The sequence below is a fragment of the Agelaius phoeniceus genome, chromosome Z (genome assembly GCF_051311805.1).
Source record: "Agelaius phoeniceus isolate bAgePho1 chromosome Z, bAgePho1.hap1, whole genome shotgun sequence".
NCBI classification, from domain to species: Eukaryota; Metazoa; Chordata; class Aves; order Passeriformes; family Icteridae; genus Agelaius; species Agelaius phoeniceus.
The window spans coordinates 82,554,507-82,767,259 of NC_135303.1; the positions used below are offsets into that span (position 1 = coordinate 82,554,507).

General features: G+C 38.2%; 3 protein-coding genes and 1 long non-coding RNA gene across 21 annotated transcripts; 2 read left to right on the forward strand and 2 right to left on the reverse strand.

Moving 5' to 3' along the window:
- Positions 1-8,776: 8,776 nt before the first annotated feature.
- On the forward strand, positions 8,777-19,729 carry CAPSL (calcyphosine like). The gene is made up of 5 exons (XM_054652596.2): positions 8,777-9,175; positions 13,064-13,197; positions 14,056-14,233; positions 14,871-15,080; positions 17,684-19,729. Exons 2-5 carry the CDS (start codon positions 13,064-13,066, stop codon positions 17,783-17,785), a joined length of 624 nt encoding a protein of 207 aa, XP_054508571.2. The 5' UTR covers positions 8,777-9,175; the 3' UTR covers positions 17,786-19,729.
- Positions 19,730-25,561: 5,832 nt separating this feature from the next.
- On the reverse strand, positions 25,562-42,521 carry IL7R (interleukin 7 receptor). 3 transcript variants are annotated; one of them, XM_054652536.2, is made up of 8 exons: positions 42,410-42,521; positions 37,523-37,661; positions 36,111-36,265; positions 34,391-34,545; positions 32,506-32,683; positions 31,587-31,677; positions 29,707-29,782; positions 25,562-28,300 (listed from the first exon to the last, which is right to left on the reverse strand). In XM_054652536.2, the coding sequence occupies exons 1-8, from the start codon at positions 42,498-42,500 to the stop codon at positions 27,896-27,898; spliced, it is 1,290 nt and encodes a 429-aa protein (XP_054508511.2). In that variant the 5' UTR covers positions 42,501-42,521; the 3' UTR covers positions 25,562-27,895. The 3 variants fall into 3 exon arrangements, with proteins under 3 accessions (XP_054508511.2, XP_054508512.2, XP_077027767.1); XM_054652537.2 differs by having other exon boundaries at positions 25,562-28,399; XM_077171652.1 differs by lacking the exon at positions 42,410-42,521 and adding an exon at positions 37,782-37,910 and having other exon boundaries at positions 25,562-28,399.
- A 27,144-nt stretch (positions 42,522-69,665) lies between these two features.
- SPEF2 (sperm flagellar 2) lies at positions 69,666-144,813 on the reverse strand. Of its 10 annotated transcripts, none has more exons than XM_077171320.1 (34): positions 144,680-144,813; positions 142,795-142,897; positions 138,442-138,691; positions 133,694-133,831; positions 132,595-132,674; positions 131,553-131,769; positions 126,238-126,426; positions 124,780-124,967; positions 123,519-123,687; positions 118,416-118,632; positions 117,814-117,944; positions 117,366-117,597; positions 116,773-116,870; positions 115,889-115,992; positions 115,159-115,406; positions 113,674-113,776; positions 112,725-112,882; positions 110,922-111,124; positions 109,370-109,497; positions 109,134-109,272; positions 104,673-104,810; positions 102,220-102,380; positions 101,155-101,332; positions 100,215-100,374; positions 98,055-98,156; positions 96,301-96,439; positions 94,920-95,161; positions 83,055-83,161; positions 81,856-82,038; positions 79,809-79,901; positions 79,017-79,190; positions 75,710-75,898; positions 75,305-75,427; positions 69,666-70,223 (listed from the first exon to the last, which is right to left on the reverse strand). In XM_077171320.1, the coding sequence occupies exons 1-34, from the start codon at positions 144,735-144,737 to the stop codon at positions 70,140-70,142; spliced, it is 5,226 nt and encodes a 1,741-aa protein (XP_077027435.1). In that variant the 5' UTR covers positions 144,738-144,813; the 3' UTR covers positions 69,666-70,139. The 10 variants fall into 10 exon arrangements, 8 of the variants coding, with proteins under 8 accessions (XP_077027435.1, XP_054508097.2, XP_077027436.1 ...); XM_054652122.2 differs by having other exon boundaries at positions 113,674-113,779; XM_077171321.1 differs by lacking the exon at positions 69,666-70,223 and having other exon boundaries at positions 75,309-75,444; positions 113,674-113,779.
- A 44-nt stretch (positions 144,814-144,857) lies between these two features.
- LOC143692095 (uncharacterized) lies at positions 144,858-191,122 on the forward strand. 7 transcript variants are annotated; one of them, XR_013179957.1, is made up of 9 exons: positions 144,858-144,898; positions 145,643-145,758; positions 146,827-146,911; positions 165,258-165,344; positions 166,938-167,025; positions 179,944-180,039; positions 182,621-182,981; positions 184,172-184,323; positions 185,466-191,122. It is a non-coding gene; the product is annotated as an uncharacterized LOC143692095 (long non-coding RNA). The 7 variants fall into 7 exon arrangements; XR_013179954.1 differs by having other exon boundaries at positions 145,643-145,754; positions 182,546-182,981; XR_013179953.1 differs by having other exon boundaries at positions 145,643-145,754.
- The last annotated feature ends 21,631 nt before the right edge of the window (positions 191,123-212,753 follow it).

The following is a 212,753-nucleotide window of genomic DNA, read 5'->3' on the forward strand; positions in this document are numbered from 1 at the left end:
TAAGGACATCATTACCCTGCAGCCCATAGAGAGAGAGAGATATCACCTGCCTAACTTCCCAGCTAAGAAAAAAACCACCATCCCATTTCAAAGGAAATGGTAACAGGGAGGGGCGAAGCAATCTCACTGCTGAGACGGATCTCAGCTCTGTGGGTGTGAAAAAAAATGACACACAACATAACAGTCTAACTTCCCATTAAAGCAGTTTGCAACTGGCAAAATGTGTCACCTGCCCCAGAAAGAGCAGGAGAAATGCTACAGAGTGCCTTTTGGCCCCCTGCCAGGAGCTGAGTTTGAAGAGGCCCTCATACTCCTCTCTCCTGCTTTATGTTATGTTCAAGGTCTTGTTTATGGGCAAAAAGAAAGAACACCTTACATGAAAGTAAAGCCAAGATTTTATTGTTAATTGAGATCTGCAGAGTATGTTATCTTTAATCCAAATCTGATAGAGAAAAAAAAATAATAAGGCAGTTAAAATTGCAATATAGTTAAAAGTGTCAATAGTTGTATTAATAATACAATTGCAATACACTTACTTTTTGTCCTTTTTTTTTAGGATTATGCTTACTTTTCCATTGCTCTTCTATGTCTTAAAGTCATAAAATCATACAACAGAATACGATGAGTTGGAAGGGACCTATCAGGATCATCTAGTCCAGCTCCTGGCCCTGTATAGAACATCCCAAGAGTCACACCATGGACCTGAGAGATTGTCCAAACACTTCTTGACCTCTCTCAGGCTGGTGCTGTGAGCACTGTCCTGGGGAACTGTTGCAGTGCCCAACCACCCTCTGGGTGAAAATATTTTTCCTGATATCTAGCCTAAACCTCCCCTGACACAACTTCAGGCCATTCCCTGTCACTGTCACCCCAGAGCAGAGTTCAGTGCCTGCTCCTCCTCTTCCCCTCATGAGGGAGTTGTAGCTGCAGTGAGGTCTCACCTCAGTCTCTTCTAGGTTGAACAGCCCAAAACACCTTGGCCACTCCTTGCATGGCTTTCTGTCCAGACCCTTCACCATCCTCACTGCCCTCCTTTGGACACTCTCTAATAGTTTCATGTCTTTCTTACCCTGTGGCACCCAAAGCTGCCCCCAGCACTCGAGGTGAGGCTGCCCCAGCCCAGAGCAGAGCAGGACAATCCCCTCCCTTGCCTGGCTGGTGATGCTGGGCCTGATGCCCCCAGGACAGGGTTGGCCCTCCTGGCTGTCAGGGCACTGCTGGCTCGTGTTCAGCTCACCATTGACCAGGAGCCCCAGGTCCTTTTCCATGGCTTTGCTTTCATGGCAGTGCTTTCCCAGCATCTCCTTCCCCAGTCTGTCTGTTCATCCAGGGCTGTCCTGGCCCAGGTGCAGAGTCCAGCACTTCCCTTTGTTGAGCTTCATGCAGTTGGTGATTGCCCAGTCCTCTCATTTGTCCAGGGCCTCTCTGCCCTCAAGGGAATCAACAGCTCCTTCCAGTTTTGTATCTTCTGTGAACTTGCTTTGCATCCATTCCAGTCCCGTGTCCAAGTCATTTATGATGTTGAAGAGCACAGGGCAGAGAATGGAGCCCTGTGGAACCCCACTGGTGACAGATCACCAGCCTGATGTCACCTCAGTCACTGTAACCCTTTGTGCCCCACCCATGAGCCAGCTGCTCAGCCATCACAGGATGTGTTGATCCAGCTGTGAGCTAGACATTTTGTTCAGATGGATCCTCAGGGATAGTATTGAAAGCTTTGCTGAAATCTGAAAAGGTTATATCAATTGGCTTCCCTTGATCAGCTAGGTGGGCTACCCTGTTGTAGAAGGAAAAGAGGTTCCACAAAGCAGGACTTTCCCCTCATGAAGCCAAGAGACTCTCTTGGTCCTTCATGCATGCTGAAGACATAAACAAAGAATGCATTAAACAAGTTAGAATCTTCAGCTTGCAGACTTAAAACTGTAATTCTTCCGCTTCTGGTGTCCTTCCTTGAAAAAATATCACATTGATGCTCTAGGATCTGATCAAAGTCATTTGTCTGTTTCCTAACATGCAATTACAGTATGCCCTTTTTTCCCCCACAGGTCTGCATCTACATTTTACAGCTGAATTTACTGTTTATGGTTTAGTCCACATACACTAAAGGGTCTTTTTTTGTTCTCTTTTTTTGTCCAGCTCCAAGTCCATATTTCTCTAACTGACCACTGCTGTGGGGCTGCAAGGCCTCCCCTGCCAAGCCTGTGCCCCAGATTTCATTATTTCATGCCCTGTACTGCTCTAAGCTCCATGCTGTGTCTCCATCCAGGTACTGTGTTAGGTGTAAATATCTCCATTACTCATAGAAGTACTAATTGTTATTTCTACCTATATAAATCTGCACCATACAAAGAAAAACAAAATTAAAATTAATTGCCACAACTCATCACTTAGAGAAATTACGGTCACAGAATGTGAAACAAATCTATGGGCAGACCAAGAAAAGTTCAGACAGAGCAAGCCTTGTCCTGAAGCTCTGCAGAAGCTTGGTGCTTGTTTCTAGCAATGGCAGTGCCAGTGCAGGTCTACCCTGCTGCTACTCTTGCCTGCCCTCTCAGCAAAATGGACAAGCTGTCATGTGGAGAAGGCCTTTAAATTTTTAAGTAGTAGAAGTAGTACATCCAGTGCCAGTCCATATGTCCCTAGTTGGATGTTCACTCATGAAAGGGATTATCCAAATTTTGCAAGTCTTAGAGATCAATAGCTGTGAATGAAATAGTAAAGCAAGCAGTAAAGTAAAGCTGTTCTTTTTCATTTTTAATTTCCAAATTAAGCTTTTAATGCACAAACACACATTTCAGGACATTTCCTACCACTAATACTGTGCTGCCTAACTGGAATCAAAAGTTTATGTCAAAGGCATGAGAAAATCTTCCTTGTCAGATAATTCCCTCAGCGCTGTGATTTTTCATTTCAGTGGTTTGTAATACACAGGGGGGTAGTAAGCAGATGGAACTAGTTTACATTCATCCATTCATGTGGATTCTTTTTAAAAAAGGACTTTTATAGTGAGATCTGTTTTGCTGGAGCCTTTAAAGTCATTGTAGTAGAGACAGAACAGTATAGAAAGACATCCCTAATTGGATTCCAAAAACTGCAGTGTGGGCATTTGGCTGTTTCTCCTACTCAGCACTGACAAAGCCACAGTTCACAAGTTCTAGCTGGAGTCTCCTGGCTCAGTGGTCTGCTTCATCTATGAAGAGCATGCCGAGACTGGATACTGGATGTTGATACTGGAAAAAACAATCCACAAGCAAAAGTATACAGGGCCAGAGATAGTGGAGAAGGGGCCTGTCTTCATCTTTATCCCCTGTGAATGCCCCATGAGAGCTGTGGGCTCACGTCAGCACCCCATGCTGTGATGGCAGGTTCCCGTCCCTCTGCTGGGCATTGTGAATGTCCCTGGGAGACATTTGCTCCCTTGGAAGCTTTGGGGGAAGCTGACCCCAAACTCCCTTGGGCTTGCCTGGAATGTGCCAAGGACACCACCCACACATGTCCACTGTTCAGGCAGGGAATGCATGCATTCATTTTAAGAGAGACACTTACCCAGACATCTAAATTTTAGAGACTTATGAAATTGGAAGGGGTGCTAAGAAATTTTAATTCCACCAAGGCTGAAAATTAGCATGCTCAGAAAGCCTAATTACCTAGCCTGGAATTAAAAATCTTTAAATCTGACTTCTCTACCAGGGCAAATGGGAAGAAATGAGGAGTTTTCCAGTGTGTGCCTAGGTGGCAAAGAATGCCAATGGCATCCTGGCCTGGATCAGCAATGGTGTGGCCAGCAGGACCAGGGCAGTGACTGTTCCTCTGTGCTGGGCACCATACCTTGAACCCTGGCTTCAGTTCTGGGACACTCACTTCAAAAAGGACATTGAGGTGCTGGAGAGAGTTCAGGGAAGGGAAACATAACTGGAGAAGGGTCTGCAGCACAAATCTGATGAGGAGCAGCTGAGGGATCTGGGTGCATTTAGCTTGCAGAAAAGGAAGATCAAGGGAGACCATATCACTCTCTACAATTCCCTTAAAGGAGGATGTAGCCAGGTGGAAGTCAGTCTCTTCTGCCATGTCTCAAGCCAAAGGATGAGAAGAAATAGTGTTAAGTTATGCCAGGGAAGGTTCATACTAGATATTAGGAAAAATATTTTTTTCTGAAAGAGTGGTCAGGCATTGGAATAAATTGCCCAGAGAGGTAGCAGAGTCATCTTCTCTGGAAGTGTTCAGGAGGCATCTGGACATGGCATTCAGGAATATGTTTAGAGATTATTATTGTGGTGCTGGGTTGACAGCTGGACTTAATGATCTTGAAGGCCTCCTCCAACCTTGATTATTCTGTGATTCTGTCACTCTGAGGACCGTGCTTAGACTTTTGTCTCCTGTTCTTCTTGTGCATGTGCATCTGTGCTATGCAGGCACTTGACCTGGTTGCCAGCACTGCTGTTTCCAATGCTGGAAAATGTAAGAGCCATCCCATACCTCTCCTCTTTCTAAGGCTTTTGTCATGTGTCCCAGCAAATCTGCATTAAAGCCCCTGTTGCAAAGTTGGCAGGCCTGTTGGCAGAGACGCTCCTGTGGGACTTTTACAACCACATCACCTCTTTCCTTCCAGCCCTTATTTATGAGTGAGGATGTATTCATCTGTTTTGAGACCTGTCTGTTTTGTCTGCTGACTCATCCCTGAGTCTCTTATTCACAGACAGAGAAAAGAAACCTTGACTGAGGCAACAGCAGCTCCTGTGCCAAGGTGGCAGCCTGGCACAGGCCTGCTGTGCAGAGGAGCCTGGCAATAGCTCATGCTCTGGGTGGCAGAAGTCAGTTCTGAAATGCAGAGGCCGTGGAGAGAAGGGGCTCTGGGACACCACGAAGCCCTCTAGAGTGATTGTGTATCACCAGCCGTGCTGATGAGTGTCCCCAGCACGCTGAGTGCTGAATTTGCTGCCGTGTCAAATGTGCCCTGGTTCCTGGTTGGGAAAAGCATTCAGCTCACATACCACCAGTACATTTCTGGAGTCAGGAATCAAAACAGTTCCTGATAATTTAGAGAGGAAGCTCCAGTGAATAACAAGAAAAGATTCCATCCCATTTGTGGTTGTTTAAGCAATGATACCACACAGGCTGAAGTCATAGCTGCAGTCAGTTTGGCTCCACAGGCTGGCAAGCACAGAGTTCCTTCCCTGCCCTGGCAGCCAACACAGCTCCCCTCTCACTGCCCCCTCCAGATCCTCCTGCAGCAGTGCCTGGCCTGGCTCTGCCCTCTCCTGTATGACTACTGACATTACTTCCCACCACCTTTTCCTCTCCTGCCTAGTGGTGCTGGCATGATCCCAGACAACTGTAAAAATCCACAATTCAGAGGACTGGCAGGGTTGTAAAAAAATGATCAAGACTCCCCTGCTTGGCATATGCCTGTGCCAAGAGCACACTTCACAACCACTCTTCCTTCCCCAGGACATTCCAGCACGTGGTGACCGTCTTTAGGGAGGCCTCTCTGAAGAACAGCTTGCTGAAACCTTCTCCTCTCTGGTTTTGGCTCCCTCCTCTTTGCCCCCTTCAGTGAGGACAGATTGTTCTGGTTGTTGTTGAAGCAAACTGCAGACTGTTCTTGTTCTATTCTTTGCTACTTCCCCCACTTTGCAATGATTAAGGACAGCTTTTCAGCATCAAAAGGTATTTGATCCTAATAAATGCTGCGGCAATTTAACTGTTTTCTTCTGTGGACAAAAGAGAGAGGATTGAGCACAGAAGTTTCTCATGCATGTCTATCACATTGTTTCACTGTGGTTGACAGAAAATTGCCAAAATTTTTGAGAAATGCCGTAGAATAAAAAAAAAAAACCCAACACCCACAACATTGTTTTTTTCTATTTGGCCTGAAATATTCAAGAACTTAAATTCATATTATTTCAAGGCACAGGATAAAAAGAATCTATTTCTAGTAAATATTAGTCACTTAACTTCTTAAAAACTGAAATACCTAGTGTTTTCATTTTTCATTCTCCAACTGAAAACAGATTTGTTGTAGATTTTCAAGAAAAGAAAAATTTTAAAGTTAACTGCCTCTTTTTCTGGTATGCTCCTGGTCTCAAATCACCTTCAAAAAAACTTGTCAAGTGCATTTAGCACCTGACATAGCATTAAAAAAACAAAACCTGCTTGAGCTTCCCAAGAGCAAGGGAAAAAGGCAATTAAAGGTACAAGTTAGGAATGCTGTAGCTGTGTAGCCAGGCAGAGCAATCCATCACTCAAGCACTGCTGGCAGCGTGCACCCTTTGGGCTGGAAATGCTCCTCAGTGCAGAGGGGTGAGGTGAGGGTCACTGGTGTGGGGTCAGACCACCGTGGGGACTGGGCTGGGGCTCTGTGACAGAGCTGGTCTGGGGCCAGCACCCAGCAGGCAGGTTGGTGGTGACCACTCTCTAGGGAATTAGCTCAGTAGCATGAGCACAGTCTGCATGTGCCTGCTGGTGTCTGCTCTGGAGAGCAGACAATTAATTTCAGCTGGATAACTCCAAACCACACAGGGAGACGGCATTTTTGGATATAAAAGCATTTTATTTAGAATCAGAGTTCAGTTGTGTTTGGAACTAGATGATCTGTAAGGTCCCTTCCAACACAAACCATTCTGTGATTCTGTAATTTAATTGGATTACATCTTGGTTTAAAATCAGAATACTTTTCCCTTGACAATGTACTTACGACGAAGGTTTCTTTTTTAGTGTATGCGAAACTTTCTTAATTTTAATGGCAGGAAAAAGACCACAGAGGTTTATCCCGTAAATCCTGGTTTATCCATCTTTGCTACATAGTGTTCTGGGACTTCATGCTTGCTATTTGTTTTTTAATCTTTATTCCACACAAACAACCCTGCTGGTTTCTCTACCAAGGACAAGCAGATATGCTCATATCTGTTCTTCTCATAGCCGAAGAGCTTCTCCACAACAATGGTCACAGGTGGCAGATTAAGAAACAGTGCTAAAACTTGTAAACTAAACTGCAAAACAACTAGGGCTGCCTTTTTTTTTTGAGACACTTCTTATAAAGTTTATAATGAATTATACCTTCCCTCCTGGCTAAATTCAACAGAAAATCTGAATTTTTAGAAACTTCAATTGACTTAAATTGACTCTGTCATGAGTTTATGGATGACATTAGGCCTCATAGTATATTTTCCTTAGTTAATTCAGTCCAGTGCTGAACTACAAACTGAGCAGACAGCCCAGGCTGTTCAGAAAAAACCATCAACTAGGTATGTATATATTCAGTGCTAGTTAGAAAATGATAAGGAAAAATGTCAGAGTACTGATGAAATCCCTATATCCTTTATGATAAATTCTGAATTCACTGAACTCTGCTTACAGCTCTGTGCACAGTGACAGAGCAGGTACAACCAAGTAAATTTCATCACACCCTGATGTAATCTGAGACACCTGAAAGCCTGTTAATAATTTTTCAGATTGGTAAGTCATTAACCAATGTCATTAGCTGGACTCCAGTTTCCAGAGGAGTGTAGAGTAAATATCCCTGTGTGTCTGTGTGTCCCTGGGCTCACTGGCAGAGGGAAGAAAAGGCAGCAGAATGCAGCTGAATATCCAGATATTGAATTAACTTTTTTTTTTTTTTGCTTTCAAGAGCCCACCTCTGTTGTTTCAATCTGCTGCAAACCCCTGAAAGTCAATGTAAATTCTGCACTTGAACAATTTCTTTATTGGGTGGGAGGCTGAGTTCCAAGGACCAACTTGTTCAGTGAAAACCATATTTCTGGCCCTTGGTGCCTCTGTTTTTTCTTTGCAGAGTGTGTGACCAGGCAGCAGCCCAGATAATGTTCATAGCCTTTTATCTCTTCTGCATTCCCAGGAGGTCTCTGGAGATCAATTCATGAAACAAAGATAGAGGATGGAAGGATGTTATATTTTCACAAAGGCAGTATTTCTGAATCAGTGAATGATTAAATAAGCCTTGTTCCCTGCTTATGCATTAATGTGCAATCAGCTGCCACACAAGAGATATAAAAGAATATTCTAAGTCTTGCACAAGCTTTGGTTTAGTACCAGGAAGTACCTGTTGATGAGAGATAAGCAGCCTGCCAGGATGCAAGTGGTATTAGTCTAGCAATTGCCTAAAATAATTTTCTGCTTTTGCCAGGAAGCGATGCACTTTTTTGTTCTTGCTCAGTGTTTCATCCATGGCCAGAACAGGGCTCTCCCTTCATTTCCCACGTGCTCTCACACTGACTTCTACATGCTGCCTTTGCCATCAGCCTTGATCTTACATGTTCACCTTGCTGCTTCCCCAGAGGGCCAGGAACACACACAGGCTATTTCCTACCCCTAAGAAATCTAACAACATCCTGATTCCCTACCAAAGTGGTACATTATCTTACTGACAATATTTGTGACCTTCTGCAGACCGAGTTGCTAATAGCTGTGTCTAGGGAGGGAGCAATTTTTCCTTTTCATATGGGTGTTTAACCTTTTCAGCCTTCTTCTTGCTACAAATGAACACAAGCTCAGCATCTCCCCAGAAGTTCTAACCACCAGTGGGTCTTCAAAGTGGCAATTAATCATCAGGGATAAAATTTATGCTGGTGAGGGGTTTTTTCCTTTGTGAACCACAACTGACAGTCCTTTACTTACATTCTTCTACTATGTTTTGAGTAAACAATTGAACCAGAGAGTTTTTTCAACCCTATCAACTATGAAAGCAGGGAAACGTGTTCTAGAAACACAACCATGCAATGCAGCACTTTCCCACAGCCACTCTGCCTTGGTCTTATCACTCAGCAAGGGGCAGCACAAGGTGTCTCCCACTCTCCCCTGCTCTCCAGCCCATGTGGGCAAAGATAAGAAGAAAAGGCATTATTTTTAAAAGAAATGAAAAGGCTCTTGAAACACCAAAGCAATTGTCCAGGGAAGCAGCGTAATTGCAGGCTGGGCCAGCCACTGCCTACAGTGTCACCTTGGAGACCAGCAGGCAAACTCCAGGCCTCCCAAAAAAGGGGGGCCAAGGCAGCCGTGTGTGTAAACAGGTAAAACGAGATGGATAAGGAAGTTTTGCAGTGAGGCTGTGGCCCATTTTCACCTGAACTTGTTGCTTGAGCCTTGAAGCACAACACTATCCAAGCCTCCCAAACACCTTCCAGTCCTGAGTGGAAACCCCAGGTTCAGAAAAGCATTGCAGGTAAGGGATTTTTTTTTCCTGTTTATTACCTCACAGTAAGTTTCTCTGATCAGCCAAGAGTAGTTTCATCAATTTCAATTAAATCTAATTTTTAAATCTAATTTTTTAAAATCTAGTTTTTATTTAGATATATAAATACATATATGTATTTATAAATGTGTATGTATATATGCAAAAGAGCAATTGCAGTAATGTCCACCTGTCAGAAGGTTGAAGCTGGATGAAGCTGGTCACGATGGAGAGAGACATGGGAGGCTGCTGCAGAGGGGTCAGTGAGTCTGGGGAGCCAAATTTTTAAGGAGGTGTTTAGGCGGTTGTCAAATACTCCTGCAGTTTTTGTGCTTTTAATGATTCAATGAAATTATGAGAAGTAAACTAAATGTGTGCAATTGGTTTAGGCCACTTAATTTATTCTTAGATCCTGAGATCCTCTGCTCTGGGGTGGGTGGTATGCCACTCGTGTCTTTGGCCAGGGCTGTCAGAGCCTGGGCAATCCAGATGGGACTCTGCCTGTCCTACTGCAGTAGCTTTGAGGATTTTCATAGGAGGCTCTTGGGTGGGCTCAGCTGAAGGATAATATCTAAACAAATGTTGCAGAGCTTAGACTGGATCTGACTCTTTCCAGGTTTAATCCTCAGGCAGAGAGGAATGTAAAGGGATCTGGTTGCTGAACAGTCTAAAATTCTTCTGGAAAAATCCAATCCAAAATTTAAGGTTTTGTTTTTGTTAGGAATAAATGCAATCATTTCTGTTTGGCCTGCACAACACAACATCACCTATAGAAACAAACAATGCTGACAGCATGGGATAATTGTTCATAGCCTAGTCTGTTAAATAAAACAAACTCTCCAGTATTCAAAATTAAAATAAACACTTCTGGTTAATTTCACTGAGGGAGATATCTGATGGTCTTGGATGAGATACACAAATTAAAACCATTTGGAATTACTTTTATGACCTGTTCCTGTTTTATTAATGGTATTAAGATGTAACACATTTGTACACTATGCAGAGAATGGTTATACTCAACAAACCCTGACTGCATCTTTAATTACTTCACATTATCCAAAAAGGAGCAAGAGCAAAATGAAAGAGGAGGAAAGAGCATGTGAATTACAGTGATTCCTCCCTCCTTGCACTGATTTGGAATCTCTTTTCTTACAATATAGCCTAGGAAGGGTTCACCTCAAACTTAAGCCTGCAGCCAACAGAAACAGGAAAGTGATAGAAGTGTCACTATGGACCAGGCTTGCAAGTCGCAGGTTTTATATTTAACTGGTTTTCTGTATTTTCTGGATGTATAAAAAGGGTTCTCAAATGCTTACTGCCATGTGGCACAGGAAGCCAGGTCCTGTTTAAGAGGCTTTAGTGTGATGTGAAAACTCAACTACTTTGCAAACAGACTTTAATTGCTGAGTTTTGTATAGAAACTTGTTGTTGGTGATTTGTTAGTGAACATTACAGAGAATGCAGATTTGCAAAGAGCAGCAGAAATATTTATTATTAGTGGTTTTAACCATGATATCTGGGGGGAAAAGAAGTGGGAATATCTTTACCTATGATATTAGTGAGATTACTGGACTGCTCTGACCCATTTCAGAAGGAACATTGGGAAAAAATTGAGAAGTTCGAGAGCAACAGCAGAATTATCTGACATCTGGAAATTCATTTAGTACCAGGAGTCTTGAGCTATGCCTAATTACTAAGCGAAAATGAGTTTAAAAGGGACTTTCAAGTACTTACACCTGGACACATTTTAATAGGTAGCTCTTTAATCTTGTAAAAAGAGAGTAAACCAGCATCTAATATGGTGGAAATTCAGACTAGAAACTGCATATATTAAAAGTTATTCAAAGCTGGAACAACTTAGCCTAGAAATAGTGAGTTCTGAGGCAGAAATGCTTATAGATGTAGAAGCAAACTTTATTCTTACTGCAGAAATTACAGAGGATTGGCCAGTTTCAGTGGCTTTTATTGAGGTTCAAGAGATCATAACAGATAACAAATCAGATTATCCCTCCATATCCTCAATTCATGAGTATTACTGCAATGACTATTTGATGCACCTGGCAGTATTCTGGAAATTACTGATCCTGAAGCAAGGAGATGCCAGACTCTTTTCATGGTGTGTGTGTTTGTGTAGATTTTTGTAGTGTGCAGTAGAGATTAATTATGTCCTTGTTGGTCTCAGTATTTATAGAAATCCATAATTGACATAACAGCGTAGAGAGTATCACACTGCACAATGATACACTTGCATCATGTACTCTGTATGTAGATGTATTGTTGCTATATATTATATATAAGCAATAGTACATTATTATATAATGTAAATATAGTTTGCACTGTATTTCTGTAACCTCATTGTATTTTAAAGTCTTTCCAGCTAAACATTTCCCCTTTAAGGATAGGTCACTGTTTGTGAAAAACATTTTTGGCTGCTGATCTCACACAGCTGTGAGATCTTCCTGATCACTGGTTAATGAGTTCCCAGAAGAACTTCGCTTACTCTGTCTGAAGCAAAGGCCAAAATGCTCTATATTTTACTTCTCTAGACTCCTACATTAAGCTAGTACTGAAACCATTTGGGGAGTACAAAACCATTTTATTTTTCTGTTTTTCCAAGCCCAGCTGGAGTAATCTAAAGTGGCTATAAAATTCAGCATATTTGGCATTACCAGCAGCCATAGCCCATGCTCTGTAAACAGGAGTGGATGAACAGTTAAGATGAAATAGTTTAATTCCATTTTTCTTAGAAGTTTTGTCTGGTCATTTCAATTCACACTTTCGCACATGGAATCACAATGTGATTGGAAGTGTCGCATGCACTGACAGTGCCTCACACCGCTGCTCAGCTTCATCTCCCCATCCCAGCACGGCCTCAAGCAGAGCACCAGCTGCCCTCTGAGTCTAGAGCTCTGCTGTAACTTCTGTGACTCTTGTGCGCCCTTATCCTATGATGCTTGAAAGGCTGGAAAATATTTTGGGAGTCTTCATGGCCTGCTGCAGACCCATCAGCCAGCCTATGGAACAGCAGTCTTGGCACTGAGCATGTGCCCAGGATTCACTGTGGCCCTAAAATATCAGCATGAGCAGTCCCACTTTTCATAGCACTAGGCACAAATAATCCCTGTGGGAGAGGCAGTGGGTCTCTGCCAGCTTGGGCATGCTTCTCTTGGTGGTGCTGTTGCAGCACTGCAGAGTCACAAGCTGGTTTTCCCTATTTTTATTCCACTGTTTTCCTCTGAGAGAAGCTGGAAGGCTTTTGTTTCTGCATGTGAAATCCTGGGGTGCTAAATACTGTGGAAGTTTAAGGTATTAATTTGTTCTGCAGTTGTGTTAAAAAAGCAGTAGGTGTCATGTGTAGGTGACTGCTGCTGCTCAGACATACAATGGGAGAAATCTCTGCTCTGCAGAATCGGGACCTCAGTGGAACAAAAGGGAATCAGAGGCAAAGGTCCCCAGCCAGGAAAATTTTTGTCTTCCTGTGCTCAAATGACAGCTGCAAATTTGGCCAGGTGGAAGAGGCTTGGCCAGGATGCTGTGGACAGAGAGGGAGTCACACACTCCTGAGTGTATCCACCAGTTGTCATAGTGTTCTCACACTGTAGGCAGAAATTTTTACACACAGTTTCCTGTCTGCATCTGGATTAATCACAGGGTGGTTGGCTGAGCCCTCCTTTCATGGTCAGTGACCTATACTGGCAATTTCTCTTTCTGATAGAAGGCTATAAGGAAAAGGAAACAGAGGGTCAAAATGGGTCCTCATGAAAGAGCTGCAACCAGCAGTTTGCAAGTTAGGGATTTGGGATGCTTTGTATACTAAGGCAAGTTTCAGCACTGTGTCTGAATGTGAATCCACACCACATCAGTGTTTTGGTCTTCCAGATGGGCACAGCAAGGCATGACCGAGAGATGGCAATCAATGCAAAAAAAAGCCTGCCCACAATCACCAACCCTATAGAAAGGCTTCGCCTACACTGTTTAGCAAGGGGTTCTGCAGGCATCAAAGGACTTGGCAGGTGAGTAAGCAAGATGTCAAACCCATTATTCAGCCTAATAATTTTAGCAGCAAGAGGCTCACACCATAAATAGGGACCAAAACTTGAGTTTTCAAGCTTCTTGAGTTTTCTCATTTCAGTACAAATGCCACAACCCACAGAGCCTGCCACTGGGGCTTATTTTTTTGGGACACAGGACTAACCTGATCACCTTTTGAAGGATTGAAGACTGTGAATCCCTCATGAGAAAGTCCTTCCAGAACAACCCCTGCCAGAGAAAAGAAGGGAACATTAACCATATATCTCTCCTTGGAGTTTTCTAAAATTATCTTATCTTAAGTATTTCAGCACTGGAGATTTTAATTTTCCTTCCCTTTCGGGTATGATGCCCTTGTTGTAATGGTCTATTAGCTGTCTAGTTTAGGGGAGGCACCTAAAACCTTTTCGCAAGCATCCCATCCCTAGGAAACGGGTGTTGCATCACACCCTGAGATCCCTCCCAGACCCCATACACCACAAATGGATCCAGATGGTGACCAACTGGAACTCCATCTAAATTTGGAACTTCATCTAAATGTGCAGCTTGCAGGGGCAGAGGGCTATAATGAACAGGAATACCATGGCAGCCTTTCCCTCATTTAACTTGAGGCATGTAATACTCATACACCTTATCTAAACAAGTAATCTCTACTGCCAATAAGTGTAGGGGGTTTGTTGGTCAGGGTTTTTAATTTATTTCTTTTTTCCCCACCTCAGAACACAGAGCAAGGAGGAAATGCTATCTCAGTAAGGTGCCTCTCTACTCCAGTACTGTACTAACCACTGCAGCATTCTCCATGTTTTCCTATGCATTTTCCTCAAATTTCATGTTTTCTACAGAGCATTTAGGATTATTGATGGTAACAATAGCAGAACCCTTGATTTCAATGAGTTTCTGAGAGGACTGCGTAATTATGCTGTGATGATCAATAAAGAAGAAGCTCAAGAGCTTTTCCAGATATTTGATAAAGACGGCAGTGGCACAATTGATTTTGATGAATTTCTTGCTACACTGAGAGTAAGTCTGAGAATTTGCTGTTATTGCATTAAATGGATTAAAATATAGCAGAACAGAACAAAGTAGAACAGAATATTTGCAAATAAACAGTTGTGATTTTTTTCCAATTAATTGTGGCCTTGATTTAGATACTGAAATTCCTGAGCTGCAGTCTGGGTACCTGTGCAGTTCAACCCATCAATCTCACTTCTTTGTCAGCCATTTTATGATGCATCTCTTTATAACATGAACTTACTCAGGGGGTGCTTTCTCTATTCCACCACAGTGATTGATTTTGTCTGAAGTATCTTTGGTCTGCTGAAGCTTAAATAATTAAGACAGAAAATACCAGTACTTTGGATAATTAGTAATTTCTTCTTGGAAATATTTAAAATGGGCAGATCAGAAAAGTGTTCTAGGTAGTATTTTCTCTCTTATTGTCCATTTGCTATTGTATGGGTATACACTGAATTGTCTTAATCATATTGCTCTTTTGATGACATATTGCCCTTTCTAGCTCCTGGACAGTGTAAACTATCACCAGTATATTGTCCCATCTCCCTTGAAAGTTTTGCTACTAGCAACAACAAGTACTTGAATTTGGAACTGGGCAAGTAGTTGGCAAAAATAAAATTATTCTGTTAATATTTCTTTACAGCCTCCCATGTCCAATGCAAGAAAAGAGATTGTCATGCAGGCATTTCAGAAGTTGGACAAGACTGGAGATGGTGTCATAACAATTGAAGACTTACGCGGGATGTATAATGCAAAATATCATCCCAAATACCTAAATGGAGACTGGACAGAAGATCAAGTTTTTAGAGCCTTTCTGGATAGTTTTGATTCACCCTATGACAAAGATGGGAAGGTAAGTGAAGCACCTGATTGCAAGCCATGAAATCACCATCTGACTCAGAATTTGACTTAGGTTATTAAGTGGGGGAGTAATTGCAGTACCAAACATCCATTTGCATCACATATATATAGAAAAATCAAAGTAGATGCATAACCTGTGCACAACACTCCTGATACAGCTAGTTTGCACATTCTGAAGCAAAGGGGCTCTGTACAAGGGTGGTTGTGAGACTGCATTAAAGCTTGTAGCCTTAATAATCCAATTTCATAGATTACACTAAGTACATCTTCAGACTACCCCACAAAATTGCTGACTTTCATGATCCACATAAACTGGAGGATTTTTCACTTTTTAGGAGAATAAAGACTATGATCCAGTTCAAAAGCAGGCCCCCTGCTTTTTTAAATACTTTACAGTTAGTTCTTCTCCAGTGTAATTACTGAGACATTTGATTTGGAAATCAGTCCATAATAGGGACAGATTTATCTACAGAGAATTGGAGGGAAAATGGGGCTGGGACTACTGCCATGGGCGTGTACCCTGAGGAGCCATGAGCTAGGACAGAGCTGCGAGCCCTTCCTGCACTCTGGCTCAACTCTCTGGTTCAGGTGCAAAGTCTGGGCAACTTTTGTGATGGACTTCTTACACATCTGCTCTGCAACCATCTCTGAGCCAAACATGCTCTTTCCCCTTGTTATGCAGACTTTGGTCCAAACTTACATCTGTTGACCAGCTCAGAGCAATCCTGTATCTCTGTGGTTCACTTGGTGATATTCTCAATCTGAGCAGTTAATAATAACAAATGAGGCTGTAAGTTTTTAATCAGTGCTTTGTGGAATGTCTTTAACATTTCTCACTCTCCTGGGCTGCATTGCACTGGTAACTCTACCTGTCTAATGCTCCATCCAAATCCTTCACTTCCTTGTTCCCACCGATAAGGGTCTCTTTTGTGGTTTTATCTACTTTAGGCATGACTTTGCACTTAGTAGAGCTGAATTTCATGCCCTCTGCTGCAGTGTCATCCTCAGAGATACCAGCTCAGAGCCAGCTATGCCCTTCCACTTCCAGGGGTGACATCCAGCAAATTTCCAGCAAAATGTTCCTGCTTTATGTGCTGAGGTCATATATGAATGAACACATTAAATGAGTTCCCAAACTGATCCCTGATGATTTCAGTGCCTGGTTACTCTGAGCATCCACCTCTTGGTCAGCAATCCTGATATTAGCTCACTTGATTACTGTTTCTTCTGAGAAGAGACTGTAGCTTTCCCGAATCAGAAGACACTAATGATACTGAACACCTAAAATGTTTTTAGCAGAAATGCCTCAAGGTTGAGCATTTGCTAAAAAATGCTGTCTTCATGTGGTCTTGCTGGGTGCTTCTGAAACAGGCAGTTTTAGTGAGGCTTGTAATCATCTTGTGATGGTAGGACAGTCTGAAGTGGTCTCTTCTCCCTATTGTCATGCTAAGTTCTCAAACACACAATGCAATCAGAGCAGATACCATGGAATCACAGAATATGCTGAGTTAGAAGAAACCCATCAGGATCATCAGGTCCAACTCCTGGCCCTGCACAGCACACTCAGAAATCACATCCTGTGCCTGAGAGCATTCTCCAAACACTTCTTGACCTCTCTCAGGCTGGTGCTGTGAGCACTGCCCTGGGCACCCCATTCCAGTGCCCCACAACCATCTGGGGAAGAACCTTTTCCTGACATCCAGGCTAAACCTCCCCTGACACAACTTCAGGCCACTCCCTTGGGTCCTGTCACTGTCACCCCAGAGCAGAGATCAGTGGCTGCCCCTCCTCTTCCCCTCACGAGGGAGTTGTAGCTGCAGTGAGGTCTCACCTCAGTCTCCTCCAGGCTGAACAGACCAAGAGACCTCAGCCACTCCTCATACAGCTTCTCCTCCAGACCCTTCACCATCTTCCTGGCCCTCCTTTGGACACTCTCTAATAGCTAAATGTCTTTTTAATATTGTTTTGTATTTTTCAAATTTTTCTTTGTTTATTCAAAGAATAACCTACACAATTCAAAAGTTAAGACATCACAAGAGACCTGCACAGTTTTTCTCTTGGTTAATTTGATTTTTTTTAATTGTAATTTTTAAACCTCAAAATAGCCATGAAAGCTATTTAAAACTCTTAAATATTTGAAAGAATATTTGCTTCATTAAGGGAAACTTGTTTAGAGCAATGATATTTTCTCTCTAGGGGTGGATGTAAAGTTCCAAGCTGTCTCTCAATTGCATCAGAAACCTCACCCACTTTATTAATAATTATGCAAAGAACCAGATTATAGCATCCCTGGAAAAAAGTACATTAAAAATTTGTCTTCTTAGGCAGCAGTGATTTTAACTTCAGTTGCTGGTAAGGTTAGTTAAACTTCACGTTTCATCTCCATCCAAGTGTTGTGGAGGACAAGAGCTCTTGTTTCTAGCAAAGTGAAGTATAAATGTCTTAATTTCTCCTGTTGGATTCCTTTTTGTTAGCCACAACATGAAATAGCAGATGTTCAGTTTCATTAAAGGTTCTTCTCAATGTGTTGTTTTGACTTACAGCATTAAATAAAAGCAAAGGCTCATTTTCCTATTCTTATTTTCTCTATCTCAGGTCACAAAAGAAGAATTCATGAACTACTATGCTGGAGTCAGTGCTTCAATAGACACAGATGTCTACTTTATCATCATGATGAAGAATGCTTGGAAACTCTAATCATATAGTTAAAGAGGCAAGACTCCTCTTCCACCTTTTATAGGTACCTCTGATAAAGTTATGCACAACAACACCCTCCTGTTCCATAACAACAGTTTCCAGTAACTGTACCAATTACTTTCAATCTGCAGAATTAATTCCCAGATGCTTTGGTCATCTCAGCCTCAGGGGATCAGAGCAGAGAGTAGATCTGGCATTTGGCCACCCCACACATCTGTCCTTTTTCTCTTTCCATCCCTGGCATGTCTTTTCTTTTCTGAGATGAGCTGTTCTTTTATTTTCTGGTATCTGCAGTAGGTTGCTGTGGCTCCTGAACATCCCCTTTACAATGTTAGATACAGCTCTGCTTTGCAGAGGATGGAAGAGGTGGCATTCTGGTTTAGGGCAAATTTGGGAGAAAACCTCCAAAGGGGGCCCCTCCAGAAAGCAAACCCATATAGCCTCTCCCCCTGTTGTCATTATAGTGCAAGAGTTCTACTATCATTACATTGCAAGGGTTCCATATTGCTAGAATTTCATACCTCCTTGATGTTTCTTGTAGGCAGCTCCTCTAGGCACTGACTCTTCCTTGTCCTCACAGTAGCCAACTGACTCCAGTTCCCCCCAACCAACCAATCCACTCTTTTATAACACTCTTCTTATTGGCTACAGCTGTGGCCTGTTAAAATCAGGCCTGTTCCTAATATTTAATAATTAACCCAGCTGCATCAACTCTTTAGGGGGTAAGATTACTTTCCACACCACCTTCATCTACCTATATTCCACCCCCCTAGATCCCCCCAACTGGTTCGGGAAGGATTCCTCAGAGAGAAGTGGAAAGAACCTGTTTGTTTAACAGGCAAAGCACCCCCCAGCAGACAAAATGAACAATACTGGATGACAAAACTCTTTCATCACTCTGAAAAAGATGACAAATTCAGAAAGTCTCTCCTGGGAGTGGTCGCTCTGTTATCAGTCCCTCCGGCGCTGGGGCAGCTGCTGCCCAGAGTAGGCCCCGCTAGGCCACAAGGTGCAAACTCTTGGTGTTTCCCAGGTCTCAGTCCAGAGCAGGTTCGAGGGGTTCTAAAAAAGGGAATGGAAAAACAGTCCAGGGAAAAATTCAGCCTACTTAGCTAAACTAACTAATGAGCAGAAGCAAAAGCAAGAGCAAAGCAAGAGCAAAAGCAGGAACAAGAACAAAGCAAAAGCAAGAGCAAAAAGCCAAAGCTGCCCTATGTACTGCCCCATCTGTGTCCCCTGACTTTGGGGAGAGAGAGAGTGATAACAAAACAAAACTTCACTTTTCAGAGCCAGTCTTGAAGGCACAGAATATAATATCCAGCATAAACAGAACAATGACTGGGGATACAAGCATCATAACATCACCCTAGGACAGAATATTTTGATGGAAATCAAAATATTCTGAAGTGTGGTGGTCTTGCACAGGCTGTTATAAATGGAAGGAAGTCTGTCCCAAGAGGGTCATGCAGACCTTTTCACCTGTGGCACTGCAGTATCTCTTGGCTTTGTGGGTCTCACTGGTGTGATAGAGCAGCTGCTGGTCTTGCTGCTGGGAGCATGTGAGTTCCCAGTACTGGGAGGCTGGAGGGGCAGTCAAAGACAGGGAGACATGAACCAGGAAAAATGCAAAATGCTTTTTAAAGCCCTGTTTTTTATCCTGGCTCAGGATCATTTTGATTATGAGATCATTTTACTTCTATTTTTCTTCAAAGGGGATATATGTGTTACAGTATTCTCTCTGTTCCTGGGATGTTTGCTGACCTGGTAGCTGTTGCCTGTACAGACCTACACTGAAAGTTGTTTACTACTTATTTGTATTTGCAATGACCAAGATATGACTTCAGAGAGTTTTCCAAAAATGAAGAACTCATAACTTTCTTATCTTGTTGTCTTCTGTTTCTGATGCTGAATAAAGACTGGGAACCTACCCTTCGTGTCACATCAGTAAGGCTGTCTCAGTTCATCTTTTGTCCTTTGTCCATACAGATAGGGCAGAAATGGTACACAAAGGAAACTGTAAAAAAAATCCTAAAAAAACTCCTAGTGCGTGAGTATATGGTGTCTTAATTTTTCCTGCTTTGATACCTTTTTCTTTTTTCCTCTACTTTCTGCTCCTCTCTCATCATTTTGCTGCTCTCCCAGACTGAGAAGCTGCTAGTGTAGCAGAGAGTAAATGCATTGTGCATCGCAGCATTTGCTCCATTGAAAGCTGGCAGCCAGCTAAAAGCAGTACAGGATTATAGAATGGACTTCAAAACAGCCTTTGTCATGAAGCTGCAGCTCTTAGCCTGGGTTGCTAACAGTTCAAACACTGAAGTCCTGAATGCTTGCTGCACTGATCCTCTGCAAGCCCTATTTTTCTTTTGTCCTGCAGTGATCTCAGTATGACCAAAGCTGCTTGCAATTCCTTAGTGAAGGTTGTGCAAGCTCTATTGGTTTCTTGACCAGTAAGACTCTGGAAACTTGTATGGCTGACACTGGAAAATGGTGGAGAAAATCTCTTTATAATTGCCAGCCATCAAAAGAGGAGCCTTTACTTACTGTAATGCTACTGAAGTGCCAATATATATGAAAAACAAACTTACTATCAAATAGGGGCTGTACGTGGTCTGGCAGCTTGAATAGAATCCATTAACTTCTCTTTGATTAATTGATTTCACAACATGGTGTCATGCTATCTCTCTTCTCTTTAAAACAGAAATAAAGTGATGTGGATGGATTGTGGGAATCACAAAATGAAAGAAACATTTCCTTTTAACTTGCTATCTCATGTCTTTAGAGCCTGCAGTGATCTGACAGGCTGATATTTGTTCAAGGGGAAGTAGCAGTTTTAATTTGAGTAACTGCAGCCAGTTTGTCTTTGGTACTAATACCTTCCAATTTTATTTAATCCCAAACCAATAAAAATTTTCAGAAGGGAGGATTGGTAGTGAAAGCAACTGTACTTTTTGGGAACCAGTGGAGGTTTTGTCACTAGGTTCTGGGAGCCTTAGCTTCCCAGAGCCTGTGGCAGCTGGGAAAAATCCTGTGCTTCAGGACAAGATTTCTACACTGAGCTGGACTAATGGGGTTTGTGGGGGAACTTGAAGGATGTGATCCAGGAAAACTAAAGCCCCCTCACCTCACCAGGGTGGTGTATCCCTGATGCTTTCGGAACAGTTCCCAGCTCAGGTCTGCCTGCGTGCGGACCTCATTGCTCACTGGATATGTTTCCTGAGAGCGTGGTTCCCAGCAGAGTCACTTCAACATTTGTACAGAACCATGTTTCCAAGGGCTGGTTTCATGTGCTTTGGAAATCAGGAGCAAAGTTTCTTTTCACTTCTGTGGGAACAGAGTTGCTCTTAGAGCAGTCTGAATAACAGCTGGTAACTTCAGAAAAGGTATAGTGCTTGCAGAGGAAAAAAAATCTGGGAACACAAAACCAATGATTTTTCACTAGTAATCAGACACTGTAGAACTCAAATTGGAATCTGTCCTGTACGAAATGTAGTTTGATTAATATATGTGCAAATTAATGGAACAAACACTGACATTAGTTGCTAGATAGTAAAATCTCTACTGGGGAACGTGCAGCCATAATGGCACACTGGACACACACACATTGGTTGTGCAGAGGAAGTACTTTTCAGGGATTAAAGGAAAGTTAAAGGGATTTGAACCAGACAAGAGGGATATTCAAGACTAGCAACAAGCGCCCAGAGCCTTCCTTCAGCACTTCTCTCTCCCCCTCTGTGATCTGGGAGACCCAAAAATGAAGATGAAAGGCCCCTGTTCAGCTGCAGCTGCAGTGTGCTGGTTACAGACCCAGCAGATGCAGGAGATAAGTGGTGATGCTGTCCTGCCAGCCTGTGGCTTCACAGCACATGCAGCAGATTTTGTGAGATAGGTGGCAATGCACACCATTGTATCTGGTGCTAGCATCAAGATGGGAGATCTTGGTCGGTGCTTCATGTTCTATTTCTTCATTCTGATTGTGCAACAGCTGCTGAACAGGATGGCACAAACCACAGGAACATCTGATTCTGCAGGGCAGGGGGGCAGTCCCAGAGGTGGAGGTTTGGCCTGCATCTTGAGTTTCAGCCTGCTGCCTGGCACACTTATTCTGTCCTGTCAGGAATAAGGTCTACACTGCTCAACAGCCTGCACTGAAGTTTGCTCCAAAAATGTTGGTAGAGCCCTGCAGGAACAAGAGAAAAGGCCCCTATAACTCTTCCAGAACACTACCCCCACTTCTTGCCTCTGTATGAGCCATCAGAGCACCTCAGTGACACCACCCCACTACCCCAAAAGAGCACCAGCTATGGGAAAAAGGATGAGTGGGACAGCCTTTTCTTCTGGTGTATTCTTCTTGGAAAGATGGCACTTCAGCTGCTTCCTTTGCTACATTTCATTCTGGCCTCCCTGTGCTCTTTGTGGTTCATGTTTCTGTCTGTGAGAGGAAATTTTTTTGGCTTTTGTGGAAAAAAAAAAAAACCCAGAATTTTTTTTTTTTAATACTTTCTCCTGCAGAACAAAATTCTGATTCAAGCACCTGAGTTTAATGCAAGCCCCACTCTCTGCCATATATTCTTGAAACTAGACCACAGGAGATTTTCAGTGATCTGATTCATTCTGCTGCTCTTGTGACACAAAGCTATCTTGGCAGAGGCAGATGGCAGCAGCAGAAGTCTTGCAGATGAAATCACCTGTGCATGCTGTATGAAAGCCAGCTTGCCTTTATGTAATTCCTTGCACACAGTGCTACCTCAAACCTCTGCAGCCGTGTGGGCAGAGCACGGCTTTGCCATCACAGAGCTGTCACTGGCAGAAGGAGCAAGACCAATGATTTTCCTGATTTTTGTCTTGCATCTCCCATCCTCCACACTGGAAGCAGCAGCAGCAGCAGCAGCAGCAGCAGCAGCAGCAGCAGCAGCAGCACACTGAGGTTTCCCAGTAAAGAGGTAATGCCAAGGGCAACCTGGCACTGCCAGCAGCTGCTACTGTCCATTGTCACTGTGATTACAGCTCATCCTGTTTCTTTAGCTTTCCCCCCTTGTAGGGTGAGCAAGAAACCAGGATTCCCAGTAGCCAGTGCTTAACACCAAGCCCTCAGGTGGCTGAAAGCTGCCCCTCTGTTTGCAGCAGCCCCTGGCCATACGGGTGTGCCTCAGCAGAGCCTGAAACCCCTGTGGTTTTAAAGAGAGCTTGGTTTTGGCTCTAGCACCTCTTCCATGCTCATGCCTGGAGGTTTGCAGCCACCCCAGGTACAGCAGCCTCAGCTCCACAAAAACATGGACCCAGGCTTCCCCCCAGCTCAAGCACTGCTGCTGATCCCAACTGGAGCTGCAGCTGCAGACTGGGGACAGGATCCAGCCTTTGTTGAATATCTTGGAAAGAAAGGAAGCGCAAGGTTTTGTGGAAGTTGAATCAAGTCTGGTTTTCTGTGGAAAAGCAGAGATTGTGGTAAAAGGTGGGAAGTGTTTATTTTCCTGAGATAAATTCTGTTCCTTTTTTCATTTAAAACATGGTGGGGTTTTTTGGTTAGGTTTTTGGGGGTTTTTTGGTTTGTTTTTTTTTTTTTGCTGTTGGTTGGGATTTTTTAGTTTCAAAAGGTGGCATGGTTTTTTTCAGCTTATGTACATTTTCTGGAAAAACAATTGTCAGACTCTGTTGGAGAAGCTCCAACTTTGTGGCATAGATTTATTCCTTTAGGCGTTTTCATCAATGCATTTCTGCTTTGTGTCTCATTTTTTCTGTTGCTTGACAAAACTTTGGGGCTTCTTATATTCATTCACTGATGGTCCTGATGTTGGACTAATCTAATTTTGCTATGACATGTAAGTTATGCCATCAATATTTAACAGTAACTGGAAAAACTATTTTTTTTTTTTTTAGCCCAAAGCAGCAGCAGCTCTATTTCCTAGTGAAAGAATCTCAATCCATTGGTCTTAGTGTCATTCAGCTAAATTCTGTGTTGGAGCTTGCTGCAGCAATACATGTAAAAATCTGACTTCCCTGGAAGATGCAAAAGAAGTTTTGCAAAATATAGAGTCCATTGAGCCACAATATACAGCCATCACCCTTGTAAACACTGGTTTTCTCATTCTTAGGTAACAAAAAATGAATTTCTGAGTTACTGCTATGGAGTTAGTTCTTCTGTGGACACTGCTGCCTACTTCATTTTAAAGATGAAGAAATCCTGGAAACTGTCTTTTGCTTTTATTTGTCCAAACTTCATTAGGGCCATAGACTACAAATAAGTGAAATATTGCTTAGTTTGTTGTGGGGTTGATTTTTCCCCCAGGTCCGATCTGAGCAACGCTTTTGGAGCTGCACGATGTGATGGCACCAGCGGCGTCCAAGGGCTGGGCTCTGACACGCTTTGTGTTTCAGCAGGTGGCGCTTAGAAGCCAAGGAAAAGCCATCCTGGCTGAAACCCGGAGCTGCCGCGTGAGCGAGGGATTATAGAGTCGGTATAATTTAGCAATTGCATTTTCTGGCATTATCAGTTGTTTTCTTGTGTGGCTGTGCATTAGATTTGTTTTGCCAATGCTCTGTGACACACAGAAGTGTTAATTTGGGTGGCTTCGTGATCACAGTAATAAGGAGGTGTTTGACTCTACAATAATTCCTCACAGAGGTGGTAAGTCTTCTTTATATCACGATTTATCTGTTTTTAAGTGATCGCTTCAGAAACCCCACAAACACAGAGATAACTAGCTTGATTTAAAAGTGTATTGACTAAAATCCAACTGCCTCTCCCCCCAGGTTGCAGCGCTGCTGTAGTGCTGTACCAATACAGGCCTTCAAATCAATAAACACTACTGCTAAGAAGCTGAGAAGGGGCTGTACTCCTGCCCTGCAGAAATACCCTGCCAGCATCACCACATCCTTTGCTGCCAGAAGAGATTGTTTCATAGTCAGCTTCTGCCTGCCAACAATTGCCCTGGACTCTGCCACATGTCCCTGCAGCAGTGCAGGGACAATGTTTATTTTGTAGCCCAGATTTCACTGCCCATCACAGGCATTTAGCCATCCCTCCACCCTGGCAGAAAGCAGTCCTCCTGCCTCCCCACACTTAGCTAAATGGTCCTCTGCTGGCCCACTGACACACGCAGCGTTTGTGTGTGTTTTTTCAGCCTGTCTAATGAATGTGCGCAAGGGGAGGAGATGTGGTAAACAAACTAAAGCTTTTAGCCACGGATGACTATTGCCTTGAGATGTAATTAGCATTTTTCAGCATTATTAGAATTAGACCATGACTCATTGTTACAACTGACAATAGTCTAAGTTTGTTTGTGTACAGCTAAGAGACATTTCCATAGTGCAGGAGAGGAGTGCTCACAGTGCTGGGAGGTGTTTGCATGGGCTGCACACAGGAGAAGGGAAAAGCAAAGATGGGAGGGTGTCTGTGTGTCCCCACGACTGCAGGAGAGGGGCTGGAGCCCCACGGGCACACAGCAGGGAGGAGCAGGCAGCTCCAGGCACTGTGTCATACTGCAGCTACAGAGGAACCAGTGCCAGCAGGCTGGCTCTGGGTGTGCAGCTGAGCGAGGGCACTGGAGGCAGAAGGGGGAGAAGGAAAATTGTGCTGAGCTAAAGGAAGTGCATGGAGTATGTGAAAGCTGAGCACAACTCCTGTGTGATTACTGAGGCAGATGGGAATCTGTGGACAGCTCTGGAGAAATTGTCATGTAGAATAAGGAGACTACTTGACAGATTGTCCAGACATAGCCATGGCTGTATCCTCATATATGGGCTATATATAACTTGGCTATGGACAGGAAATGCTTGTGGTGTTTCAGGCTTTGGTGCATATTTGGCTTTATTTTTTTTTTCCTGAAACAAAGCTGAAAGTGGTTATATCTGCATACATCCAACAAATATGTTACAGAAATACAGAATTACAAAAATTGAAGGGAGCATAGCACATAGTGCAGAAGATTTTCCTGATGTGCTTTTGCTTCTTCCGCTATCCCCTTTTTGTTTGTTACTGTGTCACTGGAAGGAGGTATCATTCTAGTATAGTCTGTATCTACAGTAATACTGTGCAAGTCCTCGCAGTATAAGCATTATCAGCAGCTCTGTTTGAAAAGAAACACAAGCACTATAAAGAAAATGAACGCCCAGGGCTTTGGCCTTTTTCTTCTGCATCAATTAATGCTTCATTTGGTGGTAAACAGCAATAAAAACCATTCTGTAAAATGTCACTGGAATGCCTTGAGCCAAATCTGAGGCCCCTTTGCACACAGTAGCTGTTAAGCTCTCCCCACTTGAAAGTTTCCCTTGCACTGGGTGGAGGTGGAGGAGGTGGAGTGCTGTCTTGGGAAGGCTGGTTTTGGCTTGATGTGCTCCAGAATTGCTGTTTGGTTTGTACTGTCTCCTGAAGCATTCAATTCTAATTCAAGCAACTGAGTTTAATGCAAGCCTCACTCTCTGCCATATATTCTTGAAACAAAGCCACAAGAGAGTTTCAGTGATCAGATTCATTCTGCTGCTCTCCTGGTACAAAGCTGTCTTGGCAGAGGCAGATGGAAGCAGCTGAGGTTTTGTAACATCTCTATGACCATTATGAGTCAGAACAAATGAGCATCTCATCCTTTGAGGATAAGAGAGGACTCTTTTCAACCTTTATGCTCTGGAAATGTGAATATAACTAGGTAAAGGAGAATTTCAAAGAGCTAGAGGAACTGAGACTGCACAGTGAAGTGAACCCCAAGTCCAGAGTCCAAGAAAGCAGCTTGGATGTCCCGTGGCCACATGCTTTGCTGTCCTGCAACCATGTGGCTGTAGCAGCTTTATCTCCAAGTGTGTGCTCCAGAATGTGCAGCATCCAAAGAGGACTGTGAAGTGGCTCAGCCATAATGTAAAAAATATAATAAATGTAATACCATAAAGAAAAAAAGTCACAATGAAAAAAATTAAAAACTGGAAAAAAAAAAGAATAAAAGAATATCAACAAACAAAAAGCATCTCCTGGCAAGCTATAAGATATTTTAAAAAAACTAAATTAGGTCTTGTGATCACTGGCAAGGATCCACGACATTCCATCCATCTTCCTATGTCAGATGTTGCATGAAAACATTGCCTGTCCAAATTCATAGTACTTGTGTGCAGTCACAGCCATTGGGAATAATGCTAGTAAACAAACATGGTCAGCCTAGTCTCTGGAATGGAAAGCACTTATGCTACACTAATAATTGCATAAGAGCTGCAGAAAAGGAGAGTATCATGCAATTTACAGACCCAATTCAGCCTCTAGGAAGAGAAAGGACTTTGCTTCTCATGGTTGGTACATGAAATGTTGAAGACCTCAAAAGTATTAGCAGAAGTTCCTGTGCATCCTGTAACTGTCTTAAGGGCAGGTCTTTGCCAATAGCAAAAAGTAGTGGCATTTAGGGTTTGCTTTGTTTTAATTTGAGTCTCAAAAAAACCCCCCACAAACCACCAAAAAAAACCCCATAACAAAAACAACCAAACCAAAAACTAAATCCATCTCAGGAAACACATCTCCCTCAGGTGGGCCTATGTAACATTTTTGCTGGGCACTCAGCCAACTCTCATTGTGGTGCTCAAGCTGCCTGGATCTCCAGGCATCTACTATTTGATAGCAACTCTAATTTCCTGTCTTTTTTGTCTTTTTACTGTCTTTTGACTGACTGGGGTGGGGGGGGGGGGGGAGTTATTCTTGACCCACCAGTGTTTAAAAGAGGCTGGGTTCTATTTAAAAGGAATTTATTGCCATATTTCTTGCTATGGCATTAATAAGAGCTTAACTTTGTAACCAAGAGGGTAACAAAAAAGTTCATTAATTTCTACAAGACATGCTGTGATCCTCGGCTGGGACTACATTGTCACTGCTCTGGATTAATCAGATTTGAAGATCGGAATCAGGTTGAATTAAATTTAATTTCTGCTGCAGTGAAGACTGCTAGCAGCATACTGAATGCTGAGATGGGCTGCTTCTCACTGAGTGTAGGAGATCCCCCTTCCCTGCAGGTACAGCGCTGCACCGTGAGCAGAGCGCACGAGGGAGGTGGGAGTGCTCAGGATACGGGAAAACAGAGCCAGAAAGCCTCAGCATCCTGCGTGTGCCAGAGAAAAAACTGCATGCTGTAATTCTTGTGAGATTTACTGGATTTTGTAGAAGTTGGACATCGTGACGTAGGCTTCCTCATTGTTTGGTGATCTCATGTCACTGTGAGGCAACATCTGGGATGGGGTGTTGTGGTTCAGGGGCTCTGGATGGGGCTGCCCTGAAGGATGCAGGGGACGAGTGGAGGAAAGGTTGAAACCATCGTGGTGCAGGGGCACCCTGTTGCCGTGGCAAACCTCATAGGTGCTGGAGCTGCAGCTGCCCTCGGTGACTGCAAACTGGCTGGGGCCCAGGAGCCTGTGCAGGGCTTCAGCTGGCCAGACCCCTTCGTACGACACCGGCAGGTTCAGGTTGGTTTTGTCTGCCGTCGCAGGGATCATCTTCAGGTCTGATCCACTCCTGAATTTTTCTGGAAGGCTTGTCTCTGGAGCAGTTGATGGCTGCAGAAAATTTTCCAGTTCAGCTTTTGCCCAAAGGCCATCCACTTTATGGATATGAGCATAACCAAAACTCTCTGGGTTAAAGCTTATATCAAAATTCTGTGTGGCAAAGGGAACAGCACAGTTAGTCAACAGTGGGTGCTAGCTTAAGATAAAAGATACTTTGATCATTTATTTTAGAAGGGTATTTATTTTTTCTTTAACTCCAGATATAACCCTGAGCAGGCTGAACAATAGGTTAGCACAGAATAAACTATCACATAGCTGAAAATCCCTTTATTAACTTCATTCATCTAGTATCCTCCACTGGGCAGCACCCCCATTGAGTGTTTTATGCTCTATACAGTGTTTCAGAGACTTTTGTGAGACACACATTTATTGCCTGCCTGCCATTTCACAGGAAGGAGTGTGCCCACCCAGGTGGTTTCTTTCAGTTTTGCCTTCCTAATTTAGATGCAAGGGAAGTAAAAATTTGCCATGACTTCCTGAAAAACGTTAAGAATCCCTCAGTTGAGGAGCACAGAGGCTGGGGGAGCTGTGTTAGGCCTCCTATGAAATTAAGAATATGCTAATAATGTACCAGGAGTGAACAGCACTAATGCCTTACTCATCCATCTGGCTGTTAACTGGCAAAGCAGTTCATATACTGCATGATGTATGAACAATGCTTGTGACCATGTCAGGGTACATGGACACCACCAGGGATGTTTGCAAGAGGTCCCCATCCAGCCCCATGATCACAGTTTTGTAGAATCACCAAGGCATCTTGGTTGGAAAGGAGCTGTGGAGTCCAACTTTCTGCCAGAAGCTGGACCTGGATTAGGCTGTTCAGAGCCCTGTCAAGCCAAGCCTTAAAGATATTCCCAAAGGGGAACCTACCTTGTCTTTGGGCAGGCTACACAGTGTCTAATTCTTTTCACAAGGAAGATTCTTTCCTTGTATCTGGAAGAAGTTTGCCCTGAAGCAACGCATGCTTGTTGCCTTTGTTACCAGAGGCATGTGTCTCCTGTCTCCACACAGCCATGTGGTGAGAGCATCTTTCCCACCTCTCTACATATACCTTAGGTATTGGAAGGTTGTAAATAGTATTCCCCACCCCAAGCTTCCTTTTCTTCTATATAGAAACTTAATTCCTTCAGCCTTTCTTCATACATCAACTTCCCAAGACCTCTGTAGATACTTTGCACAGGTCAAACCTCAGGCACTAGGTCAATTGTGTGTTATTTCCATACCCTTGGCTGACATCAACATGAGCAAATGTGGGCTCTGTTCTGTGAAATGTAGAAGTAATTTCTGAAAGATGTCCTAGTTCATGCAGCACATGCAGATACTGTCTCTCACCAGTGTTAGTTTTGTCCCCAAGAGTCTATGCTCAAGTGGAAAGAACAGTGGAAGAACATACATACGTTTTTTGGCTTCTTGCATAGTTGCTCCAGCGTTTTTTTATGGTCAGGAAGGTTTGGCCATACAGCAGGCTTGATCCTGAAACAGCAACAGTGGACAAATAGCAGCATGAGAGGGGGCTATGTTGAGGTGTCAGAGGTTCATGTTGCATCATTTGTACCAGTTCTCACAAAGCCTTAGGGCTGGCTGGCATTATCCAGAATAAAGACAGAGAAGCCTCAGAATAATCCAGACAAGAGAAGAGGAATTGTAAAGGTCACCAAAAAGTCATTGTTCTTTGGAGTGCACAAATTGTCACAGTTAAAAGAAAACACTTCACTAAGTACTGGAAATGCAGCAAATTATGCTGGCAAAGAGTTTGTTGCTTGTTTTCATCTAGCTGTGTGAACTGGGCTCTCTGTGGTGAAACTGTTTTCTCTAAGTGCAAGAAGATGCTGTGGTTAAAGTGGAAATGTGCTGATACTCGCTTCTGTTCAATTAATTCAAAGAACTGCATATTGTCCCATTCCCAACAATTTGAGCTTCAGACATCTGTCCTGTAGTCTTATTCCACAGGTCTCATTTTTACTGCCTTGATCAGCAAAGTTCTCATGTTGTGCTGCTTGATGCTGTCAGCTATGGGGCATCTAGAGAATGTTGTCCAACTGATTTTCAATCATTGCAGTGTTAAAATTATACATGTATATGAATATAGATTTAATTTTATTTATGTGTCTGCGTGGCTGTATATATGCACATGTATAAAACCCTCTTCTTTCTAAAATGGAAATATCTGGGATCAAAAACTCTCACCTGTTTTTTGCTGCAGTTTTATAAAAGCAAAGTTAGCAAAGTTAGATAATTGCAGGTTCCCAGCAACAGTAAAATGCAAGAACAAGAAATCTCAAGCTCCCTCTATACTTGTGAATAAAGCAGCACTAGGGCAGATAACTCCATTGTCTAAAATGTTTAATTATTAAAATTGTTTGTGGCATGGTATGGCTGGGCCAACTAGCAATGTCCAGGTAATCCCCATGTGTTACTCTGGAGTTGGCACAAACAGCCCAAGAGTTATCCCAAAAAGGAGCTCAACACAGAGTTACCTCTCTTGAGGTGGGTGTCATGGACAGACTGCTCTGAATGTTGTTGAAGAGTCCTGGCTTTCTATCTTGCAAGGAGTTCATCTTCTACAGATAAACTTGGATTTTATCCCTCCAGATTCTAGTTTCATAACATTATCTACAGATCTGTTCATTTTCTTAAGCTTGTCAGCTCTAGTGAGCCATGTCATTAAAAACATATCTGCAGTCATCCATCTACTTCTGTGTAAAAACCCTACTGCAGCCCAAGGACTGCTTGGATAATTAATGTATCTTCAGTCCCAGTTCGGGCTGGTCTTGCCTCATGGCTGGCTGGAAGAGGATTTGGCCAGGCTGGTGTCTGAGGGCTCTGCCCTGCTGCTTCTGAAAGCACCACAGAGCAAACCCCCCCTGACTCAGCCTGTGAAAGGGAAAGAGGTCATCACTCTGGCATGCTGTTTCCACACTTCTCAGGAGTTTACTAAAACCCGCAGGTTCCTTTCTTTTCTAGATTTTGCTTGAAGTTTGTGAGTCAAATTTGCCTCCACTGAGACACTGAGTCTGTAAGTGCTCTGTGGTGACTTTGGCTCACGAAAATTTCCAGAGTTTTGAGTTCAGGACTGAAATCTGGTCCAAGTGGCAGGTCATCTTCTGCCTGCCAACATTGTCTCTTGTATTGCTCATTTCTACTCTTTGCTTGCCATCAACTTGATACAGAGTTCCAGAGATGGAGAGAGAATAGTTCACAAGTATAACAGGGGAAAGCAATAAGACTGTCAAAACGGGATTGGGTTCCAAAATCTTTTCTGAGACAAAGAGATTACCTGTTTTCCCAAAAAACTACGATCAGTGCAATCACAACAACGGACAGCATGAATCCTAGGATGGAGAGTATAACCATGACCACACTGCTGTCTAAAGGAAAACAAAGAGCATCAGCCAGTGCATGTAAATGTCTCACTGTTAAGCCACTTTAACAGTGATGTCTTTTCAGATGATAAATTAGGAATTAACACCAAGCATTTCACTTGCCTATCACTGGGCTGGGCTCATTTCTCCTGCCTCCGAGAAGGAGGTGAATGATAGACTGCCACAGCCTCAGCACTTGGCTGAGCTTCGAGCTGAGTTCACAGCCTGGATTAAAGCAGCTTGAAGTGTGCTGTCACCTTCTGTGCATTGAAATCAGCACTCACTGTGTCCTCACAGCAGCACAGAGATGACTTCTAACACCTGTAATGCTGAGGGGCCCCTGGGGACTGGGGGGACCCAAGGACCACAAAGATTATTCATGTACAATGATGAGATTTTATCCTGTGTTGCATTTGTGATCCAAGTGCCATCTTCACACCCAAGCCCAGGCTTCTGAAATGGGTCATGCTTCGCAGCTCTGTGCCTTACCCAAAATGCAAGCTCTTCCTTCCCCTGGCAAGGCAGCCAGCAGCAAGCAGTGAGTCAGCCTTCATCTGCCTCTGCACCCACACCCTCATGGCAGCACTTCCTCTGACCTTATTACCCCTGAGTGAGATTTAAGTCTTCATGGAGAGCCAGCCCCAGACCAAAGCAATCCAGCTGCTCCGTGAGTCACCTCCCTGGAGTGCCTGTGTCTGTGAGGGCTGACTCTGCTGTGGCTGTGGGCTCTTCCCTCCCCGTTCCCCCATCCCTGCTGCTGCTGAGGCTGGCCAGGGAGCCCAGACCCCCAGCTCTGCTTTCCTTCAGGAGAACCAAAGTGTTTTCAGCTCTTACAGCTTTCTGTGGAGTGCTGCTCTCTTGCTGTTTTGAAGCTCTTCGAAGTGCTCCATTCACTCCATGTGCCCTTAAAATAATCTCCATTGGGCTGAGAACGTACTTTCACCTCATACGATGCTTCATTTTCAAGGTTTTTCCCCAGCAATTTTATCTGAAGGTATGGTGATTCTATTGTCTAAACACACACACACACACAAAAATACAATTATTTTTCCAGCAGACAGCGAAGAATTATCCTCGAGTTCAGCAAAATATGTGAGATCAGGTGCATCCCTGAAATGCTGTGCTGTTTACTCCATCTGCCTAGCTATTACACAGGTGCTTATCAGGGCATCAGCCTAGTTAAACAGGAGCATAGTCCAGATAGTATTGAGAAGAGAGACAAATGCTGGATAAAAGCTTTTTAGGAAAACAGCTGCGAGTATTAACTGTGCTTTGTGGCAGCTGACACTGCTGTAGGAAATATATGCCTCCATGAAAAGGCTCAGAGGAGAGATGGGGAAAAAATATATTTCTGCAGCATAAAAAGACAGTGTCTGAGAGGACAGTTACAGGGAAGAAGCAGAAATCCTGCAGTGCAGCTCTGGTGCTCTCCATTTCAGTGTATTTTGCTGCCTGAATCCATTTTCTTTTTCCCTTAGTTCTTTGGTGTTGATCTTTATATATTTTCAAGCCTAATCAACAAGGAAGGAGATTTAATCTGTGAAACAGAGAGCAGTTAATAAGCAAGCTCTAAATGATGTCCAGATGTTGGAAAAACAAATTACTAGTGGGTAGAATTGCCTTGTTAAGTTTTGGGTCTTGATATGCTTCGATGGTGTGAGACCTGGGGGGAGGTTAACAAAGCTTGGGAAGAAGGATGCAGCGATGGTAATGGACACAAAGAGGGCAGAATTTTTGGGCCATAATAGAGGACATTTGGCAGAACCCCCAAGATAAGGAAGAAACTAATAAACACAACTCAGTGAGTATGCTGAATCAGCTCTGAACTGGCTAGAAGGTAATTCTGGCAGGAGCAGATCACGACTGCTGACTCATGGCCCACCTGGACAAGGGAGCCACCAACTCAAGGGAAGAAAAAGACTGAGCCTGAGGGCTAATTAGCATGAGATGGGAGAGAATCATTAACCTATAGGAGATAGAACACTAATTAATAAGAGAACTATCTAACTTGTGGCCAAGGAACACTAATTAGTTTGTTTGCTAAAATGTATTAATAGTAAAATGTTTTGGTAGCTGGTGTGCTTGATTTGTGGAATACCACTGAGCACCCAGGCTCGTGCAACTGGAACAGTCAATGTCTCTCTCCACTGTGTAGTTACTGCCTAGTTGCACTCCAGGTAACAAATCTGATTTTGGTGGACAGCACTGTGTAAAACCCAGGTGGAGTCCATGCTCTCAAACACTGTGGGCAGCTTTTGCATGGCTGCCCTGGTGAGAGGGGACACAGAGATCCCTGCAGCTGGGCAGCCCCAGTCAGACCCAGCTCACAGCCTCAGACAGCCTGAGGGTGGGAGAGCTGCAGGGCTGCCTTGGGAGCCTGGAAGGATTCAATGGAAAAGGAGATGTGAAGGAACTTGCAAAATAAGTAAAGAGACAACAAGTTTTACTGACTTATGAGCACAGAAAATTACAGCAAAACCACCACAGCAAAGAGCAAACTTAGGATGGTTCAACACATTGTGTCTTCTGTTCCCACTGAAAAGCCCAAATTAATGAAACCTTTTTTGACTGATGACATTTCCAAATGCCAAATATTGCACCTTTCCAAATTTTCAGGTGGAGATATCTGCAGATTTGATAATTTTAACATGCTACAGGTAATTTTGATAATGTTTAATTTTGGAAATCAGTGTGAGCACACCAATACATCACTACCTACCTTCCAAGTACCTTCTTTCTGCCGATAGGCTACTTGGTGCACTAATTTGTCCTTTAAGTATTTCTTCCTTGAGTGTGGTGTGCAGTAACGAATGAGATATTCATTTGCCTCCCTTTCATAGGTGATGTTTATAGCAAATGGTACTTCAGGCTTAACTGCAAATGACAACAAACCAGGATAACACAGGAGCAGAATAATGTTAGAAAATAAACAGGGTTTGAAATGTAAAACAAAGTCCACTTCAGGTTACAGCCCTGCAGGGTGACCTATCTTGAGGAAGAGCTGTCCTGAGTTAGGCAATCCTCATGCTGAGCCCCAGCTCACCCTTATGCCCTGATACTGAGAGGGGCTGGGTTTTGACCTGCTAGAGAATCAGACCAGCAGGGGAGCGGCTTCTGAGGGATGTGACATTTTGTCTTGGAAAACAATTCCTGAGCATGCCCACCCCTGTGGCAGCTTGAAGCCCTGAAATTCAGTCCCTCTAGCCAGTGCTCTGAGGTGGAGGCCTCTGGCAAAACCCAGCTGCGAGGAGATGCTCGGGAGCAACCTGTGCTCAGGTACCACTGTGTCTGTCTGTCAGGGCAGTGGGACAGAGGGAGCTACAAAGTCTGATGGTGTTAGATAGACCAGAGGGGGCTGTGGCTCCAGACCCGTGCTATGTACCCACATCTTATCTGATCTATGCCAAAGACCATCTGTGCAAGTACATCAAGTCCAAAATGCAGCCCTCGGGGCTCTCTCCAAGCTGAGCCTGAGCTGGATGGGCTTGAGACCTGCAGGGACTTGTGTCTGTGTCACTGAGGCTTCCTGAATTCACCTGGGTAAGTACATCAGCTCTCACAGCAGCACTGAGCCCACACCTCTCTCCTCTCAGGAAAGCACATATAGCCATAAATTGGTCTTGCTCCTTCTACAACCCCCAGATACTTAAATCTTCCACAGTTTTTAGAGTAGGCACTGCCAGAGATGGTCCAGGCTGGCCCATAAACTAAGAGGTAATGTAAGATTATTACAAAACTATTGAACTGTGGCAGAAATGTTTCACAAGAGAGGGATGCTGCAGTGCCTACTGCCCACCAGAGACAAAGCAATGTGGCACCAGAGAAGAACAGAGAAGAATCTGTCCTACAGGCTTCTCTGCCGCCCTTGAATGGCACTGGTTTCCTAGAACAGTAAATCCTGTGAATCCCCTCCTTCCCTTGAGTTTCCTATTCCTTGGCTCAGGCGGGTCCCTGGTATATGTTAGCCTGTTCACAGTTTCCAGTGCAGGATGCACCTTGCTCAGGCTACAGGATGCACCATGAAGTGAGATCCTGCAGCCTTGTGCTCCCTGTGCTACTGGGCTCATGCTATCCGTGGGGTGGCTAGTCCCTAAACTGCATAATCCCTGGTCGGAGATGAACAAAATGTCCCTGCTTGGCAGTTCATCCTCACTCAGGAACAGCTGCTTCAGCCCTGGATTGGGATTCAGTCTATGTCCAGGTCTGGGCAGTGTCACAATCAGCCTGAATTCAGCTACACATTTTGAATGGAGGCTAATAATGAATGGCTTTGAAGCAGGGGAAACACCACACTCTGATAACAGGCTACATGCCCTGCTAAGATGCTATTTTATGCTGTCTTCACGTCATCCAGATTGACCCTTAGCTTTTGTGCTGGGCTATTTTTTCCCCAGTAACCCCTATAACTGTAAAAATGTCCAAAATGTCAAGTGTCTCACCAATGTCAGTTACAACCAGACTCCTGCAGACCTTTCTCTTCGTCTCAGAGTACATGCAAACATCTCTGTTTGAGAGTATATCAATGAACTGTAAGAAGAATACATCTTCCTGTTTCTTCATGTTGGAGCAGGCATAATTGTTGTCTTCCTTGGTACTGTTGGCCAAAGTGACATGACAATAATTTCTTCTCAGTGTTAATATGACTTGACTACTTACTATAAGGGATGAATCCTGCTTGCTCCTTTCACTTATCTCACTGAAGTGAGACTCCATGTGAAATAAGAAATGGTGCAATGCAAATAAGAAGTTTGAGAGATTGATAATGTTTTTCCTTGTGGTCCTTGAGCACAAAAATAAAGTCGTGTGAATCACATTGAGCATCACAGAGCTCTTGAGAAAAAAGTGCAATTATTTAATTGGAGGTGCATGTGTTAAGATTTTGCATCCTCAAAAATTACCTTACCACTGCTATTTTTAAGTATAAGGGAATGTGTTTTGATGCTTTCTGAAGATACAGAGAAATTTCTTATTGACTTAGGTGGTAACAAGTAGAGGGTCAACAGTCAGCCTGTCCTTGAGGGAATCACATGGTGGTTTTAAAACTTTTTTTTCCATTTATGAGGTTCCCATGTTTGAGAATTGCCATAAAACTTCAGTCAAAGCAAATAACAAGTCCCATGAAAATAGAAAAATTCTAATAAACTGTAAGGAAAAAAAAAGGAAATAATTAGTTACTAGTATATAAAGATTTACACAAAATATCCACTTCTTTTTTTGGCTGCCACACAGCTTTCAGTTTCAGGAAAAGCAGAAAATAGGAAAAGGATCTGTATGCTCAAGAAACAAAATATGATCTTCAGCTTGGTGAACAGTGAAAAAAAAAAAGGGTGGAAAGAGTTTCAAGGCCTCGATAGGAAGTGGAGATGACTGATGTGTTTGATAACTGTTGGAGGTTTGTGTGCTTGTTTTAGTGTATTTCTTGTATGTCTCTGTGTGCAAAGACAATAGCTGAGTTTTTGTCTTAACCTAGATGAAGGCATTTTCTTGGGTGTGGAAAATTAACCTTCTGCTAAAGAATTTTCTGTGGTAAGGATTTATGTCTTCAAAAACATTTTTTAAAATACCATTTAAATTAAAGTAAAAAACTCTCAGTTCATGCAGAGCTACATCCATATTACAGACATTTCAGAGCAACAGAGGCAAGATTAGAACTATTGTAGACACTATAGTCCCCTTTAGAGATGCTTCCACATCTTTCTTTTTTCTCATTAGGGAGTTATGTTCTGCTTCAGTAAACTCCTCTTCTTTGCTGAATACAGTACTCAAGCTTGGCAAAATAGGATTTTGTCTAGCTTTGCTGCCCCTGTTTCCCTGCATGCTGTTTACCAAGGGACAGACTGACAGCACTTACCACAGAGACAGGGTGTAGTTAGTGTTGTAAGGAGACAGCTCGGTGAAATTGCAGGTCAGGCTGCTAAAGGAGTCCTTAATTTCCAGCTGGCTGAAGCAATCAATGTCAAAATTGTCTGGTTCATCATCCCCGAGAGTCCCTAAGGAGATATTCACAAGATGTTACTGAAGTAAACCTGTGAGTGTATTTGATTTGCAGCTTTATTGTATAGGAGGTTGTTTCTTCATGTGGTTGCCTGAGAGAAAGAGGCTGAACCCACCTGTTTTGTAAGAATCAGAGAAACCTCGTCCAAAATGAAGTTAAAAGCCATTTACACCTCTCAAGATTGCTCTCCCTTCATGCCAGCCAAGTCCACCCACATGCAAGAATATTTTGGTGCCATGAGGCGGCTAAGCCACATTTTGATTGTGCTGGAAAGCTTTCTGAAATGTCACGAATTTGGGCTCTGGAGGGAAATCTTAGACTTTCTGCCAGAATGCATGGCTTCCTGCAAATTTGCTTCAATGACTAATAACACAATCATGATTTGAGTAAAAGCATAATTCTAAAATCCTACACTTGGCATGTATGAAGCCAGTGATGTAAAAAAATGATGCTTCTGAGAGAAGTCCTCTCTGGCAGAAAATGCCAGTTTAGCCTCATTTCATGAAATCTCACCCACTATAGCCAAGTGGATAGGGAAAGGGTTATTGTTATCACCCATTGAATGGATCCTAGGGGCAGGAATGCCTCTGACTCCTTTCACCAATGGTTAGTGGTAGCTGTCACAATAAAAATCCTCTTTCCTGAGTCAAGGGATTATACTTGATCCCCTGCTCCGTCCTCTGCTACTCAGACAGGTCCTTGCTATATGGGGCACCTGATACAGCGAGAAAAAGAATCATAGAATCAAAGAAAGGTTTGGGTTGGTAGGGATCTTAAAGATCTTTTAGTTTTATCTAGCATGGGCAGAAATGACACTTACTAGATCAGTTTGCTCAGGGGCCCATCCAAGCTGGCCTTGAACGCTTCCAGGGATGGGGCATCCACAACTTCTTGGGACAGCTTGTTCCAGGGCTTCACTATATGTAGAGTTTCTTCTTATCACCTAATCTAAATTCCTCTTCTGACATTTTAAAACTGTTCCTCCTTGTCCTATTGCTGTCTGCTGTGGGGTGTCAGTGACTCAGACTTACAAACAGAGTGGGGAAATGCCTGTTGAAAAATTTCCAATGGAAAATCCCTCCTGGAGAACATGATGGCCAACTCTTGCATCTGCAGTCAGACTTTGAGTAAGAGAAGTCCAGAAGTCAGTCAGAAATGCAGAGAAACACACGAAAGCAGTGCAGGCAGAGGCTAGGAAGGGGACTGCTGTCACCAGCATCTGTGGTGGGGTGGGAGCATCTGAAGCTGCACTAACCCAGAACCCACAGGGAGATCTCTCCCCCATGAGCTAATATTTAGTGGCCATTTGTCATCATGAGCAATTGTGCTAATAAATTACTACTGGTCTTCTCAGCACAGCTCAGGGAGTCCAGATCTCCCTAAAGGACAACAAATGCAGTGTCCTCTAGCAGTGTTGCTGCTTTGAGGGGAGAACCTGTGCAGCACAGAGGCAGAGACAGAGACAGAAACGCAGACACAGACAGACACAGACACAGAGAGATGCAGAAATACAGCTGCTGTATTTAACCATCACATTCAAGACAGAGACACAGAGATCAGCCCAACTCTGGAACAAGTTCTGCAGCAGTTTCACAGAGGTGGGAGTCTTGTCCAGTGTAGCCCTATGCCATAAGGGCAGACATGCTTGTGCAGGAATATGTGCCACATACAGTTGTATATTTGTGGGTAAAAGTGTGTGCATAAAAATATGTCTTTTCAAAATCTGGGGGATACCAAGTAAGCTGAAATGAATCTGTTTAAAATGGAAAACAATGCACCATATTTTATACAGATATATACACCCAAAACTGACATGTACAGATATGTCATGTTCTAAGCCTCGCTTAAGATTTTACTTGCAACTACCAGGAGACTTGCTTAATACTCAAGGCAATGTTAAAACTTAAAGGTTAGGATGACTAATCTGCTTTTCTATGCGAGTGCTTGGTGATCTCTGTAAATGCAAACTTTATACACCAGATTTTGCATCACCTTAAAAACCTGACAATAAATGGCTTATCAAAAAAAATTTCAGCTATTCACTACTGATTTGCTGAAAAGTTACAGAAATTTGAATTCATTCTCTATCAGTTTGGTTGCAAAATGAAAAGAAGAAAAAGATTTAGTCTTGTAGTTCAAACAAGCATTCAAGGTTTAACCAACACAGTGAAGCTTTGCTGCCACACTGGAAGGAGAGCTGACTTTACCACTTAGACACTGAACATTCATATTGCGATTATATGGTTCCTTATTCATGGAAATAACATAATAACCATAGAATATATGATAATTAAACCTCAGGAACAGTGTTAAGTAAGCAACTTGAAATGCTATTTCTGCTATGGTTTTTCCATGGGCTGACTAATTTTTTTGTCTGACATAAGCACGCACATAAGTCTCAGCCTCACTTCTGCCCTAAACCTCAGAACCACCACGCACAAATGTGCTTGCTACGTGAATGGTTTTGTGAGTCTGGCATGACTCATACTGCTAAGGACTCTTCACTGAATTAAAAATTTACAAGACTGTTGTAATGTTTGCCTTGAGAAGTGCAGACCAGGCAGAGCCATGAACCTGGCTCTGCTGAAATCAAGGCAGGGTTTGGGAAGGAGTGATTCTAAACTGGGATAGAAACTGTTCTCATAGCTACAGTCATAGCAGGTCCTTCACAGAAATGGTTCTCTCTTGGCTTTGGACAGAATCCAGCAGGATGGTCCAAACCACAGCAGGAATCTCAGGAGCCTTTAGGAAGTGAAGGGTGTTATCAGAGGCTAAGGACATCCTCCAGCTTTATGCTCTAGAGCCACCAGGACTGACAGCAACGCGTGACGCCAGGGGCACAGCTAAGCACTGCCGTCTCCATGGACAGAGCAATGTGAGACCTCTAGCACTGATGTGATTCAGGCAGAACCTGTTTTAGTCCCAACAATTTAGATGGGTTGGACAAACCCTACAAGTGTGGGTACGAGGACCACTGAGGGTGCCCTGCCCATGAGCCTCCTGTGCCACCTGCACCCTCCCTGCCTGCCCCTCCTTAGCTCTGCCTGGAGCTCCCTGAGGCCCTCTGGGGATCTCCACCACTTCTTCCTGGCTGGGGGACAGCAGCTGGGAGGCAGCCTCATGCTCAGAAGAGAGGAGGCGATGGAGGCAAGTGCTGCAATTAGCTCTTCCCTCCTCTGCACATAAAAGTGCCCATAAGGGCAACTTCATGCCTAAGTTGGCTACTGGCACTTTGTAAGCAGCCAGGGCAAGTCAGAGAGGCAAAGAGTGAAAGTCAAATATCCATCATGGGTGATTTTACCCCAGACTACTTAGTTTGTTGGCCAAACACAGGAGATTCATAAAGAAGTCATAAAAGCTGCTCATTGCACAGTGGGGATATTCTGAATCTGTCTTCAAGTATAAGGAAACAATGATTTACTCATGTTAGGGACAAAACAAGCAAAGGTCTGATCATATCTGATTTTGGGAAGCCCTCAGGATTTCAGCAAAACCAACAATAAATCTCTAGCATTGAACATTCATCACCATAGCTGCTTTCCAAAGCTGGCTCTAAACAGCTGCCAGTTATACAAATACATGGCAAATAAAAACTCTAGGGTGGTTAGATGAAGTTCTGAGCCAGTCCCTGTTTTCTTTTAATGAAAAAACTTATCATGCATGTCCTGTCTATGTACATATGTATGTATGTACAACTGCCCAGATACACGTGTTAAAATATATAACACCCAAGGAAAAATTAGATTCTCTAACTGAGAGAGAGCCTAAAAACACAACCATTCTCCTCCTAAAAACTAAGACTCTTTTCTTCCCAAACAATGGAGCTCTAACCTACCAAAAGCTGAGTGATAGCTCATATACTTCAGGCATAGTGCACAAACTCTTGTAATTGCTGTTTGTTTAGTATCAGACAAATGAAAGTTTAGCAGATCAGGACTGAATCTCTAAATCAAACTTTTCATCTGCCTGTTGAGAAAATGAATAGCAGCCTGAAACAGTGGTTTTGTTGCTCCTTATTTTGTTTTTATATTCTGCTTATTTATGTTTTTCATCTTGATGCTGCTAAATAATTTTCACTTCCCTAAATGAGATCATAAAGTCTACAACAAGGCTGAATTTAAAGTGTTGTTAATTTATAATTATTTGCTGAGTAGAGCATGAATGCTGTTAGTGATGTGCTGTGAGAACCCCCTGGCTGAGTTCCTTCATCAGCCATGCTACAAGGGAGACTGGCACTATATCCCATATACAGCTGATGAAACTGCTTAAAGAAAATGTAAAAGTTTGGCTTTTGAAGTGGAACAGTTTGGGCCAAGTTTGAGTTACATCAAAATGTTTTATTTGGAGGAGACTGGCAAGAGCAAAAGAAGCCAGAACCTCACCCCTTTCTAATAGCAGCTCAGAGTGACCATGGGCTGCAGAAGGGTGAGGTTATCCCCGTTTCCAGGTGTAAGTCCCCACATGAGCACTAGCTACAACAAGGATTAACAGGTCTGGCACTGCATGCCCTGTGCATACAGTTATGGGCTCCCTTATTTCATGTGGATTAGAATGTTATAAGGACAGCAGATTTGGGTATTAAATTAAATAGGCATCCCCCAGCTCCCCCTCAGGCACTGGCACTAAAGAGAGATTGGAAGTTAAAACACAAATGTATTTAATCACACAGTTGCATTCTGGATCTCTTAACTGAGGTTTTTCAAGATCATACGTGAGTGGAAAGATGAAGATGAAATGACTCACCATCACCGTCTGCTGAGGTGCAACCACTTTCCCCAAAAGCAGTGTGGAGGAACATGGCGAAAATGCTCAGCACAGTGGTGGGCTGTGTCATCCTGAGCAGGCTGCATGTGTGCACTGGGGGTGTGTGTGTGTGTGAGAGCCCCGCGCCGCTGCTTTATAGCCCCGGCCTGCCTGCACCTCGCCAGGGGAAATGTAAACATGCCTACGCACAGCCAGGCTGGTGGCAGCGGGCAGGAAGCCAAAGCACAGATAACTGCTGAGCTTTTACTGTGAAACTGCTTCCCGCTTCTGGACTGAGCACCTTCTGGATCAGCTTGTTTGGGCAAGCCTGGTGAGGCCCAGTGGGGAAGGGAGCACGTTCCACTGACAGTGCTCCTGACTCGGCTGGTGGGTGCTGAAGGTTTCCCCAAGAGCATGGCTTAGTCCTGGCATCCACTTTGCTCCCAAGAGAGGTGCATAGGTCCAGAGGAGAAAAATCTTCCTGGTATGAAACATTAGGTATGATTGCTTTTGTCTCTCTAACCACCAGGATCAAAAGCAGCACTGCAGCAGGTGATTACTCTTGTGAGACCCTGTCTGGAGCACTCTATTCAGCCTCACCATAAAAAGGACACAGACATGGTGAATCAAGGCCAGAGGAAGACAACAAGACGAGGAGAAGGCTGGAACACACCTGCTGCACAGACAGGCTGAGGGAAATTGGGGTGTTCATCCCATAGAAGAGAAGGCTTTGGGAAGATTTTATCATGGCCTTTCAGTGTGTAAAGGATGCTTACAAGAAAGATGGGGAGAAATCATTTACCAAGGCCTGTAGTGAGAGGACAAGGAGAAATGTTTTTAAAATAAAAGAGGGTAGATTTAGATTGGGCATACAGGAGAAAATCTTCCATGTGAGGATGGTGAGGTTCTGGCACAGGTTGCCCACAGAAGCTGTGTCTGCCCCATCACTGGAAGTGTTCAAGGCCAGCTTTGAGAACGTGGCCTGGTGGAAGGTGCCCCTGTACCTGGCAGGGAGGTTGGAACAAGGGAGTCTTCAAAGGTCCCTTTCAACCCCAACCTTGTGTGAAGTCCTGCATAAGGCAATGCTGACCCAGAAGAACCTGTGGTTTAAAGGGCTAATTCTGCAAAACCTGGCTCCCGAGAGCAAAGTGGCACATCTCACATTTTTTGGGGCTTTGGACAAAGCAATGGTGGAAAGTGAAAGATAAAGAGGTGTTAGATATTTCCTTTGCACCCTTTCTGTGGCTGAATCCACCGACGCACAGCAGAGTGCAAAGCAGGGCCGTGCACAGGTCTGACTGATGTGGCTAACTACAGGTGAGCTGAGGGCCTGAAACAGAAGAGCAAACTCTGGCACAGCCCTGGCTGCACCAAAAAAAGCTTCGGGTTGGAGGAGTAAAGGAAACTGAGGGCAAAGTTTGTAAAAATGCCCAAGCAAACAGAACAATTATGACACTATAATGAGGAGACTAAACATGGAAACCACATTTTTTGTTTGCAAGGAAATAATTGAAAATGCTCACCAAAGTGAAGAAAGCCTAGGTCTCATAGCTAGAAAAGATTCCTTCTTTCCAGGACATCAAGCACTGTCCTGCATTGTCTCTTGTTGCCTTAGGCAAGGGGCACTGGGTAGCCAAGGCACAATTTCTGAACTCCCTTGCCCAGTTCTAAGAGGAAGAAATGTCTCCCTTTCCACAGGAGTTTAGCGAGGCTGGCTGGAAGATCTCCCAAATCTGTGTCCAGCCCTGCCTCACGGCTCCTCCCTGGGGCTCCCCACCAAGCCCTCTCTGGAGGTGCCCTGAGCCTGGGCAGGCACAGCAGGGCGGGCTGGGCTCCCTGGCAGCATCCCAGGGATGCATTGCTGAGCCAGGGCTCTCCTGGCTTCGCTGCTCTCTGGCCGGGGAGGAGCACGATCCATCTCGTCCTAACGCAGACATTGAGAAGATGAAATCTAAACCCCTAAATGCATTTATTTCTCTCCACTGAATTAAGAGAGAGCCCAGGGTGAGGCTGGCTAGGTATCTGCTCAGCAGAGCTCTACAATGCCTCCCAGCCACCAGCAGGAGAGGGACCTGCCTGGGCACCCACACAAAGCACAAAGCTGGACATGTGCAGGGGTCACAGAGCCACTGGAGGTGGCACCACCAGGGGCTGACTGACCCTCACTCAAGAGCTTAACTTCTTTTACAGAGCTGTTTGTGTCACTGCTAAATTGACCTGGTATCCCTTCAATAAATTCCTTCTCTCTGAGTCAGCTGAGGGGACTTCAGCAGTTCCTTGTAGTCATCTCTCATTCTCAAGTTTTCTGTGCTGGACCAAAGTACATTGCAGCCAAACTTGAATTAGTGAGTTTGAGTCCTGGTGATTTCTCATGCCTAAGTCCTGAGGATTTCTTATACCTTACTTGCTTTAGAAAAGACTACTTGAGAATTTCAACACTTTTCTTAATAATTTTCCTTATCATATTATTCTAAAACCCCTCAAGGTAATTTCTATCTCATTTTCAGCCAGAAATGTCATTAAAGAAAGGCTCTCCTGTGCAAATTGGTCACTATGCAGAAATTACACCTTCTCACTTTAAATTTGTCTTGTTTATAATTGAGTGGGCTATCACTTTGATCTTCTTTTTTTCTTTTTTCCTGTTTCAGTTCAAGCAAACTAAAAGAAAAAGTCTTTTCAGACATAATATTTTTGTTGAACATGAATAATCTTATTATCAGAGCTGTGCTGCTCAGGGGATTTCCATGTTGTCATGGCTGCATTTTGTCTGGGTGGGGAAATGAGGGACCACAATGAAAAGAAAAAAACCCAGTATTGAGAATACCCTGAAGCAAAAGTACATTTTGTTTTAGTTCTGTACCTCTGCTTCAGAAGCTGTTTCATTTCTAGGAGATATTTGAGTCTATTTGTCTCAACCTGTTGCCTTTCTCTAATGTCTGGGACACAGGAAATGAAATCTGTGAGTCTAAACCTTAGGACAGCTGAAGGTTAGAACCCAGAACAGGCCAAAAGAAAGATGGATTACTTTTCCCTTGCAATAAATTTACACTGCTTCTGCCTCCTCACTGAAGATTCCACAAAAAACCCCCAACAACCTGCCACCAACAAAACCAACTCACAACAAAAGCTCTCTCCAGTTTAGACCTAAAGGTAACTTTTGAAGGTCCAGCAAAAATGTACCTGTGCTTCTTTGGTATGCCAGCCCTCTTTGAGTCCCAACAGTCTGTTTTGGAGCTTCTGAGCCATTGTGTGCCCTCTTACATTTTTAGCCATTAGTGAAGTCCAGGTTACAACCTCCATGACTATGAGAAGGAAGTTTTTCAGTGCCCTGTGGTGCATAAGTGTGGGCTGTCCATACAGTGCATCAGCTCTTCAGCACTTTCTGCTGACCCCTACACATCCTGCAGTGCTTTCTTGGATTATCACTTTTCTTGCAGCTATTTACTAACCAGGCGAGTCATCCACAAGTTACCATCCATCTTTGCTTTTTATACTGTTTGTTCACTCATGTTGTTTTTTTTTTTTTTTTCTTCTTAGGACACAAAAGTATTTTTTGATTCTGCTTTGGCTCCAAAAATTACAGAAGGTTTCTGCACACATGCTAAATTTCAATCTGCCATCAGTATCTGTTTAGAAAGATGAAGTGAATAAATCCCTTCCTTCTATCAACAACACTTTTCAAAGGCTCCAGTTCAGGGAACTGTGAGAGATGAATAGAGTGGATCCTCCAGACACATCCCACGCTGTGCAGCACTGGAGACAGGACATGTGTATCCTGATGGATGGAGGATACAAACACATCCTCGTGTTTGAGGAGCTCAGTGGTCTGTCCTGGTTCGATATCCATGAGCACCCATGGTCCAAGCTGGGACTGGGTGTGGGGGGAGCTTTTCTCAAGATGGTCGTAGCTGGCAGAAGCTGTGGAGCTTCTTGGCCCTCTCTGAGTGTCATTATGACACTTGTATTATGTAAATGCTCAGAGCTCATACTTTGACTTTTATATTTTTAACCAGATATGCCAGGAACCAGAAATCTTCCAGCCAGCTTCAGATGTGAAGAGGAGGACTTCTGGACTCCTGCATTAAAAGAAAAAAAAAAAAGGAGGGGAGAAAAGGAAAGAGAAGGAAAGAGAAGAGGAGAGGAGAGGAGAGGAGAGGAGAGGAGAGGAGAGGAGAGGAGAGGAGAGGAGAGGAGAGGAGAGGAGAGGAGAGGAGAGGAGAGGAGAGGAGAGGAGAGGAGAGGAGAGGAGAGGAGAGGAGAGGAGAGGAGAGGAGAGGAGAGGAGAGGAGAGGAGAGGAGAGGAGAGGAGAGGAGAGGAGAGGAGAGGAGAGGAGAGGAGAGGAGAGGAGAGGAGAGGAGAGGAGAGGAGAGGAGAGGAGAGGAGAGGAGAGGAGAGGAAAGGAGAGGAGAGGAGAGGAGAGGAGAGAAAAGGAAAGAAAAGAAAAAAAGAAAAGAAAAGAAAAGAAAAGAAAAGAAAAGAAAAGAAAAGAAAAGAAAAGAAAAGAAAAGAAAAGAAAAGAAAAGAAAAGAAAAGAAAAGAAAAGAAAAGAAAAGGTATAGAATCTTTTTTCTTCTTGTTGCTTCCTGACACTTCTTGCCCTTACCTGCTTCATAAACCTTGTTGCATGTATCTTCTCCCTGGCAGGGGTATCTCTCAGCAGTTCCTCAGCTGAAAGCCTGTGGGTTACCCTTGGGCTGCTCTAAGAAATGTTCTGCTGGCCCAAGAGCAGGAGCATGTGGGAGCCAGTCTTGCTTAAGGCAACATAGTCATGAGCATAATTGAAGCCTTGGGTGAAGAACAAAACCCTGTGATTAAATGTATTTACTCTGGAAGTTGAGTTTCACTTATCACCAAATTATTTTGGCCTGCAGAGTAAGAGCAATGCAGGGTGGAAGATACACAGTTGGTCACCATATGGTTCTGAAGAATGGATCCTTGTGTGACAAAGAGAAGAAAATTGTAAAAATTTTTCTGAACTGTCTTTGAGGTTTTGCCACTTAAAATTGCTTTGAACTTTCTCAGGACTCATAAATTGGCACCATAATAACAAGGACAACTGTTATATTCAGGGAGAAATACACATAAGCTGGAAAAAACACTGCTGGTAAAGTGTAAAGAAGAAGGAATTGATGTGCACTTTGGTCAGGCATTTAAGTATTCTGAGATCAGACTAAAAACAACAGGACAGGCTTCAAAAAGTGAACTTTTTTCTCCTCTCCTTATGTAACAGATACAGCAAGAGCAGAAACAAGAACAGTCTATTAATAGGTCTGTACTTCTTTTATTTGCTTGCTGGTTGTTAAGTCTCCAGGTTGCTCCGGATATTAGGATATTTTTTGGATATTTTGCTCAGGATATTTTCAACTGTCCTCTACAATAACAAGAGTTAAAGCATAAAGACATAAAAACTTAAATTGTTTAGACGTTATTTGTTTTAGGTCTAAAAGAACATCTGTGAGATGTATTATTACTCACTTTTGAGGTCTGGTAGGAGAACATCTGTACTTGCTCATATACATTTTTCAAACACAATGTTGGGCCAAACCCCAGTCATTTTGGTGACAATGAGACATTTTGTGCATGTATCTTAATTCTGTAAAATGCTTCATTCTGACCCCTGCAACTTTTAAATTAAAATTTTAGATTTTCATTCTTTTTAATTAATTTTATAATTGCCTCATGTTTCAAAAAGTGAATTACTAAAAAACAATTTGGTTTAATCTGAATACTTTCTTTAAGAATCTGTCCACACCAGCTGTGGTTGCTTTTGTGTATTTAATATCTCACCATAGCCTTCCTGCATGCAGACCCCATTCCAGAAATAAAAGCCAGGAGAATGTAGGAGGCACAAATCCAATATATGACTAGTACATGACTCAGATGTGAACTCTTTTGTAAGCTTCAGATGAAAAACAGGTGTAGACCTCAGCAAAGAGGAAAAAGGGAAGGAGCAAACAGAGGCGTGTCCCTGAAAAGCAGAACAGATGGACAGAAAAAATCTTGAGGAAGCTGAGGTTGGTGGCATGTGGGAAAGAGCAAGAGGAACCTGAAATAGTGTTTGTAATATTTATGTTAATTGTGCTCTGGAGGCGCTGTCACTCTCCCTGCTCCCCTTCCCCACCTGGGCAGGTGCTGGTTCTGCCTGGCCCAGTCCAGTGTGCCAGTACTGCCAGCAGTGGCTCCTCCTTCCCTCCTGAAGCTGTGGAGGGAACAACAGCGAGAACTGAAACTTCAGGGAAAACAGCAGGGGTCAAGTGCAGGTGCTGTGGCAAAGGCAGGATGTCCGTGGCCCTGGGGAGCTGGGGACAGGTGGGGTGGGAAGGACAGTGGCTCTGAGCTGGTGCCCTGGTGAGAGGCTGACCCTGACAGTGTTTGTTTCCATGGGTTTTGTGCTGCAGCCCTCAGGTGCCCACCCCAGCATGTCCTGGTCCTCATCCCTGCTCCCAGAGAGCCCTCAGGGAGAGGCAAGTCCTCCAGGGATGGGCTGAGGAGGATGATGGGCTTCTAAACCAAGGTTTGTGCTGTTTAGGTTAATGTGGACTTGGTTAGCAACTTGTGTGGATCACACTACCAAAGGCAGCCTGGAATATCTGCACAGGCTCCCTTTGCTTCTCCTTGCCCATCTCAGCACATCCCAGTCTTCCAGTGGCTCAGCAAGCAGCACTGAAGTGGCAGCTACAGCCATGCTCCCTGTTAGCCACAGGGATAACAGAATTTACTGGTTAAACATACCATGGTTTAATGTAGCCTTATTGGTAAGGCTAGAGTCCCTAAAATATTTTGAAGAATTTTTTTTATAAAGCATCTACTTTAAGCAAATGAGCACTAGATAAATATTAGATAACAAAATGTCACAGGGGATGGCAATAATTCAAATGCTTTTACATTTGAATATGTTTAAAAATCTCTTCCCTGTTATAAAACCAACTTAAAAGTAGAGGAACTGAGAAAATCAGAGAAGAAAATGAAATCGCAACTGGTTGCAAACAAATATTATCAAAGGTAACAAAAAGGTATGTATTTAATGTGACTTGGTTTGGCCCCAAGTTTTATGCACTGAGATGTTTGAATGTTCAAAATTAATTACATTTGTGCTGTACCAATTATATAGTAGTAATGTTTGAGATATCATTAGATTGATGTCCGTAAACCACAGGAAAATATATGTGATCTGCCTGAAGGATTATCTTCCTTTTAAAGCATGAATAAGGGCGTAGGGAAATCTCCATAACAGGGAAATATAATTACACATTTTCTCCCCATTCCTGATGCCAGATTAGTGAGGAGAAGAAGAATATGCAGAAAAGGCATTGATTTCAGAGGGCTGCGACAGGACCCCATCTGGCAGAGCTGGCACGAGGATCTGTTGCCATCCTGTCATAACAGAGAGCATTCAGGAGCTACACAGAGATGGTTTCATGTTTGGAAATGCACAAACTCCATCAGATTTCACTGCTGTCCAGGATAACATAGGGAGCAATCTCCAGGCTGGCTCTCAGCCTAGCCACCAGCAATAGCCTCCACTCTTCCATCTATGCCCTTTGGGAAGCCTCTTTCTTTTAGTCTCTGTTAAAGCCTGCTCCTGGCTGCCTTTGGCTGTCCACATTCCTGCTGCAAAATACCCATTTGCTGTCTCACTCCCACTCCTCTCATCCCTCCCTGCTCTTCATGCTCCACATTTCTCTTTGGTCAAGCTCAGGGACAGAACTGCTCTTGCCACGTCCCCCAAGGCAAAGTGTCACAATTACCACCACAGGGCCAACAGGCAATGCTCCGCCCTGCTTCTGCCACGGCAGGGAACAAAGAATTTTATTCAACCACTGAAAAAAAAGTGATGAGTCACAGGGAAAATGTAGACCTGCTGGATACCTCCCTAATTCCCAAGGACACATTCTTAATTGCTTCATATTTCTTGTTTCATTTTTAACTGTCTCCTCCCCCATGCAGATCAAAGCAGGCAAAACCCCCAAACCAAGGATGATTAGTCTTTCTTTTTCTAGGGGATTAAATTGGTCTATGTGAATGATGAAAAAAAAAATCATAAGTGACTTAGGACTGAAATCTAGAGCACTGTGTCTGCTCAACAGGGATCTTCAGCTGTGGGGTCCAACAGGTCTACATAGCACAGCAGAACACTGTTTGATATTTTATTATTATTATTAATAATATTACCATCATCATAATTGTCATCATCATCATTCTTATCATTATTATTCTCATTCTCACTATTTTTATTATTATTATTATCATCTACATGGCAATTCTTTATGAATGATTGATGTGACAGTAAGTCTCTACTGTGTAGTCATATGGGACTAACAAGACTTTCCAGCTCTCTTTTGCTTCACAATAAAGTATATCAGAAAGATGTTGAAAAATATACAAGGAATTTCACCACAGCAATGTAGAAAATGTAAGAAAGAATATAACCTGATTCAGTGAGAAATTCATATTATCTGAATGGAAGAACTGAGTGAATGTTAAAACCAAAAAACCTGCTCCCAGATATGCCGAGCTTTTAATGCAATGTGTAAACTGGCCCAGGAATATTCTTAGTCCAGGGAAGGTTGGTGGTACAGAAAGCACCTCAGGTTCTGTACACCTGTGGATATGAAAGCTGGTTGCTAAACAACATTATTAGCACACAGCTCTGATAGCCCTAATGTGCTGTACTGAGAGGTGAGCTCAGAGCACTCTCTGTCAGCACAGCTCCATCGCCACTGCTGCTCACTCCCTGGATCCAGACAAGCTGTGCTCCACTGGGTGCTCTGAATGTAACCTGAGGCTCTTCAAGGTAGAACAGACTGCCCTGAAGTACAACATTGTCCAAAGAATGTCACCCTCTCTTTATCAGTTCTAATTGTGATACCTGAGTTATTACATTGCTTCTTCTCAAGATCTGAAGAGGAATCAATGCGCACCTGTAAATTTGCCGAAGCAACTTTCAGACAGCAGACTTTGCCAATTTTGGTTTATAAAAATAAATTGTCAGAAATCCCTTACACAGACAATTGCAGTCAACAATCAAATTATTGTTTTATCCTGTTTTTGAACATGTAAACTAAACTGTAAATCTTTAAACTTCTTACTCATTAAAGCAGGTCTTCCTGAAACCAAATTTTCCTTCAGCTTTTTTCTGAAGTGCCCAGAACCAGACACAATATTCTCAGTAAGAGTCTCACTAAGCCTTGTGTGAAGGGATATTTTTGCCACTGCAGTTCTCCACATTCTAGCGCTTGTACACTCATTTTGCGTTTACTGGTAACACCTGCTGAATTACGTGTCCACAGCCTTTCCTAACTTCATTTTGGAACCATTAGCCCCGTGAACTCAGAGCTTTATCTAATAAAAGGGCTGAGAGAGTGCAGACATTGATCAGATTACATATAAAATCTGACTTCTGGGAAAGTGAGGCTGCTGCTTAGCACACCTATTTTAGTCAGACCCATTCAGGACACTAATTGTTTAATTCCATGGGGCTGTTATTGCCTTGCTCATATACCTTTCCTACAAGTTGCAGTCAGCTGTCCAGCTGCTTTGTCTGCCTGTCTGGGGTGTCCAGCATGGGCTGAACAGACATCACCACAGTTAAAAATTGTGTCATCAGGGAACACATTACCCAGAGTGGTTCTGATGAGCAAAGAAAGGGTCATTATTCTTTATCATTCTAGCACTATAGTTTAAGAGCTATCTTGACTATGTAGAGAGAGTGGAAAGGAGAGTTAAAAAATGTAGTGTAAAACAGCTCTCAGTGCCTACAGGGGCAGCAAAAGCAGGATAATTTTGCCTGAAGTGGGACATCCTACCCATCTTATAACTTCTGGGTGACCATCATGGTGCTTGTGGAAAGGTCTGTCAGGAGCTGTGCAGTGTCAGCATCACAGGAATGAGTGTGTCCCAGAGAGGAGAAGGACAAAAGGCCTGACCAGGTTTTGGTTCTCTGCACAAGGCATGGTGTAGAATATACCAGCCCTGAAGCTATGGCTTCTTGTAAGTTAAGGGATGATCCCACCTGCAGCCTCACAGGGCTTGTTCCTTGCTGTGGGTAGAGCATAGGCCAAGAAGGAGCTTTTTGTTTGCTGTTCACCTTACTGAGCAATATTATAGAATCATTAAGGTTGGAAAAGACCTCCAAGGTCGCTGACCCCAATCTTTGGCTGAACTACTCTCATGCCAACTGAACCATAGTGCCAAGTACCACCTCGGTTTTTTCTTTCACACCTCCAGTATGCTGACTCCACCACCACCCTGGGCAGCCCATTCCAGTGCTTAAACACCCTTTCCATGAAAAAATTCTTCCTGATAGCCCACCTGAGCCTCCCCTGGCACAGCTTGAGGCCATTTTCTCTAGCTGCTGGGGCTGATCCCCACTGGGCTACATCCTCCTTTAAGGGAGTTGTAGAGAGTGATAAGAACTCCCCTGAGACTCCTTTTCTCCAGGATAAACATCTCCAGCTCCTTCAGCTGCTCCTCACACAACTTGTGCTCCAGACCTTTCTCCAGCACCTCAAGGTCTTCCTTGCTGTGAGGGGCTCATCTGGACACTGTTCAGTGTGTGGCCTCAGCAGTGCCCAGCACGGAGGGGCAGTCACTGCCCTGGTCCTGCTGGCCACACCATTGCTGATACATTCAGGATGTCCTTGGCCCTCTTGGCCACCTGGGCACACCCTGGCTCATGTTCAGCCACTGCTGACCAGCACCCCCAGGGCCTTTCCCACTGGGCAGTTTTCCAGCCACTGTCCCAGCCTGGAGCTGCAGGGCGTTGTTGTGACCCTGGGACAGGACCCAGCACTTGGCCTGGTTGAACTTCACACAATTGGCCCTGGCCCATGGATCCAGCCTGTGCAGATCCCTCTGCAGAGCCCCCCTGCCCTCCAGCAGATCAGCACTCACACCCAGCTTGGTGCCATCTGCAAACTGGCTGAGGGTGCTCTTGATCCCCTCATTGAGATCTTTGATAAAGGTACTGAACAGGACTGGGCCCAGTACTGAGCCTTGGGAAACCTCACTAGTGACTGCCCAACAACCAGATGCAAATGTTAACTTTGCTGGCAAGATCTCTTCGGAGTCAGCAGAGGTGCATGTGCTGCAGGAGGAGCCAGCCACATGCAGACCCTCAGAGGGGCCAGGCAGTTCCCCTTCCATCCTCGCATGTACTCTCTCTTTCACGGTATTTGCCACAATTTTCTTTCACTACACAAAGCTGCTTTCTCTCCACTATAATGAACACATGGAAGACAAAAATATAGGCTAGTTCTTACTGTCTACCATGGCACAAATTAAAATCAGATACTGCTGTTTGACTTGCAGGAATGACACCAAGTTTTGTATGTGACACGGTTTTTAACTTAGTTTTCACTCCACAGTGGTTTAAATGCCTTAAAAGTCAAGGAAAATGTAAAAACTAAGTCAGAAATTGGTCAGTCATATGAGACTGTTCCCTCATGAAAAGGAAGCAATGTTGGTAAAAGCAATAAACATGGATTGCTTGCAGGTTATGCAGGCTGCCCCACCTTTCGGTGACCTTGGCCTGAGGTTTGTTTGTTTGAACATGGAAACACACCTACCTCCCCTGCTTTCACTTCTGAAGGCAAACACAAGTCTAGCCTCAATGTAGCTGAAGCATGACTGCCATGGAGACATGAGGTTAAGGTGTTTGTGTTCACAGCCAAAATGTTCTTCTGCTGAACTAAGCCTGTGCCAAATCAGCTCACCTTGTAAAGAAAAAAAAAAGGGGGGGGGGGGGAAATCTAGGGAGTGAAGTAAAATTTCTAATATTGAGCAGCCAAAGAGAAAAATCAAGCCACAACAGCTTGCAGCTGCTTTTCAGCAGCTACTGAAATGCACACTTGTTAGAACCCAAGATTCAAGTGATCAGTGAGGTAGTAAGGGCAGGTACAGTAGGAAAGGATGGCCCTGACCATTGACTTAGGAATGGGGCAGTGATATGGTTAATATCCTTGTTTTTTCTGTGATCAAGTAGAAAAGGATATCATTAAGTGCATACCTCTTTTCTCAAGGAGACAGTGGTGAAAACTGTGGAAGGGTTGAGGAGCTGATGCTCTGGGGTCTCAGCTCTCCACTCTCCACAGCTCAGCTGGCTGGAGGAGCCAAGTGCCACAGTAAAGGACCCAATCTGCATCTGGGCATAGAAGGGAGCAGGTTCCTGCTCCTGTGAGGAGTAGGAAAGGCCAGGTGAGACACAGGGATGCTGAGACAAAGGGCCCTTTCACCCAGCATTGCTACCTGGCCCAAGGCAAGCCAGAAGGCAGGGTGATAGAGTGCCTCATGACTTGCAACCTGCTCTGGTAGCAGTACACTCAACTAACTAGAGTGCAGTATCAGTGTTCAAACACTTCCCCATGTCACAGAATCATAGAACCACAGAATCAGAGAGTCCCAGAATGCTTAATTTTGGAGAAGGCCTCCAGGATCAAGTGCAACCACCAGTGCAGCACTGCCAAGCCCAGCACAAAACCATAGTACTACAAGCCACACGTATGTCTCTTAAATACTTCCAGGCATACATCATGAAAAATGCCATCCCTCCTTCCCAGAAACTGTGCAGGGTGACCAGACCTTCACTTGAGCTAACTGAGGCCAACTTCAGCATTTGCATTCCCTTCCTGAAATCTTTCAGATCCAGTAAATTTTAATAAACCATCCTCCATGGACTCTACCACACCTGGAGGAAAACCAGACATTTTAACTGCTGGCTGTTCTAAAAATTGAGAATCAGGAGTGTGTAGTGAGATCCTCCACCACCACAGATACATCTTTCATTAATTTCTACAGGGTAATGTTGTAATTCTCTGTAGAAACTCCATTTCACTTTCCAGTGAACATTTTTAGTGCTTGCCAATGGTTTTCTAATTGGCTTCTCCTGTCAATACCCTTTTTTGCATGCTAAAGCAGTCACCATTTGTGAATGCTTATGTGAAGTGAACTTTGCAGGGAAAAGGGAGTTGCAAATGGACTGGAATCACAGCTTTGCACTTTCTCAGCTGTTACATTTACGTTTCTCAGCTTTCTGATTATTAAGGGAAAAAAGTTCCAAGTGGTATTATCCAGTTTAACTACTGCTCAAGTAAAATATTTTCAAAGTAATAAAATAAAGGAGAGGGGGGAAAGCAATTTCAGTGGGATTTGTGCTTTCACATGCAAGCTTTCAAAACTCCCATGATAAATATTTTGTCACCAAAAGTTTATCTTGATTTTCACAGCTGATCAACACCTTACATTTATCTGTTACAAGCTGATAACTACCTCTTAGTAGTTGACCATATATTTGAATAACTAGAAATGGATTTCTGTCCCTGAATTTTAGGAACTATTTTGAGAAGAACTGTTCTTGGTTTCTTACACAGAATAACGTTTCCTTGTATTTGACAGCCCTGTTGCTGAACTGTGGGGCTCCATGGGGCAGTTTTATTGATTATTGTGCATTATCATTCAGCAGTTAAGGGAAAATGTATGTAAAATGTTTCTGAGAAATGCCCAGAATTGGGAGTGATTTTATGCTGACTCACTCATGGCTTAGACTGTGTGCAAGGAGTACTGATTTCTCTCTGCAGTCTGATGCAGTTACCTTCAGCCTCACAGCAAAGAGGATGTAGACACCATCACAAGCACACATTGAAAAAACAGAGTGGAATCAAGCTACTTACAGCACAATGATTTGGAGCTATTGATAACAACCCCCAAATTCTTAGTTTTTAAGATAAGCAAACACAAACTTCATTTCACAGAGAGGAAACACTGCAATGTGAACTATGAGTTGTGCCAGCATCCTGATCATTTAGCAATCTTTTTTTTTTTTTTTTTTGGTCTACTTGTCTATCAAAGTTAAGTACCTGAAAAAGATGAAAAGTTTGAAAGAGGAATCGAGAATTGTTCGTTAGGCAAGCAGATTGGAAAGGGCACTATTTAAACAGAACCACTTGGTTTGGAATACTTTGTACTCCTGTGCTATAGAGACTTAATGATGACATTCTTAGCAGTAATTAGTAGCCAGAGGCACTACATGAATGAATATGCATTTTCAGTGAAGTCATGGTAGCTGTCAAACAGCATTTGGCAAAGTCTATTACTTAGAAAGTAATAACAATAGGAAATCCTTTCTTCTGCTCCTTTCTGAAGCCACAGAAAGACCATACAAAAAAAAAAAAAGTGCCTTCTTGATCATGAGAACTTTTCATTTGCACTTTTATATCAGTTTCACTTTATTTTCTCCAAAATTGTTCACGCAAGTAAAACCATGATGAGAGCTCTGGATTTCACTGTATATCCAAGCCCAGCAACAGGCAGTGTAGTGTGGAAAATGTACTGTGAATCAGAACAGCACTTGGCCATATTCATTCTCTGCCACAAGGCACCTTTGCTATCTAACAGAGGTTTATGCTGTCACAGAAGTGGTATTTTAAAAACAAATGCAGAATCTAGAAGTTTCCTGACAATTGACTCATATGCACATACAAACGAGAAAATGGTGTTCAGATAGGAAGTTATCAAAAACTATGCTTTCCTGTTTATGTAGTGGAGCCAATACTTTGAGCTTGAAAAGTTTATTATAATCCTGAGTACTATTATAATGTTCTTGCTAATATAAAATGACCAAACTTTCATGTGCACTGAATTTTTCTGTTCCAAGGTAAGACTAGGCAGCTGATGAAACAGAGGGTTCAACATCAGCTAGAAACTGAAAACATATAAGCACTGAGGACTGTGGAGAGTGAAACAAATTCGTCTGGATTGAACTCATTATTTAGTTGGAAGTCTACATAACAGAGATTTTGGAAAGAGAAACACACTTGATATCTGATTTGTTGTTGATCCAGGTCCATAAATGTTGCTTCCTGTGCTCGGGGGCACTGGAACGCAGCAGCAAGGGGGTGACTTCCTGTGCAAGGGATTTTATCATAGACAGCAGTGAGGCAAAGATAGCTTCCAGCACCTAATCCATGTAGCTTTCTATCTGTCTTCAAATAATATTAACAAATACTTTTAGGAGGAATATTATTCTTATATAAGCACTTGAAAATTGATGTCTAATTTAGTTGCTACAAACAACTGCATTATCCACGCAAATTACTAAAAATATGTAGGACTGATACAAAGAAACTTAAAATTCATCTTCCAAAACCTAAATTAGGTTTATGAGTCATGAGTACATTGCCACATCTCTGGATCAGTTTAAGAAGGCCTGGCAAAGATGAAAGGAGCCAAGTGTTGTTTTTTTCCAAAAAAATATTTGAAAATAATAATTTCAATAACTACAAACAGTGATGAATTTGATGGCTCTGCTAATGATCCTTGTCAGGCAATTTACTCTAAAAGGCTTCCATCTACTGTAAAACCACAAAAATTTAGTGCCTTCAAATCTCCTGCAAGAATTTACTACATTTGAAAGGACAGTCTGTGACTGCTATTTTAGTGAGCTCCAGATTTTTACCCAAAAAGAAACTCAGATCTCTTGTTAGGTTTCTCATACTGAAAGAGATACAGAAACTCTTGCTAGCATGTTTTGTTCTATGTCTTCATTTAAACACATTACCTAATAGACTTTGTTGAGCAAAAATAAACAGAAGTATTTCTGAAAAGAAACATTTGCCTAGCTATATTTTTTTTATTTACCCTAAAGAAGCAGAAGTGGTTCATACAGGTGTGGGTGCGACGTGACACTTTTGCCTGTGGTCTATGTGCTAGAACTGTTTTATCTAATGAGCCACTAGCATGCAAGCAACCTGCTGCTGGCTGTACGTGTTGGGAATGAATGATTGTGGTCTGCACGTTTCTCATAGATCAGCACTCTGCAGTTACCTAATTGCATAAGAAAATCTCTGTCTTTTGAAGAAGTTTCACTTCTCACAGGTGATAATGGAAAAATCTAATGCTTGGCAAGACGCACAGTCCTTCTCCCTTCCCCTTCTTTAACCTTTCCGTTCCCTTGCTTAACCCTTCTCTTCCTGTGCTTTCCTCTGCCCTTGCCTTCCTTTCCTTAATAATTTCTTTCCTTAACCCTTCCCTTCCTTTCCTTTTCTTAACCCTTCCCATTTCCTTCCTCAGCCCTTGCTTTCCTTTCCTTAGCCATTCCTTTCCTTAATCCATTCCTTCCCTTCCTTAATCCTTCCTTGCCCTTCTACAGAACTGAAGAGAAGAAAATCATAACTTCCCACTACAATGCCACTACCACTTTTAAAAAAACATTTTTAACAGAAGAGGTTAACTGGACCAACTTCAGGCCCTCTCCAATACTCAGTCACAGACCCTCTGAAGAGGCAGAGAGATACTTGCCCTTTCTGACTACACAAAGACAGGAATCTGTGGAAAAAGGAGAACAGTTGCTAATTAATGCTGTTGGTTCTGCATTTCAAAACTACACAATACTTTGACTAGGAGGATGAAGAAGCTCTCCAGTGCTGCACTGCTGTGACAATGTGTGTCTTAGCTATCTATTCAGATAGGAGGAAGAAAACTAACCTGATATGGAGTTTCCTGGTGATATTCACTGTTTCAATGTTTAAAACATGGGTAAAACTCATATATGTAAATGATTATATCTGAGTTACTGCTGCTATAGCAATTATTGAAACAGTAATTTCATTTGTTTTGTCTATCTGAAAAGTTTGCAAAGCCCATCACTTTTAAATAAACATGACAATCAATTTAATGCAGGGACCTTTTAACCACAGTAACGCAGTAATTTAGGTCATCTTATGTTTGTGAGTTTGTCAGAAGAGCAGCCTACTCAGTCAAATTAGGTCAGCTCACAGTGTCCTGCTTAGTGAAATGTGGCTCTAGAGCAGGAGATGCAAAACCTTTCAAAACAATAACTGAGAAATCCAGAGCTATGTGGGAGTACATCATCTTCTCTTTAGGGTCAGCATACCACATTTGGCTCTTATAAACAGAAGTGACAAAACATATACCAAATATCTTTCCTCAGAAATGTCATTAAGTATCTCCTGCTCCTATTTACCATTTACCTGTTCATTTCAACTGTAGGTCTGTCTGAATACAGTTGCTTTATCAGACAGGTGAATATCCTCCAGGAAATTCTACAATATATTCTCTGCACAGAAAGAATACGCAGCAATAAAAACTTTCATTTTCTTCTTAATTAATTCCACAAAAGTATTCCAGTCTTTCTAAGTGTTATTTTTTTCATGTCCATGCATTCTTTGGCTAAGGAGAAGCAATAAGATAACATTTATTGACATTTTCCTTTTCGTTACACAGATTCTTCCCTCACTAAATCCTTAAACCTGCTTTTCCTTAAATCATCTGTTTGCAGTCTGTACTTACTGTATTTACATTCCTTCATTGATTACTACCTCTTTAATGGTAGAATTCTACTAGAATAAGAATGATTTATTATCTTACAGCTGCTGCTTAACAGTATTAATTCCCTATCAATAATGCTGACACATAGAAACAGAGGAATGCACTTCACTACAGAAAATGTGACCCTCCTTACATGAAACTAAAGTATCTGATATGCAAAACCTTTCATTGCAATAGAAATTGTCAAAACTTTTAGCCAGTCATCCCCAAAATCTGCCTGGCCCCTGCAATGTGTATGCTACTCTCAGTTGTGCTTAATAGCCTTTTCAAGAGCAGTAGTTTAACAGAGCTAGCTCCATTAAAACATCAATGCAAAAATGTTATATTGAAAATCTCTGACAAAATACGTCTAAAATACTGTGAAATTACTGCCAAAAAAAAAAAAAATCTAATTCTACTCGATTTAATGTATTGATTTGAGTTGAGTTTGCAGTTCTAAATATAGAGCAGGTAAATGTTCAGAACTGGTATTGGCACTTACCTGTAGATCAAGAAGGGCAAGTGAATTGATCTGAAAACCCAATTTACAATGCCTAACTCCATTTAACCACTTAGCCTCTTGTTCCACTCTGACAGTGCTTATGAACATATATAATCTAACTAGATATGAGCTCTGTTTCATAACTAAGCTTCCAAGAGCATTAATACAATCAAGATCAGCTGTAAAACTGACCAACAAAGAATTAAACATTAAATAGTTTTCCTTCAAATAGTCTGTACTGAATAATGATCTCAAAATACGTTCCTATAAATACATTGGTATTTATAAACTAGACTTGTATGTGTCAGCATCAAAAGTCTCCATTGGGAATTAGTGAACTTAAGCTGCAGCTCTGAGATACTTAATCAATCTTATTCTAGTTGTATTAGACAGACATTAATCAATGAAGGAACATATGGTACAACATAAATACCCAAAATGGCACTTCCCCTGAATCCCCCTCAGTCCAAGCAGAGGATAACTGCTGCCAGTAGAATATTTTAAAGCAAATTGCATTCATATTCTGCAATTACTAATTTTCTAAGGGCATTTTTTAACCTTTGTAACATATTTGTTTGAAATTGGCCTTTTTTTACTTTAAAAACACTCAGAAATCTTTCTTAGCTACTTTCTGGGGAGACAGAATAAAAGATGGGAGAAAAATTGCTAATGGCTACGAAGTCTGACCAGATACCTGGGACGCCTGATTCCAGAATGTGAACTCATTAATGCAGAGAAAAATCTATACAGACATATGGGGACCAGCATCAGAACTCTTTTTTTTTTCCTCTATAAAATAAAAATTAAGAAAACATGTGGTCATTTTATCTAGCTTCCAAAAGAAAGAAGGCTTTTCAGCTCAGAACAAAAAGTATAACAAAGTCACTGGACCATGGAGTTAGAATTCAACCTGAACGAGAGTGGAAGGTTTTCTAGAATTGGAGTGTGAAAATAAATCAGTGTCTGATGTTTTGTGTGCTCTTTCTCATATTCTCTTGCAATTATAAATTAACACTTTACTAAAAACTGCCAAAAGTGGGCTTTTTGTTGAAAGTTTTGGGATGAGGTTTCTTGCAGTCAAAAGCGAATCTCCAGATGTAAACTCAGTTTAGTTTGAAATCAGAATAAAACTTCTGATTTCAGTCCACTGATTTCAGTTGAGAGAAAAATTCAACTTATGAATATAAATACTCCAAAACAAACTCTTGATAGGAAACAGCCTTTGATTTTATCTGTGTACCAGCACTTTTTTTTTTCTCTTTTTTGAGTTTGTCCTCATTTTGTTCCTTACCTTACCATTGTTTTTGTTGTTTGTATGTTCAGATGTGGGTAGTGGTAGAGAAGAGGAAACCTGTGTCTTACTTTTAATTCATCTGTTTCTGAGAAGCCACCCTAGCCCTTTCTTTGCTCAATTTTGGATCTTTTATGGAGTCTTGCATTTTAACCATTTGGGTTTACAATTGAGCATGAGAAGAATTAAGTAACAGAGATTTTTCTTCTTTTCCTTAGAACAAGATTGAAGAAAGATCAACTAAAACTAGAGTAGTTTGCTTAGGGAAAAAATAAAGCTGTGCTGATTGTTGAGTAGCCTGTAAAATTCAGATAATCAGAGGTGAAAATATGCCATGGGACAAGCTTCAGAGTGCTCATTAAATTCAACCAGTTCTAAAGGAAGTGGTGGGGGAGAAAAAAAGCCAAATAGACTGAGGTACTGCAGATATATTTCTTTTAGAGAAAAAGCCATTGTTGCTAAAAGTGTTAAGCATAAAAGGTGAAGAAGTTAATGTTATTATCTGAAAATTAGGAAAATAAGCTTCTACAGATTCTTTGAGATCCTTTGAAAAAGAAGCTGAAACCTTCTATCTCCTGCTCCATTTGCCAGTGGCAGAGAAGAAAAAGGGCATTTTTTTTGAAAACTGTACTTTTTGTCTTAAGCATGTATGTATACTGCAGAAAAATTGCCAGCCTTTGATTGTTTTAGCAAGATTACAGTGTCTAAACTAGATCAATAAGCTGCAGCCAGTTGTGACACCTCCATATTACATTGCACTTGAATTGGCTTCATCTTAGGTCCAGTTCTCTTCAACATCTCCATAAATTACTTGGATACAGGACTCAAAGGAATATTAAGTAAGTTTGCAAATGATACAAAACTGGGAGAAGTTGTTGACTCCCTCAAAGGCAGAGAGGCCTTGCAGAGAAACCTCAGCAAATCAGAGAGATGTGCAGCCTCCAACCACGTGGAGTTCAGCAAGGGGAAGTGTCGGATTCTGCATCTGGGATGGGGCAACCCTGGATGTACAGACAGACTGGGGAATGAGAGGCTGGAAAGCAGCACTGCAGAAGGACAATCTGGGGCTCCTGGCTGATGGCCAAGTTGAACACGAGCCAGCAGTGCCCTGGCAGCCAGGAGGGCCAACCCTGTCCTGGGGGCATCAGGCCCAGCATCACCAGCCAGGCAAGGGAGGGGATTGTCCTGCTCTGCTCTGGGCTGGGGCAGCCTCACCTCGAGTGCTGGGTGCCACAGTATATAAAGGACATTAAGCCATCAGAGAGCCTCCAGATGACAGCCAGAAGGATGATGAAGGGTCTGGAGGGGAAGCTGTGTGAGGAGCAGCTGAGACTGAGGGAGACCTCACTGCAGTTACAACACCCTCACAAGTGGAAGCAAAGGGGCAGGCCCTGATCTCTGCTCTGGGGTGACAATGACAGGACCCTGACACCGGCAATTTATTTACAGATGCAAACAGGACAGGCCTGCTATGGAAAATGTCTCAAGCTATTTATTTTTTCAGCATTAGTCTCATTACATGATTATGATAATGGAAAGATGCTAACAGCTCACAGTCCAGGCAGCAGGCCAGAAAACTTAATGTTACAGCATACTTTATAGCCTTCTAGACCAGTCACATGAAGCAAAAGCATATTGATAGGAGTTCTATCCAATCACCATAAGCTCACGTGCCTTTGGTTAAAACAATGCTTGCTTATTTCGAATTCAATACCCGTTTATAAGAGACAATACACAGAGCTCCATTCATAAGCTTAAACTTCCTAATATCTTGCTAGATAAACTTTCTGCAACTTAGAAAGCTAGACAAGCACTAATACACAGTTTTATTGTTCTATTTGCCCATATCTTTTCTACAGCTTAAATAATTTTTCTGCTGACTTATCTCATGACTGTTGCTTTCAGCTCTTCTGACAATTCTGCTGCATCTGAGGCCTGCCTTCTGCAGCTTTCCTAAAACCCTCTGATTTTATGGATTCCCACTGACTCGAGGGAATGGCCTGAAGTTGTGTCGGGGGAGGTTTAAGCTGGGTATCAGGGGAAAGTTCTTCACCCAGAGGATAGCCGGGCACTGGAACATCTCCCCAGGGCGGTGGTCACAGCACCAGCCTGACAGAGCTCAAGAAGCGTTTGGAAAATGTTCTCAGTCACATGGGATGACTCTTGGGGTGTGCTATGCAGGGCCAGGAGTTGGACTTTACTGATTCCTGTGGATCCCTTCCAACTCAGGATATTCTATGATTCTGTTAGATATAATGTCACTGCAGAACTCTTAACCACAGATCTTCTCTTTTAGGTGTCCTCCTACAACGTAAATGACATGTCCAGTTTAAAAACATCCTTGTTTCATTGTGTCACTCGTAATCATTATCAGGTTAAAGAGGAAAACATGATCTGAATCAAATGCAACATATACCATCTGAGTGTCAGCTGTTATGGTATTGTAAAGATTTTTTCATGGTTAATTGAGGCTTGAGTATATTGAACCTTGAGATCCAAGAGATTTCAGCACATGTAGTTTTTAAAATACTAGAAATACTAATTCGATTTTTGTACATGCTGTTATTTCCATTAACAAACTTAAAATTCCCAGTGAAAATCCTACACTGACATAACTAAATATTATTTATCTAAAAGTAGTAACTTTTCCGCAGGATGAACTATGATTAAGACCTTCTCCTAAACCTTATCAGAGCTACAGTATATGTGAAGTTCTGCAGTGGATCAGATTTTGAGTTTAGCAGTTATAAAATGCTAAAAACCATCTTGAGGATTGGATGTCATTTGCTGGAAAAACAGCAATTCATGGTTAACCAGGATGAAATTAAACTTCCTCACATGAAAATGTCAAATTGATGCCTTAAGAAGGCTAGCCTAAAACAGAAGCTAGACAGAGTTTAAGAATAAAGGACTTTATTACTTACTTTAATAAAGTCCTTAAAAGGCCTTAATGTATCCACCTTGGGCAGTACAAGAGCCCAGCCAGGGCTACACCCAAGATGTCACAAAATGGATGACTGGTCACGAGGTCTCTCACTTTTATATGTTCTGGTCCGTTTGCATATTGGAGTTAATTGTCCAGTTATAGCTTTAACTTATGATGTCCCATCCTTCATGTTTTCCTCTCTTCAGTGCATTGTTGTATATGCTCGTAGGCCTGAAATTTGTATCGGTGGTCCTTGGTCCCAAGCTAGAAAAGAAATTGTTTTGTCTCCCTCCTCTGTGAAAAGAGCTAACTGTCCCCAAATATGAAGCTCAGAATTACACACTAAAGCATTACAGAATCTGAAAAATATAAAAGCTAAAACGTAAGGCATCAATCCTATCTCTAATTAGGCAAGAAAACATTTAGCTTTCTCTATGCATACATGTATGTGTATATGTGTACATATATATAGACATATGTATGTGTAGATGTGCAGAGGTATACATATATGACTATATATATTTATAAATATATATATACATACATATATATATATATATATATATATATATAGACACACACATGTATTGGAAACAAAGAAAAGGTGAACCTCTGTCATGAGAAAATTGAGGAAAAGTGAAGGTTTTGCCTAATTTAAACCATTAATCATGCGTGGGCACACACCTTCCTGACAGATACCGCTGCTACTTTTTAATTAACAGGTACAACATTCACAGCTCAAGATAAGTACAAGTTTTTCAAGAACTACAGACAACCATTTTTGTTATGTTAATGTAGCAGGGTCATGAGCTGGAAGCTTATCAAGCCAACACTGATACTATGAAGTGTAAAGATGTCCAAAGCAATGCCCCTGAGGCCAAGAATTTGAGAAGTCTTGACCTCTTGATGCGAGTGAGAAGCACCCTAAATGTGAGTGTTGATGCCCTCCTGGTATTGTGAGGTCCAGAACCGTAGTCATCACTGTAAACATGATGAGTGTTAATTGCTTGGGAGCAATGACTTTTCTCCATCTACTGCAAGCTGTGTTCCTGTTAACACATGCCAAAATTGCTCTTGCTGCCAGGGCACACGGCTGGCTCATGTTCAGCTTGCTGTCCACCAACACCCCCAGGTTCTTTCCAGCACAGCTGCTCCTCAGCAATTATCATTATGAGTAGCTACATTTCCCAGAGGGGCAACATTTTGCACCTCAATTCTTGAATTTCCAGGGATCTTCTATGATGAGATGTTGACCTGCAGAATTTTCATGACACAGTTTATCTAAAATAAAATTCAAAGAAAATAGTTGTTTGGGTTTTTTTTCCCACTGCCAAGGATATTTTATAAAACTGGGAGTTAAATTCAAATGCTTTTCTGCTTACAAATAAACATATTTGTTATAAAATTTATTGGAGGCAAAAAAAGCAGTATCAACCCAGGTAATTATTACTGATAAAGTGAACAATACTACAACCTCTGAAATTTTCTGATTGATGTTGCTTTAATTTCATAACCATAACATTGCAAAGAAGTTTGTGTAGTGTACTTGATTTTCAGATTGCATTTATCACTGTATTCTTTCAATGGTTTGGAGAGCTTCTCTTAAGCTGTCTACACACTTAGAAACTTCAGCAGAGCTAAGAGGCTTTTAACAAAACAGCTGGCTTCACTTATGAAGAATAAAAAAAGAAAGCATGTCTGAACCTCATGTTCAGTGGAAATTTTGAGGTAAGGACCACAGAGCAGATGGAGGAACTTTTTTTGCTATTATGGCAACAATGTGACATCACTCAGCCATTTTAAAGCAAAATAACAAAACAAAACATAACTATCTTTTAAGGTGTTCTGGTTATTGCAAAATTTTGAATCTTCCTGTAACAGGCTGCTTTCTAAGGAACAAATCTGGAGGTATTCTACTTATATAAAGGAACGGGTCATAGCCCTGAAAGATTAATATGGAGCCTGAGTTCTGTACAGAATGAAATGTTGAGATTGATTTATGCCGCAAGATTTTATGCAAATTAATAAAAGTATAGAAAACACCTTAATTCAGCAACACCTTTTGGTTTGTAGCTTTTTTGAAAGAAGATTTTTGCAGGGATTAAAAATTTTAATTTGCAGGGATAAAAAAATAACTAATATTTATGAAAGTATTGATAACATAAGCTTTGGTACATCTTTTCTAAAGCAAACCATCCAAGGAATTTTCTATGCAGCATAGACAAGAATATCTGATATAAGTGAAATTAAGGAGTAAATGAAACATTAAAAGACTGTGAAAACAGGATTGAGCATGTTGCATACAATTAACTGAAAGCCAGACTAGTCTTTCAGGTTCAGTTTTTGAACTCTGTATGTTAATATCAAATAGACAGTTATTTCTTCTTTTAGTTCCTGTCACAAACTGTGTCTAAAAGAATTACCTATCTGGATTTTACAACTCCCTGATGAGGAAATTGGATTTAGCCAATTGTTGCTTCAACAGTTCATCCACTTCCCTATTCAAAATCTGCTTGTTATTTTGAAGCCAAGTGTTCTGGCAATTAAATCTACATAGTATCTACCAGAATGAAGATGGATTCTTGTAAAAATTATATTTGAAACCCCATTACATTTTCCTTTGTTAAAGAGACTGAGTTCCTCATGCTTTCTTATACATGATTTCCTACCATCCTTGACATTATTCTCTGAATGCTTTCTAGTTTCAACTATCCTGCTTGAAGTGTAGCTATAAAAGCTGAACATGATATAACTGTAACAGTCTCCTGCTACATCTGAATGCAAAACTACTCAACATTCCCTCTTCATAAAAACAAGGACCTCTTTCATGCCTGGGTCACAGCTGGGCTGGGAACTCAAAATCTCTTGAATAACTCTTGTGGTACTCAGCTATACTCAAGAAGTAACTGTTGAGAAAATACATTGCAATTTTCAGGCCATACATTCTTTGCTTTGTAAATTATACCTTTACTTTCCCATAGAAAAGTGCTCACTGCATGAAGCTTGATACTTCACACAATCTACTTCACTTTTTACTATTTTACACTGCTCTGCAATCTGCACTTAATTTCAAACATTATCAGTAATGATTTTATGTTCCATTCTGGGTTACAGGTAAAATTTATGAACAGTGTATGAGAAAAGACGAATACTTGAAAAATCTTACCTAAATAGAAATTTATGATTTTCAGTAGTAAAGCTTCTTCTTCCTTCACTCAGGTTTATGAACTGCAGGGAAGGCTTTTTGAAAATAATACCTTTTTTATTTTGTAATGGAGATCTCCAGTGTGCAAAGTCAGAATTAAACACTTAGTAGTTAATGCTGGTTTTTAATAAGAAACTAAATGTGCAAAAAAAAGAAACAATTTAAAGATTATGAAATATGCAAAAGGCAGAGAACTAAATTGCAATTATTTTCTATTCATGTAATAATTTAATATGGAGTAAAAAGCCAAATTTTTGTGTGAATATATACCCTTTATGTTTAAAAAATATTGGGGATAAAACTGACCAAATTGTCTATGTTATGTGAAGAAATGATTCTGGTAAAAAGAATTTGTATGCACATCATGAAGTCTGTTGTCACATGTAAAATGAGGATGTTGAGGTTTTAGCATGGTTTGTGGGGGCACAACAAAATTACATCTGTTTCTGGGCTGGTGTGGTTAGCACAAAATATGTAGACTGAAAAGACATTAACATTTTTGCCTGCAGTGATAAGCTGACTGGGTTCTATTCTGAGAGTCATATATCACATATATATGCTTTGATCTGCTTCCCCTAGATGTTCCTTTCAAAACGTGACTGTCTTTAATCACAGAAATAAACCTGCCATTATTAACAGCAGGTTGTAAAAATCTGAAAAAATATTTACTGCCAGATTTATCTGGTCTCTTAGTTCTTGTCTAAGCATTCCTTCTTTTTTATATGCTGCTATTGCTTTTTCGATACAGAATTGTTTTATAATTTATAACCCAGTCTTTTATAACTTTATAACCAAGTCTTTGATGGATGGAATTTTCACAGAAAACAAAAAACCTGATCTACCCTACAGCTGCTGGGCTGTATAGTTGATTTACATTGCAAATTGGTAGTATCTGCATTAATTACATGTACATTTCTGGGACAATGCAAATTTAAGCATGTGTGCTTACAAAGTCTTCAGTCCAGGCAGGAATGCTTACAGGAAGTTTGTATTCTTGGCAAGTGTTAGTCAAAGACAATCTAGAAATCTCACAAGGAACATCTATTCTGTGAAAAACTATTCTGTGCAGATAGCATTCTCAGCAAAGGGTAAAGGTTTGTGGTTCTCTATGGGTTATATGATTCAATGAGATTATTTGTATTCTTAAAGAGCATCATATGTTCAAATACTTTGCTGAATTAAAACAGGGAAAAGACCATTTAAATATTTTGTGCAATTTTTATGAGGGTAATGATGAATGCAGAAAAAATATACTCCAGCATGAAGGAGCAGTGTTCAGATACAAGCTACTAAATCAGTGCACAGTGCCAAAGTTTTGCTAATATCTTGGGCAGCTGACAGACTAAAAATAAGACCCTGTACTGAGTTGAGACAATCACAGTTACCAGTTTCATATGTTTAGTCCTCAGAAAACTTGACACTGTAGATCAGAGTAGCACTGAAAACAGAATTTTTTATGCATCTCCATTTTCAAATCCAGGGGAATAATTCACAAAGAGTATTCTGAAATGCATGTCACACAGATCCATGACAAAATGGTTCCTATCAACTTATAGTCAGCCATCAGACTGATGGCTGTCAGACACAAGAGAATGGAGAAATTGGATAAAACTGCATTTAAACACAAAGATCCTATTATCCAGGAATACCAGTAAGACTCAAACTTCATAGAGAAAAATAAACACCCACTTAAGCTGTAAGGTGAGCGTTTGACCAAGACTCTGCTTAATTTGCCAGAGAAGTCAACATTCTCTAGGTGTCATGGTGTGCCATAGATATTTTTAGACAAGCACCTATCACACATGAGAATCTGCAGTGTGTGTCTGGAGTATGTGGTGCCCTTGAATGCAATGTGTCGATAAAAAAAGGACAGCAGGCAGGTCTTTAGCAGGTGCTAGAGTTGAGATGTACTGCAAGGTTAGAAATAGAAAGGTTCAGTGGCAAAGATTTATCATCTCCACCGTCAACAACACTCCATTTTTATGAATATGATGCTCAGTTTTTCCTGGTCTTGGAGAAAACAGTTGTCGTTTATTTTATTAACTAGAAATTACAACATGCTTTAAAAGATTAATTGGCTACAGCATTTAAGTCATTAAAAATTAATTAATTAATAAACTATACATATAACAAAAGCTGAATAGATATCTTAGTACATTTAGAAGAATTGGACATATTCTTTAACCAAATCTTAATGATGACACTACCATCTCTATTTAAGTTCAGAAATTGGTTTAATTTTATTTAGAAATATCATCAGACTATATAAGATGAGCAAACCATAAGTTTCCCTTTTTGTGGTTTTGTAGTTTTGTTTTTTTTTAATTTTAAAGTAACAGAAAATGTGTAGCTGGAATGGGATTTTGCTCTTGCAACAATAAACAAAAAAACTTTTCTCATGGATGAAAGGACTGGACCTGTAAGACACATTTCTTACAGACTTTGAGAAAAAATATTTCTTAATGTTCATAAACAGTAATTTTTCATACATTTATGTCTTCACATGTGTTTTGCTCCCCATCAGTTGATTGTGCTTCTTTGGATCTTTGGAGAAAGACTTTTATATCCTATGAAAAGAAAAAAGGATATATTAAAAGTAATTTCATGTTACAGCCTGAAAACTGCAGTAATAACACCTTAAAACTTGCAGTAATAACACCTGTCTATCCTCGGGGTGAGCTTTCCACTGACTAGATTACGGTGAAAATCTAATTTCAGTGGAGGTAAATTACAGATTCCCCGCATTACAATGTCTTCCAGCAGGGCACTGGAACTCATTCAGCTGAGGAACTCATTCTGCTATAATATCACTGAGATGATACTTTAATGTTATCCACGGGACTTAATTTCCTTCGGTGTTTTTACAAAACAACACTCTGTTAAAAAGCAACTCTGTTTTTAAACAGAGATCTTAAACATCAGCTTAATATTATTGGTAAAGAGAGGTATCAAGACTGTTGTTTAAACCAGTAAATGATGTTCAGAACATACAAAGACAAATTCTTCAATTAAGTGGGTTTTTTTAGCATGCCATATTTCAGACTGAACTTTAACAACAGTTCCAGGGAATGGATACTAAAAAATAAGTAACTAATACTTTGAATAATATATACCCTCAGTAGGTTAATTTTATGCTTAGTTCTTTATAATATATTGTCTGATTTCTTAATTTTCAATAGTTTTGTATTAGCAGAATCTTCTCCATTTCCCATTTCAGCAATACTATCCATTGTAGGATGTGTAAGTAGGATGAACTAGGAATTTCTGTTTTAAAATAATAACATGCTGAACATTCAATACAAAGATAAATATTTAACTTTCTAGCATCTCCTGATACTGTCAGAATACATATTTTATACTTTTAGGAAATTATTCTCCATTTTTGGAGAATAATCAACAGTCCGATTTTTTATTTATACGTAGTATTTTTTATATACATGCAGTGCAATATATATTTTATGCATAATTTGAAGACCTTTTTCAAAAGCAGAATTTTCAACCTTTTCTCGAAAGCAGAAACTGCCTGTATGTAGTGATGCCTCACAAACTTGTAACATACCAGAAGCATTTCAGTGAATAGACAACTATGCTAAAAGGAAGTATTACCAGTCCATGGTTTTAGAGGGTTGCACTAAAATTTATCTTTGATTCTAGGAAACACTTCACTACAAGGAGGCATTTTCCAGCAAATTGAGTCAGAAAAAGTAGTTACAATCCTGTTAGATAAAAATCAATGTTGTACTAAATGCTGTCAAAAAATTGGAGATAGAATGCTCCAACAGTTTTACTATGTCCGTCTTCAATGAAGGAAACATTTTTTCTTTAAGATGAAGAGGTATTATTTATATTTCTTTAATATAAGAAACAACATCTTTTATGTACATTAAATTTTCTAAGATTATTTAGGGATGGCATACATCATCAAGAGAAGCATAACATAGGTCTCTTTTTTCAATGAGGTACTTAGATACTGAGTTAGATTTTCCTTTTCTTGCACACTGGGACATTTAAAACACCACATGAAAAAAGCTTCTCAAGTTTCATAAGTATTACAGTTACACCTTATGACTAAACAGTGATTCAGCAGTACTTTTTTTTCTCAAAACCTTGATACATGGTCCAGTTCATAAGATGTATTCAATATAATCTGTATGAACTCTCCCTATGACAAGAAGCTCTTTTACTTTGCGAAATGATACATGGAGTTCTGAACATTTGTTGTGTAATATTAAATGGCTGCTGTGGCTATAAACAGGTTTTGTAATAGTTCTTCAAGATACTAATAAACTTTTTTTCAAAAAGCCATGTTAACTATAGACTAATAGAAATCCCACCTCAGTGGAACTCCTATCTGAAAGATTGTCTGGATTATGTTACTGAAATGATTAGCACAATGAACAACATTAACAGCGGTAACCATATGACAAACAATTAAGATGGAACAAGCATAATGCAAGAGCTTGCTAAATGTATTCAAAACATAAACACATAGAAATATGATGTGATAGCCCTATCTTCAAAAACAGAACTTTTTTTAAAAGGGCTATGCAGGATTTGAAAGCAGAATAAGAAATACAATGCAATTTATCCAATGCATAATATTTTTGGTATTAATAAACTGAATGCTAATTATCAAACTACCTTATCTTCAGTAATTATAAGAATGTAGTTTACTCAAAGTAATAAATACTGCATTAAGCATTAAGAATTATAGAAGTAGAATATATCCCAGACTCTTTCTTTAAATTTATCACAATCAAAATGCAGAATTACTAAAATAAGTGGTTGTTTCTGTATTACCATATCTGTGACAGTCTCAGGACAGATGGTAAAATTTGTAACAAGAAATAATGAGTTCTAAAGAAAACCCCTTAAGTGACCAAATTGAGTAGATGAACACATGCAGTGCAAAAAGCAGATTGCTTGCTTCTCCCATTTGAATCAGCTGGTCTAATAAAAATCTTCTCTCATTTATTATTAAATTTATTTAAAGAAAATTTAATTGAGTGTGTAATGAAGTTCCTTCATAAACATATACAGGTAAGTGTCATCTGCCTATTGTCATGGAATAAATTTTATCTGATAAGTGAAAAAAATATGTTGATAATGGCAAACTTGAAAGTTCTAGTTAGGACCAGAAAACCTTGTAATCAGATCAGAAAAGACAAGATGAAAGAGTAATAGAATTTCTGGGCATATTAATTTGTAGACATTTGTACTAAGGCTGATAGAAAGGTCAATATCCTGTAGGATGCTGCCAGCCCACTAGCAGAGAAAACAAAATCCCTACAAAAGGCAATACATCTCACATGGAAAAAAAATATTTTTTGAGATGTGACAGACAATAATGGTTGAAATTGAACAGGTCATAAAGATCCAAAAGAATCATCAAGTATTCTAACTTAAATTTGAAAAAATTTAAGCTAGATGTTCCCTTTATAGTTTTCAGCAAAACATTTTACTTTCTGCTGTTTATGACTGCATTAGTACAAACATTTTAACTTTTAGAAACCACACCCTGACTTGCTATATTTATCTTGTACAAGATCTCAAAATAACAGCACTGTGGTTGACTTTCATTTTTATAGACATCTCTGAGGAGAATTTCTGCAAAAATAATTGATGCTAAAAATATTGTCTTGGAAAGAAAAAAGTTCACATGTTCCCCAAATAGGGAATCGATACAGGAAAAATCTTCCTGGAATCTGTATGTAATAGACCAGAATTGCAACATATTTAAAACAGTGGCCCCTGGGTCTCTATGCCTGTTTGCTGGTGAATATAAAACTTTTTTGGCAAACCTGAGTGTTGATTTCATGCATAAAACAAAAGTCTGTATTTAATGGTACAGTCAAGGAATGAAATAGTTTGTGTTTAGGTACAGAAACCATAGAGTACTATATTTGAGATACAGTCAGTATAAGCCTTTTCAAGAGGAAATTTTAAGTACTACAAATGATAACTGAAGTGCTGCATCACCCAACTGTTGAGTCAGGAGATACAAGAATCAACAGGACCTGCCAAATAAGTGGAAAAATGTCTCATTTAAGTGGAGTCATACCAATATATAAACAAGATGTGGGGCTAGAACATGTGCACTGAAACCCTCAGTTACTACCAAGATTCATATGCACTATCCTGCAGCTTTTCTCATAGACTGACAATTTTTATACCTGAACTGCCCTGAATATATCCTACCAGCCAGAAATAACACAGGTAATTGATGGTAGCTAATACAATTTAAACATGCTCTCCAATCTACTCTTTAAGCTATGTAACAAAGTACTCCCTAAAAACGGTACAGGAAAATCAGAAATTTTAATAGAGAATAAATATGGTGTGTTTGATTTTCAGCTATTGGCCAGTGTGAAAACATTTTAACAAAGAGTCTCTGTAAATTGCCTAGCATATAGATATGGATTTACTCAGTTTATACCCTAATTAAGTTTTACTTTAGGTTTCATCACATTTGGTCTTCATGAAGAAGCTGCATTATATTAAATTCTACATCTAGAGAGCTTGTTTAAAAAATACTTTGGTCTGCAAGAAATTCAGTGAGGTTGGAAAAAAAACCAAATTAGAAAATGCAGTGTACAATTAAATATAAAGAATAGTCAGGAAGAAAGAATGGGGAAGGGAAGGGAGGAATGACCTAACATTCTATGGCATCTGTCTTCCCAAATAGGCTGAGACATCAACATAGGAAGGATGGACACACATGGATAGTTATAATCTTCAATTTTATTGTCTTGTCTTTGTCTTACATTTTCTTTCACTTTCTACTGTAGCAAATGAATTTTTAACCCTCACTTTTACTGAATAAATATATTATTTTATTCTTATATTTTATCTTTTACTGACAATGATTATGAGTGATACAATAAATGCTGGGCAATTCACATCCTACAAGTGAGGAATATAATTAAGAAATAGCAAGTTACTCCTAAGCTATTCTTTATCTTATTCAGATTTACATTTTGCGGGACATATGGGGGTGATCATCTAAAACTTGTGAAGACTGTTTATTGACTGTTTATTGTCCCATTTGACATGGGACATGTACATACAAGCATCCTCTCATCTTTTCATGCTGTTTTCTTACACCCTGTGTATCGAGTATTTTTGCCATAGTTTGATACCTTAAACAGGGTGATTCTCTGGCCAAAACTTGCCTTTTGTGCAACTGTTTTAATGCATGTTTAAACATAGGTGCAGGCAGCAGGGAAGTTCTAGACAATGGCAGGGAAGAACACTGGACCTGTACTGCCTCTGCATGCCTTTTTCTGTTGCCTGGTTGGCCTGGGGCAGCATGGGATCTACCACATATATCTCCTACAGTGTCCTGCAGTACGACCCTGATGGGAGGATAATTCAACCACACTCCTTTCTATGGATGAGGAGAAAGGCAAAGGCAGTTCCAGGCCAGCAAGACTTGCACAATAAACAGGTCTGAAAGTGGCCCAGTCTTTGATGGATGGAATTTTCACGGAAAACAAAAAACCTGATCTACCCTACAGCTGCTGGGCTGTATAGTTGCTCTGCATTGCAAATTGGCAGTATCTACATTAATTACATGTACATTTCTGGGACAACACAAATTTAAGCATGTGTGCTTACAAAGGTTTTGGTCCCAGACAGGAATACTTACAGGAAGTTTGTATTCTTGGCATGTGTTAATCAAATCTTCCATGAAAGGATGCTTCAAAAGGAGTTCAAATGCAATGGGTGTCAGATCTTCAGCACCTAATTCTTGGTACATCTTGATGAAATACTTTAAGTAAAAATAATCTGTGGTCAATATATTGTAAAAAAAAAAAAAGAAAAAAGAAGAAAAAGAAGAAAAAGAAAAAGAAAAAGAAAAAGAAAAAGAAAAAGAAAAAGAAAAAGAAAAAGAAAAAGAAAAAGAAAAAGAAAAAGAAAAAGAAAAAGAAAAAGAAAAAGAAAAAGAAAAAGAAAAAGAAAAAGAAAGAAAAAGGTGGAAAAGCGAAGATCACAGCATATTTTTTAACACATGATGCAAACTACACAATCATCCATGAATCAATCAGCCTACCTTATCATAGCTGCCTGCCTTCTCCAGACAGCTAAATCTATGATAATCATCATCTTTACTTCTTCCAGTATGAAACACTTTGAGAAGAGATGCCACTGAAATCATTTCTTCACCTGTGTAATTCAAGACTTCTTTTTCATCCTCGATTAAAGTATTTTCATTTGACAGTATGTTGGAGCTTGAAGAATCCTAAAAATTTAGGCACAGGTATCATACTTGGGGATAAACCATCTGTCAGAAGATGGTCTGTTTCAGTTAAACACCCATTAAGAACCAATGGATTACAAAACAAAAGTCATCAACTCACACAAAATTATCTACTGCACCATAGGAATAAATCCTGGCAGTCCAGAAATATCCATATAGTTGGCATTACCAGAAATTTAATAGACAGCTTTTTCCAGGAATGTGGCCAACATTGCACAGAAAAACTAGCTTTTCTTGGAGCAACAAAACATAAAAATATTTCATAGTTACAGGCTACAATACCAAGAAATTTGTGTTTACTTAACGAGTAAACTTGGTCATTCTGGATGTTCACGTGAAAAAAAACAGTATGAATTTTCTAGTCCAAATCTAGTCACTGCAAGAACTCTGTTTTGGCCAGCAGTTAACCAGCTCTCCACAGAAATAGGTACTTTCTAGTTTATGCAGAAAAATTAAGTTTATTTTAAGCAAGCAATTAGGTCATTTTAGAGTTAGTCAAAGAGAAAAAAAAACCCTCAAAACTAAACAAAAAAACCTGCTATAGAGATTTTTGAACACAAAGATGAGAAAGGACCTCACATAGGTGAACAGTGCTTTGACTAGATTACGTGACAATGTAGACTAACCAGTAACAATAGTAAATTGCATTTAATTGAACAAACTATTTCTTTCCTCATTAGGAGGGAGAGACTGCTGAGGTTCAGTCACACCTGTGCTAGTGCCTTGGGCCTTAATACATTTCATTTTGTGCACAGGAGGAGTAGAGTCATTTGCAGTCTTTTTAACACACAGTAACCAAGATTACAGAAATATCAGCGCTGAAGGCTTTTGGTCTGTCATTGCATTGCTTACACTGAGCTGTGAGACCTACACAACCAATAATAACATTATTTAGACTTAAAATGAAATTTGTAAAAGAAGTCTCAAGAATATGTTAGTCTGAGCTTCTCTTAACAACATGAAGGCTTCAGATGTATTTCTGCAGGCAGATACCAATGAGATGATGTTACAATTACCAGCACAGAACAAGAAAAGAGAAGAGGCAAATTAGATGAAGTTCTGTAAGTGCCTATGTATGAGCCAGCTACCTAAGTTGTAAAACTTCTTAGAGATGAGCTAGATAGCTCTTTATATTCACTGATGAATGTTCTACTGATAATATTTACTAAATTTCCAGTACATGCAGTGAGAATTGGGATATTTAGATCACATGTAAACAGCCACAGGGAAAGATTTAGGTTCTTAATTTGATGCTGAAACCACTTTGGATGTCTTCAGGACTCCATGTATTTGATGGAGCTTGGCTCAAACCTGACACAATATCAATGCACCATTTCCTTTTTGCCCCCTTGTGTTTGTGGAATAACCTTCATGAAATACTGGCTCTACTAAAGTCTATAGAGAAAACTTCTTTACTTCAGTGGTATGGGATTTCTTTTGTTGCCTTCTGTCCATATTCAACATCATCATTTAAGTGCACAGGCATGGAAAACAAGGCATAAGAAAAAATATTTTATAAATGAAAATATTAAAAAAGAAAATATTAAAATGATGTTTTAAAATCAGTCCAGTGATTCTGTACACCAGCCTAGACAACTATAAAGTCAAAGAGAATCCATACAAGCAAGATTCATTTACCATCTAATTCTTGGATAGTCCTAGGTTTCTGAGGGACTCTCCAAGGTGAATTAGGCACACAATCTATCTGTTTAATACACTGTGGGACATACATCAGACATAGCTCAGATTCACAGAGCCAATGCCTTGAGTGAGAAAGCAGGCATGAGGCAATGCTCAGGTTAGATGGGACATCTCTTTCTCCTCAGAGATCCAGTTAATTCTGGGCTGAAGGCAAATGCTCCCCTTCACTCGTGACTCACAGCCTTAAGAAGTTGTTGACACAGAGATGATAATGCCAGTCTCTTACTTATACACTACCAAACTTCCAACCAAACAGATGAAACCAAGCAGAAAATGGCAAAGAGGAGAACAGGTTGCGTAGCTTTATATCCAATGAGAAGACAGCTAGAACTTTTCACCAAAATATAGGAAATTAATGCCACAGTATCTAATTGGGAGCATTCTGTGCTCTCCTTCTTCCTATGAAATGTGGAAAGTATTACTGTCTTATTGCCTCATTCAGTCTCTCCAGTGTACAATAATTCTGTTGCGCCAAACAAAACACAGGGAAGTATAGTAACTTCTGTCATTTGAAATTACAAAATGCTATTTTGCATATGTATATTTTTATCCTGTGAAATAAAATCATGCCTTTTCTATGCTCTTTCTAGAGATCTCAATTATACTTTAAGTTCTGGCCAATTGCTGGAGTCACTGTGGTTGCAACAGGGCAATGAATAATTTTATTATCTTGAGCAGCAACCTTTTTCCAAGATGTGTACAGATAAATAATTTATGTCTCAAAAAATGACTTATACTTCAATAAATATACGTATTCACTAATCTGGAACTGATGCATGCAGTGGACTAATTCCAGTTTTAAGATTTTAATAATAAAAACATACTACAGAAATACTAATAAAGTTCAAATGATGAGTTTCATTTGATTTAACAATGTATTCATCATGTTTGAAAAAGTAATTTTAAAATTATTTTGTATTAAACAAATTATTATTAAACCTTCTGGTTTACAGATAAACCTAAACACTTGGAAATAAAACAACAAAGATGTGTCTGAATACCCCAAAGAAATGTAGTGGAAAATAAAGTAAGATCAGCAATAATAAAGTAAGTGGAAAATAAAGTAAGACCAGGTCTTACATCATGAGATAACATTACTGTAAGTCATACTGCAGTCTAATTCCAGGGGACTGATGGCTGGTCAATTAAGCAAAATAATTACTTCCATTCATATGCACAAGGAGTAATCACCAGTAAGTATCTTAAACTTTCATTAATGGCAAGCAGATTTCCAGACTTTTGAAAGAATCCTTCTGAGTATTGCAATGTTCCCATGAATTCAGTGAGACTACTTATAAGGACTGGAGTTACCCAGGATAAGGAAATATAGAGAAATCTGGGCAATTTATAAATTGTAAGTACTACTACTATTCTCTAGTATTTTTCTGTGATATCTTACCACAGATGGAAGGGAAGCTCTCCTTTTTCTGAGAATATATGCTCCAGTAACAATGCTAAGTGCTCTATGTACACCTTCAACTGGATCAGAGTGGGAGGCAAAATAAAGCAGCATCTCAATATAGTCCAGCAGAGCAGGGTCTTTTTTGGTATCCGCAAATAAATGGAAGAAAAACTATAAAAGGGCAAAAATAAGCAAATTAATTTCTATAAGTGGACTTAAATGAAATACAAATCAAGGACTGTAGAGAAAAGCATGAAATACAGTAATAATACATACTGCTAATAAGAGCTACTATACTTAAGAGCATGTTGAGACTGTGCAAATCAAGGCTGTGATAAATCATAAATGTGTGTTAAGTAATTCAAGGAAATAGAAATTGAGTTTTGCAGAAAAAGATAGAAATTCATAAAACCTTGTATCATGACAAATATGTTCAAAGCATTTTTTGTATTTAGATTATTATTAGCCCTCTCTTTCATGGAAAAATCTATGTGCTCAGATGCAGTGATCATTTGCCTCCCATTCTTTACAAAGCGGGTTGCTGTGTAGCAAAATTAATGTCATTCAACAGAGAACAGGAGTAATTAAGTCTTTCTGAGCAGACTATGATTTAGAATGCTCAAGGATGACTCTTGGATTCCTCTCTACATTATTCTGAAGCACCACTTGACCTGAAAAACATCAAACAAAATGCAGCACTTATTGAAAAAAAGAGACCCAAAAAATTCTGAAATGAGACCTATCATGTTTGAATAGCGATTTTTTCAAAATACCTATGTTTTCAGTTACCTCTGTGAGGTGTTTTAGCCTTTCTGAAGACACAGGTTCTTCGCAACTTTCTGTTATGCTTAGATCTTCGTTTCCATTAAACCATAAGCCAACCTGATTTAATAAATAAATAAATAAGTTTGTTTATTTTCACACACTGAAATAAGGTAGTCTTTATACTCTAGCTGCTCAACACACAGGTTACTAAGAGCCTAATTTCTGGACTTAATCAAACTGAATTTGTTATTAATACACAATGACAACAATAATTACAATTTATTGTTTGTATGTTGTAACAGATATTTGAGAAGTTACTGAAAATCAAATAGGATAGAAGTGAATGTATGCTTTTGAAAAAAGTGAAAATTAATTAAGTAGTTGTAAATCTATGCTGCTGAGGAAGCAGACTATGATATGGAGTTTCTATGCATGCTCTGATTTTTTCCTTTGAGGATATCCTTTGCTAATCCCTACAGCTTTTGTCCAGATTTTACTTTTAGAAGAAACTGTCCATATAATTCAGTATGATGAAGGATAGAGCTACGGCTCTCCCCATGCTTGCCTGCTCCCAACAAGATGACCTAGAGTCCTAGAGAGACAGAGATACAACTGTAAATTAAAAGTGCTCAGAACCAATTCTCTAGTACTAGACTCTAGACATAGGAAGGATCAGCTAGATTGGGATAGGTATGAACAAACTTCCAACAGAAAAATTCACCTGTGTGAAACCACACCAGGCTGTACAAGCAACATCACAGCAGGGACAACCCACCACCATTACCTGTAGATGGGCCCCAGCACTGTGTAGTTTGCCAGGGTAGGTGCAAAGAGAGAGGACAGGCGAAGCAGCTCAAATTCCCAGTGGAAGGTTATTCAAACTAGCTGTTTACTGCATATTTATTACCTTGTAATACTGAAGTGATTAAATTAATTGCTTGGTTAATATTGTACTTGAAATAGGATCCTATGATAAAAATGTATGTTCTCAGTCTGCATGTCTTGTAACTGCTAGCTTATTTGCAAACTCTTCAGCAAAACTTACAACAATAGAAAAAATAAATGCACATAGACCTGTATTTTTTGTGGGTTTCCCGGCCTTGTAGAGTTTGTTTCTTAGAAAGTCTGTGGTGGGAAGGGGTTGGCAGGTGCTCCTGGAAGTTTTAAATTAATTAAAGAAATTCTGAATACTACAGGCCTCTAGACTAACACAGCCTTTATTTAGTCTTTTTTAAAAACTAATGCTAGGTGAGTGGAGAACAAATTACAATAAAGTTTCTATGAAATTTATTCAGAAGTGTTGGAAAATTATATTTAATATCAACAAACAAAACCAGAAACTGGCAAGACTGGAATATCTACAGACATCTATATGTGTATGTATATGATACTTACAGCTAGTATAGCCAAGAGAGTGAACCAGCAGTAAAATGCAAAGTAAAAGTAAGTGAAAATGAGCAGAATTTTCCTGAAGAAACAAAAATGTATTCATAATACTCTTTCTGAAAAACCTGGCTGAACTACGTGACAATTCAAACAGAGGTTGTCTTCAGAAAAATGATCAAAGAATTTTATAATTTTCCATGTATTCAAGGCTTGAGGAATGATCTTGAGAAACTTAATTATTGGAAAAAATCTAGAAACATTTAATTAAAATGCAGCTGATGAGATGAAACTAAAATCCTTATTTTTGCTTGGAGCAAATTATCTTATTCAGTGTCAAGTAAGTTAATAGTCATCAAAGTGCACACAGAATGGTTTCTTTAAAACAGAAAGGGTTTTCACTTGAGATTAATTTATGGTATAAGTAGGAAAATCAAGTTTAAAGTATGTTTAATTAGGAAAATCAAGTTTAAAGTATGTTTAATTAGCCTGATTTGTGGAACTATGGACAAGATACATATTGGGCCATCAATTTCCTGAAAACACTTTTCACTACAAAGCTCCCTCAGACCTAAAGCATTTAAAATTCAGACTGAGTTTCTCAATGCGAATAAGCCAAACAACATATCATTCAATTCAGGGAGTTTAACAAATTAAAATTTGATTGAAAAATTAAAAGGCTGATAACCTGTAAATAGTGTTCCTGTGTAACGAAGCCTGATCCAGTGACATCAAGAGACTTGAAGCCATGCAGTGTTTGGAGGAGCTGTGTCACAGACGGCGCTGGCCAAGGCTGTGCTGCTGCCAGCAAGAATCTGCGCCAGTCAGTAAGATGTGAGTTCACTGTGAATTCAGATGCCAGATTTTCTAACTACAAAACCAAAACAGCAAATATTGTCAAATGCATACATAAACAGTCTTTCAATATCTTATGTATCCTTAGGTACTTCCTGGACAGGATGAACAAGGTTCTGCAGTGAGTTTTTATAAAACAAAATAGGCCACAGGCCACTGTGTGCCAACTGCCATGTGCAGTGGATATTGCTCTAAATAAACACTCTGAGTGCCCAAATAGGCATTTATTTGGGCTTGAGAATTTCCTTTTGTAAGCTAGCTCATGCTTCTATGATAAATTTAAAAGTCTCATTTAAAACTCGTTCTTTTAAGACAAGAAAATTCTATTATTAAAATAAAGATAGGATTTATTAACACTAAAAGTTCTCAAAGAATACAGAACATGGGATACATGCCCATTTGGTCTATTAATAGAGAATATTTGACTGATAGCTTTCTTTGGATAATTAATTTCCTGTGCTGAGATTAGGTTTTACACACTTAAGATGACAGATGTGCTTAGTTTTCACTTAACTTACTGGAACTATACCACTTTAACATTAAAATGTTTTACTCATGCACTTCATCTGTGTAAAGAATATATTAATAAAGTGATGAAATAATGTGAAATCCAATTAAAATCTTAATGTGAATCATGGTTTGCTGTCAGAAATAGTTATTAAAATATGCTAACACAAGTAAATATTTTCAATCCATACGTTTACCAGTAAAATGTGATTGAATCTGAAAGAGAAATTAATTCAGTATGGAGGATTTGAAAGTTTTCATGTTTCCAAATCTGAAAACCTTGGATGGTGTCTTAAGAACTGATATAACTTGCAAATTGTAAATAAATAAAGTGCGGACAAAATGTCTGGCACAGTGACTTCCACAATCCTTCCCTAGTGAAACAGAAAAATTTTAAAGAAAAACTGATAATATCCTATAATATTATTATCTTCATTTTAAGGACAATGCTTCGTACTAAGGACAATGCTGCATCTTCTACACAAACTAATACCCCAGCTGAAGAGAATATAGGGCCTCACTTACATCTGCAAGTGTTAAGTTCTTCCATGCATCAGGGTAGCAATTTATTCCAAGATTCAAATTAACCAAGCCACTAACAGTTTCAATAAATACTTTCTTTAGTACAAAACCTAATAAAAAAATCAGCATAGAAATATGTTTAGACTTTAAATAGACCTCTTCTGTTAAAAAATAATTTAAATTTTAATGGTCATATGAGAAAGTTATTAACTTTCCTATTATGCGCTATTGAGAATGCTAATATTTTCCAAACCAAACATAAAATCTCCTTATTTAAAGTTAATTGTATGTGACCCATCTAATAGCACAACTTCAAATATTTCACTGCACTGCAATTCTTCTGGTACTTGTCCTGATTTGCATTAAGATTACTAATCTATCCTCACATGGTCTGCACTGACAGAGCATTCACAAACACCAATCTCTCAGAGTTATGTGTATTGAATACCTACCAACATTTTCTTCCACTTTGATTTATTTTAATCAATCATAAATCCATCTTCCCTCTTTAAAGCAAGCGTAAACTAGAGGATAGGGTAGAAAACATGCACTGTTGTCTGTTGAATTCTGAAACAAAATTCAACTGTTTGAAAAGCTTCTCAGAATTCACATGTGGGAGTTAGAAATAGCTCCATTAATTTTATTTTTAAAGAAATCCTAAGAAAAAATCAGTTAAGTGCAGCAGAAGTATTTTTTAAAGCATGAATAGATTTGCTTATGAGCAAACAGAAAATTCAAACTTCATGTATGGAATCAAAGCACAAAATTATGTAAAAAAAAAATTAAAAAACAGATATGAGTCTCTTATTTCAGAAACTGACTTTGCTGGGTCAGTGAGAGTTCACTGCAAAACCTCTGCAGTAACAACAAAAAATGTAAAATAAGTTTCAAGTTATTTAAATTTTGAGAGATAAAGCCTATTTGGTCAGGTTGTGATCAATTCCATGGGATCAAAACAGAAGTTTTCAGATTACCTTTAAAAGCAAACACAATCAGTGAAATGCTGGGAAGACAATTAATTTTTTCCTTTTTCCAGTCAAACTTCTTGTCCATTTGAAAAGGCAAAGCTGTACACATTCTATGGCTAAGACACTTTGTTTGAAGTGAAACAGTGAAGTCTAATTTAGGTTTATGAAAAAGATATGTGATAGGAATATAAATAACATGTTTGAGTATTAATTTCATTGTGTCATTATTCAAAATCAAATTGCCAATTTGAATGAATAATCTGCATCTCTGTAGACCTGTTTATCTCCAATAAGGAAAATTAGGATTAATGCCCTCAGCACATCTTAATACAGCAGAGAAATCCTACACGTATATAAACTTGGAGAGACGAGGACAAAATTAGATTTGGGTCTGTTAGGACAGAAAGAAGGAAGGGAGAAACACCTGGACTTGAAGCCTTCATATCGTCCCCCAAATTTCAGCATGAAAGCAAAAGCTGGGGAAAAAATACAGTCAGACTGATAACAGTGTTCTGATGTCTTGAAAGTTTTTGAGTTATCTGCATTGAGAAAGAACATCTTCTATAAAGATGTTTTCAGAAGAACAGCACATCACATGCTGTTTTCTGAAGCACCTTGGATTGCTAATATAGTCAATTTAAGGTAAACAGATATTTGTTTTTTTCATGAAAACTTCAATCCTCAGGAATCAGATTATTTTCATATAGCACAATGAAGCCTGCATCACTGGACCATCATTACTGGGACACTACCTCTGAGATTCCATAAGCCAGGTAACATTTTAGTGATTCATGGGGAAAACAGGCTATGGTGCATGAAGAAGCCAATGAACAACAAAAAACATCAGGGAAAATTTTTACATCTTCTTTGCACTACCAGTGCTTTATCATCAAGAGCCCAGCTAATAATTTTTGCGAAACATTTCCCTTTCCATTTGATCCCTGGCAGTCTAACTTAGCTTTCTGTCATGCCATCTTATGTTTTAAACTGTTCAATTCCCACTATGATCTTCCTACATGAAAATAAAAGATGTAGTTCCTGTATTTCTCATGATTTTCTGACTTCCTGAAAAGATATTTAATTCTGATTTTCTTCACAGAATTCTAAAAGGATACTAATATCCTAATATCACTTTTTGTGAAGCTACATGACTTCAGAAACATAAGCTGAAAATATCTGAGTGACATAGAATTTCAAGAACTTGCATCAAAACTAATGTCTGAGATGGGATTAAAGGATTGCAATCTAAATCACAATTTACATAAACTATGTAATTGTTTATATTAACTATAGAATTTCTGATGTGCTGTAGGGCTATTTCTTTTACTTTACTACCTCCTCCTGAAACATCTGATTAGGGATAATCCCAAAGTTATACTAGTTCCAAATCTTCAAATGGACTGTGACTTAATTCCTCCTACTGACATATGTAGGAGAAAGGAGGGAGTCTCAGAAGGAAATCCCACATAAACATGGGGGATGAAATATGTTCCTCACTGTGTTTTTAGGATCTTTGTCTAGCCTTAGTGGATTTGGGTATATATTACAGAGAACAGAACTGGTTTCGAGTATCTGATTATAATACCATACAATAGGTGATTCATCATTTAATCTCAAGGGCTGTCAGTGCTCTATAATCATGGAGAGATGCTGAGAGTGGGCAGCAACACAGATGGTACCCAGAAAAGAATACCGGTGTCTGCAAATGGTACACTGCAAGTGGTGAAAGAAAATAATGTCCCCTAGGAAGGATAAAGGAAGACAATTCCCAGAACTGGCTTTTTCCACTTAGAAAGACTCATTTCAAAACAGGTATGCTCTTTACAAAATCCTTTTATAAGTACAAAATAAAAGAAACCAAACCTAGTAAGCTTTAGTTGAATAATGTAGGAGACTAAATAGAAAATTAAACATTTTTAATTCGAAGGAGCAGCAGGCATCTTGTAAAAAGAATCAGTATTCATGAAGATTTTGAAAACCTGCAGAGATGGTCAGGGTCAGTAGGTAAGTTTCACCAGAAACAGATCGAAGTACTTTCTGGAAATGGACTGCACAAATTGATACATTTATTGCACCATACATAAAACAATTCAGGAACAGACTGCTAGTACATTGGAGAACAAGATTAGAATTCAAAGTGAACTTTAAAAATTGGAGATAAAATCTAGAATAAAAGGACACTATCTAATAAAGATAAATGTCAAGTGGCCCACTGGGCAGACATAATGAACTGAATGAATGCCCCAAAGGGAATCTTACTGCCAAAGTAAAATTTCTACAGAAAAGTCTCTAAGGATTATAGCAGATTACAATAATATGAGAAAGTACATGGGAAGCCATTGGAAATAATCCTTTTTTTTTTTTTCCCGGATGTTAAGGCTTCTGCTATAATACAACTTTGGAAATTCTAGATCAAGAAGGATGCATGTAAACTAAAGATTGCCCAAAAGAAAGCAGCAAGAATAATCACAGGTTTAGAATATAACTCCTGAGATGTGAGGTTGAAGGAATTATGCTAGTTTCATAGATGAAGAGTATGAGAAAACATGCCCCTGCCCTGCATCATGGAGGTGACTTTAGTGTTACAGATACAGAACCACCATTTCTTGGTTTTTCTTTCTTTCTTTTTTTGTTTTCACCTGTTGGACATCCTTGGGATGCATTTTCAAACTTTTTCTAATCTCAGCATAGTTAGAAATCTCCCTTTGAAAACTTTGAGGGAAAAGAACCCTCTTGGTATTATGTGATTTAAAAGAAAATCCTTGAATCCACAATTCTAATATATAACAAGTCACATATTTAATAAGGTAATCCATGAAATATATATCCTGTTGCTTATTAGGCAAAGTATATCTAAACATTTTTTTTTGACTGCAAAATCACAAGTTCAGATATTTTATACAATGCACAGTACTGATTTCTATTTCTGACACAGATTAACTCTACTGGAGCAGAACAATATGCTTTAATGAGGCATTCCTTCAAAACCTACTCCATTTCTGACACATTATTTATACACAGAAGAAGCATGAACATCTATGCAAAACACCAAAGAGATGGTAAGTATATATATGTGTGTGTATTTGTCTGGTATAGCATAGCACAGTACAGAGCAGAGGTGAGAGTACAGTAGGGTGTGGGGTATTGGTATTACTACATACATTTTATACTGAAAGTAGAGTTATCTTGATTTAGCACATGATTAATTCAAAGGTGAACGACCTCCTATTAATTTCTCCCAAATTACCTGTAGTAAATTTTCATTTGCTGTTGGAGGAACCAAGAAGGGTCTGTAATGATTTCATTTTAGCTATTTTTTTATATAAATCATTGCTATTTCCTTGATGGTAGAAATATATTCTGCTGGTATGCTTTACCTTTTGAAATTATCAAGTAGAAAGGTGCATAGAATATGTAGAATTATGAAAGTAAATACGCTCTAAACCATACTCATTCTCAGCTCCTAGATTAAAAATCAAGATACAGTAATCTTACTGCAACCCTTACAAATATTCTTACAGGGAAATCAAAGTAGTTCAAGCTGTGAAGTGTACTAATCACATTCTGTCTGTAAGAGTACTTGTTATGGGAAGACTAATTCATGCAATTAATAATCAGGAATGGGAAAATGGATCTGTTCTGCCTCTGTGGGGAAGTCTGCAGGAGGACATGCCTGAGGAAGGTCATGTTAAAGTTTATGTGGTTTGCCCATTCCATCAGGGTCTGTATAGGGAGAGCCAGATTTAGCAATAGCATGATATCTTCTAAAAATATTTTCTACTCTACCCAATGTTAAGGAGTTCATGCTCTTCAACATCTGCTCAGCAGAAGCTGTATCAGGTGAAGCAGAACTGGCAGCTTCCATGCAGGTAGCCCAAGCATGAGCTTCACTACTCTGGTGTGTGTTTATAAATTCAAGTTTGAAGTCATCAGTGCCAGAACAAAAATTATGGATATTTTCCCCCAAATCCACGTTATGTTTACGACATGGTACACAAAACATTATTCCTCTTTCTTCATCATATTTTAACCAGGAGTATTTTGTTAGCCATATTTTTGGAAACTGATGATTCCTCTTTGTTTTCTGATGTTCCAAATCTTTCTTCTCTTTCCCTCTGTCACCGACTTCTCTGTTGCTAGAAGAATTAGTCTTGCTTTTAAATTGCTTCAGTGCTTTTATGGCTATAATTTAAAAAGAAACAACTAAATATAAAATAATTTTTATTTTATAAAATATCAGTTGTATCTTTTATTTGTTGGTCCATTTTTATCTTGTTAATTTGGAACTAGAATGTGACTTGAAATGAACAGCCATGAAAGAGAACAAGGAAAGCAGACCTACTCTTAAATCAATTGAAGGCTACCAAGGATTCTTGTAAGAAATGGTCAGTTTTGATTTTGACTATTAGAAGTTTGTCAGAGTATGCAACCCATGAAGTGCAGCAGCATCAATGCTATTTTTGAAGCAGGGAAGAGCAAAGTTATTAAGAGGAATTCAGAATGGTCTTTTAGGCAAAACGTCTCCAGAAAATACTGCTGAAGTCACAAATTTATTATAATGTCCATCATACCTGGCATTAGCAGAAATGTTAACTTGGAGCAAGTCTGTAAATACATAATCAAAAACCTGACAGAGAATGCTTAAGATTCTTATGTAGTAGCTGACATGATCTTCTTAAAATGAGTTTGCCTGCAAATGGTATTATTACTGCTTTCAGAACTGTATATGCATTCTTAATGCTCTGAGATTGTTCTGAACTTTCTGAACTTTCCCCCACTTGTTCTGAAGATGGTCAGTCTTGTATTTTGTAGGAGCAAATCCCATAGGCTGACATTTTAAAAATTATATTTCTAGACCCCATTTATCACCTACTTTTGGCCAGTAATTTAATGATTCTTTTAGTATACCATTGCCATAATTTTAGGTCTTTAAAAAGAAAGCAATAAATAAGCAAGAGAAAATGCATGCAGGATGGAAGCAATAAAATGGGAAATCTATTTGTTCACTGGGAAATAACAAAAGTAACACCCTGCAGATGACCTAAAATCTGACTCTCCTTCCTTATTGCGATGCGTACGTCAAGAACCAAAATTAATGAGTACATGAAGCTAATCACAGAGAGAAATGCCATTTCTAATGCTTTAAAAGGTCTTGAGAAAAAGAGTTTTTGTATGCCACTCTTTTCTACTTTAGAAGAAGGAGGAAATTTTTTTTATATGTATATACACTATATAATTTGTGGGAATGGATTGTTCCCATTGTTGAAAAAAGTGGCAGTTTGTTCCATTCTACTCTAAGCATCCTGAAAGGCCATAATATTAATAAATGAAGTATGAAACATGCAGTTTAAATACATTTCCAGTGTGAATGATTCTTGTAAAGAACCCAAAATCTGAGGTAGCAGCTGTGGTCCACAGGGACAGCAAAATGAACTGTCCCAGGAGGTTTTTCTGACATGTGCCCAGGTACAATAAACAGAACTGAAAAGAAGAAGAGAAATATTCCTAACACACAGTAAAGATTAAAAAACTTAGGCAGACACAAAATCACAAGGTAAGGTGAAAAAGAGGTGGAGGGCTGGAAAACTAAACCTGCAACTTGAGAAGTAAAAAGGGTGTAAGGGACAAAAACATTTTAACACCTCTAGAGTGCCTCCTTCTTCTTTAGGCATAAGGAAACCTGTGGAAATGTGCTGGTGATTAGGGAAATAGGGATCAGAGTAGACCTGTGACCCACAATCAGGGATAATATTCCCTGTAAGATTGGCCTTCAGTGTTTCCAACATTTTTCTTTAAATTGACATGGAGAAACTGGGAATATAGGAAAAGGTGGGATCTGTTGCAGTGATGCCATAGAAAGAATAGAGGATACAAAAGGAAGCCAACCTGAACTACATATGAAGCAATTTATGAAGCAACTTCTTCACATTAAGTTTGTTATCAAATGAAATCAAGAAGAAAACCAATCTTGGAAAAGCTACATTAGGTAGAATTATTTCTCATTGAAATCTTCTTAAAAGGCAGTATCATTCCCTGATACACACAGTGACTGGCAAGCTTTCACATGTTTCAATAAACAGTGCAGAACTTCAAAAAAAAAGCAAAAAAAAATTTAGTGAAGATATTATGACCACTAGTGAAACTGAAAACAGAAAAAAAACCCCAAAACATTTAAAAAGGAGCATGATAAATGACAGCAGCATAAGTTTACACTAGACCCTGTGAACTAGGACTGTGACATTTTAAATGGAACCTGTGACATTTAAAGAGCAATCTCTATGCCTCAGTTATTAAGGCAGATATACAAAAGAGACTATTTCTTAATGATAACCCTGTCAATAGATATTTTCTATAGGCACTGTATAAAAATATTTCCATAAAGTGATGAAGTAGTAAGTCTCTATTAAACATTCAGACTATACACTTACACAGTTAACAAAATATTAAGAGATTGTAAACTTATACTAGAGATGAGAATTATGTCACCATTTATTCCCTCATCATCAAATTTTATCAAAACATGTGAACAGATTAATATTCCCTTCTATTTTCACTGAGAAAAATGTTTCCATGGCAGTTCCTGACTAGAGATTTGGATAATAATCCCTTGCAAATTACACACCAGACTCTGTAGCAATTTCATAAGGATGAATGAGTGAAATAAACCCTGAAGGCTGAATTACAATCTTTTAACTTTAAGACTCTAAAAGGTAGTAATATGGGATACTTCTACCCTTAGGTGAAAAAGATAGGAGTCTCAAAAACATGATACTTTTCATCCAAGTTGATAGACTCATCACTCCCTGCAGTCAATTTCACTGTAAGTATTTGCACAATTTGCATATTCACTAATTATTACTGGTGCTGCTATATGTCCAATCTTTGCTAACTGGCAAGAATTGGGATTTTAAACTTAGAAGCACTGAGAATTAAGGTATTTTAGTTGCTCCACAGATGTAGTCAGGGGTGAGATCATCTGTCATGCTGACTTAAATCTTCAAATTAGATATAGATATAGATATAGATATAGATATAGATATAGATATAGATATAGATATAGATATAGATATAGATATAGATATAGATATAGATATAGATATAGATATATATAGATATATATATATATTCAAATGCGCAGAAACATATACAAACATGTTAAATATGTTCCACAAATTTCTGAAATTAAATAACATACATGACTTAGTAAGAGACATAACAGGAGATATAAATTAAACTATTGGTAGAATTACTAAGTTTTCACCTAGAAAGAGATACTTCCTCTGTCCACAAACTTAAAACTTTCATATTTTCAAGTCTTAAAAAAACACATTGAAGATAAATAGTCTTTAAAAGCTGTAAGTTAGAGATGACGAAACTATTCCTATGCTCTCATATGGACTTCTGTCTCTATTTGCATCAAAGTCAGGCAATTACTATTCTTCAATTGTTTCTACAACAGTGCTTGGGGAAAGAAAGGATAATCTGTAGACATTAACCAGGGTCATCTTACAATCCTGACTCAATAAAATATTACATTGAAAAGGTAATATTTCAGCTGAGCTACATGCACACTTTATTATAACTGTCTGCTCCAAATCTACCAATACAGTAAAATTCAATTCACAGGTTCAAAATTTGGAAACACACAGCAATGCAATATGGCCATTGGTTGTCTCTTATGCTTACATCTTAGCAGACTATTTGATAGTTTTGTAAAAAAGCATTTTAAACATTTTTGGTTATTGGATATAGAATTTTTTAAACCCAACTGGTGTCTGTTCTATCTAATTATAGAATCACTTCTATAATTAAACTGAATGTTCATAAGGATCATGCCTATGAAAAAGAAAAAAAAATTAAATGTTCTTGTGTGATTCAGTCATAAGGTAGAGAACAAATCTGGCATAGAATCTACTTCGATCTGCTTTGTAATGCAAAACCACACCCAAATTGCATTCTCTGAAAGAGCTTTAGAAGAAAACTGAGACATTCCATATGTGTGCTAATTGAAATTACAAGAGATGTGATTATAGAAGATCATAGTGCTCAAGGGAATCAAAGGGGATGAGATCTACTGGATATTTTAAATTTTTTGATAAGAAAAGCATGCATTCAAAAAGATTCTAAGAGAGAAAATAGAAAACTTTAATGTTATTAGCTCCATTTAAGAGTTGTCACAGCTGTTCCTATGAAAAAGCACTCTGAAGGTAATATATTAGAGCATTGTTAAAAACTTGATCAAAGAGTTAATGAAAGTAATTAGTGCAGACTGATGTTGACTTTGGGCAATAGCACTTGGGATAATAATAAAACAAGAAATAAACTTTTTTCTCAAATGAAAGACTGTCAGTAGGTAGGAAGGTCCAGCACAGGCTGTTTTTTTGTCCGTTGGTGCTTAGAATGGAGAATAATTTGCTTCCATGGAGAGCCAAGTGTGCACGACAGCACAAAGTTGTCTGTGAAGAATCGGTAGTTCTTTAAAATTTTAGATTCCTAGGAAACACAAAACTGTTTCATAAGAATTCTTCCATGAATATCAAAAATTTTTAAGTATATTGGCACTCCCACTTTTAGTTTTAATTTTGGCATTTTGTTAAATATATTTTGAAAATATTTCCTTTTGACCTTTACCAAATATCTTGTGACAAACCTGTTTACATGGTAATTTCTTCTTATATAATCACCCCTCCTTTGTTGCTCTTTGTTTGTTTGCATTTCTAAGTAAAAATATGCTTCATGTAATCTCCACATGATTCATGTAATCTCTCTTTTTAGGCTTTAGAAAAGCCTAAAAATTCCAATTTTCAGAACAACTTCAGGAAATTTATTGTTCACTACTGCTTCTATTCTAGTACAAGGAGATTGGTAGATTTATTCTATTTAGACTTGTCAAATAGCCTGTGCTCCGTGTGCTTTTTTATGTGAACTTCCACTATGAATGCTGAGAGATATGCTGGGGTAGGTAAGAATAAGAAAAAATAAGATGTTTGGCAGCAAATCTAGATCTGTTTGGAGGTTCTACAAGGCAGGGGCTTGTTTGTTACCTTTTGGTATCTCCTTTAGAGATGCTGTTCAACAATTTCACTGCTGCTGTGCTGGGTGCTTTAGTGTTTTTCCCTCTTTTGTACAGTGAGAGACTAACTACTGAGATGTGTATTTTCTCTTGACCATTCTACTGAAAAAGGGGAGACAGAAGCCTATGGAAAATTTTCCTGATGTTTTAGGAAAGAAAGGAGTCTATAATGAAGCGAAGTGGTCACCTTAGGAAACCTAGGATGTGATTTATGCAGTCTTAAAATGTGTAAGAGACTGGGAGGAAGTATTTTAAAGATGACTTGCACAGCTTGTGCCTTCCATCCTAATTCAGCTATCCACAAAAGGTAATAGTCACCAAACAGAAGATAATTACATGGGGTATGGGACCTTATTTTAAACAATAAGTCTTTCCCATTGTCTCAGAGAACAAGCAACAGCATTCTTTTACAGTCTCATGACTGCTATCCCTTTTTCAGATAGTCATGCAAGTCATGTTGGGTCATTTTAGGGAATATAATACTATCAAAAGGGAAATACTTTAGAATGATAAAGACTTCAATTGTTTTTTTGCTAATTATTACAAATTTACAAAGAAAATAGTAGTTCTGTCCTAAATATGTCAAGAATATTAAAGTTTGTAATAGACAATTTTTTTTTTGTTTTAAGTATCTTAATCATGATTGATCTAAAAGCAAAAAAACCCTTTTAAGTGGAAATACCAATTAAACTGGTATCTGTGTTTCACTTCTATAGCACTGTAAATGATTACAAACACACAGAGTTTTAGTTTCGTGTCATATTATATATGCATTACTACCTGCAGAGTAGGTCTCTACAGGAGATTTTGAAATGCTTACACACACATCTACATTCCTACACTAGAGATAAGATGATATGCCTCTCTCTATGGGAAAACTGTAAATATCTTTCTCCCTGAAGTGGTTTTATATGCAAAAGGAAATTGGAATTGCTCTATAAATATGCATGTAAAGAATTTCACAATAAAGAATTAACTCGACTTCATTGTGCCTTTGTGGCCTTATTACACTGGAAGAGTTAGATCTTGAATTGTAAGCACTTGTTTACATATTGTATTTCACAGTCTTAGTGGCAATAATACTAACATTATGATTTTAATATGGAACACTGATAATGAAACACTCTGCAAATACACATGTAAGTACTTTCCATCTCAGCTTAAAACTGCCTTACCTAAATTACTTTGTAACATTTATACAGTCCCAAAAATTATTGCAATTTTTTTTAGGCACTCTAAGCCTTAAGTTCCCATAATTAGGGGGTAGACATACAAAAAATGCATGTTTAAAGGTAAAAAAAATTACATGTCTGAGCTAATGCTTGCAAACCACCCAGACAACAGGCACACATTGAAGAACATAATGGTTAATATTTATAATAGACTCTATATAATAGTTCCATGAAAATACTGATAATTTAAAAAATGTGTTTTAAAATAATATAGCCTGAGCTCACTGAGCTCTCAATTAGTAAAAAAAATTAAAACTTGCATATTTAAGTAAAGCAAGCATGATACACACTGTACTGAAAACCTATTACTGAGACACCTGTTAGAGGAATACCAAACATGTAGTCTTGACAATAAAAACCCCTAGGAAAGCCATTAAAAGCTTTCAACTGGTCTGTTATTTCACATTTTCAATATCCCCTCACAATGACTTTGCTTTTTTATGTAGCAGGATCTTTAACTGTAGTACAATCTTTAACAATATAGATAACTGATGTTATGTTTAGCAATACAGACAAGTGACTAAGCTCCCAATTACTCTAGATTTTAAGTAGATAACCAACAGTCCTTTGGGAGTTAAAAGGAAAAATTTCTTACCTTTTGGTGCCAGCTGTAGAAACTGCTTATGAAGTGTAGTAAGTTGTGAAATAGTTAGAGTACTGCTTCCAGAGGTTTCTATGCGTTGAAATTCTGGTGGAGGATCAGGGTCAGGAACAGGGTCAGGAACCATTTTTACATCACCATTGATGAAGAAATCTGTTCCTTCTAAAGTCATTTCATATAAGATTTTGCTAGAACTCTCAATATGATGTCGTGCAACCTCTACCAGTTTTTCAACACTGAAAACAAAATTGCAGAAACTCATGAGTATAATACACAGTGTTAACAACATAGCTTTAAATTTTAATATGCTTATGCTTTTAAAGTTTTCTTAAAGTAAGAATTTCAAACCCTCTGTGTGGATTCTGTAACTACCAAAATCTACTCTTCCTGTGGCTGCAAGAGATCTTTTGACTGCAGTCAGAAATTTATACAAAGTCAGATCTAAGACACAGAAGAGACCTGATGGAAAAACACGAAAGCACTTCCTAGGCTGGCATACTGGAGAGGCACATGATCTCCTCCTTCAAGTGCAATGAGTACACTTTATACAGGAAAGACATCAGCTGTCTATAATGTTGAACACAGATTTGGCTTGGAGTGTCAGGTCAAAGGATATGATATTACTTAAATACTGTGTCTTTGTTAGCACATCAGGAGAGCAAATAAAACCGGCTGGAAAGAAGAAGCTTTCCTCTTTGAGCTATTGCCTGTCAAAGCCTTCACATCCTCCATTTATGCCTCTCTTCTTGGTCATGCCCTGACATGGATCAAGCAGCACTGTCCCAGGTATAATTCAAAAGTTGGTAGAGGCCAGAAATACTTTGTAAAAGGCAAAGTCACTCCTTTCCTTTAGAGAGGAAAAGCCCTTTAATAATACAGACATTGGTCATTCTATGTCAGTCTAAAGTGCTATAGTGATCCCAAGTACATTTTATTTACTAGGACAGAAAAAAACTGCAAAGGAGAACTTTTTTTTATGGTCCTTGAAATAATTTTGAGAAATGTAATATGTGGTGATAAGAACAACAGATGGAGTTTTCCAGTGTGTGTAAAAAACAGGAAAGAAGCTACTGAAATGATACAGAGCTTTCTACTGAATGGTATATCTGATTGTCTGCTCAGCAATCTGCTAAACCTGTAGTCAAGAAAAACAGCATACCGTGATAATTACCTTTACAGTTACAAGCGGAACCCTTTAATCAGCCAAGAAATGAATTACTAGCATTCAGGTTTCTAAGATAAAACTACATGAAATTATTATTTTCTACATTTTTTCTAAATTACTTCTGTCTCCAGACACAGCTATATTTACTACCTTAATCTAGGTTAAAAAAAAGACCCCAAAAAAATCCTGTTTAAAATTGATACATGTTACCTTGATTTTTCCTCCAAGAAGGTGGATCCAAGCCACTTTTCCATATCTTTATAAGCCTCTTCTGCTTTAAATTTTAGATCCTCAAGAAATGCTAAAGCTTTTTCTTTTATAAGTTCTAGCCGAGATTTTGTGGCTGTCTCTGTTTAAATGGTAAAATCATAATGAATAATATTTATAAAATGTGAGGAATGTTCTCTGTCTAAGCACCTAAAATTCAGCATATTTAACTGTTTTTAGCTAAAAGTACCTTAGAGGATACTTGCTGCCTGGCTAGTCACTTTTCTGTAGTACAGTTAAGGCTGATGTAATTGTGGCTTCTGTATATGTTCTTTGAGCAGCTGCTATCAGTATGTTACAGAGGTAAGTGCATGTCAATTTTTGTCTCCCTGTATTTTCAGAGGTAGGTACTGCATAGACGATTGATAAAACTGCTCTCTTACCACTAACAGAATAAAAGGCAAGGTACATTGTTGCAACAGAGAAATTAAATATTAAATCAACGTTAAAAACTTAGCAACTATACAAAACTAGTGCCTTTTCTAGACTCTATGTATCTGCATAAACGAAAACCACAAGTTCCCAAAAGGTAACTGGATAACAAAGCTGCCAGCAAAACTATGATTCTCAAATACCAGCTATGTGCCTGTGCAAATAGGAAATAGAGATCAACATGCTCAGCCATCCTTAGGTTCTTGGGATTTTTTTCGTAATATAGGATGAAAATGAAGCAATGTCAAGAAAAAAAAATACATGTTAATGAATTACTAAAATTCATATTCATGCAATTAGGATCTTCAACGTTATTACTATTATTCTCATTACCCCAAGATCTTGGCATTTTTATTCTTGAACTGCTTTTATATTAAACCATGATCAAAGATGTAGATGTACAAGCATTTGGTCTGACTGGATCTAAAGAAACCTTATGAGTTTGTGGTTTGTTCAATAACTGCTGTTTGCCCTCTATTTTTCATAATAAAATACTATGCAATAGCTAGCCCACCAAAGAGGTACCATGTGACGATGGGCTTGCCAACTGTTGCCAAATAGAAACAATAAAAGCTGGGTTCTGTCTTCCCCTTAATGACAAAACAGTCTTCCTTCTAGTCTAAACCTATCTTTAAAAAAAATTCTCAAACCATTTTCAATTTGGGACTTCTTTCTTCAAACATCTCCTTTTGGCTGAAATGAACTATTTTGTTTGAAAGTTATTGGGTAAGACAGAAAAAGAGACAGAATGCCTGAACAATATGTAAGTTTTGGAAGAGTCTGCTCATAAAGCATTTTGGAAGAACAAACAAAATCTATGTCCTGCTGCTTGAATCCCATGTTGCTTGAAGAGGAGGGAATCAGAGAAAAAAAATCAATGAAATATGCAATTGCCAAAAATTTCTTTCCCAGAACAAAACATTTCAAATACTGAATCCAATTCAATTGAATATTGAAGTGTGAGTAACAACTTATGCAAAATCTTTTCTCTGATGAATATTTGCTTAGTCATGACAATTAAATTAGATTAAATGAAACAAAAGGAATGAAAATCATATTACAACCTTTAGTACATTTACCACAGAATGACTGATGATTACCACACTAAAAATATTTCCTGATTTCTCCAGATATGACTGACTCTCATTCTTTTTCTTTCTTATCCATCCATTTTGCCTACTGTCTCCGGTTAGTATTGACTAGCATACTAGTCAAATTAGGAAGAACAATCACCTACCAATATAAGTAACCAAATAGTAACATACCCTCCTGTTTCAAGGCACTGAAATATTCTTGCTTTATTTTAACTGCCAGTTCTTCTTTCCTTAATTCTTCTGGGTCTATAGGAGCTGGAGTGGCTTTTGCTCCTGCAGGAAAACAGACCTCTCAGTCTTTAGATTTGCTTGTATCATGAAAAATTTGTGTATCATGAAAAATCACATTTTCCACCTTACTTGATGTGACCATTTATGAGAATGCAAAGGTGGATACTCAGCTGCCAAATGTGATTTACATCTGCAAGTCATGCTAAGGTTAACACTGCATATAAATACCCCAGCATACACAACTCTACTAAAGTTGGTTAAATAACATCCTAAAATGTATTTCTGAATGGAAAATCATGACTCAATAAGTGTGCCTCTCATTTGATCCTAGATGGTCAGAATGTCCTGTTTTACCCTAGTATTTACCTATTTAGTGCAACCAGAACATAAATAAATGTCTTTTGAATAATACTTATTTCTTCTGGAATAAATTCAAGTTTAACAAACTATAATAAATATGCTATGGTAGTAGTTACCATCAAAGAAGTGAAAAGAATTATGCTATAAAAAAAAAAAAAAACACAACAAAAAACCAAAAACAAACCAGAAAGAAAAAGGAGATCTGTTATTTCATGCCCCTTCAAACCTGCACTTCTACCTTGTTTTGACTTACTTATCTAGGAACAGATACAGTAAAGGTATTTTATAATGTTTTTAGAGACTGCGTGAAATTCTGTAGCCACAAAACTTTTACTATTACTCAACAAAATGAAAATATTTTAATTGCTTTATCCTAGAAGAAGAGCAGATGGAGATGTTACAGAAAAAATATAATGATATCTGCATGATACATAAGGTCAACACAAAACAAATGGTCAGTTCTAGAAGTGATAAAACTACATGTGGTAAGTTGTATCACTCTGTTACCAGCCCACAGCTCCCTCGGGAGTTCTCATGTTACAGGAACACTACAGTAACACTGTATTTGAAATGAAATCAAAGTCAATACTTTAGTCACAAATCCATCAGTTCATACTTCATCTTCTACTAGGAAGAAGGCACAGCTTTCTAGCTGCAGTTCTGGATTCCTGATTTCAGATAATCTTGTACCCGGTTTGAACAAAAATTTGGTTCCAATAAGCAATCCACAAACCTCAAACTAGCATGCAACAACAGCTGCTGAGTTTTATCACAAAACTTTTCTAGAAGTCTGAAAATCTTTTACTCTCTTGGCTAAACTGAGATGCTAAAATTAAGCCTAAGGCTCCCTGGGGCTCACAACTGGCTAAGTATTTGCAAGGCTAAGCTTCTGTTCACTCTGTATGGGCAGAAATAACCAGAGAGAGAGAGAACTGAGCACAGTGCAAAAGAAACTTCTGTCAAAGAAAAAAAGTCAACTGTGTTATGCTCAATAACTCTGCAATTGCAGCTTTCTAATTTGGAGTATATGAATTTCAGGCTACCCTACACCCACAGGGCCTGAACTTCTCTCTTGCTATGTAGAATATCTTAACAAAAGACACAAAAGTTTAGGGTACAGGCCTTGCTTCCTAATGAAGTTATGACACATTGCAGACAAAAGGTGAAGACTACATAAACTACTATCTGCACAAGGAAATAGTTGTCAGAAAATGTATAAACAGCCTTGTTATATGTATAAATGTATATATGTATATATGTTAAATGTATAAACAGCCACAACTTCTTTCAGCACACTGCCTGCTTTTTCTCTCTTGGAAATAAATTTTGTGTTTTCACCTGGTGGGATAGGTTCTTTCCAGGCCTATGTGCAAAACTTACCTCAATAGGAATCTGCTCTTTTTTAGGACTTCAGCTGTCAAGTAGGCATAATTTATTTTACTTGATAAACTAGCTTTAACTGTTCCATTCCAATGCAGAACATGAAGAAAAAATAATTTTTACTTCCCATTTAGAATATTTATTTCTACATGTAACAACTACACATGTTTAAATAAATGGAATTGCCATTCAAATGCCTTTCCCCTCATTTATCACTATCAGCTTTTTATACTGACATCACATTTTAAAAGAGAAATTATATCCAAATTAAATCTGTTGGGTTATTCATTTCTGTATTATTCATATATTTACATTTCAATTATTTCAAGCACTGCTAAAAAAAGCCTGCATTTTAAATACCTTTTTTTTTAGGAGGTGATTTGGAAGATGCATTTTTGGCACCTTTGGTATCTTTCCCAGCCTCTTTGCCTGGTTGTTTCTGTGCAGCTTTTGAAGATTTCTGTTTTAGCTGACGTTCATTTTCTTCCTCCATTTCTCTAAACTCAATTTCAGCTGTTACCTTGACACCACAGTCACACATAGTACAGTACATAGTATCAGCTCTGTGCAACTACTGTTTTAAATAACCAATGCTTGCTGAAAATACTTGATGAGAAGTAGACACATTAAAAAAGCAAAGGAGATATTTTAACTAATTGACTAAATTTTATTTATCAAAAATAAAAGTCTGCAGCAGAAAAGGAAGACAGAGCCATACTGAGTTTAATTCTTGCAGCCACTGTTTGTGCTTGAGGAAAACATTAGAAAAGCAAGAATCAACAGTACACAAAGCAAGCCTAGAGCTACATGATAAGGGGGCATAAATTAATTTATTTTAAATGATCAAAGAGAAAATAAAAATCTAACCTAGAAACCAACCATTTGAAAATCTTACCTAATTTACTTTAAGCTATATAGAAAAAAGAATGTAACCATAGGGTCTGAACATGTGAAAGGTTTGAGCAAACACTGCATCACAGGATTAAACTTAATCCATCTTCTCACACTTCTATTGAGGGATAAGAGAAGAGTTTATCATGGAAGAAGATACATAGAGGCAACATTTGAAATATTTCTCAGTAATGGAATGAAAGGCTCCATTATAAATATGGAGGTGCTGAAAACACACACTCCAACATTTTCCTCATAGAACTATAAACATATTCAATGGGAATATCAGTGGTGGAGCAAGACATATGAAACTGAGATAAACAGTGCAAAGATGATGTGTTTAGACTGCCTCTGAATGGGGGGACTTTGTACAATCCAGACATCTTTAAGTAAATAAAACATTCCATACCATATCTGATACTGCTGTTACTGCTGCTTGCCATGCATCAATGACAAGATTTTTATCATCCCTGTAAGTGGTCACTCCATTTTCAGAACTATTTTCCTTAAGACTCTTCTTCTTAGTTCCACTCTTTTCTGACTCTGTATTACCTGGTGAAGGTGGTTTCAAAGAAACTAGAGGAATCCTCAAAAATAAAATATAAGGAATAATTTAGATACTGCTTTATAAAAAGTGTCAATATCTACATTGGAGAATACACTGAAAGAATGGAAATAGTATTTTCAAAATTTGCAATAGCAAAAAAAAGGGAGGAACTTTCCTTATGACCAAAAGTAATGAGCTGTGTATATGGCCAGAAAAATGTCCAGTTTAAGTGTAAGACCTAAAAAATAATAACAGATGGATAAAATTACATCAAGTGACTGTTTGATCTGCTGATGAATTCCACATTCAGACACATTATTTAGATAATTTCTTAATTCACTCTAATTAAGCTAAAAAATTGGGTGTTATTACTGATGGTATTTTCTATATTGTGAAAGTATCAGGTGGAATCCCTCATCTTTTAATATGGCATTCAGTTTAGTACATCTTTATAGGTTGCTTTGATTTACATCTGTTATTACATAACAGTTAATTTGATTTACATTTACATAAAATTGATAACATTTAATTTTATTTATTGGCACAAATTTTAAATCAACTAATGTTCCACAACAATGCTTTACATATGTGAGGATTGTGTTGTAAACTATCAGCAATATAAAGGAAAGAAGGAAACATTTCTATAATAGTATATTTCCTCCTGAGGCAGCTTTTAAAATGTTTTGCAATTCAGCGATGCATTGGTGAATATGATACAGATAAATAAGCAAAAAATGAGGGATAAATGTAACCTCTAAAATTATTTGAGATTCATCATTTGACTATAATCCCTGGTTAAAAATTTCTTATTTCTCCATCCTTTGAAATATACATATATCTAATTCCATATACTCCAAAAATCTATCAGTGCATCCTATTTGTTCATTTTATGTGCTCTATTTGTTCCATTTTATGCTGAATTTCTACCTTCTTGGTTCATCTTGATCTTCCTTCTGCTCTCCATTAATAATATCTAACAACGGGATTCTAGTAAAATCTTGAGTGTCTTCTGTTGGGATTTTTCCTTCCATTGCCCTATAATAGTCATGAAGAAGTCTCTTTGTATCTTGGAAACGATCCAGTTCAACCTGAAGAAGAAAGGACAAAGAGATTGCAATTCAACATATCACAGAATAAATATTTGTTATCACATGTTAATAGAATCAATTCTAAATTTTAAGAGTTTCAGGGAGAGCAGTCATTTTTGTTTTAAAATTGATAATATACTGCATGCATATTTCTACTTACATCTATAATGTATTCACACTGTCATTTCTAGGCAGCAATAAGAATCTTAATTTTTAAAATAGGAAAAGCTATTTACAATAAAAAATGTTCAACGCATTCAATTTAATTACAATATATTATGATGAATATATATATTTCCCAGTAGCAAGTACATTAGTGCTGACAAATTACATGGATCTTCTTGTTCAGAAGAACTAAAGTCTTAAAAGCATAAAATAAAAAGGCTTACATGATGGAGAAAATTTTCAAAGTCATACAGTTTTTCTAAGTACCTAAGTAATCAACAGACTTTGAACACCTAAGTGTCGTGATCTTTTTGTGTGAATCATCTCAGAAGAAATCAAGTAAGATTCATGAAACATTTAACACCTGTCATGTTTTGATTTATTGATTCAGTATGGTGTTAGTTCCTAACTGACAAAACAGTACTAAATATTCATGGGAAAATGTACAAAACCACATTCACAAAACAAAGGATAAAACCTTTGTGGTGTAAACCAGCACTTATCCATAAGTTAAGGAGGAAATATCTTCTAGTATAACTGTGTGCATAGAAAGGAATGAAATCTGATAAACGGCATTTATACAAATCTATGTGTTTACACAGTTACAGAGCCACCTGGGGAATATATGTAACCTCTAACAGAAAACCCCACAAATGGAGAGCTCAATGACAAAGAAGCCTATTTTTGGCTGCTTCTAAAAAGAGTGGTTATTACAGAAAGATATATTTTTATTTTATATATATATTTAGTCCTGTAGTTTTAGGATTAATAATTAATTTATTTGGGGGAATATGTACTAAGTAAAGCAAGAAGTAATGTTTTCTATTATTTTTTTCTTTATGAAAACAAAAGCTTACATATGGTTGATATGTGTTAATAATTTTAAACACTTACTGTGCATGTCCACAAAAGATTCATATTGAATCTCCACTGAACTCCATCATACATGCCCATGAAATTCTGTTAGAACTAGGATTGCAAAGATATAACTAGGAGAATAATAGAATATTTATGCTCTGTAGTATAACTTTGTCTCCTTTATGCATATAGTTCAAGATGGATTTTTTTAAATATTCATGACTATAAATATCCTAGTTACAGAACCAATGAGGTTCAGATAGTCAGCAGTTATTTGCTATTTTGACCTCTCTTTTGTCAGTGGCCCAAAGTCTTTATTTAGGGCATTATGTAGACTCTTTGTAAAACAAGTTAACAATCTCCTTACTATAGCCCTGACTATTTCAGAAACTTTTCTTGAATTACAACAACACTCACATGAGATAAGAGAGTGGATCCCTTTTTTATTAAACATATAAAAATAGCAGAGAGAATTAAAGGGCTGAAACCCCACCCTAAACTGCTTAGGCCTGGCTTTTTCAGCTAAATTAGCATCACAAGGCAGGTGTTTAAAACACTGTTTTCATTGTCTTTAAATTTGCCAAAACATTCACAGAATGGTCACTTCAGTTTGTACAAAAGCCTGTCTAGCCAGTCTAGTCAAGAATACTCCAATCCAGTTCTAAACTAATTTTATGCACCTAGAACAGCAGTAACAGGGAAATCTTACTTTACTGCAGGACTGAAGGGACTCTTGAAAACTTTGAAGTTACATATCTCAAAGCTCAGTCATATTTGAAAAACAGCAGCAAATGACATCTCAATCTCAAAACATAACTTGATTCTTTAGGGATTCTTTTTGTTAGTCAGCAGATAAAATTTCAAGCCACATCAGAGAAATAAACTTGAGATATGGGAAATACTATAACATCAAGCTGTGAATGATGTAATTCATAAATTAAAAGGAAATGTCAATATGATCACAGAAGGATAAAGAACTGTAACATTTATGTCACAAAACTCAAGATGATTCATTGGAATTCAAAAAATGCAAAAAGTAGCAGTATATAAGAGAGATTGAAAGTTTTGGGGGTTGAACAACAATAGTATTTTTTTAATCTTTCCTGTATTCCAAAGTTAAATGTATGGAATATAATCTCTTTTTTGTCTCTTAACTTTGTCTATAAATTCAGAAAACACATGAATATTTGCTTAAGTAATTTTTAATCTTTCACATATTTGGAGCCAACCATATGAAATTTCTCTCAGGTTTACTGCAGCAGTCCATACCTGCATAAGTGTAAAGAAATGGTTCATTGCAATCCCCCTACGATCTGGTAACCACCCTTCATTCATTATACCAGTACGTTCCAGCTCTGCTTCTTCCCTTCTGATGTCACAGATATCCCAGAGAAGATCTCTTAGGTCCTAAAACAGAAAATCAAGTATGGTGATTAATTATGAAAGAAAGACTTAATTTTTTTTTTCCCTGGGTATAGGGCAACATTCTATCTGGGGCTTTTTCTTTATTATTATAAATATCAACACCTGGTCAGGTCACATGTCTACAAAGGGCTGACAGAAAATTTCTTTACAAGTGTCAAGTGTGCCAGAGAGAAGAACACAAAGGTATGAGTTCAGTGTGCAGGCAGCCTTGTTTTCCTCAGGCAGAGATAATCTACCTAAGCTAGACAAATATGACACTATGAATAGCTAAGCTGTCAACTGCACCAACAACTTTGCACTTGAATGGTTTGCTAATTAATATGCTAAGAATAGTACTCTCAGGGGATGGGCAATATGAAAAATACTGAGAAAATTGTGTCAGGTTTCAAGTGATTTTCAAACTTGAGTCTCTTCCACACCAGTTTTCTCTAATGTTTATTTAATTAAGGGCTCTTCAGCTAGTGACAATGTCAAATAGCACTATGGGGCTCACTGACAGCACTGAGGGCCTACTAAGCATAAAACATTATGCAACTATTTTGTTCCCTATTGTCATCTCTGCATGGATTTAGTGTGACAGCCCATTATGCGTAAGAGGTTATGGGAGAAGAGTGCTGTTAAATACGGTGCCAAGGTAGGACAAGATGAGATGTCTCCAGCTCCTGGCATTTCTACACTACCTGACCTGGGACAGAAGAAAAGGAGAGGAGCTTAGGCTTCTGGTGAAGTGATTCCATATTCACCAGGTCTTGGTTGCAACCTATTATATCAGATTCTGTATCTCTCCCCCTGTCTGAAGACTTCAAATAAATCCACTTGTCCTCTGTTGGACAAAAGCCACAAGGAAGTCCCTGGGTTACCTAACATATCAATGATGGCTAGAAGGTAGTCAAGATGCAGGCAATCAGATATTCATGGCTGTTCACACTGTAGAATATGTATATAAGAATATGCTGCTGGGTGAAAAATATTTAAGTGTATGTTATGTCTATTGGCAGCGGTGAGTTGCCCTTGGCTGGGTGCCAGCTGTCCACCAAACTGCTCTATCACTCTTCCTCACAGGAAAGGGGGAGAAAATATGATGGAAAAATTCATGCATCAAGATAATGATGAGGACATCACTCACCTATCACCATCATATGCAAAACAGACTTGATTTGGGGCAATTAATTTAATTTAATGCCAATTAATAACAAAGCAGAATAATGGGAAATAAACCGAAAAACACCTTTCCTCCATCCATTCTTCTTCCCAGGCTTCATTTCACTCCTGACTTTTCTCCTTCTGAAATGGCACGGGGAAAATGGGGAATGAATAATTAGGGTGAGTTCATGATACATTTTTATCTGACACTCCTTTCCCTCACACTCTTTCCCTGCTCCAGGGTGAGCTTCCTCCCATGGAGTACAGTCCTCCATCGAGTTTTCTGATGCAAGCCTTCCCACAGGCTTCAGTTCTTCAACAACCACTCCAGTGTGGATCCTTTCTGTGTGTGCAGCCCTTTAGACTGTACTGCTCCAGTGTGAGTATTCCATCAGCAACAGCTCCTGCCAGGAACCTGCTCTGGCTGGGCTCTCCCCAGGCTGCTGCTTCTTCACAGCATGCCCACCTGATACAGCCTGGGTGGACTGCATGGACTGCAGGGTGGAGATCTGCTTCCCTGAGGTCCTCCATGGGCTTCTGTGGAACAACCTGCATCACCACAGCCTTCTCCACAGGCCACAGGGGAATCTCTGCCCTGGTGCCTGGAGCACCTCCTCTTCCTTCTTCTTCACCGTTCTTTGTGACCATAGAGCTGTTTCTCACATTTTCTCACTCCTGTCTCACAGCTGCCATGCTTTCTTACAGAAGCCACCTCTGCAGCCCCTTTACCACAAAAAAACTTTCATATAAATGCAATACCACACAAAAAACCACACTAATGTTTTGTACAACTGATGTAAAACTTTTTCCAGTATGTTTCTTAAACATGTAACATGAAGGATTTTCCTCTTTGTCCTCATATTATTTAAGTCATAGTTTTGATTTACTGTAAGCAGTGGAGAAAACTGCAGAGGAGTACTGTAAGTTATATTCCTCTGGCAGAAGCTAAAAGCATGTTTTATGAGTATCTTCTTTTTCTCTCTCTTTCCACAATGAAGCAGCTTCTCTCTCCTTTTCTTGTAGTGAAGTGGTGAAAAAACAAAGAAAGGATGCATTTGCTCAGTCCTCTCCTATTTGGAACAAGAAAAGTAGTGATAGCAAGCAACTGATCATACTCAATGATAGCAATCTAATGAGAGAATTTGGAGAAATTTCTGGAAGACAGATAGAGATGTGCTGCTGAAGTGTATTCTATCCATGGTAATTCTCTGTTTGGATATTTAGGATGTGAGCTGGTTTTGGCTGGGGAGGAGTTAATTTTCTTCAGAGCAGTGACTACGGGTTATGATTTGGACTCATGCTGGAAGCAGTGCTGATAGCACAGGGATGATTTTGTTACTGCTCAGCAGCACTTGCACAGCACCAAGGTCTTTTCTGCTCCTCACCCCAACCCACCAGCAAGGGGGCTGTGGGTAGCAGGGAGCTGGGAAGGGACACAGATAGGAGAGCTGTCCCCAAATGACCAAAGGGACATTCCATTCCATATGGCACCATGCTCAATATATAAAGCAGAGGGAGAAGAAGGAGGCAGAGGGCACACTGGGGTGGTTGTGTTTGACTTCCCAAGTCACCACTATGTGTGATTGGACCTGGCTTTCCTGGGGATGGCCAAACACCAGCCTGCCCACAGGGAGGGGTGGATGAATTCCTCGTTTGCTTTGCTTCTGTGCACAGCTTTTGCTTTGCCTGTTGAATTGTCTTGGCTTTCTCACTTTTACAATTCTCTCCCCCATCCCACTGGTGGTGGGTTAATGGCTTTGTGAGGTTTGAGTGCAGGCTGGGGTTAAACCACAACATCAGGCCAAAGTCTTGGCTGGCCTCTGGGCTTTGGGCCTTTAAGGAATTATACAGACATCACAAAATGGGGTGGGTTTTTACATTTCCTGGTTGATATCAGAGAAATTTATTTTTCAGATATTACAGCTGGTATTTTCCAGTGTTTTAGGAAGGGTCAGTCTGAGATGATAGTGTTGAGGAGTCTGTGAGTTTGAGGAAAAACATTATGAAGATTGTCAGTCTTTCAATTTCCTCTTTCCTTCTAACAGCAAGGAAGGATGGCTGATGGAATTAATACATTCAGGGAGATACAATGAGCATGGCTTTACCAGCATAGAGGAAGATCATCTTCACAATCACCCACAGGTTTGGGATTCACAATGGGTGAATGGGTTATTTAAAAAAAAATTCTGAAAATCATATATTCACTCCTAAGTGCTTAGGTTTATCACAGTATCTGAGTTCCACTGCATCATACACAAATATAACCTCCTTTTCACATACCTTGAGCTGGATAATGCCAAACATGGATTTCTGTTATGAACAAAAGGCCAAACATTTTAATTTTATCTTTTTAAAATATAGGACAGAGTGATTCCAGTCTTTTTATAATGCCATTCAGTAGAATTTAGGAATATGGATGATGATTTTTCAGTCATCTACTCCATTCTCTTGGAATATTTCGATGGAAAAGGAGGTCCAATGCTTTTTCCATCTCAGATGAATTAATCCACCATTCCTCAAATGTTCTCTTCAACTAAAAATGTTGTCAGTATTCCTTTTCTCCTTTTTGGGGAGCGTTTCTGATTGTGCTCAACTAAAAATCATGTCTGTTCTGGAATGGAATCTGATGAATTCAAAGATAGCTCTACTTTTGGATGATACTAAATCTGGCTCTGAATTTGTTAGGACATTTAGTTATTGATTTTTGTGAAAAAGAACTCTCAGGACATGACCTAAAAAAGATCTATCTAAATCAAAACATCCCAAGAAATTCTATGTACTTTGTATGAATCAGTTTTAGAAAGCAGAGATTATCATATATAATTTACAGAAAAAATAAAACACTGCCAAGATTTTTTGGATTGTGATAGAAATATTCGACTTGTAAAATCTCTGAAAACCACAAAATGTTAAAAAAAAGAGAGCAGAGAAATATTTATTTTACCACAACGCCACAGCAAGATGTAAGAAAATTACAGGCAAAGAATAGAGGAATAATTTTAAAGGACAGATTATGCACAAGAGGAAAAGACATAGTTTAAGAAGAACTGTAAAGAGGAAGAAAGAAGTTAATAATATGATTCATCAAGCTGATGTTATATCAAGCTTGTATACAAGGAAATAATAGTCTTGGGTATATTGTAATTTCTGTCATTTACTTACAGTAACCCTTTGGTGTAGTTCAGCTTTTGTTTCCTCGTCATCTTGCAGCTCATCAGCAATTGAATTAAAATCCGCTTGCCATTGAGATACAAACTCCTGCTTAAGATGTGGACGTTTCAAATAATCTTGAAATTTTTTTCTGTAAATTACGGTAAAAATAACTTTTGGGTTACAGAATGGCCCATGAAAAATACAAAATGCTAATATTAACGTAATAAGATACTATTCCTACTTACCTAATATCTGCTGTGTAATGAATTATAGTGTACTGTTCATCCCTTAGACATCTAAGTACAGTTTTGATCGTATTCATATAAGTATTTTCTACCACTTCCCAGTAGGGTACTAAAAAATCAATTATCTCCTGTGAATTGTTAAAAACATCAAAATTAATTGATTCATTTATTGGTAATTAATCTACCTGTAGCATTAGCAAATACACAAAAACATTATTTCATGAAATCATATTATTGATTTTTTTTCACTATGTATTTCTTTTGGTTTACAGCTGATTACAGACATTGTACCAACATATATATTTATTCTGTGACTTCTTTGGGAAGAAGTGGTAGGTCTCTAAAGGAACGTGAAATTCCAGCAGAATATTCCAGTATTTGGTTTGGATATGCTCATAAAATAAGTGATGATACTGAATGATCACTGAGTAAGAAAATTTGGTCATTCATAACTGTTTGAGCTCCTAAAAATCTAAGCTAACTGCCTAGTGTTGCAAAAGTGATGTTTGACTGACTGACTGTTATGAAATGTAAATAAAGGCCATGGCCAGAGGAAACCCAGCATATGTGAGCTGATTGCAGTTAACAGGAAAAACTGGTAAACATTAGGAAAAAAATTACAGAACAAATTTCAAATCATCATTTTCCACCCTTGAAAAATCTGAATCTCAAAAACCGCATGCAGTCCCAGACACTCCTCTCAAAAAATTTACAGAAGAACTAGAACAGATTATAACTGGATTGGAGAAAAAAGCAACATTCAGCAAAATGAACAATTAAGAGATGCTTGTCATATCTTAAATGCCCTCAGAGGTTGATTATAGAATTATTATTCATTGCATCTCCCAATATGTGAATTAGTGTCACCGTGGATTAGGGTCATCAAATGATCCAAGCAAAGATCATGGTTTCAAGTGAAGTAACAGAAATATTTTTTCAGAGTTAAAATAATTATGCAAGCTATGTCACAGAGAAGAAAAAGTAAATGGCTTCAAAAAAGCTACTAAAACAACTAAAAAACAATCATGGAAGAAAAGTCCATTGAGAGGTACTAAGCACAAGATACAGAAATACAGCCATTTCAGAAAACCCCTAAATTTCAGATCACTAGAATCTGAGCAGATGTCCTTGGGGAGAAAATATTAGGAAAAAAATATACTAGGAGAAAGATTAGTGCACACTCTCCTCATTCTTACTCTTTGTATGAGAACCACAGCTTACTCTTGTGAGAGAAAGAAAAGTGATCTAGTAAGCTTGTGTTAGTATTTCATAATAGTAAAAAGCATTACTGTTTTGGCAGCTGTGTTCTTCATGATAATTACAAAGAATTAAAAAACAAAATTAAATTTGAAAGTACAATTTCTTTTTTTATGTATTTTAGTAGCAACAGTTCTTCGTATATCTATCACAAAGTAATAGCATACTTTTTATTGAAAAATATTGAAAAAAACAACATGCAATGATGCAAAATATGTTTAGGTAGGACATACATAAAACACTAATAAAAATATATACTTTGATATTTAAGATTTTCAGTTGGAAGTTAGTGTACCTGAGGAAGTGGTTCATCTACATAAATCCATTCATCTGATCCTGGTTCAATCATTGGTGGTGCCTCAGATGAGGGAGAAGGCTCATCTGTGACTGGTAAAACCTTTTCTTCTTCATCTGTGACTGGTAAAACCTCTTCTTCATCTGTAACTGGTAAAACCTCTTCTTCTTCTGGTGGTGGTGGTGGTATTTCTTCAGCAGACCCTTGATATGAATGAGCAAATTAATACTTCAAATGTATTTTAAGTATCAATAAACAAAATTAGACATTTTTGCTACTCTCACAGGTTCAAAATAACGGAACAGATTCACTGTTTCATTACTTTAGGTGTTGTTCATCAAAAATATACTCATGAAATCAGGAATTCTCAATGAAGATTGAATCAGTTAACACCTAAACAAATTCAACATCCATAAATCCAAGGGCCCTAACAGGACCCATCCCCAAAGGCAGAGGGAGCTGGCAGACATAATAGCTAGCTGGGAGACATGAGCTCCCAGCTCATTATCATCTTTGAGAGGCCATGGAGATCAGGAGAGGTGCCTGAGGACTGGAAGAAAGCAAATGTCACCCTGGTCTTCACATAGGCTAGAAGGAGGACACAGGGAACTACCAGTCAGTCAGCTTCATTTAAATCTCTGGAAAGGAGATCAAGCACATCATTCTGGAGATCATCTCTATCCACATGGAAAACAAGAAGCTGATCAGGAGTAGTCAGCATGGATTCACTAAAGGGAAAACACACTTGACTAACCTGATACTCTATTCTGGTTATATGAACCTAATAGTGAAGGACAGCTTGAAAGCTATGAACGTAGATATGGAATTAAATTTTATTAGTTTAACACCCCAGGTATTATTTTTAATTACCCCTGGTAATTAAATTATTATTAATTATTTTAAAATTCTATTAATTTTAAATTATAGATTTAAATTAATTATTTTTATTACTCCAGGTATTTTTCCTTAGGGAGAAATAGGCCTTAAATACTTCTATATAACAGCTGGATTCTAAATAGAAAATCTTCACTTCATTTGCAACAATAGGAATTTTGCTGTTGAATCTAGCAGGGCCATTAATTATATAACAAGCATATAAAAAAACCCTATGAACTAGAAACTGTGCACAGGAATAATGGCATAAACTTTTACTATTACAAGTGCTTTTCAAGTTTGGTTTTCTTTTTTTTGGTGGTAGAAGACATATGAAGATTTTCTCATTATAGTTATGAAAAAACCTCTGGTTATTTAGAGATCACTATCGCTGATTTACATGATGCATTTGTCCCCTTGGATGATTCATCTGTTTCTCTTTTCTTTTTTTTTTTTTAATAATTTTAAATTATTCCTTCTTTCTGGATAATAAGGAGGAAAAATGAAACTAAGATGTACCAAAATTAAATGTCAAAACCACTTATACTTATCCATATTTTTATGCTGCTACTGATATATGATATGAGGTACTGACTGTATGCTCATAATAGCAAGTTAGACATTCTTATACAATTATGCTATCCCATAGATGACGATGATGGCTGTAATTTTTAAACCAGGAAGAAAGGACTAAATTTAATGCTTTAAATTTTATGTGAAATTGGTCCATGTACTCCGAAAAGGTGAAAACACAACAGAAAAGTTCAGGCTTCTGGTGCAGTTATCACTAACTGGCAAATCCTCAGATTTTTTCAGGGGCAGCAAAAATGTAGGTTTGACATTTAATTTTATATAGTAACTATTAGTGTTAATTATAAAAGACAAAGTCTTTGTTACTGAATTCTAGAAAGTAAGACTATGAAAACTTACTTCTATTCTGATTTTTCACAATTTCTTCTATTATAATTTCCTTCACTGTTTCACACACAAGACTTTCTTCTGTCTCTGCATTTACTTTCACTAGGTTGTTTTGTTGGACTGAAAACCATTTCTCTAATTTTGGCCATGTCTTTAGGAAGCCTGAAATCCTACAAAAATCATATCAATGTATGAAATTAAAACCTAACTAATGGAAAACAAAACATTTTCTAAAATTGATAACTAAAAGAAAAAGCAGATCATCTAATTTAACAACTAAAACAACTCCACCCACAACAACCCCATCATTTTAAATATAAGAAAGTTTTCAAAATTCTATTGACACCTAATAATATATTTCTTACTCTTTCATGTCACAAGCTATATTTACTTTCTAATATCACAATTAAACTAATAGTAATGCATAATATAATAGTCTGAAACAGTTAGCAGTATCAAATATTGAGAAGAAAGAATTGTTCTTTATTTTCCTCTTTGTGAAAAGTTAAACATCTAGTGATTCAATTTAAATTAGAAAACTAAGTGGTTTTTGTAAATGTAGAAGTGGAAAATAACATTTTACAAAATCTCTAACTCAAATCAAGTGTATTTCACTTAAAGCCAGTCACATGTGTGACAGACCTCAGATGTAAAGGCACACATAGATACACACACACATATATATACAGAATGTATACACAGTTCATGCAATATATACCTGAAAATTAAATTCCCCTTGGAACAATAGCCTGGAAATCAAAACACAAGAACTTATTTTCCAGGAGGATTTATATTGTGCAGAAAATGAAAATACCCTTTAGGCTCCACATTATAGAAAGGTCTAAGTAAATTCTTAACATTAAGCACTGTAAGTACTGTCCTGGATCACACATGAGATTCAGATCAGTTACACGCCTGAACATCGGGCTGAAGTAATATTTTTGTTCTTCATATAACTTACCTATGTAGCAGCTGCTCCCTAGCCAAGACAATATTTTCTTCTAGGATTTCAGCATCTGAATTTTGATTGCTGCTCTTTTCAGACTGAGATGCCTTTCTTTCATCTACTATGTGGAAAACCAATATATAAGCATATATTCAAAGAGGCAATTATTCAGACAGTTATTCACCCAAACTACAATAATAATTTTAAGAACAAATTCAGTGTTCCTTGATCTTAGATTTCTTAACGTAAAAGTTGGGTACCACCCAACACCAGCAGGGTGTCCTGCGTCTTCCTCTGTTTAAGTGCACAGCCAATTATAGCACTAACATTTCCTAGTGGATGCTTTTAAGCCATAAAAATCTCCAGTTGGAGACGCGGAGCATTCCTGTGTGACCATTTCAGGCTTATCTACTCTACCAGTTAGAAGGTATTTTCCCAGTTTCATCCAAAGTACCTACTTTTCACAATGAACAGACATCTCACTTCATTAAAAGACAAAGTATTCTCTCTTTCTGAGTTCTTCTTTAAATTTTAAAAAAGCCTTTAATTCATTAGATTTTTAATTGTTCTATTGATTCTTTCTGTCATCACATTTATATCTTATGAAATAAATTCTATGTGTATTTCTGAGATGATAATAAATATAACTACATGTTACAAGTGTTTTGGCAGCATAAGGTCTTAAAATTAGCAATTTTCAAGTCTCTGTACATTTATCCTTGCCAGATTTCTAGCAAAAGCTCTATACATAAAAGCTCCATACATAAAGGCCAAATGTACATGGTGCTTTAACTCAAGCTATTTGCCATCTATGCACTGCAATGAAAACTACAAAGAAGAATCTCCTCCTAATTTGGATAATACATGACATACTCATTAAAAAAAAAAGTCTGTTTCAACAAGGTCTTAAATTGTGTGGTCTGGAAGTGAAACAGCTCTCAAAAAGCCTTTGATGTCTTTGCCTTGTTTGACCAGAATTGACTTCAATTTCTGATCATTCACTGACTAACTGAAGACAAGACAAAGGCAGTAATCAATAGGGAATTTATTCTGGCATTCTCAGGGAATGAATATTGGCTCATCCCTCTGTCTATAATTTCCTTTTTCCCTTTATAAGTGTGTCTCCTGAAGAAAAACACTATTTACAGACACACACTTGTAATGCAGTGTATTCTGCATCTATTATAACTTGTGTTTTTTTCCTGCTGCTGTTTTATGTGATATCTAACACCACCCACTGTGCTATCTTAGCTGCAATGAGAGTAAAAATACAACATATACACATGCACTTGCCCACTTTTGATCTGCCTTTGACTGAAACAAACAGAAGTATTTGGAATAACCTGGAAGTATTCAAGGTACAATTAACAAGTGATACTGTGAGATATAAAGAAATTGTCCAGTAATGCTATTTTGCATTATTAACTACAAGATTATTAACTACAAGATACAAGATATCTGCTTGTCATTTTACTTTGTTCATAGGAGTTGGAAACTTACACTTCATGTTAGCTGCACGTTCCAGTACCAGACTGTCCGAAATATCCAATAATATAGAAACATCAAATGCAGGGGAGGTAGGAGGAGGCTGGGCAGGGGCTCTGGGATCTATAGCAAGGGACAGCTTTTCAGAAATTGGATCTTTCGCTTCTACATCAATCCCTGTATAGGATTTTTCAAATAGCTTTGCCTGATTAATTGTCATTGGAAACCCCTCCACAATCCACCCCTTCTCTGGTGGTATTTGGCTAAAAGGAAATGAAGAACCAGAATTACACAGTGAAATGATAGCTTAATAATAAAACTGAAATAACAGCTTGCTCTAGCCATCATGCATTCTTAATTCAGTACATTAAATTTCCTGATGCATACAGAATACAACAGATATTAGACTCTAAAGTAATGGATTTTAAATCAGAAGAAAATAACATCAAGTCCAATTAAAGTGAAAAAATCAGAAACAAAACTATTTTTGCTGTGTTGATAAATAAAGATTTCAAAATCACTCTAGAGACTGCTCAGAGGTATAATTTAAGTTTTCGCAAATAACTCTTTTGCTGAAGTAATAAATAGGAAAATCTATTTTCTAATTTACAGTATACTAACGGGAGTAATACAACTTAAATGATATTCGTGTAGGAACCTAAGTGCTAACTGTATTTCAGGATAGTTGAGACAATTTTCTGTCAAACAAGAGTAGATAAAACCAAGCATCTATACAATTTCATACGTAATGGCTTCCAATAGGATGTCAATTAGTAATTCATCGGGAACACTTTTTCCGTTCTTCAGCCATTTCTGTGATGCAGCACCAAGTTGGGCACGTACTGACAGCTGTGGAAGAGTGCAACAGAAGTATGCTCAGAATGTCCATAACTGTCATTGAAAAGAGTTGTTGAAAAGTCTGTGACTCCACATTTCATATTATATATTAATTATCTATATTGGGGATGGTGGCTGTTATTTATCAATAACAGTTGGGGGGAGTCTATTAAGGAGAATAGACCATTTTTAAATTGTAAAAAAAATGCCTAGAGTAATTGAAACCTCCAGCTGATTTCCATGATTATACTCAATAAAAATGCTGAAAAAAACAAGATAGAGAAAGCAAGGATATGAAGGCCAAGAAATTAAAATTAAGTGCTCTGATTCTCAGCTTATTCTGATTTCCATTACCACTGATTATTTCATACAGCAGCACATAAATTCATTAGTTTTACAGGTATTCTTTTATATCATAGCTCCAGAAGTAATTTTGAATGAGCAGTAGGCCATAAAAATCACTGTAGAATTAAGCATTTTTAAAATAAAGAAAAGAAACCTTGTCATGGGATGAATTATCTGCCTGGCTGCAGCAAGCAGAAATACATTTTTGCTAACTCAGAAATGCCATAGAAAATACCACATCTTATGTACATGTGAGATTTCACCAAAAAATATAGTATTTTAATAAGATGTACAACTCTAAACAACATACAGAGGAACAGATTTTCACAAAAGCCCTTTTCATATTTCAGAAAATACTTGAACTCATGTCAGTAATTCAGAATTATGAACTTAACCATTTTAAAAAATGTATTTTTATAAAGTAGAAACTAAAATTGGACTACTAACCTTGGATAGGCCATCCTGACTGCTATCCAATTCAAATTCTTCCTGGATTTCTTCCTGAGATGGATCCGTTTCAACAGGACAATTGTCTAAAATAGGTTCTAAAATAAAGTTTGATGATGCTATTACTATCAAATTCATTATTACAGATAAAGAATAAAAGTACATGGCTTGTTATTGTTCTTTGAACAAATCAATACAGAAGGTACATAAAACTGTTAGAATGATAGGAGCATTGAGAAATTTAGGTTGGAAGCAACTTCTCAATGTCACCTAGTTCAAACACAACCTTCTGCTCAAAGTGGCATCAGTTATAAGGTCCGACCAGACTCCTCAGTTGTTTACCCCATGTGATCTGGAAAACCTACAAAGATGGAGACTACACTACCTCTCTGGGAAATTTGTTTCAGTGTTTGTCTTTCCTCATGGGGAAAAAGCCTTGTCTTGTGTCTAGGCAGAAGGGTAACAAAAAGGGCTTTTGCAGATTTCTCCACAAAAGAATGGCTGGGGAAAACGTCTGCTGGGACATGCAAACGACTGAGGTATCCCAAGGCCCTGAGACACACAGGAAAATCTGTGCAACGAGAAATACTTACCTGTGGTAAGTTCTGTGGTGGGTTCCGTGGTAAGTTCTGTGGTGGGTTCTGTGGTAAGTTCTGTGGTGGGTTCTATGGTGGGTTCTGTGGTAAGTTCTGTGGTGGGTTCTGTGGCGGGTTCTGTGGTAAGTTCTGTGGTGGGTTCTGTAGTAAGTTCTGTGGTAAGTTCTGTGTCTGTGGTTCCGAGCTCCTCTAGAAGATTTGGTGGTGAATTTGGTAAGTTCTCCTGGTCCTTGTATCAAATATGACAGGAAATGGATTAGAATGAAAATGACATCTTACTGAAAAAAATAGCCTGTAAATTCAAGCTGATTCTTCCAGTCTTACCTGTCAAAACTTAGAATTAAGTCTGAAATTGAGTAAAAAAATTCAAGCATGCTTTTTTCCTTACACGTTTCATTCCCATCTACCTGTTAGAGTCAAGACCAAAACTAGGGAATACACTTACCTCATTTTGCTCTCCAGAACTCTCTGCTCCCTGTGAAATTATGCTGGATTCACTTTTCATTTCATTATTAAGAAAAGCTTCAATGGCTTCCTGAACCAGAGTACCAACAGATAGTACCTGAATATTGCAAACTAATACACAAAAATATTAGATAGCTACAATATGAGTTGAGTATACATACAGAGAAACTATTACAATCAGTTAAATTAATTATTTCATTTGGGCTTCTAATGTAAATTATTTTCACTCTTTCTTCTCTGTAACTACTTCACAGTATCTATCGACAATCACGTAGCTATCTTGCTAGTCTCTTCTAAAACCAGTATCTCCAAAGAAGTTCACCAAAAGCATTTCCCAATTCTCAATGAAGAAGTATTAACATTACAGTACAATTCTAATATTACTTTCAAGTTCCAGTGTTCCTAAGTTTATTTTGGAATATAATAAAGGAATGACATGCAATCAACCCCAGCAAAATACAGATGCATCTGAGGTTCAAGAATCATTAATGCAAGGATTTTCCAAAACAATTTTAATTTAAGAGTGGGATTTTAACACAAACATTTTAAAGAATTTTAGGCAAACAAACAAACGACCTCTACCTTTTTCAACAAACTTTGCACAGGTAGTTTTTCCACTAAACATTTTTCCCAAAACACATCCCTTGATGGGAAATGAAGGAAATTCACGTGAAGATTTGGGCTTTGGAGGATAGAACATTTCCATCAGTCTACGAAGTACATGACCCAATATGTTATTATTAAGAGGAGGTTTGTTTTCACTGTTCTCTTCAGTTGGGCTCCATTCCCCTGTCATGTGCTGTATAAATGACAAATTAGCAAATCTCAATATTGCTATAATCTTGCCTTCCATCTTTCTAAATATATGTACTTATTCATATAAAAAATACATAAAATAATGAAATTTGAATAGTACTCAATAACAACATAGTTTTTAGAATAGAACTTCATTAAAAACTATAATTATGGCATAATCATTAAATATTTATCAATATTTGCTAATAACTAGTTGAGAGACAAGTACTTATATAAACATTTTCATAGATTCTGTAATTCTGCCTCTGGATGGATGCCATAGAGAAAATACAACAAAATGTTCATGAGTTAAGGACAGAAAGAGATCACTCACCAGTTATCATTATGGGCAAAATAAACTTGACCTGGGGAAACTGGTTGAATTTACTATGAATCAAAATCAGACAGGATGGTGAGCACTAAAACAAATCCTACAAACATCATCCTCCCAGCCCTCCCTCCTTCCCAGGCTAAACTTTATTCCAAATTGTGTAATTCCTCCTGCCCTGCAGAGCAAGAGAATGGGGAATGGGGGTTATGTTCAATTCATCATGTTGCTTCTGCTGCTGCTTTCTCCTCAGAGTGGAACCTTCATCTGCTCCAGCAAGCGGTCCTTCCCACAGGAGCCAGTCCTTCACCAATATATCCAACCTGAGTCCTTCTCATGGGCTACAGTTCACAAATGGCTCCAACCTGGTCCCTTCCATGGGGTACAGCCTTCCATGAACACGGTGCTTCAACATGGGTCCCCCATGGGGTCACAGCTCCTGCCAGGGAGCCTGCTCCAGTGAGGGCTGCTCTCTCCATGGGCCACAGCTCCTGCCAGGAGCCTGCTCCAGTGAGGGCTGCTCTGCACAGGCCACAGCTCCTGCCAGGAGCCTGCTCCAGTGAGGGGCTGCTCTGCACAGGCCACAGCTCCTGCCAGGACCCTGCTCCAGTGAGGGGCTGCTCTGCACAGGCCACAGCTCCTGCCAGGAGCCTGCTCCAGTGAGGGCTGCTCTCTCCATGGGCCACAGCTCCTGCCAGGAGCCTGCTCCAGTGAGGGCTGCTCTGCACAGGCCACAGCTCCTGCCAGGAGCCTGCTCCAGTGAGGGGCTGCTCTGCACAGGCCACAGCTCCTGCCAGGAGCCTGCTCCAGTGAGGGGCTCTCTGCACAGGCCACAGCTCCTGCCAGGACCCTGCTCCAGTGAGGGGCTGCTCTGCACAGGCCACAGCTCCTGCCAGGAGCCTGGTCCAGCATGGGCTTCCCGTGGAGTCAGAGCCTCCTTCAGGCACATCCACCTGCTCCAGTGTGGCCTCCTCCATGGGTTGTACGTGGATCTCTGCATCACCATGAGCTTCCATGGGTTAGGGTAGGATCTCAACAACAAAGCATGGAGCACTTCCTCCTCGTCATTCACCACTGACCTCAGTGTCTGCAGAGTTGTTCCTCTCACACCTTCTCACTCCTCTCTTCTCTGACATCTGCACAAAACCTTTTTTTTCTTCTTAAATATTTTATCACATAGTTGTCATACTATCCCAGGTTGGCTCAGCCTGGGCCAGTGACGGGACCACCTTGGAGTCAGTGCTGGCATTGACTCATGGGACATGGGGGAAGCTTTCAGCAGATTCTCAGAGAAGCCACCTCTGCAGCTCCCCACTAGCAGAACTTTGCTGTGCAAATTTAATACAGATTCCTATATCACTTTTTTAATTCCATAAACATGAAAAGTAATTTCACCAATATTATAGAATTAATCAGTAGCAGATTTTTGTACTAGAAATCCACTATCCTAATATTCTGCATTCTAAAATTGGGCAACATTATTGCCCAGTATCACTTTTAAACCTCTGAAAATTTCATGAATAAAGATTTCAAATGTATTTGCCTAACACATATTCAATAGAGAGAAAAAAAATCAAACAAAAGCCAACAACTCAAACAAATTCAAACATCATTAAGGGAAGGAAATACTGAGTAGAAACTTCCAGTTCATCTACCCTGAGATAAACAGAAATTTATCAGTTGTATGATTTACTAGGTTTTACTAGTAAATATAATTTTACTGACAATCACACCGGAAGAATGAAAGAATGTCATCCAAAGAATGGAACACAGAACTGTACTTTTACTCTACCAGTTTTGCATCTTATAGCACTAGAAAAGTCCAGCTGTCCTGGAGTTTATGCTGTGAGAAGGTAAAAGATATTTTAGTATGCAGAATAATACTAGTCCTATATTAATATTCATTTGGTTGGAGAATATTAAACAGCTGTTTGGAAATGTGTAGACTAATAATATTTCCAATTAGATTCTAGTCTGTCACTTCATTTTGGGTGCACAACAAACCTTTGAAGGTAAAGTCAAAGACTTCAGCCAAGAACATTCCAAGCAGAAAAAAAGGAAGAAAAAACTGGTTCACAATGAGACTAGTAAAGCATAGTAGAAGATTGCACACAGAGAGTCTGTGGAATGTCCATCCTTGGAATAATTGAAAGTTGACCAAATGATCCTAAACAACCTTACCTGACTCAGAAGATGGCCCTGCTTTAAGCAAATGACCTTCACAAGCCTTTAATCCAAACAACTGTGTCATTCTATAAATTAAATATTTCATCACCATCAACAGAAGTGAACAATGCTAAAGTTCTACTCAAAGATAAGGTTTTGAACTCATGTTCTGGGTAGAATATGCAACATTCTCCTGAATTTACTATCTGGACCCATGTATTGCCATAGCATACATTCCACTAGTAGAACACGATCAATGGTGACTTTGAACACATCTACTAGACAGAAAAAAACAATTTAATTTTCAGTCTAAAATAAATTTAAATTTAAATTAGAAGTAATTTTTAATCAGTATAAACAAATAAAGTAAATATTTTTGGGTTGCACCATGTCCCCTCTCTATTATCTCTCAGAAAACATACTTCTTCATGTGTATTTGAAAAGACATCCTTAAAAAAACCCAAATACTTGCACTATCTGAATAATTTTTCTTTAAACCTATAGGTAGGGATGGATCAGTTCTTTGAATTCTATTAGACCTCTAGAAAAAATTAATTCCAAGTGGAATGGGTTCCCCCACTTTTCAGTTATCTGACCCTTTTAACCAGAAGATTGCTAGACTGTACCTCTCATAAGGTAAAATAGTTTACCTTTCAGAAACAAGTTTTCAGGCATCCACGTGGGATTTATGTAATTCCTGGTCAATACTTTTGAATGAAATCAGCAATTATTTGAACAGTGCCTAATGCTATGCTTGGTTTTTGGTTATTGTATTAATTTATTAAGTGATTAGCCACATGGTAAAACATGGTAGTTTCAAAAACATATTCTCACAATAAAATATAATATGTAATGTGCAATGGACTGATGGCACTGAATTTTCTTGTATTTTATCAAATACATCTGACACTTTTAGCTGGTATGCCTAATGTAGGTGAGGTATTCTTTAGAGATGCCAAACTGCCTGTCCTGGGCTTTTTTCACAAACATTAGGAAAAATCTCTACAAATGTTGTGAGAATGACCAGCCAACAAATTTTTATCTAGAAGCAAGACTTGAAAGAATTAGCTGTTCACTTAGGTTTTTAGAAGACATAAGTATGAACTGGTGTCAACAATTTCACACGTCATATGATGCCAGTTTTTGATTAATAATGATTCAGGAAGGCATAGGACTAACAACATCTGGGAATAAATTATGAAATAATTTGAAATAGCCTGGCAGGAAAAAAGAGGCCTTAAATGTATCAATAAATTTTTCTGACATTCAGTGATGTTGCACTTATAGAAGATTACTGAGACTTCATAATGTAAACAAAACTATGACTGAAAAACTTAATTTTTCATTAGTGCTCTCTGTTTCCTGCCTATCTTTTATGTCCTCCTTGCTGACTTTGTGTACAGCCCTTTTTCTACCAAAGAAAATAATCATAAAATTCCTACATGAGTTGCTATGCTGTGAATTAGGACCTTATAAAGAGATAAATCAGAAAAGCATATCTTAAAAATGAAGCTACAGTAAATTGAGCTTTCAGGCATTCATCACAGAAACTTGTAATGGACATCTATACACACTGCAAAACAAAAATGTACCAAGTGGCTTGGGATGTAGAAAAAATTAAACATATATTGTAGTTATAAATCCCCAACAAGAAAAAGACTGGGTATTTGCCATGATTTTGTCACATTCTACTCACCAGGCTATTTGAAAAGTCTAAATATGTAGTGGGATTTAATTAATATAACCATGAATATAATTTTTAAAAAACTGTACAATACATTTTAACAAGGAACCATCAACCCTTAATCTTTCAATTTTGAAATAACATTGATGTATTGAAAAGTTGATTAAGTTAATATACCCTGAAAAATATTTACTTGTATTCTAACAGAAGATTAAGAAAAATGTCAGCCATTTTTAATAATTTCCAAAAAAGGTTACTGTATTAAAACAAATAGTTCACTCAAACCAATAAATCTTGCTAAAGAGCTTTCATTCAAAATTGCTGAAATTAAGAGTTCAGTTTTTGTAACATGTCTAGTATTTCATTTTACTGCTTTTACTTGTTACATTCTGTTGCATTTTCCAATCTGGTAATAGTAACCTTTAATACCTTTAAAGTCCAATTAGCTGAAAATTCACTGCATTGCAATTAACATGTTGGTCCTACAACTCATGAAATATAATCAAGGTTATATATAAGAATGGAATTATAACTCCTACTAACATAAAATACAGTTTTCATACAAAACATCAGGCAATGAAAAGAAAATGCTTGTCTAAACTTGCCAACAGAAACCAGTAATAGAACAAAATGCAAGATCACAACATGAAGTTAATGATTTTGAAAAAGCAAGGTGTATTATCTTCCATTACACCTTATCAGTTTGGTGTACCTTGTATTCACCATAATCTTTTTCATCTAACAGACTGATTTTATTCAGCTCTACAAGTTGTTCTGGGCTAGGTTCATCTGACAAAGGTTGAATTGAGGCTTGTTCATATATTGGTTTTCCTTTTAAAAAAAGTTCCTTCCAATCCAGCATCAGTTTAAGTGGAACACGGCTGCACAAAAATGAAAAAAGGGAAAAGAAAAAAAAAACAGTTTTAAACAAAAATTAGAAGATTGGATATTTGACAATAGTGTATCCAAATTTACAAGAATTCCAATCATGAAACAAGCATATGCTAAACTAGTTATAGTTTATAATGCATCCTATAATTATTACAGCCTCTTATAAGTGTTTGTTTCCTTTTATGACAGCTGTAAGCACTTGTAGGCTTCAGTGTTTTCACAAATGTGTCATCACAAAATATTTGGCTAGCAGAGCTCTGTAGTAACAGTTTTGTTATTGCTACTTTTCCCTGCCCCAAAATATTCTTTCCTTTTGTGTTGCCTTCTCTTGCCAAAAAAATCTATAGAATACTTTTTCCTCAAAGTCAAAATTAATTCAGACTTATATGAATTAAACTTTTTCTTCAGTTAGTATGACTAATTTCACTAAACTGTGTGCCTAGGTTGACTATTTTACCACATACTAAATAAGCCTAAATTTATATAATTTCTATTAAATAATCATGTGTATTGAAACACTTCTACAGCATGGGCACTTGGAGATTACTGCCTTTGTAGGACTTTCTCAAAAACCCTGCGTAATTAGGGCATGTCAGAAGAGAGAATCACAGCATGGAGGACTCAGGAGAATCTGGGCTCAGTTGATGCATTTTGGACATTCCAGGCAGCATATATAACTTGGGAAATTCATCCTGTTTGTATTATTTTGAGGAAGTGTTCACCTAGTGAAGCAAACTAGGATGAGATGAGCACCACTCAGTTTTAACTTTTAACTAAGGAATTTGTTAATAAGAAAGGAAATCAGCAGTTCCACAAACCGTGGCACTAGTGGATTTTGGTCTCCTAAGAATTCAAGTCAGTTGAGTTTTCAAGAAATTATGCTAAGGCTGTAGCATTAGTTCACTCTGAATTACACACCAGTCAATCCACGCACAAAAATAATGCTACCATTCTCACATTCAAACTAATTCCAGCTGCCATGTAAAATATCTGAGAAACTACATCATTTGCTATAGCGCTTAAACCAGTCTGATTAATGCAGCCTAACAGCTGTTATTGTTGCCTAGCAGCTACATACTCACTTGTTTGTCAGTTGACGATATTCTCCTACTTTTGTCGATATATCAATGATTTGGTCTATCATTTCCCAACACATAGAATAATGCTTTTTATAGCGTGCCTTAGCTCTTTCAGCAGCAATTTTCTCATGGTATTTTCTTTCTCTGGTTATTTGTTCTTCATTATCAATAGTTTCTTGTTTTGCAAGAGCCTAGAATTGTTTTTAAGGAAAAAATTTGAGACTGCAATGAAAATGAAAGTGCAGAGGTACACAGTCCCGAAAATGAAAACTAACTTAAGAAACAAGAACAGCTCGATTCTCACCAGAGTTGCATAACCAGCAGGCAGACTAACACATAAACAAATCTAAGCATTTTTTTTCACTCTGTAAATTCCCATTTGTTTGCTTTCTAAAATAGAATAAAATAAAGGAGAAGCCCATTACTTCTTTTATGAATAACAGATTAAGACATATTCAGTCCTTGAGGGCAGTGAAATTGCAGCTTTCAGTGTAACAACCAGTTTAGAACATGTAATTTATCTTACTAGAGTCTGATCTTCAAATAATTTCATATTATTGATGTTGTTCAATCTTTGAAAGATTTCTGGTCATGGTAGAAAATTATCAGTAGTTCCTGTAGTGGCATGCTCCATCACCACCTCCTGTGGTGGTGGCTGAAAGCATACTTAAAGAGATGATGTAATCAATAGCTATAGCTGCTGATTACATAGGATTCCAGCTGTGTTGGAGGATTTGGAGCTGCTGATGGTTTTTGACAGGAAAAAAATTCTAATATTACATTATGGCCTACTATCAGCATATCATTTGGCAGTTTTCCACAGAATTATAAGTCCTTTTAATCAACTTAAAGCTTCAAAGCAGAAATTAGCACTCATGAGTGAAACTACTCCAGCATTTTTCAAAAACAGACTTTAACAAATCATATCTAAATGAAATTAAGAACATGATTCCTGAAACAGGACCTTAGGTTATTGTCCTGTTGCCTCTGTGAGACTGTGCCTTTTAAAACTCAGCACACAGAGATGTCTTCCTATGAAGACATTACAATCAATATGGAAGAAAAATCAGATTTTCAGTTACTCAGCTTTATCCCTTATTACAGGACCATGGAACAATAGAATGGTTTGGGTAGGAAGGGACCTTTAGAGGCCCTCTAGTTTAAACCTGCTGCCATGGGCAGGCCCACCTTTCACTGGATCGGGTAGATTAGCTGTTCTTTCTCCCTGCAAAATTCCCCCAAACTTTTAACACAGTACAAAATGCACTCAGTTCCACAGTTACAGTGACATCCTTATTGCTTATAGCTGTGACTTTGAACAAGGACAAAAGAATATATTTATCACTAAATCATCATGTCCCTAGCAAAGTCCTGAAGTCTAACAGTTGACAACACAAATTTCATTTTGTAACAGGAAGGTATTCTAGCAGTCCTGCAGCGATTCAGAGATCAATCTTTTACCGCTTCTCTGGTAAGGGATTCCAGGAACTCCTTCTGCCGTCTTTCTTCATATTGCTTTTCCCTGAAAATTCTGTTTTGCCTTATCACCTCTTTTTCATGCCGAACATGCATGAGTTGAGCAGCAATCCTTCGCTCATGCTGAGATTGTTTCATTAGTCTGTAAATGAGCTGCTCCTCCCGGTAAACCTTCTAAAAGATAAAAAAATAATAGTACTAAGCAGAGCTGATAAGCTATTTCCTAGAAAACTCATCAGTGTCTAATATGAGAAACAGGAATTCTGTCATATGACGGCATTCACCTGTTTACATGGGACATAAATTCAGAACAACATTAATATCTATTTATTGGTACAATTTGCACAAACTATGTAAGAATTCAAAATATTTCCTAACTGAGATACCCAGTAAAAATACATCTGGTCAGACTAACTCCATTTTAATATGGTTATTTCCCATGTGCAAAGAAACTGCAGCATATTTCAAATAACAGCTTCTTATCTGAATATATACCCTTTCTTCAAATCATTAATTTAACTCTGTTATTCACCAGTCCTATTCTCAGCCATAATCTTCAGCATCCTTGAGAAATCTATTTTCTACAGATTTGAAATTTTTTCTTCTTTTGGAGGAATTGGGCAATTATATTCTCCATTCTTCCCTATTCAGCAGGCTGGGACTATGAGGAAGAATTCAAAACCGAGAAAAATACAAGACTTCTGGGTAATAGTTCCAGTGTCCTTACTGGGACATGAATATAATATACTATGCAGTACAAAAGGAAAATCATTCTGAGCTATTGCTTGAGATGTGGTCTGTATGCACAGGCATTTTGAAGGTTGTGAGTTGCTATTTTTCAAAGTATTCTTGAAACATAATAGTATCTTTTCACTGCTACACTTCTCCAGACTTTTCTTGGTATCAAAACTAATGCTTAATTTAACATCAAGTTTTGCCTTACTATCACAATCCAAAACTCCTTCTGAGTCCTGAACAAAAACATCAGCTTGCCTTATAGGCATCAATGCCAAATACCAATGCTACAACAGAATTCTAGAGGAAATTTCTGATTTGCTGAATATTTGCTTCTGATGCATCAAAACTGCTATGAAATGTACTCAAATTTAGGGACTTAAATTGGGATCTTAGTTGAAGATCTCAAATTCATTCTCCTAAAAACAGTGGCACAAGTAAAGTCAGTTAGTAATAATCTAAAAAAACCCAAAAAAAAAAAAACTAAAATACACTAAAATAAAGTATCAAAATAAAGTATTTTCTTTCAATCTGTTTTTTTCATCAGCTATCTGTGACAGAGAGGGCAAAACACCTTATGTAACTTCACCTATAAATGAAAAACCCAACTTGATTGTATATGACATTATCTATGAAAAAATTCTATGAAGAGATCTATATCTGTCCTACAGAATGGAGCCAGGATACCTGTAATAGAATTCTAATGCAAAGCATGACTGCAACAGTTGCAATAAGAGAAGAATTTTCTAAATAATTCAGATATTTAATGTTGATGGTGGGGAGAAGCCAAACAAACAAACAAGCAAGCAAATCTCTTTCCATATTTTTTAAGTTCCTTGCCCTTCACAATTGCTGGAAATAAGTACCTTTTAATTAAATTCTGGTGACTTGGAAATATTAAGCTACTATAAAAATATCTTAATATTTTCCTTATTTTAGCCAAATGTGGGCTTTGCCCTTGCTTTCCTAGTACTGAATCTCAAGACAGTCCCCATAAAAAATGTGCACTCATCTCAGGCCTTAATCATAGAGTCCTTCACCTGTATGCTATATTATCTTTCTACAAAAATTTTCACTAAATAAAGATCTAATTTCAAATATGTCTTGTTTTGTTCTTTAGCTGTAGTGTACTATTTGTGAATTGTTTGCTTATGGAGGGAATTATCATCATACATCCAATAGAAAACAATGCAGTCATAACAACTTCACTCCCTGTGTCACTTAATACAGCTCAGGTGATAAAATTTTCCAACAGTGCTGCCTACTGAAGAGTTAATCTGTCCATTTTCTCTTACCTTCATGAGCTCAAGGCAGTAACAGGAAGTACAGTGCCCTTTTCTGCCTCAATTCTATCCACTGTTCCATGGTACTTAGTATTTCAATTAAGATTTCAAAGATCAGAGGTTACACAATTTACCTCCTATTGCAAGTAAATATCCTTAATTTTTTTTCATTAGTTACTGCTTGCCCTCAACCACAGATTATTACAGCAGCAATAAGCCTTCACCAGCAGAAAACTGATGTTAAATTCCTTATTGGCAGGGAATTGAAGACCCTAACAGAGCGGTCATTTGTCATACTCAAATCATCAATTGAATGGTGCAAACAGTTGGTCCACTGAGAAATTAAAGCACCTTCTCTAGGTGAATTTCCTCTTCATAAAGGAAATTGGAAGATGCTCCTTTAGAACACTTCACAGCAGACAAAACAGATTTTCAGTAGAGAACTTCAATATTTTAAGTGATCAAATACTTTGGCATACTCACTAGGCCTAAAGAGAGCCAGTAGGAAATTCTTCAGGAACAAGAAAATCAGAAAAGGTAATTAACTCAAAACTTCACAACAGACAAATAAGGATTCAGAACACCGAACTCCAAACTCATAGTTTCAAAAAGGATCCTCATTGGATGGAGGAGTGCAGCATTAGTAGCTATCTTTCATACAAAAAGGAATGTAGAAAGTACTCAAGCCAAAGGCTGGCAAGTTTTGAAACTTCTGAACATACAAGGACAGAAAATAAAAATTGTAGAAAAAGTTTGTGACCTAACATTTTCTATCAACATCTCCACAGAGAACTGTGAAGTGCTGGAAGAAATCATAAATATCACAAATAGGACAACTTAGTAATACTTTGAAAAATTACTACTAAGAAAGCATAATAGATGCTTTTTTCAGTTTACCTACTTAAGACAACAGTGGCATCCAGTGGCCAAACATTAACGTGTTTACGTTTCGTGTTGTTCATACATAGTTACTGTATCATGTTCTTCTATTTTTCTATTTCCTTGTTTGATTTACATAAAAGTAAGACATTTCTGTGCTGTTGAGCAGTCATAAATGACCATTTTATGACCAAAACTTGGAGCTTAGCACACACAAATCTATTGGATTGACAAGTAAGAAGGTAGTAACAATTTGTTTCTCCTCCCATTTTCACGTTCGCAATTTACTGCTGATAGTAAATTATGTCGGATAATTTTTTTAATCAGAGACATAAAATCTGAACAGAGAATTAAAAATAACAAGTACAAATCACCAATAATTTGTTGAAATAGTGGAGATAAAGGTTCAGTTGGAATGAAGACATACAACTGTCAAATACTTTCAACACCCGCCTACGAAAATCTGACTGGCATCATGCTGTGCTCCACCTAGAGTACGGTCATGTAATTGTAAAGTATTTTCTCTCCAAAGCTCCACCTTACAGCATACCAAAAAATCAAAAAATGGAACAAGATTATTTTAATAAGCTTTTATAAATATGGAAACACGTTACAGCACTCTGAAGGGATGAAATTCCTTCCACTCTAAATGCCATGTTCAAGATTTATGCAGTGGAGGTAAAACTCAGACCTGAATGCATATAAAGAGCTGCAATTTCAATCAATAAGCCCTTTCTGGTTCAATACTTAATAGATGGAAAAAGTAATCTTGAACTATTTTCTATATTTATTCATTTTTAAAAGAAAATACCTCTGTTTGCTTCCCACTTCTCTTAAGTAACATCTAATGTCTAAAATCTCACTAAGTTCCAACAAAACAGTTTTTCCTCTGTTAATTTAGGACAAAATTACCACTAAATATATTCTCTGATATGGTCAGATTACTGTTTCAGTCAAATGCTAATTTGTCTTTCCTTCTAGTCCCTGCAGTCTGTGATTCAAATTTTCCATATAGCAAAGCTGATTTTTCTTCCTGGGAAGCAAGGAACAATACTGCTAATTTTCACTTGATTTGGAGCCTCTCTGGAGGCAGTCTGAGCTGCTGTATCCACCAAGTGCTCTGAAGACCAGTAGCCATGGCTTTTAGAATCAGCTCTCCACACTGCTGGGGCTGCAAGAGCTGAGAGTGCTTAAAGAGCAAGTCCCAAAGTTTTGGGACTGCAGTGATTTCAGACAAGTGGGTTGCAAAACTTCTTCATGGCCTATGCGTATCAACAAGAACATGATATAAATCTCTTTGAATAAGAACTTGGAGACAGGATATATGCAGAGATGGACCCTTCCAAGTCACTACTGGTGTTTTTCAAGAGTATGACTGAGATAGACATTGAGCACCATCTTCTAGATGTTTACCTCAACAAACTTTTTCTTAACATTTCCAAAAAATTTCCAGACATTAGGTGTCAAGGCTCTAAAAATATATGTACATGCAATAGCTCATCTTTTCAGAGATACTACACATCTGATATGAGATATTATTATTACTAGTATTATTAGTATTAGCAATAGAGATAGGCTCAGCTATATATGTTCAACACATATAAGGACTCACAGGGAAATACTAAAATAAAAGATAACAAGAAATCAAAAAAACCCAGTAAGTTACAAGGCTGTGTTTTGATAGAATCATTATAAAAGAGACAATCTGTGAAACTAGTAATCTAAAAGCTGCTTTTTAAAGGAGGAATGTATGAAGAAGAACCATAAGAGCCTTGTGCTTTATGGGAGAGGATTCAAATGTAATGATGTGCAACATTCATTTTTAGACACAACACAGACATTGTCCAGAGACATATCTTGTATTTCATAACACATCAAACACCAAATTTCTGACCTGCAAATAAAATTTTGATTCTTTATATCACCCAGCACAACCATTTCAGAATTCATCAGTCCAAATCAAAACCTTCCTAAGACACATTTGTAAATACAGGTTTTCAAACAAGGAATTCCATGTTTTGTTGTTTTTAAATAAGAATCTTCTCTAGAACCAGTATACATCTTGATAGCAGAGGCTGTTCAACTTTTGAGGGAGGGAGGCAGGAAATAGAAGGCAGGTCTGCAATACATTTTTAATAACCTTTTTTCTGCTGCCCTAATTTTATTCTTTTAAGTTTATAAGTATGGCGTATGTCATAAGGGTGGTGATGAAGAACAGTCAACCTTCCATATTTTTCAAGGGTTAACATAAAAGATATATTTAGACATAAGTGTGTATAAGTCCCTTTATCCCCTACAAATTTTATTCAGCCTTCCAGAAGTACTCATTTCATATTTGTAAGCACATTTTAGATTACTAATTAAATGCACATGGACTATGTACTTCAGCATGCAATTTCCCACCTCTTGAATCTCATGTATTGCTAACTGATCCATTAGCATTTTTCGTCGTCTCTTTGCTCGTTGCTCTCTAGCAAATGTATCTTCCTGTACACGTTTTTGAATTTTCCTTAAATATTCATCATCTGAATAAATATTTAACAGCTCAGTTCTCGTCTCTGGTATAGTTTCTAGACTTGCTTCTTGAGACTTCTGTGTTTGCAATAATTCTTGCATATCACTGATTGAAAAAAAGAAAGATTGGAATTAGCATTCTTAAGGGTCTTTTCACACAGATGCCTGAATAGTTATGTGCAAATGTACACCATCACTCTCTGGGCTCTGTGGCTACTTCCTGACAATGTCCACTAGGTCCAGAGGAAGTTTTCAGCACTGACTTGGGCCAACTAATCATTCATTTCTTTGTCAATATGAAGCCAAATTCCATAGAAACAGGAAATTAGGATGGCTCAATGAATGCCAAAGTAAGTTGGGTTGCTCCTCAATATGGCCATACACTCTGACTAGTTTTGCAGCTATTAATCACAGGTTTACCCACAGAAATATCCACAGCAGTATGCAAGAGTGCTACATCTTCTGAGTAGGGCATGCATATCACCAGGGGTGGCAGAATGAAAATTACTTGCAATTATTCAACAAATAAATCAACATACAGATAAGTTTCAGGATAAAAGTTACTTCTTTACCCTTTGAAATGTGTTACAAAGTATGCAAATTCACAACCATTCCTATCTTGCTGCAAGGGTAACTGACCTTACAGACCCAATGACTGAAATGAACAGAGAAAAGATGCATTTTGAGCCTTTCCTTGCTTCACACATGGCAAAAAGTAGCGAAGGAAGCTTAAGCTCTCCCTACTAACTAAAGGTAACTTCAAGACACTGCAACTGTGTTGAACCTGAAATCAGTGCTAGTGTCGCATTCATTCAAAGGATATCACAGTTTAAACTAAATGAAACATTATTCTTTCTTTAAGTAGCTGTCATCATAGCAGACACCTGGCAGATCCTGCCTATTCTTAAAAAAATTAGTATCCAAATGTTACCTGTCAGTCACGCAGCCATGTAGTGCAGAGACATTTCCTGTCATAGACTTCTCAAACTTATCTATCTCCTTGTATACGTTCTGAAAAAGTAGCACAGAATTTTATGTTTCCTTTCTCTTCACAAAGCAACATAAAGAAGGTTCAACAGAACAAGTACTAGGGAATTATTTTATGTCATGTTAAGACAACAGAAATGCTTACACTGAAAATATTTTAAGCATCAGCTACACCAAGAATAAAGGCAAGATGATTTCCATCTTTCACCTTTCACTTCCTTCCCCTCTTCCCCTTTTCTAGCTACACCTACTTCTACCAGCCAGAAAATCCTAGAATTTTGCAGCTGTTCTTTCTGCAGGATAATTCTGATGTTGCATAGGGCTCTAGCAGAGTATGTAATTCTCACCATATGGGGATTTGAAACAAGATACTCTGAAATATGATCTCATTTAGTAACTTGAATGTATCCCTAATATTTATTCAAGTAACTGTCTTACTATAGGTTACCAAACTTTAGACCTGTTACTGTTGCCCGGTTGTAAAAAGCAATAATAGTTGCACCTCTAATGACAATACAATCCATGAACTTGAATTACAATCCATGAATTTTTTGGTACTAGATAATGCAGAAATTTTTTTTAATTGCTGCATCTCTCTTGGTTTGATTTAAGGTTATTGTCAATTTCAGCTGTTACTAGCATTTAATAAGCAGATAGTTTTAAAGTGTGTTATAGAACAGTTCAAACATTATGGTGCAAAATGTTATCATGCACAAATCAAAATGGAACGTTAATGTTTTTATTTAATGTATTCTTGCTAGTAGACTCATAGCTACTCTCAGCAATCAAATTACTACCTATCTATTTCTCCTACATCAAAACAATTGATTTCTCTTACATCAAAACAATTCTTACTTATAAAAACCTGCAAAATCATAATTGTGTAAATACTCAGCCCAAGTTTCACTAGTTGAATTTATATCATTTTGACAGTCAGCAGCTTTTGAATGGTGCAAGTACAGTATTTGTAACCATAAATGTTCCCAGAAATTGTGGTGTTTGAGTTAATGTAATTAGCATTAAACAGTACAGATGATAATTACCTCTGCTTCCCTTTTCTTCTTTAATATTTTTTTGGCTTCAAAAGATTTTATGGTGGGTCTTGATGGTTGTTTTTGAATCTGTATAGCAGCTGTTTGAATCCTGGCCATTATTTCATTTTGTCTCCTTCCTATGTAATGCTGATATGAAGCAAACACAATTAAGCCAAAAATTATCTTCCGGGAAGAAATTAGAAGAGATTATCAGGCTCCAGACTTGAGCAGATGAGCAGCGCTTTACAGACTTTTAAGGGCTTTCATTGAATTCTAGTTCTAGTAAGGTACCTGTTTCAGGTCTGAATATAGCACAGAAAATGAGAATACCAATTTCCTGGTACAGAAACTGAGAATACCATTAGGTAACACATTAGGTAACACTAGCACTAGATGATCAAGAAGTAACAAACATATAATTACAGTCATTTAAAGTGCACCAGACATGCAGGCAGGTAAAGGTGGAATAAAGAAGAAAAAAACAGTTTTTATACAAAGAAGTCAAAGATAGTTAAAAATATATAATGCATCATAAGAGGTATTCCAAAATTTTCTTTTAAAATGCTATTTTGAACATTTTGTTTATTGCTCGCATTTTCTTGTCTAGATACATGAAGAGGCTTTTTTTTTTTTAGCCATTCTTGTTTATGTAGTGGCAATAGAACAGCTAAATAAACATAGCAAGGCTTTCTCCCTTCATTAGCCACATAAAATAGATATCAAATTAGTCAATAACTTTGTCAGTGTGGTTCAATACCCTGATACCTGGCCATTTCCTCTACATAAACTATAAACTCTGCTTTGGATGAGTGTTTCCATGTCTAAAGTAATGTCTTCTTCCTTTCTTACATCATCAGAGTAGCTACACAGATGTACAAGATGTTTTGAGGCCAAACCCACTACAGATGCTCTTCTTCTGTCATTTTCCTGCTTTTGTGCAATGCTCCATCTTTTCTTCACAAAAGAAGAATAACACAAAACTCCTTTACAAGGACATCTCAAATGCATACAAGTTGTGATATGTACACTTTGTCTTCAAATCTATAAATATTTTCCATGCTTGACAATATGCAAATACTCTCAACATAAAGTGATTTTTAAATAGGAAGATTTTTAAGGTCTCATAAGAGTACATTGGCTTTATTTCTCTGCACACCTTTTCTTTGTTCTATATACACGAACATGTAGCACAGAATCAGGAAGCCTTCACACTGGTTTTAATTAATTCATTAAACACATAACCTTCAGAAAATACTTCAGCAGAAGTCTACAAAAATAACTAGTCACGTTTTCAGTGTCTTGGGCTCTTTGCTCTTCTTGGAGGTTCTGAGCTCTCAGCTGCTCTGCAACATGCACACAAGCTCTCTTATCTGTTAGCATCTTGGATTTTGTTTCATTCTGATGTGGCACAGTTCTGATGTGAACAGTTTTCAAATGTTAAACATCCAGCAGTGAAGAGTAAGAAAACAGCAGTAAACATATTAAGATATGGTAATTTTGAGACCATTGCTTCAAACTGTGTTTTTCTGTGTTAATGTACCCAGAAAAACATACAAACATGTTCAAACTGAAAATCAGGACCAGCTCTGTAGAAAAGAGCTTAGAGATCTGAACTTGAACGATGCCAAACTTCATTTAGTTGACAGAAAAGGACACCTCATTGCTCTGTACAGCTGTCTCTGGAGGGGAAGTGCAGAGGGAGGCACTGTACGTTTGTCCCTGGTATCCAGTAAGAGGACATGTGGAATAGAATCATAGAATGGTTTGGGTTGAAAGGGACTTTAAAGATCACCTAGTTCCAAGCCTCCTGCCCTGGGCAGGGACAGCTTCAACTAGATCAGGTTATTTAGAGTCCCATCCAGCCTGGCCTTTAACATTTCCAGGGATGGGTCATCCACAACTTTTCTGGGCAACCTGCCAGTGCCTCACCACCCTCACAGTAAAGAGTTTTTCCTAATATCTAGTCTACTAGTTACTACTACTACTACCACCACCTATTTTCTTCCACTATGAAGGCAGTCCCCCATTTCCTGCTATTCCATGCCCCCATAAAAAGTCTTTCTGCATCTTTCTTGTAGGCTCCCTTCAGTTATGTCAGGTACTGGAAGGCAGCAATTAGGTCACCCTGAAGTCTTCTTTTTTCCCGGCTGAACAATCCTGATTGTCTCAGCTTTTCCTCATAGCAGAGGTGCTTTACCACTCTAATAATCTTGGTGGCCCCCTGGGCTCACCCCAGCAGGTCCCTGTCCCTCCTGTGCTGGGAGCCCAGGGCTGGATGCAGTGCTCCAGGTGGGTCTCAGCAGAGCAGAGCAGAGGGGCAGAATCCCCTCCCTGCCCTGCTGCCCACGGGGCTCTGGATGCAGCCCAGGACACGTTTGGCTCTCTGGGCTGTGAGTGCCATGGCTGGGCCATGTGCAGCCTCTCACCCACAGCACCCCCAAGCCCTTCTGGGCAGGGCTGCTCTGGGGCTGTTCATGCCCAGCCTGTGCTGATACCAGGGGCTGTTCCTACTCAGGTGCAGCACCACCACTTGGTCTTTGTAAATCTCATCATGCTTCCATGGGCCCACTTCATGAGCCTGTCCCCCAGTTCCCATCCTCCTCTCCCTCCCCTCAAGAGGTTGTGGCCTGAGAAGTGAAGAATGAGGCAAAAAAAGTTGAGTATCTCTGCCTTCTCGTCTTCTTGTTGTTACCAGTTTCCAGCATTGTTTATCAACCTTCCTTTCTGCTTAACATACCTGTAGAATCTCTTCCTGTTATTTTTTGGTTTTGTTTTTTGGATTTACTTGCTTCCCAAGTTCAGTTCCAGCTTTGTCTTGGCCTTCTTTCCTCCATCCCTACAATGATATTTCATCTCTATACTCTTACCAGCTCACTGCCCCAGCTTCAACTGCCTGTGTGTTTGTTTTCCCAGCAGTTCTCTAACTCTGGGAACTCATGCAAGTCTCTTGTCTTCCTTGCCTGATTTCTTGCTCCTGGGGATTGGTAGCTCTTGCTCACTATGGAATAATTCCTTCAAGATCTGCCACCTCTGTTCTCCTCCCTTATCCCTAAGGGCAGCCTCTCAGGTGATCTATCTCCCTAAAGAGCTGAAAATCTTCTTTCCTGAAGTTCAGGGATCTACCTTTACTCCTTATCTAACACCTCAGCACTAAAACACCATCAACCCATGCACCAACACCATCACTGCAGCCCAGGCTGTCTCCAGTCTTGATGTCCCAATTAACTTTTTTGTATTGGTGACCATCATATCCAATATCACATCCCCTCTGGTAGGGCTGTCTATGACCTGACTCAAGAAGTTATCCTCCATTCCAAGAGTTTCCTGGATTGCCTTGAGCTACTTTCTCAGCAGATGCTGGGGAGGTTGAAGACCCTCAGCAGGACAAGAGCCTGCAAGCAATATGTCTCCTGTAGCTGCAACAAGACTTTGTCAAATAGGCTTGCCTTAGTCAGGAAGACTGTAGTAAACACCAGCCACAGGGCTCCATTTTTTGCTTTGGTCTCTGATTCTTATCCGAGAATCAGAGGCTTTCAGCCTGCTCATGTCTATCCCTCAGAGACAACTCCTCACATCCAATCCACCTCTTGATAGAGAGGGCAAACCCTCAGTCTCTCCAGTCGTTTCTGAACAGCCCACAGCCATCCAGAGCCATACTTCAGTCTCAGGATTTGTCCCTTGCTGCAGCAGGGGAGGTAAGGAAGCATTTCTTTACTGAAAGTCTCCAGCTTCGTAGATATTCAAAATCACACTGAACAAGGTCCTGAGGGACCTGCTATAGCTGGCTTTGCTTGGAGCAGGGGGGATAAACTGAGGCTCTTTCCAACCTTCCAACCTCTTTCTATTTCTCAACCTCCCTATTATATGATTCAAATGTCTGATTCAAATTCTGAACTTATCTAAAGACAGAACCTACTCTCAGTTGCTCAATTCCTTAAAGCTATCCTTCTACAGTTGAAGTGATATGTTGACTTTTCGGTACTATCTTTGCACTTGTTGGTAAACTTCTGCTTGAAGGTTATTTTTCAGAAATAGTGCCAGAAAAAAAAAAAAGTGAAATTTGTCCCAGATGAATTTAATTAATGATATATACCTTCTTAAAAGCTCCTCATCCTGATAACAAATAAAGGTCTGGATATACTGAATATTACTACTGAAAACAAGAAGGAAGTCTTTAACAGAACCAACCACATCAACACTGACTTCCTCTTAGATGTTCTCTTTTCCCTTTATTTTTCTCTCGTTGTATTTCTCAGCATATGGTTGCTGCAGAATGGAGTGCAGTACAAATACACCGAGAGACATGCAACAGAATGAATCAAACCACTGTGGCACAGTGCTGAACACAGTTATAAATAGGTTTCCTGGAGGGGAAATTAGTCTGAGTTGATACCTAGACTGCAATGCAGTCTGCAATCTGTACTCATTAAACAAGTAAAAAGGCAGCTGCTGAACTACTACTAGCTTTTATTATAATATTTTAAGTCTGTAGAAAGCTTGAAAATAGAGCAGGTAACACAGAAGGAACCAAAACAAAGAAACACAGAACACAGAAGATCAATATCCTATTGAGCTCCTGATAAGCTGTGCAAACCCATTGTATAAGACATAGCAAAGAACTGCTTCTTTTCCTTATAAGTACTGGGTTTTGAATAGGAGATTTCCAAAGTAAAGAGGGAAAGCACATAACATGCTTGAAAGGTACATGTAAATATGCTATCTTTTTGTATTTATACAAAACAGACATAGTTACTTACCTCTTGATTTCTACTTTCAGTAGACGTAAGCTTTGCAGTTGCTGCAGGTCTCATTGCTCCCACAACTACTCCAGTGAGCTTTGCCTTCCTCTTTTTTTCTAAAGCAATATACAGTTCATATAAAAGCTTTGTTGCAGCCCCATGCTGTCTTGTCATGATGTCTTGGGCCATATTCTCATTAAATTGCACACCAAGGAGGTGGAGTGTGGGTTCCAGGCGAGAAAAATTGTTAATTTTTGCATCTGCACCTCTGTATGATTAAAAACAACAACAAAAAACCCCAGAACTTAAACTTATTTTCGATTCCAACTTGCTGCATTAAGCATGGTCATGACACTTATCTCATACCAAGACAGAAGCAGAAAAAAAACAACCCACAGAGGATTTTCTTAAATAATGTGATACACACTTTGACTTGAGTTTTGCACTGCATTGATTAGTATGCAGTTATAACTTTTTGAAAAGACAAAGACCACATTGGATTATATAAATTCTAATATGTGTGCACACAAAGTATATCTAATAACAAAAGCTAATCTGCAATTGCAGCTAATGCTATACCATCCACAAAACACACAAGGAGTTTGAATGAAGTTTCTTATATAAGCTGTATCAATCCCTCAAACTCTCACCAGTTAAAACATAAGAAATTACAAAAAAAAAAGTGTCTTATCAACTAACCTTTACAACTTATTTTTTCTCCAAGAAAAACAAAGGTTAAAGCAGTGCTGAAAACGAAGTCTGTGTTCTAAATGCGAAATTTACATTTGAAACTAAGACAGTGGCTTGCAGGCTAATATTTTTTTTTATATGTAGGTTGTCATGAAAAAGCACTCAAGATCCACAGAAAAAGCACTCAAGATCCACAGATATACAGGGCAAAACCAAGTAGCAATAAATTGTCAGTTTATAACAACGAGCATATCAAATTTCATCAGACATATCCATAACTTCAGTCTGAGTCAGAAGATCATGCTTTCTATACTGCTCTATTGCTTGAGTTCACAATAGTTCCTTCACATGGAACAACCAGATTTTGAGGTCAGCCAAGATCCAGCATAATTCTACAGAAATGCCTGATTTTAACTGAAGACCTTCTGGTACCACAGTATTCATATTATTTCTAGATTAAACTGTCCAGGAGCTCATTATTCTCACTGTAACAATCCATGCTTTATTTCTTACACACTGACCTGAAGCTTACAAGTATTGAGCATTTTTATGACATTGATTCAAGGTTAAGACGAGCCCTCTTGCCAGAAATCATCTGACATGCACTGAGAAGCTCTTAACTTTTTATTCTGTAAGGCTGACTGGCTTGTTCATCTCTAATTCTCCCGCCTTGCACTCCCTGAAGAGAAGAGCAGCAGTTGCAGTCTCATGGTCCTAAGGACTCCCCCCCATCACCACAAACTTTCAAAGATTATTGAGAGTGGCCTAGCAATGACATCGGCCAGGTCACACGGCCTGGGTGAGTATGTGCCATCAGATCCCATGGACTTGCACATTTCCAATTTACTTAAATGTTCCTTAAACTGTTCCTTCTCCATGGTTAAATCCCTCTTCCTACAGACTTTCCTGTATGTCTCCGGGCTTTGTCTTTTAGGCCCTGAGACACACGGGAAAGTCTGTAAGAAGAGGGATTTAGTCTTTTGCATGTCCCAGCAGGCCCACATTATCCCCAGCCTTCCTTTTGCTGTGAACATACCTGTAAAAGCCCTTCTTGTTGCCCTTCTGCCTAGATATAAGACAAGACCTTTTTTCCATGAGGGCAATCATGTATAAAATACATACAAATTTAATATTGAAATAAATTGTCTGGAGAGGTAGTGTAGTCTTCATCCCTAGAGGTTTTCCAGATCACAGAGGGTAAACACCTAGTGCAGACCTTCCTCTTAGTTTCAAGGACTGTTAGTTTCAAGTTTCTGAGTGTGAGTTTTATTTAGTAGACTAAGATAGAGAGAGCATTAAACATCTCAGCCTCAGCATGGCAGATACTCATTTGAGAATCTGAGAGGGAAGCAGATGAATGAAGCCATACTCTGCCATCTTTTTGATGCAGGAAAACAACTAAGAATGACTACTACAGCGGCAGGTAGATCTTCCTGCTCTCTCACATAGAGGGCAGCTTCTCTTCATCCCCACCCTCCCAGCCTGTCCATCCTTAAGAGCCTATATCAAGCCATGGCAGCACACCAGTCCTGGGACCTATCCCACTGCCCTTCTGTGCTTGCAATGATTACCCAGCAACTGCTCACGGGCCTCTAATTTCTTCTGTTTGATCACCACACTGCATGCATTACTATATAGGCATTTCACAGAAACAGTCAGTTGAGTGATTTAAAAAAAAATGTAGAGTAATTTAGAAAAGGTGTGAATGCTTTTCCCATAATCCTGTCTTCTTAGCACATCCTTAATTGCATGCATACATTAGGGTGAGCAGCCTTCTGCACTGTTTTGCTGCTCTTATTCACATCAACTTCCTCTTGCTTGCCAGTCTAGGCCAGCACTTCCTCTCTTGTTTGAAACTAAACCTCTTCGTCAATACTCACTCCTAGTTTAAAGCTATCCTTGCCCATTTTGCCAGGCTGTTGGCAATGTGTTCCTTGTCCAACTTGGACAGGTGGATCCCGTCTCTTCCTAGCAGTCTTCCCTCTCGAAAGAGGATCCTATGACTAGGAAAAGCAAATCCCTGTGGTGGACAGCAGCTGCACAACCACTTGTTAACCTGTGGAACCTATCCATTCATTAAGCGCATGCACCAGCAGAAGTGAGGAAAATAAATACTTGGACTCTCATGCTTTTGCCTCCAGGTCTCTGGCAGTATCCTTGGTGTCCACAGAGGAATAGCAGGGATATTAGTGTAAGGGCTGGACAAATCTCTGCAGCTCTGGACTGAACCTTTGGCATGCAGCAAACCTCCCTGGCTGGCACGTGACATCAGCTGATGGCACTTCCATCTCCTGCAGGAGAAAGTATCCCACTGCTATTCCCACCTGCTCTTCCTGGTGCTCTGGGGTGGTTTAACTTCACCTGCTCAGACATTTTGTCACACAGTGCCACCAGCACTCACCTGCTACCACTCAATGAACCTGTTCTGCAGCTGTGGTTCAGCAGGAGGAACAGACACCTTCCTTTTCCTCACAGAAGTCTGAGACAGGGAGAATTGACTCCTTTCATTGGAGAGAAATTCGAGTTGAGGGCCCTGACACTGAGTAGTTGTTCCAGTGAGAGTACCATGCCCTGTCATGCATCCTCATCTTTGCTGAGGACACATAAACCATCTCCACAGAATTTTCAGTCACTTCTTGCGCCTGCTGAAGAGCATCTTCACAAAATGCACCTCTCTAATCACCTGGAGACAAGAGCTCAAAGCACCCTTTTACTAGGAAGAATTGAGAAAACTTGTGAGAAGATGCTAGAGCTTACTAGAAGGAATAAAAGCCTCCTGAAGCTATTTTTCCCAGCAAGAGCAGGCACTCTAAGAATTACCTGGGGTTTTCTAATGATCCCAGAAATTCCTAAGAAATCTAGAAGTCCTAGAAACAGAGTTCAAGAACTGCTGTGTGAAACCATTTTTTGTTGGCTGCCTTTATTACCTGCTCTCCTACAATTTGGTGGGACTTGGGATAAGAAAGGGTGTGACTACACTAGAAGTTCAAAGAACATAAAAGCAGAGGTTCAGAAGAAACAGGAAGATTTTGTACAGCCTGGAACACTTGATGTACATGTGTACCATGGTTTGGCAAAACACAGCATAAGCCAACCTCATGAATTGCATCATCAATGTATAAAAGCTCACAGATCTGCACAAGATTTTTCAACTTCACATTTTACAGTTCTTCTTGACTATAGACATTACAGCAGATTACTTGTAAACTTATAAATTCTTATATGATCTTCTGCCAGAGCTCCACTCAAAGCCTCATAACATTTCTCCAACATTTTCATTTTAGTGACAATGTTATGGTCACCACCACAACACAACACAACTCAACACAACACAACACTGTATTCCTTACTCTACAAAGATCATGGGCAGAGTTCCACTTTTCTCAGTCTTAAGGACATCCTTGAAAGGCTTTTTGAACCTCTGGTTTAACCTGGTGTTTTTGTAGTTACAATTAAAATGCATAATTTTCTTGAAGAAATATGATCAATCTCTCTGGAAATATTAAATCAATTCATGTCTCAAACACACTTAGCATTTGAATTACTGAAAAATATTTTAAATCGCAATAAATTCTACAGTGCATCAGCAAATCCCAGCTAAGGAAAAACATATTTTGTCTACTTTATGTAAGAGACTTGTTACTTTATACAGGAGACCAAATATTATTCATATGTACTAACCTGTTCTGTGAAAATTGTTTAAAGTCATCCTGAAGACCATATTTGTGTAGAAGTTCTCCCAGGAGGTAGCCAGTAGAAAATTCTTCTGGAAATGATCCTGGAACTAAGTTTGGAGGTTTCATGATTGTTTGGAGTGTTTTAGACAAAATAATTAAAAGAATCCAAATATTAATTTTAATAAAACTTGTTATCGTGTTTATAACAAAACTAAATCCAAAGTTTAGTAAATAATTCAAAGAAATTTTAGGAGATTGATCTAACAGTAATAGCTTTCAAATCACAAATAAATATACTTTCTGTGTAGCTGTTTTGCAACATCAGCTTTACATAGTCATTTCCAATTTTCAGTGTTAAAATGCAAACATCAGCATAATTGCCACTGAGATTGTGAAAATATCTATAAGCTATAATTACTAGATTTTCCACACAAAATTCAGATGAAAAGAAAAAGAAACTAGCTCTAATGAGCTCCTCTTCATTCAATCACAGAATCACAGAATACAGTGAGTTGGAAGGGACCCATTAGAATTGGGTCTAAATCTTGGCCCTTCACAGCAAACCCCAAGCATCAAACACCATGTGCCTGAGAGCACTTTCCAGACACTTCTTGGGCTCTGTCAGGCTGGAGCCGTGACTGACCACTGCCCTGGGGAGCCTGTTCCAGTGCCCAACCACCCTCTGGGGAAGGACCTTTTCCTAATATTCAACCTAAAACCTCCCCTGCCACAACTTCAGGCCATTCCCTCAGCTCCTGTCACTGTCACCCCAGAGCTGAGATCAGTGCCTGCCCCTCCTCTTCCCTCATGAGGGAGTTGTAGCTGCAGTGAGGTCTCCCCTCAGTCTCCTCTTGTCCAGACTGAACAAAGCAAGTGACCTTGGCCACTCCTTGCATGGCTTTCTGTCCAGACCCTTCACCATCCTCACTGCCCTCCTTTGGACACTCTCTAATGGTTTCATGTCTTTCTTACCCTGTGGCACCCAAAGCTGCCCCCAGCACTCGAGGTGAGGCTGCCCCAGCCCAGAGCAGAGCAGGACAATCCCCTCCCTTGCCTGGCTGGTGATGCTGGGCCTGATGTCCCCAGGACAGGGTTGGCCCTCCTGGCTGCCAGGGCACTGCTGGCTCGTGTTCAGCTCACCATTGACCAGGAGCCCCAGGTCCTTTTCCATGGCTTTGCTTTCCATGGCAGTGCTTTCCCAGCATCTCCTTCCCCAGTCTATACACACAATCAGGGTTGCCTCATCCCTGATGCAGAATGTGGCACCTCATTAAACTTCATACAACTGGTGATTGCCCATCTCTCTAATTTTTCTGAGGCTTTTGTTCCTTCCTTGCAGAACAAATGCTTTTCCAATGCCAGCACAACAGCTGCCATTCAAAACAAAGCACTACTTTCCAAACATATTACACTAATTTTTATTCTCTAGAGTCCTTATTAGCACTTTAAGTTTGAGCACATTCCATCCCTTGAGAGCACCCGTCCCTTGAGGAGAATTAACTTCAGCTTGAAAATTTTCAGGCATTGGAATATATTGTCCAGGAAGGTGAAGGAGTCACCATCCCTGGAGGTGTACAGGAGGTGTGTGGATCTGGCGCTGGGTGATGTGGTTTGGTGGCTCAGGGGTTACAGGGGCACTGCTGGGTGCGTGGTTGGACTGGGTGGTCCTGAAGGTTTTCTCATGGATCTACGATCCTGTAGTCCCCGCCTTTCACACGAAGACTAAAACTGTACCTGCGGAGGCACGTGGCGGCGGGAAGGGGGCAGGCTCCTCAGGGGGGTGGCCGCGGGGGCACCGCTGGCACGACGGCCCGACCCTGACCCCGCTGACCCCCCACTGCCCCCGCGGCCAGGCTCTGCCCGTCCCCGCGCAGCGGGACCCCACTCACCGATGCGCCGGGAGAGCTTCACGTCCCGGTTGAGCCATTCGCACAGGATCTGGGACATGGCCTGAGGCGCCCGCGGCCGCCGCCGCCACCCGGCTCCGCGTCCCGTTGCCGCGGCGACCGCGGGCGGTGCCTGGGCGGCGGAGGCGGGGCGCGCGGCGGCGCGGGTGCGCAGGCGCGGCGGGAGGGCGGGCGCGCGGGAGTCCCCGGGCTCGGAGCAAGGTGGGCGCGCGGCGGGGCGGGGCGGTCCCGGGGGAGGTGCTGGGCGGGCGGGGGCTGAGGCGGGGTTGGCGCGAAGGGGCCGGGCCTGGCTGAGCCCGGCGCAGCGGGAGGCGCTGCGGGGCGGTGCGAGCTCTGCCCGCTGCCTCGGAGTCCTACGGGGCTCCGGCTGCGCCTTCCACGTGTGTTTGTTTAAACAGCAACTTCCCCGTTCCGCCCCGAGCCCGGCGTGTTTGCTCGTGAGCTGGTGGGGGTGGTGCAGGGCAGGGATCGAAAGGCTGGGAGTCAGGAGGAGTGTCTTCGCGGGAGGGGTGATGAGGCACTGGAATGGGCTGCCTAGGGAAGTGGTGGAGTCACTGTCCCTGGAGGTGTCCAAGGAAAGAAAGACTGGACGTGGCACTCAGTGCTGTGGTCTGGTGGTGCTGGCTCACAGGTTGCACTAGCTCAGCCTCAAAGAGCTTTTTAGACCTGATTGATTCTTGTGTTTCTGCCAAGCGCAGCCTGTCGGGAGAAGGGGAATTAAGCCAGGGTGATTTTCCCAAATCCGTTCTCATAAGAGCACACGCTGTTACTGTGCTGGCGCCGTGAGGGACGGGGGCGGGAGAGCCGAGCGCAGCCCTGGCAGCCCGGGGCGCGCCGCACATGCAGGGCGGTGCGGGTCCCTGTGCCAGACAGCTGCTCGGGCGGGAGCCCCGCCGAGACTGCCTGCGCTCAGCCCTTGTTTGCATTAAGTCATCTTTGTTTTAGAATCACACCGAAACAGCCATGCACTGGTTCCAGTGCTCCTATCTGAAGCGTGTGTAATAAAACGCCAGAGGAACGGGGAAGAGAGCTGCGTCGGGAAAATGCACTGCACGTAGTGGGTATTTAAATTGGCCTTTTTTTTTTTTTTCTTCAAAAGTTATTTTATCAATACGGAATTGTGAAAGAATGTTTCTGCTACAAAAGGGTAGGACAAAGTGATCTAGTGGCTAATGACAGACAACAAGCTAATGATAATTTTCAAAAGTGTCAGTTAACTTGGAATGTTACAGATTCTGCTCCTTGAGAACAAACAGAATTCCTCAGATTAAATCTGTGTGCTTTGACAGAGGGTGTGCTTTGAATCAAATCATAATCCTTGAGAATAAGAAAATAAGTGTATAACCGACCAGGTATTTATAAATCTTGAAAAGGTCAGTGTAAAGTCAGTGGCACACCAATGAGTGAAGTAACAGAAAACTTCAAAAGAAAGGAAGTGCTTTTAGGACAGATGTTTAAATTAATATTTATATTCTTTTAAGGATTCAAAGTTTTGCATACACCTGAATTTATAAAAATACACACACTTTAGGGGAAGAAAAAACTTCAAATTTTAAATATTTTTATGGTTGTATTTGTAGGGTGAATCTTATCATCAGAGTGTTTTTCTGGTGTTTCAGGGAGGAAAGAACAAACATTTTAGCTTCATCATGGAATTTTTCCCATGGCTCTAGATATCAATGTATATGTATTTATGTTGATATACAGTTAGGTATTGCTGCAAGTAGTCATTATCAGAAGCTTATGTTACTTTAAAACATGCAAACCAGAATTAATTTATATTAAGTATAGAACTTCTTTCCATATCACCTCTGACTTTGAAAGGCTGGTACTTCTCTGTCTTTAGAATTATTTTTTTTAATGTATTCTGTCATGATCATATTCAGTGCATTTCTAAACACCTGATTTTGTTTAATATTAACATGAGTTTTTCTGTCTGTTGAGATGACATAATAAAATCTTACTCAGATTAGCTAGAACTATGAAAAAGATGTGGAATTTCATGTTTAAATTGTGGCTTGCTGTTTCATCTATATCTGTTTTAGCAAATTAATGTAGCTTTCTGTGTTCTGAAAGGGATGGGATAATGTATTAATAAAATTTTACTTCATTCTTTTCTTGAATTTAAGAACTTGGAAAGATGTCTGTGTTCTGCACAGTGAAAGCTGAGCCCAAAGACCATTTAAAGGAAAATAATTGCAGAAAACAAATAAAGTAAGTGTTTCTCTCATTCTACCCCTGCTGAAAACACCAGTGTTTTTAAATAATAACATTGTATACTCCTGTGCACTCAGTTTTTTACATGTCTGCTAGGAATGCCACTGGGCATTCCAAACTGTTTTTTCACAGGACGCTGTACTTTAAATGATGTAGATTTTAGCCAGTAATACGGGGTTGTGGAATGCATATGAATTATTCACCTAAGGCTCTGTCTTTATTTTAAACTTCATGCATCTTATTGTGGACTTGCTTTGAAAGAGGAGAGGATTTTTTACAGGCTGAATTTATTATACTTGAAGGAATAGAAGACATCAGACAGCAACCTGTTGAGCAGAAATTGAAGTGTCAGGGATCATCTGTTACATTTCATTCCTTTTGCCTATCTGAAAGAAACTGCAGACATGAGGAGCAAAAAATGACGTGACAAAGCCTACAGCTTTTCTTACACATAAGTTTTGAACACCATGGACATAATAGTGGTATGCAAAAAGAATAAAATGGCAAAATCCAGTTTTAAAGGTGAACAAAAGAACAATCAAAATACTTCTAAATCTTCAAGATAATAAACTGTTGAGGGAATTAATTCTGCAGTTTAATACAACTAAGATTAAGAAAAGGATAATGAAGCAGTACCTGAATTCTCAAATTAAATTGCATTTAGAGGGAAGCTGTGCCAACAGTAATAGCAGTAAACTAAAACAGTAAATAGCAGTAAACTAAAATAAAAGAGTGTCTGGGTTAAAGAGTTTCCTTTTGTGCACCAAAATTTGCTTTTTCCTGTATCAACAAGATTGTTTATAAACATACTTTACAAGAAATTATATTTTTTAATTTTTTTTTTACTTGTAATGTTATGGTTTATTTTATTTGCTTGGTTTTTCTCTTTCCTGAGAAGTTACAAAGAGGCTAAATAGCCTCCACTTCTCCTAGGGCTTCTTTTCACTCCTTCCTCCCAGTTTATTACTCATTTTACTTTGTTTTTACTTTATGTTATTTGAATCACAAAATTCCAGAATAGTCTGTGTTGGAAGTTGGCTCCACAAGGATCATCAAGTCTAGCTCTTAAGCAAATAGGCTGCACTGGGTTTGAATCTGCCACCTTGGTATTATTAGCACTATGCTCTAACCACCTGAGCTAATCTCAGGGTGTTTATCCCCTCTGACAATGATTGATCATGACCTCTTTAAAACTTAGTTCTGAATTTATTCGTCCTTCACATATACTCTCTTCCGAGTCCTCCTGTCTGTACTGAGGAGAGAAAACAAAAAAAAGCAAAAAACCCATGATTTTGAGGTTTGTGCTTACGCTGTTTCCATGGGTGGTTGCTTGGAGCATTTCTCAGCTCCATGGCCCCTGCTGGCTCTTAGAACAGCACCATGGAAGCTTGTCCTGACTTCTAACTTGGTTTTCTCTGTTGCCACAGGACAATAGTTATATTGAGTCACAACCCACGTAGGTCTAGCCTGGTCTCCTGTCTCTAGCAATGATCAATAAAAGATATTGGGGAAGAAATGGGGAGAAATCATATACTAAGATCTGTTAGCATATACTCCATTGCCATACAGAACTTTCTCCCTGCCACCAGTGAATGTGGTGAAGGACTTCATGCATTGACATAAGCTAATAATACAATTAACCTTTCCTTCCATGAACACATGCAGACAATTCTGAGTCTCTGTAAATGTTTGATATTGACAGTGATTTGTGGTAAGGGATTCCATAACTTAACCTGGCTTTGTGTGAAAAAATTAATTACCCTTCATTATGCAAAGAATTTTATTGTTTTGTGTATTTTGAGTTTGCATCCTCTGCTCTTTGTTTTTTTTCCCAGCTCTCTAGCTGTTCTGTTGTTTTTAAACAAGAGCATTAGCTATCTGACTTTCAGGTTGAACTGATGCTTCAACATTCTCATCTTCCTATTATCTGCACAAAGAGCACTGGGATGAGTCTGCTGTACCAGTCCTACAAAACAAAGTCCTCCACTTCAAGCAGTTGCAGAACTAACACTTAGCAATACTAAAGGGTCTGCATACAGTACATATGCAAGATCTGCATTCACTGGTTAAATAATCTCTTTATATTTAAAAAATGTGTTCAATACTGATGATATATAATGAGGCTTGGAAAGTTAACAGGTGTGCTTTGTGCAGGAAAATATTGTAACTGGGTGCATTGTTTTCTGTACTGCAAAATTGATTATTAGTGTGTAGGTTCACCTTGAGTGAGTCACAGTAAATTACTGGGCAAGATTAAGGCAAGAGAAGTGCAGAGAAGTTTTGATGCTTTTGAGACAGGGTAAAGCGCTTCCAGTGTGAGGAACAAGTGGAGTTCTGTGGCTGACTGTTGTGATTCTTTTTTGTACTGAAAACTAAGTAAGGAAGAAGATAATTTAATCTTCTTAAGCAAAATCTTTCTGGCTGCATCTGAGACAATGTGGTTCCATTTAGTTCAGTTATAGCAATTGCACGTTTAAATCAAGGACTGAAGGATTTTTCAGCTTAAAGTGACAATTTGTTATCTCCAGTGTGACGTGCTTGGCAGGAATTACAATCCACTGTGGTGGAGAGAGGAATATGAGTGGAATAGCATTTCAAATATCGATGCCATTTGGCTTAATTTATGAGACTACTCAGAGACTTACTAAAGCAGATGGGGGTTTGTTTTGTTTTTTGTTTGTTAGTTAGTTTGGTTGTTTTTTTAAAAAGCCACTAATGACTTTGAAAGTTTTTGGAGAGATTTTGCAGCTTTAAGGTAGACAGTGCTTCTTAACCATTGCAAGTATCAAAAGAGTCAAATAAAGCACCAGAAAGCAAAAGCTGAGTGTAAATGGTGGAAAAAAAGAAAGAACCAAGCTGCCTGACTGATTAAAAATTTACATAAGCAAAACAAAAGGAAGTAAGAAGCTTATTAGAACCTCTCTGAATGAGTAATGAGTGCATGCATATCTTAAGGACACAGTAAATTACAGGAGAAGTAGAGACTGGCATGTTGATACAGCTTTAAACAAGTGCTCAAAACAAAGACATGAGGAATTAAGGACATTTTTATTTTGGAAACGTTGCTGTGGTTTCACGGAATTTCATTACCCATTTCTAAGCATCTCCTTCTTAGTAGTTTCAGTTTGGGTTTATTACCACTTTCTTTCCTTTATGGTTATTTTTCTCTATCAGGAAGTTGGGCATTTTGGGTTGAGTATTCTGTGCTTCCTTAGTGGGATAATAGGAGTAGTAGTAGGGGAAAGCAGTAGGCAAGGGATAAAAAAAGTGGATGATTAGAGACTGGAATTGAAAAAAGATTCATTGAGCAATGTGACTGGTACAGGTAGCTAGCCAAGAGGGTTCCAGTAGAGACAGAACAAAGAGGATCAAGGCAACACGAATTGCTTTAGTTCTATAGCTTAAGCAGAGTCTTGAAATTCTGAGTCACTGTTTCTCTGCCTTAGGAAATTGTATGTAAAACGTACTGTCAAAAGATGGTTTCAGTCAGCCCCAGTAATTACACATATCCACGCACATCTGTGTCACAATAGAGTCAGAACTAAAATTTTGTGAACCCTTTTTTGTCGTAGTCATTCTTTTATGTATAGAATAGTTGTGTGCTTGGTGTAGATGAATGAAAGCTCTCTCCAGCTGGCTTTTTTTTAGAAAAAAGAAGGCAGTAAAATAGTAAGTAAAGTTCACATGGTTCGTTTTTGTCATGCACAGTTTAATTCATTTTCTGGCATAGTGTTTCTGCAAGATAAAAATCCAGTTAATAAATCAGATTTTTCTAGGCTGATAAATTGTAAGTATGTAATTTTACAGATGGATTGCTTTATAAACAATGGTCTGAAATATTTTGAGTAGTACTTAAAATACTCTCAAGGCCTCATCATAGTATTTTATCTTTGTTATTCAATAAATGCTCATTAACTGTGCACATTTGTCCTACATTCTTTTACTGTGGTTTTTGTCTAGCATTATTAAAGAATGTGTGAAATGTAACTAGAATCCTCCTGGATGTTACTGAAATGCAACTGCTTTTTCTTTCAGAAATAGTATGGCTATTGTGTACTAACAATTCTGTTCAGTTATGTTTTTAGAGTATAAAAATAAGAATAGTGTGTCTGTTTTTGAAGTAGAGAAGGAATTCAAGTAACCATAATGTAACCAAGTGATCTGGAATTTGGCTAGAATTCTAGGAACAAATGCCAGCACTTAAAAGCCTTGGATAGCTCTTTCTGGTTATGTTGAAAGGGAACATTGGTCAAGCATACTCTACATTGGAAGTATGCCTGGTAAAACATCAGGTTTTCAACATTGTTCTTTAATCAACAGTACTTAGCTAATTAGGGTAGAACTGATGATGTAAATAGTTAAAATCAAAGTGATTTTGATGTAGCTAGACAAAGGAAAGACTATGGGCTAATATGCCCAGTTCCTTCTTTTTATTAAAAATTAGTGGTACATCATTGCATGGTAATGCTAGTACACAGAATATAACTTCTTTTCCACAGTAATGATTTATCTTTCAAGTTGCTCATTTCTCTCCTTTTATGCCAGTATTAATTTTGCTCTCAAACTGATTCCAATAGATGTTTTCTTTTCTTCTTGATCTAATAGATGTTTTCTTTTCTTCTTGAGTGTAGGAGTTGCTGATAATGACAGGAATAGTATTGTGCCTCTGCTTAATGGCTATGGAAATGCAATTTTAAAAAAACTTTGAATTATTCATAAGCAGTTTCTTATTTGATAACATGAGCTCTGACTAGAAGATTTAAACAGGAATAAACAGTCTGCCTTAAAATAAGTAAAGTTCTATTTAAAAGTTTGATTTAATATAGAATGACTGAATACAGGCCGTAGTGAAAGATGAGAAAAAAGCCATCCAATTGTTCATGTTTTGAGTTGTGGCACAGATAAGCTTTTAAACAAATGACAGAAATTTAGCAACTTGTGTGGGGAAGCATTGACTGCCTTACTGTTACTGATGGATCATTTCAAATCATGAAACAGTGGAGTAAATTCTGTGATTAAACCAGTAGTATGCCTCTAAAACAGTGTGCAACTCTGCCTCTGATTTTCCCCAGCTGTCTCACTTATTCCCATTTCCAGTGCTCTGTTGATTCTTATTCTCTCCTGCAATTGGAATTATTCTTGCCCATATATTTGTTTATTTCCTACTTCATATTCCTCAGGTCTTAACATCTGATGATGTGTCTTTCTTCCCCTTTTCATCTACTACCCCAAGCCTTCTGTCCTACCTAGGCTTATACATGCATTTTGTTTTTACATTCTGAATTATGTGTTATGTCAGATTTCTAAAGTAGCAGCACTACCCATTCTCTTTTCATTCTGCAGAGTGATAGTAGAAACTGTTAGAATTGTTCTTTAGGTTCAATGGCAAAAATTTATCCCTTTTGTCCATTTGAGTCATGTGGAGAGTGGGAGGCCCCAAGCCCCTTCAGTATCTTTTCCTGGACGTACTTTGTAAGCTCTTTAATTTGAATATGGGTGTTTGGCACCTGCCATCTGGACAGAACAGTGTCTTTGCAGATTACAGTTTTGAAATTCCTTCCCCTGAGGGATGATAGATGTCCTGCTTCATCCAAGAGAAATGTTGTATGAATGAGATTTGAAATTAAAACTGAAGAAAATAATGGTTGGGCTGTCAAGCATACCCAAAAGCAGTTGGTGAATACACCAGCTTTAAAAAATCTTATGACTGGAAAGAGTATTGGTTTGCTAAATACCTTGGAAAACCATTGATCACCTACCTTCTAATTTGCGTAATTATACCCATGTTCATATGTAGGTTGTGCCTTATTCCAAACATATGCTCTAACTCATTGTACACAGTTTATATTCGAAGTCTAGCACATCTTGTTTTGCCCTTGGCTTTAGAAGCTGTTTTTTTACGTTAGGATCAGCTAATTTTCTGTGTATTTATCCTTTTATGCAGAATGAGTGCTCCCAGAGAAATTATATCAATTACAAGTTCTTTTTTAGCAGCAGAGGAGCAGCATTTGTCAGAATGAATCATTAACAATAGTCGGAATGCACTCTTTTCTTCCTGCCTCTTCTGGAAACGTTACTGAATTTGAAGTGTCCTTAATCTGGGCATATAATCAGGTAGATCCATCTTCATTGTCTGTAAAGAGGTGACTCTTTGTTCTTTTCAGTGGTAGTTACTGACATCAAAGCTCATTCTGCCCTTTGTATTTTTATACCTCTCACCATATTGTTGCTTCTCTTTGGCAACAACAGATACAGATGCTCAGGCTGCTCTATTCAAGACAGCTTTTTCAACTGCAGTTACAATAGTGGGTACCTACTGGTATTAGATGTTTTTTTATACAAACACTAACAAGTTGCTAGTAGAATTTCTTGTTTCTTTGTAATTCTGTTCAGTGGAAGATTTGAAAATTTACTATAGCCTTGTGTAGAATTCCTGCTATTCATAAAAATTTAATAAATTCTTCTTTCTTTTCCATTTTAAAAATTTTTCATATTTTCTGTGGCAAGAATTCTCTTGCATGGTAATTAAAAAGATATGTAAGTGAAGTCAATTTAATCTATCTTTTGGTCAGTTTACCATTGGATAGCAGCATAAATGTCTTTCATTAAAGCTGATACCTGCTGCAGATACCTGACCAATACATGCTGCACAAATCAGAAGAATCTACTGGAACAGAATAGCCCTGGTCCTCCACTTTAAGAAAGGTGTCTTTCCAAGATTTAGATGTACATTTTTGTTTCTATGAGCATATAATTCTTTATCATTGTATTTGGAATAAGAAAAGGTGTAAAGCTATAAAAGGCAAGTGCAACTAAATTTATTTTAAATCAATTAAATTCTGTGCTTTGATTTGAATTTTTTTTAATGGATTAATGCCTGATGTTGATTAAATGGGTCAGGTAAAGCACAAAAAACCACTTCTAATTTTGAAGCAAGAAATAAGTGTATCTGAGAGATTTTACAGCTGATACAGCATCAAATTAATCCCATATTTGTATATAGGTTATGTAAATAAAATTTAATAGTATACTGCATAATATGAGACATGGAACCTAAGATGCACATAATTCTGTTTATGGAGTTACACAGCTGGTGCTTGTAATTAGCTGCCTAGGGAACCTCTGTTCAACAATCCTTTTTAATGAGTGTTTTTAACAGTTTGATTCCATGGTAAAAAAAAGAACTAGATATAGAATGTCAAATATAACTAAAATACAAATAAATGCAGATTCCGAACAAAAATTAGGCATAGATTGTGTATGGGTGTGCAAGCACATATGCATATGCTTTTAAATATTTGTTTAAAAACACAGTGATTTTGAAAGCTCTTTTGCAAACATAGTGTTCAGTGTTTCAAATGATAAATAAACAAAAAAAAGGTGATAACTTTCTTACTGATGCAGTAGTTTCTTTCCCACAAAGTTACTTATTAAAATAGAAAATTAAATAATTACTTTTTTCCCCTGAATTTTATGTGCCTCATGGTTTTAATCATGTTTTTCTTTCAACATGACATTGTTGAAATTTAAGTAACTACAGAAATACAACTTCTTTAAACATTTTCTGGGTCACTTCTAACTGAAATATTCTATTATCTTCTTTTCTGTTGTCCAATGCTAGATATTATTTGGATTTGTTTGTGCAAAAGGAAGAGAATGAGTATAACATTTTTATTAAATATCTCTAGCTTACTTCTCTTGAAATAGAGGAAATAACGTCACTTTCCTCATGAGAGTTTTTGACACTTAGATAATTTGTTTCTGTTGTCCCCTTCACTTCTGTTTTTGTGAGCTACTACTTTCAGCCTTTTTGTAAGATTAAAGTGGGTACTTCCATCCTGTGTATAACATGTCAGCATGTAGAACAGCTACAGCGTCTCCTTGGTGTACAGTTTTTCAGTAATTGTAACTTCTTGTTTTGTTGAACCTTGTAATTTATTATGCTCTGTTTTAATTACACAACAGAAACTTTTTTAAATGGTTCCTCTTTTCCCATTCATCTTTATAGCATTTGTTTTTTCTACGATGAACATATCCTCATCAGTGAAGAAGATTTTATTGATAATTTGTTTTCAGGATCCCTTAGACTGTTCAAAGTATGCAGGTGTGGTTCAGCCATGATGATGCCATAAATTGTAATGTGGAATTTAACAAGCAGAAAAAACCACATGTTTTGCAAGGTGAACTACAGGAAATTCAGGACAAAAATGGAAGAATAAATGATGGAATTAATAAATAATGGAGGTGTCAAATCTGTATAAGTAGTTAGTTAATTGTAATTACAGTTTGGTTTAGCAAGAGATATTTGGAGATACTTCTGTTACTTAAGGAAGAAAACAGTTTGGAGTTGAGGTTTTAATTTGGTTTTAATGTTGAGGTTTTAAATTTTGGTTTTAATCCAAATCCAGTCATAATCGGTAAAATACATATTATAGAGACCTAAGATGAATGATTATGCTTAGGAAAAATTCTGACAGGATTCTGTTAATCTGTTGAGATTCACTTGTTCACTTACTTTTTAATAGTCTGGGCTAAGGGGTAGTGGCCATAACCTTTAAGCATGCCATTTAGAAATTTATGCTAATTTGTAATGGTGATCCGTATTTTACTTTTTCAAAAGTTAATCCTGTCATAAGACTCTGCTTCCCAATTACCCTGATGAGAAACTTACAGTTGTTCTCTTCATCCTCAATGTGATGCTGACCCTATCTGGCTGGTGTCTTGTCACCATTTAGACTCTGGACTATTTCCATGTAGTTGAAAGACTTGTCTCAGTTTCTAAGCTTGTTTTCAGAGTTGAAGCATAAAGCATTAAAAGAGAAAATGGACAGCAAGAGAGAGAACAAAAATGTAAATTACTTAACATTATTTTGTATGCATTGTCCTTGTATGGGTCAAGAAGTTCTTAAGACAGCTCTAGATACTATGCCATATTATTCCTTTTGCAAGCCTTATTCATGCTTGTGTTTTAGATAATCAGGTGTAGTGTGTGTTCCACATATAGTCTCTTTACATTTTTAGTGCTGTAATTGTAGTTCTCTGGAATAGAATTTCAGAAATAAATAGAGTATTAATTCAAACCCTGTGGTGTGAAAGAGCAAAACTACTAAACACAAAAAGTAGAAGACCCACTGTTATTCTTACATTAGTTCCATTTCAGACCCTAGCTGGATCTTATTAATATTTCTCCAGCCTCTGCTTTTTGTTATGATCCTGTCTTCCTCCCCCTTACTCAACTGATAGTACTATAATTTTTACTGACCTCTGTTCCTGTGAGCTTACTCAGAAAGCATACTAGCTTAATTTCTACCAGCTTTTGTTTTCTCTTATGCAAGACCTGCTTATTTTCCTTCGCATTTCTTTCTGCTATCCCTCCTCTTTCTAAATTGTCTCTATTTCCTCACTGAAGAGAGGACTTTTTTTTCTGCTTTCCTCAGTTGAGATTCCATTTCTTTTCATGTGTATTTCATATCTCAGAAATACTAGAACACCAAAAATTCTTATATACGTTAATCAGTCTGTAAAACTAGTTAGTTTTCCCACAAGGGTTTTGTATTACAGGTGTCTGGATATGGTACTTGGGGTGAAAATGGTGGTGCTCTGTTGATAGTTGGACTGGATGATCTTGAAGGTCTCTTCCAACCCTGATGATTCTGTGATGTATGAATTTTACATCAGGTCTTAGCAATGTAAGTAGAAGTTCTAATCTAAATGTATAGGATACTTCCACAAAAGAAAGAAGGCAATGTGTGAGTTTAGGAGAAATAATTCTGCCCTACAATTGTAGAGTCAGCAAATCCTATCACCAGCTCTTTAACAATCTGCTGATCTACAGCAGCCAAAAAAAATATACTTACAACAAAAAAGTTATGTGTAATATTTAACTTGTTAAATATTACATATTGTTTTAATTATTAACATCAAAGAAGTTACGCCTAAGGTCCTAAAATGCCATGCTTATGATTTGGTGAAATATTGTCATTACTGACAGCTTAAAAATGCAGGTATATCACTGTTACAATTTTGTTAAGATAAACAGAAATCTGCTAACAAACTGCTTAATGGACCTGGATTATCACAGTGTTCTCAAAAACTACCAAGGTATGATAAGCATTTTCATTATGTAATATGAAACACATATATTTTGTATTGCTGGCACATTGAAAGCTTGGAAACATTTCACCACCTTCAAGCCAGCAAGTATGTAAAGCAGTAAGATAAAATCATTAATAATCAAGTTCAGGATAGAGATTACACAACCATTAATGAAGTAATTCTCATTAAAGCAGTTTTTCTGGATAGGACGTGCCTCACAGAACAGGAATGCCACTTTCCCAGAGCATGTCAGTAACCCTGAATGTGAGCAAATTGGAGCAAGAGGTTCTGATTAATTTTCTTTGGGGGGAAAAAAAATTACCATTTTTTCAAGAATCTTAGGTATGAAGCTGTGTGGGGAAAAAAAAATCAATAAAATAATAAAATAGATGAAGCACGAGCTTCAGACTGTAGTTCAGATTCCATTCATAAGCAATAAAAAATAAAGTGTTTTGAGAGACAAAAAATAATTAAAGGAAGTGAGTTCTATTTGTTTAGCTGTGGAACATTGATATATTTTCTTACTTGGTCCTTAAAATGGAGTAAAAAATCTAAGAAGGGAATTAATGATGAATTATTTTAATGGGACAATGACCATATTTGCCATATCCATATCCCAGTCACACAGACTTAGAGGCTTAAAGTGACCTTGTTTTTCATACTCCAGTAATATACCTGTTAATACTGTTATGGCTGCTGAGCAGAACAGATATGTAGTAGTTGCTTGTTGAGAAACAATGTAATCTGCTTAAAAGCATTTCTATTTTCTTCTAATATTTTGGCTGCAGTACTGTAACAGTGAGTGTGAAGATTTGCTTTCAGTCTAGTTGTAAACTTGGGAAATTTTTTTCATATATGTGAACAGTTTTATTTCTGTTCTTACACAATTTAGAATTTTTTTATTTACAATTTTAAATTTGGTATAATGTGAAATTCTGTCTTTTTTGATTATGGGGCTTTTTCCCCCTAATTTGGGAGTTTTTCATTATTTAATCCATTTCATGCTCTTTTTTTAAAGAAAATAAAATCAAATGCTGTGACACAAAATAGTAGTCCTTCCAACAAAATGACAGCAGCTAAATCACTAAGAACCAGTTTGACTTGACATTATGATCAATATACTGGATCTCATTTGTGACAGGTGTGGTCCTTTTGTTGCTTGTATAGGCAGATTATGTGTTTAAATGAAGCAGAAAATTATACGTTGTAATTTATAGTTATTCCTAGTAATTACTGTTTATTCCATTGCCATGACTCAGAAATCCATTTCTGATAGGAGTTAAATACAGAAGATGCTGATGCCTGAGAACATGTGTGAGGTGAAGGTTAAGCCATATTTTCTAATTTGTTGTTTTTCTTAGTTTAGCATTTGACTTTAGCATGTGTTATTTGGTAGCAGCTCATTAGTTGATGTAACTGGGGATTAATTCTCAGTGTGCTATGTAAAGCTGGATACTGAGCTATCCATTTATTTTATTGTCCCTACAAAAATAGTGTAGCCTATTTTTTAACTGAGGGACAATCTCTGAAATCATGTCTTAAACTAGCAGTTGTAGCAGACAGAGACAAACCATATATTTGTTGTTGCCTAAACTCTACTGCTTTGGTGATCTTGCCCTGAAGCCTTTTCATTGGTCTTAAGTTTAATATGTTTGTTACAATTTCATAGCACCATAGAATGGTTTGGGGTGGAAGGGATATTAATGACCATCTAGTTTCAACCCCCTGCACCTGTTTTACTTAGTTGGAAGTGGATATGGTGTTACCATCTTTTTCTTTAATTTCAAGTTAGACTGTAAGATGTTTTCACAAAAGAAGTTTTTTCATAAAAAAAGTATAAAAGAATAATCAGTCTAATGCTCTCCTGTCACTTTTTGCGTATTGTCTATCTCTCACTTTGATCCCATTTTGGTCATTCTGAAAGAGTATTTTTACCTTTTACAGTCTTTAAAATTTTACCTATGCTTTTGCTATTAAATTACTTTTTGTACATACCTTAGCTTCTAAATTTCCTTTGAATGTTTATATATGAAATGCTAAATTAAATATTATTATGAATAGACATGGTTTTACATGGTTTTGGTATGTTTTTTCTTTGTAGCTTTTTGTTTACTTTTCTCTAATGTAAAGTTCATTAACTCCCTGTTTTTTTTTTCAAGAATGTGGGATTTTTTGTACACATGCCAATAAATTTTGGAAGCAGATGTGATTATAAAGGCAGATGCATATTTGCATTGTGGTGGGATGTTTTTTTTAACAGTGATAGATCATATATGTAAATGTTTTCAATATTTCAGAATAAATTTTAGTGAATATATCTATTTTTGTGTGTATATGTATCTATGTCTATGTAAGCATATGTAACTTATGTATATACATATATAGTATGTATATACATACCTTTTATGTTAAGCTGTCTCATTATAAATCTGTAGGTTAGAGTTGTGAAAAAATACTCACCATTACCAGTTTACTGTTGCAAATGATTGTTTTAGGTCTCTCAAAGAATCACCAGCAACAGTGGTGGCCAAGGCAGGTTTAATATTTAAGTGATGGTGCAACAAAGTTCATCAGCAAGATTCATTCTACTTATTCAATGGTTAAAGCACAAACAGGAGAAATTGGACTAGAACCTGAAATCAATCTACCTAAAACTAAAACCAGCCAAAATTTTTCTATGTGTAGGCTGGAGATGGAAAAAGGGCAAGGATAGGAAAGGATTAACAATAAAAATGAGTAAGAGAGACAGTCCTTGTAGGGTCACAAAATTCGGACTAGACCACTTGCCCAGACTTGACTAATGATTTAGGCCTAAATGTTTTAACAACATTTAAACTTAATAGCACATTTAATTGATATTTAAATAATCTATCAAAAGATTCTATATAATTTACTGTAAGCACAACAGTAATTCACCTCAGGCCTAGCTTCCTCAGAAACCTAAATTACTTAATCTAAGAGAGCAACATTCATAGTACATTTGCTTTAGCTTATTCACACTTGCACACACGCAGACCTGAAGGCGTATGTACAAGGTAGTCACTTGTGAAAAATTTCCCTCAAGGTCAGGGAAATACTCACATTGGATGCTTTTGCATCCTCTCAACAGGCTGAGCCTCAGGGAGTGGGGTTATCAGTGCAGGATCCATTGTCATTGTTGACTGGTCCTCCGAGTACAGGACTTTCTAGAGGTGCCTCACTCAGAGGAATTTGCTGATCACAGACCACTGCAGGCCAGAAGAGTTCAGAATTATTTATGAGGTTGCAAAAGACCTCTAAGATCATCACCTTCAGCCTCTGACTGGTCACCTCCTTGTTGCTAGACCATGGCGCTTAGTGCCACATCAGGTTGTTTCTTTAATACCTTCAGGGATGAGGACTCCACAAACTCCCTGAACAGTTCATTCCAATGAATTCCAGTCTAACAATCTGTTCTGAGAAGAAATTCCTTCTGAAAGGACAGGTCTGCTTGGGACCACTGTTTCTAGAGTCATAAAAGTATTGGCTTGAGTCATAACAATCTTCAATCTTGGCCACAATTCAGGTAGTAACTTCAGTTACAAAAGTGTTGTTCCACTGGAGTTGTTATTCAGACAAGAAAAATAAGTTTCCAAAGTGGTTTGTGCTACACAGAACAAGTTCTTGGGAGCAGACAGTATTTTTAATAAGCTCAAGAGCTTAGTCCAGGTGCTTTTTGTCAAGGCTGAGGCCTAATGAGCATTTCTGAGATCACAGTGCAGCCAGGGGGAATGCACTACCACACTTACTCAATGTTTTTTGCTTACTGCATACGACATATTTTAGAAGATACATTTTGAAAAATGAAAATGGGAGTGATAAGCAACTTGCAATTACTTTTCTTGGCCCTGAGAGAAAATCTTTATCTTAACTTTAACAGTTGTCACTGTCAAAAGAGGAAAGAACAGTAATATTGGAAAGGGAAAATTAATTTTGAACTGGCATAAGAATCTGCTTATTTTCAAACTTGCTGACAGTTTTTTAAAAATAATACTAATTATATACAATAATACTGTTGATATTGGGAAAGAAGTAATGGCCTATACTGTCTTTTAAATATTTTAAGTTATTAAACAGGTACAAGAATGACTTGGTACTGTGTAATTTAACTGTGTATGAGGAGAATAACCTGCCCTAAGAGATGATGGCCTGTCTGTTAATTATTTCTTCCTGAATTGAGGTACATGATTTTTAAATCAAGAGAAAACTTGATGCAGGCACAGCTATAAAAAGTGATTATTTTCTAAATTAATAAGGAATCATATTCCTGTAAGACTACTAAGTTAGCCTCTGAGGAACATGAAAAGCAGAAGTAGTATGTGCTAAACACTAAGCAAAATGTATTTCCTGCCCTCCATGCAGAGTCTCTCCCAATCACTGGAATTAATATTCCTATCAGACAAACACAGCCATGCAGTCCCAGAATTATTAGATAAATAATTGGATACAGAATTATAAGTCAGTGCAAATGAATTTCCATTGACTTCCTTTGCTCTTTATTTGCATGAACAAAGTAGATGATGATTTTATATTCTAATGGTCACGTCTAAATGGCTTTGAGTAATGTTTTATTAATAGAACACTTGGTTGCCCATAAGGTGAGTTAAAGTGCAAACCGTGGTTAGGATTAAGACTGACTGTTTCCAAGCTGGTAGAAGAGCACCGGTAGCCAGGTCTGGGTGTGTACCAATAAAGTGTGCAGTGGTAATAGGAGTTTTTCTGCTGTACCTCAGACTGTCCCCCATGTGTGATGAGTCAGAATTTGTTCTTGGAATCTGAAGAAATGTTTACAATTCTGGAGTCAAAACCAAATTGGATAACATAATGATGACAAATCTCAATCCATGAAGTATTTGGTCTTGATTTTGAAGAGATGTATCAATGTATGAGTGGACTATGTCCTAGGCAGCTTTCTCTTAATACTGAGCAGCATTTTTGGAGTATGATTGCTATGAACTGGATCTACTCAGGAAGAGTTATTTTGTGAACATTGAAAGCTGAAGAGGTAAAATCAAAGCTGAGTTTGTAAAATCAACAGTGCTTTTGGTATATATGATGCACTTTTTATATTACACATGAGGTTTTCTTTCTATAACCGTAGCTTTTTTCTAAATTCATTTTTTTATTTTCATTTTATTTAAGTCTGCTTGGAGTAACAACAGAACCAAAAGGGGAACATGAAACAATTGTATCATTTAACTAATCCTCTCTAGCAATATTAGAACTATTTATATATATCTTAATCACATCAATAGTGATCTGTAGATAATGCCAGTTGTTCTTCAGACAGAGGGCTAAGTGGGCTAAGACTTTGTGGTAGTTAATGTTAGAAATAATTCGTGTTAGTTTAAATCCTCAATTGCATTTAATTATAGAATTTTTTGGGAAAAAAACCAGCTCCACCTTTTCCTTATCTCTGTTAACTTGCCATTCAAAATATGCAACAGAAGTTTTCTGCACTGGGCAGAGTTATCAAAAGTTTTGTACATGTAATCATACAATCTTTCATTATTTGTTGGCCATTGAGTGATCTTCTCCAATCTTTGAGACAGCAGTTAGAAAAACTATGCATCTCTGTCTTTGCAGATAATATTATTTGCATTCATAATTATCACAATAGATAAATAGTTTGTGGGTAAATTACACAGTAGATGCATCATCATTACACTTCCAAGTGCAATGGGACAGAAATTTGGCTCTTAGCCATCATAATGACATGGCTTAAATAATGTGATCAGTCTTGAAGCAAATTGAATCAAAATTTTCTTTCCCCAGGGAATAGAAATCCCAAGGTATGTTTTAGGCAGCTGATATGATAAATTATTAAATACTTTTTTGTGCCATCCAGGGATGACAAATATGCTTTTTTTGTACCTTTCACAGAAAGAGATCTAAAGAGCAGCTTGCTCATTTTTTCCTTCTTTGGGTTTTTCCATTAGTGTATCTTCTGCAAGATAGTGAGTGCTAATTCCAGTAAAATATCCTCATGAAAGGGAAGCCACCTGTTCTGGAAGTGCAGTTTTGTTGAGTTGGACTTTGCTACAAACCTTTGCAAAATTCAGTTCTGCTGAAAACTGAACCTCTTCTTACTATTAAATAAAGAAGAAATAATATGAAAAGGACCTGTACTGCAAGAATATAGTATATGCATTGCATATAAAAGCTCATATACGAGGCAGGAGGTATCTGCTACTTCATATTAAAAATGTTAAAGTTAAGCTACTTTCCATGACAACTATAGCATTTCTGTCTCAGAAACAGGTTCCATGCAACTGAGATGATGAGTTTAAGAACGGAGTGAATGAGGAGTGTAGGATTGGAAATCATTCAAGGGACAAGAAAAAAGGAAGACAGTGGATGATAGAGAGTCACTTGGTTTGAGGGGGTGGCAGTAGTGACAGAAGTTGGAAGAATGTAGCTTGCTAGTCAGAGTGAAAGGAGTAGGCAAAAATAACTGCAGTGAGATAACAGAAAGGAACGTAGGAGACAGATTTGTAGTGTTCTGGAGATTGAAATAGAACAGCCTAGGCAAAGAAACTTGAAAATACTGTATTTCCTTGGGCTAGTTCTTGGGATTAACTTGTGCAAGTAGCATGAGTTTTTTACCTATCACTAAAATTCAATTTTTTTCCTCAGCTGAGAATCCTTTATTTCTTACTAACTCGTATGCTTGTGTGTCTTGCCTTTAGACACAGCCAGCACCTTACAGATGAGATGGCTGGTGACCAGTTGTAAATATATTTATCCCTCTGCTTAGGAAGGGATGACTTCTCTACTAACATTCAGAAGACTGACCTAGGAAACAAATATATTGTTGGAATATATATTAGCTTAAGTCTTTCCGATTCTGTCACTATTTTACAGACAGAAAGAACATCAAGATTGCAAAAAATCAGTTGATACACAGCCAGCAAAATGGAAAAAACTGTTTGTGTGTTGGTTGTTTTGGATTTTTTTTTTTAAGTCATTCATTTTATATTTCATTAGGAGGTTTTAAAAATTTCAGATCATTGAACACTACATTTCTGAACTATCCAGACACTGACTAGTGGATAATTATAAATCTCAATATAACCTATTTTGTTTTCAAGTTAACAGTACCGAACTGCTATAAGTATAAAATTCCTGGCATGGAGTTCATTGTGTTATTTGATTCTGAAAGTGAAAAAAGATACAATATGTTTAATACTGTTTAAACTTTCTTTTAATGTGAAAATGTAAGGAATTTGTTGCACTGTGTTGAAATGTGTGCATTGTATAAACAGTATTTTGTTTATACAAAATACTGTTTTATAAACAACTCTAGAAGAGTCTCAAACTCTTCAGCAATAGAATATGCCATTTAAAATTTGTAAAAATTTAGCAGCCTTCTCAATGCAATTAGAGAAATAAAGTCTACAAAGTCTTAGATAATTTGTTTTAATCAGTGGTCAATACTGAGGTTTTGGTGTGAAATGATTAATTTTATCAACCAGAGACAATCACTTGATCTTTACACACATTTTACAGACTGTGTAAGACTCTTTGTAGATTATATTTCTCCACGTGCATCTAGAAAGGTGATGAAATTTTGAAAGTTCTAAATGGCATATACCTGTGACGAAGCGTTTGAGATTCTGCTAGGACTGATTTTAAAACAAAACTGATTTTATAAGGCTTACTGTACTGGGAGAAAGGTGAGGTCAAAAATTTTTCCATGCTTCCTTGTATGATGTGCTGACCACAAAATCAACTTTATTCCTTTGTTGAAAAGGGGCAAAACATTGCCATGCCTTTCTAGCTCTGCAATCCAAAAAATATTCTCTCATTGGAAAAGTATAAACAACAAATATATAGACAAGCAGGTAGTTAAACATTAATTGCTACTGTAAAACTGTTAAAATTAGTGCAGATTTCTTGCATGCCGTAAAGTAGTTGCTGTAATGAACAGTAATTATGATAGAAAAATAGAATTTGGAACTGCAGTGATTGAAAACTTGTATGACAGATACATGGAGATGCTGGCAATTTGGGTTGTTTCAGTTTGCTATTACTCCTGATAATTACCAGAGCACACTTGAAAAGGCATCGTTAAGTATGACAAAAAGAAAAATCTGTCATCATAACATTAAAGATTATATTCTCTAATGCTGAAAGCTACATTGGTTTTTAGGAAATTGAAAATTTTATACAGATTTTAGTGTCTGTGTCTAGTGGTCCCTTTTTAACCTGTGCTTAACTATCCTTTCAGGAAAAGGAGCCTGAAAGAATACATAGAGATTTTGAAACAAGTGTGAAACAAATCCTTCTGCTCAGGCCCCCAGCTGTGCAACATGATGTAGGTTATTTAACCACTTTGTCTCTTTTTTTTTTTCTTTGTAGATAATGAAAACATGTTATTTTCTGTATGTTTAATAATGCTTTGTTTTGATTAAATTCTTTAACAATCATGGTGAAAATTTAATTTTAAAATTTATTTTAATTTAATAGATACAAAAAATGTTAAAAGCCATAAAAGATGTTTTGGAAACAAATATCAGTTGAAAGCTTACATCATTACTTTGTTAGCTAAAAATTAATTAGACTTGTAATACTTTGACAAATTATTCCAGCTGACTTAATCTTGAAGTATGTGTGACTGCTTATTGTTACTTTCTTTGCGTTGTTAGTTTGTCCTTTTACAATATTTTGAGCATTTAGAAAGAAAGTAAATGTTCTTGTTGGCTGAATTTCAGTAAACTTGTTGTGTCTTTTAAATAATTTAATCCTTTTGGAGTTGTCAAATTCATATTTCAGTGCTTAAGTCCCAGTGGTCTGGAAGGATCTAATCACTAGTGGATCCAGGAAAAGAAGAGATGTCATAGGAAAGAAATCAACAAATTCTGATATATAAGTTACAGAGAATATGGGGAGATATCAGAATTCTTAGAAGAAAAGAAACATTTAATTCTCTATATGAATCAGAAAAGTCTGACAAGTTTCAGTTCAGTATCCATGTTAACACAGTACTAGCACAAAATCTATCTCACAAATACAATCTTTGAACTGGTCTGTGTTACAGTATGATTAACATACAAGCATAGTAACTTAAGGAAATTGATAATAGAATTTTTAGAGGAATTTCTTGGCTACCTAGATTCTTGAAATTCACTCTGCAAAAAAAGAGGCAATAAATAAGTTGTTTAAGAAGTGGGGATTTTGAATCCTGAGTAACCTGCACCTGAAGGAAGTATTCATAGCTCTAATGATTCTCAGTTAACTGACAAGACAGATGTTACCTCCATATGTGCTAGGAAAGCCATTCATTGTAATAAAGTATCAATTATGATCAGTATGTTATTTGGAACTTGGTTTTTAATGTAACTTTGGTTGTTTGAAATATATTTTAACATGATATTTTATATGATATTTTAACATGATATTGTACAAATATTTTTTAACCTTTTTTTTATCTTCATTGTTACATGACTGTTGTAGGAACGTAAGGACTCGGGGAGTAGGTGTGAGCATGAACTCCTCTAGAGTGGGTGTGAGCATGAACTACCATGTGAGAATCTTGGTTTTAATCATGAACTAACCTTGAGTGTGCTTGTGTTCTTTTTGATCACTTTCTTTTCCTATTTCTTATTCCTTCTTCTGTTGCAGGAAGGCCTATATCGTTTTAGTTTTACTTTTATCCTGCCCAGTATTCCTCCAAAAGGAATGAACTTGAAATCTTTGTAGTTTATTTGTTAGTAATTCTTTTAAAAGAATTTTAGGTTTAGATTTGTGACATCGGTCATTATACTTTTTTAAGCATTTGTAGTTATTTTTTCTGTGTTTTCCAGCTGAAAAGGTGCTTATGAAAATTAAGTAATTAATTTCATTTTAAGGTAGTTGTGAAAATTAACTTCCTTTCATAACTATAGTCCTTTTCTTTTCATTTGTACAGACATACAATACATGATGTCAGCACAACCGTGTTTGCAACTGTCACCTGTTTCAAAGAATTTTGTAAGAATTAACTCTGGGGGATTGCTGTAAGTACTTTTCTAATACTGTTAGCTTTCTTTCTAAATGTAGTTGTATTTCTTATAAAAGTCCAGCTCCTACATAAAACTTCATCATCAGGGCTTAAAATGCCTAATTAATGGTTTGGTTGTATATTAACATTAATTTTAAAATGTGTAAAATATTTTATGACAATGATTTCACAGAGCACAGATAATGCAAGCTGCTCATAGTCTTTACAGACTGAACACTCTTTTTAAACTAATTCAAATAGTCTGTAATTTTCTAAAAGCCCCTTAGTTTCATTTAATTATATTTTCAATGTGCCCATTTTGTGTGGTTCAGTCACCTGTGTAAATAGCAGCTTTCTCAGAACTGAAATGAGCAAATAATTACTAACAATTTTGTATAAGCATTATTTTATTCAAAATAGCTTTTCACAATTTTGCTTAAAAACATGAACCGTGAGGAGACTAAAGAACAAATGGTATTCAACAAATGTTCTTAATTTGAGTAGCTGTGGTTATGCTACTATGCCTCCTGCATCTTGCTGATCACTGTACTATCTTAGCATTTAAGAAAATTGATAATGTCACTCTTACTGCATTCTTTCAAGGGGTCCAGTTTGCTTTTTTATTTATGTATGTATTTATTTATTTATTTATTATGTAGTCTATAGGAAAATAAGTTAAATTATACATTCTACTTTTTTTTCTGAAAGCAGAAGAATTCATAGTTTTTCCAACTTCCCAGGGCTAAATTGACCAATGTGGGCCAGTCAGATTGAACTCTTCATCATTGTTTCTTGGGAGTTTAAAAACAAAACTAACTAAGCAAAGCCAAAAAGATTCCCCAAAGCCCACAATAATTTTCTTCAAATTTTAAGCCACTGTTCCTCAAGAGAGAAGGTCAGAGTCATAGGAAGTTGTCTTCCTGGTTGTGCTACCCTGATCTTTTTCATCACGTAAGCTTGTACACTTGAGGTACTTGAAAAAGAAAATTAAAAGCTGATGTACAACTATATTCAATAGAAAAACAATTATATGAGTGGAGTGATGTATTCTTGGTGACCTGTGTTGCTTAGAAACAAACGGCTGTTTTGTCAGTTGATTAAATCCTCGTCTTCTAATTGTTTTTTACTGGAAAGTCCATTGCAATGCCTGACTCAGACTTGGACATTCCTCAATTAACCATGAGGTCAAGCTACTGTCTGCTTCCTTCCTTCCTTCAGTCTCACTTCATCTCAGCTAAAATCACTCAGACACCTGTCAGTGAGCATTGCTTATATAAAGTTTCATTTATTAATACTGAATTTACCTGGTGTGAGTTGAGTTAGAGCACACACGATCCCATAGTGCATTTCTGTTACATTAGCCAGTGCACACACAAGAAAAGAAAAATAAAAGCATTTTGCTTTCATATTAAATTAGTTGATATATTGTCAGGTAAGTAATCTACCACCAGAAACTTAGCCTGTCAGCATTGTTTGAACAAATTTAAACCAATGAAGTAATTTTATATGGGATCTATTCTATGTGTTGTTGTACTGCATGCTTTTGGTGAAGTGCAAGAAATTATCTGGCTAGATTAACCATCTCAGTGGGGATTTTTTTTCTATTAGTCACCAAAGAATATTTCTGGAATCACAGCTTCCATATTCAGCTACAAATCTGATGCATTTGTTTTCTCTTGGTTCACACTTTATCTTAAATATTGTAAAATCCTTTTCTCAAACTGAAAAACATAGCCATGGTTCATATGTATTTATATAAAGTATTGCTGCAGTGTGTAGTTTCTCACCATCTCATTTCCATATCCACCTTTAAACTTGTTCCCAAACTTCTCACTTTAGACCCCAAGTGTTCCCTCCCTTTCTATGCTCGTAATTATTGCCCTTTCCTTAAAATTTGTAGTGGTATTTTTTTGCTTTCTCTCATTGTGTTTCGCACGTGATAGGAATTTATATAAACATTCAGTAATTCCCTTACATTCCATGGCTTCTTACTGTGACTTTTGCTCCATGTACTCATTAGTTCAAGAACTGAGTTTCAGAAGTGTTCAACCTACTTAGGGTATGTCCTTGAAGTAGGTAATAGTAAGAAGTTTAACAGAAGTAAGAGTGTCTGGAAGATCTTCACAGGTTTTATTTTTTTCCCCACAATGACCATAGAAAATAAATAATATATTTTCAGGTGGGATATACCTTAAACCTGGACATCATATGTGTTTCTGGATACTGTGGTAACTGCTGTTGTGTTGTCAGGGAAACAGCCTTGTGCTCATTAGGCAAAACCAATGAGGATTAAGCAAAGCTATAATATAGCTAAGTCCCTGTGACCTTAGCAGGATCAAGATCTATTAGTTCTTCACTTTGCAAGTGTCCCTCAAGAGTGAGGGTGATATGCACAAGTAAAAGCATATCTGCAGTATGCCTGGTATAAATATCAGACTTGGAGTATTCTAAGAAGTGAATGCATTTCTCAGTTAGATGGATTAAAAGACTCCGTTTGTGTAAGTAAAATCTTTATCAACTAAATGATAGAAAAGTTTTTGTGTGAGCTATGAATGTGGAAGAGATAATAACTCTGGAGTCTCTTTTATTTTTGTTGAAAATTCACACAAAAATATACCAATATAAAAGTACCTTAAAGTCACAGGGTTAAGAAACAAAGTTTATGGCACTCTGGGGTGCGGAGTAGTTGCCAACAGTTTTCAGCACAGTGTTCTTCTTTATTAATAAATATTGACGCATGTGTTACTAAAGTAAACCTCCAATATAGTTGTATTATTTCATTCCAGTTTTTTGTATTAAAAAAAGTTAAACTTTTTCTGCTTAGGCATTAAATTATTTTTGCTTTTTCTAACACAAAATATAATATTACACATTAGTTGAATTTTCATAAAAAATAAGAATGAAGGAGCAACTACTTATGACGTGATTTGGCAGAGTCTCTGGAGTTTCTTGTTCTTTTCATTGTATTGTTGTGTAACATCAAATGTGATTTAATGTCTTTCTTAATTAGCCCTAAGTTTTAATTATTTATCTGCATGTATCAACCATTATACTTTTTAAGTATCTCTTGTGTTACATGTCCATTATAAAAAAAATTAAAGTTAAAATCAGTGTTAGTTTGTCTGCAGACAATGACAGATGAACCTTTTTCAATACTTGTCCCATGTCTTGTGCTGAGTACGGAGCACCTGACTCAAAGCGTGAAATGAGATGTCTAATTATGAAAATGGCTTGATTTCTAACATTACCTTGTGATATGTTTTCTTTCTTAGTGCTTTGTTTTTACCTTTAGATTAATCTAAATCTCTGGCCAAAGCCGGCGGATTTTGTTAATTTTGATTATTCTTTCCTGCCATCCCAGTCCTGTTTTATCAGCGCTCCTGAATTTCATTATTTTTTATATCTGATTTTTTAAAGTAACTGTGTGGTTTTCTCAAAATTATTGCCTTTACCATTTCATCAAAGTTACAGAAAATTTTTGAGTATAAGATACTTGTTATCAAAGCAAGTTCAGGCTTTTTGCAGCATGTTTAAAGCCATTATAGAAATCTTGAAATTGACCTGATTTCATTGCTTCATTTCTGAGAGTTGCCATTTTCCTAATAAGATATTTCTATCAGAACATCGGGGGAATAAATGAAGCAAGAGGACAGTGAAGACTTGGCTGCTTCTGTGAGTTCAATATGATGTCAGCCTTCTTAACTATGTAAAATGCGCACTAGAAAAGTTAGAAATGAGAGCATATTCAATACTTTAAATATTTAATGCTTAGATATTTAAGAGCAGAACAACATCAAAGTTTTTAGAATGCATGCAGAAGTTGACTTAAAAGACTGCAGCATACATTCTGAGAGAAAAATGCACTGTGATGAAAAATAGAACATTAATTTGCAAAGTTAAAGGATTAGGAAATGTACATTTCTCATTTCTATTTCTTCTTCTGTTATTAATTTTTTACTTTTAGTTTTCATGCCAGGTACAGAGCTGAATGCTTTTCTTAATATGTTATCTACATCTCAAACTTTTTCCCCTTCTTATATTTTTTCCTAATTTTTACAAGTAAATCTGTCCTTGTTTTCTCTTGGTTCGCCCGCTGTTAGAGCTTACTAATATGAATGACCTTGACTAAGATAAGTAATCAGTAATGACTAATTCAGAAAACAATAAGTAGGATACAACTTTTTTGTTTTCTTTTCTCTAAACCAACTACCTAGTTTAACAACGTTCCAATAAATTACTGCAGGCTATCTACTACCCTGCTGTTTTCTTGGATAATCTGCAGTCCTGAACAATTGTGATAGCAGCAGCAGCCTCCCCAGTTGTTTTGTTTGTGGACAAAGAGGCAGATCAGCCTTTCCTGGCTCATGGAGTACATTAGATGAATCCAGGACATGTCATCCTCCCTGTGCATGTGCTGTGCAACTGATCCATGAGTGCATAACAAGTCTAAGATATTTCCGAAGCTGTTGATTTACAGCAGGCCATCTGTGCATGGCCCACAGCCACGTGTCCAGGTGTTCCACTTTGTTTGGTAGATACCTGGTCTTCCATGTGAAATGCTGGCAAATACAGCTTTCTCATTCTGTTTTAAGTTACTGCTGTAACTTTGGTCCATCTATTCTAAATACAATGTATCATGGAAATCTAACTTGTTTGATCTAATCCAGGCATGGATTCAGAAGTAGTCATTGGAAAAATATTAATGTGAAGTTTAATTCTATAGTATGAATATGGGGGAAATCAGAACTAACAATACTCTAATCATGTCTGATTTTTCTTCCTCTTTCATCTTATATAGCTATTGACAGTGCTGTAAAATACAAGAAGAGTACCAAATCAAAATGTTGACATTTGTCACATATTGAGAACAAAACCCCAGGGAAAAAATGAGGTTATGGAAGACCTCAGGTGTTTAGGTTGCTGTTGTCAAAAGACCGAACAGAGAACTGTAGTTTTAACTGAAATAAATAAAAGCATAATGTCCAACCTCTAATTTAGTCCAGTGACCATCTCAAATTGAATTCTTGTGAATTATATCCCCATAGATTATGGAACATTATTTCCATTGCTATTACGAGATTATGTGTTTATCGGAATAGTTTGTATTGATTATTTCTGCACTACATTGTAATATTTTGAATTTGGAGCACTGTACATTAGACAGGTATTTAAATCTGTATGTTGGAGGCTTTCTTTTTCTATGATTTTTTTTTGTAATTTACGTTTAGACTTCTGATCTACATGTTTAAAAGTTAAATTCATCATAAGAGTAACTTGCCATAAATAACTTTCTGAATGGGTTTAGATGAGTGAAACATTCAGCCTTGGAACACATTTATTCAGGTTATGAAATACAGATGCTACAGTGGGTATATTAATTAACTGATGTGTAGTTTCCTTAAAAAAGGACATATAGCAATGTGCTGTTGCCCATCAGTTTTAAGTGAAGGACTGTCAACCACAGCAGCTACCTGTGAACAACTGAATATATTTATCTATGTAGTAGATATCTTTGTGTCACTGCAGCAATAAGTAGCAAAAGTTAGATAATCCTAACAGAAATCAAGGACACTAACAACTAACCAAGAGTATCTCATTCTTTTGCAAATTGCTTCCCCAATTTTTTCCTATGGAAAATGATGCAGAATGTTTATATCAACATACTTGTATTCCTCTGCATAAGTGACTGTATTTTTTATCACTTGCTGCATTAGTATTTATTTTACTTGTGTTTTGTATACAAAATATAAACAAATAGAAAAACAGCCATAAGCTTTAACATTTATGGATATTCTTTAAAATCATCTCACTGTGGGTGTGTTTTTTATGTAAGTATGTGTGATCTACATATTGATTTTCAATTTACAACCCAGTTTAAACTTAGATGTAGAAGCAACCCAAAACTTCAATTGTAAGACTGTTATCACTATGTTTGAGTTTGCGTCCTCCTTCAAGTCAAACTGTTTCACAGAATATCTTGGTTTGAAAAGACAGGTCTCTGCTAAGGAAGGCAGGAGCCTCTCTTCAAGCGGAAAATGTAAACCCCCTCCTCCTGAATTATTAAGGCGCTCTCAGGCAAATATATGGGAATAGGAGTAGCAGTTCTTTATTAGGAAAAATAAAAATGCAGCAATATAGAACAACACTGACAGAGTCAGAATACAACCTGACACCCTGTGGGTCAGTGGGTTGTAGCAGTCCCATTAAATGGTGGCTGCAGCCCTCCTGCAGTGACAGGTGTGGTTCTGTTGAAGCAGTGACCCTGTAGAAGGGTGCAGTTTTCCTCTGAAGGTCCAGTGGTGGTGTAGAGGGGCCTGGTCTTCCTCTGGGAATCCACTGGAAAAGAAAGCTGCTCCTCTGGGAATCCAGTGGGAAAAGGCTGCCTGTGGTGTTCCAAGGCTCAGATTATATCCAGGTGAGAATGCTTGGCTCCTCCCCCTGGGTGGAGCATCTCCCAGTGGGATGTTGTAATTTCATCAGTCATGCAGTGAGACGCAATGGCCCATGAACAGAAGATGTCTCCTGGAGGGAGGATTGGTTGTGGAAGAGATAAAGAAAACTGCCCCACCTGGTTTTATCAGGTGACCCAATTAACAGAAGACAACAGCCCCACCTCTATCAGATGGCTATCAATAGAATACACACCCCTGGCCACATTTTGCATTTCCTACCTAAGACACAGCAGCAGTGGTTAATCATGTTGCCTTGAAGCTTGCTGTGATCCATAGCAGTGGACAGGCAGTGCTTAAGGGTGCTCCCTTATGGCTCACTTCATCTTGCAGGAGACAACAAATTACTTCAAGGGAGCAGTAGCTCCCTTGAAATGCCTCCTCCCATGGCTGTCCACATCCTAGCTCAGGCAGCAAGGAAACTGCTGCAGATGTAAAGAACTGTGAAGTTGTGCACTGAAGGAAAGTGAAGTGTGCTGCTCACAGCTGTCCTCTGTCTATAAATAGGGGAGGTGTTTCATTTCAGAATCAAAGTAGTTTGGTCTAATTACTTATTAAAGCTGATAATACTTGCCAGCAATGCCTGGCATGCTACCTTATAATTTTATTTTCTGACAGTTTAAAAAGGAGATGTTTGGGGAAGCCTCAATGCCTGTTGGGCTTTTTGATCTCTTGCTAAGTATTGTGCTCTTTTGCAGATTATTACTGAAACAATATAAAGCATGCAAGTTTTCCACTACTACTATTATTTGAAGCACTGGTTTCAGTTTAATATTTCAGAAGTGATAGAATCAAGTGCAAAAAATTATTAATGGAAAAAATGAGAAAAATCCAACTGATTTGCTAACATTCTTTGCTGTTCCCATTTCAAGCCTGCAATTTAGTAAAACTGAGTAAATACTGGTGATGCTTCCTCTGAGAGATATTATGTTCTTCAGAAGTAATAATATTCAGCCTTCTTCAGCCAGAGAAAAACACACGGAGGATAATTTGGATTACCAGTTCTGTTTTTTAAGGGTATTTACAGGCCCACGTCCAAGAAGGTGATTATTTCAGTGCTTGTTGCTTAGGATTTATATTGAGGCACATGGTTGCTAACATAAAAATGTTCAGCTTCCTTAGGAAAAGGTATTTACGTCCTTTAAGGCACAAAAATACAGAAATAGCTGCATTGCATCAAAGCTGTTAATTTTTTCTGTATTTAGCCTGTGGTTGGAGTTCATAACCCCTTCTACAGAGAAAAAATATTGCATTTACAGAATAATCATCTTAATAAAGAAAATTTCATGTTGGGTTCTTGCTGCTTCTGAGGCTTGATTTACATTCAGAGACTGCTCAGTTGAGGGCAATGGAGAAAACAAAGAAAAGGTGAATGTTACTCTTGAGTAAAGGAGAACAAGAAGGAAAAAATGTAGAGAGGCTTATAGATTGACAGTGACACAAGTAGCTGACAGTGTCTTCTGAATAGTCAGTATTTGATAGATATTTCCTGAGCAAGTGCAAAAAAGAAAGTGGGTAAAATTCAGGATAGACTTTTAGGGAGAGGGTATGATCGCATCTGTTGAGAACATAGTGAGAACCTTGGATATATTGTAGAGACTTTTGGGATATCGAGTATAGTTAATTGCATGTCCTGATACACAGGTTAGTTCACAGTCATAAGTGTTCTGATATGAGGTATCTGAAAAGCTCCATGTTCAGCCTGATAATAAACAAGACAAGTACTGCAATGCTGACTTCTTGCCATTTCTTTTTGCACTTTGGTATTTACAGTTTCTGAGTCATAGTAGCCCAGTATATTTTCACTGCATCATTTGTTGTTTTGTAAGCCTGCATTGTTATCTCCTTTCTAAGTTACGGAGTCCAGGACTTTTTTTCTCTTTTGTATGGTGTTTTTTTCCACACCTTTCCTTGTATTTCTAACATTGTATTAAAATTTCTGTGTGAATTCCTTCATTATTTTTGTATTCTTCTTGGGTTTTGGCTTTTTTTTTTGTTTGGTTGGTTGGTTGGTTTGGTTTGGGTTTTTTTGTTTTGTTTTCTTTTTTATTTGGTTTTTTGCATTTTTGTTTTTTGTTTTTTATTTGGTAGAGTGTTTTTTAAACTGAAATCAGTAATACTAATATAGATATGTCTTTGATTTCTGTAGTCCATATGAACACTGGTATAACTGTCCTCCATTCTAATTTTTACATGATATCTATTACAGAGAGATTTTTTGTTAGTAAGTTTCTTTCTTAGTACATGCATTTGGTTTCATTTTCATTAGGTACAAGTTGTTTGGTTTTTTCTTGCAGTGTCCACTGAGTATATGGTTACCAAGAAAATTGTATTTTCTCATGTGATTTTCAAAGTGGAAATGAAATCTGTGAGTGTTCTCTTGGTTATAGAGCAGAGCTCAGATAAAAACTACAGTCAACATGCATGTCTTATGCACTGGTGCTTGTGAGACTGGACTAGAGGTTCTTGCTGTTATCTCAGTGTTACTTCTTTCTCCCAGGGGACTCCTCTTTGAGGTAATACAACTTCTAGGAGTTGAGGTGTTGAGGTTACAAACACCCTATTTAAAATGATGTGGTGTTTGGAGAGCCAGAATCACAGTTAGGCAAGCAGACAATTTTCATCCAGTCATCCCTTTAGTCAGGTATCTGATATGATCTTAAGTGTTCAGGATTGTGGGTTTCAAGCCTACTGAATTCCTTAGCAAATGATATTAGGTGTATTTTACAGGTCCTACACTGGGCACAAGGTAAATGTTGCCCTAGAACTTTGTCCAAGAATTTTCAAATTATGTGACTTTTGAATCTTCTGAAAATATAATATGCAAGCTTCAGCAGAACACAGCAGAAAAAAAATACATGCATATTTTGCACTGTATTAGACACAAGTGATACTTTCCCTACTTCTGCAAATCAAACAGATGCGTTTCCCTCTAAAACTCCTTCCAAATATCAGACTTCCATTTTGGCTTAATCAGAAACTTAGACTGGTTGTAACAAGTATTAGGTCTGCTGGAATGTCATATATTAGATACATAAGTTCCTGTTTTACTGACTATGTGAGCAACTCATAAATCTTTAATATAATCTGGCATATGTACATGACTCTGCTGCATCACATTTTCTTAATGAGGTTCTGTTTAAATTTCCCATCTATTCACTGGCATTTTGACAATTCCAGAAACAGGTCTGGCAGGATTTTTTAAAACAAATATTCTAATCTGTTTTATAATGCTGCAATTTTTTTTCCATAGTAGTATTCAACTCAGCTTTCCCATGCAGCAGTGTTAATGTCTTTGATTACTAAATTTCAGGTAAAAATTCCCTCTAAATTTCTTTTTCTTGGTATGTGTGCAGTAGATGTCTCCTATGTACTACCTTGATGAAAGGAATTGGGTAGGATGCTAGTGGCCTGCAAATATTTGCCAAAAATGTAAACAGAATTGTGTTTTGAGGTCAAAAATGTAAACAGAACTGTGTTTCAAGTTCTGCAATTTTTTGATTGAATAGCTCAGTTGGAAGGGACCTACGATGATCACCTGGTCCACCTTATTAACACAGATTCATAGAACAGTTTGTTTTGGAAGGGACCTTAAATGTCAGCTAGTTCCAACTCCCCTGTTATGGGCGGGGATACTTTTCACCAGATCAGATTTCTCAAAGCCTCTTCCAACCTAGCCTTGAACAGCTTCAGGGACAAGGCATCCACAGCTTCTCTGAGCAAACTGTTCCAATGCTTGATGACCTTCCCAGTAAAGAATTTCTCCCTAATGTGTAACATAAACGTACACACTTTCAGTTTAATGACATTCCCCCTTGTCCTGTCACTATATGCCCACGTAAAAAGTCCCTCTCCATCTTCTCACCTTTTCTGTATTGGAAGCCTGCTTTAAGGTCTCCCCAGAACCTTCTCTTCTCCAGGCTAAATGTCTCCAACTCTCCCAGCTTGGCTCCAACAGGTCTGTGTCCTTGTGTTGGAGAGCTCAATGCACCATTCCAGGTGGAGTCTCACAAGACCAGGGTAGAGGAGGAGAGCCATTTTCCTTGACCTTCTGGCCACATCATTCTTCAGCAGACACAGCTGACTTTCTGGGCTTGCAAGCACATGTCGCTGGGTTATGTTGAACTCCTCATCCACTTACAGCCCCATGTCCTCCTCAATTGGTCTGCTCCCAATCCATTCTCCTCCCAGCCTGTGTTTGTGCTGGGGAATCACCATGGCCCAGGTGCAGGACCTTGCACTTGGCCTTGTTGAACTTCACAAGGTTCACACAAACTCACCTCTCAAGGCCATCTTATACATGTCCAGTCCCTCTGGATGGCTCCCTTCCCTCCAGAGGGGACCACACCACACAGCTTGGTGTCATCAGTGAACCTGCTGAGGGTGCCATCGATCCCTCTGTTCCTGTGACCAACAAAGATGTTGAACAGTGCTCGTCCCCACACTGACCCCTGAGGGACACCACTTGTCACTGGTTTCCACTTGGGCATCAAGCCATTGACTACAATTCATTGACTCCAACCATCCAGCTCATCAAGATATTCAAGACTGATTCCTGTTCTTAGGACTCTCCAGTAGTTCCCTTGCCATGACATCTGTTCCTTTGGATTCTGGGATTTTCCTAAGCATAAACCATCTACCGATCACACTGATTTGCTGTCCCTTTCTAATTGCAGAAAATTAGAATTTTCTTTACTGATAATTTTAAGTTTTCATAGGATCTAATATAACCAGTTTTTACCAAGTACTATTTAAATATGCAGTGAATTTTACTTTTTCTGAAGCAATAGAGTTGGTAAGACTTCAGGTTTGTGGCCTTGTTTTTTGAATAACTTCATGGGTCTTGAGAGGATATTACTAAAACCTCTACTATTAATGGAAGAATTACCAGAATTACCGGGATACCAGGATCACTGAGTGTAAAATTTGTACATAAGTTCTGCTCCTTCTGTGTATTGACTTTCATTCCTTTCTTCCTAACTGGGAGTATTATTAGAAGACAGTATAAATTTATAAGTCTGAATTTTCATCTGTTTAAAATCATCATAAGTCACTTTAAAACAATGCAGCTAGTTGCCCTCTTGGGTTTAAAAAAATAAGGAAAAAACCTTACAAAAAGTATGTATATTTTTGGAAGATGTTTAAATATAAAATAATTTTCTCTGGTATGAAAAACCTCTATTTAGTAGAATGTATTATTAGTTATTACTGTGGCTTCTTGATAGCATCTTTAAAGAGTAATTCTGTATTCTTTGTTCGAGTATATTTTTCCGATTTTTTCCATTCTTTTCCATAACTAAAAAATACTTGCATTTTCTTGTGTTCATCTTCCTTACCTCTCTTAAATTCCTTGCATTCCATTCTGTAGATTACTTCACATGTATAAGTTACTTGTTAAACTGTCCCTCTTCAAAATCTTGGGATGGGTGATACAATTCAAATTTTGGTATTGATGCTAAAACAAAATACAGTGCTGTTGAATTGATTCTAATTGTTAAGCAAGAGGCACAGTGTTAGAGTCATAGATTCATAGACTCATTTTCATTGGAAACAACCTTTAAGTTCATAGAGTCCATTAAGTTGTACCAGTTAAACCAGTAGCAAAAGCAGTAGTTGTGAGAGAATTAGAGAACTACATCTCAGGATGCCATTGATTCAGAGTTTCTTCTTTTTGTATGATTTGTTACTTTTCTAAGATACAGCTGAAATCATTTTAATGAATTGTCTCTTTAGTTGGCATTTAATATTCACTTATCTTTGTTGCTCTGGCTGTTCTGTTCTGCAGCTTTTCCCACGGTGAACTGAACTAATTTGCAGTATTGTCAAACTGCAAATGAGTGGGAAAAAGAGCTAGTACTTATCTTATATTCACGGCTAAAGGAGAGGAACCTAGGCATGTGCACCTGCTTTGGAAAATGCTGCAATTAAGATGGGTTGCACATCAACACAAATAATTTAGTGACTTTGGAGGTGTGTCCCTTCAAAACTACTGAGTCCTTTTCATTTAATTTTAGCAATTTGCAATAGTTAATTTTGTTATTCTGTTCCAGATCTTCTACTGTTACATGCATTTGAAACAGATTTTCCAATATATCTTCTCTAAGGAAAGCTCTTTGTGTTTGTTTTCTGACAGCCTCTCATGGTGCCACTGAAAAGTCTTCATGACACTCATAAGCCAAAATATTTTAACAAGGTCACTCATTTGGTTAATTTTTGTCTTAAAATGAAACCCTAAATTGGTGGATATATAAATTTTTTTTGTGTTGGACATGAAGTAAAGAATATGATGAACACAGTTTCAGATTAGTTCCTTAATCACATGAATTTTGATCATGTCCGGTACTTCACTGAGGACTGACTCAAGAGCTTTTCCTTCGCTTGTCGGTTTCCTGACTGGAGTCTCTGAAATAATACATTTTAATATCGTAAACTTTTACCTCACAATGCACCCCTGCTTTACATCATTGTTTGCTTCTTGCTCTTAGGTTTCCTGGTCTCCCACAATATGTCACAGGCACAGTCACCATCCTAGGTTCGCTGTCAGTATTACGGTCTTAAAAATCCTGTGCTTTCCTACTTAGGTGAGAAATCCCAATCCATACTGATCCTATTTTCCTTATTAATCCAGTGAACTCATTTATCTGATTTCATTCAGGCGTTTTAGTGTTTAACACTACTCCTCTGTTGCAGCAAGCAGTTTTTCTGTTTTGTGTACTGACCAATAAGCTTTTCATTTATTGTTTTCTTTCACCATGTTTTTATATTCTAATGTTATTAAAGTAATTTATAGCCAGCCATTTTGCTTCCTGCATTGCATTTCTTGTACTGTGCTTTGTATATGTTTTCATACATTTGGTAGTATTTTTTTTACTTACCATGCCATGTTTACCATGAGTTACCATGCAACTCTATTCTTAATCAACCAATAAACTGAATCCTCCTATATCTGCAAAAACAATACAAGTAAGTAATTTCTATTGCTCTTTACTTCTTTGTTTGTCCATTATTTTCACCAGTCCACCAGCACAATATAAACTTTATTATTGTCTTAAAATTGAGTATATCTAAAAAATACACACACCATACTTGATCACTGTGAGAATGAAAAAGTGCAATGCAAAAGTTAAAGAGAAGCAATTAAGTCTGAATCCCAGAGTCAGAGTGGAAAGCCACATAGGTATAAATATGACATGTTTATGGATTGATATATGTTTTCTGGGAGGAGGTTACAATTTGCATCATACATAGTAGTAGGGACAATTTATTTTTGTAGATGCAAAAAGAAATGCACTTATGCAATAGATCATAAAGACTGAGAAGATTATGAAGTTATAGGATTTCCAATATTAAATAATAAAAGATCTGTACAAAATGTTGGAGGAAATGGCAGGATTTTTTTTTGTTTGTTTTGTAAATATTTATTAATTTCCTACTTTAAACCTTCTTTAATTTTCTAGGTATTGTAGAAGCCATTTCTCAGTCTTCTTTTACATGCTTGACAATACTTCAGATTTGAAGTAATGATGAACTAAACACACTGTTACTGTTTTGTTGTTTCAAACTTAGAATATCTTGGAAAGACAGCTTAGATTTTAGCCCAGTTCTGGATGCATTAAGCTCTCCTTTTCCATCACCTTCAAGCAGGAAGTTTCCTTTTATGTTGGCCTCTTTGCCTATAGCCTCCAGGAAATAATTTTGATTTGCTTTTTATATTCAGTTCAAAGCAAGGGCATTCAGAGAAAGAGTTTTGATTGTATTTTTGTTCTTTTTAGTAACAGGAATAAACATCAAAACAAGACATTAGATCATGATAGAAATAGAAAAAAAAAATCAAATTAGAAGAATTTTCAGTATAAATAGACATATAATTACAAGCCCTTGAATTTTTGTAATTACACATACTCAAAAAATCCTCTATGTCATTGCCATAATGAAAAAGCCATCATTTCTCTTCAAAAGCACTCCAGAAAGCAAAATTCAGCAGACAGTCTGCCAGCATGTCCAATTTGTCCATCTCTCACAAAAATGGTACCATATCTTCAGTAAGGAAATTGGTCTTCTGTTGAAAGCAAAGTAATTACAAGAATTTCTCAGAAAAAAAGAGCATTTCTCTCATCACCCCTTGGATTTGAAACTGTAAATACTTTGCTTTTCCCTTGCTCCCTCATCTGTTGAATTTCAGGAGTATATAGGTCCCTGACCTTGGCCTGATTGACAAGGGAAGTTAAAACTGCAAGCACTTACGATTTCTTTCCACATATCAGTGAAAGGATGTTAGGAATATCAAATGGATGAACAAAACTTAAATAATATTTAAATTATGGAAGGTATGATGTATGCCATTTTGTAATAAACAGTTTACTTAATAATACGATTTTTATAATACGATTTTTAATGTAAGTAAAAATCTGAAATACTGTGATTAGAAGAAAAAGCTTTTTTTTTACATATGATAAATATGTGTCAGTATATTGTGTGCTTGCTACTTGGATTTATTTTACTTGGTTACAATTAGCAAATATTAGTAAACATGAACTTACAGACTCGTTATGCTTTCCACGTTCCCTGAACTGCTCCTTTCAGACACAATTTTACTCTGTCTTGTCTTTATCCAGTCTCCAGATAGTAACAACAGGGCTGCTGTTTCATCACAGTTGTGTGCATTCCATATGCCAGGTTATAAATGTTATTAGAGAAGTAAAATTGAAGTTGCCAAAAATTATTAATAAAATTTGTCAGCAAAGCTAGATTGCTTTCCAATAGGGAATGAAGTGTTCTGTCGACACTCTCAGTTTTTATTTTCTTAATATTCATACTAAGATCCCAGATCCCACAATAAAATATATTGTAAGAAGTAGACTAAAGAAAGTTAAGTTATCAGGCTGTTGCTTAGCAGTGATTTTTAAGATCCTCATTTGAACTTCTCTTTCTAGCTTCTGTATTCTTTAGAGACTCTCACACATAAACAATAAAAAGTGTGTTGACATTAAAGCTTGTATTTCCTCCCTACAATATATAATTTTCCCCCATCCTCAGTCTTTTGTTAGTATTTTATATGAAGAAAGTCTAACTAAGAGTCTCATTCAGAGTTTAGTTCCAAGACTTAAGTTCAGCTGGATGAACAAGTTTCTCACATTATTTTTATGCTGGTCATGGGGGAAGATTGAAAAGAGATGAAGAGATGAAAAGAAGGCTGGGAATCCCACTGGACATGAGTGAAGTCTTCATAATCCATTGGACCTGATGATGTGCATCCCAGAGTCCTGAAGATATTCACTGATGAAGTTCCCAAGTTGCTCTCCATGATATTTGAAAGGTTATGGCAGTCAGTTGATGTTCCAAACAACTGGAAAAACGGAACCCATTTTTAAAAAGAGAAGAAAGAACAATCCTGGAAACTGCTAACCTGTCAGCCTGACCTCTGTGCCTAGGAAGATCATGGAACAGATTCTCCTAGCAATTGTGCTGAGGCACTTGGATGACAGAGAAGTGATTTAGGACAACCAGCGCAGAGTCACCAAGGGTAAGTCCTGTTTGACCAAACTGTTGACTTTCCATGATGGAGTGACAGCATCAGTGGATGAGGGATGGGTTACAGATTTTATTTATCTGGACTTCTGTAAAGCCTTTGACATGATCCCCCACACATCCTCTTGGAATTGGAGAGACATGGGATTGAGGTGTGGACTGTTTGGTAGGTAAGGAATGGATTTGACAGTCACATCCAGTGGACAACTGATGGACATCAGTGACAAGTGGTGTCCCTCAGGGGTCCATAGTGGGGCAAGTGTAATTTAATATCTTCATTAATGACATAGAAAGGGATCAAGTGAACCCTCAGCAAGTTTGCAGATGACACCAAACACAGGTGGTTTTGATACACCTGAAGGATGCCATCCAGATACTTGGACAATCTGGAGGAATGGGCCTATGGGAATCTCATGAGGTTTAACAAGACCAAGTGCTGGTGGCTGCATCTGGGGTGGGGCAACCCCTGGAATCAGGGCAGTTTGGGCATGAACAGCCCCAGAGCAGCCCTGCCCAGAAGGGCTTGGGGGTGCTGTGGGTGAGAGGCTGCACATGGCCCAGCCATGGCACTCACAGCCCAGAGAGCCAAACGTGTCCTGGGCTGCATCCAGAGCCCCGTGGGCAGCAGGGCAGGGAGGGGATTCTGCCCCTCTGCTCTGCTCTGCTGAGACCCACCTGGAGCACTGCATCCAGCCCTGGGCTCCCAGCACAGGAGGGACCGGGACCTGCTGGGGTGAGCCCAGAGGAGGCACCAAGATTATTAGAGGACTGGAGCACCTCTACTGAGTGAAAAGGCTGAGAGAATTGAGTTTATTCAGCCTGGAGGACAAAAGGCTTCAGGGCAACCTAATTGTGTTTTTCCACTACCTGAGGGGAGCCTACTAGAAAAATGAAGAGCAGCTATTTACAAGAGCATGTGTCTTGGTTTAAGACAGTCTAAATGGGAACACTCTAAAATGAGTTGCCCCCTTTATAAGTTTAACTAATCCCTTTCCACAAATAAGGAGAAAACAAAGATGAGCAGGTGTAAGTGGAAAAAAATGACAGTTTGCTAACAAATGAAACTGTAACAGGCAAAAACCAGTAAGTAATCACTAGATACAAAATTTCCAAAACGTATTTTCTGAGAACCAAGAGAAACCCAAAATGCTGGAAATGTCTTTTTTGGGATGGTGTCTGCTGCAGGTGACTCTGTGTGGGGAGACAAAGGGAAAAGATGGTGGCAAACCCTTCCCCCAAGATGGCGGCCTTTGCAAACCCTCCCCCCAAGATGGCGGCCTTTGCAGGCAACAACACGGACCAGGAGACAGTGGATGGCGGCAAACCCTGATGAGAAGGTAGGAGATACAGAGCAGTTCCAATGGCAGATGAAGACTTCCTGGCTTGTGTGGGGCCAGCTCTGCCACCCGCTGCCTCCTCCTGCCACGTGCACCAGCAGCTTGGTGCTGCTGTCTGCCAAGCAGCTGGTGTGTCCAGGGGAAAGAACTGGCCTGTTGGCACTGACCTGGCCCCAGAGACTGACTCAAGCTCCATGCTGCCCATAGGGTTTGAAAAATTCACCCCCAAATAGTTTTTGTTTGTGAAATAGACTTTTCTGAGTGGCTGCTGTTGCAAGCCCAGAAAAAGAACCCCAACCACCTGAAGCAACCCACTCCAAAGCAGAGCCTTCGCCTTCTACCAATGCTTCCACAAAAGAGAGCACTCCCTGCTTCCAGTCTCCACATTAAAAAGGGATGTAAACAATACCCCTCTTCCCCCACCTCAGGATTCCCATTCTGGCTGCGGCGCTGGATCATAAAGAAACAGTAAGGGTTTTTTGGGGCACAGATAGTTAAGCAATACAATCATGTTTTGGGTTACCCAAGACCACATGGAGTTGGACAAGACAGGACAAGGGGCAGTGGCTTCAAACCGATGGAGAGTAGGTTTAGGTTAGATATTGGGAATATATTCTTTACTGTGAGGCTGGTACCTGAATGAGCTGCCCAGAGAAGTTATGGATGCACCATCCCTGAAGGTGCTCAAGTCCAGGCTGATTGGGACTTTAAGCAACCTGGTCTAGTTGAAGGTGTCCATGCCCAGGGCAGGAGGCTTGGAACTAGGTGATCTTTAAGGTCTCTTCCAACATAAGCCATTCTACAATTCTATGGTTCTATTCCCACATTGTCCTCTCACTGGATACCAGCAACAAGAGCACAGCACCACCCTGTCCACTCCCCTTCCTTCCAGAGGAAGCTGTACAGAGCAATTCGTTTCTCACAACTAAGCAAAATTTGGCATCATTCAAGTTCAAATCTCTAAGTTCTTTTCAATGGAGCTAGTCCTGATTTTCAGTTTGAACATCTTTATAGGTTTTTCTATAGGTTTTTCTGTGTACATTAACACAGAAAAGCAGTTTGAAACAATGTTCTTAAAATTACCATATTTTAATATGTTTATTACTATTTCTGACTCTTCATTGCTTGATGTTTAATTTTAGCATTTGAAAATTTAGTACCACATCAGAATGACTTGCAACTACAGCAGATTTCAGAGCCTTCTGAAATGAAATCCAAGATGCTAAAAGCTAAGAGAGCTCGTATGCATGTTGCAGAGCAGCTGAGAGCTCAGAACCTCCAAGAAGAGCAAAGAGCCCAAGACACTGAAAAGATGACTACTTACTTTTGTATACTTCTGCTGAAGTATTTTCTGAAGGTTATGTGTTTAATGAATTAATTAAAACCAGTGTGAAGGCTTCCTGATTCTGTGCTACATGTTCATGTCTATAGAAGAAGAAAGAAAAGAGGCGTGCAGGGAAATAACGCCAATGTACTCTCATGAGACCTTAAAAATGTTTCTATTTAAAAATCACTTTATGTTAAGTTGAGAGTATTTGCATATTGTCAAGCACGGAAAATATTTATAGATTTGAAGACAAAGTGTGTACATGACACAACATTTGAGTTGTCCTTGTAAAGGGTTTTGTGTAATTCTTTTTTTGTGAAGAAAAGATGGAGCATTGTACAAAAGCAGGAAAATGACAGGAGAAGGGCATCTGTAGTGGGTTTGGCCTCAAAACATTTTGTACTTCTGTGTAGCTACTCTGATGATGTAAGAAAGGAAGAAGACATTACTTTAGACATGGGAACACTCATCCAAAGCAGAGTTTATAGTTTATGTAGAGGAAATGGCCAGGTATCAGGGTATTGAACCACACTGACAAAGTTATTGACTAATTTGATATCTATTTTATGTGGCTAATGAAGGGAGAAAGTCCTGCTGTGTTTATTTAGCTGTTCTATTGCCACTACATAAACAAGAATGGCAAAAAAATGCCCCTTCATGTATCTAGACAAGAAGATGCAAGCAATATGCAAAATACTCAATATTCTGATAGAATATTTTTTAATATCTTATATGATATATTATATTTTTTAACTGGTCTTGACTTTACATACAAAAACATACATACATTTTTCTACTCCACTCCAGCTTTACCTGCATGTATCTGTAGTACACTTTAAATGAGTATAATTTGTATGTTTGTTACTGTTGATGATCTGAAACTCACTATTCTGCAGTAACATTACCTAATGGTATTCCCGGTTTCTGTGCTGTATTCAGACCTGAAACATCCACCATCCTGGAACTGGAATTCAATGAAAGCCCTTAAATGCATATAAGCCACTGAGCAAAAACTCATTTTCTTTAAAAATATGCTTCTATTCCACCACATTATTTGTTAATGCAGATAAAGCATATAAAGATGTACAATTTTCTGATGATGGTAATTAAAAGATACTTGTTCATCCTCAAATATTGAAAATCTACCAGGATATTGATAAGGTGTCAAATTATTAAGAATTTATGGTGATACTTTAAATGAATTTTACAACATCTACTTCTTGATATAAAAGTTGTGATTTATGAGTACAGTGGCTGAGAATATTTTAGGTCAAGATTTAACTGTAGACAAAAGGTAGAGAATTTTTTTTCTTTCACAACATTTTAGTGATCCACTTAAAAAAAAAAGAAAAAATAAATAAGTGAAAGGAAAGTAATTTTTTGAAGTCTGGAGCCTGATAATCTCTTGTACTTTCTTTGTGGAAGGTTGTTTTACTTCTTGTTTAATTACATTTGCTTCACATCTATGTAGTGCATTACTTCAGCGTTATTTGGTAGAGTTTTAGGGCCAAATGTTGTCTTTTGTTTCAACCTAGTATTTGAACTAGGTTGATACAAGATGTTGAATATTCAACATTGCTTAGGAAGAAGGAGACAAAATAAAACACTAGTCAAGATTCAAACAGCCATTATATGTTATAAAGACACTATCAAGACCCACAAAAAAAGTGGTCAAAAGCCAAAAAATTCTTGAACAAGAAAAGAGAAGCAAAGGCAATTTTCATTTCTATTCTTTTAATGTTTATTAACTCAAAAAAACATGATTTCTGAGAGCATTTACTCTTAAAAATACTGTACTTGCACCATCAAAAAGCTTCTGTTAAAATTATATAGTAGACTCAACCAGCAAAGATGGGGCTATTTATATATAAGATTATGATTCTGCGTTTGTTTTTTAATAAGTACTTTAATGTAGGAAGTTCTTATTGAATAAATACCATAAATAGGTCTAATTTGATTGCTGAAACTATTTTAACTTCTAGTCTAGCAAGTACAATATGTGAAATAACATTAATGTTGCTTCTTGATTTGTGCATGATGAAGTTTTGCACCATGATGTTTGAACTGTTCTGTAACACACTATTGAAATGTCTGTTCTACCAGTTTTTACAAATGGGCAACAATGACAAATGCACTGAAATATAAAGTATACTAACATAGTTGCTTGATTAACTATGTGGGATACATTCATGCTACCAAATATAGAGCAGATCATAGTCCAGAATATCTTGTTTCAAGTCTTTGCAGAGTGAGGATTACAAACTCTGCTAGAGCTCTGTGCAAAATCAGAATTATCCTGCAGAAAGAACAGCTGCAAAATTCTAGGATTTTCTGGCTGGTAGAAGTAGGTGTAGCTAGAAAAGGGGAAGAGGGGAAGGAAGTGAAAGGTGAAAGATGGAAATCATCTTGCCTTTATTCTTGGTGTAGCTGATGCTTAAAATATTTTCAGTGTAAGCATTTCTGTTGTCTTAACATGACGTAAAAGTGATTCCCTAGTACTTGTTCTGTTGAACCTTCTTTGTGTTGCTTTGTGAGGAGAAAGGAAACATAAAATTCTGTGTCACTTCTTCAGAACGTATACAAGGAGATAGAAAAGTTTGAGAAGTCTATGACAGGAAATGTCTCTGCAGTACATGGCTGTGTGACTGACAGGTAACATTTGGATGTTAAATTGTTAAGAAAAGACGGGGAGATGAAGAGATGGTGAGACAGAACCAAGAGCAGCCCTGCCCAGAAGGGCTTGGGGGTGCTGTGGGTGAGAGGCTGCACATGGCCCAGCCATGGCACTCACAGCCCAGAGAGCCAAACGTGTCCTGGGCTGCATCCAGAGCCCCGTGGGCAGCAGGGCAGGGAGGGGATTCTGCCCCTCTGCTCTGCTCTGCTGAGACCCACCTGGAGCACTGCATCCAGCCCTGGGCTCCCCGCACAGGAGGGACAGGGACCTGCTGGAGAGAGCCCAGAGGAGGGGATACAATTGGTTTAGAGGACTGGAGCACCTCTGCTATGAGGAAAGGCTGAGAGAAATGGGATTGTTCAGCTTGGAGGACAAAAGGCTTCAGGGCTACCTGACTGTGTCCTTCCAGTACCTGAGGAGACCCTATAAGATGGAGAGCAGCTATTTACTAGAGCATAGAGTGACAGAAGAAGGGGATATGGTTTCAGACTGATAGACAGCAGGTTTAGACTAGCTTTTAGGAAAAAAATCTTTACTGTGAGAGTGGTAAGACACTGGATTGTGTTGCTCAGAGAAGTTCAGATGGCCCATCACTGGAAGTGTTTAAAGCCAGGTTGGATGGAACTCTGACCAACCTGGTCTAGTGAAAGGTATCCCTGGCCATGGCAGTGGGGTGTTTGCAATTGTCTGTCATGAGACTTAGTTACTATGCCCTTTATTTTTCTTTTTCCCTCTCCCTGATATTATTATTTTTACTCTCAATGCCTTCCCACTTATTCCTGTGATTGCAGTTCTTCAAAATACGGGTACTTACAGCAGCTTGCCTAGGCTCTTTGTTCATAGTCAGTAAGAAACAGGCATTTGTTGGCAAAATTTGTCTTTTTTAAAACAGGCAAGATGAGTCGCCTTCTTTAAGACCCTGTTCTCTTCATTGACTATAAAGAGGCCATTGAGCTCAGCTACAAGTTCAGCCATAGGCATCTGCTTAAGAGAGGTGAAATTTGTCATTTTGAAAGAGTCATCTGATAGGGAATACACTATCATCTCAAAGTTCAGCTCAGTTGGACCCATTACTTCCTTGTCCCAAAATGGCCACATTACAGTGACTTTTCTGGTGTGCATTTTACTTGACAGAGTTGAATGTTTTGCTGTTATCTAGTTCCCAATAGTACTTTCAGGATTGCTTCTTCAAATAACAAATTTCTCTAAATCTCCAGGTTTCTTTTCTTACACTCATTAAACCAAAGTCTTTTGCCTTAATTAATAATCTTAAAGATATTAAGAGATCCTGGAACTTTGATACAGGCTATGAGTTAATGAATAAAGAGTGTGGGTTTTTAAAATACATTAATGAGACATTGTGTGAAATGGATATAGACATATTAACAACTTTGACAACAAGAGTAAATACTTTTCAGAGCAGGAATGGGAAATCCCCTAACTTGTTTTTATTTCCCTCACTAAAATGTCAGAAAAGTATCTTGGGAAAACAAGAAACTGTTTAACTCATTAAATGTTTAATCTTGAGATTGTATGGATGTTTTATTCTAGGCACTGAGATATGTTGTGGAAACTCCATTACTGAGGGTGGGAAGGATGGAACGAAATCAAAAGAGGAACAGGGAAAAGTGAGGATGCAAGACCTCTCTTTCAGCACTGTCAAAGGGTACTATCTATTCCTAAAGTCATTTCAAGACTGAATACAGCTGCTTTTCATTAAATTTTATCACTGAAGTTCCACTTGCCATGATCTGCAGTCCCTTACTCTGATGTCAGGATGTATACCTTTGCCTTAGCCTGTGAAGTTCTTATTTCAGATGTGATTCATAAGGTTCTATAACTATTCTAAATGACTACATGTTCATTGTTATTAGGTAACTTAAATTAAGTGATCTTCTAATTAGGTCTTAAAGGATACTGACAAGGTATAATTGACATAAGAATATTTATGTTGAGCTTTATCAGTGGCATGAATTTAATTCAGTAATTTTCAGTTATGCAAACCTAATTATAAATTAACTATCATTAAGAATTATCTCATTCATTGCATTTTGTTCACCTCTTGTTACATTTTGCCGCAGATTAGCTAAAGAGTCTTTTGAGAAATTAATGAATAGACATAGAATTACACACAAAATCTTGTTTTTCATTGTAGGTCTAAAAAAAGTTAAATAAAATATCAATGTTTCCTATTAAAAAAGGAACAGTATATTATGGTATTATTCTACATATCGAATTTTTGTGTATAAGGTAAAAATCTCCATGTCTTAAGTTGTAGTTACTACTTAATCTCTTCATTAAGTATTTCTAAGAGTTCTAATTGAAATACTATGAATTGTGAGGAATAGGAAACAGAAAAGTGTCTTTTATTATATTTAGTCATCCTATAAATAAGTTTAAATAAACTTATGCTGAGCAGATTATTTTAATTTATTAGTAATTATTTCTTTCCAAATTATTTGGTCCTTTCAGAAGACACAGAGGTAGAAAATCTTCCCTCAGTGATGCCACCTTTTTATGTATTTATTATGTATGGATACATAGAAGATTTTAAACTCCAACCTGATGACAAAAATTTTAAAAAATAATAAGAGATATCTAAAGCTCAATGGAAACTTTTTTTTCTGTGATTATGATGATTTATAGTGTGTTTTGTTTCTGATCAGATATGGTTGTAAAACTGTTTCCGTTGGCTTTTTTCAGCATGTTTATGTTTGCATGTTGAACTCTGTAAATATTAACAAAGAAAACAGTATTTCTGATCAAAACTTTGGTAAAATAAAGATACTTCTCTCCCACACACTGCTGAGTGGAAAATTTCCTTACTCACTGGAATCCTTAAATGTGCAGGTGTTCTTTTATGGCTGTAATTTCTTTGACATGAGTTCAGGAGGTTAGCAGTAATTCAGAAATGTTTGTTTCCATTGCAAATAAATACTTTTCCTTCTGTATCTAGGGGAAAATACAGGATTTGTATTTGTTACTAGGTCTGTGCATACGCTTTTGGGTGAGCAGGCTTTTTTAGTGCACCTGATTTTCTTAAAGTTGTAAATTTTTAATTTCTAGTTCCAGTTTCACCACCATGCTAGCAAGATAGAGAGTACCGTAAAGTTATATAACAGTGACTACATGTAAGAAATAGTTGTACAGAATCAACTTCAGGTTTTAAAGAGTATATATCTGTCTTTTTCTGGTACTGTCTTGGGGCCCTATTGATGATCAGAGATGTTGCACAAAAGCAGTTTGTTTTCACAGTAACAAGGTTTTTGACTAATAGAGGCTTTGGTTGGAAAAGAAAAGCATCAGTCATATTATAGTCTTTTGCACTACCATTTCTGTAGTCCACAGGGTCTCACTCTGTGACTCAAACAGCCAATTTGGTTGCAGTGATACTAGGAAGTTAGACCTGTTTCCAAGTGATTTCACTTCTTATCTATCCAGAAACTGCATGAATGATTCTTAAGTCATATGAAACATATTTGTTCTAGCTAGCCATGAGATAAATAGGATGAATAGGTTAATCAGAAAAAAACCAAAAACCAAACCAAACCAAAAAAACCCAAACCAAACCAAACCAACCAAACCAAACCAACCAAAACAAAAACAAAAACAAAAAAAAAGAAAAACCACCAAAAAACAAAAACAAAAACAAACAAAAAAACCCAGAAAAAACACAAAAAACCCAAAACAAATACACAAACAAAAAAAGGAGGGGTAAATAGCAGCAGGAGAGAGAAAGAAGCAAGCTTGGAAATTCATCTGTTCACAACCTGGCACATAGATGGTATACATATAAGCAAAGTTTTGCCCAGAGAAGTAAGCTAAACATGGGGAAAGTAAGTCACTAAGGGACTTGAAGATTAAGAAAAACTCAAGAGTTCAACATTTAATTTTCATTAAGTGATTTCATGATTGATTGGAATTAAAATCCAAGCTGCTGTGCATGTTGATGAGAAGGTGATTACACATAAATGTTCTTGAGATATTGTCAATGCTATGGTTAATAATGTCTGAATACTAGGAGCTGTCTTCTTTAAGTACAAAGATCATAACTCAATTTCTGTTTCAAAAGATCTTTCTATCTAATTCTAAGAATGAAGTGTGAATCTAATTATTTTTATACTTACACATCTAAGTAAGGACTCATGTAAAATAGTGTTTCTGGAAAATCTTTCCAAGGCAAAAGGGTTATTTTTGCAGGAAATAGCATTTTAACCATCCAGAATTAACTTATACACCCCTTTAATTAAGGGGGTTGTGATCAACAAGAGGTGGAATGCCTCAGTCTTTCAAAGCTAAACCTTTCTTTAGTTCACTCAACTTTGAATGCACACATGGATGTTGACTCTATTGTCCAGGCTATCGCTCTGGGGTGTGGATAATTGAGCAGCTAGTGGACGGAAGACCATCTGCTCACCAGTGATGAATAATCCCTGTAAACAAGTTCTTTCCTCTGTTCCCTAAATGTCCTATGAGTCTGGAGAACTTGGAAATCATGTAACTTAGAAGTGCATTTAGCTTTTATTTTTTCTGTGTGTTCCCATGTTTGTTGTTCTGATAATTTTCTGTAATTTTCCCAGTTCTTTGTCACTTAATTCAGCAATTGCTCTACTTCTTTGAGGTATCATGATATTTTGTTTATCTCCAATCTTACTTAAGAAGTCATAAGTCTCAGTGGCAGCTGCTCACTGTCTTGTTAAATTCTGGGTTTTCTTTGATTACTTTTGCTAACTGCCAGCTTCTTGACCTGCAAGAAACCAGGTGTCAAAATCAGCTTTTTCTTGGGAGTCAGTTATCTATGATTGACTCTCAGTGACAGCTGTTCACTAAGGTAGAAACTGTTACCTAACTTCTTCCAGTATTCATATTCAAATACAGCTTTTTTCTTGGTTTTGTTACTCTTTTTCTTTTGACAGTGCTATGCTTTTCACATGCATGGCTATTCTTATTTTGGCTATCTCAAGATACAGTCAAACATCAAAATAAAAGTATAAAACTAGACTACAAATGAAGAAATTGCAATGAATAGCCAAAATCAAAACTTCCCTTTTTATTTCTTTGTTTGGCATTTGGTTTGAATTTATCACAAGGTCTTGGGTTTGTAATCTTTCTACATACTGTTTTATTTCAGCAAGCTAAACTGTTAATATTTCTAATACAGAATTTGGGTTATACTCTGCATTATTTTAAAGGCATTTTTCTATTTCACATTGCCCAGCTGAAGTATGAAGTTACTTAACAAAATTGTTAGTCAGTGTCAGACAACCTGTTATATTCTTTAGGAGTTTGAATTGAGTGAGGTTTTTTAATTCAAAGATGATATTATTGGAAGTTTTGACTTCACTGAGAAAGAGTTAAACCTTTTAAGTAATCTGATTGAAAGCAAAGCTCCTTGATGGTTATCTTAATTACTTAATATGGGTTAAATGACACGTCCTCTGGCATATGTCAGCTACTACATCAGGTTGGGATTCTTTAAAAATCACCAGCTCACCTAATGTTGTAGGACAAACATTTTCTTTTAGTTCCCTGAATTTCACTGTCTTGTTTCATGATACCATGATTTTCAACTGGCATTTGAGACTGCATGCAATTTTATCTTTAATGTTAATCTGAAAGAAAAGATCTTAATAAATCATAAAAAGCCAAAATAAAAACTAATCCCAAATCTTTTTCTCTTTGCAAAATATCATAAAACTCATCTTCTAGAGATATAGTGGTGTAGGTAATGAAGCCCAGATCCAGTTATATCCACCCTGCACTGACCAACACTTTTTCACATATTATAAATTTATAATTTGCCACAGCCTTTCCTGTTGTTTTGTTTAACAGGATGCATACTTAATAAGTAGGTTTTCCAGGAAAATGTAATTTTCTGCTTAAAGAAATTTGTCAGATTTTCCTTACATAAATACAAATAAGCATTGGGTCTCTCTAGAACATTATTTTGGTGTTTGAAACAATTTTTAAAGAAGCTGGATATGCTCAGCTCCTTTTAACATTTTGTTCACTTCAATGTTGAAAAGGTTTATGCTTATAATGTATGTGTGTGACATGTGTGACTAAATGTATGTGTGACTAAAATTAGATAGGATTCATTAGGGTCTTGTTTTTCTTTTTACAGTGGGCAATGTGGAATGTTCATAATACCCAAAGGATTTTTAGGGGAAAATAAGAATATTTTAATAGTAGACTAGGCTGCAAATAAGTGATATTGTAAGTACTGACACAGTTTTTGTGATGAAGATATGCGTGCATGCTGTGTTCACCAAGAGTGTCTTGAGCAGTGCACAGCACATTCTGTAATTGGATTATTAGTTCAATCGTATTAGATTACTTTATGCTCTGAGGTTAATCCCCTCCCTTAATCCCATTCCTTTGGCATGCAGAAAAATGTCATATAGCAGTAATAGACATTAGGTTCAAAAAATAGTCCCTTGCTCTTCACCCCCATTTCTGCAGCTATAGAATTAAAAATACTTTCCTTGAGTACACTGGAGGAAGAAACAAAAGCCAAACATGGACACTTAAAATTCAGTTTTCTGTCCTACCCTTGTAACTGTTGAGAGACATTTCACCAAATAACCATTTGGACACATAGGAAGGTTATATTCATGGAATCATAGAATCATTAAGGTTGGAAAGATCTCCAAGATCATCAAATCCAGCCTTTGATCAAATACCACCATGCCCACTAAGCCAGGTCTGGAAATGCCACATGCACTCATTTTATGAACGCCTCCAGGAATGGTTATTTCACCACTCACTGAGGAGCCTAGTCCAATGCTTAACCACTTATTCAGTGGAAAAAACTTCTCTTCTATCCAGCCCAAACCTCCATTGGCACAACTTGATGCCATTTCCCCTTGTCCTGTCACTTGTTGCCTGGGAAAAGGGACTGACCCCCACCTGGCTACACCCTCCTTTGAGGCAGTTGCAGAGAGTGACAAGGTCTCCCCTGAGCCTCCTTTTCTCCAGGATAAAGACCCCTCAGCTCCCTGAGGCTCTCTTCATAGCATTTATATTACAGACCTTTCATCAGCTCCATTGCCATTCTCTGGACACAGAGGTCCAGCTCGTGCAGTGAGAAGCCCAGAACTGGATACAGAATTTGAAGTGTGGCCTCACCAGTGCCGAGCACAAGATGATCCCTGCCCTGCTCCCGCTGACCACACTATTTCTGATGTAAGTCAGGATATATAAATTTTGTGTACAATATTAGTCGACTTCCTATGCATATTAAAAAGTTTCAGCTTTCTGCCAAGCAGTCATTATGGCTGCAATTCATGGAGGCCAGCTGACATGAAATACTATGTTTGTACTTTTAACTTGTCTTGCCCTCAAAAACACTTTAGTTGCATGCAAACAACCCACTGGAAGTAGTTCCCTGTGCATGTTCCAGATTTGTATTCAGATCTGCAGTTCTTTGTCAGATTAGCAGATTATTTGGACCAAATCTCTATCAGGAATCATTAAAAAAAATTAATAGTATAGACAATCAGGTTCCAATGTCTGGGAATATTTCTAGATTTAAAGGCAAGTATGTAGTCATTATATCTAGCACACAGTAGTTTCAGACTCTAAATTTCTTTGTGATGTTGTTAGTATCTGAGTAATATCTGTCACTGTCTCTATTGAATTCTCCGAAAATGTGAGGTTCTAAGGAAGAAATAATTTCTTATATTCCATTTGCTACCTTCAACATGAATCAAAATGACCTCTTTTACGTACACTTTAGAAAAACAGCGCCTGATTTTTTTGTTTATGCTTTTTCATTTCAGTGGGTGTGAATGAATTTACCTATCCATGATGCTCTCAGATATATCAACAAATGTATTTTGCAATGTTGTGATTTCCTCATCATCTCAGTAGTTTAGCACCATATCATAATCTCTGCTAAATCTTAACTGAGAAACAAAGTTTGACCTCTCAGTTTTAGCAGTACTAATTTTAGAAGATATGTACATTAACAAAGTGAATACCAAGCAGTCTTCTAACTTGTACCAGACAGGACTTAGTGAAGGATAGATATCTGTCAGCTTACAGGGAATATTCCTGTAAAATAATTTAATACTTGCACAATCTTTTTTGAGAGATCTGTAATGAAAATTAACTACAACTTTAAAAATAGTAACCTTTCCATTCCATGAACTGCAGGATTCCATCATGGCATCAACAACCACTTCAAAAACATGAAAATGTAATATAAATAGAACTTATGTATTTTTTAGACATGAAGAGACAGTGGCAGACAAGAATGTAAACAATTATAATGGTGAGGGTCTAGTGAACACAATTAAGATGCAAAGGTTAAGAAAAACAAAACTTCTGGTGAGTAGCTAGTAAAATAAACTACTATCACTAGTGATAGTGAACAATCTTGACTTCTCAGATATCTTCTGTTGAAAGGAATGCAATGAAATAAAACCAACGGATTCCGAACAAGTAGACTTCAGCTCTGAAAATCAATAAATATCATTCCCTTCCTAGGAGGGGAACATAGGAAAAAATAAAAGAGAAGATGTATCACTTTAAATACACACAGTATTATAATAACTACACACTCCTCCAATGCAGGGGGTATGCAGTATAAATCAACTGCCCAGATAAACTATAAGTTCTTGATTGACCTCAAATATAAGAAGTAAGCAGAAGAGGTCAGAATGCAGAAGCTAGGTCAAATGGCAAATGTTGCATAGAAGAGACTTGCAAAAAATTCAAACCAGTCCAGAATACTTGGAGCAATCAAAATAAAAGAAACCACTAATTAATCAGACAGAAGTTAGTGGCAGTGAATAGATAATCACTGCATGGATATTGGTATATAAAATGAACCAGGGACAATTCCATAGCTGCAAGAGCCCCAAGAATGTGGTACCACACATTCAATATCCATACAGTTAAATTCTTTTTTCTCTGAAGCACTATGGCCTTGTCCCAGTCTGTCTGTTAGGAACAGTAAATGGTTCATGCTTCTTCCCAAAAGACTTCTGTGCACCCTCTGGAAGAGTGTTGTTTTGAATAGGCTAAAAGTGGACCAGGAATGTGCTAACTGTTAAATAGTATGGACAGATGAATGCTTGAGCCTGATCTTGTGCCATGACTTTATTTTGTTTACCGTAGTAAATATTGCCAGCCAGTCCTGTTCACATTTTGGTGTTGAGTGTATTTGTTTTCCTTAGGGACATCCTTACATGCTCTGCTATCCTGGTCCTCAAGGACCATTTTAATACAGTACATTTATCTTCCTGGGTTTAGTCCCTGTTTAAATCCTTTGTATAAGAATAGATCTTCCTCCACTTAACAGCATTGAGTCTTTTTTTTTCTTATAAATAAAGCTTCCCTAAGCACAAGACATGACATAAGAAGTGACTGAAGTGGGACAATTTTGAAAATGTAAAATGTCTCCATGGTGCAATACTAGCAGTAAGAGAAACAACAACAAAATTTTTGTTCTCTAGCTAGTTAAAAGGCAAAAGATGCAAATTATCTTTCATTAAAGAAGTCAATTTCTATGAGCTGATGGATGCTGTTAATATCGACCTGAAGAACTAATGGTACTGTTAAATTCTGAAGCAGAGAAATAAAACAACATAATCAACTGCTTGACTATAAATATCACAAAGAGCAACAAGGAGATGAGTAACTTAACAGCATTGTCATAAACAAATTAGGTCATCCCAATTTGATTTCTTTCTCTAAGAGGACATCAGGCCTTTGAGATAGAGACCAGTAACTGTTAAATCCTTGATTTAATAAAGCCTGTAGGGAATACGTTGTATCCTTTAATTCTGTATTGCATACCATTTTCATACATGACCAGGGATATATGGTTAGGATTCATTTATGTCAGAGTGAAAACAAAACTAGGAGGAAAATCAGACCTTTGGTAGTTATCAATAGTTCGGCATCAAAAGTTTGTAACAACTGGCGTTCTATATGCATCTGCCCTGCATCCAGTACTATTCAGGATTCTCATTAACATCCCTAAACATTGACTTGAAATTAAAGAAATGAAAAAAAATTGGTGTGGTGGAGCTGCAGTGGTAGATAATATAAAATACTATTTTCAATTTAAAAACTTAAATTATGCTATGAAAAAAATAGGAACACAACATAGGAAGAAAGGATGAAGACTTACAAATTTATGTAGGAAAAGATAGCCACTCAATAATAAGGTGACAAACAACTAAATACCTATTCCAAAAATAAAAGGAGCTATGGACTACAGCAGCTCACAAGATGAGAGAGTGTTAAGCCTGTTGAATACAGTTTGTTGTTTATCCCTTCAAGCTCTTGGATATGAAATTCATTTGCACATTGAAACTATTGTTTGTGAAAGAAAGACTTTGTGTTTTGCCATATGTTTCGGTTATTCTTTGTAGATAAGCACATTTTCTCAGAGGCACACATATGTCTACTTCCTGGTTTAATAGAAAAAAACCTACCATTTGTGAGAAGGACAAGTATTATGTCAAATATTAGGATGAGTATAGTCCTTGAAATCTCCTTTTTCCTTCTACTCTTCATCAATGCTAATGACTATGTTGAAGTATTAAATCCATTTTTTGGCATGTTTCACTTGAAGAACAGGTAGAATAATTTCAGAGAAACAATGGGAAAGCAACAAGCTTTGCCAGAAATTCAGAGATATCTTTGACAAGGGAAAAACTTGAAATGTTTGATCTTGGGAAGATAAGACTGGGGGATGAGAGTGGAGGCATGTGCTAAAAATTTTCATATATTTTAAAACTGTTGCATAAAGGAGCAGGTTGATCTGTTCCCTACCTGTGGTGCATAGAATAATAGCTCCAATTCACAGAACAGGCTATTTCTCTTATGCTAAAGTGTTTTAAACCATCCAGATTTTGCTGCATTACTCAGTTAAACATGCTGGATTTACCACAATGGAGACTCCTGTGATCCCTACCTTGCTTGCTTTATAGCATTTAGATAATTTTTCTTTAGCACCTATGCCACAGCGTTTTAAGTTAATCCTTTCATCCGTGATTGTAACCTGTGTCTCACACCTTTCTGTTACAGCAAGCTTCAGAGCAAAACAATCTTTATCATGAGCTGTTGAAAGCTCTCAGTAAGTTGGATTTTGAATAAACAGAATTCATTAGTTCTTGTGTGCTGAGGCAGCCGTCCTTTCTGTCTCTTGATAAAGTATACTTGTGTCTGTTGATGCATTCCAGACTACTGTGCTCCCGATTCACTGCTCTTTGTGTGTAAAGTTCTTGTTTCCTAAGAATGTTTCTTCACCCTACTATTCAGTAACTAACTGATGGTTGCTTCGTTTCCATGGAAAGTCTCCCATTTCTTCATGAGCTGGGTTGAACCTTAGTGCCTCTCAGTGCCAACTGCAGGTCTCTATGGTCTCTCCAGTATCCAGCCCAGGCTTAGGGGCATTCCAGTACCTGATTTCCCAGACTCTTATCATGAAACAAAACTTCAGAAAAATTCCTGTCAACTATATGAAATGTCTTGAATTGAAGCAGAAAATTTGAGAAATTTAAAGTAAAGTACAGTAAGAAGTGCTGTTGTCCACAGAAGTGCAGTGAGTTACACTTGGAATATTCTGAACATTTTTGGTTATCTTAGACTATAAAAGACCACAAATATCATGTGCCTTTATTTTTCATGTTTTCTAGCATCTCTTTGAATTTCAGTACTCTCTAGCTTTGGTTTATTTCACGTTTTAATTTTCTCAGTGTTTACTCAGTATTCAGTTGTTTCAGTCAAAATTCTTTTCAAGGTATATTTGATGGTTTTTGTTCAATAATGATTGTATTGACATGCAAAATTTGCAAACTATGAAACACAGATTGAAGCAGAAAGGTTAACATTGCATCACTTTTACTAAATTTGTTAATTGCAAGGTTTGCTACTAAGCAGACAAAGATTTTGCAGGGAAACAAAAATACACAAAAGTAAGTACATCCAAGGATTGCTTATTAATATAGAGCCCCAATATCAGGGATTTGCTGTAGGCCTTGGTTGTCCTACCAATGTGCAAATACCACCGTTGTCCTTTGAAATCCATGCCCTTGTGATGCTCAAACACGCAGCTGAGCTTCACAGACCTCACACAATACCCTGGGGAAGTCTGGCAAGGCAGAACTACAGCCCAGTGCTACCAGTGTTTGTATGAGAGCTCCCACCAATCTTTGTCCTTGCAGAAAGCTGAGGGATGAGACAGGCTCTTAGTTTGTTTCCACATTCAGACAGAAGTACTCTTTTTTAACTGCAGCTTAAGAAAGTTGGCAGTCTCTTAAAGAAACAAAATGAAGGCACCCACGCAAATTACTCTTGAGCAAAAGAAAGAGAGGCAGCTCAATGAAAGACCAAATTGGCTAAATCATGAGTTCTTCAATGAAATGAAGAACCTGACAAGTGACCTGAGAAAGAGGGTCACATAAATGGTGGAAAACAGGTCAAAGGATAAACAGAAAATTAATAGCATATGCATGCATATAGAGGTCACATCCAATGTAACAAGGTGCAAAATGATAGATGGCTAGTTTTTATTTTCTCTGATTCATTGTCCGAGGAGATGATTATTAACCAGATTATTTCTATTAATATAGATCCTCTTTTTAAAAGATGGCTTTTTGTCCTTGAATATTGGATTAAAAGTACAAAATAATTCTCAGCCAGTATAGTTCCAGGAAAGCAAAACTGTGAGTCGAACATCATGAGAGGGAAAATTATTCAAGGGGTGGGGGTTTTGGGTATTATTTTATTAGTGTGTTCTGATATGTTTCACAAATATTTTTCTTATAATAAAAACTCATTATTATTAAACACATGTTCTACATGGAAACCTCTAAATTATTCTAAACTATTTACTGAAGACCAGTATATTGAATAATCACTTTAGACAATCCATAGGAAATGCAAAAACCATGAGGAGAGTATATGGGAGGAAATACAACTTCTATCAAAATCTCCCATAGATGTTAGAACCACAGAAGTTTCCTGTTAGAACAAAAGATATGCTACGTTTTAAAAAGCAAATACAGAAGAGGGGGACCAGTGAAAAATCTTTGTGTCTTTGTATGTTTTTAAAATATCTGTAATGAAGTACTTTCTAGTACTTTGAGAGGTAATGCAGTCTACTCTATTAACTGGAAAATGAATAACCAGGATGGTTATTTCTAAAACATATTTTAAATAGATGACTCCAGAGAATGAATTCCTATATTTAGTCCACAAACAATGAGTTAGAGCAGTTCTATATCATTAAAATTGTGTATTTTCCATTACACTTGCAAAAGCAGACTTAACAAATTGACATATACATGCAAATTCTTTCCTATGCCTATGGATCAAAGTACCTATCCTATGGTACACAGAAATGTAATCTATCTAAGTATTTGTTGCAATAATTTAAGATAAACAGTTTCAATTTCAATTGTCTGCATCAGGTGCCTGAAAAATGTAGAAGGCTGCAGACTTTTTCAAGAACAGTGGGGAAAACTGTCTTCAACATTGCTTGGAAATGTAGAACCTCTATTACTAGATGTCTTTGAGAACAGCTTAGGGAAATAGTTTTTATAAATTACTTTGGTACACTGGATTGTACCTTAGAACTGAAGAGTGATTTAAAAGAACCTCAGAATACTAGCTTTACTCTGTGCCTAATAGTGTAAAATTGAAAACTTCATTACACAGGTTGGCTTTTTCCTTTAAGAAGCAAGATAAATCTGAGCATTCTCAAAAAACATGGTAGATGCTAATTTCCTCCTACAAGGTGACTTGTCCTATACCTTAGACCATCAATTTCCAAAACAATTCCTGCCTCCTGTATATATGGGTAAGAGGAGAAGGCAGCTACTTTCATACATCAATAACTTCAATATCTTCTTCACTTAATCATCCCCTGCTAATGAAGTAGTGTGTGTATGTCAACTGCTGTGCATCAAATTATAAAGGGTACTGAGAATAGAATGCATTGCAGTTTTTCAAAACTACTCTAAGACTATGAACATAAAGCTGTTCGTAGCAAAGGAGCAAACCTATCACAAAACCAACTTTGTGTCTTCGCCTCTGATAAATGATCTGTGCATATCAGCACATTAATAATAACAGAGTTTTTCTAAGAAGCCAGTATTTTAATTCTCCTCAGCGAAATCACCTTTTGCACCAGATAAGCTTTTTATAAAGGATCTCACTTAGCTTTTTAAGAAAGTTTCTGATCTCACAATGATGAGAAATCAGTGATGTAGAGCTGGAAAAAACAACATAATCGACTATTAGCAGATAATGAACTGTGGAATTTGACATGCCAAAAGGTATTTGAAAATGAGGGTGTTTCCCTACATAATTACAATTTGTTTTCCTCTGCCATTTTGACCTACACAGGATGAAAATCTCTTCTCATGTCTATGTAACAGGCGTACTGAAATGCAGGTCAGGCTATTAGACTGTTACCTTTACCATCCTGAAGGGAGTAGCTATGAAAAGAGTTTTAAGAAACAAGAGTTGTTCTCAAGACAAGAGTCATTTCTAAAAAAAGAAAAAAAATAAAAATTAACTTGTAACAATAGACTGCAATTCTAGAAACCTGAAGCCTGAAGGTTGTACATAATGATAAAACACTGCTTTGAACTTTTACCATGAGGTGGGCACCTAAATCCTGTCCAAGTCATGTGAGTTGTTCTTACATACTGCCACTTACTGTCTGAGCACCTGGGAATTATTCTTCTAGATCTTCATGCCTGGAGTTCTGTCAGCTGGATTCTAAAACTAGGGCATCTACATCCCAGCGAGGAGTGTGGCCATCTGCTCTTCATCATCCTCATGTTTCAGTGCTTACCTTCTGCACTAGACACTCTCCCAGCACACAGCTGTGCACACCCAAACATGTTTAGAAGTGTTTGTTCTGCAGAGCCAGATTCTTCTAAAAAGAGAACTGTGAGAGAACACTGTGGTCAGAAACTGCAACAAGGGAGATTTGAGTTGAAATAAGGAAACAGTATTTAAGAAACAGTGATTAAACGCTGGATTGGTTTAGCTAAAGGAGCCGTTGAAATCTCCATCTTTGAAATCCTCAAAGGCACCACTCCCCACTGAATTATGAGAAATAGAAACTTGTCCTCTATCATTCTTTTCCTAAGGTCAGAAGTTTGATTTTAGACTTTATTTGTTAGAGAAGCAGTACCTCAAATGGGTTCTTAAATTAAGCAGAGCATGTTTGGCCTTAGGGAAGTGTAGCAATAATTTGATTTGAAGAAATTGCTTTTTCTGCCTTTACAGTTTATTTTCTATGCACTACACGTCCTTTAATTTTGTGGTGGTAGTTTGTTACCCTTTGCTAGGAATACCTCCATGAGAAACAGAATGAAGAGACAAAATTAGCATTATTTTTTCTATTTGTTCCTAACTGAGGATTATTCATAAATAATCTTACAAGGGTTTGTATTTTTAATGATTTTGCCCAGATTTTTTTTAAGTCTTTATGGAGTTTTTTTTTCAAATATGTGGTTCTATTGAAAAGGCCATTTATTGTTATGCAGAAAGAATAAGGCATGTATGTTCAATAAAAATTCTTATTTTAGGTTAAGGAAAAAAAAATAAATAAAAACCAGCTGCTGTCCTTGCAGATAGGCAGTCTTACTGGGATATTAAAGCTCAAGTACCAAGAAAACAAACATAAGTTCTGTCAGAGTTCTTTCAGTATATATTATACTGTTTATTTGCATATGTTTTATTTTTAATTTTGCCTTCCATGGAAGCTTTTCTGATTAGTGTGCTGTGTGCTGTGTCTCACACATGACCTGAGGAAATTATGTGACATTTCTGTCTTTCCAGTCTCCAGAATTTCTCTCTTCAGGTGGTATCATTGTAAAGTTCCATGTGTTGATTCCTTCTTTTCAGTCTGTGGTTTGTAAGAAATTGTCACAAACATTTCCATTGCTAGCTTCCTACTGCATAGCTGTCTTTTTCTCTTTACAGAATTTAGTTCTTTGTGTTAATATACAAATAGAAAAGCTCAAAATCAAAGTAGGGATACCCCACTGCTAAAACACTCTTCTGGTTTTGAAAGACTATAATGGAACAGCATCAATTAAAAACATGACTTATTCCTTGTAACTATTTGTTTCTTGTTAACAAACTATCACATGCAGAACTGGATTGCTTGCATCCTACAAAGAAAAGTTGTTTTCTCTTGCAGTTCTGCCCATGACTCACAGGGCAAAGGAAAAAAAAAACAAACCTGAAACACAACAGAAAAAAGGAGAGCTAAGTAAAGATTAATTATTAGTAATTATGTCAGTATTAAACTGATAGCCTAGAATGCTTTTAATGTACTAATGGTCTTTGTGTGATTTCATCCAACTAAAAGATATGATTCTGATTAAAAGGTGCCCCCAGATAATTCTGAGTAGCAATTAAATTATCTTGGTAGAAAATAATTAAGTGGAAAATTGCATAGTCTTGATGGGAGGGAGCAATTTCAAAATTTCCTGTTTAGGATCCATCTATTTTTTTCTCTGGTTTCTGAAAGATCAGGTAGTTAATGATGGCAAAGTTGTCTTCCTTCAGGTTATCTCCATGGATTAGGCTTAAGAAGGTTCATGTGTTTCAGGAAAAGGTGCATCATACCTCCTGTTATTGTAATTTCTTGATTTAAACTGTGCTAAATAAATACTATTAGGAAAACATTCATGCTGGGTCATATGAAAGGTCCATCACTATCTCTTCTCCAGCTGTGGCCAGTAAGAGTTACTTGAGGAAGAGAATATGGCAAATCTTAGCAGCTTTCTGGTTAATCTAATCTAAGAATATTAAAGAAGTGGTGAAATACAACTCATCTAAAACAGTGATTATTCAAATATTAAGTACGACAGCATGTAGTGGGTTGACCATAGCTGAATGCCTGGTGCCCACCAAAGTTGCTCTGTCATTCCCCTCTTCAGCTGGACAGGGACTAGATAATATGGTGAAAAGCTCATGGATCAAGATAAGAACAGGGAAAGATCACTCAGTGATTACTGTCATGAGCAAAACAGACTCATATTGGGGAAATTAGTTTATTACCAATCAAATGAGAGAAGAATAATGGGAAATAAAAGCAAAACACTTTCCCCCAACCCCTCCCTCCCATCTATCCAGATTCCACTTCACTCCTAATTTCCCTACTTCTTCCCCCACAGCAGAGCAGGTGAATGGGGAATGGGGGTTATGGCCAGTTACATCACACATTGTCCCTGACACTTCTTCCTCCTCACTGGAAAGACTCCTCAACACTCTTTCCCTGGCTCCAGCAAGGAGTCTGTCCCATGGGAGACAGTCCTCCACAAAATTGTCCCACATGAATTCTCCACATGGGCTGCAGCTCTCCATTAACTGTTCCAGCTGGGTCCCTTCCATGGGGTACAGTCCCTTAGGAAGGCTCCTCCAACACGGGTCCCCCCCACAGGCCAAGCTTCTGCCAGGAGCCTGCTCCAGTGAGGGCTGCTCTGCACAGGCCACAGCCCCTGCCAGGAGCCTGCTCCAGTGAGGGCTGCTCTGCACAGGCCACAGCTCCTGCCAGGAGCCTGCTCCAGTGAGGGGCTGCTCTGCACAGGCCACAGCTCCTGCCAGGAGCCTGCTCCAGTGAGGGGCTGCTCTGCACAGGCCACAGCTCCTGCCAGGAGCCTGCTCCAGTGAGGGGCTGCTCTGCACAGGCCACAGCTCCTGCCAGGAGCCTGCTCCAGTGAGGGCTGCTCTCCACAGCTCCTGCCAGGAGCCTGCTCCGGTGAGGGCTGCTCTGCACAGGCCACAGCCCCTGCCAGGAGCCTGCTCCAGTGAGGGCTGCTCTGCACAGGCCACAGCTCCTGCCAGGAGCCTGCTCCAGTGAGGGGCTCTCTGCACAGGCCACAGCTCCTGCCAGGAGCCTGCTCCAGTGAGGGGCTGCTCTGCACAGGCCACAGCTCCTGCCAGGAGCCTGCTCCAGTGAGGGGCTGCTCTGCACAGGCCACAGCTCCTGCCAGGAGCCTGCTCCAGCACGGGCTCCTCTCCACAGGCCACAGCTCCTGGCAGGGAACCTGCTCCAGTGAGGGGCTGCTCTCCACAGCTCCTGCCAGGAGCCTGCTCCAGTGAGGGGCTGCTCTGCACAGGCCACAGCTCCTGCCAGGAGCCTGCTCCAGTGAGGGGCTGCTCTGCACAGGCCACAGCTCCTGCCAGGAGCCTGCTCCAGTGAGGGCTCCTCTCCACAGCCCCTGCCAGGAGCCTGCTCCAGCACAGGCTTCCCATGGGGTCACAGCCTCCTTCAGGCACATCCACCTGCTCTGCTGTGGCTCCTGCAGGGGCTGCAGGTGATCTCTGCTCCCCCCTGGGCCTGCAGGGCCTGCAGGGGCACAGCTGCCTCACCAAGGGCTGCACCAGGGGCTGCAGGGGAATCTCTGCTCTGGCTCCTGGAGCAGCTCCTGCCCCTCCTTCTTCACTGACCCTGTGTCTGCAGAGCTGTTCCTCTCACACACTCTCAATCCTCTCTTCAGGCTGTAGTTGGCAGTAATTTTTCCACTGTCTTAGATGCATTATCCCAGAGGTGCCGCTGTCACTGGTGGATTTGGCCTTGGCCAGCAGTGGGTCCATCTTGTATCTGTTTGGCATTGTCTCTGTTGGAAAAGGAGAAAGGTCCTGTCAACTGCACGCTGTAGCCCTCACTACCAAACCCTTGCCATGCAAACACATACAGCAGTATGATTCTTAACAATCATATAGCGTGATTTTGAATAGCAATATAGTTTTGGAAGGGAGTACTAATTTCTATTTCATAATGGTATTAATATACTTACTGGAAAACATTCTTAAGGAAGATACATCTCGTAGTTGAGTAGCCAGCCATTCAACTGCAGTGATGCTTATGATTAAATGTCACTCAGAGGCACTGCCATCAGTGGTCATCGGCATGCCATGTACATTAGGCCAAGTTCATATCTGAATGGAGCCCAAAGGAGTATCATCGTGATTGCATAGTTCTGCCTCTTACATATTACATACTTTATTGATTTAACATACATATCCACATCTGTTACAATTTCTGATTGATTTAGGGAGCAAACAACTCAATGGAGTTCTCATATTTTGCATTTGAAGAGCATAAAATATAAGAATACAAGACAGTACATAAAACACTTTTACAGCTAATACTCATAAGGCAGTCATGTAAGTGAGAAATACAGTATTGTTTGTGTTTAGTGCCTTTTAAAAAGCTCTATCCGCCCTACAAAAATGGATGAGACAATTTCCTAGAATGTATTAAGAGATGAATCTGTTTGAGATATAAATAAGTAGGAGACAAGTCCTTTGAAAGCCTGTTTTTGTAACCACCTCTTTTTCTATTTGTCTTTTCAGACAATGTGAGATTCTCTTGGACATACTGTGTTAATTAGATGTAGGGTTTTGTGGAAATGCATTCTGGTTTAGAAATGCAAATAGGCTTTCTGTAATGGTAGAAATATCCAGTAAGAAATGACTTGTTGTATGATAATGTAACTTCACATACAGATCAGAGAAAAGAAAACATTTAAGGTCTGAAAAGGTTGTCTGGTTTCTCATTTAACTACCAATAGAGAGAGACCATGTTATTGCATAAATACTACTTTGTGTTCATGGCATAACTGTTTATCAGTTACATCTTGGGTTGTTAACTCAGTATTTATATATATATATACATATATGTGTATATACATATATATATATGTATATATATCATCAACCAAGCTGTTGTGATACAAAAATTGTTTTGGTAATAATTTAAGCAAAAAATTTTAGTCAGGAAGAATGTTATGGTCCTTTCATTAATGTTCTTACAAGAAGAAAACTTATTTCTAGAAAATAAATAGAGTACATGTTTTTTCTCCTTCTCTGCGTGATTAAATTGGTGAGTGGGAACTTTTGGCATAGAACTATGGGAAATAATAAATTTAAGTACAAGTAGAGGATGCAATCTGCATCTCTTCCACTATGTCCAATTTTGTTTTGATAATAACCATAATGAAACTATGTTCCAGCTGCGAGAGAATGAGACACTCAGTGATGGCATCCATGAAAACTTTGGGTTTGTTAAAAATACACAGTTAAAAGAAATAGGAACATTTCATGAATTTCTTGAGGAGGTAATCAAGTATTAAGCATGGCTTAATAAATTAGACAGCTGTCACATCATACAAGGATCCCAGCCTAGAAAAAAGTTATCTGTATTAACATATAAACTCAACTGAACATGCCAGCCCTGTACAGAAGAATTTACAGACATTTATAAGGCAAGGGATACAAGCCTGAATTAGCATATGATACATTTAATATAAAATCTGTACTAAAAAAATGTATCAAAGTGCTTTGTATATATATGGAACATGTAAGACAAGGATGATTCCTGAAGAGCAGCTGTCAGTGATGGCAGCTACATTCCTTATAGTTATATAAATTCTGGAGATGTGTTTATCATTTCATTTTATTTCAAAACAAAAAAAAAATATAGAAGTAACTGCTATAAAACTAAACTACTTGGTTAATTCATTTGTTCATTAACTCATTCAGGCCTTATAAAATTTTCAGTTTTCCTCAACACTGTTAGAGATAGTTGGGTCTCTGATTTGTCCCTCACCTACTAGGAGCCCCATTTTCTCTATTATACCAACAAAGAAGATGAGTTGCACTTGCTGCAGACTTGAGCAAGTGTGGTAGTAGATGGAATATTTTTCACTAGTTGATGGACAACTTTTATGCGAGATGTGTACTCACTCCTGGCAGAAGTCCTGCATGTCACAGTCGAATGACAGGCTCACCCAGAAAGTGCCAGGTCCTCCAGGACCAAGCAGCCTCCCTTTCTTGGCTCCTGTCAGCCTCCAGCATCAGTTCCACCTGAGGTGGTGAGGTGATGACGGAGGTGACAGTCATGATCCTGAGGCTTGTCATGGCTGCCTGGCTCCTGGAGCTGTGCCTGCTTGCCGGTATGGTCCATGCACATGGAGATCACACCAACTGAGATCCCTCTGGGAGCATCCCCTGCATGTTAAGATCAGCAGCTGCTCTGAGGCTCAAAGGACTGGCGATTTCTGAAACAAGTGGCAGTCTCGCACATCCCAAGAAAAGAAGTACAAGAATAAAGTACCCTAAGTGGAGACTGCTGTCACGGGCTGGAGATGGGTTACAGTGTCACACAGCTCTGGCTGCTACAGCGGTTGTTTTTTTCTGTGAGAGGCACAAAGGATATGTGGAGAAGACTCATAAACATAATGACTGGAAATGTGGTACATGTGAAGAACAGAACTTGCAAATAAACCAACATCAGTACATTGTGGCTATGACCAAAACTCCAGGAACAGGAAGGAATGTATTTTTGATGACATGAAATACATGCACTGCTCTGGACCTGCTGGCCAAGGATCACTTCTGGGCAAACAAGAACCATTATTAGGCCTTTCTCAGACCATTGGCTACAGCAGTGGCAAAAGGATGATCACCATTGTGCTAAGGACACCCTGGTCCTCTGGGTCCTTGCTGTACTTTTTGGGTGAGCTTTCTACGTGTTGAGAAGGCCAGGACTTTAGAGGCACACTGCTCGTGTGAGAGGAATTGAGCAGCCGTGGCACCTGCCATGTCTTCTCCTGTATAACAGATGTCCTGAAAGTACATTTTGTCTTTAGAGAAAGATACGTCAGATAGTTTTGGCAGCTGCTTCTTCAGAGGAGGTCATTCTTGAGAAAGCAGACAGCAACATAAAAAATATTCTTCCCTCTGTAGTTCCATAGTTTCTACTTTTGTTTCTTAGAGTATTTCTACATGTCAAAACAGAGATGCCCTGTTTCCCTTCTTGATTTCTTCTGCTGCTTTTTTTTTTTTTTCTTGAATTGCTGAGAGGATGAGGAATGGCAGGGACAAATTGCCACAACCCCTCAACAGTGACTCTCCAAGAAAGGCTGGGTGGTTTTGTTAGGTAAGGTCTGTGTGAAAGCTACAAACAGAATGCAGTCTTCCCTCTGAATTCCTCTGAAGTAAATGCTCCTCACTACCTGACATGCTCCTTTTCACATTTTTCCCACCTGTAAAGCTCTTTCCTGAAACCTTATTGATTTCTTTGACTGGTTCTTCCAACTTTTATCTTTTTTCCTGCCTTTCTTCTGATTCTACATGCTTCCTGTTCTGCATAAATGTCAGAACTCTGATGGAGCTCCAATGCAGAATAACTTCACGTTATTGCAGTTATACTGATACAAATGTCATTATACTGAAAGTAAAGTTAGGCCATTGTACTCTTAATTTACTAAATCTTGCTTTCCTTAAATGATCTGTTGGTGTTATGGGCTATTTTTTAGACTTTAGTATGTTATTTTAACAAATTCAAAGCCTACCACCTCTTCTCAATTGATCAGTCTCTAGAAACAAAATTATTATGCTTCTAGATCAGCCACAGAGGAATTTTTCTCTGTTGATGGCTGGGCAACTTAAAATCCTAACCTAAACCAGATTTCTGAAGTTGATACACCAGTTATATGAGATGGGATGAGTCAAGCTGATAATACCCTCAGAGACTGGCCAAGATCTATTCCAGAAGTAGTTGTGCTTTTTTATACCCCACCGAAAGTCTGCCTCAATTTTTCATGCTCCAATGGTTAGTATCCTTTTAGTTTACTGCCTGTTTTTATGTGTGTTCTGTTTCTACCTGCTGTTTTGTTCCAGCATTGTTCATTAGCCTAAACTGCTATTGCACTTTTCCAGTGCTTACTCTCTTTCGTATTTATAGACATACATTACCTTTATAGGGACAAGTAAGTGCCTGTTCCATTTTCTGTCTCAACATTTACTTTGTCACACTAACCCAGCCAAGTTCTGTCAGTCATCTTTTAATAGATAGGCTTTAGAGCCTTTACATCATCTGGGTGACCTTTCTTTTCTTCTGTCCTAATTTGAAAGACCGTCTTGAATGTTAGTGATCTGTCTTTTGTGCATATAAGATTTTACTACTACCTTAAAATATTCACCTTAATCCAGCTCCTAGGATCAGAGTTGCCTTTTCTTGGCAGTATTCCACCACAGGCTGAGTGTACTTGTATTGACTTGCCTGACTGGCTTAAATATTGCTAGCAGTGTAGCCACAGGGACACAGTGTTCATTAAAAGCTGAAAAAGCTAACTCAAAATCATGGGGAAATATTTAAGAGCTACCTCACACTGCTCTGCCTGCTGCCACAGTTACCAGGGCTGCATTACGTCAGCTGGCTATGACCTGGATAGTGCAGGTATAAATGTCTTAAGTTATCATTTTTACTGATCCCAGTGTTAGTTCTTCACTATCACCCCTCATCTGTCACTACAAATCCATTAGTGAGTGATTTACTTTTTGTTCTGTTTTCTCCATTATCCAGACTCTAGGGCTATAAAGCCTGTTTTGATTACAGGCAAAACTGTACATGCAGACCTTAACAATAAATCCTTCTCTTACAGAAATTTTTATAGTGATGGTAGTACTTCTTGGTTCACCTTCATTTTGTAAGTTTCCTCCCCAGACAAATCTTAGCTTTCTCATTCCCTCTTCTTTGTTGTGATCTGCATGTGTTTAGCAGAGTCAAACAGATGGAGAAATAAGGCAACTGGGCATTGCCTGCTACATAACTGATTAAATATGAATTAGGTTCTACCTTGTGTTCCTTTTCTTATTTTTAAGGTGATAAGATCTATTCAAGCACCTATTCCCTATTTATCAGGAGCAATTTTATCCCTTTCAACTCAGAGAGTCACTGGTAGAATTTGCTCAGAGCTGGCTGAATGCTATGGGCATGTGATAAATTTTAGGGCTCATCAGCTGAGTCTTTTCTGCCAGTTATACATTCTGTTCCTAGCATTTGTCTGATCTCAGAGTGAGCCTGTTCAGAGGTTTACAAATAAGAAGAGAAAAAAAAAAAGTCATTGTCTTCCAGTACCAGCTGAGCTTCCTATGCTGTCTGAGCATGGAATCAAATGGATAACACAGCACACATGATGGGAGCAGTGCAAGTGGAGGTGTGGTCTGACACTGATCTGAGCAGCAGCTGGTGCTTAGCACAGCCAAACGCACTCAAGGAGCACACCTAAGTTTTATAATTTCTGTGTGGATAGATCACAAGGCATGCACTCCTCACCTGAAAACATTTTCCAAGAAACACAAATGTTTGACAAGACGCTGTTCTATGATTACCAATTGTTTTGAATGATCTGCAGAATGTCCTTTTGATCACAATATGTGAGCAATGCTGACCTCAATTGGAGAGTCTTGACTCTAGTAACAGCTAAGCATCCGCACTCCTGAAATCTCCTTTCACTATGAAAAAGAGACTTGCTCAGTCTTCTTATTTAAAGAAATCTTCACTATACATACACACATTTCATTTTATATTCAGTTCACTGGCTTGAATTCAGAGAAGATAAAAATATGATTCAGTGAAAGCATTTATAA

What these genes read in the sequence shown, in the direction of transcription:
- IL7R (XM_054652537.2), bottom strand. Translation starts at nt 42,500, where the DNA reads ATGACACAGCCCACCACTGTGCTGAGCATTTTCGCCATGTTCCTCCAC. An exon ending in GCAGCACTCCACAGAAAGCT is followed by an intron (nt 31,678 to 32,505) that starts GTAAGAGCTGAA and finishes GTTTTCCTTTAG; the next exon opens with ACAGCAGTGTGGTCATGGTT. An exon ending in TATGCAAGAAGCCAAAAAAC is followed by an intron (nt 28,400 to 29,706) that starts GTATGTATGTTC and finishes TTTGCCACACAG; the next exon opens with AATTTTGATATAAGCTTTAA.
- CAPSL (XM_054652596.2), top strand. Translation starts at nt 13,064, where the DNA reads ATGGGCACAGCAAGGCATGACCGAGAGATGGCAATCAATGCAAAAAAA. An exon ending in GGCATCAAAGGACTTGGCAG is followed by an intron (nt 13,198 to 14,055) that starts GTGAGTAAGCAA and finishes TGTTTTCTACAG; the next exon opens with AGCATTTAGGATTATTGATG. An exon ending in CCTATGACAAAGATGGGAAG is followed by an intron (nt 15,081 to 17,683) that starts GTAAGTGAAGCA and finishes TCTCTATCTCAG; the next exon opens with GTCACAAAAGAAGAATTCAT.
- SPEF2 (XM_054652122.2), bottom strand. Translation starts at nt 144,737, where the DNA reads ATGTCCCAGATCCTGTGCGAATGGCTCAACCGGGACGTGAAGCTCTCC. An exon ending in TAGATGAACCACTTCCTCAG is followed by an intron (nt 109,498 to 110,921) that starts GTACACTAACTT and finishes AACAATTCACAG; the next exon opens with GAGATAATTGATTTTTTAGT. An exon ending in TCTACAGCTGGCACCAAAAG is followed by an intron (nt 83,162 to 94,919) that starts GTAAGAAATTTT and finishes TTTTTTTATTAG; the next exon opens with GTTTTGTACTAAAGAAAGTA.